This window comes from Ambystoma mexicanum, chromosome 11 (genome assembly GCF_040938575.1).
Source record: "Ambystoma mexicanum isolate Mex_15411 chromosome 11, UKY_AmexF1_1, whole genome shotgun sequence".
NCBI lineage: Eukaryota > Metazoa > Chordata > Amphibia > Caudata > Ambystomatidae > Ambystoma > Ambystoma mexicanum.
Window position 1 is genome coordinate 135,135,503 of NC_090934.1, and position 240,928 is coordinate 135,376,430.

The 240,928-nt window shown below is 46.9% G+C and overlaps 1 protein-coding gene across 2 annotated transcripts; it reads right to left on the bottom strand.

Annotated features, from left to right (window-relative positions):
- Positions 1-649: 649 nt before the first annotated feature.
- YRDC (yrdC N6-threonylcarbamoyltransferase domain containing) lies at positions 650-152,083 on the bottom strand. 2 transcript variants are annotated; one of them, XR_011279574.1, is made up of 8 exons: positions 151,833-152,071; positions 133,135-133,330; positions 99,813-99,927; positions 86,215-86,334; positions 84,859-85,001; positions 55,343-55,420; positions 40,938-41,011; positions 650-2,011 (listed from the first exon to the last, which is right to left on the bottom strand). XR_011279574.1 is itself a non-coding variant. In XM_069622656.1 (7 exons), exons 1-6 carry the CDS (start codon positions 152,008-152,010, stop codon positions 55,360-55,362), a joined length of 813 nt encoding a protein of 270 aa, XP_069478757.1. In that variant the 5' UTR covers positions 152,011-152,083; the 3' UTR covers positions 650-2,011; positions 55,343-55,359. The 2 variants fall into 2 exon arrangements, 1 of the variants encoding a protein (XP_069478757.1); XM_069622656.1 differs by lacking the exon at positions 40,938-41,011 and having other exon boundaries at positions 151,833-152,083.
- Positions 152,084-240,928: the final 88,845 nt, after the last annotated feature.

The window sequence follows — 240,928 nt, forward strand, 5'->3', positions numbered from 1 at the left end:
TAGGAAAGGAGAAGCATCACAGTGTCAGAACAAAGACAGAGCCAGGAGTAACGAGGACTAGATGCTTTTGGCAGTGGTCATTTTCAGACAATGTCTTAACATGGATGTATGCTGCTACAGACAAAAGAAACACTCAGCAAACAAACGCATGCCAAGACAACTGTTTCGATCAGGGATACACGGGAAATACTGAACCCTTTTAAGTAAGATATTTTGTTGTTTACAATACATGTCTGCGTCTATTAAGTACACGATAAGCATTGGGAGAACGCAGTCAGTAAGTATTTATGTCTGGCTGCCTCCAATGCAATCCATTGCTTGAGGTCTTTGCTGAAATGTGGCCATTGATTTAGTGTTCTGCAGCCCTCGTCTGAGACTTCAAGCTTCATAAACTATGCCGATAAATAAAATTAAAAAAAAGAAGGTACAGCGGAATACAGATACTCCAGACCGTTCACCAGGATAACGGTAAGTCACTGTCGGGCGGGGGTCTCCTTGGGGCCCCATAAGCAGGTGTAAATGAGTCATCGACCGGCCGGCTGTTAGAGCAGGAACTCAGCAATGAACCAGGCACAGGTAAATTGGAGTACAAATAGCCATTGTCTTCCCATGTCAAATAGCAGTCGGTTAAAAACGGCAACATTTCAACATCGTTTAAAATCATTTATTATACATGAAATCTTACAACATATAGATGTGTACTGTCAAAAATAAATAATTAGTCGGTCTACTATAAAATGAAAAATGTCATGCTACTAATGAACATATGCAAGTGAGCATGTATGCCAGGAGGCTGGCTGGTAGTGCCACATGCCCACTGCTCCACACAGATATTCACTTGTCCAGTTGGGGACCAGCTCTTTTCTTCATTGTCCTCTTAGCTGGCATGGGATGATGCATCATTGCACTGATGGCGCTCCATTGTTAAGGGATCAGAGAGGGCGCGCTGCAACCTTCAAAGCTCAACATAGACAACAAGAGCAAGGAAAGGCCGGGCAGCAGTCCAGACTTTCAGCAAACTGCTCAAGGCATACCTTAACTGTGTGGTCAGGGATGAGCACTCATAACAAAGCCACTTAATACTTGGAAATCTCCATTCAGGCTGTCAGCCAGGGCACTTACGGAGGAAAGGGCACCGGACCCAAGAGTATTGTTCTACTCGGTTTACCGAATGTCTAAAATGTACTGTTACACAAAAGTACCTTGAAGCGATGAGTGGGTGGGCGGGGGGGTGGGGGGGGGGGGGACGGAATTCTTTAACTGGCATTCCAAAACCAAGAATGTTAAAGAATTACAACTTAAAATAGTCCCTAAACGGATTTACTTCAGAATCTGTGGCAGATTGTCACGGGTCCCAAAATACAGCTCTTGGATCCTAAAACCAGCCCTATTTTGTACCCAACCAAGGGAAACGTCACAGTTCAACAGCAATGCAAGAAAGTAGAGCAGGCAATTGATCCCTGCAGAGAAGTAGAAGGCAGAATGGGAAGGAGCATAGGAATTGGTGGGTCTAGGCCAATCAGCAGGGTGCAGGGTAGATGAACGCAATAAGGAGAGAGGGCAGTCACAGAACGCAGTGTGGATACTACAGAAGGAAAGCCAGCATGGAGATGGTTACGAGACCACTAGAGACAGAAGGCGCCTGAACAGCCACTGACCAGTTAACCAGAAGCATAGGTCCGTTGTGATTATGGTCTTGCTGTACCCAAAATGCAAATCTCAAACCTAATTGACCGTTCTGCATTTTCTTTACTTCATGTATGCGCGATTAGTTGCTAGTCTTTATTCACGTAGCTCCAGCAAAGGTAAGAGAAACTGGCTTCCACCAGATTGCATTCCAGAAATCTGCATCGCCTATGTTCCCGCCAGTGAACATTCAGAAAATGGCATTAGTCCAAATTCTTTAGATCATGCTGGTGGTGCCTGACCACACAAGAAGACGTTTCACCCAAGAAACAAGGCACTGTGCTTTGGAAGTGCCAACTTTGTTCCCGTCGTGTTTCCAACATACCTAGAATGTTAAAGAAAAACACACATCTTTCAGTACACATATTTGTGGATTCTCCAATTAATCAAATGACAATTAGGAAAAGAAATAACTGGGGCATTCCCTGCATTTACCATGGTAAGTACAGACCTATCAAATAGCAGGAGCAAAATATACACAGACGTGCTTTGCATACAATGTGTTTCAAGGGCTACTGCTTCAGTTAGCAAATAAGCAATTACAATGATGATTACAAACACTGGCTGCAGATGTCATTGCGTGGCCACATACAGGAACCCATCAGCTCGTAGAGCTGCATGCAGGGTGTGCCTGAGCAGGACAGGTCTATGGGTTTCAAGGAAACCAAGATAAAAGGACCCCAGGGAAATACTTTCAGGTCTCTTAACTTCTTCAAATTTATGAAGGTTTCGAACATGGCAGTTGGTTTCTACAAACATTTGAGTAGTTTCAACAACTAAAGTTAAACTGGGTTTGTTCAACTGTAGAATAGCTTTCTGTAAATCGGGAGGTACAGACTTCACAAACTGTTATATGGTTAGAATCTCTAATACTTCTAGCAGAGACTTTGTTCCTATTCACAGGGATAGGGTATTCGGTTTTCTAGCTGATAAGCCATCTGCATTTAACTTAATACTCCAATGTTGTCTGTAAAAATATTTCAGTTTATCCTACCTTTTTCCAATAACCCTTCTTTGATGTCAGAAAAAGGGGTCGTTCCGGTTTAACAATTTATATTAATTTTTTGAATTTTCAATCTTAATGAGGCAGCTAGACGACACGTTTTCAATTCATCTTCCTAGTGGAATGGTCGGGCCAACCGCTCAAAATTAATTCAAATGTTTCCCAATTCTTCTCCATCTATACAGGATTGTAGAGTCCCTGGTGGAACTATGGGTCGGTGGGAAACTGCAATAAGTCTGTCCAATCCATCCTGGAATCTAGTCTCTGCCTGAATCTCGTGGGAAGTTAAGTGAGTCACTAGGCCTTTCGAAAGTCGCCATCCTGCTTGTTATCCCAAGACTATCTTCCTAACAAAAGAAGGGTCATGAACTGTGTCAAGCGCTCTAGCAGATTGTGTTAAGAATGAACATCCCTCCTCCCATTTCAGAAGAAGGGTCTACTTCTATAGGTTCTTCTATGTCCAACACAGAAACAGGTTCTTGGGACTTTTCCAGATTTCTCCGCGCACTCTGCAGTCTTTCACCTCTATTCTTCTCCGATCTGTCAGCTGCAGGTGACCTCTGGATTTAAATGTCCGGCGCAGATGACTTGGATCCCGACAACTAGAGTGCACATTACACTTGTTGCCATAACCCCTCGACATTGACTCCTTGATCCATGTCCTTGTCTCGTTACCTGAGGCTTTCTGGGACTTGGAGTCCAAGGAAGTTGTAAATGATTTCAAGTTACATTGTTGGAGAGTTTTATGCAGACTATCACCATAAACATTAGATATGTTCTAGGCTTATCATGCACACATGAAGACTGAATAAGGTTTTGTTTGACCAAAGTAGTTTTCAGAGTTTTATAATTAAATGGTTCAGAATAATGACAACATGCCATTACAAACTCTGGAATTAAAGGATCTTCCTCGCAAGAAAGAGAAGAATACCACTCTCTCCCGACAGCCATCTCCTCCCATGTGATCCACCCTCAGAAAACCACTCCCAGGGTCAGGATCAGGTAGCGGTTGCCTTCCTCTGGCCACATGGGAGGAGACTTTAGGCTGGGGATCGGTGATGACTGTTCAGGATTCCATCACGCTGCCCAATGATTCACAGGGACAGGTGCAGGTCTATGTGCCTTTCTGGTAAAGAAATCTTCTGGGCATCAGCACTTACAAACATTTCAAGTTTTTTGCCATAAAAATGCAGCTTGGCAAGAGGCAGACTCAAATGAAAGGAGGGGTGCCAGTTACTGAAACATCAATACGTGGGTGGCAGGGGACAACATTAACAAACTGCCATGCCACTGTTTCCTGGTGCTAAATGACTGAATCTAGCAGTGAGAAAAGAGAGTGAAGGACAGAAAGCAGATTACTAAGTGCTTTAAACAGGAAACTGTTGTACTGGAAGCCAGTGAAGAATTCCCCGATATTGGTAAACAGTTGACTCTTGAGATCGTAAAAATCAGGCGGATTGCAGAATTCTGGGCAACCTGTACTCTCTATTTGAAATGTTTGAACCACCATAAGAAGGGCATTACAATAAACTAGTTTTGAATTTGTGAGTACACCAACCACTATTGAACGGTCCCTTTGTGCAATAAGCGGCAGCAGAGGCTTAATGTGATTGAGCCGATTATACACAGACTTGACCGTTTGACTGACATGTAGATTGCAGTCCATACTGGTCTGCCACGTTTCTTTACTTTATGAGAGAATTGTGTTGGTACGTCAAACAAAGATGGACATGGAGTAGATTACAAAACATCTTCAACCTTTCTTTTTGGGCAGAGAACAATAACCTCTGTTTTTGGCGGGTTTAGTTGGAGCTTGTTCTCCAGTATCCACGCTTTTATCTTCTCCACACAGGATAGGACTCGGTCTATTGCCTCCTGCGGTTGCTTGAGTCGCACATAAATGTGGGTGTCATCAGCATATGAGTGATAACACAAACCAAACTCAGAAAATCTTTAATAGTTGGCAAATATGAAACAATACTGGAGACAAAGAGGATCCCTGAGGGACACCACAGCCCACAGACCGAGAATCAGAAAGAAAGGAGCCTACTTTTACCTGCTGGGTACGGTTGGCCAAAAAGGAATTGAACCATTCCAAGACTTCATTAGATACCTGTGCCACTGAGGACAGTCTGGAAAGTAGAATTTCCAAATCAACCATAACGAAGGCAGACAAAATGTCCAGCATGACCAGCATGCAGACAGCCCCTTCATCAGCGGCCTTCAACAGGGCACCCCAGACTGCAATAAGGGCGGTCTCGGTCCCATAGCCAGATCTAAAACCCAACTGATATGGATCCAAGAGATTATGTTTTTCCAAAGAGTTCTGCGGTTGAATGGATACAATCTTTTCCAGAACTTTGGCAGGCCATAAAAGGCCAGCTGGAAAATGTGACAGGACTACAGTGCCTGAGTGCCCAATTACAGATTTTCTAGGTTAGTTTTGACAGATTTGGAGTGTGTGCTCCCTCCCACCCCCACGTTACTTTATATAGTACTAGGCCATAGTTCTGTCTGTCAGGACTAGGAATGACCTCCCTGTCCAATGGTGTAAAACGCTTGCAAAGCTTTGAACACGGATAGTAATTCCAGAAGGTGATGTTTGTTAAAGCTTGTGTCCACACACCGTTCGCGTGTGATGATTGTGAAAGTGAGCTCCCTGTCCTGAAAGAGATGCGTCTGTTAGAGTGGCCTCGACTGCGGGGTGGTGAATGATCTGCCCTTCAAAAGGTTTTCTTTTGTCCACCACTGCAGTGATTGAATGAAGGGATGCAGAACCACCACTAGAAAGACCGCTTGCCGGCAACCATTATTTCGCTAGCCACTCTTGCATTCGATGCACGCACAGTCCAGCAGGTGGCACCAGGTAAATGCAGGAAGCCATCATTGCCAGAAGGTGCACTGTCTTTCACATGGTTATCTGACAACCACCTGCATATTGTGGAACTTGAAAAAGTAGGTTTGGGACCCTTTCATTGGCGGGGGAAGACTAGGGTATCTTCTGTTTGAAATAGCGTTCCAAGAAACTGTTTTACTTGACGAGGCTTGATTTTTTTCATTGATCGAGAACCCCAACTGGCAAAGAAGATCGATTGTCTCTTGAGTGTTCCATTGACACAGTTGCGTTGTGTCTCCGGTTATTAGCCAATCGTCAAGATAAGGGTACAATGGAAAGGACTGCCCGCACAGGTGGGCTGCCTCCAGTGCCAGCACCTTTGTAAAGACCCTTGGCGCAGAGGATATGCCGAAGGGAAGTACCTTGAACTGGTAGTGGGCATCTGCTATCTTGAACCGTAAGTATTTCATGTATGATGGTGACATTGAAATACAGTATGCATCTTTGATGTCCAATATTGCCATGTAATCCCCTTGCTTCAGAAGTGGCATTACCGCCTGCAGCGTTGTAAACCTGAATTTTTTGCTGCTTGACATATGTGTTTTAAAGACGCAGGTCTAAGACAGGGTGCATGCTTAAATCCTTTTTGGGGATAAAGACGTATATTGAATAAATACCTTGGAAGCAGCTCCATCGCTTCCTTTTGTAGTAGCGTTAGTATTTCTGCTTGTAGAATCAAGTGATGCTCTTGCACCATTCTCCTTGATCTCGGCAGATGGTGGCACGGTATTTCCAGGAATTTGATAGAATATCCGTTGGCCACTGTCGAGAACACCCACTGACCTGATATTATTCCCTTGCGGAGTTACTGACGCGTTGTGCAAGCAGTCTGCATACTGCCGGGAGAGTCGGCCTTCACCGTCCCTCTTGAGTTGGTGAGGAGGAGTCACACCATAAGAGCTTCACTATTCCGCGGAGCGATCGCAGAGTTGCGGACGAGTTGTGCAAGCAGTCTGCGTGGACCGAGAGAACTAAAACTATAAGGCAATAGGTAGGAGGTGCTTGATAGACTGCCATTGTGGCAATATACGAACAAATTGTAAACTGTGCACTTCTACCTCTACTACTACCATCATCACTCTTCTCTGCTTGGCTTCTGCGAGTTTAACCGATGCCTCTTAAACTCCTGAGTAGCAGATGAAATGCATCTTTTCCTGCGCTGATTTTTTGAGAACTCCGCTGTGTCTCCCAATGCCTCTTTAAGGACTATAGAGATTGTGAATTGATATTTATACAGAGCGATTGCGGGCATGGGTGCCTTTGAGCTGTTTGGAGACTCTTACCTGTGCGTCACGTTCTTCCTAACACCAACATTGTTGTCCAGCGAGAATTGTTGTGGCTTCCCCTTTGAACATCCATATCCCAGGAAAACTAGATTTGTTCACTGTGCAGTCTTCTGATTAACTGTTTTAAGGCTACTAATGACTACTTAATGTCGATACAGGCTGCCAGTTGATACTATTTATACAGAGCGACTCTGGGTCTAGGTGCCTTTGAGCTCTGTCTGAAATTCTTAACTTGTGACATTTGCAGATCAAATTTCAAATAATGAATGGATTGCCATGTAATTGGTAATTATTTCTTGAATTAGTTTGCCAATAGATTTGCGGTCTTCTAGACCTAGTGCAATACTTGCTGTTTTAATTTCTTCTTGTTGCCCTATTGATGTGGTTACTTGACCTTGCTTAATCCATTATTGTCTGTGGAGTTTTGAAGGAGCAACTTAAAAGCTTTTTGACTCTGTCCCTCGGAATGACCCTACAAAAGAGGCAAAAAGGAACGGGTCTGAGGAGTGATACCCTGAGACTGGGTAAAATGATGAGGACCCCTTGAAAAATACCCCAAGAGTTAAAAAGGGCAGACAGGATGCGAAGGGAACAAAGAATGATATTGCCAATTTAGCTCGTCCCATTACGTTTATTTAGCCCTAAAGCTCCCCAGTAAGAGTTCTCTGATCAGATTGAAATGAATATGCCAATCATGACTCCAAGCAATGTAACTGAGTGATACTATACATTAATTTACCATCGACAACAATGGATCACTCCTCAATCTTTGTAACAACCTAAAAAGGAACTCATTAGGACCTCCTTACAGTGACTTGGACTCTGTAAAACCATCTAATCTTTCTGCTAGTTCAAATTTAACTGGTTTAATTGCAGACTCAGAAGATGCGGATTATGAAACGGAGGAAACATTTAATAATCCTTGCATGAATTTATCTGCAGTTAATGATGAGGATAAGTCGATTTATTTTCATTCTGCATTACTTACCATCTACCTCATCACAAGTTTGGCTGTAACTCTTAAATGCGGCGGTAATGCTATTACCACTGCATTTAAGGGCCCGCCAAATCACGTGTTGGCGGATTATCCCCCTGCTGTGAGCCGAGAGCAAATCTACCTGCGATTTTGCCGATTATCAGCGCTATTTCCGCCGGCGGTAATAGCACTGAACATTCCCCATTGGGCCCAATGGGGAATGGGAAATTCCTGAATGGGCCCTATGGGGAATGGGGACTTACCGTTCTGCCAAATCTGTGATTCGGCGCTTATAGCACCAGGGGGGTTTGGCGGTAGGGCGAATAGCCCCGGCGGTAATACCGCTAGGGTTAGCGCCCAACTCGTGATGAGGCCCTAGGTCTGCTAAATTTGATGCCTTAGTTGAATTGTGTACTAGGTTGGCAGAAGATCAATAAGATTTTAAATTTATTAGAATGATGGATGGTAGGTGTCCTATTGGTGTTTACGTACACTTAACGGCTAACTCATGTAGCCCTCCCGATATTCTTAACAAAGACCTCACAGTCATGAATGAATCACAAGATCTACAGTCCACTGAATCGAAATTATTGACCGATAACACTCAACCCGGTACTCTGAATGGAATGGTCGGGGTGACTGAGGAACATGTGGTAGTATACGCCGCCAACGAACCCGATGCTATTGGCATTCTTTGCCAGGAAATTGGGATGATGGAACAAACCACCTCACAGAAATGTACGACTGCTAAAAGAAAAATATGTAATTCCGGGAGAATGCACACATATTTATCCCCCTTACAAAGAATGGCACATAGTATGAAAGATTAAATGGCAGAGGGTGATAAGGATCGTGCTGGCTTGCCCATTTTACTGAAGTCAACTAATACTGTTATTACACGCGTCAGTGATAGTGGTGAAGTCAGACAGGTAGATCTTAGAGGCCCACTGGATAAGTGGGTGACACATTATTATGTCTCGGGTATACCAGCACAACCGCTCCAGGAGACAGTGGATAATTCTACAAAATCACAACAGACTAGGTTTGATTTTAAACTAACCCCGCAGCCTGTTGAAACATCGCTACCAAATGTCACAAATACCATTGAACCTAACTTTGGGAATCCATCTGTATCGAACAGTGTATGGTAATGATGTTTGGAATAAGCCAAGTTTGTTTGCAAAGCTAGAGTAAATTAATCCCACTAATGACAGTCCTTTCCTAAATAGAACCAGACTGCTAGCCTTAAGGAATTCCATTCCTCATCTCTCTATGCTCAGAAACGAGGACATTCTGAGATTAGAATGACCTAGATGGGATAGCTCGATGAATTGGGTTCTTTTGGACTTTTCCTCCTTGACAGTTACAGCGTTATTCTACTCCCATTCATATTTGCTTTTAAAGCTAGGATATAATCTTATAACAAAATATAATGTGCCATTCAAGGGGCAAAATTAAGATTTGCAATACATTAAACCCCACACTGTTAAACAGATAGGAGTCCCTCACAGCACAAAGCTCAAGCTACTGTGAATCGGCCTTCCTCTTGTACCTACTGACCTTGTATTAATCTTACCTCAATCAAATGGTTGTGATGGAATAGAAGTGGATATAACTCATTTCTTAACCATGCGGAAGGACAGGCTCTCATCGGTTCTAGTCATTTTTTTTGTTACAGGAAACATGGACAGTGAATGACTTCATAATTGACGGCTATTCAGTCATTAACCGCCATGCAATTAAAAAGCACCACAGGGAAATCCAATGGGCAGTTTAGCTATAGGAACTCAAACATTTTGATCAGTCCTTATTGTTTGGAATTTAATTCCTAACATGTATTGTCTGCGGTTTTGAATTTTCCTCCACTTTCAAAAGACATATTGATTATTCATGTATATCCTCCTCCTGGTGGGGAAAATAGTAATGCAATTGTATATGCAATTGATAATATAATTAATGTCTGCCGGTCAGATTTTCCGAGTGATAACATTCTAATTGCCGGGGATTTAAATGCCTCCAATTTGGAGAAACTGGATCCGATTCAGAATTAATTGTATTACCGCATGAGAGAGTTGGACCGGACTACGAAAAATCTTGGAAGGAAATGGGAACAACTTTTTTATATTTGGGATTTCATGTGTCTTAATCATGAAGGATTATTAATTCTAGTAGTATTACATGGACCAATGGAGTCAGTGTTTTCACTTTGGATTATGTACACATGGATCACGAATTATGGAGCTGATGTCAACCCATAACGATTTCATTTAACACTCTAAGTGACTGTGCCGTATTAACATGCTCACTCACTATCTCACAAACATATGAGATAGTTCACTATAATGAACAGATTTCAACAGATCATTTTTAAATTTTATAAACCTCACTTTATGGTCAGTGTGGACAATTTAGGTCAAAAGAAGATGATTTACAATTCACTTACAAAGTTACATTTTGGGCTAAAACCACCCATTTTGCTTTAAGTGAATGAAATATGCTAATCCGAAGCCCACTCACTGAGGTCTATTTAGAAAGGGAACAATGCCAGCGATTTTGTATTTGATCGGTAAGAGCACAAGGCTCTGACAAATAGGACAAAATCATATTGGAGTTTGGAGCAGTGCTAGATGAACAAGAGAATAACTTACAACCTGGTGATGAGCAGGAGAAATGGGGGAAATCAACTGGTAATAAGGAGGGGACAGCAAAGGTTGATATACTATACATACATGCCAAATCATCTTTACCACATTTGCATGCTACTACACGAGTCCTTGGTTGTGGATCATGGGGGACTGCCGATAGCATTGTAAGTCAGAGGATTTGTCCCACAGTAGACATGCTTCTTAAGTGTGTTCCTGAATCCTGCAACTGAGGTGGTCAATGTATTTCTGAAAGTATTGAATTCCAGTGGTGAGAGAGCTGAGTGGGAGGGTAACGGTGCGAAACCTGGAAGCACTGCATGGTGAAAAAGGGACAAACGGTTTAGTGCTTACAATTTAAGATAGAGAGCGGGTGAACAGCATGACAATCAGCCAGATAGGGACGGAACAATGCTAGATCATAAAATACTACTTGATCGGATGCAAACTGTCGGGGACCAATCTATGGATGCTATCACTTGGTTGAGATCCTTCCTGGAGGGCCGCCAATCGCGAGTTCACTGGTGTGACAGTGCTTCCAAGTCACAAACCAGAACGTGCGGAGTGCCCCAGGGGGTGTGTCTTTCCATCTTGCTGTCTAATATTTACATTTTCCCCCTCTGCAGTGACCTAGATTTACTACAGATATTTTTTTGTAACTATGCTGATGATTGCCAGTTGGTCCTTGATATTACTGGTGGTCATGAGAAAGACCAACTGGTGCTGGACGCGTATCAGATCATAAAATGCTGGATGTCTACAAACTGGCTCTGTCTAAATGCAACTAAGACCGAATTTATGCTATTTGGCCCTCGGCAGGCTCAAACCAAGCTGGGTCAGGAGTATGCTAGTTTCACTATAGACGACAGCCAAATAAATGTAGTACAGAAGGTAAAGACCCTAGGCACATATATGGATAATAGCCTAGACTCTGAAGCCCATGTAGCAGCCATTACCACCAGTACTAATTACCACCTTAAAGTACTCGGGCAAGTAGCTCCACTGATCTCAATCGAAAATTGCTCTAAACTTGTGAGAGCGGTGATCCTCCCACGTGTGGACTATTGTAACACTTCTAGGAGGTGCAAACAAGGCAGAAAATCCAGAATGCAGCCATACGCATCTTTCAGATGAAGCGTTTGGAGCCAACTACTGCAGCAAGGAAAAAAGCTACATTGGCTCCCAGCCGGAGCTAGAATCCAGTTCAAACTATTAACCATATGCCATAAGAGCATTTTTGGTAACGCACTAGCTTACTTGAAAGACAAAGTTAATATCCATCAGCCTAAATGAAATCTGAGATCAGCATAAGGCTCCTTAATGGTATCGCACCGTGTAAAACCAGCCCGTGGCTTCAGTCGGGCTTTTCACATTCAAGGAGCCAAGGCATGGAATGCTCCATCTACCCTTACTGCTGCGTAAAACAGGAAACCATCTTGCTTTTCGGAAGCAGCTGAAAACGTATCTTTTCAATTAGTATAAATACCTGTAAGCAGCTCTCCTGTCACCTATCTGTTTCTCGGCGCCAGGATGCCCCCGGGCTTTGGCGCAGTATAAGTATAGTAACATAACACAATGCTTTGGATGGATTTAAAGAAAAAAAGGAATTTAAAGATGAAGAGATTGTAGGCCTGATCACGACCCCGGCAGTATTAACCCTACCGCCGAACTCCCCAGCACTAATAGCACCGGATCACGAGTTCATCGGTAATGCAATTCCCCATTGAGCCCATTCGGGAATGCCCCATTCCCCATTGGGCTCAATGGGGAAAATTCGCGCTCTTACCACCGGCGGATTTCCCGCCGGCAGTAATAGCGCACATTTTTGTTGGATTTCCCCCCAGCCAAGAGCTGGGGCGAAATCCACCGAAGTCCTGCTTTGGCAGACCCTTAAATCCGGCGGTAATAGCGCGACCGCCAGATTTAAGGGTTACCGCCAAAGTCGTGATGAGGCCCTGTGTCTGGAAAGCTACTTCGGAGTCGGTGGGTGAAGAATGTTTAGCGATTATAGAGTGCATGCAGGAAAATTCAATCATTTGTGGCACAGGGAAAAGGATTAGGGAGGGTAATACCGAAAAGAGGCCGGAGCTGTAATCCAGTATATAGAGGATAATGGGGTGATGAATATTTTGATTGAGTTGAGGTGTGGCAGGGTCACATTTTTGGGGAGTCCAGAAGGGTTAAGCCTAGCCACCTTAATAGTGGTGGTGATGATGATGATGAAGTGCTGAAGTTTAAGATCACTATGAAAAAGAAGACTCGGATTGCAAGCCTTGGGGATGGAGTTAGGAGGATGGGCAAAAAGGATATAGGGGAGGAGGACAATGGTTTAGAGTCTAATGGCTGCGAGAATGATCACTTCCATTTTGGAGAAGTTTAGCATCAGGCAGCAAAGACCCAATAACTGGCTTATTGCAGACAAATAGTTGGGGTGAGAAATGGTATGGTCCAGGGAAAAGGCAGTTGGAAAAAAAAGAGAAAATGTATGCAATATCTGCAAAAAACAAAATGAGAGAATATAAAGCATGTGTCCACAGGGATGGTGGATAGAGTGTGAAGAGGTGGGATCCAAAGTCAGATCAGTACCCACTGGGAGCAGTAGCAGATGAGAGGGCAGTGTTCCTGGAGATTAAGAAGAATGATCAGCCTGGTAGGTGGCAATCCAGGCAGGCAAAGACTGTGCTCTGGAAGCCATGGTGGCAAGAGTGTTTAGAGGAAAGTGTGGTGTGGGGGCGTGGGGGGTCAACCGTATCAAAGTCAGTAGAGTGGTCATAGAGAAACACGACTACAAGAGAAGCAGCAGGGATGAATAGTAGTGGAGACATGTTGGAAGGCCGTGTATATGGAGTGTCTTCTGTCAAACCCAGATTTCAAGGGTCAAGGAGTCGATCATTGTCCAGATAGTTAGGGACGCGGACGAAGAGCACATGCTCAAAGACATTGGAATAACATGGAAGAAGGAATACTGGTAGAGCGCAGGCTGGGTTGCTGGGTATCAGCAGTGAGTTTCTTGAGGTATTGTATAATAGTAGCCAGCATGAAGCAGGCTAGGAAGATCCCAGAGGAAAGAGACCGGCTGAAGAGAGAAGCAGTTTAGGGGTGCGACTTGCTCGACTGTCTGTGGTGTTGGCACCCATGCTGAAGTTGGCCACCCCATTCTGTGCTCCCCTCTAGAGGGGATGGCCAACTGGAGGATGGGTGCCAATGCAGTCGGGAAGTTGCAAAGAGAAGAGAGAGTACGGGTGTAGGAGCATGGAGGAGGCAGATGATATAGGGCAGGCACTCAGATGTTCACATAGTTTAGAACATTTGGAGATGTAGCAGGCAGTTGTTAGCAGAGAGGCGAGAGAATGGGGTCAGAGTTGGGATGGCAGCATGGAGTCGCATTGTGACTAGTTTATGCAGAAACACAGGTAGAGGTTGCAGGGCAGTGGAGAGAGTGATGGGGGAGTCCTTGTAGTCTGCAAGGAGTGAAAGGAAGCAGGTGTTCCACCAGTGGCACAGATGTTTCATGACTGGTTACATCCATGGTTGAGGCACAGAAGGAGTGAGCAGGAAAATAGTGCTCCATGGGAGACGTTTGTGCCGACATGACCCATCAAGACCCGCTGACGCTTGTAAACACCACGGCGTGTGGGGCCTTTCTAGAGTATTTGCAACAATACAACTATGCCCTCATCAGTGGTAGCTGATCAACTTAGAAATGTGCGAGTAGTAAATATCCTCCTTTTATATACACAGGAGTAATTACCTCAGAAGAGTTTGGGGAATAGTGGTGTTAATTCAACACCAAGTCATTATTTGCTTCTTACGGTACAACTGTCAAACGAAATTGAATAAAGTCAAAGGATTTACAGCCATACCCGAGAAAAACAAAATTTTATGAAATTCAGTTGCCAGTCCTGCAAATGCATTAAAGAGCACTTCCACACACACACAAAACATGTATGCGCCCATCAGAAAACACATTCTCAAAAAAATAACAGGCCGATTCATGTAATTCCTCTCAAAAGTGTCGCACGCGGCTGGGGCACAGCATGCCCGTGCGAATGTCTGCGCCAGCCGCGTGCGATAAAACCAATTCCCGCGCACAGCGTATTCATGGATTCTCGCCTCCAAAAGCAGACGTGGCGCAGCGACCCTGCAGCAGCGCCAGTTACGCCCCCAAGAACGCCCTCGCGCAAGGAAAAGCCATCAAGATCGCAAAACCATCGCAAAGGGCTGCGCCAACCCTGTACCAGTGCGAGAAGCAACACACGCGACCTGGCCTGGGGGAGCGTGTGCGTGTAATTCAGGGGTGCGCGAGAAGTTCCACACGCGATTGGCCTGGGCACATGTATTTCAGGGGCTCGCGGGTGGTTTCACACGCGATCGGGCCTGGGGGAGCATGTGCGTGTATTTCAGGGGTGTGCGAGAAGTTCCACACGCGATTGGCCTGGGCGCGTGTATTTCAGAGGTGCGCGAGAAGTTCCACACGCGATTGGCCTGGGCGCGTGTATTTCAGGGGCTCGCGGGTGATTTCACACGCGATCGGGCCTGGGCAAGTGTGTGCGTGTATTTCAGGGGTGCGCGAGAAGTTCCACACGCGATTGGCCTGGGCGCGTGTATTTCAGGGGCTCGCGGGTGGTTTCACACGCGATCGGGCTGGGTGCGGGTATTCCAGGGCTGCGCGGGAAGTTTTACACGCTCGCCTACAACACTTATTCATGGAAACTAACGTGGCCAATCCGGAAACACGTACGCCAGCAGGAAGTAGGCGTACGTCCACCCGCACAGCATAAAAGTGCACGCAAACAACAAACAAGCTCAGACAGGATGAACATACCGTTCCTAGCAGCAGTGGCCGTGGGATACCGCAGGAGGAGGAGGAGGAGGATAGTCCGGGCCAGAATTTTCACACCCAGAACCAGCCTTTTTGGGATGCCTGATGACCATGTGTATGGGAGGTACAGGTTTCCACCTCACATAATACTCGACCTGGTCAGTGAGTGGGAGGATGACCTCACATCAACCACCCTGTGCTCCCAAGCACTCAGCCCCCTGGAGAAGGTCCTCAATGTACTGCACTTCCTGGCCACTGGATCATTTCAGCAGACAAGTGCCATAGTGGGGGGGGGGGGGTGTCACAGGCCACGCAGTCACGCTGCCTACACCAGGTCTTGGCCATCATCACTGCACGCCCATCAGTCCGCAGGCACATATACCTGCCCAGAACACCTGCAGAAAGGCAGGCTGTTGCCCAGGACTTCTACAGGGTGGCACAATTCCCCAAAGTGCTAGGTGCCATTGATTGCACCCATGTGGCTCTACGTCCCCCCAGGGCAACTGAGCACATCTATAGAAACCGCAAGCACTGGCATTCCATCAACGCCCAGGTAGTATGTGATGCCAAGGGAATCATCACCTCAGTATATGCCAACTATCCAGGCTCCACCCACGACAGTTTCATCTACAGAATGTCTACCCTAAACCGGGACATAAAAGCTGGGCGGCATGGCGATACATGGCTGCTCGGGGAGTATAAATGCCACTGCGCATGCATGCATGTCAGATCCTGAGTAATGTCACAACCCCACTGATGATACCCATCACCACCTCCCCAGGGGATAGTGCCTACCCTCTCAGCACCCACATGATGACGCCAATTCGGAACCCCACCACGCCGCCCCAGGTAAGATACAACACAGCCCACATTGCAACCCGGGGCATCGTGGAGCGCACATTCAGAGTGCTCAAGTCACGCTTCCGCTCCCTTGACCGTTCTGGCGGGCAGCTGTTATACGCTCCCCCAGTAGTGTGCAGGATCATAGTGGCATGGGAGGGGAAAGGGCACGGGGTGAGGCAGCCCGTACGCAGCTCTTGGCTAATTACTTCACATAAAATCACACCCCTGTGGAGTGCACACAGCCCTGGCACATACCAGCTGACAATCAATGATGATTGTTACTGACAATTATGATGTGTCAATGGACAGTCAACTGTCACAAGCATACCAGCCTGAGATTGTACATCTGGAAGTGTTCCATTGTGTGCTTCCCAAACTACACAAACAGCACCAGTGCAGTGTTCAAAAGACACACTTCTATGCTGCTGAAATCATTACCCCCTTGCAAGACACAACATGACAACAGTGCCATGTCACCCAACCCCTCCCCAGCACCGCCACCCAACACACCATGGCATGACATGCCATGTGAGAGCAAACAAAGTCATCCCCCAAACATGACACGTGTCACAAAGTACAGTGTCCCTAATGGAAACTGGCCACACACAATATGCCCACATGAATGTAGAAACCACAACACACATGACCAAATACTTACCACAATACAATCGACATAGCATAAACATGACAGTACTAAGGCAAAGGATACGTAGTCTTACAACATGAGAATGCCAGCACATCCACCACCTCCAACTGCACAGTGTTGTTGCCACGCACATCTGGAAGTCCACTGCTCACAACATGAGCCCCATCTCCAAAGTGGACGGCCTTGTGAAGACATGAGTGTCATGATCCCTGCTTCCAAGGGGTCAAGACTTGCCCCACGACCTTGGAAGCAGGCCCATAACTCTGATCCCAGGAACCAGCCAGTCCCGATTGGGACCTTTTGGACCTTGTCCTGGCGTCAGTGGCGCCAGGCTCATGATGGTGACCGGTCCCGGCACTGGAAGCGCCGGGCTCATATTGAGTGCTTGGTGGACCTACCTGTAGCAGACCATGCTGCTTACTTACCAGCTAACTGGTTTCCTGATCCTTCTCTGCCTGGGACTACTTTTCTGTCTGGGTGGAGCAGGAGCCACTCCCTGGAAGCAGAACACAGGAACTCTTCTAGAAATCTGGAACTCTTTTCTTACCTGGGTGGGGCCGTGGAAGAAGACGCCTAAGCACTACAGAAGACTATTTAAATAACACCCGATTGGTTTCACGTGCTTCGCGTTATTCTGCATCTGCAGCAGGACGCTCACCGTGTCAGCTCCAGGAAAACTCCAACTCCAGATCCTGTGAATACGAAATAACCTGCTGGGATCCAATCTTCAGTCTTCTTCAGTCTTCTGCAGCTCCTGCAAGACAAAGGCACAGGTTAGGCTAAAGTAAAGGCAGCGAATTTACTTACCTAATCCAACGGCAACATCTGAAGCGCCTTTTTCTGCCTTTCTCTTCCGGCATCCGACATCTGCAAAGAGAAAGAACATCGGTCAGTAATATTTAACTACAGAGCCTGCTTACCTGTGTTACGTCCGTACCAACTCAGCTCGCGCTGCATTCCGGCACCTGCAAGGCAAGATACTTCGGTTAGTAACGCTTAGTTACAAGACTGCTCACCTGTGTTACGTTTGCTTCCTCGGCACCTGCAAAGACAAAAGAGACATTACGGTGCATTCTACAGCGCTAGAACAGTCTTGCTACTTACGTGCCATTAGAAGGATAATCTTCATCGCCACAGCATCTAAAAAGGGAAAAGACATAGACTTTAAGACTTAAGACTTTTGAAAGAGAAGAGAACAATCAAAAGGAACTTTATTACTTACAAGGCACGCTCGTGCATTAACGGCGTCTTCGCTCTCAGCAAATCCTCTGCTATCAAGAGGCAGAGCTCGCATCCAGTGAAGCAACTGGACCCAGCGCCCCTGCACAAGACGCAGGATGGAGAGCCCGGCATTTACCTATATAAGGTAAGCGCAATTTCAACCCAGTTCCACGGGGAAAGAAAGGGTGAGAGGGGCAAGGAACTTTAAAACCTTCCAAACACTAATACCTTGGTTTACCCTTGCAGACATCTCACTCTTCAGCTTAAACTATCGGTGGGAAGGGGGCCCAGTCCGGGAGCAAAACGAACCCTGCGCCTAACACGGAAGACCGTATCCTCGCCAGATCAAGACCTGCGCCTCCGGGGGAACCAGGTGAGCGTTACAGAACGCGAAGCCTTACCACATAATTCCCGCCCAGGCGCAATGGAAACCTCAGACACAGACCAGTTGGCCCAATTACTCGGGGAGTTGAGGGCGGAAGTACACGCTGCACGTCAGGAAACAAATGCCCTAAGGAGGGAGTTAGTGGTCTCCAAAGAGCGAACAGACGATTTGGCTAGACAATTGCTGCAAGCCCAAGCTGGACAAACTCCTCTACCAACCCCAAGTGAGGGCCACGCTCCTCCAGCTTCCTCGAATCCGGTACAAATCACTCTACCAGGAAATATACCTTTGGCCCCGCCCGAACGCTTTTCAGGTGATCCGAAAAGGTTTGCTGTGTTCTTTAATCAATGTCGCTTGCACTTTTTGTGCAGACCCGCCGCTTTTCCAACGGACCAGGCTAAAGTGGCCTTCGTGCTCTCTTATCTCAGTGGCAGTGCCGCAGATTGGTCTGTACCTTTGGTGTCTCAAGATGACCCCATTCTCTATAACTTCCAGGACTTCCAAGCCAGTATGGAGAAACTGTTCGCAAGGCACTATCAGGGACAGGCCTTGGACAATGAACTTCTTTCACTACGACAGGGCAATCAGGATCTTCTGACTTATATTGCATCATTTAACAGACTAGTGGTGGAAACCGGATGGCCGGAGGACAAGAGGATCACACTGTTTTACAGAGGTCTGCGTGGGGAATTAAAAGACATTCTGGCTCAAGTGGTAAATCCTCCACAAGACTGTTCCGAATATATCGATTTGGTAGTGCAATTGGATCATCGACTACAGAATCGGAAAGCCGATCGATCTAGATTTGAAACCCGACTTTTTTCAAGGCCACAAACTTCTACGAAAGGAACTGATTCTGTGGAACCCATGCAAATAGGGGGTGTAAAAGGACCTTTAACCCAAAAGGAGAGAGAAAGGAGGAGACAACTGCAATTATGCCTTTATTGCGGAAACTCAGGGCACTTTCTTCGAGATTGTCCAGTGAAGCCCAAGAAGAAGATAGTAGGGGCGTCTGATAAAGGTACCGAGAATTCTGAGCCGGGAAACGACCTCGCCCGGCAAGTGTAGAGGTCCGCTTGCCGAGCGTTAAAACCAGTTCTTTGACCTCGCATTTCATCATGCCCATGGTCCTTGTGAGTCCTGAACAACCTAATCGTATGCATGCCATTAAAGCATACATTGATAGTGGCGCAATCGGGAATTACTTGGACTGTGAACTGGCCGCCAGGATGAATCTATCTCTTTGTCCAAAGATGGTGAAAGACGTCATTACCACCGTGGATGGGACGGAAATAGCTTCCGGACCCGTAACTCACACCACCATGGAAGTAACGTTAGTAAGCCAAGATGGGCATCAAGAGAAGATCGTGTTTGATGTGATCAAGGCTCTGCAGTTTCAAGTCATCTTGGGAGTTCCTTGGTTGGAGAAACACAATCCTCAAATTGATTGGCGAGCAAAGACAATCCGGTTTCCAGAATGCGTTTCTACCTGCTACCCTCAGCCCTCCACCAAACTAGCTGCAACTGTTTCTGAGAGTCCACAACTGCCTCCTGAATACCAGGAATTCCAAGATGTCTTTCGGAAAGACCAAGCTAATTCTTTGCCTCCCCACAGATCGTACGACTGTCAGATAGACCTGATTCCCGGATCCACTCCTCCGTGTAGTCGGATTTATGCCCTTACTGAACCTGAAAATCTCCACCTAAGGCAATATTTGGACCAGTACCTGGCTAATGGATTCATCTGTCCTTCGAAGTCCCCGGCCTCCTCAGCTCTGTTCTTCGTGCCAAAAAAGGAGGGAGACTTAAGAACGTGTATAGACTACCGTGCCCTGAACCAGATTACAATTAAGAACAGGTATCCACTGCCATTGATCCCAGAACTACTTGACCAAGTCAAAAACGCCTGCATATATACTAAGTTAGACCTCAGAGGAGCCTACCATTTGGTGCGAATAAAGGAGGGCAATGAATGGAAGACGGCCTTTCGTACCAAGTATGGACTGTTCGAGTATCAAGTGATGCCCTTCGGGTTGTGTAACGCACCAGCCGCATTCCAGTTCTTTATGAATGACGTGCTCCGTGAACTCATTGATGTGTGTGTAGTTGTATATATTGACGACATTCTCTGGTTTATTCGTCCTCTGAGGCAGAACACCGAAAACACGTCACCGCAGTACTGGAGAGACTCCGCAAACACAAACTTTTTGCAAAATTAGAGAAGTGCGTCTTTCATGTCACTGAGGTCGAATTTTTGGGATTTATTTTGTCACCTAACGGAGTTCACATGGACTCGAGGAAAGTAGACGCAATCATCAAGTGGCCCTCACCAACATCTGTAAAAGGGGTTCAAAGTATGTTGGGCTTCGCCAACTTCTATCGCAGGTTTATTCCAGACTTTTCTCGGGTAGTCCAACCCATTACAGCTCTCCTCAGAAAAAACAAACGTTTTGAATGGTCTACCGAGGCAGAACAAGCCTTTCAGGAACTAAAGACTAAATTTACCTCCGCCCCGATTTTAAAACATCCCCGCCCGGAACTACCTTACATCGTCGAGACTGATGCCTCCAGCCTTGCTATGGGTGCTTTCACAAAGAGATCCAGAAACCAACCAGTTGCACCCCGTGGCGTTTTGGTCTCGCAAATTATCAGCCCCAGAAATCAATTACACCATTACCGATAAGGAACTGTTGGCTATTAAGTCCGCCTTTAAGGCCTGGCGGCATTATCTCCTAGGAGCCCGACACACAGTCACTGTCATTACTGACCATCGTAATCTACAGTATCTTAAATCAGCCAAAGCTCAATCCTCCAGACAACTTCGCTGGGCATTATTTTTTGCCGAATTTGATTTTATAATCACCTACCGACCAGGCAATAAGAATGGTAAAGCGGATGCCCTCTCTCAAATTGGAGTAGATGAACACATGGTTAACCCAGAGCTCGTACCTATTATTCCTGAACAAAGAATCCTGGGTCTGATCGGTATGCAATCCATTGAAGAAATTGAAGCCCAGGTTAAACAACTTGTAACTCCAACGGACATACAAAAATGGCAGCTTCAGGGGAAAGACTTCACAGTAAAGAACGACTTATTGTACTTCAAGGAACGACTTTATCTACCCTGTACCAGCTTACAAAATCAAGTCATCTCTTGTTATCACGACTCCTTAATGGAAGGACACCCGGGTATGGCCAAGACCTCGGAAAAAGTCAAGCGTCACTTTTGGTGGCCATCTTGGAGAAAAGACATCAGAAACTTTGTCATGTCCTGTGGAGTGTGCGCCCAGAACAAGAGTCCTAAGGAAAAACCAGCAGGCCTCTTACAACCAATTGAAATCCCACCTCATCCCTGGCATACCCTTTCCATGGACTTTATCACCGACTTACCTCCCTGTTCCGGATACAATACAATCCTGGTAATCGTAGACTTATTTTCAAAAATGGCACATTTCATCCCACTAAAGGGGTTACCGTCAGCAGCAATCCTGGCTCGAGAATTTCTTGAAAACATCGTTCGGTTGCACGGCTTTCCTTCAGTTTTAATCTCAGACAGAGGAAGTCAATTCCTTTCCCACTTCTGGCGGAGTTGCTGTCGGTTGGCTCAAATCGATGTGAGGCTTTCCACCAGTCACCACCCACAAACCGATGGTCAGACCGAAAGGACCAATCAGACTTTGGAACAGTACCTACGCTGCATGCTGCAACAGACAGCAGGAACTTGGAAGGACATCCTTTGGATAGCCGAGTACGCTTACAATAACTCAGTCCACTCTGGAACCGGAAAGACCCCGTTTTTTCTTTTGTATGGTAATCATCCTCGAACCTCTAACCTGGATCCACCTCAGGATCTTGGAACACCAGCAGTTGACCACCTACATTCAACCATCACCCAAGCCTTCAAGGAAGCTACTACCCACCTTCAAAGGGCCAAGGAACAATACAAGAAAGGAGCAGATCAACATCGAAAGGAAGCCCCTCAATACCAAATAGGAGATCAAGTCTGGTTATCCACCAAATATTTACCCCTAAAGGGACCACGCACCTTTAACCCAAGATACCTGGGACCCTACTCTGTTACTGCCATAATAAATCCAGTAGCGGTCAAGTTGGATTTACCCCCTCGCATGAAAATGCACCCAGTCTTCCATGTTTCACTACTAAAACCTGTTCAACCAGAAACCCGATTGACTAAATCTCCTGAACCTATCTTAGTTGACGGAGAACTTGAGTTTGAAATTAAAAATATCCTGGATTCCAAGATCTCCAAATCAAAACTAAACTACCTGATTGACTGGAAAGGCTACGGCCCCCAAGAAAGATCTTGGGAACCTGCAGAACATGTACACGCCCCCCAACTAATCAAGAAATTTCATCGGGCATTTCCTAACAAACCAAGACCTCCGGAGAAGTCAACCTTGGGACGGGTCTTGAGGGGGGGTGCTGTCATGATCCCTGCTTCCAAGGGGTCAAGACTTGCCCCACGACCTTGGAAGCAGGCCCATAACTCTGATCCCAGGAACCAGCCAGTCCCGATTGGGACCTTTTGGACCTTGTCCTGGCGTCAGTGGCGCCAGGCTCATGATGGTGACCGGTCCCGGCACTGGAAGCGCCGGGCTCATATTAGGTAAGAGTGCTTGGTGGACCTACCTGTAGCAGACCATGCTGCTTACTTACCAGCTAACTGGTTTCCTGATCCTTCTCTGCCTGGGACTACTTTTCTGTCTGGGTGGAGCAGGAGCCACTCCCTGGAAGCAGAACACAGGAACTCTTCTAGAAATCTGGAACTCTTTTCTTACCTGGGTGGGGCCGTGGAAGAAGACGCCTAAGCACTACAGAAGACTATTTAAATAACACCCGATTGGTTTCACGTGCTTCGTGTTATTCTGCATCTGCAGCAGGACGCTCACCGTGTCAGCTCCAGGAAAACTCCAACTCCAGATCCTGTGAATACGAAATAACCTGCTGGGATCCAACCTTCAGTCTTCTTCAGTCTTCTGCAGCTCCTGCAAGACAAAGGCACAGGTTAGGCTAAAGTAAAGGCAGCAAATTTACTTACCTAATCCAACGGCAACGTCTGAAGCGCCTTTTTCTGCCTTTCTCTTCCGGCATCCGACATCTGCAAAGAGAAAGAACATCGGTCAGTAATATTTAACTACAGAGCCTGCTTACCTGTGTTACGTCCGTACCAACTCAGCTCGCGCTACATTCCGGCACCTGCAAGGCAAGATACTTCGGTTAGTAACGCTTAGTTACAAGACTGCTCACCTGTGTTACGTTTGCTTCCTCGGCACCTGCAAAGACAAAAGAGACATTACGGTGCATTCTACAGCGCTAGAACAGTCTTGCTACTTACGTGCCATTAGAAGGATAATCTTCATCGCCACAGCATCTAAAAAGGGAAAAGACATAGACTTTAAGACTTAAGACTTTTGAAAGAGAAGAGAACAATCAAAAGGAACTTTATTACTTACAAGGCACGCTCGTGCATTAACGGCGTCTTCGCTCTCAGCAAATCCTCTGCTATCAAGAGGCAGAGCTCGCATCCAGTGAAGCAACTGGACCCAGCGCCCCTGCACAAGACGCAGGATGGAGAGCCCAGCATTTACCTATATAAGGTAAGCGCAATTTCAACCCAGTTCCACGGGGAAAGAAAGGGTGAGAGGGGCAAGGAACTTTACAAACCTTCCAAACACTAATACCTTGGTTTACCCTTGCAGACATCTCCCTCTTCAGCTTAAACTATCGGTGGGAAGGGGGCCCAGTCCGGGAGCAAAACGAACCCTGCGCCTAACACTGAAGACCGTATCCTCGCCAGATCAAGACCTGCGCCTCCGGGGGAACCAGGTGAGCGTTACAATGAGGAATGAACCTGCAAATCAGGAGGGAGACATGGCTGCACAAGCACACATCAATACACCATGCAGTGCACAATACAACAACAATATGCACTAGGAATGTATACACAGTTTTGACTACAGACTGCCCACACAGCTCATGGGAGTCCAACGTCACTGTGTAATTCACTGTCACTTGGGCACACCCTTTGCAAGCCCATGGAAACGGGAAGCAGGAGGGGTGTGTGTCTCACTGACCCAAGCATCTAACCCAAACTCAGGACAAGCCTGCATGTGCCCAGCCGGAATACAGTGGATGCCCACGGGAGCCACACAAGGCAACACACTGCAACAAAAAATCAAAAATGGCCATGTGTGGGCCAGGGGGGTGGGGGAGGCCACCCAGGAGGTCCGAGGACAGGGTGCCCACCAACAGTCACCTGCGTGAATGTTGCGAGAAAAAAAAACACCTCCATGGGCTCATGGCCTGCACGGCTACTAAATAGTGGGAGATTCACTGCTGGATTCGCTCTCTTCAACCTCTGCTGCTGCTGCCACAGGAGGTGGTGGTGCCATGGGAGGCAGCCCACGCAATGCCCTAGTTTGGTCCTCCATGGCAGCAAGCATGCGGGCCTGGAAGGCCTCGTTCTGGAGGGATATGGTGCAGAGATCCCCATGCAACACCCGACGTGTTGCCCGGACCTCCGCCCGAGTTGCCTACATCTCTGCTGAGAGAGTACGGGTGACGCGCTCCAGCAGCTGTTCCATCCTGGTGACAGTGGAAGCCTCAAGGTCCACAAGAGTCTGCCTGAGGTGCTGGACCTCTCCCCTCAGGGCTTCCCTCGGTCCCTGGGCATCTATGGAAATTGATTCCCTCAGATTGTCCAGGGCCGCCTGTCTGTCCCTGTTGGACGCCAACATGTCCTCCCTGACTGATTGGCAAATGGAGTCTGTTGCCTGCTGTAGTAGCTCCATCTGCCTTTCTGGGGGGACAATGGAAGTGGCCACCCTCTCCATGGCCTGAGCAATCATTTCGGATGATGCTGCCTGTTGGTTGGCCATACCGTAAATGGATTGCTCCCATGCGGTATTGCCTGGTGGCGGACGGCCACCGCGTTGGCGGGCACCACACCTGTCTGGGGCAAGGCGAACTGCGCCTTGCTGTGTCGGCACTGCCTGAGGCTGCAGGACTGCATTTCCCCTCTGAACTGCTGGCCCAGGAACAGGATCAGATGTTGCGGAGTGTGGCCCTGCATCCGTAACCACCACAGGCGCACCTACCAACACTGACATCCCCATAGTGGGCTCTACCCCTGGTGCAGGTGGGTCAGACAGAACAGTATCCCTTCCATGAACACATACCTGCGAATCCACATAGGCCTCATCCGAATCAACACCTGAAAAGAGTTCTGGGGAGGTGCAGCCAGGGACACCCCGGGACAGTATGGCCTGCAGCAAGAGAGGGTTCTCCCCCACCACCAAACCACGTCCCCCACTGGTGCCTGGTCGTGCTTCAGATCCCTCCTGGCCCTGCACCATCTCCTCTCCCTCAACAGCATCAGGTGTGTCATCCTCTGCAAAAACAAGAAAGACAAAAAATGGAAACAGGCATTAGCACCATGGCACGCTATTAGGCCAGACAAGCCACAGTACCAGTACTTGATTTACACATGTCCCACATGACTATGACCCTCCCATGCATGCACTGTCCATGAGTTGGAAGGGGAGGAAAATGTCAGACACTGATGACACCAAGATGGGAGAGCAACACATCAGCTGCATGCTGGCTAGCAGTGCCATCACACATTGGCCTGTGAGTGGCATGTCCAATACACATACATGACACATGCCATCACACAGATGGCATGTACCATGGGCATGACATATATGTGACAATGGGCCAGAGTGATGCGCAGTAGAACCAGGTGAATTCCTACAATCAGCCTGAATGAACCCAGCTTAATACGGAACAATGTGGTAGCAAGATGCCACTTCAAGGGCAACTGGCGCAATGTAGTGCAAAACGCCTACTGTGGCCAGAAGGGACACTAATACCCAAATCCCGGGGCGCAGAATGCATTGGATGACGCACATGGGTGGGACAAAACACTCAGGCACACACACCCTGACCTGGCACTCAACCGAATCCCCTCCCACAAACTACATACACATGGATCACACACACATGCATGTGCACTCACCGGACAATGCCTCGTAATCTGGCAGTTCTCCCACACCTTGGATCTGCTCCTCTGTGACGTAGGTCCCAGCAACATGCTCATGTAGAGTGAGTTCTATGTCCTCTTGTGGAGACCCACCTCCAGTCACCAGAGTTGCGGCATGACTTGAGGCCAGCTTTTTCTTTGCCCTACGCTTAAGGTTGTTCCAGCGCTTGTAGCACTCAACAGCTGTGCGCCTCATAAACCCAAGGGTACTTATGCTGTCCGCGATAGACTGCCAGTGTGCCCGACGTCGAGCTGGTGTAATCCTACACCCTGAAGTGACCAACATTTCGGCGTCATGTTCGGACACATACTGCACAAGTGCATAGAGTTCGGCATCATTGAAGCTAGGCTTCCTTGGCGTGCCGGACCGTGTAGCTGTGTCGGGGTCATCAGCCTGTACTGGACGAGCACTCTTCCTCTTTCTTTTTGTGGGTGGTGGGGATCCGGAGTGCCCTACGCCGCTCTGGACACTAGAGGCAGGAGCACCGGTGGACTGTGTAGTAGTAGTGTGCGATGGCACATTGACCACATGACTATCTGCAGGCATTAGCTGAAGTGTGATTATGGCAGGGGGAACCTCAGTCTGATGTACCGGGACCAACACTGTCCTTGCTGGGGGAGTCAGAGCTGGGGCGGACGGAGCTGCAGCTGCCCCTGCAGCCTCCCCACCCCGCCTACTCGGGGCAGCAGATGACATGGCTGCCCCTGTACCACGTGGCCTGGTGACACTGGCTTGCGCCGCCACCCGTGGCCTAGACTTGGCGACCTGGAAGTCAGCCTGGGAGTCACCCTGTGCTAGGTCAGGTGCCACAACGGGCCGGTCCAACAAGGGCTGAGCAGGGATGGTGTCAGCCACGTTTCCCTCAACCATGGGGGGTGGGGGGGATGTGTGTCCCTGACTGGTCCTCCACACGTGGGGGGCTTGGGGGAGTCTGCAAATCCTGTCCACGTCCCCTACCACACCCACCACGCCCACCTCTTGAGGCTCGGCCACCTTTGCCACCCTTACCACTTGCTCGCCTCCCAGCCATGGCACTGATGGAGTTGTGCGTATGGGAGTTGCAGTGGACAATTGTCCTGGGCAATTGGGGGGTCAAAGGGGTAGGGTACTAGATGGAATTCGTACCCAAGTGCTCTAGCAAGGCTGTATGTAACCCCTGGGGAAAGATGACGGGTCACGCAACGCACAGGCACCCCTAAAACAGAAAATTACGTGCACGCGACCCCTCGTAGACCACGTGCGTGGGAAAAGGAACCTGCACTACGCTGTGGCACCCAGGAACACAAAAATGAACGTATGCGTGTCACACGCAGCCTACAATGACCTCTGAAGGGGTACGCTACACACGGGGCTAGCACAGTTGGTAAATACGTGCGCGACTCACCGTCTGCCTGGGAAAAGAGCGTGAAAAATACGCGCGTGTGCGCGTTGGCAACACCCCCGCCAAAAGAAGAATTGTACACTGTCTGAGGAGACAGGACAAAAGGAGAAGTCAACGCTGTTTGAGGAAACAGGTCGAAAAGAAAATCAGAAAAACACTGACAGAGGTAACGGAGTACGAACTGGAAACGCTGTGAAGTAAATCGCGTGTGAACCGACAAGAAGTACAGATTTCACCCACTCGCTCTCCACGGGAAGCACGTACAAGGAAATGACGTACTACACGCACCTTTTAAACCGCACCACACGTCCAACGTCACTTCCGCCTATATGCACTGAGGCACTACCCTCCAATCACGCAGGCTGACACTCGGATGTGCAGTTTTTGGTCTTGTAACAGTACAGGGACACGCCCGCGCATGTCACGTCACAGACGCGCCTGCGCTGTCAGGGCCTTTGGTCCAATGGAATTGCATACACAGGCCAATCGCGTGTTGAACTTCACGCGCACCCCTGAAATTCACGCACACGCTCCCCCAGGCCCGATCGCGTGTGAAAATACCCGCGAGCCCCTGAAATACATGCGCCCAGGCCAATCGCGTGTGAGAAGCTTCTTGCGCACCCCTGAAATGCACGCGCCCAGGCCAATCGCGTGTGAGAAGCTTCTCGCGCACCCCTGAAATACACGTGCCCAGGCCAATCGTGTGAGAAGCTTCTCGCGCACCCCTGAAATACACGCACAAGCTCCCCCAGGCCCGATCGCGTGTGAAAACACCCACGAGCCCCTGAAATACACGCGCCCAGGCCAATCGCGTGTGAGAAGCTTCTCGCGCACCCCTGTAATACCCGCACGCAGCCCAATCGCGTGTGGGACTTCACGCGCACCCCTGAAATACACGCACACGCTCCCCCAGGCCCGATCGCGTGTAAAACTTTGCACGCACCCCTGGAATACACGCGCCCAGGCCAATCGCGTGTGAGAAGCTTCACGCGCACCCCTGAAATACACGCACATGCTCCCCCAGGCCCGATCGCCCAGGCCCGATCGCGTGTGGGCCTTCTCGCACGTGTCGGACTTTGGCGCACATTTTTTTCCTGCGCAGGGACGCTACCGCCTGCTTTCGTGTGGCGGACATGTATGGGCCTGTGCGCGTCTTTGGCCGTGCGCTGTTTCTCCCTATTCGATTCCATGAATACGTGTTGTAGGCGAGCGTGTGGGCGTTCTGCGCACTTGCCTCCTGTACTTCCCCCGTGACGCCCACATTTTCACGAGTTGTTCCCCATTCTGCATGTGACGTCCCATGTTACGCCTACTTTTGTTATGTGCGCCGCGCTATGTGCGAATTTGCTGTGGCCTTACCGCACGGCGTTCGATGACCTGTGCGCCAGCGTGCGCCGCGCACTTTTTCAGCGCACATCCCACATTTCGCGCTTGCACGGACTTCCATGAATAGATGTGCGATGTTTTCTGTGCGATAATCGCACTTGCACTGCGATTTTCGCTGTTTCTCTGCTTTTCGGCGCACGTTGATTCCATGAATCGGCCTGTAAATGGGTGTGACGCAGAGCAAGGTATTGAATGTGCCACATCGCTAAAGCAGTGCATGATAAAAGTGTGCCACTGCCAATCAAATCATGCGCCAGTTTTAAATATTGCGCCAGGAGTCATGACCACGAGATTAAATACTTGGTAGTAGGTAGAGTCCTGTATTAGTTAGTAAAATATAGCAACCAGAACCCAAAGAATAAAACAAGGACTCGATTAGCTACTCGCAATGGTACAACTAAAGAGCTCTCATGCGGTCTTCATCATACTCTACTCCAAAGGGTCTCATTAGGAGCTTGGCAGTATTAGCTCAAGTGAAACCGTCAAACGTGTTCACTGTTACTGCATGTGATAATGGGGAGGGCCAGTATGAATCAGAGCCATACAGACCCTTCACTTATTTGTCATTTTGGAGCGCCATAGGACTCCACTGGGAATTGCACGTTACCACATGCGAGAAAATCACATGCGGTTATGGGTTTTGTAAAGAGGAAATTTACTCTGCACATAATCTGGTGTTTTTTTTGCCACGTTTACATTTTAAAACAAACTTGGTGATGCCGTAAAAGTTGCAACAGTCCCGTTACCACCACCGTTGCACCACACCGCTAAACTATTAATGAGGCCCTGCGTTAAATAGTGACAAGAGATTGTGAGGTGAACAAGCATCACTTCCACCTAATCTGCACCTTTACCCAAATCGATTGAGCACTCTCTACAAAATGTCACACTGGCATCCTGACCCCCTTCTGAGAATGTTCGAGCATTGCTCAGCATTATCCCTTCGACTTCCTAAATCAGTGTTCCTATTGTTTGGATTACGCTTCTCTAGTATTGGCTTTAAGCTTAGTGGCCTTCGCAGCCTGGGACTTGTAGTTATTTTATTCCATTATAATTATGAATCTACAAGTTTAAATGGGGCAAATTGACACCGACTGAAAAGCCAGAACTGCATGATGGTTATGTGGGCAACTGTCTAGACTGTGACGGGGATAGAGAGCATTTAAAAGTAGACCAATACAAAATAAAATATTCTGCAGGGATTAATTTATTGTCAAACCAGCAAGTGGAATTACAGATGCAATTTAGGGGGCAGGTCACCAGAGAAAATCATGTCAACATCTGTAATTCCTGAAAGGATTTCTGTTGTCTTGTGGGATTCATTTTAACATGGGTGTCACATATTCATTTGCCATTGCATTTCAGTGATATGCATCAAAAATATGATGTTGCTCTCTTTGGTGGCTATGCAATGCGACGACATAGAATACAGAAAGATCCTAACAAATAAAACGCTCCAAACGTTGGCAGAATCTGTTGAGGAACAAAAAATCCCAAACATGCCTGGAAGGTCCATTGATTTTGGACAGCAACCCTGTGTCATCATCAATCGCAGGACAGAAAGGCCAAGGATTGTGAGACAGTCGCTGTGGCTTGACAACACCCTCAGTTTAATCCTGGGGGACTCTAGTGAGCATTCCTAATCAGTAATAAGGTAAGAGGCTTCCAAACGGAAGCCCCAGAAGGCTTGTTCAGTGGCATCCGCTATTGGTTATACTTGCACAGGTTTTTGGCCTAATAGTGCATTTTATACATCTGAGTGGATCTCTAACATGGCTGTCTCCAAATGGTGTTAGTCACAGCTACATACCAAACCCCTGATCTCCTAAATTTGCCTTGCTGCTCAGCCGTGCTATTCAGTGAGAGTTTGGAAAGACCAAGATTTTGGAACGGCCAAGAGTCTGGAAAGGCCAAGTGAAGAAGGTCCTTGATCATCCTCGAGGTTGGTCTCTCAGAACCCCCACACATTGGTAGCTCTCAAAATCCCTCCCAACAATCGGTAGCATTTTACAAGTGGATGCCCATGTGTGACTCACTCTTGATGTTTGGCAGCTAGATCTCTCAGCAATTACACTAGTGTCTATTCACATGGCTCTTCTGAGACAGATGAATGGATTAAAATAGAGAAAGCCACAATGAGCAATAAAAAAAAAAAACAGTTCCTATGCAGTCATTCTCCCTTAATGGAGGTTTGTGTTTATAAAAATAAAACACCATTGCCCTTCACATTCAAAGACAATAACAGCTATTTAAAAATCAACAATAGCGGTTTATCACAGGACAGAGATATTACCTTACTGGGTATCAGGCACAACCCACAGGCATTAAAGAGGATATTGTCTCAGGCTTAACCCACAGGCATCCCTTGGGTGACCACTAATCTATGCAGGTCCATGGCCAGATACTCTGGAATCCTCTCCCTCCTCGCATTAGACTCACACCAGATTCGATGAGGTTGCACTAAAACACACCCCTCAGGCACAGCCTTCAGCTTCTAAAGATCATACTGCACCCCGGAACCCGTGCACAATCAATATAGGTCTGCAGCGCAGGACTGCAATCCTTGCCTGCACACCTCTGCATTGGGCATGGCTTGGCACCCTTTTGAAAGGTGTTAAACTCTCTTTTGCACTTTATATTGTAAGACATCGTGACTATGGACCATCTTGTGAGCGTTATATTGTATCTATGCATTTTAGCTCACATTTTCCCCATGAGCATATTGGTTTTTGTGTACCAGCCTCGCCCAGCACAGATGCGGTTGTGTTAATGGCACTTCGGGGAATCAATAAAATAAAGATTCTTCTGCAAGTAAGTGAAATGGAACTTGGTTATGCAGCCCACCTTCCCGAGTGTTAGGGTGAACGTCTAAGACTGTGGCCTACAGTGATCGTCCTTTTTCATTATTCCCTCACAGTTCAGCAATCCTTTTTTTCCACTGCTAGGTCCCACACAGAGTCTCACTGGCGATGTGACTCAGCCCATTTGTCCCCAGAAGACCCCAAGACTCAGAACGGGCTGCACCGAAAGCACCCGGATCAAAGACGTAAGGGTTCCCGATTCCCCAACACAGCTCCTTGCGTGCTCAATGGCTGGTGGCAGCTGTTTGCAATGTTTTAGAATGCTGTTTAAATCAAGAAGTAAAGGCTTTTTCCCTACAGGTGATCATACTATCAGCCAGCGATTTAGAAATTTGGGATGACTTTCTGAGTTTATACTAGTTCTTTGATGGATATTTGTATATTATATATTGTGCGTGTAATTAACTTTTTTGTTTGATTGTATAAATTGACTTGCTTGTTTATCTTTGTGTAAATTTTACAAATAAATAAATTAAAAAAAATAAATCCAGCGATACCCTTCAAGGTTTGGTTTAGTTGGTAAGCATGGAAAAGGGTGTCTGCCAGATATGGTCAGACTTCCTGAGACTCCAGCTAGGGAGTTCACGGCAGCCATGCCCAGATGCGGCCGCACAGATAATACGTGTCTGGGATTCACGCCTGAATCCACATTTTGTGTTCCCCAGAAAGCAGCACTGGAGTGTTTGACTGGGGCAGCCGCCAAGTGTTTGGATGCAGTGCACATGCACAAGGCAAAAAGGTGCTCCTGTTAAAAGTAATTCGCCGGAATTGTACTTGTTAAACATTACATGAAATCAATGAATGTGCAATTATGAAAATAGCAGGTAAAACTAAGTCTGGATTATACTCCATTTACGAGTGTGTCATCCAATTGCAGCTCAATTGTCAACAGAATGTATTTATCGTTAAATCAAGTTTTTAATTTATCAAAAGGTGAAACATGTATTCCATGTTAAAGGGATCAAGCAGGGTCAGACATTTATATGCAGACAAAAAAAGTAATATTTACAAAAGACAAATATTCCGACAATCCAAACTGTTAGGAAATATTTTGGTTTGGCTGATTTTTAGCCTCCTTGATTTGATTCTCGCAACATATTTGCTCACTTTTCATCCTGACCCTATTGACGTGTCCCTCTTTGACAAGTACTGGGCAGTGCCTAAGGCTACCAGTATAGGCACCCTTGTCCCCCATTTCTACCTTTTTGTGTTGCACTACTACTTCCCTTATGGACACTAGTGCAGCAGTGCCCTGTCCCTTAAGTGTATTGTTCTCTTTGCCTGTGTGCTCCGGACAGACTGGTGGCATATTTACACACTACAATGCAGCTTATTTATAAACAAATGACCAAAATGGTTACCTTGTTAAGACATGTCTTTGCAAACCACCGGTTTGTTTGGACATCTTGCTTTTGATTAGGGGTAGGTATGGACATATATGGCATTATGCCTTTTAGCTGGCTCGGTCCAGAAAAGGGAAGGACAACTCTGTGCATGGAGCTGGTTTTTGTCTGGTTAGGGTCACAGACTCACTAATCTACATCTTCACCTTGACCGTCATCACAAGTGTCTCCAAGGTAGTTATCCGGGACAGTCTATGCTTGTATTTATTTATTTATATATTTATTGGACATTTGTATGGCGCCTATACATTAGTGTTTCCAGACGCAACCCACAAGACAAAAAGGGGCATGGGGTGTTGGGGCATGGGATAGCATAAGAAAACAGCAACAAGAACAAAGACGGTTATATTGACCGTGTCACAATCCTACCGTGCAAGTGCTTGACAAGGTGATAAGTGCAAGAGGGTAGCGGGGGGGGGGGGTAGAGGGAGAAGTGTAAGAGTGGAGGGACCTCAAGGGGGTGGGGAGGCGGGCAAGTGCTATTCAGGCCAAGGCGGCTAGTGCCAGAGGAAAGAGGGGTGGGGGGGCAGTGAAAAGGAGGAGTGGGTTGGGATAGTCCAGGAGAGGGAGCTCAAGGGCAAGTGCTGGCGAAGGATGCTGGGAAGGACTGGTGGGGGGGGGGGGTAGTCTGGTCCCTGTACTACTCTGAAGGGACCACACCCCAGTCACAGCGGCAGGTAGAGAGCTTAGCAGGGGAGAGGGAAGGAAGAGGAGAAAAGGAAGGTCTTGAGAAGTTTCCGGAACTTAAGAAGATCTGGCTTAAGTCTGAGGGGGAAGAAAGAGGCTGTTCCAGAGGGAAGCACCAGCTGAGGAGAAGGATCTACGTCCCACTCTCTGCCTGGAGAAACATATGACCTGCACAGAGTTGGAGTGAAAATACCTAAGGATTCAGAATGGGCGGTATCTAGGGAGCATGCGCTGGATGTAGAGATTTAGATATTCTGAATTAGTTTGAGTGGGCGAAGAGAAAGGAGGAAAGAGGAAGGTTGAGGAAGAGGCTGTTGCAGTAGTGAAGTCTAGAGAGAAGAACAAGTTACTCTCTTACCTGGTAACGTTCTTTTGATGGGATGGTCCAACGACGTATTCCATATCTATGACAGTAATCACCACAGCTGTGCTGCTTCGGAAAATCTTTCGGCGTCTGCGTCCTGCGTCGATGACGTTGATACGCCGTCTTCGAGGACCTCCTCCGACGGCCGACGTCACTGGATGTTATAAGTAGGACGCACAACGCCCATAGCCTCAGGTTGCAGTTTTTTCCCAGAACATGTGGCACCAAACTACTGCCCGTCTGACCACAGAAAGCCTTGCGGAAACGTAAGCTGCAATCGCATAAGAAATTCTGTAGCGGGGAAGGCAGGGAGGGAGCGATATGGAATACGTCGTCGGACTATCCCATCGAAAGAACGTTGCCAGGTAAGAGAGTAACTTGTTCTTTGAGGGGATTGGGTCCTCCAACGTATTCCATATCTATGACAGACTCCCAAAGCAGTACAAACGTAAGGAGGTGGGAAAATAATTTAGAATATAGAACTTTAGAATGCCCAATCAAATTGCAGAGTAAAGGACCGCCTTGCCAAAGGCCAGATCCTGCCCACGGATAGAATCTAGGGAGTAGTGACGTACAAAAGTATGGACCGAAGCCCAGGTGGCTGCATCACAGATGTTACGAATAGGAACACCCGTCTGCAGGGCAGTAGAGGCAGCCATGCCCCTGGTAGAATGGGCCCGGAAGCCTACCGGAGGGTCCTTACCTGCCAAGGGGTAACATTCAGAAATTGCCAGGATAATCCATCGAGACAAAGTCTGCTTAGTAACAGCTTGTCCCAAACGCCTTCCAACGTAACCAATAAAGAGTTGATCGTCCACTCTGACCCGGGACATGCGTGAAATATAAAAGCTTAAAGCTCTCCTAAGATCCAGCCTATGGAGCCTCTCCTCTTCCTTACCAGGATGCCGAGGAGGATAAAATGCCAGAAGAATAACCTTCTGGCCTAAATGGAATTCCGACACCACCTTCGGAAGAAAGGAAGGACGAACTCTAAGGACAACCCTTTCCTTTTGAAACACAGTGAAGGGTGGCTTAACTGAAAGTGCCTGTAACTCACTCACTCTGCGAGCAGAAGTGACCGCAACTAAAAATACAGTTTTAAGGGTTAACAGTCTCAAAGGACAAGAATGCAAAGGCTCAAAGAGAGCACACATTAGAAACTTGAGAACAAGGTTCAGATCCCAACCGGGCACCTGGAACGGTGACAGAGGGAATACATTAGTGAGCCCTTTCAGAAACTGAGAAATGGGATTTTAAAATAAGAACACTCCTCAGGCGAGCGCTTCAATATAGACAGCGCCACCAGGTAACCTTTAACGGTACCCACTTGCAGGCCCTTGTGGGCCAAAGAAAGCAAAAAAGACAGAACCACAGGAATGTCACATGAAAAAGGATCCACATTCTTAACCCTGCACCAGTCGCAGAACTTTCTCCAACGGCAACGGTACAGGGACCTTGTTGCCGGCCTTCTGGCCGAAAGCAACACCTTCATCACGTCTTCTGGGAGGTCCCAATCCTTATACCTCAACCTTTCAGAAGCCAAGCGTGAAGGTTGAGGGATCTGACCTCTGGATGGAGAACCTGACCCCACTCCCGTGAGAGCAGATCGTTTCGGTAGGGAAGACGACGTGGAGGGCAGATGGACAAGTCGAGAAGGTCCGGGTACCACGTCCTCCTGGCCCATGCCGGAGCAATGAGGATCATCCGGGAACCGAACCTCCGTAACCTCCGCAGCACTTGCAGGATGACAGGGACTGGAGGAAACGCGTACAGCAGGGAATGACCCCTCCACCACGAACGCGTCTCCTAAGGCTCCTCTTGGAGGAAATTCCTGCGAGCAGAACCTTCGCACTTCCGGTTGACACTGAAGGCGAAGAGATCCACTTGAGGGGTCCAAAGGGCGAAGATCTCCAGGAGAATCTCCTGAGCCAACTCCCACTCGTGAGAGATCGCACTCTGCCTGCTCAGAGCGTCCGCCGTCTCGTTTTCATCTCCGTCCAGATGAACTGCAGACACCGAAATCTCCTGCTGGATTACTCAGAACCAGAGCTGCAACGCCTCCCTGCACAGAGCAAGTGACCCTGCCCCCCCCTTTTTGTTGAGGTAGTGCATGGCCACTGCGTTGTCCGTCAGGATCAGGACAGTCTTTCCTCGCACAGTCGGCAGAAAAGCCTTCAGGGCAAGCCTGACGGCCCTCAGCTCCAACAGATTGATATGGAGTCTGGACTCCGACGTAGACCAACGACCGCTGACTGTCAACTCGTTGGCATGAGCTCCCCATCCCGTGAGGGATGCGTGCGTCACGATCGTCACCTTCAGCCAGGGTAGCCAAAATGGAGCCCCCTTCATCAGATTGCCTTGGACGGCCCACCACAGACGGTCCCGGGCAACGAGGGCGGCACCTGAACGGGGTCCGACATCCTGCCGGAGGACTGTGACCACTGGAGTTTGAGAGCCCATTGCAAAGATCTCATCCGCAACCTGGCCTCTGGCACCAGAAGAATGCAGGATGCCATGAGGCTGAGCAACCTCAAAAACTCGAACGCTGGGAGACTCTGGGCGTGTTGAAACTTGTGCACCATCTGCTGAATGTGATGAGCCCTCACCTGGGGAGGAAAACACTGCCCCAGGGACGTGTCGAGCACTGGTCCGATGTACTGGAGCCGCTGTGTTGGCGTCAAATGGGACTTTAAATTGAGGGAGAAGCCCAGCCTGTGAAGGGAGTGGCAGGTGACTGACAAGATGATCCAGGACTTGCTCGGGAGAGCGCGCCCTGATCAACCAATCGTCCAGGTAGGGGTAGCCGTGAATCCCCCCTTTCCCGAGATACGCTGCCACCACCACCATGAGCTTGGTGAAGACCATCGGGCGGAGGTCAATCCGAATGGCAGGAACCGAAACTTAAAGTGCGAGTCGCCAACCGCGAACCTCAGGAACTTCTTGTGCTTGGGATGGATTGGCACATGAAAATAAGCGTCCTTGAGGTCTAGAGACACCAAACAGCCTGAAGTTGAAGGGCTGGAGGACTTGAGAAAGAGTAACCATCTTGAACTTGTCCTTCCGAAGGAGCTTGTTCAAACCGCGCAAGTCCATGATGGGTCGCAATCCCCAGTCTTTCTTTGAAATAAAAAATAAGGGGAATACCATCCCTTGTTCCTCTCCGCTACAGGCACCAGTTCTATGGCGCCTTTCTGCAGCAGGGATTGAATTTCCTGCGCAAGGAGCAGATCCGGACTCTTCAAGGAGAAGTTCCCTGGTGGATTGTCATGAGGCCTCTGCCGGAAAGGAAGACAGTAGCCGTGGGCTATGATCTCCAGAACCCACACATCTGAAGTAATGGCCCGCCATTCTACCAGATGCTGCGCCAGCCTTCCCCCCCAACTGGCGAACCATGGGACATGGCCTCATGACTGAGCTGAAGCGGCTGCGGCGTTGCCTGGAGGCAAAGAGGAAACTGCCAGAGAGTACCATGTTTTCCACCTCTCGCACTCCTACAGTGGCCCCTTTGACTAGCAGATCCTGTCGCTTTACTAGAGGGTGAGTAATAACGAAAGGAACCTCCCCTCCATTGCTGTCCCCTAGGACGAAAAGGCGGAGGTTGGCAAACTGCAGCGCTCAACGACTTTGCTGGAGCTTTTGAGGTCTGCAACCTCTTAAGGCTCTATTCAGCCTTGCTGCCAAAAAGATGTACACCATCAAAGGGCATGTTGAGGAGCCGGGCTTGCACATCAGGAGCAAACCCTGACTTCTGCAACCACGCAAACCTGCGTATTACGGTGCTCACCACCATGGACTGGCTGACGCAATCTGCCAAGTCCAGACCGGACTGAACGGTCTCACACATGGCATCCTTGCTATCCTGTATCATAGCAAGAAAACCATCCCGTTCGTCCCCTTCAGGAATATGTTCAGCCGCTAAGGAAACAGTTCCACAGAGTGTGCGTGAAACGTGACAAGTCACATACGGAGTTGGCTGCCTGAAGAGCCATACCCCCTGAAGAAAACACTTTCTTCGCCCAACCATCAAAACGCTTGTCGTCCCTATCAGGAGGGATGGTAGGATACAACGCCTGCTTTGCTGGGGCCGTAGCCGCCTGCACCATCAAACTCTCTGGAGTGGGGTGCGTGGTCAAGTAGCAGGGGTCGCTACTGGCTGGGCGGTATTTTCGCGGCAAAAACGTGCCCACTTCCGGGAGACTCTCCGGAGCAGTCCAAGCCGCCGCAAACCCTCCTTTGTAGAGCCATATGGAACGGCAGTACCGGGTCAGTTGGTGGACCTTGGTCGAGGATATCCGTCCGGTCATCCTGTAGAAAATCCCCTGGTGGAGCAGACCACCAAGTACTCGGTGACCCGACATAAGGCGCCGGTACGAGGACTCGGCATGGGTGCCAGGCTCAGGTCTACACCTCCGGAGAGGTGTCCAGACCACTGGCGTCGTGCAGCGACTGACGCAGGTCCTCAATCTGACTATGTCCCGAGATAATCTCGTCTGGTACCATATCAGGAACCATCCCATCTTCAGAACCCTCATCCACCTCAGAAATATAATCCAGATGGTGGAAAGTGGGCACAGAATCAGGGACAAAGACATGTTTGGCCTTGGCCAGAGCCTTTCTAGGGAGTTCCACCGTGCCACGGGGTACCTCCGACAAGACAGCCTCGAAAGGCGTCGAGTGAATCGGCGTCGACGGAGAGAGCAGCGCCGACAGCATCAACGGCTTCGACACAGGCCTCGAGGGCGGAGCCCCGAGCGTGTCCTTCGACAGCCTGGTGCGCCGACGACTTCCTCGGAGGCGAAGCCTCGAGAGAGTCCCTCGACGACCTCGGCGCCACAGGCGTCGACGTCTTCTTTGAAGACTTCACAGGTGCACACGGTCTGGAGCGCGTCGAGGACCGGGACCTGGAACGGGCATGACTAAAACGATTCCCCTTGTCCGGACAGGACCTTTCCCGTGAATCGTGCCGACCACCCGAGCCCAAAGGGGTACGAGCAGTGTCTCTAGTACGGTCACGCCCGACGCCACTCGGAGGCGCGGACGGACCGGTGCCCTGCGATTCAAGAATCGCTAACATTTTCTTACCGAAGAAAGCCCATTCTTCCGGAGTCGCATGCTTGGTGGGATAAGCAACCCGCCGACGGACGGAGTCCTCGGACAAGGACGGGGAAGGCAACCGATGACGGCGCTTCCGTGAGTGCCTCAAAGAGGCAGAGGAGTGGCGGGACACACTCCGGGACCGAGACCCCCTAGACTCGAAGACGATGCAGAGAGTCGCCCCTCTAATCGTCCGTCGAAAACCCAATGGACCTCTACTTCCGGGGCTTGGACACCTTACCGACCGACAGCTTCTTCCAACGCTCCCGCAAGGCCTTGGACGTAAGCGACTGGCAGTCGACACAATCATCCGTGTCGTGGGCCTCCCCGAGGCACCAGAGGCAGGCGTGGTGCGGGTCCGTCACCGACATCTTGGACCCGCAGTCCCCACACTTCTTGAAGCCCGGACACGGGATTGAAGAAGAGGAAGACATGCCGATAAACCTCACAAACAAACAGGTTCGAAGAACTGAAAGAACAGAAACTCCAAAGAGTCGAGACACGCGAACACGTTCACAAAAAAACGGAACTGAGGCTACGGCGTCGTGCGTCCAACTTATAACATCTGGTGACGTCAGCCATCAGAGGAGGTCCTCGAAGACGGCGTATCAACGTCATCGACGCAGGACGCAGAAAGATTTTCCGAAGCAGCACAGCTGTGGTGATTACTGTCATAGATATGGAATACGTCGGAGGACCCAATCCCCTCGAAACAGAGCTCTGGAGACATTGTGCTTCTGGGGGAAGGTGAGGAAAGATAGAATGCCCCTGAGGAGAAGAAGCTGGAAGTTGGACTTCTTGGCAAGGTCCGTGATGTGTGGAGAGAAGGAGAGAGAGGAGTCAAAGATGATCCCAAGGTTTTTTGCCTCACAAGTGGGTGAGGGGAGGGGACCCCAGGAGTCTGGGCAGAGAGTGAGGGGGGAACTTGGAGCAGGTATCCCAATGAGATGGATCTCCATCTTGCTGGTGTTGAGGCAGAGATCATTGGCCGAGCACCGTGCCTGGATTGCAGTCATTGCAATCAGGTATAAGGGAGAAAGAAGATGAGGAGGTGGTAGGGGAAGGCAGCCAGAAAGAGAGCTGTGTGTTGTCTGCGTAACACTGGAAGTGAGGAGGGTAGGTGGAGATCAGGTGGGCCAGAACGGCCAGGTAGATGTTGAAGAACCACAGTCGGTATACTTGACAGACTGTTTGGACAATCCTTTATCTGGTCTCAGTATTGATTGGTCTGTACCCTAACACCAGAGTCTACCCCTCCTAAGAATGAAACACAAATTCTCAGTCACACTTACCAGTGAGTTTGGTCCAACCTTTACAGAAACCCTGCAGGTCCAATACAGGCTGGTCTCTGTAAACACAACCTGTCCTAAGATGAAACATAATATTGTTTTTCTTTTACTTTTTTAAAATCAAGATAAAGGGAGATGCAGAGAGAAATTCTTGACTAAATGTATTATTCACAAGGTTTAAAACGTGTTCAATTCAGCATAATAATTCTTCGGAGTTTCATATTTTTGGTCAAAGATGGGCTGGTTAAGGCCAGTGTGGTTTTTAATTAGGAATCAAGGGATTTGGTCAGTGGTGCAGTGTGTCAGATCGGAGGCGCATCATGCAACAGCTGGAAGAAGGAATTGCCTAATGAAACTATAGTCTATGCTCCTGCACCCTACCACCACATTGAACCTCATAGGTGCATCATTCCCTCGAGGGCCCAACAGGGTTACTCATGTCAGGACTCAGACTCAATGGAAGGCCCTAGTAACCACTTAACAGGCTTAGCTGGTGTCTAGAATTGCAGCTTCCTGCAACGTACCAGGACTAGGTGGCATCCAAGATCTAATACTTCTCAAACTGCATCTTTCATGTATTCAAACAATGGACCTCCACCTGCACAATCTCTTCACCAAGGCTGCCATCTTAACATCAGATGAAGTTGCATGAAGCTCCAGAACCTGGTTCATCGCTACCGTTTCCAACAGTAGGGGTGCTTGCACTATCCTCTTTGGCACAGTTGTCACCTGCACACCCTGAACTTTCTTCGCTGAACCACGACTTTGATAGCTCTTTTTCTCCATAGCTTACCGCTGGACTTTGTCAAGTAGGAATACACTGGACCCCATGGGAAACCATTGCGTGCCAACTGAGCACAAATGCAGACTGACAATTTGACATCCTCTTTTCACCAAAATCCAGGCTCTCTGTTTTTGGTTTCATTACGTTGGTTGACCCTTGGGTTATGAGGAATTCTAGAGAACTGACCTAAAGACACTACAAACTGGACCTTAAAGTACTTTAGCAAACACCTAGTGACGTGTGAGATAGCCACGATCCTTAAATACGAACATACCTATTTTTTACCAAAGCCTATAGAAGAACAAGTTACTTACCAACTGGTAATGTTCTTTCGACTGGATGTTCCTCCCACATATTTCTCATCTTTGATATTCGTATCATCAGCTTTGCTGCTTCGGAAAAAACATTTCCACACCAGAGGGTGCTGTGCTCAATGTCGTGGCGTCGACATCCCTCGAGAGTGTCAATGTCACCCGTAGTATAAATAGCTTGAGACGCGCCCGTTGGCTTCAGTTTCATTTTTTCGATATCCTCAACTGAGAAGTTGACCAGGCGTACCCTTAGACCGCAAGCTCTCAAGGAACACGTAAATTGTACGGGGCGGGGGGGTAAGCTGGGAGGGTCGATGAGGAATACGTGGGAGGAACATCCAGTCGAAAGAACATTACCATTTGGTAAGTAACCTGTTCTTTGAATGGATTGTGTCCTCCCACGTATTCATCAGTTTTGATAGACTCCCAAAGCATGACATTTGAGGAGGGAGTACCAATTATCCTTATCATGGACCGTATGGAGAACGGTCTTTGCAAAAAGACCTCCTTGGGATGAGGTTGAATCTAAGGAATAATTTTTCACAAATGTATGCTTAGAGGACCAGGTGGCAGCTGCACAGATATCTTGCACTGGGACACCCCTTTGAAGAGCTGTCGAAGTTTCCATGCCCCTAGTGAAGTGAGCTTTTTTTAACCTGCCAGTTTGTAACATTCTCCAATAGCCAAAACTATCCATCTGGTTAAAGTCTGTTTTGCAACTGCCAGGCCCAACTTGTGGCCGATATCCAATGAAAAGTTGGTCATTTTGCAGACACTTTGCAAGTCTGGAAATATAAAAGCTGAGAGCCCTTTTTAGATCCAGCCTGTGAAGTCTTTCTTCCTCCTTACTAGCATGAAGGGGAGGCTACAAGGATGGCAATGTCATTCTTTTTCTTGGAGACAAATGAAAGTCAGAGACTCCCTTGGGTAGGAATGAAGGTTTGACTTTGAATATTACTTTATCATTATGGAAAATGGTGTGAGGAGGCTTACAAGAGAGAGCCTGCAACTCACTCACCCTGCGGGCTGATGTAACAGCCACTAGTAGGACTTTTTTTTTTAATGTGAGGAGCCTTATAGGTCAAGAATGCAAAGGCTCGAAAGGAATGCATGCAAGACATTTTAATACTAAATTTGAATCCCAAACAGGGACATGAAATGGGACTGGGGGGGGGGGGGGGGGGGGGGTACACGTTAGTGAGACCCTTCAAGAATTGTACAATCAATGGTATCTTGAAATATGACACTTCTTCAGAGGAGCGCTTAAAGATAGAAAGCGCCGCTAGGTATCACCGCTAGGTATCCTTTTATTGTGACAATCTGGAGCCCCAGATTGGCTAAATGTAATAGGAAAGAAAGCACCATAGGTGTGCCACATAGGAATGGATCCACATGCTTATCCTTGCCTCAGTTACTGACCTTATTCCAACAACACCGGTACAAGGATTTTGTTGCTGGCTTTCTGGCCAAAAGCAAAATCTCCATTACGTCGTCCGGGAGGTCCCAATCCTTATATTTCAGCCTCTCAGAAATCAGGCATGAAAACTGCGTGTCTTGACCTCTGGATGGAGAACCCAACCTTACTCTTGCGAGAGAAGATCCTCCCTTTGTGGAAGACATATTGGAGGGCAGATGGACATGTCCAGAAGGTCCAGGTACCACGTCCTCCTGGCCCAAATCGGAGCAATTAGGATCACGGTCTTCCTGAACTTTCTCAGCCTCTTGATGACGCGAGGAATCACTAGGACTGGAGGAAATGCGTACAGGAGCTGAAATTCCCAGTCCACTACAAACACGTCCCCTAGGGCCCCTCCTGGTTGGAAATTCCTTTGAGCAATACTGATCGCACTTCCGATTGACCTCGGTAGGGACCAGATCCACTTGAGGGGTTCCCCAAAGGCTGAAGATCTCCTGAAGGACTTCCCGAGCTAGTTCCCACTCGTGGGAGACTGTGCTCTGCCTGCTCGGAGCGTCCACCGCTGTGTTCTTCTCTCCGGCCAGGTGAACTGCTGATAGAGAGATTCCTTCTTGTATTGCCCAAAACCAGAGCTGCATTGCCTCTCTGCATAGTGGTAGTGTCCCTACACCTCCTCTCTTGTTGAGGTAGTACATGGCCACTGTGTTGTTCGTCACTATCAGGAAATTCTTTCCCCGTACAGAGGGCAGAAAGGCATTCAGCGCTAGTCCGATTGCCCTCAGCTCCAAAAGGCTGATATGTAGTTTGGACTCCGATGGAGACCAACAACCGCCGATTGTCAGTTCATTGGTGTGGGCTCCCCACCCAGTGAGTGAGGCGTCTGTCACTACCGTTATCTCCGGCCATAGTTGCCAAAAAGAGTCTGCCTTTGCAAGCCCTCCATAGAAGATCCTGAGCAACTGTGCTCAGGACTTGCAGTAGATCTGACATATTCCCTGAGAATTGGGACCACTGATTCTTGAGGGCCCATTGAAGGGATCTCATTCTCAATCTGGCCTCTGGCACTAGAAAAATGCAGTATGCCATGAGGCCGAGCAACCTCAGAAAATCGAAGGCCAGCAGATGCTGGACATTCTGGAACCTTGTTACCATCTGCAGAATGTGTTGAGCTCTCACCTCGGGAGGCAAGGCTTCCCCGAGGAAGTATCCAGAACTGCTCTGATGAATTGGAGTCTGTGGAATGGTATCATATGGGACTTCTTGTAATGGAGAGAAAAGCCCAGTCTGTGTAGGGAGTGGCAGGTGATCCGGAGATGTTCCGGGCCTGTTCGGGTGAATGAGCCCTGATTAACCAATCGTCCAGGTAGGGGTAGACGTGAATCCCCCCTCTGCTGAGACTTGCAGCCACTACCGCCATCAGTTTGGTGAAAACCCTTGAGGCGGAGGTCAGCCCGAATGACAGCACTCGAAATTGAAAATGAGAAATGCCAACTGTGAACCTCAGGTACTTTCTGTGCTCGAGATGGATTGGCACATGAAAGTAAGCATCCTAAATGTCCAATGATGCCAACCAGTCTTGGAGTTGGAGCGCCTGAAGGATCTGAGAAAGGGTTACCATCTTTAACTTGTCCTTCCTGAGGAATTTGTTCAAATTTCTTAAGTCCAAGATGGGTCTCAATCCTCTGCCCTTCTTGGGAATGAGGAGGTAAGAGGGTTACCAACCCTTGTTCCTCTCCGCTACAAGTACATGTTCTATTGCACCTTTCTCTAACAGGGTTAAAATTTCCTGCACAAGGAGCAGATCTGGAATTTGGAAGTTGTATCCTGGTGGATGATACGGAGGCCTTGTCTGAAAAGGAAGGCAGTAACCCTGGAATACTGTTTCCAGTACCCAAGCATCTGAAGTAATGCCCCGCCATTCATTCAGATGCTGAGAGATTCTGCCTCCCACCGGGGACTTCTGGGTCAAGACCTCAGAGTGGCTTAGAGGCAGCTACAGCAGCAACTGAAGGGACAGTTGCTGCTGCTGGGTTTGATCTAGCACCCTTTCCTCGTTCACCACGAGGGATTCTTTTTTGTCCTTTGACTAGCCTGTACTCTTCCCTTTCCAAATGAGGAATAGAAACGAAAAGGACGACCCCTCCAGGAAGATGAGCCCGAGTAGGAGTGTTGCTGAGGTTGATGTATGGAGGCCCAAAGTGACTAAGCTGCCGCCTTAGAGGTCTGCAGCTTCTCTAGAATCTCATCTGCCTTGCTGCGAACAACCTCAAGCCATCAAAGGGCATATTGAGCAGCCTGGCATGCACAATCGGTGCAAAGCCAGACTTTCTCAGCCATGCAAACCTACGCAACACGGTGCTAGAAGCCATGGACCTGCTGATGCTGTCAGCATTGTCCAGTCCTGACTAGAGACACTTCCCCCATTGCCTCCTTGCCATCCTTTACTATAGCCAGAAAGCCGTCACGTTCCTCGCCTTCCGGAATGTGCTGAGCCGCCACGCTCACAGCCCCAAAGCGTGTAGGTAAACCTCTAAGGGGTACAATTAACATTAGATGACTTTAAAGCCATGCTGCTCAAAGAAAAAAAAATCTTGCGAGCACAGGCATCAAGCCTCTTGTCATCCCTATCCGGGGGAATAGAGGGATAAACAGACTGTCTGGTGGATGTAGCTGCTTGGACCACTAAGCTTTCAGGTGCAGGGTGCTTAGTCAAATAGTCTGGATCAATGGATGAAGGTCTACATTTTCTGGCAAAATGTTTGTTTACCGCTGGTCCAGACTCCGGAGTCTCCCAGTTTGACATGACCTTCCTTTGAAGCGATGCATGAAAAGGCACTACTGGATCTTTCTGAGGACCCTGGCTCAGAAAATCTGTCATGTCATCTTGTTCGTAGGTGGGAGAATTCCTGTTCCAGCCCATGAAATCCACAACCCGATTCATGATATTCCTGTATGCTGAATGAGCATGATCAGCTGGCTCAGGTTTGTCAAACCCCAGTTCAGGTGAAGTGTCTATGCCACTAGCTGACTGAAGACAGTCATAAAGATCAGACATCTTTGATTTTAGGTCAACCAGCTCCTCAGGAGCGTTTTTGGATGCATATTTCAACCCAAAAGGTGATGAATCCTCCTCAGAGTACTGTTCTTCCTCATAAATAGAAGTCATAGACTTGACAAAGTCTTCCCTTGGCAAATGGGTATAAATCATACCCGTGGGTTGAGGCCATGAAGGCATCAGCATTGGTTTCGTCAATGGCGTTGATGACGCTACAGGAATCGATGCCGTCTTCGACAGAGGCGTCGATGGCATTGGTGTTGTCAGCGCTGGCTTCAATAAAGTCGTCGAAGGTGCCTCAGACAAAGGTGTTGTCGAGAATGGTGTTGACAAGACCTTTGAGGCTTGTGTCGACGAAACCTTTGATATTGGTGTGGATGAAACCTTCGACACTGGTGTCGAAGGTTTGGAACTTAACGTCATTTTGTCTGGCGTTGCCTTCAATATATGCACCGATAGGCTTGTCGACTTGCTCTTTTTTAGAGGTATCGGGGAAGGTTCTCTAGATGGTACCCTCGACTATTTCTCACCGGATTTAGGATAAGGTGGGGCATGGTCTTCGCGTGACTTCTACAAGGGGGGGGTTTGGGGGGGGGGGTTGGGCCGCATTCTCGAAGATTTGCATCATTGGGGCTCTGTAGGCCTCCCATTTCCATTTTCAAGGGGAATCATGTTTAGATGGACAAGTGATCACCCCTGTAGAGACAGAAGGAGACTAAGAAGAGGGAGATCTGTGACGTCGCTTCTTAGCTTTCTTCGATGACGAAGACGTAGATTTTCTAGACCGACTCCTCGATCGAGATTTCTTCGACTTACGCCGGTACGAGTACCTACACTCCCCGGAGTCTTTATTCCTCTTCGAAGAAGCCGTCGAAGATTCCCTCCCCACCGCCAATTTACCTCAGTGTTCCTTGAGAGCTTTTCCCGTCATGGCCGGACAGGACCCGCAGTCATCGGTCCGATGTTCGGAACCCAGGCACCACAGGCAGACGCGATTGGGATCAGTGACGGACATTTTCTTACCGCAATCCTGCCATTTTTTTAAGCCAGTTTTTGGGGTCGAAAGATTTGAAGAGGTCACCTTGACGAAAACCGAAGCGCCGTTTCAAACACTCGAAGCAAAAGCTTTTGGAAAAACTGAACTGAAGCCAATGGGCGCGGCTCGAGCTTTTTATGCAACGGATGGCGTGGACGCTCTACGGCAGCCCATCGATGCCACGACATTGACTACAGAGCCCTCTGTTGTGTAATTTTTTTTTTCCCGAAGCAGCAATGCTCATGATACGAATATCAAAGATGAGGAATACATGGGAGGACACAATCCATTCGAAGAGTATGTTTTCATAAATATACAATGTAGACAATCCCTTATTGTGTGCCATTATCTACAAACCTGTACCTTCCTTTCCAGTCTACTACCCTCAAAAAGCATATCCTTGACTACTTATCCAAGCTTAGCCATTGGAGAGAACAGAGACACCCTGCAACCGATGAGATGGTTGGTCTTCAGGAACCCTAAATGTACGGCAAGGTAAGTCCCACACTCTGGCTGTCATGAATCACAGAGTGCGCCTCTTTTGGGCTTCTTGGTCCCTGTCACAGCGGGCTTGCACTCATTAATACTCCCAACATGGCCGTCCAGCGTAATCCCTTCTCGCTCCATGCGCTGGACGTAGCCTTTTCTACTAATAGACCATGCCTTCCGCGGCTCTGCGAGTCTCAATGCTATTGCGAAGTAGCGACCAGACGTGGGCTCTGTAGCTCGTGGTTCTTCTCCTTTTTCCAATTTCGCTATCCCTTCCTTGTCCTCCCCCTTCTACTTACCTCCTGGATTCGTGGCTAGCGTGCTTCCACTGCCTCCTGGATTCGGCGTCCCGGAAACTGAACGCATTCTGGATTCTGAAGAGACTCTGGCAGTCGTCTTCAAGACCCGGTCCATCCGCAAGAAGGCATTGACCAAGGACACCAGTAAAGAACTGACTCAGGTGAGAAGGGGGGTGGGGGGGGGGGGGGGACTCCTTGACAGTTTGAGACGCCACCCGTCCGAACTTGATATTGATATGGAGGCTGCCGTGCAGGACCTGATGCGTAGTATGCAGGAATTATCAACCGAGGTACAGAATTTAAAGGCGGAGAACACCGCTCTCAAACAATTGGTCCTATCCCGGGATTATGCTACAAAAGAAAGTGTCTTACTGGGCGGCATCGTGGACAAATACGACGGCTCAGCAAAAACCCTTCGTGCATTCCTGGATTCGTGCTTGGTTAACTTTACCTTCAAGCCCTATTACTTTTCGACCCCCAGGGCCAAGGTGGGTTTTATAATATCTCACCTTTGCGGGAATGCCTTAACTTGGGCTACTCCCCTCGTTAACTCTAGTGATGCCCTCTTGGAAGACTGATGTGTTTAGACAGGCCCTTAAAAATATGTTTGACCGCCCTGAGCAGGTTTACAGCGCCCAGGAACGCCTGTTAGACTTTCAGCAATGTTCCCAGGATATGCTCACATATGTGACCCGGTTTAAACAATTGGCTAAGGAAGCTGACTGGTCCGCTGAGGCGAGCTTTACCCTGTTCAGGAGAGGATTGAACGAAGAGATTAAGTATGAGCTGGCCAGAGTGGCACGACCAAGCTCGTTCCAGGCACTAATGGATCTTGTCATGCAAATAATTGACTTCCGTATCCAGGAAAGGAAGACCGAAAAGAAAAAAACCAGGGGAATTCCTCCCAAGGTATCATTTGAGAGTACCGTCAGAACGGACACCAACCCAAGCCCAGTCACAGAACCAGAGCCCATGCAGATTGGGGCCTTTCGTGGACCCATATCTCCGCAAGAGAGAATGAGAAGAATTCATACGGGCTTGTGCATGTATTGTGCCTCAGATAAGCATTTGGTTAGGGAATGCCCTCTAGCACCCCCTCAGCGTTCGGGAAACACCAGCTCCCGATCCTAGATGGAGCAGAGCTTCGGGAGAGAGATGTTTGCTCCACATCAATTCCATCCTTGAACTCTCCTGGACAAAACAATTTGGTGCTATTACAGGCCTTCTTATCACCCTGCAAGAATAAGACCTAATCCATTCTGGCCCTGGTAGACTGCGGAGCTATGGGGATATTCATCGATCAAGAATGGGTTACTAAACATCGAATTCCGTACGAGACACGAAGCACCATGCAACCTGTGGAAGCTATTGACGGAAGACCCCTCGCATCAGGGCCCATAAGCCTGCAGACCAAAGAGATCCAGCTTTCTATAAATCGTCATCAGGAGCCGATTAGGTTTGACATCATTAAGTCAGCTCATTACCCCATGGTTTTGGGTATGCCCTGGCTACAGAAACACAATCCATATATCAACTGGACAGCAGGTTCTCTATTTCTAGGCTCAGAGTTTTGCATGTCTCACTGCCTATCCCTGGAACCTCCGTTAACGCACCCAAAGGAACCAACCAGGGAACAACAGACATCACTCATGGTGTCTAATGGCATATACGTTCCTGAGGCGTATCAAGGATATGCTGATGTGTTTTGGACTGCCATAGTCCAGGCCTTACTCCCACACAGACCTGAAGACTGCGCAATAGATACAGAACACTCCGCAGTGATTCCCTTCAGCAGGATGTTCATCTTTTCCGAACCTGAGAAAAAGGCCCTAAGAGAATACCTGGATACCAACCTTGAAAATGGCACCATAAGACCTTCAAAATCTCCTGCTGGTGCTTCCCTATTCTTTGTTCCCAAGAAGGATACCAAGGAACTCAGACCCTGCCTCGATTATCGCGGCCTAAATCAATGCACCCTCAAGGACCGTTACCCTTGATTTCGGACATCCTGGAAGCCGTGAGAGGCGCGGTAATATTCACCAAGTTGGATCTCAAGGGCGCCTATCACTTAATTCATGTCCGGGAAGGGGACGAATGGAAAACCGCCTTCAGAAACACCCTTTGGCCATTATGAATATCTAGTCATGCCCTTTGGACTAGCTAATGCCCCGGCAACTTTCCAACGCTTTATGGACAGGGTGTTTTCTGACATGTTGTTTCTCTTCGTCATTATATATCTGGATGACATATTGATCTTCTCCAAGGACCCTAGACAACATGAAGAGCACGTGAAGGCAGTCTTGCAGAGACTTAGAGAAAACAAACTCTTAGCCAAACCCGAGTTTGTTTCATGTAACCTCCGTTCATTACCTAGGATTTATCTTTAGCCCAGAAGGAATCGGTATGGATCCTTCAAAGGTAAAGGCCATACTGAACTGGCCTGCTCATACTTCCGTGAAACAAGTTCAATCATTCCTGGGCCTTACCAATGTCTACTGCAAGTTCATATCTCATTTCTCCGAGAAAGTACAACCGATTGTTGCTCTCCTGAAGAAAGACACTCCCTTCCTCTGGTCTACACCACAAGAAACGGCGTTCCAGCATCTGAAGACAGAGTTTACACAAGCTCCTATCTTGGCCCAACCCGATACTAGTCGACCCTTACTAGTAGAAACGGACGCCTCCAATTACGCCATATGTGCGGTCCTGAAGCAAGAATTAGGAGATAAACTGGAACACCCAATTGCTTATCTTTCACGAACTCTGACTCCTAGTGAAACACACTATTCAGTCCTGGAAAAAGAATTGTTAGCCATCCGTCAAGCCTTCACTGAGTGGCGACATTTACTTCTGGGAGCTAAACATCCAGTTCAGGTCCGTACGGACCACCGGAACCTCCAGATTCTACAGTCTTTGGAGTGTAGGAATAGTCGTCAGGCACGATGGGCATACTTCTTTGCCCAGTACCAGTTCCACATCACTCATGTTCCAGGATCGCAAAACCTAATTGCTGACGCCTTATCTCGACGACCAGACTACGAGCCCATTGAAGACGAGGCATATCCTCAGATGTTTCTCCACCCCCCCCCCCCCCCCCAAGATCTTTGTAGCCCAAGCAGTCAACCTCCTTGAAGAAATCCAAGCTCAGACCCAATCCTCTGATCTGTGGAAGGATATATCCAAGAAAAATCAATGGAATCTAAGGGTCCGGGAAGGGTATCTGTTCAAGGACAATGTATTGGTCATCCCTACAAAAAGGCTACAACAAAGAATAATAAATCTCTGTCATGATACCCTACACTCCGGACATCGTGGCATCGCCAATACCCTCCGTCTTATACAAAGGCAATTCTGGTGGCCTAGGATGAGATTCGACGTACGGCAGTACATTCAATCCTGTATTGTCTGCAGTCAAAATAAACATGATAACAAGAGACCGGTGGTCCTTTTACTGAAACCTACACTGCCAACCAGGCCATGGGAGATTATCGCTACAGACTTCATTGTGGAACTACCACCTTCCTGTGGATACACTACCATTATGGTTACCATAGACTTGTTCACTCATATGGCTCATTTTACACCCCTGCATAAACTGACATCCTCCTCTGAACTAGCAGGAATCTTCCTGGAACACATATTCCGTTTGCATGGACTCCCTTCCAAGATCATATCGGATCGTGGACCTCAATACATCTCACAATTCTGGAAATGTCTCTGTCAATGCTTAGGAATCCCACGTGCCCCTTCTTCAGGATATCACCCTCAAACCAACGGAGCCACAGAACGTGTCAATCAAACCTTGGAACAGTATCTTCGATGCTTCGCCACCAAGGTTCAGGATGACTGGTCCCTCCTGATAGCCGTGGCTGAATTTGCCTACAATTCCGACCATTCGGCACTTAAGACCAGCCCCTTTTATTGCAGTCAAGGTTTCCATCCATCGGTCCTGCCTTCTGTTCTTCCTCAACCTACACCAGTACCTACAGTTGACTCCTGGATCGAAACCCTTGTCAATATACATAAGGAGGCCAAGGAATTCTTGGAGAAGGCCAGAAAACAGACCAAGAAATATGCAGATTCCAAAAGAAGACCAGGCCCTTCTTACGCAATCGGTGACCAGGTCTGGTTGTCCTCAAAATTACCACCCTGACATCTACGGCCTAGTAAATTGGCTCCTCGATACTATGGTCCATTTCCCATAAAAAGAAGTTATAAATCCAGTTTCTTATCGGATCAAATTGACGGACTCCTGGAAGAAAATACACCCAGTCTTTCACACATCTTTGCTGAAACCCTACTATCCATCCTCCCGGAAACCCTGCAAACCTCCTCCTATACTGGTCGACAACCAATTGGAGTACGAGGTGTCCCGGATTTGTGATTCCATGTATAGACGAGCTTCAATATCTGGTTGAATGGAAAGGATATCCCCTAGTGAAAGAACCTGGGAGCCTATGTCAAACATCAAGGCCCCTCGGCTGCTCAGAAGATTTCATCTCGTTCACCCGGGCTAACCTGGAGGGAAAGGTCTTCGGAGGAGTCATGAATCACAGAGTGTGCCCCTTATGGGCTTCTTGGTCCCCGTCACAGCGGGCTTGCACTCAATACTCCTAACATGGCCATCCAGCGTAATCCCTTCTCGCTCCATGCGCTGGACGTAGCCTTTTCTACTAATAGACCACGCCTTCCGCGGCTCCGCGTCTCAATGCTATTGCGAAGTAGCGACCAGACGTGTGCTCCGTAGCTCGCGGTTCTTCTCCTTTTTCCAATTCCGCTATCCCTTCCTTGTCCTCCCCCTTCTATTTACCTCCTGGATTCGTGGCTAGCGTGCTTCCACTGCCTCTTGGATTCGTGGCTAGCGTGCTTCCACTGCCTCCTGGATTCCTGGATTCGGCGTCCTGGAAACTGAACGCATTCTGGATTCAGAAGAGACTCTGGCAGCCTTCTTCAAGACCCAGTCCATCTGCAAGAAGGCATCGACCAAGGACACCAGTAAAGAACGGACTCAGGTGAGAAGGGGGGTGGAGGGGACTCCTTGACACTGGCAAAATCCTAAGTGTGGTGAAGATGAGATGGCCCCCCACTTCTTAAAACAATACACTTTGCAGCCATTTGCTTTTTGCTCACTGTACCTTTCACAGATGGAAAATAGCCATTTGCATATCAGTCTTTGTCCCACCCACATGGGCAGTCCAGCACCGAAATGCTATGTCAATTCCTTTCTGAACAAGAGTACCAACAGCAACCCCATACACGTGTTTCAGCCGTGTTGGGCCTCATCAGTGAGGTGAAGCTGTGCCTCTCTGAGCACAGTGAGCAGGGAGGCCACGTCTGGTTGCCCCCAGGTAATTTAGGGTGACCAACCCCAAGTTCCTTACAAAAATATAAAAAAAAGTTAGCAGGCGCCCCTCTCTTGAACGTTGTTGCGGACTGTGCTTTTTTTGCTGTTTTTATATTCTGTTGGTAAACATTGCTCCGACTTAATGACCAACTGTGTATTTGATTGATTGTCTGTCATGGAAATCTGTTTCTAACTCAGCCCAATGTTAAATGTTAACACCTTGTTTCTTTACCCATCGATTTGTAACCGGTTTTAAAGAGATAGCTTTACGCCTATGTCATAAACACCACGTAGGGACCATTATTCCCCCTCTTCATCTAGAACCATTGGTGGTGGATGTAGTTAGTGTTTTGGCACCTCAAGGGAAGAAGGTACCCAGACATGTGGCATTGCTGAATTTTGGTCTATGCCAGAGTAGTCGCTCCATTTCTTTAAGGCTAGCTGCTGTTGTGTTTCAAGGGCATCTTGAAGGGGTAACTGGCCATACGCTGATGACAGCTGGAAAATAGTGTTAGTATCTGCACATATCACAGCAGCACTTGGCAAATGGCAATCTAATGCCTGTACAAGAGGCAAAACTATTGGCATTGCTAATGCTTGTTTTAAACATGGGGTTAAAAATAAATGCCAGTGCTCATGTTTTTACTGCATGTGGTATTTTAACTGTACCACATGTCTATTTTATTTTACCTTCCCAGTGGTGGTAAACATGTAACGGCCACCAGATACTCAAAATAGTGTTTAAAATAACAATTACGCCAAATGGTGTGCAGCTTTCATTGAGCTTGCGGAAACATGGTTTATTAAGATTCATACCACCTTTTCTTTTCCAAACTTTTGAAAAATTTGCTTTTACAAAATAAACTGGAACTGTAGTCCATGCAGATGGGTATAGTTTAACTTTTCTCCTGTTCAGAACCTATACACAATTGGAACTTGGGCTTTTGCAGATCTGGTTGCACGGCAGTGGAACCGGGGTGGACTGGCCTACCGGGAACTTGGAATTTTCCCGATTGGCCTGTACCATCATGGGCCCCTTGTGTGGGAACCCTGCTGTTCTGCTTCTCTTACCCAATCCCCCCATGCACCCCGACCCCTCCTTTCCACCGCTCTACATCCCCACATGCCTTTAAAGAATTTGCTATAAAGCTTGCAGGGTTTTATTCTCACTTTCAACAAATGTATGCTTTCTTTAGGTTTAGCTAGTTTTTAATCCATATTTAGGCATAAAAGTCCTTTACAAAAGTCACAATTTGTACCCATTTTTTCCATACATTATTGCAACAAACACCACCCAAAAAAACCTACTTGCATGAATTGGGCCTGCCCGCATGGTGTACCATGAGGCCACTTTGAAAAGCATTTCCAGGGCCACTTTTTTTTACCAGTCCACCCCCGACTAGAACCCACTTTTCCCTTCAAAGTCCTTTCCACCAATCAGTACAAATAAAAGATGTTCTGCTTCTGTGGCTAGTGGGCTGTAGTGCCAAGATACCTCCTTGGTGATGTTGGAGCTCTTTATAAACCTTAAGTCAGGTTAGGCAGAAACACATCTGTCTTGATGCAGAGGAGCACCAATGTCGAAGTTGCTTTTTGCAGTTTTCTGGTTAATTTGATAAACTGCAGCACTGTATAAATAGTTTGGTAATGTAGGAAACAAACACAGCAAGTACCTTTTACAAAAAAAGAGTTAGGAGTCTGTCGTCAAGCCGTACTTTTTCCCAAGGATTTCAGCTGTATGCTTCAATGCACTGCAAGCAACGAAAACAAAAACACAAGGCATAGAACATTAGACAAATAACTCAAGCAGCAGCAGTTGCACTTCAAAGAGAACTTTTTTGAAGTGTTTAAGATAAGTATTTGAAAGCAACACTTTATGGTCCACCTGGACCTTTGTGAGCCAAACATGGTCAAAAATTGTGACTACAGCAAGCAAATGTAAACATTTACAACAGCAAAAGTAAAATGATAACTGATACAGTAGTGATCTGTGCAGTATGAAGGCAAGTTAACATACCATTTTTTTTAATTGATTTGTTGAATACAACCTTTCAATATTAATTATAAAACAGGTTAGCATGTCTTCATAAAACAAGCATACATTTTTGACCAATGATGTTAAAACATGAAAGAAAAAAGAATAGAAAACAATTAAATCGGGTCATTCGTCTAGTAACAGTTCTAATATAGATACAAGAACATTTAACAATTTGCTCCATATGCCTTTCGACTCAAATTTGCAACCAAAGCACATCATTTTTTTCGTAGTGCCAAGTAAATTACTGGTGCAAAACAGAGCCACTTAATCAACTTCCTTTAACAGTGGCACATTGCCCCAATCATTAAAGAAGGGATTGACCAGTTATACATTTAGCCCAGTTTGATAAGGTAGCTGGAATAGTCCAGGGAAATTAGATGAAATGTGAAATGTTTAAGTGATCGTATCAGTCTCCAACTTCAAAGATTGCAAACAATTAATTGATGCAAAAATTACAGCATTACGCTCCCTGGTTTAAAGGCTGGTCCATAGAATCTCATGAGATAAACATCTATAAGTATTATATAGATGTTCAAAATGAAGACTCCTGGTAGAAGTCAAGGCCGGGCAATAAATCAGAAGATGTTTCAGTGTTTCTAATTCTGAAGAACTTTTGCGTAATCTGCAAGATCTATTCACTTTGGCTGTATTATGTCTGCGTCCTGTAACTTCATGTGTGGGCCACAATTGTAATCTTAATGCGTAGAAAACATTGATGTATATGTCGCTGCAGTACCGCTCTGGGCAGTGCAAAGGTTTGTCAATGAAGTTTTTCATGTGGTTAGAGTGTTGCATGCACTGTTGAAAGTGGTGATCCAATCTAGAAGCCATAGCTTTTTTTTTATAGCACTAGCGGGATTTGTTATAAGTAACTACAGATATGCCAGCCGCAATCATATTTAGGACATGCTCTTTCCATGATATAATGTTCTTAACCGTATGATGATTTAGATAAATTGCCAGGATAGTTGGGAACAGAACTTCCACGGTGTCTGATGCACCGTTTGTATAGATTGAGCATTTTCCAAGTGCAGCACTTAAAGAAAGAAGACCAAGCTCCTGTCGCATTATACACATATGTTGACTATTTGGGATGGGCAACCATTTTTTCCAAAAGATACCCTCAAGCTTCTTAGGTGGGTCAGACACTATAGCTTTAAAGGAATTCCCAATATCAGAGATGAAAGTTAGAGTGATGAGGCTAAAGCCTGCTTTAAGCCACGGTTAGTTGGAATGGGCTGAGAAAGATTACCATCTATAGAAAGGCGAATACGAATTGAAGTGTCCGAATGAAACTGGACAATTAGAGCGCGAATATAGGATGGACAGTTGCCGTCCACAAATTTTTTGAAAAGGTGATCACGAGGAACAGAATCAAACGCAGCTTTAAAAATCGATAAATGCTATGTATAGCAGTTGCTTCATTTGAAAATTATAACCTTTTCAAAGCCCAAATAGCAAATAGATTCAAAGCTGTCCCCATTCCTGGCACAAAGTCTGTTTGATAGGAGTCAAAAAGCCTCGCTTTTGACCCAGATGGAAATATCCTTTAGCAAAAAGGCACGCAAATATTTCCCCGGGAATGTCTAGCAGCGCAATCGGACGATAATTGTTCGGCAATTCACGATCGCCCTTTTTAAAGATTGGCACTACAACCGATTTTTACCAGGTTGGAGGTATCTGTTTTTAAATTATAACTTTAGAGAAGATGGTATAAAATGTAGTCGGCCATGCTTCTGGATGAATTTTGAGCATGGAATTAGTCAGCCCATCAGGAGCCGAGCACGCAAGATAGAAATAAAGAGACTAACAAAATATCAAATTTATCAAAAACTAAGGTGTTAACTGAGGTCCAACTCGCTAATGTGTGAGCATTGTATGCTTGAAGCAGCATACAAATGCTGAAAGAGTTGAACCCAGTTCTCTGTGGATACGGAGTTGATCTGATAAGGTGTTTGGCTAGTTTGATAAGCAGAGTTTATGATTCTCCATATATCACAGCTGTTCTTAGAAATAATTCCTGCTAGCCTTTGCTCAGAATCTCGTTGATATGCAAGCGCCTGATGGGCTTTATGCCAGTTTTTAGATCTGGCTTTTAAATTGCGAATAACAGTATAACTATCTTCATTTGTGTCATGTCTGTCTGCTATCCAAGAATGGTGTGCCGCCAATGACCTCTGCCTTAATGCCAGTAAGACTGAGATTCTACTCATCGGTACTCCCACTCCCTCCTTCGCTGCAGCTCTCTGGCCTGCCTCCCTTGCCCCCCCCTGCTCCTACCTGCAAGGCAAAAAACCTTGGGGTCATCTTCGACTCCACACTCTCCTTCTCTCCTCATATTTCTGACGTCGCCAAGAGGTCACACTACCAGCTGCACCTCTCCTTCCCCCAGAAGCTCACTGTCTCCCGAGCCCTGGTTCTCTCGAAGCTGGATTAATGTAACAGCCTCTATCTTAATCTGCCTGCCTCCACTCTCCGCCCTCTGCAACTCATCCAGAACAGAACTGCGAGACTTGTCCTTGGCCTCAAGCCCAGGGACCGTATCTCTCCAGGACTGAAATCTCTACACTGGCTCCCAGTGGCTGCGAAGATAAAGTTCAAAACCCTCTGCATTGTCCACAAGGCCTTCTGGGGCCTGGGTCCTAAATACCTTCAACTCTCTCTTCCCAAATATCTTCCTTCCCGAGCCCTTCGCTCATCCGCCTCCAACTCCCTCAGGGTCAGCCGCTTCTCGAAGAAACGAGCTGGGGGGGGGGGGGGGGGGGTCGATCTCTCTCCGCAGCAGGGGCCTCCCTCTGGAACAGCCTTCCTGCCTCCCTGAAACTTGAGGAGAACCATCTCCGGTTCCGGAAGCACCTCAAAACCTTCCTCTTTGCTTCTGCTTTCTCTCTCCCTCTCCCCTGCTGAACAGCTAATATTCTTCACTGAAACTGCACTGATCCTGCAACTGGACCACTCTAAACAGCCTCGGTCCTGGGCCCAGCCACTCTCCACTTGCACTGATGCCCTGGAACCCCTCTGCACTGCGGGACTGTCTCTGTATCCCTACAGCCTCCCCCCCCCCTTCCACAGCACTTGTTCTGCACTTACCTTGCACTTGCCACCAGCTGGCCCTATTTATTTATTACTTTACGCCACTTACCTTGTACTGCACTTCCCCCCCCCCTCCCCTTCCCCTCGCACTTTTCCCCCTCCCCCACCCCTGCACTTGCGCGATCTGAATGACACCTGGCCTAGTAGGATCGTTGTCTGTCGCCCCTTGTTCCTCCCCTCCCTGCCTCGTCGCGCCTTGAAACACCTGTGTATAGGCGCGTTACAAATACCATATCATATCATACTTGCGCGAAGTTCAGTTGTTTTATTCACAACTTCCCGGTCATAAGAATGTTTATGATTGTAAAGGGGTTTTTGATTATCTGACGCTTGTACTCTAAACAATTTCATAGCAGCTACATACAAACATTCATTGCCACAATTTAGGAGTTCTGAATCCATCCGAAGAACATGGTCAAAGTCAGCTAGTTGAGCGACTGACCATCAGAATCTATTGCGTCCAGTTGATAGGAAGTAGCTGCGATGTGTAACAATCCAGACTATATGAAGGAGCTATCCAGGACCATTTCATCGCTAAAAGCTCATGATCACTACGTGGTTGTGCAAGAACTCGAAAATCATTAAGAATGTCGAACATATTGTTCTGTACAATAATCAATAACAGCAGATTGGTTCTTCCTCTTCCAGGTGGCCTGCAGGGGAATATCACCCTTTAAAGCAACATTTAACATTGTAAAGGATCGATCCTGTGCCCACAAAAGCCACTTGCCCACCAAACCATCCAGCCGGGAGGAGCTTTTCCCCATGCAATGAATATTTAAGTCACTTGCAATAATAGTATACATGATTGTGTGATCCAATGCAATCAATTCAAGCATTTGTTTCAACGGTTAAAAGAAAGTGGACTCACGAATACCATCATGGTTCCAATAAACATTTATAATAGCAAAGGAGCCTGCTGGAGATACAATTTTAACCATCTGTGTGTACAAATTGGGAGTTGCCCAGGGTTCAAGAGTAAAACATGAACTCATTTTAACGGCTACGAAGAGACCGGAATAAGGGCGCCCACGTAAACCCAAACTGGCGGGGATTAAAAACAAAGTATATCCATGCCAGGTAGGCGTAACAGTTAGCCAGGTCTCCTGCAGGAGTATAATATCAAAATTGTTTCAGGAGTTATTTTCCAAGCGAAACAGAGGTTTAAACCCTCTCGTGTTCCAGCTGGAAAAGTTACATATATACACTGCGAGGCATTGGATTGGTATATGTTATGTTGCTTCCCCTAGATGCTACAGCGGAACTATCTCGATCTACTGAGGGATGAGTTCTACTGGTCAAAGTAGCCTCACGGACAGGATCAAATGGACCTTGTGTGCAAGTGATTCTTATAATTGGTTTAGATGATGGAGTAAAAGATGAGTCAGAATTCAAATTATACAACTCGGATAAACCAGTATCAGGAGTCATGTCCTCTTGCTGTAGACTAAATCCCATATAATAGAGGGCAGATTTAGCCACCCATAAGGTGTTTAAAACCACACCTGATTTTATCAAAAGTCTCACTTGTGTGAGATCATGTTGGTGAACAAACTCCACCAAGGAAATATCAGATGTGGTAATATCTTCAAAACAGGGTATATCAGCAAAGATTGCAAGGATGCTGCTCCTATTCAGGGTATAAGTCTTAAAGCAAACCCTTGACAGAACAGAATTAGGTGATGAAAATGTTTACTCATCCAATTTTGGATTCACATTAACCTTACTCAACCCGATTGTTGTTTTTGGGCAATTACTTTGATTACGTTGATTAAGTCTCTGCTGTTGATTGAGGGGGTCACTTACGAGATTGCATCCTGACTTCATGCCATGATTATTCAAAATCATGGGTTGAACAGGCACGGAACGCTGTTGCTCAATTTTAAGATATTGATGAGTGTTTATGATGAAGGATGTAGACAATAGGATATATAACATACCCAAGTGAAATGTCAAGTGAAATCGCGCTCTCTGCTCAAAGGTAGTGTCAAGTAACTACTGAACAAGTTTATGTTCCGCGTTAGGTTATTAAGATGCACAGAGTGCAACGACCGCCCAAGAAGATCTTGGTGCTAGCAGCAAACAGGAAGAGTGAGAAATTAGCAGGAAATAAAAGGGGATTAAAACAAGTAGGTCTTTGGTATTCTGTGTTATTTCAACTCCTCAGAAACCCAACAAGCCTAGCCTAGCATGCAGCAAAACCCAGCCCTAAGCATAGTAAATTCCTTATATAACGGGACTATTGAGCAGTGGCAGATCCTTGAATTGATATCCAGCAATATTGCACTGTGATCTATGGCAGTGGTCTCCAACCTTTGGCTCTCCAGATGTTTTGGACTGAAACTTCCATCAGGTCTAGCCACCATAGTCAATCGTGAGAGTTGTAGTCCAAAAGGTTGCAGACCCCTGACCTATCAAAAACCCAGAGCCGTTCAGCAATGCGCTTACAGATAGCCCACTTAACATCGAGGCCAAACCAGTAAGAGTTTATAGCATTGCAAACACCAAGAAAGGGCACCTTCTGTCACACCTTTCAACCGGTTGCATGTGAGAAAGGCAATACCAACTGTAGAATCCATTCCACAATTGTTACGCTCACCTGGCTCCCACAGGGGCGTCGGTCGGACCCGGACAGCTGCGGTCTCCACCCACGTGATGCGTAGTGCAGTGATGACTGACTGGATCTGCCCTCCTAATCTTGTCTGCTTAACCCGTAGAAATATTCTCTTGCAAGTGGAGAGATGGATTTAGCCACTTGTGGATTCAAGTGATGGCACCCCCACAGTCCTCCCCAACTAATCACCTCCGAAATGCCCTCACAGCAATCTCACCTTATATTCTTGAAAGATGAGCTCTCCATCCTGCGTGGATTTGCAGGGGCGCATCGATTCCAGTTACTTCACTGGTTTGAAGGCTCGGGAGAGTTCCGGAGAGTATTGACTCTGAGGTTCCTGGTGAGGACCAGTTAGTATTAGGTTCATAGAGTTCAATATGTCCGATGTTCACTCTTGGTCCCACCTTCCTTTCTTGTCTTGCAGCTGGCTCGTGAAAAGATGCTCTTGTGGCGCTCAGGTAAGAGTCTGTATTACCCGGCGCTGTCCGGTAAATGTTGCACGAGGAAAACGTGTTGTTTTGTCCCTCTTTACAGATGCGGCACGTGAAAATATGGAGAGTCACAAAAGGATGCCTCCGGTGGTAAACCAGGTAAGTCTATGGTGGCAAGAATTATATTTGTTGGTTCCCTCGGCTCACCTTGTGGTTTTCTTTTGTCTCCTAGGTGCCGAAGTTCAGCAAAGAAATGGAGGCTGCGCCGACCCGAAGGATGCAGTGAAGACTGGCGAGTATGGCGCGGCGCTGCAGCTGGAGGTGCGGCGCGTGCAGAAATGATGTTCTTTACAGGTCCGGAGACAAGATGGATCCAGAATCAGGCATGGAATAGAAATAAGTTCGTTTTCTAACCTTGTCCCTTTCTTTCCTCTTTGTTTTAGGAGCTACGGATTCGAGGTGGGCGTGGCAGAAGACTGGATGCAGGCTGCAGGAAAAGTGAGTGTTACGCTGCTGGATGCAGAATAACACGAAGCGTGTGTTGCTGGTCGGGCATGGTTTAAATAGCCTCAAAAGTAGTCCCAGGTAAGAGGTCCCTAGAACCACACTCGAGTAAAAAAATAGTCCCTGTAGAAAAAAATAGTCCCTTTCAGGCTTCATGTTGGATTGGAGTCATTTGCAGCATGGTCTGCCTGAGGTAAGTAATAACTATGAGCCTGGCGCCTAAGGCACCAGGACTGCACCCAGATAGCCCCTAGCCGGGGCTGCTGAGGTTTTACTAAATGTCTAGATGCCTGCTCCCGGGGCTGATGGGCTTGGTCCGGATGCCTGGGGGTAGGCATCATGACAGCACTCCCCTCTCCCCCCCCCCCAAGGCCCCTCCTAAAGTTGTTCTTACACTGGGCCCTGGTTTGTCTGGGAAGTTCCGATGAAATCTTTTCACCAACCGAGGTGCATGGACGTGGTCACTAGGTTCCCATGACCTTTCATGTGGTCCGTAGCCCTTCCAATCGATTAAATAAAAAAGTTTTGATTTAACCATCTTGGAGTCCAGGATATTTTTTTACCTCGAATTCAGGTTCTCCATCTATCAAGATGGGGTCAGGTGGTTTGGTTAATCTTGTTCCTGGTTGAACTGGTTTTAAAAGTGAAACATCAAAGACAGGATGAATGCGCATAATAGAGGGTAATTCCAATTTGACGGCTACCGGGTTGATAATGGCCTTAATAGTGTAAGGTCCCAAATATCTAGGGTTAAAAGTCTGAGTTCCCTTCAGAGGTATGTGTTTTGTAGCCAGCCAAACTTGATCTCCAATCTGGTATTGTGGAGTTTCACTTCTATGTTGATCAGTATTTTTCTTATATTTCTCTTTTGCTTGTTTCAAATGTTCTGTTGCCTCTTTAAAGGCTTGTGTAATAGTAGAATGCAAATGACTAACTGCAGGCATTTCTAAATGCTGAGGCGAATCTAGTTCTGAGGTTCGATGGTGATGTCCATATATGGTATAAAAGGGTCTTTGTCCGGTTCCTGAATGTACAGAGTTATTGTATGCATACATACTCGGAAACCCATAAAATATCTTTCCAATTACTTTCGGTCTGGTGTAGCATGCAACGTAGGTACTGTTCAAGGGTCTGGTTGGTCCTCTCCGTCTGACCATCGGTCTGGGGATGGTGACTGGTTGATAACCTCACGTCGATTTGCGCCAGTTGACAACATTTCTTCCAAAAATGTGAAATGAATTGACTACCTCGGTCAGAGACCAATACGGAAGGAAATCCGTGTATTCGAACAATGTTTTTGAGGAGCTCCATGGCCAGAATTGAAGCAGAAGGTAATCCCTTTAGAGGAATAAAGTGGGCCATCTTGGAAAAAAGATCCACAATAACTAGAATGGTGTTAAATCCATTACATGGAGGTAGATCTGTAATAAAGTCTAACGATAAGGTGTGCCATGGTGTAGGTGGAATATCCAAAAGGTTGTAAAAGGCCAGCTGGTTTTTTCTTGGGCGCAAATGCCACAAGACATTACAAATTACTTTACGTCTTTTCGCCAGGTGGGCCACCAGAATTGTCTCTTAATTTTTGCTTCAGTTTTTGCGATACCTGGGTATCCTTCCATCAGGGTGTCATGATAATTGGAGAGGACTAGTTCTTGTAGTTCCTTGTGTGGTAGAAATAGTCACCCTTGATAAGAAGGTAGGTCATTGATGACTGAGTAGTCCAGGCCCTTCTTCACCCAGTCCTGCAGGGCTGTTGGATCGAAGAGTTGTTGGATCTTTACTTGAATATCCTCTAGTGTCTGTAGAGTGGTTATGCCAAGAATTCTTTGTTCTGAAATTATAGGCACCGGTTCCGGGTTCGCATATGCTTCTCCCTTCCCTATTCGGGATAAGGCATCTGCCTTGCCATTTTTACAACCTGGTTGATAAGTGATCACGAAATCGAACTCGGCAAACTCACTTGCCCATCGAAGTTGACGCGACGATTGGGCCTTGGCTGTTTTTAAATACTGCAAGTTACGGTGATAAGTGATTACCGTAATAGTATGCCTGGCACCGAGAAGATAATGCCGCCAAGCCTTTAAAGCGGATTTAATGGCTGATAATTCTTTATCGGTAACCGCATAGTTTAACTCGGGTGCCGAGAACTTTCTGGACCAAAATGCTACTGGGTGAAGTTGACCGGTTTCAGGATCCTTCTGGGACAGGACAGCTCCCATAGCTAAACTGGATGCATCAGTTTCAACTATGTATGGAAGTTCGGGGCGTGGATACTTTAAGACAGGTGCAGACGTGAATTTCGCTTTCAGCTCTTGGAAGGCCTTTTCAGCTTCTTCGGTCCACAAGAAGCGTTTGTTTTTTCGCAAAAGTGCTGTGATAGGGTGTACAACATGTGAGAAATCTGGAATGAATCTGCGGTAGAAATGAGTAAATCCGAGCATGCTTTGTACCCCTTTAACTGAACTGGGTGATGGCCACTTGAGGATTGCGTCCACCTTTCGAGAGTCCATTCGGACTGCTTTTGGCGTCAGGATAAATCCAAAGAATTCAACTTCCATAGCATGAAAAACGCATTTTTCCAATTTTGCATACAACTTGTGCTGGCGTAGTTTCTCAAGGACTGCACGAACGTGCTTAACATGGTCTGATTCTGAAGAGGAGTACACTAGAATATCGTCTATGTATACAACAACACAGACGTCAATGAGTTCACGAAGGACATCGTTCATAAAATACTGGAAGGCTGTTAGTGCATTGCACAACCCGAAGGGCATCACCTGGTATTCGAATAACCCGTACTTAGTGCGAAAAGCAGTCTTCCATTTGTCACCTTTCTTTACACGTACCAGATGATATGCCCCTCGGAGATCTAATTTAGTGTAGATACAAGGGTCCTTTACTTGGTCTAGTAATTCGGGGATCAGAGGCAATGGGTATCGGTTCTTAACCGTGATCTGATTTAATGCGCGGTAGTCTATGCACGTTCTGAGGTCACCTTCCTTTTTAGGCACGAAGAACAAAAGCTGAAGATGCAGGGGACTTGGATGGACGAATGAAGCCATTAGCAAGGTATTGGTCCCAAGTAGTGTCGTAGGTGAAGGTTTTCGGGTTCCGTAAGGGCATAGATCCTACTACATGGAGGTTGTGCACCGGGTATGAGATCGATTTGACAATCGTATGACCTGTGAGGTGGTAGGGGGGTTTGCCTGTTCCTTTTGGAAAACATCCTGGAATTCTTGATATTTCTGAGGTAACTGCACGACTGGAGTAGCGACTGTGGCCAGGCCTTGGTTCAATGGTTTTTTTGGGTAACAAGTATGTGCACAATCCGGGAAGGTTATTCTCTTCTCTCGCCAATCAATACAAGGATTATGTGATTCCAACCAAGGTATCCCCAGTATTATTTGGAACTGCGGGGCTTTGATTAAATCAAACACAATAGTCTCTAGATGCCCATCCTGACCCAATAGTGTCATCTCTGCGGTGGAATGAGTTACAGACCCAGAGGCAATTTCAGTTCCATCGACTGTGGTGATGACATCCGAAGTGGTCTTTTTGCAGAGAGATAGATTCATCCTAGAAGCCAACTTGTGGTCCACAGTTTCCTATGGCCCCGCTATCAATGTATGCCCTCACTGCGTGCATACGTGATGGCTGCCTTGGATCTATAAGGACCATTGGTATGATGAAGTGCGAGGTCTGAGTATCCTTCTTCAAGCTCGGCAAGTGGACCTCTACGCTTGTCAGGCGTGGTCGTTTCCCGAATCAGGCTCTGTTCGATTTTTATCAGCAACTCCGACTACTTTTTTAGAGGTTTTTATAGGGCAATCCCGTAGAAAATGTCCTGAGGCCCCACAGTACAGACACAATTGCATCTGCCGTCTTCTTTCTTTTTCCTTTTGAGTTAAGGGTCCATTGACCCCCCCCCGATCTGCATCGGTTCTGATACATCTGTTCCTTTGAGGGTAACATTGGGTTTAACCAAGACCCGATTCTCGAACTTCGCTCGATAAGCCTTTCTATTCTGAAGTCGGTGGTCTAACTGGACCCATTAAATCTATATATTCTGCACAATCCTGAGGTGGGTTCACAACTTGGGCCAAAACGTCTTTGAGTTCACCCTGAAGTCCATGATGAAATAATGTAATTCGTTTTACCTCTGGCCATCCGGTTTCCACCACTAACCTATTGAAAGTGGCGATATAGGTTAGTAGATCCTGGTTACCTTGTCGTAATGATAAAAGTTAGTTATCCAGGGCCTGTCCCTGTGAATGTCTGGCAAATAATCTTTCCATGCTCAATTGAAAACCTTGAAAATCCTGAAGAAGAGGGTCATCCTGGTTAACTAATGGAATTGACCAATCCGCTGCACTGCCACTAAGATATGATAGTACAAAGGCTACTTTGGTTTGGTCGTTCGGAAAAGCTCCAGGTCTGCATAAAAAGTGCAAGTGGCATTGGTTCATAAACACAGCAAACTTTCTTGGGTCCACAGCAAAACCTTTGGGTGGAGCTAAAGGAATGCTACCTGGTAGAACCACTTGCACAGGATTGCTCGATGAAACAGGAGTTGGATTCTGCCCTCCCCCCCTCCCCCCCAGTCCAGGTAATGGTGTTTGCCCAGCTTGGTTTTGCAGTAATTGTCTAGCAAGATCATCAGTGCGCTCCTTTGACACAATCAGTTCTCTCCTGAGGGCATTAGTATCTTGGCGCGCAGAGTGCACTTCTGCCCTAAATTCCCCTAATAGGGCTAGTTGGTCAGTTTCGGAGGTTTCCATAACGCCCGGGTGGGGATTTGTAGATAGGCTTTGCGTTCTGTTACGCTCACCTGGCTCCCACAACTCGTCGGTCGGACCCGGACATCTGCGGTCTCCCACGTGATGCGTAGTGCAGCGATGACTGACTGGATCCGCCTCCTAATCTTGTCTGCTTAACCCATAGAAATATTCTCCTGCAAGTGGAGAGATGGATTTAGCCACTTGTGGATTCAAGTGATGGCACCCCCACAGACCTCCCCAACTAATCACCTCCGAAATGCCCTCACAGCAATCTCACCTTATATTCTTGAAAGATGAGCTCTCCATCCTGCGTGGATTTGCAGGGGCGCGTCGACTCCAGTTACTTCACTGGTTTGAAGGCTCCGGAGAGTTCGAGAGTATTGAGGTTCCTGGTGAGGACAAGTAAGTATTAGGTTCATAGAGTTCACTCTTGTTCCCCCTTCCTTTGTCTTGCAGTTGGCTCGTGAAAAGATGCTCGTGTGGCAGCTGGTGGCACTCAAGTAAGAGTCTGTATTACCAGGCGCTGTCCGGTTAATGTTGCACGAGGAAAACGTGTTTTGTCCCTCTTTACAGATGCGGCACGTGAAAATATGGAGAGTCACAAAAGGATGCCTCCGGTGGTAAATCAGGTAAGTCTATGGTGGTAAGAATTATATTTGTTGGTTCCCTCGGCTCACCTTGTGGTTTTCTTTCGTCTCCTAGGTGCCGAAGTTCAGCGAAGAAATGATGGAGGCAGCGCCGACCCGAAGGATGCTGTGAAGACTGGCGAGTATGGCGCGGCGCTGCAGCTGGAGGTGCGGCCCGTGCAGTAATGATGTTCTTTACAGGTCAGGAGACAAGATGGATCCAGAATCAGGCGTGAAATAGAAATAAGTTAGTTTTCTAACCTTGTCCCTTTCTTTCCTCTTTGTTTTAGGAGCTCCGGATTCGAGGCGGGCGTGGCAGAAGACTGGATGCAGGCTGCAGGCACGGTGAGTGTTACTCTGCTGGATGCAGAATAACGCGAAGCGTGTGTTGCTGGTCGGGTGTGGTTTAAATATCCTCAAAAGTAGTCCCAGGTAAGAAGTCCCTAGAACCACACCAGAGTAAAAAATTGTGCCTGTAGAAAAATAGTCCCTTTCAGGCTTCATGTTGGATTGGAGTCATTTGCAGCATGGTCTGCCTGAGGTAAGTATTGACTATGAGCCTGGCGCGTTAGGCGCCAGGACTGATTCCTACTATGAGCCCCTAGCCGGGGCTGCTGAGGTTTTACTAAACGTCTAGATGCCTGCTCCCGGGGCTGATGGGCTTGGTCCGGATGCCTGGGAGTAGGCATCATGACAACAATTAAGACATTTGATAAAAGTATAAAGGTCAACAGATAGAATATCTTCCAATGCAAGATTCCATGTAAGATGCCAAAAAATAAAACACTCGGGGCCCGTTGTCTGTTCAAGAACAGGCACTTGTGGTACCCTTTTGGGATTGGCAGGAGGTTTGGCGTTAGCATTGTTGAAAATGTAATTTCCACATGCTATGGGTTAATTGAACCAATGACGAGAGCAGTCACAGGCTTGTTCTACTGTGCACGGCTGGTACACCTTCACAAAAATGCTACAAATAAGCAGATGTGATGTAATAGAAGGACTCAGGGAAGAGACATGCATGAAAAAGTAGCTTTGACAATCGAGACGATATTGGGTAACCACTCAAAATACATAAAGAAAGATAGACAGGAGTTCCAGTCCCCTTGTATACATCCCAACACTATTGAAGGACAGGCTTCCAGGGTGCTGGGAGCACATTTCACAGAGACAAAAAGCATTTCCACCCCTGTTTAGGGGATGGAAATCCAACTCTTGACAGCCATGCTTTAAACCGCAGCTGTCACACTTACAAACAAAATCATGGCAGGGTCAAAAATTACCCTATCGTGATTTGTGCTTATTCCTGCGCACAGGCTCAGGGTGATGACCCTCATTTTTGGGCATTTTAAAACACATCTGGTTTGTGAATTTGGAGGCGCTTTTAAATGCCTAGAAACTCCCCCTGATATGCGCAAAATTGCAAAGGGGTGAAAAAAGGAATCTGAATGGGCGCATCTCTTTCAAGCACTTGTAATGTACTTGCTGTATATTTCTTTGTCTTTCACAGATAGGGTATACCCGGTATAGGTGCAGTGGTCGGACCACACGGTCCACCCATCACAGGTCACGCAACCGGTCACCCTAGGCATGCTTGCCCCAACAGGTTCTTCAGTGGCTGCACTTGTGTTCTGATTCACATTCACTTGACTCCCTTTGCCAGCCTTTTGGCTTTGCCACATGTTTCACTCTTTGCTAGTCTCCGAACTTTGCCACCATGCATTTATACAGTTCACTTCGTGGTGCTCGGTTCCCTTCCCAATGTTGCTCTCACACTCCTTTAGCAATGTTCCACGCATGCTTTATACTGCATTTCATCAGATTCACTCTTGACTTGTAATATATGGTATTCACTCGTCACACCAACTTGTCCTTTTCACATGGATTTATTAAAAGCTTTTATATGCTCATCAAAAGATTTCATTCAGTTCGGCATTCCATTTATTTTCTCACTTTTTGCAGTAATCATCAAAACAATTTACTTTGGTTCACTGTATCTTGCACTTTACTTCTTGTTCATTCGGCCTTTGCTTTTGCCACGTAACAGCCCCAGGAGCACCAAGGTTCGAGTGATCCCTTTTCCTCACTCATCGTCCTTCGGCATCTCTTCCAGGCGGCCGTCACCTCCTGCTCTGCGTACTCGGTGGATGGCGGGCCCCGTTCGCAGTTCGCTCCTCTCTTTGTGGGTTGCCGGCAGCTACACTCACGTCCCGCAGACGCTGCCAGTAACTCACAACGATCTGATTTCTTCTACAACCCGCAGCTCCTGCTGCAGGCACTGCCCAGTGAGGCTCCTGTGAAATAGCGGAGGTTATCTTACATAGCGAACCTCGAGAAACCCTTATTCAGGTGGCCAACGATGGGGCTGATCTGCGTGAGAACGGCTCACTGAGATGGGGACGCCCGGTGTTGTACTCAAGGGAATAACCCAAGGGAGGCGTGGTATTGTACCAGAGAAGGAGAGGATGACAAGATCCCTGAAACCTTCTTAGGCTGTATTACATCTGCCTCACTTCCTCCCATTAGATCTCTCCTATCTCAACCCGACATCCCCTCCACATCCGGTAAATACCCTAGGAACCCAAACCCTGTTGCACTTCAAAACGAAGGCTAACGAGGAGCGATGACCTTGCCCTTTTCGATAAAACCCTGCAAACCCTCTGCTGAGGAAAACGTAATACTGAGGACAATATCCCAAGTGTGCCGCAGCAGATGTCAATGGTACATAGTTTGTATAGATAAGCCGGAGCAAGGGAGAATCCAGCTTCCATGGTACCTGCCTTGATGCCAGTGAAAAGGAAAGCCAAGCGGTTCATCACAGCTGGTAAATCGAGGGAAGTGCCGATAAGAATTGGGCTGTAAAGTCACAAAGTGAGAAAGTTCAAAGAACTGTAAAATTGTAAAGGGGAGACCAGCTGCAGAAGGGGACCGCCACCACATGGGTGCTGCTCCGAAGAAACGCTGGTCGAACCCAAGCGGAGTAAAAACTACAGAAACCAGAAGGATGTAGGAGAGCCACCAAGATAGATCAAAGTGGTCATACAGGAGGTCAAGCAAAATCCCTGTACAGTCGAAAGCCTTTGATCTATGAACTATAAAGAAAGCCAGGGAAGTGAATCCCGCAAACATTGAAAGTGAATGTAAAGATGAAGTTGGCAAGGGTGAACCTGGCGAAAAGATGCTGATGGGAAGGGGGCAAGTTTAAAGTCCCAAGAAACAGTGTGTTAACAAGAGTGAACCCGACCGACGGATGTCCACTGGAACTGTATAAAAGGACATTGACATTTGAGAAGGGTCCGAGCCCGAACGAGGGAGATCCATGGGTGAATCCATCACCCGAGAAATACATAGAGCAGAACTTTGTGTTTGTTGTTTTGATTATTTGAGAATCTAATCAGGCCCTCGCAACTAGGGTATGCAGCCACTGAGGCCCTGATGTCGAGAGGAAGAGGGGTCAGTGCCCGGAAGAGGGGAGTGCAGGGGTGAAAAATCCTCACCCAAAGCGAAACTAAGAAACAAACTTTCATTTATGTTGAAGGAACTTTTATGTGTTATTTACAGCAGGCCCTCGAAGGCAAGAGACTTTCAAGAGTAACAAGACGTGGCCAACGAGGCTCCTGAAAAGCTTGAACGAAACAGTTGACTCGTGCTGGGGGAAGCTTGAATGTGTACTGTGCTCCAAGATCCCATCTTACCCAGTGCTCATGACGTATGCAAGGGAGATCCAAGCTACCGCATCTTGACATATTATTTAAGAACACTTCTCTCTTCCCTTGAAAATCATCCCACACCCTTTTTGTATTAGTTGTAAGGTTTGGAAATATCTTTTAGTGTAGGCAATTTTATATTTTGACACAACGCCACAAGGGGTGGTCAGTCATAATGTAGAATGCAATAATGTAGAAATTCAAAATGTCGCATTTTTTTTTTTAGAAAACAATGTCGAAAAACAATGTCGACTTTTTTCTACATTTTTTTAGAATTTTTCGGAAAAAATAAATAGTTACTTACCTGTAACTGTTGTTCTCCAGCATGGGTCTGGCATGGATTCACATGCTCATGAATATTCCCAGTCGTCAGGCTGGGAATCCTCGGTAAAGAAAAAACCAGTATCAGTTTCGTTTCTGATCTGTCTTTCGTAGCAATAACCAATCACTGGTCTCTGCGTCATACTGACCACAGCCAATGACTGCCCTCTACCTAAGCCCCGCCTCTGGCAGCCATCTTCAGATTTGGAAGCACGTGAAGTGGCAGTATGACCAAGTGAAGAGCCGCAGAGGGGTAGGCGGGAGGGTTCGCATGTGAATCCATGCCAGACCCATGCTGGAGAACAACAGTTACAGGTAAGTAACTTGTTCCTTCTCCAGCATGGGGTCTGGCATGGATTCACATGCTCATGAATAAAGAATACATAGCAGTACACACATGCACAACCACGGGAGGTGGCAAAGGCTCAACATTAAGCATCACATCAAACTCAACATTAAGCACCTTACCTCCTCACCAGGCTCACCTCAGGCGAACAGGTTGCGCAGCACTGCCTGGCCGACCCTGGACTCCTCCCTGGAATCCCGATCGACGCAGTAGAATTTCGTGAAGGTGTGCGTCGACCTCCATGTAGCAGCCCTGCATATGTCCAGCAGGGGCACACCAGATAGGAACGCCGTGGTAGCTGCGATCGCTCTGGTGGAATGGGCTCTCGGACGGCCAGGCAGCGGTCGGTTTGCCAACCGGTGACAGTGCATGATACAGCCGGAGAGCCATCTGGAAATGGAAGCCTTCGAGAGAGCCTTCCCCTGATTGACAGGTCCAAAGTTTACAAAGAGTTGTGACGTCTTCCGAAAACACTTTGTGCGGTCCACGTAGAACTTCAGCGCTCTAGCCACATCTAGCGAGTGCAAAGTCCTCTCAGCCGGCGACGAAGGCGACGGGAAGAACACAGGTAACACCAAGGGTTCGTTGAGATGGAAGTCTGACGGTACCTTGGGCATGAAGGAGGGATGCGTCCTGAGCACTACCCTCGTGTCGTGAAAAGTCAAGTACGGAGCCTTGCAGGAAAGGGCCTGGATCTCTCCCACCCGTCGTGCGGAGGTGATGGCCACGAGAAACGCTGTTTTCCACGACAGAAACTTCAACGGGGCCGAGTGTAGAGGCTCGAAAGGAGGTCCCATGAGCTTGGTCAGCACCACGTTGAGCTCCCACGCCGGGGCCGGAGCCTTCACCGGCGGGAACGATCTGAATAGGCTCTTCATGAACTCTTTCACCAGACGATGAGACCACAAAGACGTCCGCCCCGTGGTTCTGGTGTATCGGGAGATCGCAGCAAGATGAATCTTGATGGCCGCGTGTGCCAGTCCAGCCTTGGCCAACGTCAGCAGGTACGGCAGTACTTGGGGAGCCGTAATCCGTAGAGGGTTAATCTTCTGTGCGCGGCACCAGACAGAGAACCTCTTCCATTTGTGTCCGTAGCACTTAAGAGTCGAGGACGCCCTGGCCTTTGCAAGAACCTCTCTGCAGTCGGCCGGTATGTCGTATCCTCCAAACTCTAGCGCTGCAGGAGCCAGGCCTGCAAGTTCAGCGACTTCGGGTCGTGGTGGAGGATGGCGCCTCCTTCCCTGGAGAGTAGATCCGCGTCCACCAGCAGCTTGACTGGCGGGGACGCTGACAAGTCCAGAAGGTCCGGGAACCATATCTGCCTCGGCCACGCAGGTGCGACGAGGATCATCTTGCACCGTGACCTCTTGAGCTGGTTGACGAGCCGGATTAGCAGAGGCAAGGGAGGGAACGCGTAGAGGAACAGGCCCTCCCAGGGGAACGAGAAAGCATCGCCCATGCTCCTCGCCTGGGGAAACCTGCTGGCGAACCTCCGGCACTTGGTGTTCGTCGCCGTCGCGAACAGGTCGATCTGGGGTGTGCCCCACCGTCGGAAGAGGCGATCCACTAGAACCTGCCGTAGTTCCCACTCGTGGCACGAGCGCAGCTCCCTGCTGAGTGAGTCGGCGATGGTGTTTTTTATCCCTGCCAGATGAAACGGCACCAGAAATATTCCTTGGGCGACGGCCCAATGCCACAGGTCCTGCGCCTCCTTGGACAGTGCTGGGGACCTGGTTCCGCCCTGTTTCCTGATGTAAAACATGGTGGTGGTGTTGTCGGTGAAGATCCTCACCACCTTGCCCTTGAGGGACGGAAGAAAGGACCTGAAAACACTGCACGGAGCTCCAGGACGTTGATATGTAGGGACTTCTCCGTCGGGAGCCAGAGTCCCCTTGCGTGCAGATTTTCGGTGTGCGCTCCCCACCCTTCCAGGGAGGCATCCGTAGTCACTGTCTCCTGGTGGGCTGGGGTCTGGAAGTCCATGCCCGCCGTCAGATGCGCGCAGGTGCCCCACCACCGTATCGCTCGTCGGAAACTCTCGTCGAGCGCGATCCTTTCCTCGAAGCTGCCCGTCGTCTGGATCCAGCGCGCATCCAGGAACTCCTGCAACGGGCGCATCCGGAGCCTGCACATGGGAATGAGGTAGATGCAGGAAGACATCATCCCGAGGAGGGACTTGATGGACCTCACTTTGGCCGCGTCGGCCACCAACATCCGCTGCACCTTGCCCAAGATGGTCCTGGTCCTCTCCTCCGACGGGGAGGCCAGAAGGGACACTGTGTTGAGCCTCGCTCCCAAAAACAGCGCGTCCTGCGCGGGCACCAGGTGGGATTTGGCGTAGTTCACGGAGAATCCCAGGTCCGTGAGAAGTCGGACGGTCCTTGCCGTGTGGGCCACGGTGAGCTCCCTCGTCTTCGCGCAGGTGAGCCAGTCGTCCAGGTAGGGGTAGACGTGGATTCCCCTCGCGGCGCAGCTGCGCCGCCACCGGTGCAAGGCCCTTGGTGAATACCCTGGGTGCCGACCGTAGTCCGAAGGGGAGGGCTTTGAACTGGTAATGACGCCCTTGGACCACAAACCTGAGGAATTTTCGGTGCCCCTTTAGGATGGGAATGTGGAAGTAGGCATCCTCCAAATCCAACGACGATAGGAAGTCTCCTTCCTCCAGCTGACCCAGGACGTGCTGGAGGGTGACCATCCGGAACTTCTGCGCCTTGATGAACCTGTTCAGACGTCGCAGGTCTAGGATGGGTCTAGGATGGGCATGGCCTTCACCTCCAGGAGAAGTTGAGGGACGTGAAGTTCTTTCCTGGCCACGGGGGGGGACGCGAGGGCACCTTCTCTGAAACTCGAGAGCGTGGCCCCGGGCCAGGGCGTCCAGCACCCAACGGTCGGTGGAGATGGACTCCCACACGCTGACGAAGCTCGCCAGCCGGCCTCCCACCGGGGTGCTTCGGTGGGGGCCCGACCCCACGGCCGGTTCAATCCTGCATGGACGCGGCCTTGCCGCCTTGACCTACTTGGCGACGACGGCGGGGTCCGCCAGACTTGCCTCGTCCTCTGTAGGCCTCTTGAGACGACGAGCGGGCCGCTTGACGGTAGGAAGAGAAACCGCCGCCGGAACCTTTGGAGGCGCCCTTGCCTCCGCTGCTCCGAAAGGGCGTCCGTCGTTGCAGAACTCCAAGGGCCCTGGCCGTCTCAGTATCAGCCTTAATGGCCTGAAGGGAATCGTCCACTGTTTTCCCAAACAGGTTGTTCCCATCGAAGGGCATGTCCAGGACTCTGGTCTGAACGTCTTGACGGAAGTCCGTAGCTTTGAGCCATCCACGACGCCGAAGGCAAACGCCGTTGCCCAACTGGCGGAACCCAGTGTCAGCGATGTCCGTCGCAATGGTGATGGCGTGGTCCGAGGCCACCTCACCTTCTTGCAGTATCTCCAGGGCCTCCGCCCTCTTGTCGTCCGGCAGAAAATCCAGCAGGGGAGCTATCTTGTACCAGAGCTCCCTGTCGTAGCGGGCCACGATAGCCAAGGCGTTGGCCGCCTTAATCGTCGTCGCTGCCGACGAGATGACTCTGCGTCCCATCGCATCCAATTTCTTTCCCTCGCCGTCCGGTGGGGAAGTCGATGTGGAGGCCGCACCCCCCCCCGCTTTCTTCCTGGCCGCCGCGGAGACGACGGAGTCCGGGGTAGGCTGCGCCCGGAGGCACAGGGGGGCCGTGTCCGGGACCCGGTACTTCTTCTCGTACCGGTCTCTTCTAGCTGGCGTTGTGGAAGGATTCTTGAGGAGGGTAAGGCCCTCATCCCAAATGTCGTCCAACAAAGGCACTGCGAGGACCGTCTTCCTCTTGGCCTCGCGCCGCTGATAAAGGAAGCCTTCCTTTTTCTTCTCCTCAGGGCAGAGTTGGAACAGCTCGGAAGCCCTGGAGATCATGGAGTGGAACGATCCGATCTCGTCGGGCGGAGAAGCCCTGGTGGGAGGAGACGACGGAATATCCCCGTCGTATGCCTCGTCGTCCGTACCCGTCGCTGCCGTGTCAGTCCCCGTATCATCCCCTCGGGTGGACGGGGAGGAGGGCTGGACGGGGAGCGACGGCTGAAAAGGAGGTGGCGGGTGGATCCTTCTTTTCTTGGTAGGGGGAACACCAGAAGGCCCTGGTTCTGGATCCCCCGACGGGAGAGGTTCCTCCGTCGGCAAAGGCAGCCTCGTCCTTATCTCTGAGCATAAGGACTGTATGGCCAACAAAATGGCCGCCGAGTTGTCTTGCGGCGCTGGCAGAGGGGAATCCGACGGGCGAGCAGGGGCCCCGTCGGTATCCTCGACGATGTCGCCGTCGTCACCTGCATCGGGTCCCATTCCGACGGGCCGGCCTTCTCCCACGCCGAGGCCGTGGCTTAAGACCTCGATCAGCTCCTCTTCTGAGGTTGAGGCCGAATCTACGACGACGCCCTGCCCCCCCTTTTTCTTCCCCACGGGGGGTTTCACGGGGGTCCTATCGATGGGCACAAAAGAAGACTGAGCCCCGAGGTCGCCACCACTGGTGTAGCCTCCACAGGCTGAGCCAGGGCCGCCGCGACCGTCTCGATAGAGGGCTTGGCCGGATGGATTAAGGCCTTCACCACCTTAGGTGCGCTCACCGCCTTATCCTTGAGGGAGGGGGCACTGCCACGCTCCTCCTCTGCCTTAGCGCTCGACCGGGATCTCTCCAGGAGCTTCGCCGGGTGCTCGGCCTTCCTCTTACCCGACCCAGAGCGTTGGCTCGTGGTTGGTGGCGCCGGGGAGGGTGCGCCCTGCCTGACGCCCGTAGAGCCCGACCGTTCGGCGCTCCCGGTGCCAGCGGACTCGCGGTGCTTGGCCTTATGTTGGGCCCCCGTCGCCGGGGCGCCCTCAAAGGTCTTAGAAGACCGCTCGGATTTCCTCTTCTTCTCGCCGGACGGGCTTTTCCCCTCCAGCCAGTTGGCGAGACGTTGATGGCGGTCCTTCATGGTCCGTTCCGACATGTTGGCGCAAAACGCACAGTCCTTCTCCACGTGCGTCTTGTCCTCATGAAGGCAATAAAGGCAGAAAGAGTGTTCGTCCTCCTTAAAGACGTTCTGCAGCTGGCATCCAGGGCAGACCCTGAACAGCTTTCCGGGCGTCGAGCTTCCCTTCTCCTGGGCCATGTCCGAGACCGGGCCTGAGAAGCTTCTGGAGTCCTCCGAAGTGTAGCTCGACGAAATCTTCACCCTTGAGGGGCGCAGACGAATCAGACACGGGTCCCCGTTGATCGGATGTAGTATAGGTGGAGCTTGAGGCTCTTTTGACCGAAAAAAATCGAGGTTTTTTGAGAAAAAAACGTGAAAAACTAGCACACACGCTCGAGAGCAATAGCACGAGGATCCCAACACATGAACGTGCGGTAAAAATCTGAAGATGGCTGCCAGAGGCGGGGCTTAGGTAGAGGGCAGTCATTGGCTGTGGTCAGTATGACGCAGAGACCAGTGATTGGTTATTGCTACGAAAGACAGATCAGAAACGAAACTGATACTGGTTTTTTCTTTACCGAGGATTCCCAGCCTGACGACGGGGAATATTCATGAGCATGTGAATCCATGCCAGACCCCATGCTGGAGAAATATATATATAATTAAAATGTGTTGAGTATGAGGGGTGAGAGGGTGGCCGGGGTGTGTTGGGTGAGGGGGGTTGGGGGGGACCCCCCTAGTAAATGATACTCTTCTTGTTTATTTATTTATTGATAGTGCTAATTGACATTTTTTTTCGACATTTTTTTTTCTAAAAATTTACTCTTTTCATTATATGTATAGGTTTTCGACATTGTTTTCTTCATTTTTTTTTTTTACTTTTTTTTAAGTCGACATTTTTCTTTCTACATTAGGACTATAAACCACCACAAGGACTGCGTTCTATTTATTTTGATGGTCGACGCTTGCTCCCATCTTGGATCTAGGCATTTTTTTCAACCTGCATACAGTTTATTTAACAACCTTGAACTGTGATCACTTGTGTCTGTCTTTACTGTTGCCACCACGAGTTCCTTACACTCCCAAGATTGGTCTTCACATTGCCCTTCCTGGCCCAGGCAGCAGAGTTTCTTTCAGTTGATGGAGTCCTGGTTTCCAGACAGGACCACCTTCGGTTGTCTCGTACTCCACAGGATTTCTCCCTCTGCTGGCCTCCCTGCTGGTCTCCCTCTGTGCTCTCAGACTTCAGCTTTTATACACCTGCAACAGTTTAACAGGTTGCAAGTTTGGGTCTTCAGGCCCAATTGCCTGACCGCAATTAGTGAAGCACTCTGGACATGCCTGTCCCTTACACCAGTCTGCAAGCCTCTTCTTCCTCTCAGTACTAGAATGGTGAAAGGATGTTAGTGAGCATTTCTCCTAGTCGCCTCTTCTTCGTCCCAGTACTATAGTGAAATGAATTAAAGAAATCGAGGGGAGAGGGTTTAGAACAGCCTATAAAGGCAGGATGAGGGTGATGTTGGTTCTCATATGGAAAAGGGGAGGGGGATACCATGTCTTGCCTGTGCATATCCTCGCCCCAATTCCGAAAGACCCTGCACCCAGGTGATCCTCCCTCGCATTTCCACCCCCAGGGTCAGGATCCAAAAGTGATGGCCTTTCCCTGGTCACCTGAGAAGAGGATCCAAGGGGAGTAGGTGTGAAGATACCGTCAGGTTTCTCACAGTGTAAAGTATATATGTGTGTAGACAACCTTGAATGACTGCATAACTTTATTTTGGATTGTTATACTATTGATGTTTGGGTTACTACGGTTTCACAATCACACACCTCTTAAAAGGATAGCCTGCCTTCGGCCCAGGTCACCACAAAAGGGGAAGGAGGTATATCTCTTATCTGAGTCTGTTGCACCTTTATGAATGGGATTGCTCTAGTTTTGTAGAAATGTGTGGGCTGAGTAGGCAGATTAGCTACTACTCATCATTGTACTCCTGCGGGGCAGAAGTCATTTCATTGCACTGGAATGAAAGGCAGGTCTTTGCGTAGGAGCACAATCTGGAACTCTGCTTTTTGGATCTTCTTGGCAATACATTGTTTTATTGGAGAGGTTCCAGTCAAAGGTAAAGGGGAGAGATTTTGTACTGGGTGTGCTTGGTGAGGTTGTCTAGGAGAATGACTTTGGTCTCTGTAGAGTTGAACTTCAGATAGGCACCTGACATCCAGGTTTGGAGGAGACAGACGGTGCGTCGGTCAAAGGAAGGTAATGTGATCTGTAAGTAAAGCATTCGCTTATAAATAGCTAAAAGCAGTCAATGTGTTAGCACACATATCTCACCTCCTTTTTTATAGTTCCTGGCCAGAAGTATAACCAGAAGGCAAATGTTTGTGTTTTTTCCCAAATATCTTTTCCCCTCAGAGAATAAGAACTGCAGAAAGTGGTTTACTAAACGGATCTGGGGTGGGGGGTGAAAAACAAAGGGTTTAAGCATGCCCTATGTGTAGCATTCCTCCACTCTGTTTATTTTCCATTTAAAAAAAGAGAAGACTGAGCACTTAACCCTAGGTTTGCTTTGCAGGAGGCAGCAGAGGCCCAGTTAAGTGGCAGCACAGGGGAACTCTTCGTGTACTGCGAGATGGGAATAGTTTAGAGTAAGAGTGAGGTGAGACAAAGCGATGAGTGAATACGGATAGCACAGGAGAGAGAGAAAGGAAGTCTGTAGAAAACAGGCAGAATGTAGACAAAACGAGAGAGAAAGCAGAGAGGGGAGAGATTAGGGTGTACCTGAGGAAGAAGAGCTGTAACAAGAGGCAGAGACAGAAACGGAGGGGAGGAAGAGAAATAACCGAAAAGGTGGCATTGGAAAGAGAATGTATGTGGGGGAGAACAGATTTGGAAAGGGTGGGAAAGGATAGAAAGGATGTAAGGGAGAGACGTGAGAGCCAAAACTAGAAGTAAAGAGGATACAATGAAGCAGAAAGGAGTGACAAATGGAAACTGAACAGGAAGAAGGAGACAGACTGGAAGGCAGAGTTAACCAGGGGAGAGAAAAGAATGACATGTCAGAGAAAGTATACAGTACAGGATGGAGAAAGCGATCAGGAAGGCAAAAGAGGAGAGAAAAAATACAAGGGGAGAAAGAGGAGACCAAGGACAGGAGGGATAGAAAGGAGCGAGCATGTATGTGAGAATAGGGAGAGACAGTATACAGACAGAATGGAAAGGATAGTGGAGAGATCGAATGAGAAAGACAGGAGAAACAAAACGGAGACCATACAGGAGACAGGAGAGACAGATAGAATGGGAGGATTAGAGATGACCAGAAGAATAGAACATGGTAACAATGTGAGAGTGCAAAGAGGGTGGAAAGTAAAAACGCGTGGAGAAAGATGTAGAACAGGCAGAAGAGAAAACAGGGAGGATGTGAGGGCACGGACGGAAAGAAGACAGCACAGAGACAAAGAGGTAGGGTGAGAGTGGAGAAAGAAGGGGTAGGAAAGAGGCAAACACTTAAAGAAAGGAGACACACAAGGGGACCAAACAAGACGAAGGCAAAAGAAACAATGTGAAGATAAGGGAGGACCGTAAGGAGAGAAAAAACAAGTTACAAAAAGGTGAGAGAGTGAAGATGAAATAGGGAGGGGAGGAATGGAATGCGGAAAGAGTAGAGGCAGAACAGAGGCGGGAGAGAGGAGAAACAGAACCGAAGTGAGGGAGAAAGGCTAAGATGAGAGAGAGAGAGAGAGAGAGACTTGACAAGATATAAGAAAAAACAATGGAAACAGTGGCAGGAAAAAAAAGAAGCAATGGGACTGAGAGAAGAGAGAATGGGTTGGAAAAAGGAAAGAGAAAAGAAGTAAAAGATATATAACCGGATGAAGAAACACTAGACAAAAACAATGGTAGAGGAAGTAAGGACACAGAAAGATAGGCAGAAAGAGGCAAGGCGAGAGAGAGAACGGACAGAAGCTGAAGGATAGAGGTGCACAATGACAAAATAGGAGCGAGGGCAGAGTGGGAGGCAAAATAAGAGAAGGCAAGTCTAGACAATAGAAGAGTGGGCACAGTAAATGTGGAAAGGTGTTTTGAAATATGATTACTGGGGGAAATCAATTTGCCCACAGGAAGGGTGCTTAGCCAATCGGGTGGCTTAAAATAGGTGGAAATTGCCAGTGTCTGCCCGCGTTCCTCGAGCCAACCAAGCCCTTATCCCAGGTGCCGCCATTTTTTTGGAGACCTCTGCTCTCCAGCCCCTTATATGAAACCTTCCCACTTACAATACCCCCCCCCCCCTCCGGACATCCCAAACCTCACCCGCCCCTCACACTTAAATACTGACCTGGGGAGTCCCTCTCCACCTGTCCCACTCTCTCAACATCCGTGCCAGATAGCCAGGGAAACAGAAAAGGCTATGGCGGGCCATCTCTTTATTTGACAGGAAATTGGGCACATGCAAGACATTACATGCGCCCGAACGCCGGGGCGATATCTAAATTCTAACTGTGGCAGCTCAAATAGTCGTGGATAGCAGCTTTTGCAGTACCATTATCACTTTTTATGAAGTTAACCATCGTCACTATAAGCCTTGGACACCGCTGAACTACTCAAGCAGGATCGGTCTGGCTATTGGGGCAGAGCTCAGATAACATGAACTGATCAGTCCCAATGGGATAAAGGGGCTTGGTTCAAAAAGCAATTGCTGGGGGCAAGGAAGGCTCAGCTTGAAGACTACTGGTTTAGAATCTCAGGGAAGCTAGGAGATTGAGCAGCTCCCGTGGATGCTAGAAAACTGCACACTTCTGACAACTGAACACAACATGCAACTCTAAAAGTCTAAATCAGATAGAAGTCTACAAAAGACTAACTGGTAAGTAACATTTATCATATACAGTTACAGATGAAACACTCCCAGTCTGAGAGGCGGTTCAAGGGTTTTAATTAAAAATCTTGTGGGGCCTAGGGCCATTCCTCGCTCTCCCCATCTTGTCTAGTGTAAAGCCTCGACCCAAACACAGGCGTCCCTGACCCCAGGTTAGGATCTACAGAAGATTGACCTCTACCGTCTAATCCGGTCTTTCGCTGGAGGTGATAACCTAAAGGTTCAATGCCTTCTCTCTCTGGACCCCCTACGGGGCTTTCTAACTCTCCCTACACTAGCCAATAGTTTGTTTTCTGATGGGGTGGTGGGCTAGTGCCTTACAAAATACCATGGTTGTTTCAGTCCCTTTTCTACCATGCTCACTCTGACGGGTCCATTTTGTACGCTTTCCCATTTCTCCATTCCACCTAGCTCCTCCTGCAAATCTTTTGGCCCATATACGTTCTCACTACTCATATGTCATGCTCCACCCTTATATGTTACTTCTCCTTCTTCCCCACTACTACCCCTATATACTTGCCACACAAACACATACACTGCACTACTACTTCTACTCTATAGCCAAGGCCTCACCTGTTCCACAATTCATCTCCACAAACTACTGCTCAATCCTTCTTCCTGCTGGTCTCTAGTTCATACTCCACCTCCGCCTCCGCCTCTGACCTCACTAAGTAAACCCACATGCACAGTTTCCTGTCCCCTATTTATATTCCCGTAGCTTGTACATGACTGGATTTCTTTCCCTGGCCAAGGGTTCCTCACTCGGGGCATGCATGTACTGTGAAAAGGCATGAGTAGCAGGATCAGCCCTGCCCACTTGCTCCGCACAGGCATGCCATGTATCAGCAATAGCGACCCAGGACTGCCAGTGAGTATGTTAACTGTCCCGGGACCAGGTTTCGTGGGGGCTCCTAGTCCATCAAAAGGAGGGTGAGCTTTCACCATTCTGTCCCGGTAGGCATAGGGTGCCTTTGGATTGTAATGCTGGCTTGCCTGCTCAGTTTCATGCACACTGTGTGGCATAGTACCGAGGTAAGATGTATTCCTGGTGGCAGCATGGCGTTCTCTTTCCGTCTCTCTCTCTCTCATGTTGTCTCACTTTCTCGTGGTGCTCTCTCTTTCTCTTGTTCTCTCTCTGATCCTTGTAGCGTCTGCTTAGGTTTGGGATCTACCTTCTGGTTGTAGGTTTTCTTTTTCTTTGGATTTTGGGGTGGGTGCTCTGAAATTAAAAGACAGACGCTGACAAGTATCTGGCAAAGGAGGCACGACTGGAGAGAACAGTGGACTGAACAAAAACATGCTGGAACAAGAGGGTAGGCGTAGGCCTCTCCACCCCAAGTTTTGAGGGGTTCTCTTGACCTCTTGGCAAGGCAACTGCTAGCCTTGTAACACCACCCAAATACATATTTGGGATAAATATTGGTTTATTGTGCGTTATCGTTTTATAATGCAATCCAGGGCTCCTATTTTTGTGTTGCATGATAATCTAACACAGGCTGCACACGCAGTGTCCTCAAGACAATATTAGCACCTTTTGTATCACCTTTTGTGAAATAATGTATCAGGATCTCCAGTTTCTAGCGAAGGGGTTGTCGGAGTTGTGGATTAATGTGATGAAAAACTGTACTACCATTTTACAGGCAACACCAACTTGCCACTGTGCTGTGTGTTCCCTATCGTTGCTCTCCCTCTCTGGCCCTCTACTGGCATAAGTTAGGAACCGTGCAAGCAGGGGTAGGATCCCAATGCAGAGCTCAAAACACCCTCACTTACCAGCTCTGTTGCCAGGTGCACAGGTACTTCATCTCCCTGGATTTCTTCTACTGGTCACCCCTCCTGTGCTGCACCACCTCACAACTCTGTCACCACCATGCTCTGTGCAAACTTGCCCTCTCACTGTGCCCACACAGTTAAAGCATTCAGCGCAATGTACTAGGGTTACAGCAATTGTGGCATTGAACGCAGCCACACAACAGGTGCAGTCCTTTACCCATTGTAGCTGCAGAACACAGTCGGTTAGCATGCCCCATGGGAAAGAAGGCTGTGTCATTGCCTGTAATCCAGAGAACACGACCTGTCCCCACTTCCTGAATGTGACTTGCACCTAGGTTTCCTGCAAAATGTATGGTGCAACTGTTCTGTTATGTGTAATGTAAAGTGCAGTGCATGTCAGATGAGACCAGGTAGTGCTGCGGTCATAAAAAGCACCTAGAGACAGTTACAAAGAAAATATTCTATTCTTTTATTGCGCTTCATGCCAGAGTCCAGCGTCCAAGCGCGGGACTAGCATTCAAACCCATATTGCTCGGCGTTGCCATTCTTGCGGGACAAGCACGTTGGTCCGCAGCTATTCTGCTGGCCGAGTATAGTTTGTTAGGTTATTATAATGCAAATATATGTATTCTGGAAAATTTTACTGTTTTTATATAACTTTGGCTCAGTTAACCTTTAGCATTTTTCAATACTGTACTTTTAGTCTTTAACGCTGGACACAGCCATCAACAGGTACGGTTGCTCTGCTTGCTGTCTTTTGGATGTTTCCGAGGCACAGCGCCCCTGGACATAACTTGTATCCATGCACTGTGCTACTGTGACATAGGGATTAGACCATGTGTTGGCAACCTACTTTGGGTTTAGCATTCCTGACTCAATTAAAACCACTGATCAAACATATAATCCTGTGAAGAGAGACAGCCTCTGCTTATACCATGCAACCACGAGTCACCACTATGATAGCCACAAGCATTTCACATTGCATTGATATGGTGGGCACAAAAGGAAACCATGGCTTGAGGTAACGAAGAAAAGCTATCAAAAAAATCTGCGAAAAACAAGCGTGGGAACCAATGCAGTAAGTTAATATAACCATACATGCCCTAGTTTAGTACAGAACTTACCATCCAGGTCTAATAACAGTGTACTTTCCAGACACAGAAAGATCCACAACAGTGGACCCAAGACGGCATTGAGGGCTCATGAGGTCTCCAACCGGCCCACCATCGACAACCAGGGACAGCTGAGGCCAAAGATCTTGGAACTCCTAAGAGGGAGTGAAAAGACCCAGTGACGCCATTAACACGTTACATACACACAGCATTAGAGAGCTTTATTTTATCAAGCTCCATCAAATTACTATATTAGATCAGGTGTTCCAAAACAGTTAAATGAAATACTTCACAAAAGGCAATTCAGGCTTGCAAAGTTCATCCAAAGCTAGCCTCCTCCCTTTACTGAAACACTAACTAGCACGTGTGCTGCAGCCAACAGCCTCAAGTACCCAACGATCCTTTTTTGTGAGCTTCCACTAGTGGGCTGCTTTCTGCAGCTTTGTGAGAAGCATTACCAAAGTAAATTCCTACCAACTTTGAATGTGCTCATGATGGAGGCATGGCACTAGCAGGCCAGCGCCAACTAGAACATCTGTCTGTAAGCAATCAAACAGTGCAAGGCTGGAGGCCAGGGAGACTACTTTACTGGCCCTGCCTGTGTCACAATATGAAGTGAAAACCTCAGAGCCAAAATGCCAGGGTTTAGGGCTGATGATACAGTCGGCTCTGTGATGATACAATGCATAACAAATACATAAAAGTTAATTCAATGTATACTAAGTGGCCAGAATGTCTGCTATAAAATGCAAGTTACCCAGTTTACAAATTCTCACTATCCACTGTAGTTATCTGATAATAAAAGAGAACTGTGGCACTGAAAGGCAAAACCATAAACCACGGGCTGTGCAAAACTGGTTCTAGGGCCTTTCAGGAGATGATCATTTTAAAGTAAGACAGTGACTCTATAATCAGATGTACCATTATGTGCACTGGATAGAAACGGCAGATCCTCCACGGGGAACTCATGCACTGCGAACAGCTACGCTGCTCCCTCAGAAATAGGAGTACATCAGAAATCACTGCCTCCGAGAGACCGGTATCTGTATCGAGCAGTTGAATTAATCGCAACATCGTGCATAGAGAAGATGTCCTGCCTTATGCTGCTGTGTCTTTTGATATGTGCATCTATTTTTCGCAGTCTTTTGCACTGAGCACATTCATTCAGTGCGACTTCAAGGCAAGAAACAATACCCAGAAAACAACGTTAAAAAACAAATGCACTTGTATTCGAGAGATGCTTCCAGTTTGTAAAATGTTCAAAAGGAATCTTATCAATCAATCCAGGTTCCCACATGGAGCATACATTACAATGAGGCCCGCAGGAGAACTCTCCCGAAGCCTGAGCGCAGAACCCCTACTACTTACCTGAACCATGAGGGTGCTCGTCTGAGAACTGATATTTGCGCTAGTTAAAGCGAGGGGCTCGGAACACGCCTGCGACAGCTGCCTAATGAAGGCATGATCTGGAATGCGAACACCAACAAGCTGCAAGAGAAGGGAACGAGCTGTAGGGGTTTCCATTAATGGGGCCAACACAATTCCTTGAACATAGAAAGAACACCGGCAACCACATTATCGGCTGGAACCTTGATGTGGAGCTTGCAGTCAACATTATTAGCTCCTGAAATAGTTACATTTTACTCACACAGGCCGTGCTGGAGATTGTACCATACATCACTTAAATTCAATTAATTTATTTCACATTTGTAATCCTAGATCCCAATATGTGACATGCTCGAGTTGCACTCAGTAATGTCTGGCCCCCGAGCACATTCAAACGCTTCAATTGAACTAGTCCTGTATTCTTTTTTTTACATGTTCATTCGTCAAAGCACTGTACACAATGCAATAATCTAATGGTAATTTATGGGACGCTTGGGATAGAGTAAAAGATTAAAATACCAACAGTAAGGGGTATGAGCATTGCATCATTTAGGAGAATTACATTCAAAAGATAAATGGCTACATCAACAGGAGAAAGGGACAACCAGATGGGAAAGGGAGGCAGACTTGAGTGAACTGGGACATAAAAATGGATAAGGGAAAAACCGGAAGGGGCAAATTCATGAAGGCACCTGCCAACCAGTTATACAGCACAAAGTTAGAGAAGCAAACAAAGAAATATGTATAGGGTAAATTAGAGCACAAGTATGCAGCTCGGAGGTACTGGCGGCAATAGCGGATCTGCGGGCAGCCTGGGAATCAAAATTGGAACTGGCCGTCTCCGAATTGAAATCGGCCCTGGACCTCAAAGTTGGGGAGGTCCAGGAAGATGTTAATCTACTGAGGCAAGACGTTAGGACTCTGGCGGAGCGTACAGAGTCCCTCGAAAAAGAAGTCGGCCCAAATACTGCGGACTGTGCCACCCATAAAGCGAAGCTGCACGCCCTGATCCAAAGGGTGGGCAACTTGGAGAGCAGGGCAGAGGAGGCAGAAGGACGAGCCCGTCGCAATAACATCCGGATCGTGGGCCTACCGGAGGGGACAGAGGGCCGCGACCCTACAGACTTTGTGGAAACCATGCTCCTGCAAGAGATCCCCGGAGGGGCCTTGTCCCAAGGCTTCGCGGTGGAAAGGGCGCATAGAGCCCTAACGAGAAGGCCTCCTCCAGGAAACCCTCCTCGGCCCATCATCGCCAAAATTCTCAATTATCGTGACCGAGAGAGAATTTTGGAGCACTTTCGGAAAGGGGGCACCATCAAGAGGGGCGCCGCAAACATCACGGCATATCCGGACTATACCTTGGCTGTCCAGCGGAGCCGCATGAACTTTGGATCTGTGAAACGGAGGCTAAGGGAAGCGGGGTATAAATATATGTTGCTCTACCCTGCAAAATTAAAGATCATACAGGCGCATAAAACTTTATTTTTTGAGACCCCGGAGGAAGCCATGGAGTGGCTGGACGCGCAGGGATGCCCCCAGGAATCGCCGGGCCAGTCCAAGAAGAATTCGGAGGAGCTGCAGAAGGTGTAAGACGGCGTTGCAGGATGGCATGACTCATAGACTATGGGACTTGATTATAGTCGTTTTGGAACCTTCGGTAGGAAGGTCAGTTGATGTTTGCAACATGTGAGTTTACTACTGAGCGGGAGACCCGTGGGGCGATACTCTTCCCCATGATAGACCTAGTTAGGTGGCCATTAGGGCGACCTCACCCTACTGGGCTCTGCGCACTGCTTAGTGACCGCGGAACTAGATGTGGGGGTGCCTGAGCTCGGTTGTTGAAGCTGGGCAACAGTTGGGGTGTGTGGTGTTGGGGGGAGGGTGGGTGGGGAAGGGGAGTTGTGGTTTGTTTGAGTGTATAGTTAGTTTGGGAAGGAGCTTATATGCGGGGTGGATGCAACGGGACATCCTCCGTGCCTTGCGAGCTGTGGGAGGCTCCTGCAATTGGGGTTGGAAGATGTACAATCGCCATGGGAGACCTTAAGATTGCCACCTGGAATGTCCGTGGACTTAATAGTTATCTAAAACGGAATAAGGTAATGTTGTACCTTAAGAGGCAGAGGATTGACATCGCCTTGCTGCAGGAAACGCACCTGACCCAACAAAAACTGGACCTAGTAAAGAAAAAATGGGGAGGTACGGTGGTGGGCTCCCCCTACTCGGCTTATGCCAGAGGTGTTCTGGTCTGGGTGGCCCCGCATGTCCCACTCAGGATTGCGCGAGAGGAGATAGACACAGAGGGGAGGACGGTAATACTGAGGGCATTGATCGAGAATAGAGAATTCAGTATTATCAATACTTATGCCCCCAACCAGAACACTGCTATGTATTTTAGGTCGTTGTGTGCACGCCTAAGTGAGAGCGCTTCGGAACTGATTATCTGGGGGGGGGATTTTAATTGTGTCCTAGATCCCAAAATGGATAGATCCGACAATAAAATTGAAAGGCCCACCCCGGCGGCGAGGGCTTTAGGCGAGCTGTTAGTCGATTTTGGACTGGTAGATATCTGGAGGCTGAAACATCCCACCGCCTTGCAGTACTCCCACTATTCGGCCCCCCAGCAACTACACACGAGGCTCGATTATTTTTTCGCCACGCCAGAAATGGCGATGGTGACCACACAGATTGAGTACAGAGCGAGGGTCCTTTCGGACCACTCGCCCTTGGTGATGGCCTGGCAATATGGCCGCCCCAGAGGGCGGATTCCAACATGGCGCCTCCGCGCGGAGGCGCTAAGAGACCCGGTCTTCAGAGAGGATATTAGGGAGACGATTGTAAATTACTTCGAGGAGAACACAGGCAGTGTAGACTCGGCTGGCACGCTTTGGGAGGCCTTCAAGGTGGTATTGAGAGGCGATGCCATTTCTAGATCGAAGGGCCTACAGGGAGGGGTTTTAGCGGAGCTGATGAAAGCGGAGGAAGAATTGGAGCAGGAATGTAGTAAGGTGGGGGGGGACACGGACCGGGTGATTGAACTACAGCAGCGATGTTCGGAGCTCTGGGAGCGGCTGAGTAACCTTAATTACAGGAAATATGTGGAGAGGCAGCACAAAGGCGGTGACAAAACCGGACGCCTCCTGGCATGGCTTTACAAAAGAGAAACCCCTAGGACCCCGATAATGATGATAGAAAAGGAGAATGGGGAGGAGGCCCACACCCAGAGGGAGGTTAACACTGCCTTTTTGGATTATTATAAAGCGCTGTATGAAGACAGAGGGGAGGATAATCTAGATGAGATCAGGGCCACGCTAGAGGATATAGAGTTACCTACATTATCTGCAGAGGAAAGGGAAGAGTTAGAGGGCCCCATCACGCTGGTTGAGCTGGAAGAGGTGGTGAGACAACTGCCTACCTGCAAGACCCCGGGTACTGACGGACTCCCAAGTGAGTTTTATAAAACATACAGCGCAGAGATACTCCCCCCCATGCTAGAGATGTACAACGAATCCTTTGAGGTGGGCTGGTTGCCGGATACACTCAGAGAGGCGTTGATAGTGCCACTGCCCAAACCTAACAAGCCGCGGCAACACTGCGGGTCATACAGGCCGCTGTCGATGTTGAATCAGGATGGTAAGATTTTGACGGCGGCCCTGGCGGCCAGACTACGTAAAGTTATTAGTGGACTGATACACCCAGACCAGACAGGCTATGTTCCTGGCAGGAACATAACCCATAATCATAGGCGGCTCCACCGGGTGATTGAAGAAGGGAACAGGAGCGATGAGGAAATGGCGGTGATCTCCCTGGACGCAGTTAAGGCGTTCGATTCAGTGAGGTGGCCGTGGCTGTTCGCGGTCCTGGGGGCATACGGCTTCGGGCCAAGCTATATCAGATGGGCAAAGCTGCTGTATAGTGAGCCAGTGGCCAGGGTGCGCACGGGTTCGGTGATTTCTGATAAGTGGTGCCTTGGCAGGGGTACTAGGCAGGGGTGTCCCTGGTCCCCGATGTTATACATATTGGCCCTGGAGCCCTTAGCGGTATGTCTTAGGCAGCAGTACGACCTGGTGGGTATAGAGCTGGGAAATGAGAGCCACTTGATATCCTTATATGCTGATGACGTGCTGCTGTATCTTAAATACCCAGAAGAGAACCTACAGTATGTTTTAGAGGTCATGCATAAGTTCGCCGAACTGTCCGGCATAGCGGTCAATCCTAGCAAGTCAAACATGTTCCCCCTGGGGAGGTATGCGAGGGTCCCTCCGGGGCGCCTGCCGGTGCTGCCCGTGCCGTGGTCTACCGAGTCCTTCCGATACCTCGGTGTAGTTATATATCATACTGCAGTGAATGAACATCTGAATAACACGGTAGTGGCTGTAGAGAAAATCCGTGCGTCCATGCGTTTTTGGGAGAAACTGCCACTAGCGATGGTGGGGCGAGGGGCGCTGCTTAAAATGGTAGTCCTGCCTAGACTACTGCATTTTTTCAACAATATACCACACTTAATACCTAGGAGGTTCTTTACTAAGCTCGACAGCATGTGCAGGGACTTCCTATGGCATGGCACTCGTAATCGAGTGGCACTGTGGAAGCTGCAAAACTTCCACGACAAAGGCGGGATTAAATTACCGCATTTTGAGGCCTATTACGTGGCAAGCCAATTACAATATGTCACACAGTGGCTCTCAGACGAAGTAACCCCCGAGTCCAGGTTGGTAGCGACAGATTGCGCCCCGTTTTACCTGAAGGAGGCCATCTGGGTCCCTAGACAGGATCTGAATGCTCACCCCGGCATGCTGATGCTTGGTTGGAAGATATGGCGCAGAGCGTGTCGGTTGCTGGAGAGCCCGAACCCGTGCTCGCCGCAGGTGCCATTGGTTGCCTTGACGGAGGGGGATGCCCAACTTAGGAGGACGATCAGACTTTATTGGGAATCGGTTGGGCTTGCCACGTTGGGGGACATATGGCAGGACGGTACTATTAAGGTCTTTGCAGACCTGAGGGAAGAGACTGGGTTGCACGAGGGCCAGTATGTTACATACCTCAGGTTGGTACGGTTTATCCGGAAATCGTGGCCTGAGACGACGTTAGCAGAGGACCCGGACGCCCTGATTGATACTATATACGACATATCTGAAGGCGGACATGAGATCTCCAGGCTATATGAGGTGGTGATGACCAGGGTGGGAAAGGACCTAATGGATCTGAGAATGGAATGGGAAACGGAGGTTGGGGTCCAAATGACTGATGGGATGTGGGAAAGGGCTATGAGATATCACAAGAAAGTGTCCAGGAACGCTAGACTACAACAAATCCAATTATACATCACGCACCGGGCGTACATGACCCCCGCTAGAATAGCCAAGTTTGCCAATGCAGGCAGACAAGCATGCCCGAAATGTAATGAAGAAGACGCGGGCATGACGCACATGTTCTGGTCCTGCCCAGTGATAGAAGCCTTCTGGGGGGAGGTGTCACAGAAGCTGGCTGACAAAGGGGTCACGATTCGCATAGACACGGCCTGGGCTTGCCTCCTGGGGGGGTTCCCCAGACCTAAGAGTTCCAAACACTTGGGGAAACTGAGAGACTTAGCGTATATACTGGCCAAGAGAAGAATAGCTATGTACTGGAAACAATGCCACAAACCTAGGGTTGAGTTGTGGTGGAGAGATCTACAGAAATGGACAGAGGCCGAAACTATGGTCTGGCAGGAGGCGTGCAGCATTAATGGGGAGGAGGATGTGGGTAACCTAGCGGCCTGGAGGTCGACGATTAATGATCTGTTTGGAGCATTTGGGGAACCTACTACCCCCGATGGAGCTGACACCCGGCAGCACCGGGCCAACGCAGAATCACCCTGATGATAAGCTTCTGGGGGGAGGGGGGGAGTGAAGTGTTGTGTTTTAATTGATTGCCGATTGTCCGATTGTACATAATGCTACAAGTTTGGTTTGTATTGTTTATCTAAAATAAAATAAAATATTTTAAAAAAAAAAAAAAAAAAAAAAAAAAAAAAGTATGCAGCTCAAAGACCACACAAATGGGCGTGCTGAAAATGAGCTGGAGAGAAGGGAGGATGGCAAAAGGGGAAAAGTAGAGAGCAGGAAGATCAGCATTTGCGCACTCTAGCGACTAAATACACAAGGACTCCCACAATGAATTGTGGGAATCTCAATAGATTCTCTCTCTCTCTCTCTCTCTAGATTCGCCTGAGAATTATCCCATCCAAATCCAGTACTGAGCACAAGAAAGCACACGAAGGATCAAAACTGAGTGTCCATTTTATCAAGCATTTTCTGCGATTGGCATTGCCCCAAAGTACGTTTACATCTCACCGGAGATAACTGAACAACATTTCATCCTTGGCTATTCAGAATAGTTGTACATTATTTGAACAGATAATTTGAGTCACACAAGATTCACAAAGCAGTTGCCAGGAGTAACTTTCTCTTATACTTCCAGAAGTCAGACCAAGCCCAAATTCTCCTGCTTTATCTACTTGTACACATATAGTGCGTCAAATACTTTTCATGGGTGCAGACTCTAGAACATGAAGACCCAGCCTCTTGTGTATTATAGAGCAGATGTAAACATGAAATTGTGTTCCCAAATGTACCAGTTCTTTGCACTTAAAGGAGCTTTACATTAATTCTTGTAACTTTCTTTGAGTGCTGCACCCTTATTTCTACCAAATTCACATGAGGATCTTCGAGTTCCTCTTACTCCAACTTCACCTGTGACTTCATGAAGAGCAAGAGATTAGCCATCTATAATGAAAGCTGTTATCACATCCATAGGTCTCAGAGAACATACCGCCAAGATGCAAGTAGGTTTGAACTCTATTAAATCAGTAAAGCCAGAATCATTTCCGACAGCCTCCTATTGGACCCCTTTATGCAAGATAACAAGGTCATGGAAATCATTCTATAGTAATCAGTGCCTTAATAAGCCAGCGTTTCGAATCGCCCATTCCAAAGTCCTAGTCAGCCTTTTGGACCATGATGAAATAGCTGAAAATTGCAACAATGCGGGCTTTAGTCAATGAATATCATTTGTTTACTGAATCTTCGCATCTTCTATGGTTTACACATTGTCCTCCTTTTAAAGTCCTGCCTCCAATTGTATCCAGTTCAAGAGAATCACATTTAAAAACTGTGAAGTACCTGGCAATGTTTGATCTACCTGCCTGGGTTAGCAGTGAACATTTGGAAATCTCTCCCTCTCATACTTCACTCTGCAAATGTACTCTCTAAATTGTGATCGAGACTAAAACCGTTCCCATTCATCAGGGTAGCTAGGTGCACTGTGCTCAGAGTGCCCTTGAGGTTATCATGCACTAGATATATTCATCTAATCCAATCAATTAGATGTGCACATCCTTGGCATAAGAAACAGTTTGTATTTGTCTTCGAAAAACTGAAAAATGTATAGAGAGGAACCACTTTTTAAAGACCTGAAGCTCTCAAAAGAAAATAAAAGGGCAACAAATCTTGAATGAAAAGAAATGTGCATTTAGGAGGCAAAACATTGGAAAGTTAAAATAAGGGAAGAAAAATAAAAAGGCAAAGTATAGCAATTTAATTCTAACATGTCTGTGCAAATTATGTACAGGTAGGCGTCACCCACAAGCACATTTTTCAGAGCAGAACGCCCTAATAACCATTTGTAATGCATTCAAGGTTAAACTGCCTGGCTTACTTCTTCCTCTCTCAAACACAATATCAGGGATTTAGCTCTGGGCTCGTACGTGCTACTCTAGTCACTTCTGAAACGATAGAAGGCCCAGTTTATTTGTGAAGCAATTTACACCCTGATTCATGGAATTATTTGCGTGAAAAACGCAGATTTGCGCGCCTTTCTGCCCGAAAATCCCCGTTTGATGTATGGGGATTTTCTGGCAGAAAGGCGCGCAAATCTGCGTTTTTCACGCCAATAATTCCATGAATCGGGCAGATAGCGTCAAACTTTTTAGAGATACAGTGGCCAGCTCACTTCCAAAGGGATTGAGTTCCCAAGCACTCATTAAGGATGTAGTTCCCAGCTCGCTTGGTTGCAGACTTCGAGTGGTTATGAATTCCTACTGCTCCCTGGTAACTAAATTCATTAAGCCCATTATAGGCCCGACCTTCAGGCTACCCTTCTTTCATGCCCTGGTTTTTACTCAGGCTGGTGGGCTGCATCAGGCACCTGGTGTAGGTTGAATCTTTTCCTGTGCTCTTCAGCCAGGCCCAGAGGCTTTAACAGGCGGCTCTCCGTCGTAAAGTCAGACAGACGTCTGTGATGGCTACTCACGGCCCTGCTCTACTTGCCATCATTGCAACCTTCTCTCCGGCTCCCTCCTCACAGTAGCACACCCTGGTGGACCTCCTCAGGCATTCAGGCTCTCACACTGCGAGACGGTTTGCTGCATCTGTCTCTGGCAGAGGTTCAGCTTCTGGTTCCTCTGGTAATCTCCTGCACCAGCCTGGCATAGGGAAAGCATGGGGCATTTGGTGTTCCATCTGTGCAACATTAAACAACCCTTGCTTTCCGGGGTATAAGTGGATGTCTGCGAGGGTTCCCGCTTGTGTGCAGGGGCCAGCAGTGTGTGTATCATATACATTTTCCCTTAGTCATACACAACAACACGTAAGCATAGTGCTAACCATGAGGCCTCGGATGGTATTCGGGTCCCACAGTCGGGAACAGGTAGTTGTACTTCTGGATATTATTCTTACGTTTTGGTGTTGAATTACTATCAGTGTCCTTGTGAGCATATGCACACCGGCGCCGTGGGTTGATATTTAGAATGGTGAATGTGGCTCCCCGGAGCACTATTACAAGGACTCCTGCGGTTCTCAGTGTCCTGAGAGCTGGTCTCATGCTTCACTGGCTGCTGCCATGGGATCACGGACACCAACCTCCTATGCAACTAGGTACTGGACTTAGGGAGAAGGGTAACAACTATTAATAGGAGAGTGCTTTGCCCGTTACATCTGGCCTGATGTCGACACAGGCTCTAGATTCTAAGGGGGTCTCTGCAGCTTCCACCCTGAAACGCCTCTGGTTAGCAAACAGATCTGGGCTAAACAATAAGGTAGGTCAGCTTTCTAAGGCTGCAGAGTTTGCCCCTTGGTTTACGACCAGAACCCTGGGATAGCCAGGACTTTGACTTTATCACACCTATCAAAAGCCAAAGAGGAAAAATTATCTGGTGAAATGTCAGGGGCGACCGAATCGTCTTTTTATCCAGTCGCATAATGGAGAGACAAAGAACTTTGCATTAGATTCTGAGGATTTCAAAATAATGTCAGGCTCTCAGCATCTTCGGGACAACATATAGCCTCAGCCCTTGGGTTGACAGTATCTTGTTGGTAGGCAACAAATAGTGCCATAATCTGGTCATTTCTTTTATGATAGAAGTATGAAAGGATAGAACCTAATATTAAAAGGTTGGCTGATCTCACTTCTAATCAAGTGTGGTTATACCACAAACACAGAACACATGGCAACAAAAGTTATGATTTGACTGATATTTATATATTCAGGAGGGCTTGAAATGTACTATGTAGGGGACCTTGTGATGTCCCCATGAATCAAAGGGGTGCACTCCTTCCTTAATTTCTTAATGCCAGGACTAGAATAGCCAGCATGTGTTGTGGCTTACTTCTCCGTCTCAGGGTATAGCTCCCAGCCGGCTTCTTCCTCCGTCACAGGGATAGTCCCAGATCCCAGGACTAGAATAGCCAGCATGTGTTGTGGCTTACTTCTCCGTCTCAGGGTATAGCTCCCAGCAGGCTTCTTCCTCCGTCACAGGGATAGTCCCAGATCCCAGGACTAGAATAGCCAGCATGTGTTGTGGCTTACTTCTCCGTCTCAGGGTATAGCTCACAGGAGGCTTCTTCCTCCGTCACAGGGATAGTGCCCACATCATTTTGCTCTCAAGAATAAGGGTCCAGATTGATCTACTTTGCTTTTGCAGGTATTTAGGGCCCGCTTGCTCTGCCATCAGGCACATGGAGCCCAGCTCACTCTGCCAACATGCATGATGGCTTCAGGAATATAAGGTTCCATGCGATACTGTCCCCGCAAAAATGTTGCCATGCAAATAATTCGCCAAATAAAAATGGTGTTTTTTGTGGAGACATTATTACATGGAACATGCGGGGGACACCCTTGCAACCCTCAAAATCTTTTTTTTCCTCCCCAAGGGGAGCGGAGGACACCCCCGCAACCCCTTGTCCCCGTATATTAGGTCACCTATATAATGTCGGCAAAAACATTTCCCACCGACATGATGTACAGCGACCATATATATAGGGACATTATTACCTGATCCCGAATATAATACTTGTATATCATTTACTCATCCACTGATTCCCATGTGCCTCCGGCCAAATAAATCCCAGGACACTTGGTTGGTTCCTCCTTGCTCGAACCTCTCTGCCTCACGTCCTCTTGTTGCTCGTCCCAGTCAGCATTTGACACCAGCTCTCAGCAACTTCCTCCAACAATAAAGCAGTTAACAGTGTTGTCTACTATGTGCCTTTCAGAAGCATGCCTTTCACATGCTTTATGCGATTTACAATGACTTGCAGCTGATCACTCCACATCACTCCTGAGGCCTCACCCCCCCCTGCCGGCTAATTTAAGAGTCATGTGAAATGCCTGCCTGTCCTCCAGAGTCTGTGTGAATCCATGCTTTAGTGGCCAAACTTTGCGTTTCTTTTTCTGAAACTGCTCTCCACTTCCTCGGCATTTCAGGAGTGGGGCTCACTCCAGTAGGTAGTTTGTTGACCACCTTGTTTAGAGGCAAGTCCCTCTCTGCAGCGATACAGGATCGACATGGGGCTTCAAGCAGCTCCAGTCACCAGTTACCCTCACTCAGCCGATACATTCAGTCACAGGGGAACTTCCCAAGTTGAAGAGTGGTTACTTGCTGGGGTTCGATCATTATCTAACCACAGCAATAAGGGACCTCCATTTTCATTTGGATCAACATATCGACACAGTGACTATATGGTTAACTGTAACTGTCACAGTCCATAGCACCTCAACACCCTTCCTTGCCAACGTCTTGAAGGGGGGTTTGTGGAGGGGGGGGGGGTGAACTCAACACATACACTCGTCCAATCTTGCAAATTAAAACAATGGAACACTGGAAATCAGTAGATTTGGATTAAAAAAATAAAAGGCATTCAGCATGCCATCTCCTAACAATGTACTATTTACAAAGCACAAGATGGTCCACCCTTCAGCTTTGATGCGCTGTCAGTAACAGATGTCACAAAGAATGCGTGTGACCACCTGGATTCGATTTGCAGCTTGCACGTAGATCTTAGCAGTCAGTAGTTCAAGTGCAGTTATCATATAAGCTTACTAACTTGCATTACCAGCCACCCACTGGTTCATCTCTTACGTACAAACGCTGTTTGAGTCAAATAAAATTGATTGGGTGGCGACAAATAACTGTACAGCAGCGGAATTCACAACTTATTTTATTGTTCGGTTTTGTGAAGCAACATCATTGCATAGAAGGCATTGATGGCAAATGTATGGTCAACGAAAAGGAGAATAAATGGTGTCATTCTCTACAGGAATAAGAAAGACGAGCCAGAGGGTTTGTGTTACACTTGGAGGTTTCAATGGTTTACACTCGTTCCGTGTGGTTAGTGATGGATAACAGGTAGGCAATATTCACCCAATGGAGTCCCACCGGAACCACCGATGTGGAAAAGCCCTAGGTTCGGGGTCCAGTTTTAACACAACTACTAGGCGCAAGGGAGCACTTTTGAAGTCAGAGGGACATGTGCTCGTTTCTCTGTACCAAAGGAAAGACAGACTGATGCCTTCCCTAGAAATGGCAGTGTCTTTGCGGGGGAGGTTTAGCACGCTCAGTAATCCTCTTGTTCTAAAATGGCAATCCCTACTGCGATGCAGTTTTCAGATCCTGCATGGGGAATGCCCATTAAAAACATGCCAGCTTTTTGTATTTAGTAGTTTGGTGAAGCAACAGAATGCCAAACGAATGTCTTGGAAGAAGATATTGAGAAAGAAATCCAGATTTCTTCAGAAGAAGAGTTGGAGCTTTAGGATGGTAAGTGTAGCTGGAAGAGACGCGTGGTTCCTGATAACCTGGACATTGCAGTATACATTGTACTTCACCTATATGGTGTTCCAAAGAGGAAAACAGAGTCTGTCACTTTGGAACAGTGGGATAGTGAGAAGCCCATGTTCTTGGGATTCGTAAGCGTGATCCAGACAGAACATATTTAGCTTATTTAAGCAACAATACCTCAATCCAGGGGCTGTACAGTGTGGAACTAGCCCAAGTTTTTATGAGGGTCTATGGGACATTACCACAGGCTTTACCAGGTGGAGCAGGATATTATTGCCTTTAGCACCACAGAGATGCACAATGGTGACTGAAAAGAATTTGTGTGCAAAATAAGGTACCGAGTGCAGTACGTGACCCGTTGGTTACCACACAAAAAAAATATCCAAGATGGCCACCGCGGAAAAGGAAGTCGGGGCACGATGTGCAGCTCCTCTTCCATGGATATGGCTGCCGTGACATCAAGCCAGAGCGGAGCAAATGAAGTGGTGGCGCGGGGCTTTTTGGGCGAGACAGCAGGAGGAGCGGGATGTGTTTGAACTGGGAAGGGGATGGGAGGATTGTGGCAGGACAGCAAAACGGGCACAGACGCCCACAGAAACTGTGCAGCTTGCAGGCTTGGATGAGTAGGTATTCTGAGCGAGACGGTTGGCTCACGCACCAATCCCGGGTATTAATGACAGTGCACCGTCATACAGGGGTTGGCTGGCGAGAGTCTTTAGTAATTTCGGCAACAATTCAAGAAACATTGATGTCTTTTTGGAGTCAATTGGTTAGGTCATATTGTTCCTTCATTTGAAGCAAGACAGACGGACACATTTGCTGGCAATTCAGGGTACAGTTCATTGTTTGCGAGAAGTATTAAATGCATGTTTCTTTTTTTTTTTTAAATGGCAGTTATTACTACTGTTTCGGGATCAGATTTGCCAAGAAATTGCCTCATTCTCTGGATAGCTCGGTCTATGTATGAATGCTTTGGATTTATAGAGTGCAAACCTTGCTGGGAAGCAACATAGCGCTGTACATGTCAGATCAGACGCACCTTTACACCTTTTCCTTATAGTGTCTGTCTGCAAACATTGTACCCATTTCCCATTGGTTAATAACCAGCTAGCAACTAGGTAGAAAGTCTGTACATTTGCTGCCTGCCACGACTGCCGTAAATAGTTTTTAAAAGCCTGAAATCCCTGCCCTTGAACACGCCTCGAGGTGAGCTAGCACATAAACAAGCAGCTTTGCAGAATCGGAGAAGTTAGATAAATCAATGGCTTCTTTTTACGGCTTGCAATCAAACTGCCATTAGGGGTGTTGATTACAGATGCTTCTGGGCTTGCAGCGGGGAGTACACAGAAAAAAGTTTCAGGCCTACAGGATTGAGAAATGTAGAAGACATTACATAGGCTAGAAGAACACATTTTCCTTCTGTGCTCAAGGTAACCCCCCTCCGTCGTCGACAAATAGAAGCGGATTCATCTCAACCAGTACTCACCGAAGTGAAAGGGTTCAAGTCGGGGTTCAGGGCATCCGAGCGCTCAAAGACGAGTGTGACTGGACCCGGCAGTAGATCCTGCAGCAGCTGGTCGGGAACCCCCACATGGCAGTACCTGGAAGGACAGCAAGGGCGAGTATGAGCATTGGCGTGGAAGTGCAGAAGAGTCTAATGGGGCAACAGTCCTGCATCATTAGCTCCATGTCCCCTGCCTATTATCCTCACCCTTTTACTAACTAAAGGCATGGCGTGTGAGTGTGGGATATATACATATGCGAGAAATAGGTTTTTTAGGCTGCAGCACCCAATCCACTCAAAATGATTAGGTCTGCAGTTCCAGAGCTGAACGTACTGTAGGCATTGTATCATGATATAATCTGTCAAAAGGTACATTGACACGTCATGTGATGCCACAGCCTGAACAACAGAGAACATCTCATAACATGAATATATGTATGTTAGCAAAATGTAGAATGGGTTTTGCCCACACAAACCTGTTCAACTTGCTTATGAAGGTATTGTAGCAGGTATTACGGCATAAATAGATATCCACACATACCGTTCATATGTAAAGATTTTGCAGAAGGCGGAATCACAGAGAGTGGGTGCAGAGTTCTTCACCCAGTGATGCAAGGTTGAGATATTAATAGGTACCGAGCATCGCCCTTAAGGCTACAGGTTTGCACCTACAGCCTCAAAATACGTTTTGGAAGTGCATTAAACGGTGCACTAGCTGGTGCAGCCCAAAACACGTTCTTACAATCGCTATTAGCCAGCATAATCTCGGACCAGCACACACTATAAACATTACGCCATTCTCTAAAATAGACGCTATTGCCAATAAAAGAGCTGACACTATAGGCTTTAGAATTGATCAAGGACTGAAGGACCTGAACAGATAATTAAACCACTTGAATTTTCAATGAGAAGGGAAGCACATTATAGGGTACACTGGCAAAATATCACAAGACCCACCAGATTCCTACAGGATGAAGGTCTAAGGATCAAGATTTCACTTTAACCAACTTTGTGCAAAGATACTTCTTACATTGTAAAATACTGGTATCAGATTTTAAATAAATGTGCTCTAGATTGATAAATACCAATCATAGAAGAAATAGCTAACCCCCTACACAAACTGGATTAACATGATAAAAACATAATTTGGGTGTGTTTATGAGTCAACAGGAACTTCTGTCTACCTTAGAGAATATTAACACCAAATTGGACCAATGTTAAAAATAATAATAATAATTATAATATATATATTTTTTTGGGGGGGGGGGACTAAAAAGGCTTGCAAGTTACATAGGGGTACACTTGATACAGTGTTGAGAGGTTGTCAGAAGCAGGAGTCGGACACGAAGTTGGCCTGGTTCAAGAAACTGATTTAAACACAAAATAAAGGCCTAACTCTCCCTAACACTTTCGGGATTCCCACATTTAAGAAATAACCTCGGGTGCACTTCGTCAGAATGTCCATATAACTAATAAACCTGTCCCGTCCAAAACTACTGATCTAACCCCATCACAAGTAAATAGAAACATAACAAAATAGAACCCCTAGCAGGATGGCTCCCTCCTCCTAGTACTAAAAGAGTTTCTTTGTGGAGGTCCAACAGTTCAAGTGCAGAAAGGCGACGAGGAGAATGCCTCCCTTCTCCTGGTAAATAAGTCTCTTCCCAAGTTCAACCAACACTTTACATCAACTCTTGCCACAACTCCTACCGAAGTTAGCCTATCTGGCCCTAGGCTTTCAAAAGCCTAGGGCCATACAGGCTAACTTCGGTTCACGGCTAAGAAAGTACCCACTTGCCCCTTTACAATTCTACTTGATACATAGTTACGGACAACGTACCTCATGACAGTTCATGTAGTAAGAGTACTTGAGAAACACTTGTGTACAGGCGCGTTATAAATGACTCATATCAGATCATATATCATATACTCATATTGTTCTAGGCCAAGGCACACCCCTGCATACATTTCCCTGGAATTGATGCTTCGTGCCTCAGACTTTCCCCAGGTACGTGCGCTCTCGATCAGTGCAGGTTCAGACATTGGGCCTCATTACGAACATGGCGGTAGCTGTGACTGTATGGCAGGCACGGCTACCGCCATGCACGCTACCGGCACCGCCTCGCGTGATTGGGCAATAACCGTCCCATTACGAGATGAAGGGGCCGGTAATTGCCCATTCGCGGGAGGCGGTAATGCCGGGTTCCCGATTCCCCATTCTGCCCCATGGGGCAGAATTGGGGGGGGGGGGGGGTCGAGAGCATGGTTGCACCAGCACCGTTTATAACAGTGCCGGTGCAATCACGAGTTCTGCTTGCGGGTGTCGCACAGCCCGCCAGGGCTGCCAGGAACCCGCGAGAGAAACTCGGAATAAGGCGGTACGGTATGGATGGTGCTGGTGCCATACCGACACCGTCCATACCATACCAACAGGGTCGTAATGAGGCCCATTCTCTCTACATTTTTCTAGGTAGTGTGGCCTCCTTTGAGTGATTGAATCACAGCTTGACCACATTACGGTAAGCCACACCACCTGCTGTGCATCCCCACAGTTTCTGGGTCCAGAGCACACTAAGAAGGTCAGTTAACAGACCACGCCTTCTCTCCATCTGGGCAGTTCCAAGTAGACAGTCACATTCGCATGTCTTCCCATAACTTCCCATCCTCATTTCCCAGCATATGTTTATATGCACGGTCCGCCTGTCATAATGGTCCTGAACAAGGCCACACCACGTGCTGTGCGTCACAACAGTTAAAAGGCCCAGGACACTGTAAGAAGGCGAGTTAACAGCCCATGCATTCTCTCCATCTGGGCAGTTCCAGGTACACAGAGTCACATTCCCTTGTCTTCCCATACCTTCACATCTTCATTTCCCATCATATGTTTTTATGCGGGGGTCGCCTGTCTTAACGGTCCTGAAGAAGGCAGCCGATTTCTGATTTCTGCAACCACGCTTTGGCCACTGGCTCTTTCCCCTCCTCCCTCAAGGACTCCACTGTGCGCCCACTATTGAAAAAGCCTTCAGCAGGCCATAACCGTCCATCCAACTACCACCCTATTTCAATCACCCCTGTTCTGGGGAAACTGCTGGAGAAGCTGGCCTTGCCCCAAGTCAACTCGCACTCTGAACTTGTCGGTGATCTCCACGATCCATCAATCTGGATTCAGAGCATCCAGAGTCATGGAAACTACTCTTCAGAACACCCATAAGAACAGCTCACATCCCTGGACTCCAACTCCCTGGCGGTCCTCATTCTACTTGATCTCTCCTCTGCCTTTGATACCGTAAACCATTCCATCCTCATACAAAGGCTCCATGATACACTTGGTATCTCGGAACGGGCACTGGAATGGCTGACCTCTTTCCTAACTGACCGATCTTCCCATATTATCCTGAGCACCTTCTCCTCTCCTACTTCCTTCTCCACCTGTGGTGTCCCCTAGGGATCTATCCTCTCCCCCTGGCCCTTTAACATCTACCTTGCTCAGCTGGAACGCCTCATCTCCTCCCCCCCCCCCCCCACTTCCAGTGTTTTGCAGATGACACTCCACTCTTTTTCAGACTTCCTGCTGATTCACTCGCACCTTCCTTCATCCCAGACTGCTTGTCTGCCACCCAGGATTGGTGCGCTTCCAATGACCTATGCCTCAATGCCAGCAAAACTGAAATTCCTTCCTATTGGGCCCCCTGCTCCCTCCTTCTTCCCTTCTCTCTGGCCTCCCACGTTGGGCTCTCACTCGCTCCTCCTTCTGAAGCCAGAAACCTTGAAGTCATCTTTGATCCTTCCTACCTAACACTCAGGACATTGCCAAGAAGATCGACTTCCAACTCTTCCTTCTCAAAGGAATTCTCCCATTTCCCACCTTCCCCCAGAAGCTCAATGTTTCCCGAGCCCTGGTTCTCTCTAGGCAACAGTCTCCCCTTAAATCTACCTTCTTCCACTCTGCGACCCCTTCAGCTAATCCAGAATAGAGCAGCGAGATTTATCCTTGGCCTTAAACCCAGGGACCGCATCTCTCCTGCCCCAAAAACCCTCCACTGGCTCCCGGTTGCTGCACAGATCACATTCAAATCCCTCTGCATCAGCCACAAGGCTGTCTGGGGCCGGGTGCCACCCTATCTGCAACTCTCTCCAATCAAATGCTCACCTTCTAGACCTCTACGCTCCTCTGGCACCAACTCAGTGTGTAAGGCGTTTCGCTAAACAGAGAGCAGAAGGCTGCTTTCCCTCCTCTGGAACAGCCTACCAGCCCCCACTGTGTCTTGACCAGGACCATTTGAAGTTCTGAAAACACCTCAAGACTCTCCTCTTTTCCTCTTCCTTCCCTTCTTCCTTCCTCTGCTAATCCCACAGTTGCTGTGAGTGGTGTCTTGGGCCCTTATGCATCCCCTGGGCCTCTGACCATTCACGCCAATCCCCCCAGCATCTGTCCTCTTTCAGCACTTGCATCGGCACACCCTCTGCACTGGAGATTCACACTTTCCACCTAACACCTAGCCACATAACACTTACCATACCTTGCACTTCCTCTGCGGCTCACCCTCGAGCACGGACATCACAGCACCTACCCCACTGCCTCCTTCCTTCCTGCACTTCCACGTTCTGAAAACTCACAAGGCATTGTAGGGACGGCTTTCCTTCCCCCCATCCTGTGTTCCCACCCTGCTGCCCTGTGGGCGCTTTGAAACAGAATGCATTTCCTGTATAAGCGCCTAACAAGCAAGGAAACAAATTTAAAAAAAATTCAGCCGAAACTTCTTATTCCAGCTCTGTGACCTTCTTAGGTTCATATTTATACCCAATCCATCCAGTGGAGACAGACCTCGAGCATAGGAGCATCACCTGAATAATCACAGGAGATGCAGTGTTTATGTAAAATGTCATACGTTATAGTGGATGTTATATGTTATACATGGTCCTATGTATTTTGAGAATGTATTGGAATGCCTGGTTGTACAAACTGATGAGTATTCTTGCACATAAACACATTGAGAGTAGGTCTATACATTAAGTGTGAGACTCAGGCAACATGTGATTGATCTGCTAAGATGTATAAGGTGCACACCAATATGTAGGAAAACGGCTGTGGCCTTTTATTGATTCATTCAGATATGTATTATGAATCTAGAAATTAATTGAGAGGTTTTGCGCACTGTTAGTGATTGCAAATTGCTACTGTGGATGATGCACAATGTCAATTTGCTCAATAATTCAGAAGGTTTGCATAGAAGTTTGGAAGTTCTTTACACATTGTATTTTGCACAAAGGCATTTCTCTTGTTAGAATGTGGAGTTGAAAACCAACCAGCGTCCACACCCTTAGTTATACTGCAATTAGTTTTGTATGCTTTTAGTTATTCTGTTATTTTTTAATTCGTTATAAAAACATGGAACCGCTGAAACATAATTATTATGAGCAAATACAGGGGGTATGCTGGCTCCCATCGAAGTTCCAAAACTGCAGAATGTATTGATCCTGAAAATAGAAAAAGTTGTTTGGAAGAAGCGACATCAAACCCAGTCCTAGAATATTTGGGGAAAGTGTTGGATAGTGCATTTAAATAAAATAATGAAAATATCGAAAACATTGTCGTTATTTTTTCATTCGTTATAAAGACCATACTGTGCATAGAATAACTACGTCCATAATAAAAATGATGTTGCAAGTGGGAACAATTGTTAGGTTCTAATACCCTTAGAAAGAGCCAAAGATCTTCCAAATGATTGCCTGTAGATGTATGATCGGCTGCAGCCAATCTGCATAAGATCCAGCAGAGGTTGCAGCCTGTGTAAGACACTGCTACCATAAACTGCACCCACCACCTACAAAAGGCTGCCTCTTCTAAGCAGCAACAGTGGGCAAAATGACCCTGACTTATAAAAAGGTATAAGCCCTAGAACGGGTGAAGAAACTTGTTTAAGTAAAAGGTACCTAGAATTGATGTAACCTGGACATTTTAAAGCATGTCTGAGAATCAAATAGTCAATGCACTAAATCTTTGGACGTGGGGCGGGCCGTTTCCCTGCTGTTTATGCTGCCGTTTGTGCTGCTGGAAGATGCGGTGTAGGATCGGCTGTGTAATCTGCTACTGCAGCTAATTTCCACTGCACATCGCACATTTAACTTTTATTTACCTGCCCAGTGATGTCCGGAGTCATCCTTTACTCGTATTCATAAGAGACAGTCCGTGAATTACCTTCAGTCTGGACTTCCTGCCACAGTTAGCTTTGTCTCCTATGTTCTATTGCACTTGCATTTTGGAGTCGCCGCTTCCCAATGATCAGGAAAACGTTTTTAACTAGGCTTTGAGTTCGCTCCAGTTCAGTGGTTGCTATCGAATGTCTGGATCATCTTGATGTTAGTGGATGCCATTGAAGGATAACAATGCCAGCGTTTTTGTGTGAATACATTGAAGGATTGTTGACAGGATAAGCAGGAGATGGGGATTTGTGGTGCGGTGGGGGGAGGGGGGGGGAGGCGAAGAGGGGAATAACTCTTCAATTGAGCCAGGCGTTCTCCAGGCCGGTTCCTCTAGCTTATTTCTTTTGGAGGGTGAGGGGGCGGGACTAAATCCGATTTCCACCGTTGAGGGGAACAAGAGACTGTTCAAACCATCAAGTATGTGAACGTTCTCATTACTGAGATTAAAGATCTCCTGGAGGACAGTGACGCTATTGAATCCGTGGGCCACCATACTGCCCATTCATCATTGGAGGTCTGTGTCCAACCGAAGTCTAACTGTGCTGTAAACTCACACTCCCTGGAGCTAAACGACGTTACTAATGAGACCATTGAGACATAGGTTTTGACACAGACAGACTTTTGTTTTGGACTTATTGACATAGACTCTACTAAGATTTCTTTAGGCAGGAAAATACCACCAGAACATAGTTAGGTGTTACACCATCCTGATAATCAATAAAGCTTGGTTTAGAAATATACCTTTGTTGTCTGTATCATCTCTCTTGATACCATGCCTGTCTCACAGTATGGAATTGACTTGGTAGTGTCTCTCCCAGGGGTTATTCACCCAAGAACAGGTCATTGGGCTGTGTTCGTGCTGGTAGAGAGATTCCCAGACCCCCCTTTGTTTTGCATACATTAACTTTGGGTCTCACCCTAAGTTACCAGGGCGATCCAGACGTGTACCCCTTGCTCACTGTTCTTAGAGAGGCCTGGCTTCACCTCACTGATGATGCCCAACAAGGCTGAAACACGTGTATGGGGTTGCTGTTGGTACTCTTGTTCAGAGGAGAATTGCCTAGTATTTCGGTGCTGGACAACCCCTGGGCAGGACAAAGAGTGATATGCAGGGAAATTTCTTCTCTGTGAAAGGGACAGTGAGCTAAAGACTTGGTAGAGTCTCTCCCAGGGGTTATTCACCCAAGAACAGGTCATTGGGCTGTGTTCGTGCTGGTAGAGAGATTCCCAGACCCCCCTTTGTTTTGCATGCAATTGTTGTAGACGCACATACTATAAAGTTTGTACAAATTTAAAATATAGATAAAAGAATTACTAAAGGACAATGTGGCTTGGATTTATGTATTTATTAAAGAAAAAAAAAAATAAAAAAAAAATAAAAGTGTTTATACTATTGTAAATATTTACACAAACATAAACTGCCTGTACATAAAATTACAAATAATCTAAACCTATTTCAAAAGGTTTACAAGATTTAAACTTATGCGAACATACAATTACATCCTTTTCAAACAATTGTATGCTTTACGGACAAAGTTAAGGAAAAAAAAAAAATCTGTGGTATACTTAGCTTTAAATACACATGGTAATATGGAATCTTTAGGAGTCAGTCATGCTATTGAAAGCACACTTAGTTTTGAATTAACGGAGTGCGACAAAAATGGCAAGAACATGTTGATTCACAAGTGTCACAGTGTTTGGCATGGTTAAAAGCAAATAAAACATGAAAATATAAAAGAACAGATTAATTTTAACATTGAAGAAGTAACTAAAAAAAAACAGGCACAATTTGAAATGGTTGAACTACAAAAAAGAAAATGTATATGAATAATATATAATCCACTCTTTATATTCAAACCAAGGGATAAATGATTCAATGTAATTATTTCAAATGAGACAAGCAACAGGCATATTAGTAAGCGAGTGGGACAACTACGTAGAAGAAAGATGCTTTGCTGAACTGTTCCTAACAGGAGAGGGTGGAAGATGAGATGACAGGGCAATACACATATCTGCTTCAGAATATAGAACAAGTCATATGTATTCAACAGACCCCTGGGGGGCGTGGCTACGAGAGCCATGTAAGAGGACGCGTTCCAGCGGAGCTCCCGTGATCCTGCATTGATCCGGGCAAATTGGTGCGTTTGACGACTTATAGAACACTGATGCCATGCAAGCCAGCGTGTGAAAGTGCAACCTATGCACTGTGATCGGTTGGTGGACATAGAGGACTCTACGGCGAAGATAGGGGAAGAATAAGTCGGGCGGCGTTGAAGACAAAGAGCGACCCCAAAATGGCCGACACAAGCCCGAGACGGAATTGAACGGGGTCGTGAGAGGGCAGGGTGTGGCCGGAGCATAGCGCACTCACTCTCTACTCGGAAAGACCAGCACGTCCCTAGAACCATGGCAAACAAGACAGTGCGGCCCAAGGCGAAGCAGCCAACATTGGACGACTTCGCCAAGACATCTCCGAGCCCGGACGCCAGCAAGACCAAGGAGACATCGACCGAGGCTGGCAAAGTGCCTCAGAGCTCTAACCAGGAGGTACTGGCGGCAATAGCGGATCTGCGGGCAGCCTGGGAATCAAAATTGGAACTGGCCGTCTCCGAATTGAAATCGGCCCTGGACCTCAAAGTTGGGGAGGTCCAGGAAGATGTTAATCTACTGAGGCAAGACGTTAGGACTCTGGCGGAGCGTACAGAGTCCCTCGAAAAAGAAGTCGGCCCAAATACTGCGGACTGTGCCACCCATAAAGCGAAGCTGCACGCCCTGATCCAAAGGGTGGGCAACTTGGAGAGCAGGGCAGAGGAGGCAGAAGGACGAGCTCGTCGCAATAATATCCGGATCGTGGGCCTACCGGAGGGGACAGAGGGCCGCGACCCTACTGACTTTGTGGAAACCATGCTCCTGCAAGAGATCCCCGGAGGGGCCTTGTCCCAAGGCTTCGCGGTGGAAAGGGCGCATAGAGCCCTAACGAGAAGGCCTCCTCCAGGAAACCCTCCTCGGCCCATCATCGCCAAAATTCTCAATTATCGGGACCGAGAAAGAATTTTGGAGCACTTTCGGAAAGGGGGCACCATCAAGAGGGGCGCCGCAAACATCACGGCATATCCGGACTATACCTTGGCTGTCCAGCGGAGCCGCATGAACTTTGGGTCTGTGAAACGGAGGCTGAGGGAAGCGGGGTATAAATATATGTTGCTCTACCCTGCAAAATTAAAGATCATACAAGCGCATAAAACTTTATTTTTTGAGACCCCGGAGGAAGCCATGGAGTGGCTCGACGCGCAGGGATGCCCCCAGGAATCGCCGGGCCAGCCCAAGAAGAATTCGGAGGAGCTGCAGAAGGTGTAAGACGGCGTTGCAAGATGGCATGACTCATAGACTATGGGACTTGATTATAGTCGTTTTGGAACCTTCGGTATGAAGGTCAGTTGATATTTGCAACATGTGAGTTTACTACCGAACGGGAGACCCGTGGGGCGATACTCTTCCCCATGATAGACCTAGTTAGGTGGCCATTAGGGCGACCTCACCCTACTGGGCTCTGCGCACTGATTAGTGACCGCGGAACTAGATGTGGGGGTGCCTGAGCTCGGTTGTTGAAGCTGGGCAACAGTTGGGATGTGTGGTGTTGGGGGGTGGGTGGGTGGGGAAGGGGAGTTGTGGTTTGTTTGAGTGTATAGTTAGTTTGGGAAGGAGCTTATATGTGGGGTGGCTGCAACGGGACGCCCTCCGCGCCATGCGAGCTGTGGGAGGCTCCTGCAACTGGGGTCGGAAGATGTACAATTGCCATGGGAGACCTTAAGATTGCCACCTGGAATGTCCGTGGACTTAATAGTTATCTAAAACGGAATAAGGTAATGTTGTACCTTAAGAGGCAGAGGATTGACATTGCCTTGCTGCAGGAAACGCACCTGACCCAACAAAAACTGGACCTAGTAAAGAAAAAATGGGGAGGTACGGTGGTGGGCTCCCCCTACTCGGCTTATGCCAGAGGTGTTCTGGTCTGGGTGGCCCCGCATGTCCCACTCAGGATTGCGCGAGAGGAGATAGACACCGAGGGGAGGATGGTAATATTGAGGGCATTGATCGAGAATAGAGAATTCAGTATTATCAATACTTATGCCCCCAACCAGAACACTGCTATGTATTTTAGGTCGCTGTGTGCACGCTTAAGTGAGAGCGCTTCGGAACTGATTATCTGGGGGGGGGATTTTAATTGTGTCCTAGATCCCAAAATGGATAGATCCGACAATAAAATTGAAAGGCCCACCCCGGCGGCGAGGGCTTTAGGCGAGCTGTTAGTCGATTTTGGACTAGTAGATGTCTGGAGGCTGAAACATCCCACCGCCTTGCAGTACTCCCATTATTCGGCTCCCCAGCAACTACACACGAGGCTTGACTACTTTTTCGCCACGCCAGAAATGGCGATGGTGACCACACAGATTGAGTACAGAGCGAGGGTCCTGTCGGACCACTCGCCCTTGGTGATGGCCTGGCAATATGGCCGCCCCAGAGGGCGGATTCCAACATGGCGCCTCCGCGCGGAGGCGCTAAGAGACCCGGTCTTCAGAGAGGATATTAGGGAGACGATTGTAAATTACTTCGAGGAGAACACAGGCAGTGTGGACTCGGCTGGCACGCTTTGGGAGGCCTTCAAGGTGGTATTGAGAGGCGATGCTATCTCTAGATCGAAGGGCCTACAGGGAGGGGTTTTGGCAGAGCTGATGAAAGTGGAGGAAGAATTGGAGCAGGAATGTAGTAAGGCAGGGGGGGACACGGACCTGGTGATTGAACTACAGCAGCAATGTTCGGAGCTCTGGGAGCGGCTGAGTAACCTTAATTACAGGAAATATGTGGAGAGGCAGCACAAAGGCGGTGACAAAACCGGGCGCCTCCTGGCATGGCTTTACAAAAGGGAAACCCCTAGGACCCCGATAATGATGATAGAAAAGGAGAATGGGGAGGAGGCCCACACCCAGAGGGAGGTTAACACTGCCTTTTTGGATTATTACAAAGTGCTGTATGGAGATAGAGGGGAGGATAATCTAGATGAGATCAGGGCCACACTAGAGGATATAGAGTTACCTACATTATCTGCAGAGGAAAGGGAAGAGTTAGAGGGCCCCATCACGCTGGATGAGCTGGAAGAGGTGGTGAGACGACTGCCTACCTGCAAGACCCCGGGTACTGATGGACTCCCAAGTGAGTTTTATAAAACATACAGCGCAGAGATACTCCCCCCTATGTTAGAGATGTACAACGAATCCTTTGAGGTGGGCTGGTTGCCGGATACACTCAGAGAGGCGTTGATAGTGCCACTGCCCAAACCTAACAAGCCGCGGCAACACTGCGGGTCGTACAGGCCGCTGTCGATGTTGAATCAGGATGGTAAGATTTTGACGGCGGTCCTGGCGGACAGACTACGTAAAGTTATTGGTGGACTGATACATCCAGATCAGACAGGCTATGTTCCTGGCAGGAACATAACCCATAATCATAGGCGGCTCCACCGGGTGATTGAAGAAGGGAACCGGAGTGATGAGGAAATGGCGGTGATCTCCCTGGACGCAGTTAAGGCGTTCGATTCAGTGAGGTGGCCGTGGCTATTCGCGGTCCTGGGGGCATACGGCTTCGGGCCAAGCTATATCAGATGGGCAAAGCTGCTGTATAGTGAGCCAGTGGCCAGGGTGCGCACGGGTTTGGTGATTTCTGATAAGTGGCGCCTTGGCAGGGGTACTAGGCAGGGGTGTCCTTGGTCCCCGATGTTATACATATTGGCCCTGGAGCCCTTAGCGGTATGTCTTAGGCAGCAGTACGACCTGGTGGGTATAGAGCTGGGAAATGAGAGCCACTTGATATCCTTATATGCTGATGACGTGCTGCTGTATCTTAAATACCCAGAAGAGAACCTACAGTATGTTTTAGAGGTCATGCATAAGTTCGCCGAATTGTCCGGCATAGCGGTCAATCCTAGCAAGTCGACCATGTTCCCCCTGGGGAGGTATGCGAGGGTCCCTCCGGGGCGCCTGCCGGTGCTGCCCGTGCCGTGGTCTACCGAGTCCTTCCGATACCTCGGTGTAGCTATATATCATACTGCAGTGAATGAACATCTGAATAACACGGTAGTGGCTGTAGAGAAAATCCGTGCGTCCATGCGTTTTTGGGAGAAACTGCCACTAGCGATGGTGGGGCGAGGGGCGCTGCTTAAAATGGTAGTCCTGCCCAGACTACTGCATTTTTTCAACAATATACCACACTTAATACCTAGGAGGTTCTTTACTAAGCTCGACAGCATGTGCAGGGACTTCCTATGGCATGGCACTCGCAATCGAGTGGCACTGTGGAAGCTGCAAAACTTCCACGACAAAGGCGGGATTAAATTACCGCATTTTGAGGCCTATTACGTGGCAAGCCAATTACAATATGTCACACAGTGGCTCTCAGACGAAGTAACCCCCCCGAGTCCAGGTTGGTAGCGACAGATTGCGCCCCGTTTTACCTGAAGGAGGCCATCTGGGTCCCTAGACAGGATCTGAATGCTCACCCCGGCATGCTGCTGCTTGGTTGGAAGATATGGCGCAGAGCGTGTCGGTTGCTGGAGTGCCCGAACCCGTGCTCGCCGCAGGTGCCATTGGTTGCCTTGACGGAGGGGGATGCCCAACTTAGGAGGACGATTAGACTTTACTGGGAATCGGTTGGGCTTGCCACGTTGGGGGACATATGGCAGGACGGGACTATTAAGGTCTTTGCAGACCTGAGGGAAGAGACTGGGTTGCACGAGGGCCAATATGTTACATACCTCAGGTTGGTACGGTTTATCCGGAAATCGTGGCCTGAGACGACGTTAGCAGAGGACCCGGACGCCCTGATTGATACTATATACGACATATCTGAAGGTGGACATGAGATCTCCAGGCTATATGAGGTGGTGATGACCAGGGTGGGAAAGGACCTAATGGATTTGAGAATGGAATGGGAAACGGAGGTTGGGGTCCAAATGACTGATGGGATGTGGGAAAGGGCTATGAGATATCACAAGAAAGTGTCCAGGAACGCTAGACTACAACAAATCCAATTATACATCACGCACCGGGCGTACATGACCCCGCTAGAATAGCCAAGTTTGCCAATGCAGGCAGACAAGCATGCCCGAAATGTAATGAAGAAGACGCGGGCATGACGCACATGTTCTGGTCCTGCCCAGTGATAGAAGCCTTCTGGGGGGAGGTGTCACAGAAGCTGGCTGACAAAGGGGTCACGATTCGCATAGACACGGCCTGGGCTTGCCTCCTGGGGGGGTTCCCCAGACCCAAGAATTCCAAACACTTGGGGAAACTGAGAGACTTAGCGTATATACTGGCCAAGAGAAGGATAGCTATGTACTGGAAACAATGCCACAAACCCAGGGCTGAGTTGTGGTGGAGAGATCTACAGAAATGGACAGAGGCCGAAACTATGGTCTGGCAGGAGGCGTGCAGCATAAATGGGGAGGAGGATGTGGGTAACCTAGCGGCCTGGAGGTCGACGATTAATGATCTGTTTGGAGCATTGGGGGAACCTACTACCCCCGATGGAGCTGACACCCGGCAGCACCGGGCCAACGCAGAACTACCCCGATGATAAGCTTCTGGGGGGAGGGGGGGGAGTGAAGTGTTGTGTCTTAATTGATTGCCGATTGTCCGATTGTACATAATGCTACAAGTTTGGTTTGTATTGTTTATCTAAAATAAAATAAAAATATTTTTAAAAAAAAAAAAAAACAGACCCCTGGATTACACTAAATCATGAAAATACGTTGCACTTGATTTATGAAAGTGAATTAGCAACCAATAGGGAACAATTTAAAAGAAGAGTGTCCAGATGCACTCATAATTCAAACCATTTTCACACAAAAAAAAAAAAAGAAAAAGGAACGCTTCCTCAAGCTTCAATCCTGGTCACGGATAGGCGCTTAAATCATAGAATAACTTTTGAGATGAAAATTACTTCTTGTGAGAGCGGCCATCATTTAATGATGAGTGAAAACCACTTAGCTCATTCCATAATAGATTTATTATTTCCCAGGCATTGTACATAATTTAACATCCTTTTCTGGACTTACTAGCCTTGCGAGTCATGTGATAAGAGCCAGAACATGCTGAATGTCTCCATGAATGGCTGCATAGAAGGGGAATCCGTCGAAACTCGATCATTCTATTTTGTATCCGTAAGGTAAAGGACATGATTACTCATCTTGCTTTGAAGTTTGATAGTATCGCTTCTGCATTTTGCTTGATATATTATTTTTTTTAAATGCATTTTGCAATAGTTAAAATTGAACTTAACACATTTTTTTAAAACAAGCATACATTAATATTATGAAACCAATACTAATCTGTATCTTTCCATAGTTCATAAAACCGGGATCTCTCTATAGCTGATCAATGAAAGATGATTTCTTCTTCAAATAAAGTCATTAAATCTCTTTTTTGCCTCTAACCAGATTGCCCAGGCCGCAGCTGAGAGGACTATAGATTTAGCACCTACAAGTGTTGCCCAAAATTGATCGCTGGTGATGTCATCTAAAAGGGCTATGACATCCATGTAGCCTTTGCAATAGCAACCTATTAGGGTTTTACAATCCGTCAATATGTGTCTGCTGCTCTCCACTTCCTCGCAACACAGCCGACAAGTGTTCTCCATGGATTGCGTTATTTAGCCCGGTATTCTCTGGTCAGTAGAAGGTTGAATCTCACAATGATTATAAAGTGCTTCAATGCCAAAGAGCATAGCTTAGTCAAGTAGCTATTCGGTCTGTACATGGGAAAACTCTGATGGGAAACTTTGTTGTATCTTTGCTTTGAATGTAGCGTATTGATGCTTTTTGCTCTGTCCCATAGTTGGTACTTAATTTTAAATTTCTTTTCAAAATTAGGTTTCAAGCATAACCATGTCAAGACCCAATTCTTCCAGATACTTTTCTGTTGAAAGTTTCAGCTCTAACATGAAGGCATTCTTTTTTTCGGCAACATGGTTCCCCCCCGCACCCCAACAACTTGTACAGTTGGTTTGAGTTGGGGTTCGTTTGAAGAGATTTGGCATATAATAGGGATCTCTGCACTTGCCAAGAGGACCTTAGTGACATCTGCCCAAATTCTAGTCGCAGGGTCTTGACTGGAGTAGCTTTAGGGAGATTCCTAACAGAACACAGGGTCTTCCTTTCCAGGCGGTCTAGCCACTTAGTCAGATTGTAGGGTAGTACCACCAGTGCATACATTATACCCGGTATTATAGCTGTGTGGTAAATTTCCAGGAGGTCCTGGATGTTATATCCGTGATGATGGATTATAAAATGGCGAGCAGCCAACCATTTCTTCCATGTTTTTCCAGAAATGTGGGCTTCATAATAGCTGGCAGCCGGATTTACTTTTATAGGGAAGCCCAAATAGATGTACTCTTCTATGTTTTCCAGATGGCAGTCCTTTAGTTTCCATCTCTTTTCCTTCATCGGGTTGCTGTTTTTCCCCCAGGCTCATGGTTTTAGTTTTCAATATATTGATGACCATGGTGTTCTTGTCTGCGTAGATGGCCAGAGCATCAGGGTTTGGTCTAACATTATGATATCATCCGCGTAGGAAAGCCATGGCACATTTACCCCATTTATCTTAGGTGGAAAATTACGTATGGGGTTGAATATCTGTGGTAAGTCAGCCATGTACAAGTTATACAGAATGGCCAAAAAGACACACCCTTGCTTCAATCCGCGATTTGTGCTGCCATAGTTGGTGTGCAGGCCAGCTGGTTTTAAACTGACTATAATGGAAGTGTTGTGTATACTTGATGGATAACAAAAAGAGCATTGTTGGATTAATTCCCCAGTCTGTAAGTTTTTTCCACAGTGCTGGACGCGAAACCAGATCAAAGGTTTTGCTGAAGTCTATATAGCAGCAATATAAATTTGGTCTGCTGTCATTGGCCGCCTCTGCAATGAGATATTGGAGAATGCATTTGTTGGTAAGAGTGAGCTTTACGGAACCCTGTCTGGTAGAGACTTTACAGATCGTTTTTTCTACCCAATCTACAAGTCCTTTTAAGAAGGCCGTTGCAAATATCTTATGGCTGCGTCGATCATGGCTAAGAGGCGGTAGTTGGCCAGGTCTAACCCATCACCCCTTTTAAATATAGGGACCAATACTGATGTGCGCCAGCTATGGGGTATCTTTCCGGTTTGCTCTATATGATGATATAAATTTGTCAATATCTTTGCCCATATGATGGGATTTGCTGTATGCCATCTGAACCAGGTGCTCGAGAGTTTTTCAATTTAACAAAGATATTCTTTATATCGTCTTCTTCGATAACTAGTTTTGGTGCCACAAGGTCGTCGTATTTCAACAGCTCATTGTGGTGACTGAGAGTTGGCTCATTATATAATTCCACTATGTGCTTCAGCCATACATCCTCCGTCACTTGATATCCATGGAGGATTGACTCCTTCTATAAGCAATGAAATGGGACCAACATTTAATGGGTGTTGTAGGTTTTGAGCCATCCAATTAATCTAGTACAGTTCGCCATATTAGCTGAATATTTGTGCTGCTAATCAAGTCTCTATTGCACGTTGCTAGCCTTTTTAGTTGATACTCTTTCTCATGCTCAGACATTAAATGTTTCTTCTTATCGCCATCTGTGTTTGGAGATGTATTTGTTTCCAAGTCTCAATAAGCGGATAGAAGTGGAGGGTTCCCTTGATACCATTTTTGGATTTCATTTTATCCGTATTTTCCTTTTGGCTAGTTAATCTACTGCAAATCAAAGTATTTCAATCCCAATTTACGGCCAGGCCATTTTTCGTTAATTCTTGCATATTAAGTTCTAGGAGGTTATTTATATATTTTATGTCTCTTTCGTTCCAGCAGAGATAATTTCCTTGTATATTGGTAGTGGATCTGGAACAATCCATTATGGAGGTATAGCTGTTTTCCAAAGGCAATTCCAGACTAAAGCATCATGATTGCTCAACGTATTGAAATGGATGTTAATGGGGCCACATTTCTTTACTAAATGAGGGAGCCGCCATGACGTAGTCCAGGTGAGATTTAGATATCCCATTAGTCCAAGTATAGTTTTTTGTTTCTGGAAGCGAATTCTCAAACAAGAGTTGTTCTAGGTTTGAGCGCTATCAAAAAATGCAGCCATAGAGACTTGGATTTACTACTACATGAATGTTGAAGGCTCAAGCGTTCTGTATTTAACTCTCCAGCAATAATCATTGAACCCATAGCATAGAGTCCATGCCATTTCAGATTGATTGTCGTCTCTGTGTATGGATTCAGTGTGGAGTTCCCCTGTGGGGGGGGGGGGGTAAAACATTTATAATCAATATAGTCATGTGTTGATTTCCCTTAGGCGTGAAAATGGCAGTCAATACATATGAGGGGAAAGGGCCGAAATCATATAATTGCTTTGAGCCTTATAGCAAGGCCACGACTACATCGTCCTCTGTTAGATGGAATAGCCAGATTTAAGATTAAATGATACCCATCTATGGCAAAAGGTTGGGCAAACCAAGTCTCCTGTAATAGGAAGATATTAGATCTGACCATTTCCAAGCCGATTGGGTGGGCAAGGAAAGATCGGTATCCTCGGGTATTCCATGTAAGCCACTTTAGATTTTGCTCACTGATATTAAGTCAATTTGACCCCTTGGTCATATCTTCAGGTTCCCAATTTTCAGTTTTGCAGTTGTTTCTTTGTATTTCTTTCTTGTGTGTGAAATGCTTGTAATGCTGCTTAGCCAGCCTACTCTGTGCTAGCTACAGTAATGCCCTTTCTATGGGCTTGGGGTATGTGCTCAGTGTTAGGGGAACTCTTGCTCTTCCGGCAGACTGTGAGATAGCCCCAGTCTGGTCAGTTTCTGTATGCTCGCCTTCAAGAGCGAAACTATCAGCACAGAGGAGAACTCAATTAGAGTCCAATTTGTTTTGCTACCCATGCCCGGTAGCTCAATACAAGTAATTTCCGAGGAGTTTATCAGACCCAAATGGGGTAGTTGACCTAATATGTCCAGTAATCAAGAGCGGTTCAGGAAAGGGCTATATAATTTGTGGGATTGAGTTCCTCTAAAATAAACCATTTGCCCAGGCCCTTTGACTGGGTCTTTGCTGGAAGCCACGTTTCCGTCCGCAGTTTACAGAGTCTTTGGGCGAAAGGGCCGGCTTGAATTTCCTCAGCAATTTTCCATTCTCCGATTCCTTTTCTTCTCTCTGCCAAAACCAATCTGTAGGGTTTAAGCAGCAGCATGAGGAAAAGAAGTTTGTTTTTGGGTCTATGGGTTTTTGCGGCCAAGGAGCAATTTGGTCACCTGTTTTTAAGGGGAGATAATGATCCAAAAGGGCCATTAAGTAGGACTTGTCGATTGGAGCCATCAGGGAGGGTAGTAGATATTTTCTTTCTCTGTCTCACACAATCTCTAGTTTCCACAAGCTTCCACCCTTGGCTTGGTTTATCCGACCTTTGTTCTGCTTTAGTTCCATGCATTTGATTTTTGTCCCATGGGGCGAATTTGACTATTTTAGGGAATTTCTGCGTCACTTCGTTGCTGATGGAAAAAAAAAACTTCAAAATCCCAGCTTGTACTTGGGACTTTTTTATTTTGACTTTGTATAAAAGGACAGGGGGCCAGTAACGATCTTTTGCTCACGGATAAAGACAGAACCAATATTGTTTTAATACCTTTTCTTTCGGTGCTATTTTTGATGGATTATGCGCGGGCAAATGATTGTTTTGAGATCTCGTAGCAGCACCCGCCATCGCTCCCACCAAGATCTTAATGTTTATCTGTTTGTTAAACACGGTGGAGATCAAGGTAGATAAGGCATCTATTTACAATAGTAAAAAGTTAAAGGCTATGATTGATAACTCAATAGAAGTGTCATTGTAGGTACTGCTTTCTCCTATACTTTCTGTAGTAATTTAATTTGATTAAGAATGGCCAGAAGAGAATATCAAGGCCCTCAAATCAGGTGAATTCGATATATTTGTGTCATTTTTATTGCTGTCTTAGTAGCAAGGGAGCACGGTTTCCCCACCCAGAGACGTACGCTGTAAGCAGACGACCATTTTTTGGAAGTGAATTGTTATCATCGATCGTGTGGGATATTGAAAGCTCTGAGCTGTCTGACAAAATGCTAGAATGCTTTGTCTGGTTACGAAGTGGTTTTATAGGATCGATGATATGTGAAAGGTCTGTTTTGGATATGGCGGTTGGCTTTTGTTTAGGGGCTGCTTTTTTCACTAGTTTTCCATTTGAAACTTTAAGAAGTGGTTTTGTGGTTAGAGGTAAGCCAATTTGGCGCTGCGCAAGGTGGTTTTGCGTATAGTAGCCAGTGTCATTTCTGAACAAGTCCAGGGAGTGTGTGGAATGCCGAGTCAATCGGTTGCAGCGCCAGATGAAAATAATCTCACCGAGATTAGCCGCTCACCGGTCCAAGTGACGTATGTGCAGCATAGGTGGGCCGCTCCGAATGTCAGGAATGCAATGTATCCAAAGTAGCCAAGTTGGTTTATGTTCATACAGCAACAACTCCGGGACGGCACTTCAGCCACACTAGACCGGGACGAGCACTTCAGCCACAACAGACACTCCAAATACACTCACAGTGCTTGATATACTGCTACGTAGATAGTTGGATTGATTCAAAGCCACTGTGTTCATCCTTTCAAGATTGTACTTAGAAACGTGAGGACACACCCAACTTTCCCACTAGTCCTATGTATATTTCTGCCAGTTAGTAACTTTGTAAGTTACGTGATAATAGCTGGGACATGACGTATCTCTCCATGAACATTTTTCATTGGCGGCGTGATCGCCGAAACCTGAATACAATTGTGTATCCCTAGGGTAGGTGTTAAAATTACCCAGATGGTTTCGATGTTGCATGTTAAAAACATAGGTTGGTTCGTAACAGTCAGTGTATTATTTTGATGTCATTTACTCTGAACGCTGTTACTGATGTTGACTTTATATCCTTAGCGAATTAGCTACAGCGTCAGGTGTGGGCAAGTTTTCAATGTGAGGAACATCGTTTTTCTTATATTTTGTGATTGAAGTGGTTTGAAACATGCTGTAATATGTTACACGGATAGCACATCCATGCATATGGGTACATTTAACCCGTAGAATTTCCATGTTTGTAGAGTGGGGAAATGTAATTTTGTTATTAGATTTTCAAAGCATTGGTTGAGTGGATTACATTTAACACGCTATAGTACTAAATCACATAATACTTTGAGATATATTGTAATAACATTTGTTTCAGTTTTGATAGCCATAACACGTTCGTTTTTAGTTATTTATTGACTGCAGCTTGAATGGCACACCACTGCAAACAGACACAAACATGTAACGTGCCTGTGTCACTGATCGTGATTAAGTACTTGCGTGAGTGTCATCTCCTTGGGCACACAACAGCTGTGTTGGGACAAAACATATGAACACACAAGAGTAAAAATAAACTTGAATGAAAAGCTTTATGAAAGCATACGGAGCTCTCCACCCTTGCCCGAGTAATAGCCAAAGTATTCTTAATGATGCGCACATGCCCTTAAGTCTGACTGTGTTCCTTGTTCAATGCCTTAATTCATGAAGGAATATATCACAGATCCTGGGAGCTACAAAGGACTTGTGATTTAACTTATTCTGCATAATACTGGGGAGGAAGTATGGCCTAAAACACAAAAAGGTATCAATGATAGTCTGAATGGTCCAAGAGCCACAATAAAATAAGGGAAAGGCCATTTCAAGTCTTTGTTCATGAAGGAGCTTGGCCCAGAGTCCTACAAGTTCCCTTTCCAATGGTTTGTGGTCAGGATGTATCTCTGCTAAAGAGGTTGCACAAAGTCACTCACAGATCTCTGCCTTTGAGGCTCCTGAACTCCCCGCTAGCCATTACTACGGAGTGTTGGCCCTCTTGGTAGTGGTTAATTGGCTTTCGGATGGCAGTCAATTTCTTCCCTATATGTCCTAGGTAGATTTTCAGTATGTGATGCCCCCCAAGCAAGGGTGGGGATGCTTGCGGTTCTGTGTGCTGTCTTAACTCAGCTTCAAGGAGAACTCCCAAGCTTAGTTAAAAAAAAAAACAAATAATACGACAAAGGGCAAAACCAACTGACATACCGTCTTAGGGACCATCAACAATCAGATTAAATTGTGCTTGGTATTATTTCCCCATTCTGATCAACCCAAACTTTTTTTTTTTCGGTGTACACGTTCTGCCAAAAGGATCATGTCACAATCTTCAGCCAGGCTGGAGGTATTAGAACGCATCTCAGGAGCCGAGTTCAATGCTGAGCCGGATACAAAAGAGGCAAGTCCCTGTGACAAATTCACATGTGTTGACATGTGCGCATCCCGAGACGCTCTGTGGACCAGAAAGCCCCAACAGTAGTGGCAGCCAGTGCATCCTGGGGGTTGGGGCACAGCCCCCACCCATCATGCAGAGGCTGAACATTTTCTGTCATGTACAGCACTCCATTTTCAGAGCCCTGTGCATGACTGCATAATGATCTATTAGCTGCTAACATAGAAGTGCTGTAGGGCTTATTTTAGAGTGCCGCCCTAAGTGGATGCCTGAAAGGACTGTCTCTGCAGCCAGGAGTGAAAGGGAGAACAGCCCATAGAAAGTGAAAAGGGCATCTATTTAAATGCTCTGATCAGGTTTTCCTATTGATCCTCGTGGAGGCAGGTCTCTGGAAGGGAAGTAGCAATTAACTTCCCGTCTCTGCTTCCTCTTCAGGATTCCAACAATTCTTCCAGCCAGGGAAGAGTGAGAGGCCTGGACCAGGCAGCAATGATTGCACTGAAAAAATGTTAAAGTGTCAAATAAAATAAAAAAGGTTTGTGTCCGTGCTCAAGTGTTGTGTGCATGTGGACAACAGAGTGTCATGTGAATGTGTTAGCTGAATCTCATTTTTCACACCGTATCAGTCACCCGCAAAACTTTCTAACAGTGCTGGGGATTGTCCAGAAAGTGGCATATTGTGCCTCTGCCAGGGGGGTTCAAATCTCAGTCTGTACCAGAATAGCAATTCTGGCATATATTGAGTACTGTCTGCAGGACAATGTGATACACAGCAATTCAGGAATACACTGGCACAGTCAGCATGAAAATCGTCTTACAGTGGCAATCTTTGCAATTTTTGCATCATTAGCCACAGCCTATATGTGTAAAGCCAGCAGGAAAATATAATTTTAAAGTGGCAGTATAATACTAGTCTTGCGAGCACGGGCATTTTGAACATGAGCTTGTAGTGTACAATTATACAGCGCTTACACAGGTGGTGTGCTTCAAAGCGATTCACGGCGGGAGGAGAACAAGGGAATGCAGTAATCATTCTTAGGCCTTGAAGTTTCTAAATTAATCTAAACAGAAAAACTGGCGTATTAGGCCTGACGGCATTTCCCCTAGTGTGAGTGCATGAAGTGTTGCAGTTTCAACTAGGCTGGGTGTGGGGGGATGCGGGGGGGGGGGGGGGGGGGGACAGAAGAGGGGAAAAAAAGCTAGCGGGGGAAACAGGACAGACAAACATTACTAGCCCTAGCGCATTTAGGTCATGCATGCGTACACATGGCGGTGCGAGGAAGAGGGGCGTGATGGGGAACAAACACGTCCAGTCCAACAAGGCCCTGGGTCAAGTGCAGAGAGGTTGCCTCACTCATGGAGCGTAAGCTGAAAGTGCAGTAAGGTTGAACATAGCGCAGTGGCCCGGAGGCAAGTGCAAAGACTCGAGTGGCCTGGGACTGGTAAGGCTCTGATGTGAACCAGGCAACCAGTCAGCAACAGAGTTAGGGAGGTGAAGGAGGAAGAGAAGACGAAGGTCTTGAACAGTTTATGGAACTTAAGGTGCTCTGGCTCAAGACGGAGAGAAGCAGAGAGGTTGTTCCAGAGATGCACCTGCAGAGGATAAAGATCTACCCCCAAATCTCTGTTTGTGAAAGCGGCTCACCCGCAGAGTGTTGGAGGACGAGCAAAGGACTCTAGAGGGAGAGTATTTAGGAAGAAGGTGTTGTAGATAGTGCAGGCCCCGGCCCCAGCCCCAGAAAGCCTTGTGGATTATGCAGAGGTTCTTGAACTCGATTCTTGCAGCCACAGGGAGTCAGTGGAGGGATTTCAGCGCCGGAGAGATGCGGTCCCTGGGCTTGAGGCCAAGGATAAGACTTGCGGTTCTTGTCTTGATGAGTTGCACAGGACAGAGAGTAGAAGTTGGAAGATTGAGAAAAAGACTGTTGCAATAGTGCAGCCTAGCGAGAACCAGGGCTCTCGAGGTGGTGAGCCTCTGAGAGAAAATGAGAAACGGTGGAATACCTCTGAGGAGGTACAGTTGGTAGTGGGACTTTTTGGAGATGTCGGAGATGTGAGAAGAGAAGGAGAGAGTGGAGTTAAAGATGGCCAAGATCTTTTGCCTCATTGGTAGGGGAGGGTGCAGGGCCAAGGGAGGCCGGCCAGTGTGACAGTGGGAACGCGAGAGCAGGGGTCCCAATGAAGACTATCTCTGTCTTACTGGCATTTAGGCAGAGATCGTTAGCAGCACACCAGGACTGAATTGCGGATAGACAGTAAGGGATGAGCGAGGAGGAGGAGGCGGCTGAGGGTAGCCTGAAAGAGAGCTGTGCCGCATAACACTGAAAGTTAGAGGAAAAAGGTAGAGATCCTGTGGGCCAAGAGGGCCAGGTAGATATGAAGAACCAGGGGGACAGGTTAGATCCCTGGGGGACACCATAAGCAGAGAGAGTGATAGCGTATCAAAAGCAGAAGAGAGGTCAAGGAGAATAAGGACAGAGGGAGAGTTAGAGTCAAGATTTGAGAGAAGGTCTTCACATGTGTTCAGAAGAGCAGTTTCGAGCCTCTGGATGCTTTAAAGCCAGACCGATGGTCATGGAGACAACCAACAGATTCAGTGTGGCGGGTAAGTTGGGTGATAGCCAACTTCTCCAGCAGTTTTCCCAAGAAAGGGGTGATGGAGATGGGCAATAGTTTGCCGAAATAGACGGGTCAGCAGGGTTTTTGTTTAGCAGAGGGTGTACAAGAGAGTGCATTGAGGGGAAACCTCCAGTGGCGAAAGAGAGGTTGCAGAGGTTGGCCAAGGCTGGAGTGAGTGTGTCAATGTTGTCTTTGATGGTTTTGGAGGGGCAGTTGTACACCTGTTCGGAGGAGGCTTTAATAGACCAAACTAGTCTAGAGACCTCATCAGGTGTGACAGGGGAGAGGGAGGAGAGAAGGGGAGGGGTAAGGGCGGCAAAAAGGGGCCCATGATATGTTGGTGTAGGAGGGGGAGCGGAAGAGAGAGAGAGAGGGTAGGATGTCCTGTGTTTTGGAGGTGAAACGTGCGGCCAGGGCCGAGCAAAGGGTCTGGGCGGGTGCAGTAGAGGATGTGGCTGCAGTAGGGTTGTCCAGCTCCTTGCAGACTTTAATACGTTCGGCCGTGTTGTTTGATGCCACAGAGATGCAGGCTTGAATGTAGACTCTTTGAGTGGATACAGAGTCTATTGTCGTTTAAAAAAAAAAGAAAAAAAAAAAAAAGACTGTAAAAGGAGCAGCTACATGCCTCTGCAGGAAATCCCACCCCCTACCTCTTATATATTGGAATCTGAGACTGTGCCATGTTTGAAACCAGCAGTGTGCAAATACAGCAGCAAATTTTTGAAAAAAGGTAGCCACTGAGAAAACCCTATCGAATGTATCCCCAAAGAGACGATAATCTGAGGGAGGAACTCCCTGAAGGGATATGAAGAGGAGTAAAAGCGAGAAGCTAGTGACGTCACAAGAGACAAGCGTGATGCCCTGAGAAAACTGGCTGAAGAGAATGCACAGACCGTACAGAATCTGATGACGAAGTTAAGAATCGAGTAAACTTTCATATGTGGAGAGAAGATTGCACGTGTGCAAAGTGCTAAAAAAAAAAAAAAAAAAAAAAACAACAACCATTCAATAACTGTACAGGTGCTGAAACAAAAGTAGACCAAGTCATCATAGAATCTGGCTATATGTAGTGAATAGACTGGAGGCGAAGCCGCCATTGTATAGAAGATGTACATGGTGTCATGAATTTTAGTAAGCCAGGAACCATGGGGAGGAAAGGCCGAGAAGAGTGTCGCAGCAAGAATAAGCTGAAATTGTGGAAGTTCCTGGCAAGGCTGTCTGGCCTGGCATCAAAACAGAAGCAGCCAAGGTCAGTTATCTATTCTTGAAAGCAGAACGTGAGAAGAATGAATCATCCCTTATTAAGGGGCAAAGAAAGAATACCAAGAGTGCCAAGTTTCATTCGTTTAAGACATTCAAATGCTATAGAATAAACCAAATTGTGGTCTCCTGTCACGTGAGCCAAGGATGAAAATAGAGTTGAGCTTGGAGTCCTAGAACAACGATAGCGAGAGCCTGTACTCCCATATATTCTCACAGAAAAGGATACTTTGCAAGGCCAAGTCCAAAGACAATCTTCATGGCAGAAGGCATGGGTGATGAGATGTTGGGCTAATTGTGTGGGGAGGTAAAGTCAAGTCCACCTCCTAGCACCTGGGTCTGAGCTTACGTGCTACTAAGTGAACCGAACGTTCTAGACATGGCACGAGCATGCCAACCAATTGTAGATGGTCGTATAATGAAGGGCCTTATAATTTGAGAACCAATGATAAACCGTGTACTTAATAGTGCTGGAGATTACATGTTTTAGAGGTAGGCAGAAGTTGTCCACCTGACAGTAGGGCAGCCAATCACAATCCTAGTGCTTATAGAAAGTATACTTAGATGTTCTCCTTGAACCAATTATAAAGGTTTTTCTTATTTGCCACGTAGGATGACGTCACCTGTGACAAAGTCGAAGTTTAATGAGAAAATTGTCGAAGAGATAGCGAACGTCCGTTGATGTCCATTTTAACTTCCCTGTTTTAGATCATTGTTAATAAAACAGCAACCTTTACCATCTTCGAGTTGGTCCGATAATTTGGACTGAGTTATTCTGTGAACCCATCCATTGCATGCACATTAGTAAAGAACCATAATTTCAAGGCGACAGGCCAGTTTGTCAGAGAGTGCACCTGAAGATCCCCATTGCCGTTTCACTGCCCAGCACTTGCTTTTAAGGGCAGCCAGATTGGAGTCGTACCAGGAGTTGCACTTTTTGGCAGGCTTCAGTCGGACCCTCATAACAGGTGCAAGAATGTCAAGAGTGTTGGAGATGGAAAAGTGAAAGTTAGTGAGGGCTGTGTCAGGGTAGGAGTCAGCCGTAGGAGTAGAAGGAGGAGAGTAGATGGAGGCAAAGGCAGCCAGTGACACTCTTTTCATGGGTCGGATGACCATGAAGGCAGGAGGTGGTGCAGGGTGTGTCATTGTTAAAAGGAGAAGAGAGTCTCAAGTGAGAAGAGAGAAGAGAATGATCAGCCCATGAGAGTGAGGTAGTGAGAGGACTAGAGAGTGGGATGTCTGGAGATGAGAGCATCCAAGTTGTGGCCAGCAGTGTGTGTTTGACCAGAGGGTATAACGGAAAGAGAAAGGCAGTCACACAGGTTGCGGAAAGGACCCAAGGAGTCCGGGAGACAAGATGATGTTAAGATCCCCCAGCAGGCAGAGCTGGGAAGAGGAAGAGAGGAGAGAAGAGGCCAGGTCAGCCCATTCTGAGGGGAAGAGGGTTGACTGGCCCGGCGGCCGATAGAAGGTGGCCAGAGTAAGAGAGGCGAAAGGGGAGAGAGAGACTGCAGACCAGGCATTCAAAAGAGGAGTAGACCAGAGTGGGAATAATGGAAACAGGGATCCACTCAGGAGAGATCAAGGCTACGCCACATCCTGACAGTGCTAGCATAGATTGTGGACGCAGTGATCATGAAATGTGCTTTACGGTGGAAATGCAGTCATATATTGTGGGCACAGATATCATGCAAATGCAATTGAAAATGCTCCTGGAGGCACCTATTGGATATTTTCCATGTGGCAAAATGGGGAAATTCGTCCCTTAGCCCCAAAGGGGAAGCCCCCCTCCCGTGTGAAGCTAGGAAGTGATCCTGCTACGCAATACCCTCCCTATAGGTAGAAGCAAGTGAGACCTCACCGGGAGAGACTCCCCCCTTTGGGGACAAGGACTCCCGTTTCCAGGCGGAACTCCCTAGAGGACTATGCAATATAACAGAAGAACTGTGAAGAAAAAGTCAATATTTGTTATTACCATCACGAAATAGAAAACCTCCTTTTAAACTCCCATTCCACTGGGATGAAGACGGGGCGGTATAGAGGAGAGGAGAATCCACAAGAGGAACCAAGTTTTGCGCTCTGGAAGCCCCACATCTGTGTCAATCCCAAAAGGCCAGGAGCCTGCAAGTTTCAAAACGAGAGGAACGCTGACTTCAACGCGAGCAGAGGCAAGATGCACAGTGTCGCACAGATGCGAGAGATCGAGAGATGTTACCAAGAAACCGTAGGAGAGGAAGCTGAACGCGAGGTATCCTGAAGCAGATAGAGAGAAAAGCAGGGACCGGTGGCGTGACCACAAGACCGTGGTGGATCAGAGGTCCAAGTAACAACGCCAAAACCGTTCCGATACGATCAGCTTGGAAGAAGCAGACAACATCGCCATCCAAGATGAGCGGAGGGAAGAGAGGCTGCCGGAAGGACACGAGACAGGCTAAAAAACAGTGGTGCAAAAGGTTTCTTAAAGCAGAGGCAGTAGTTCAGATGCATTTAAAACCTCCAACCCATCACTTTTTTGGTTATGGGAGTACGGGAGAAGCAAGCTTAGGAGGAGAGGAAGCCGATCCTCAACGAACGGAAATCCTGGTGAGGTTAGCCCAAAGAACTGAAGGTAATAGGGATAACAAGAATGTTTGAGAATAATTATTGGAATACTCATCGCAGTCACAAGAGAAAAAGCATAACAAGAGTGAATGAGAATCATTGTTGGACTGCTCGTACTCGTCAGAAGAAGTATTGTACAGTCAGTACAGAGAGAACCGAAAGAGAAATATTATGGGAATGACCCAGCTCATAATAATGCATACCAAAAAGGCCCAAGTGGATTAAAAGAACTGGGTATAAGCAGGAACCCTGTGAACCAGCTGGAGTTGATAACACCATATCAAGATAAAGAGCAAAAGGAGATCAAAGACTATAAACGGTTCAGGAAAAGATAATTCAGTGACAAATTTATCAGAAGAGAAAATGTCAGCCCTTATAGAAGAAAACAGGAGAAGACTCTACAGTCCAAAACAATAGTATATGAACTGATAAAAGCAATCACTAGAGATGTGGCTGAACGACATGTCAACACACCTCAGGAGAAGTCCTCCAGATTTTGAGTTTTAGAAATAATGGTAGGGTCAGATAGGTTCGAGTCCGACGGTGGATGGATTCATTTATAGACATTCACTGACGAATGAAGAGCACATTAGCTAGTTTTGTTAGGTAGGGCGTCTTGTAGATTAGGGAAAGGCTGGCTTTATTCCTTTTCTTTAAAATAACCTACCAGTGAAATATCTAATCCTTGTTTTTCTGACCTACCACATTAACCATAATGAAACAATTGTATGGCTTAACAAATTTAGAAAAGTGTGCTGTAAAATGTAGCATTTTAACTTATTTAAAAAAAATATAATAAAAGAAAATAATAAAATAAAAAAAGGTGGGGAATTAAACCTTCCCCCAAAAATCTCAATTAGTGCAGACATCCTCGCTAACCCATGCTCATTACTGGGAAATATTTACACCCCTTCAGTTACAAATTTACCAGCACTGCTGCTTACCCACTATGTATCATAATATGCGGACAAAGTAGTAGTAGTAGTAATACATTGTCCAACCAGCACACAGCGAGGTGCAACTATATTGCTGCCTGGGTTCAAAGGGATTAAAGGTGGTTCCCTTCACTTTCTACACAGAATTCCCTTAGGGACGGCCTAGGCCCACACATACCCTCTTTTACAAACACACGTTCATCTTTTCTACATCATCACACAGTAGTACAGGACATGCTGCTGCCTTCACCAAACATCCACCACATTTTCCTTTAGAAGCAGACACAGGGCTACAGTCTTACAAAGACCGATTCACCACCTTCAGCCACCCTGGCACCTTATTAGAAGGAGATACCTGCAGTAACCTGTCAAGATACCATCATAACTGTTTGCAACCTCAGGAGAGCCTAAGAGAGGGAATCCCAAAGAGTGGCCATGTAACCTCCTCAGGATGTACTTCAAAGCAGATCATGCAATTTCTCCTGCTTTTCCCCCCCCCCCATCAGGAACGAAAGGACCAGCCATCATACCTCAATCAACACCTTATCCACACCAACCAGAAGGACAATAGGTGCTGTGGCAGAGCTGCACGCAATATTCAAGATGGACACTTCTGACTGACTGAAACGGTAGTGCAAATGTTTAAGCTGCCGGTCGCTACTGCAGAACAACTCAGAAAACCAAACTACACACAGGCAATGGGGAAACGCCCTACAGAATCCAGGGAAACACCTGAAAGAGCCAGATTAGAAAGGGAGAATAACCCATTAACGATCCATGTTCGGAATAGTGGGGGGGGCACCCACCACAGCCAGGTCCTGGTAAACGCCAGCAAGGGACACCTGGGAAAGAAATCCATGAGCCTGCTGAGGGATATACCAGAGCCACCGGCAAAACCCGGAACCAAGAGGAAGAAAAGGCAAAAGTCTTACGAGGGCTATAGATTAGTGTGATGAATCCAGGGAGACAGCCACCTCTCCCTAAATAGGAGAAAGCCCCTTTGGGACTAGGGAGGCAAGCCAGCTATGCTGAACACCTCCTAGGGGACAGGGTAAGCAGGATCCCTCTGGAGGAAGCTACCTCTTAGGGGAAAAAGACCCAGGGAGGGGTAGAAGTCAACATCCCTTCCCCCCCACCTTCCAAGTACTAACACCTTTGTAGGGGCTAGGTTTCACAGAACTAGATACGCCCTTTAATAATGGCGCACTTGGCTTATGACCCTAGGTATGCCAAATCTCCTGCGAAGAATAAGGAGAGATGAGTGAACCAGCCTCCTGGAGGAGAGTCCTTGAGAGAACCAATCATGGAGGAGCCCAGCAGGCCCTGCAGAGTTTGAGTTTAACTTCACCAAACAGGCTAAAGGAGGTCTGTCAGTCGACGGAGAGACAGCCAGTGCCGGCGGGTAGAACCGCAGGCCGTATCAGGTGAGTGCAGAGAGGCGAAGCTGTAGCCGACGACCGTCAGAGTAGCCCCAAGAAGCTGCGGGAATGAGGGGGTCGGGGAGGGACGGGGAGACCCTCCGAAGGCAGAAGCAGAGCCCAGCTGAACCACTGCGTAAGCGACTCCACCCAGACCAATCTGCAGGAATGAGTGAGAAGAGCCTCGGAAAGTCAACGTGCAGCACAGCTGAAAAGCCCTGCTAGCTGCCCCACGACGACAGGAGAGCCTGCCCGACTCAATGCCCCTCTCGCGGAACACCCGAGAATATCAGGTACTCGGAGGCTCCAGTGGAAACTGAGGCGGGAAAGAGAGAGATGAAGCATAACAAGCATAACCGAGAGCAGGGGAGAGAGAAGTCAAAGAGCCCCACAGCACACAGAGACTGAGTAGGCCCCACAGTGGGGAGTGAGATTAAGACGAGCCCCAACGTGGGGAGAACCTGTGACCTCAGAGGGGGGAGTGAGAAGAGCCCCAAAGTGAGGAGGAGGGATGAAAGAGGGGAGAAAGACTGAAAGAACTCCAGAGTGGAAAATGATGGAGAGAGACCTGTACTGGGAGAGTTAGATAACGTCTTTCTTTTGGGAACTGGGTGAAAGTCTTTACTAAAAGTGATAGGGTTGGGGCCAGAAGCCAACAGCCATCCATACCAAAGGTTTTCTTTTGAGATAGGGAAGGTAAGCAGGTTAGAACAGAATTTCAGACCGAGGACTTTGTTATTATTTTACAAATATCCTGACTAGCACCTTTTTGGACCCGTGTGGTAAACTTGGGGGAAGATTATTTTTGAACTGGCAAAAATAAAACCTTTAAAACTATGCCTCGTTGTCCGAGTCCCGATTATGACCTTCCACATTAGACACCAGCAGTGTCCAGGTTCAGGGAATGAAGGAGGAGAGAAAGCCAAGGGCCTCCTGAGGACTATAGTGTAGACACTGGCAGAGACCCTATGGCAAAAAGAAATGCCAACAAGCCTGTTTAGGCCTAGTCTCCAGAGACTGAGAAGAAGCCGATGCTGAGAGAGACTAGAGAAGACATTAGCCCAGAAGCGCAAACTATGGCTCGTGGGGTATAAAAACAGAGCACGACAATAACCTTAAGCAGGTGGGAAGAAATACTTTTTACACTCACCTCTCAGCAGATATCATCCTGCACCCAAAGGGTGACCTGTGGATAAAGGGTAATAATATCTGAACCTGACAAGTACTCTGCTTGCTGGTAAGAGTGTGTAAAGTATTATTTTCTTCATCACAAACCTAGGAGGGTGACCCCCCCTTCCCCCCAACTAGAGGGAGAAAATATCCAAGCCGGAAATGTACCTTGGCAAAGGAGGGAGAAGAACCAGCTGGTACACCAAGTCAAGAAGCGCAGTGGCAGCTATAGCCCTGAGACCAAGTAGACGACAAGAAGCGCACAAGGCGTTAGATCCCAGAGACTGTATGGAAGCTAGGGAATAGTAGGGAAGGCCCATTGTCCCAGAGAAATACCGTTATCTCAGCCCGACACCTTTAGCACTAAAATCCACATATATTTTAGTCTGCAGCCTCACCAATTCTTAAATGTCCCACTAGATTTTCAGGACGAGTTCCTTAGTTTACATGGTCCCACTAGATTTTCAGGACGAGTTCCTTCATTAACATACTCAACCTAATCGAAAAGCGCTCGCCCCATGGTTGACAAGCGACAAAATATTTACCAGTGCTTTCTGTAAAATGGTGCATGTCACTCTAAGCACACTTCATAGATGGTGCAATGCTCCCACCCAAAGGCCAGCCACGCAGAGTGAATGGATTTGCCATTTACTGCGAACATTGTTTCCAGTAAATGGCAAATACATTTCAGACACCTCAGTTATCGCCAGTAGGTAGAGTAACCATGCAAATTGTACTCACAATTTATGCGATTGAGCTCGTAGATTTTGTGAGCCTTGGACTGACTCTCCTAGACCCTATAGGTGTTAACCTCACCCACCCTGTTCGGAAGAATATAAAGTTGTTGAACCATATAGACGAGTCCTAGGTTTTTGATTGATCCCTTCATCACAGTCCTAAGACACGGTACCATTGGGATGCTGTGGCAGAATAAGAGGGCCTATGTTAATCCTTATAGGTCCCCAACATCTTTTGGGATGAAATCAACATGCATGGAGTACCCTGCATTTGTGACGTGAATGCATAACTGGAGGATCCTAGTTTATAGTTGTAACTTCACCCTGGCACCAAACCCACAAACCTCTGATTCAGAGTCCCATTCTACATGAAAAGGAGGCAGACTGTCAAAAAATAAATAGTTTATTAAGGATGTGTAATGCCTCTTTGAAGCACTGCAGTATTTGTATTATTCTAATCAAACTTCTATGATTAGGATACCCAATCCACAGATATCGCATGGATGAGGTGCAGTGTTAGTACACCCGAGATCGGTCAAGCAACTGCATATCACACGGACCAACGGCAAGGGCTTACTTAATTTGCTGAGCCACCCCATCCCTGTAGGATAGGGCAGGACAGTGATCTGTACATTCCAAAATGTGCAACTTCTCCTTGCTTCCAACTCCGGAAAGTAATGGGCACCAGAAGAAAGCATGCATGCAGAAAACAAAAATAAACACAATGAACACTCACTCGGGGAACAAATTGGCAAAACTCTGCATCCCCCGCCTCTGCCTTTTAAACACCAGAAAAGCTGCTGAACGGCTCAACTAAGTGGCAAGCTTTGGAATGCCACCTAAAAACGGCCCTGACGCCCACACACAAACAGCCTAGGTACATAAAAGCACATCAGGCGAAGCCCATCTGTAGCATGCATGAATACATGAATGCAGGCTGCAAAATCTGGCATGAAGAGAATACATCTTATTCATTAATAGTCAAAGCAGTTCTTCACCAAACTCCTTACCTGTAAATGTCCTCAATGTTTCCAACGCATATGGCCAGAGGTTTGCTTCCATTACGTCCCTTTACACTGTACATATTTTTTATTGACTGCGAGTTCTGAGCCAGACATGCTAGTCCATAGATGGTGTCTGTGGGGACGCCAACAACGCCTCCCTCCTGTAGCACACGGGCAGTTGTATGCACAATCGAGGACCATCCTGTAAAACGTCAAACAGAGACTTCTTATAATACCAAATTTAAAATACATAAAAGAAACAGAACCCACCATATGGCCCACGTTTCACTGTCACACCTCGAATATTTACATATGTACCCAGCATATCACATGATGTTCCCTCGCTCGTTTCTCCCTCAGTTCTCTCATTTCTAGACGGACGTGTTGACAGGTGTGTGTTTGATTGTGCCACCCAAGCTGTAGCTGTGCTTACATAATGGTATCAGATTGGAAAAAACCCACATATCTTGAAGGGGATGGGCAAAGGGGGGGTACTATATATTCATGGTCAAAAGTAGAATGAGAGCAGCAGCGACAAAGGCATTCCCCATGGTTGGGAATGGCCTCAGGTTTGGAGACATACATGATCATCGCATAACGTGTAGCCTACAGGAATGTTGCAATCATGTGATAATACAATTGGTGGGATTGGGGGGGGGGGGAACAGATAAGCTTAGCCAGAGTTATAATAGCCTTCTTTTAGGAACTAGGTGACCAGGATGCACAGTCTACAATTGTGTTAATGTTCTATTAGTAGCCCGAACAACAGATCAATGGCTAGCAAATATCATTGCACATTCCTTGGACCACACAGAAAGAACAAAACATTCATTTAATTCGGAGTGCGACCATTTCCAAGAAGGAAGGACAACATACTGTGGTTTCTAGACAAAAGGAGCCATTTAAAAAAAAGCAGTTTGAGTACTTGCTCTTACCATTCTAAACTGCCCCTTTTTAAAAAGGGTAAAATATTTTTTTGTAATGATCACTTACTATTTGTTTTTGGTTTAGGCAAAATCGACAATATCGATGTTCTTTAGTGATTATGCCTCGTCTAGCAAGGATTTGATTAGTTAGATGCAAGTTTAGACGTGTTCGTAGCATTTCAACGCGAACGATATTTGATGGACACTTCAAAAGATAACAAGCCATTTGCTTATACTTTTTTGGTGGAAAAAGGCTCGCATCATAGTCCATATATTTAGAGCATAATTGGTGAGTTGTAATCCAGTCATGCCAGTAGATTTTTTTCTTCGCTTTATCAGGGTTATTTAGCAGCAGCTCGATAGAGATGTCAGCTTCTACCAACCAACCCAGGATGCTCTTTACCCACTCCTTCGGAAACGCATCATGCGATAAGCGCATATACAGTGCTAGCGTACACAAGATATTTGTGTTGTCAAAGCCAAGAAGACATTTGCGATAAAAGTTACACATTTTCCACGCCACCACTGCAGATAATGAAATTAAGCCCAGCTCGTACCTTAAGAGGCACATCGGAGTACACTTGGGTAAGGAAAATATAGCTTTCCAAAATTTGCCCTCAAGTAAATCCCAAACGTCCCTACGCCGTGGCTGGAAAGTTTCCGCTCCATAGGAAACAATCGGAACAACTTTCTGATTATAAAATGTAACTATGTGAGTTGTGGTAAATTTGCCGTATCTGTGCAAAATTATTCTTGCCTGTGATGTTAGCGTCAGAATTTTTGTTCTTAATGTATCAAGATAAATTTGATTTTTCACGGTGCCGGAGAAGGGTAATCCCAGGTATTTGTAACTGTGGACAACTTTTAAGGGCGAATTCTTCAAAAGCCATTTGTACTTGCCCATTTTTTGATCTTTACTTTTTTGGCAAATCACTATTTGTGTTTTGCTGACATTAATTGTAAGATTGTTCTTGTCAACATACGTCTCCAGTTTAATTAGCAAATTCTGAAGCCCTCGCGGTGTTTGCGATATTAGCACCAGATCGTCGGCATAAAGCAGCCATGTGATTTTTTGCGTGCCTAATTTAGGAGCGTCAGAGACGGTTTCTTCAAAAGCACCACCGATATCTAGCAAGAAAAGATTAAATAAGGTAGATGCTAGAATGCACCCTTGCTTAAGGCCCCTTAGGGTGTCGATGTTTGCAGACAGGATACCTTCAATTGACAGCCTCACTTGCATGGATGTATTTGAATGTAACATCTTGATTACTGTTAACACTGATGAGGGACAGCCATAGTTTTGCAACTTTTGGAATAATAGTGTTCTGTCTACCGAGTCAAAAGCAGACCGAAAGTCCACGAAGGCCATATATAATGGTTGATTTAAATGGGCATATTTAGATTTGATCATATTCAGCATTATCAAATTTACCGAGGTCCCTAGGCCTGCCACAAATCCAGTTTGAAAAGGATCTCTTTTAAGGGAAATCGCTGACCACCTGTTTAATTCTTGCAGAATGATGCGGCTGTATAATTTACCAGGCGCATCTAACAATGCAATTGGTCTATAATTCTCAGGTAGTGAGCGGTCGCCTTTCTTATGGATTGGTACAATGAGAGAATGTTTCCACGACAGAGGGATTTTCTGAGTAACATTGATGTTTACAAATATCTGATATAGAATCGATGTCCACAAAACTGGATGTTGTTTGAATGTTTTGTTTGACAACCCATCAGGTCCTGGAGCTCTAGATTGACTAATTTTGTTGATAAAGTAGAGTATATCAACTTTGGAAATGTTAATGTGAAAAGATTGATGAGACAGTGTGTCTAGTTGCACGGAGTTAGGCGGTAATGCATACATTTTGGAAAAATAGCTAAGCCAAGTTACTTCCGGTACACACTGAGTTTGTGAAAATGTTTGGATCGGAAATAAGGAGTTGGCTATTACTTTCCAAATTTCCGTCACATTGCTGTTGCGAGTCAGCATTAGCATTTGCTCGCCATCACGCTGATATAGTTTACTACGATGTTGTCGCCGCCAATTTCTGTATGTAATCTTTATTTTGTTAAGTGCTTCAAACCTCCTGTGCAAGGGTAATTTTAGTGCCTCTCTTATTTGACGGCGATATTCAGTTTTTTTATTTCTGATTTCCATATCAAACATATGTATGTGCTTAGATACTCTTGGCTTGCACACTTTAGAGTTGGAGTAATGTTGCATAAGGTCATAATAAGGGACACAATTAACTTGGGAGCTATTGCGCGAGTGACACAGGGATGTACGCAAAGCGTCATCAAATTTTCCAAGACTGGTTTCATTCCAATTTAGGCGATTTAAGGAATTGGATACCGTTAAATGCCCCTGATCGATTTTAGATGGAGTTCTTAAAGGGGTGCCATCAATTGCCCATTCAATAGAGAGAATGCAGTGATCGCTATTCAAATTCTGCTGAATTTTGAAAACCTCAATTTTGGAAAACAACCTATCGTCAACATAGATATAATCAATAGTGGCTTTTTTCCAGCCCTGTTGCCACGTATAGGTTATTTCACCAGTGTCAAATTTGCTTCCATTTATCATACAAAACCCTCTAGAACGCATTAAGTTCTCCCACAGTCTTTGCCTGCTATTTTCTTGCAAATTATCATCATGTAAACAATGCAAATTTAGATCTCCAGCAACAATAGTGTGCTTGATGTTAGGTACCAGTATGATGAAATCTAACATGGTGGATAAATCAAGTAAGAAGTTTTGCATCTCAATACCTTTGGGGTTCCAGTACAAGTTAATAATCGCATACAAGGTCTTTGCAACGGATATGATAGTCAGTTGTGAGAAGAAATTTGGAGCAAATGAGAAAATAATTCCAATTTGTGAAGATATTTTGGCGGCAGTCACAAGGCCAGACATCGGCCGGCCCTTCACACCTTTAATTGCCGGTGAGAAATGTAAACCATGGTTATCCCATAAAGGGGCAGATAAAAACCAGGTTTCTTGCAAAAGAATTACATCAAACTTTGAAAGAGGGTCTTGTGTATTATTAATCAGATGACGATGGCCGCGAGTATTCCAAGACCCTAGGGTTATAGTTCGTGCTTTATTGACCTTGCAAGGAAGTTAGCTTCTGGAATCGCAATTACAACGGCATTGATTTGAGGTGACAGCAGCAGTATTAGTCTCAGTAAAGCTTTGTGCCTTGTTAATTTCATTTGACGCCGTCTTTACCCAGGATTCCGCACACAGGGAGCCATTAGTGGGCGTCACAGGACCTAGTAGTAATAAGAATCCAAGTTCGAGTAATTGGGCTTTGGCATCCCATATCAGATTCCTGATAACACGGGACGTCAGCCAAATGCAGGCTGTACTCACTACATTGTCATTGAAGAACTCCACCTGTGCAATGTCGGCCGATCCAATATCCTGCAATATGGGAATATCAGAAAAGATCTGTAAGATGCTATGTCTGTTTAGTACATATTGCGGAAAGGGAGCTGGCCGACAACCCAACACTAAAGCAATATTAGATTCTTTATCTCTTTTTGTTTTCAGTATAGATTTTATCTGAGGTTTGTTGGGGACAGGAATTAAGTTGGTGGGACCAGACTGTTTTGGTTTAGACCGTAGAGAATTTATTAGTGAAGCAATTTCCGCTTCCTGACTTGGAAATGATGGCTCAGCTGGAAGAGTTGTTTCATCATCAACACATTGAAATGTGACCATACGTTCAGGTACTTGAGGGATGGAGGTGGTTAATTTGGCAGATTTGAGTAAGGGAGCTTTGAAAGTTGTTGACGTTGAAAAAGCACTCATATAGGCATCCACTTCATTTCTAATTTCTAAACGTCTTCTTGCTAGCATCTGTTGCTCGCAGCCAGCCAGGGAGGACAGTGAGAATGTAGGAGACTGAGTCGAAGAGCAGCTATTAATAATTTCTCTGGACGTACCTTGAGGTATCGCCGCTTCAGAATTAATTATATTAGAGGATGACTCGTATATGGACCCAGCAGGCAGCTTGGATTTTGATGATAGGGCTTGAGGGTGAGCTTGCTGATTTCCTGCTAGTTCGTAATTTTCAACAGCTTGCACTAAATGATCTAGTGGCGCATAAGGTTCAGCAGCAATCAGATTTTTGTTGGCACAATCAAGCTTGAGTTTACGCAGCTGATTCAAATGCGCATATTTTTTTGTAATGACACTAGAGGTTTTCTGAACCTGTTTTTTTGGTAATGTGAGCGTGTTAAAAAAGGATTTAGAGCTTGCTGGGTTGGGTATTTCTGTATTTTTGATGTTCTTAGCTTTTTTAGAAAGTGCAGATTTCGTTTTTTTAGATGGTTCCTTGTTTGATAAACAGGTCTTTGAACTCGAGATAGAAGATTTTTTGGTAAATATTTTAAATTGAGCTTGAGGAGCTTCAATAGACGTCATGACTTCAACGTCATCAGTAGCCTCTGTAGTAGCCTCTCTAATAATCTGACCAATATAAGGGAGCGAACACAAGATTCCAGAGTTGTCCACGGTGATTGGGGACAAAAGATCAGCTCCTTGTTGGTCTATGCTCACATTTGCCACTGAATTTTGTGACAAGATTGGCGGTACAGAGTAAGGAGCAGAGGTTAGATCAACTATAAGGTTAGGGGCCGAAGTTAAGTCTACCAACGGCGGCTCAGCCGCAATCGTAGGAGCTGAAGTTAGGTCCACCACCAATGGGAGCATAAAGGGCGATGAGCACTGGTCAACTGTCGTCCTAGGATTCCCAGGATTTGTCTTTGGATTCACACCTTGATTGGCCCAGATTATTTCTTGTTTGGCTTGCCAAGCCAACACAGAGTAATTGCATGCTTTGTACGTCCAGTTTGGAGTTCAATGTATTGAATAGAGTTGTCAAAGTTTGCATTGTCAAATTCATAGCACCCAAAGTTAATTCCAGCACTTTAGAAATATTTGAACAAGGAGGAACTTGATTCACTGGAGAAAACTTCCGTGGAGTGGGATGAATAAAAGAAGAGGTTACATTTGATCTAGTGCAACCCCCATCAGAGAATAGTTTTGGTGAGAAGGACAAACCTCCCAATGATTGATTTAACAGAAAGTCAGAGTCAGGGGGAGACAGATCGATAAGCACCATTTCCTCTGAACATTTCGTAACCTCAAGATTATGTTTCGAGGGAGGATAGTGAGCTACAGATTCACCTCTTAGCACTGTGCTGTCAGAGAGTGAAACATGCACAGTGGAACCACACACTTCTTGTAATTGATTGGAAGTATTGGGGCCCACTTGCTTAGCACTTAGAGAGGGATGTGAAAGAGATTTAGGATTAACACAGTCCGCATAAAAGGATCTAATGTCTTTTGAATTTGTAACATTTTTTAGTCTTGATGCTGATGTGTCACGAGCAATTACTCGTTTTTTACTTTTGGCTGCTAGGTTGGCCGCAGGCCCGGCCCCTGTAGCTCGTGGAGTCGAGACACAGGGGGCGGCCTGGACATGCAATTTGTTCACAAGCAATGGTCCAGACGCCATTTGAGGCAAGGCTTTTTTTAAACTCGATTCATTCACACACATGGTAATAGTATCAGTGGTGGGATTAGAAGGCGGGTTCACACCGCTTTTTTTGACAAACAATTTTGGCAAAGGCAATGGCGGCATTCCAGTACGTAAGGTATAAATATTACGGCTCATGATGTTACTTCAAAGCTTCACTGACGAATTGCTAACGAACCACTAGAGATAAATATTTGTGGTTCTGTGAAGTGTATATTGCCTGGCAAAAGAGAGGAAAAATTACAATTAACTCCCTCACTCCTCTGAGAGGCCCCTCGCTTTGCTCGCGCCGCAGCGGCGAAGCGGCAAAGCGGGACTTCGCCGGTGCGCGCGCGCGGTGCGCGCGCGAGTCCTATTTTATAGGCACGCCCACAATGGTACCCAGACAAAGTGCCTAAAAGTAAATAGAGACCACAATTAGCACATGTATGATGTTAAATATATATATATAAATATATATAAAGCCTCAAGTCCATATATAGCAGGTCAAAGCAAAAGCAGTCTTCACCTTGTGGTCAAGGTAGTTCAAGGTAGTCCCAAATCAAATGGAGAGCAGAGCAGAGCAGCGGGCAAAGCGGGACTTCACGGGACTTCGCCGGTGCGCGCGCGCGGTGCGCGCGCGAGTCCTATTTTATAGGCACGCCCACAATGGTACCCAGACAAAGTGCCTTGTGGTCAAGGTAGTTCAAGGTAGTCCCAAATCAAATGGAGAGCAGAGCAGAGCAGCGGGCAAAGCGGGACTTCACGGGACTTCGCCGGTGATCACTTACAGTGCATTTTGTGTTCACAAGAAGCCGTTACATTTGCCTTAATGAGCCAAACACATTATCAAAACCTAGAATAACAATATAAATAATGTTCTGGTAAAAGGTTATAATTCCGAGATGGACTGTCTGGTTCACACCCATTGTATTTTGCTAAATATCCCCATGAAAAGGGGAAAGGGGACAAATGGCACGAATTAGTGTTCTGGCTAAAATCAAAAGAGCAGTTTGGAAACAGCGCCAGAGCTTCATATTTGACTAATATGTTTGTTATGGGGTGTATGCTTTAATTACCAAGTACAAAATGCACTGTGGGCTTTGTGCTGGTTTCAGTTTTCACAACACTAACTATAACATGCAAGTGTTTGAAACCATAAACCGCAGTCACTCATCTGGACAGGCTCGGGATTAGGTTAGGACGGGGAAAATACGGCTGTGACAACTATCACACTATTGATGCCTGAGGGCAACCTGCTTTTCGTTCCTCCTACTCTATGCTGGATAGCAGCATTTTAGAACAGGAGGAGCTGATCAGTCACCAATGCACAGACATCCTTATAGAATATATAGATGTAGGATTAATTTACATTTTATGTTCTGTACAGCAATGTATGCAAAAAAAAAAAAAAAAGCGACAAAAGAGGTGGGTTCATTATCGCTCAATAGTCCTTCCAAATTCACCTCTCTGATGAGTCTTTGAAAATCCCCATTCCAATCTCCCTTTGTTGCTCACTCCTTGTTTCGACTTGCACAGCCTTTCCTTCATTCATGTCCACCACCAAATCTAGTTCTAGTTCCCCATCTCAGACTCCCCACCACTCCTCCAGAATTCCCAATTTCAGGCATTAAACAAATGACCCAACCAAATCATATACACAGTCGTTTTTAAAAACAAGAAGTGGTAAAGCAGACTGTTTTGGCTTTTCTATAGGTTGACATGTTCCCCAGTCAGCTATGTTTAACATTACAACTTTCAAATATTAGAATGTCTTACAAATGATTTCAATTAAATTATAAACAGGTGCAGAGGGATGGGCGAAATACCCCCTCCTCCCCTCCCATGAGATACTGTTAGGAATGGTATTCCTATCATATGTTTATTCCCCTGATGTATCCTTCTTCCTGAATGCATGCTGTTTGTCTGACTGGAATGTTGAGTGTGTGAGCTTCCACCTGGGCAGTTGGTGATTATGTAGCCTAGGTGGTGGGAGCCAGTGGGCTTCCCTAGTAGTGTACTTACTAGCTCCTTGTGATTTAAAGTAACCTGAAGATCACAGCTAGCTACCAGAGTATTCTTTATATAAGTACCCTGACTACTGGTCATAACAATTGACGACGAGCTGGCCTTTGTGAGGACCTTGGAGAACCCAGGGGAAGACAAGTACCTGTGTGAATGCAAGCTAGGGAGAGGAGAAAGGAGACTGCTGTGGGGGGTGCAGAGCAGGAAGCAGAGAGTCCAGAGGAAAGAAGAGGGAACCCAATGCCCCCCCATGATGAGTCCCAACACATAGGGGAGAAGTAAAGGAGTCTGACCTGGTAGGCACCGAGGAGAAGTAATTTTGGCAGAGAATATTAAGGTGCCTTAAAGAGTCTTAAAGATGCCGGAGAATGCTTTGGTTGGCACCTGAGGAGAAGTAAGAGTGCCAGAGACTGAGATGTTTGGCACAAAGCAAATGTAAAGGCGGCAGCACCAGAGACTGAGTGGTTTGGCACCCAGCAAATGTAAAGGAGGCAGGGTTGCCCTGGATGGCGCCTTTACAGAAGAAATGGTGTCAGAAGCCAGATATAAAAGTGCCAGTGACTGTTCTGGTTCCTCTGAGGTGCCATGGGAGTCTGTAGTTCGGATTATCCAGAAGCTGCCCCAAGGTGTGGAGTTGTTGATTAGAGTGCCTGGCGGCCATTGAGTACATGGGCACAGGACATGTTGATCGCAGGATTCCTGTGCAGTGTACAGAGCACAGTGTGGCTGCCGGAGGAAAGGGACTTCCAGTAATTAGCCACATGAAAGGAACTGAACTGGATATTTGAAGGAAATTAACGGGATATTCTTATGCCCCCTCCGAGCCTCGCACATGAGGCTGTGTGTGGGGTGCTCAGGCGTTGTGCTGCGCTGGTTTGGACAATGGAGTCAGCGAGCTGTAGTGAGGGTTAGTGAGGAGAGCTCTGATCGCTTCTGTGAGTGTAGAGGCAGTGACGACGTCATCGTACAGTACGGTGGTGGTAGCAACGATGGGCCTCAGAGGAAGGCACCTGAGGACGTGTCCCTGTGTGACTAGGAAGTCAACCTTGGGTCCCGAACTTGTATTGGGAAGTTTACACAGGAGTTAGAGAGGCGATGGAGGACAGATTACGCTGGTATGCGGCGAACCAGCTGTACTGCAGGTCTACGGCGAGCCAACGGGTGGCGCAGAGGCAGCCTTTGTGCACTGCATGTGATGCCAAAGTGGGTAACAATAGTTTCTGGTTGGCCTGCGGTGAGTCATTCCGGGGGCACGGACACAGTCTGAGCATTATACGAGGTACGTTCTATTGTACGATGAGACAGACGTAGGTGAAACTGCTCTGCTTCTGATGTTGATTAGTCTATGTGTTGCAGTGCTTACTGGTGAATAGGGGCACTCGACAGGGAGAGCGACAGTCCTGCGTCTCTAGGAAGATTGAGCTAATTGTCTGTAACAATGAAGATTCCATCTGCTAATAGCGCAGGGAGCTCTTGATTCTATTAAAGACAAGGAGGCGAGCATTAAGCTTTCTCTTCTCTTTATTTTACTCTCCAGCAGTTTCAACAAATAAGTCATATTTAAACATTTTAAAAAGAAATGTTTTTAAAAAAACTTCAAGTCCCATCATTCCCTGTAGTTTCAGTCTCTAGTCTCTATGCCTTAGTCCTTCCTGTTCCTGTGCTCCTCCTCTTTTGACTGCTTTAAACTGCAATCCTCTGTAACATTAACTTGCCAATGGGCCCAACAGCTTCGCATTCCTTGCTTTCTGCAGAATCGATCTCTTGCTTCAGAACTTGCAATTCGATCGGATCAATCCAGCTTCCTCGAGTATGATTCAGCCGTTCTTTTGGTCATCTCCTAATGTCGCAAAATACCAATGGATTTATGTTAGGGCTGGGAATACACACCCTATTCTGGGAGGAAATGGTCATCATGGTTACTTACAATGCATACTTCGTTCATTACATTAACTTTTCCCATTTCCTGTGTATCTGGGTCGGGAATTAATGCTCGCCTCCTTGCCTTTAATAGAATCAAGAGCTCCCTGTGCTATTAGCAGGAGGAATCTTCATTCTATGTCAAGACGGAGGCGAGCATTAAGCTTGTTCAAAGCTTCTTGCTACTGCTCCTGCTATTGTGTTGATTGGCCTAAAATAAAACGTCCTAAACGTTTTATCACTAGCCCAATCTGCTGCTTTCATGATATCTTGTAAGGCTGTGCCTTGCCCCAACGCCTTTGAAGCCATCGCTCCTCTGACTGCATGCGCTCTGAATGTAGATAAAGCAATGCCCGCTAGGCCCATGATATCTCTGACCCATCTCGCTATCGTGGCTGATGCTACGCCTTTGTGTGGTTTTCTGTGCGCTACAAGTAGTTGGGTTGTTCCTACTGGTCTCATTTCAGCTGTTCTACTTTCGTACCCTTTTATACATGAGGCCACGCACCATTTCGGATAGTCTTGCATGTATGGGTATGTGAATGTGATTGTAGATGAACCTGTCCTAGTTCTCTTTGCCAGGTTAAAGGTTACTCCTTCCGGCCCATATGTCTTTCTATCTATCTCCAGTGCTTTCACATCTGCCCCTCTCCTGCATGATACCATACACAGTAACATGGCTAGTTTCCCTGATACTTGTTATAGTGACAGGTATCTGTTGCAAGGGCAGTCTGCTAGCAGTTTCAGCACCACCGATACGTCCCATAGCACCTTGTACTTAGGCTGTGGTGGTTTCCTAAATCTTATTCCTTTTAGGAGTCTAATCACTGCTATGTTCTCCCCCACTGGTGTACCATCTAGTGGTATATGACCTGCTGAAATCGCAGATCTGTAGACTCCTATGGTTCAATATGCTTTGCCATCTTGCAGAAGTTCTGCCAGAAAATTCAGTACTTCGACTAAAGGTGCAGAAACGGGATGAATATCTCTCCTTCTGCACCATGACTACCACTTATTCCAAGCTGCGTCGTAGCTCCTTCTGGTTGAAGGTGCCCATGACTCAGCGATGAGACTTGCAGCCTGCGCCGAAATGCCCGGGAGGTTCCAGCGTCTCCTGCTATCCTGCACGCCATCAATGGCAGCATCCCCTTCACTCTCAGAGGGTGAAGATGACCCAACTGGGTCCGTGAGCAGGCTCACTCCTTGGAGTAACATTCTCGGGTAATCTGCTAACATTTCCATGAGTGCTGGAAACCAAACTTGTGATTTCCATTTTGGAGCTATTAATATCAGATTCGCCGCTTCTCTGCGAGCTTTCGCCAGGACTCTGCTCAGCATTAGGAAGGGCGGGAAGGCGTACAGAATCTGTTCTCTCCAGTCCTTCAGAAAAGCATCCACTCCAGCAGCTGCTGGGTCCAACCTCTAGCTGAAGAACCTCTCTTTCTGTGCGTTCAGTCTGGACGCAAACAGATCTGTATGGACCGGTCCCCAACGTTCTTCCAGCTGTCGGAAAAACCTCTCGATCCAGCTTCCAATCGCTGGAGTCCGAGAGGTACCTGGAGTTCCAGTCTGCTATCACGTTCTGTGATCCTGGCAGGTATTCTGCTACTACCGAGATCCATGATTCCAGACAGGAGTGCCAGAAATCTTTGGCCATTTCCGCCAGGAGTTTGGATCTCGTCCCTCGGTGGTTGATGTATTTTACTGCTGAAATGTCCATTTTCAACAGAATACAAGAGTTCACTTTCCCTTTCGTAAACGCCTTGATCGCAAATGATCCGGCTAGTAGTACAGTTGATGTGAAGTTTTAGTTCTTCCGAACTCCACTTCCCTCCTGTCGGAAGGTCTCCGCAACGGGCTCCCCAGCCTGCTCTGCTGGCGTCCGACTCTATAATCAGGTCTGGACGATCGCCGAAAATGGCTCTCCCGTTCCATGCTTCCATGTTTGCTAGCCACCACTCCAGTTCTGTTGTGGCTTCCAGGTCGATGTGGACTAGCTGCTGATATTGCAGACCCTGCTGAAGGTGTCTTATCTTTAGTCTTTGTAGGGCTCGACAGTGTAGAGGCCCTGGGATATTGCTTGTATGGAGGGTGCCAGGAGGCCCACCACTCGTGCTATTGTGCGTAGCGATATAACTGCTTTGCTGAGACATGTTCTTATCTCCCTTTTTATGTCTCTTATTTTCCTGTTTGGAAGTTCTAGTGTCGATGACCTGGTGTCTATGATGAAACCTAGGAATTCTATTCTCTTGGCTGGTTTCATTTCCGATTTTTCTCGGTTCACTAGGAATCCCAGTGACGTTAGGAGATGCACTACCCAGCTAGACTGGTAGCGGAGCGTCTCCCTGCAGCTGGCCATCAGAAGAATATCGTCTAGGTATATAATCATACGAATCCCCTTCTCCCCGATCGCTGCTGCTACTGGTTTCATAATCTTCGTGAAAGCCCATGACGCTGAGGCTAGGCCAAACGGCATGGTTGCAAACTGCCATAATTGCTCGCCCCAGTTGAATGCTAGGAATGGACGGAAATCTCTTTGAACTGCTATTGTCAAATACGCGTCTTTGAGATCTATCCACACCAACCAATCATCCTGCCTGAGTGTGTCTCTGAGATGGTGGGTTCCTTCCATTTTGAAATGGTTGTACGCTACCCATCTGTTCATGTCTTAGATTTATTACGGGTCTCACTTTGTCCTTTCGATAGACCAAGAACATGTTGCTCACAAATTTGGGAGGAGTCTCACAAGGCTCTATCGCCTGCTTCTCCGCTAACTTCTGTAGCTCTGCGTGTAAAAGATCTATCTCTGTTTGTGTTTTTGCTAGAGGACGGGGAACCCGACCTCGAGTGGGCGTCTCTATAAATTCTATGTGCATGCCTTTTACTGTCCGTAAAACCCAGGCGTCGCTGGAAAGCGCATGCCAGTTCTCCCAGAATACTGCAGTTCTCCCCCCAACTGGTGGGTAAATTAAGATTCTCACCTGTGGGGAAGTTGTGTCCTCTCCCTTGACCTCTGCTACGTCTTCCTCTCGGGAAGCGACCTCTGGGGGGAAAGAATGCATCTAAATGTCTGTTTTCCCAGTAATTAGTTCCGTTTCCTTGAGGCCTCCTGAATGCTTGGTAGCGACCGGCCGCTCGGCCTCTAGACTGACCGGTCCCTCCAAATATTTGTCCCGGGAAAATCTTTTTCATGGATGCTTGGGCCTTTTCTAGGGAGGTGTATGTTCCTACAAACCTCCCCATTTCTTTGCCGAAGGTTTCACCGAATAGAAGACCATGCGCAGCTTCGCCCGCTTCATAGGATGATCAATCTTAAGTAGAAGTCCTTTCCTGCGTTCAGAAGAAATTGCGCAGTTCGCATTGCCTAAAAGGCATACTGCCCTCTGGGCCCAGTTCGCTAGGACTCCTGGGTCCACTTCTTCCCCCGTGTCCTTCGCACTTTCAGCCAGATCCATGATCTTCGCTAATGTTCCCGCAATGTCGAGAAGTTTCTCCGGACAGCTTTTCCAAGAGCGATCAATGCCTTTTCTTGGATCCTTGTTGGATTTTGAGACAAATGATAACATTTTCGGGTCAAGCTCCGGAGCCTCTGCTACCTTGCCTGGTAACTCCGGTTTCAGGCATTCTGCTCTCATCCTCTGCCCGACGACTTTCTCTAAAGCTTTTCGCAATCTCTGCGTCATGTATTTCGCCACTCTTGGCGATGGTACCCATTCTGATGATCTTGGGTTCCTGATATCTTCAGGATTAAACATATCGGAGGTCTCTTCCTCCTCTAAATTGTTGAGCTTTCTGAGCCTCTTCCTCGGCGGAGGTTGGCTGCTCTCGTCCCCTTCGTTGTCTGCCTCTTCTTGTGAGGAGGTAGGGGATTCTGGAATTTCCTCTTCGGGGAAACCTCCTTCTATGTTGCCCATATTATCATCCCCTGGGTAGGGGGTCTCGAGGCTCGCACCTGCGATTTTTTTTATGAACGCTTCTCTTAGCTTACTAAAAGCGTCCAAAGCCTACGGGGCCTCAGTACTTGCCCCCTCAGTTGGGCCCGGGAGTCAGAAGAGTCTTTGCTCTTCCGGGCCTTGTTACACCCCTTGAGGTCCTTTGCTGCAACCCTGGTGGACGTGCTGTCTTCGGTTCATTTACCTTTTGTGCTCAGGTATAGTTCTATGGTGTGCAGCCTGTTTTGCAGAGGTCTCACCCCCTGCGCTATTGCCTCTGTGAGCGAGTCTCCCAGCACTTCTTTAAAGCTGTAGGCTAAATCTTCCGGATAGATTGCCTCTTGCTCCTCATCACGCCATTCAAAATTAGACAATAGTGTGCTGTTTAGGTGCCTTTCAATACCTTTCCAGGTGGAGGGGCACGTCCACTGCTCCACTCTATGAGGATGCACCTGTCTGCACTATTTCTTGGTGGGCAGGATTTCTCAGGGCTAGGTTCTATGCCCTATGCCTGGGAATATATGTGTTAATTGAGTGTATCGATCCAAAGAGCTTATACACGCTCTGTATCTTACTGTGCGGCGAGAAAACACTTCCGAAATGAAGCTTTCTCCGCGCCGTGTGTGTAACTCCACCCCCTCAAGGGTGGGGGCTCCTCAAGACGAGCGCTCGCGCTCTTATTGGCTTCCTGGTCGGGAGCTTCGCTCCTCCCTCGCAACGGAGGGGGGAAAAAAAACTCTCCCTTTGCGAGCGCGAGCTGCTGTGTGTGCTCGCGCTCCACCCCCACAAGGGTGGGGGCTCTTATATGATCGCTAACGCGAACTGGAAAGAAAGGTTTCCTGCTCGTGCTGCTTGCTCCCCCCCTCCAAGGGTGGGGGCCACCCGCACTCAGCCGCGCTGGGGAGCGCTGCGGGCCTGAATGAGGAGATCGGCAGGCACCTGATATGCCGGTAATGCGGCACGGGGCCGCCGATTCTTCTCAGTGAAAACAAATTACTTTCTCACTGCACGCTGTGCTGCACTCTCGCTGGGCCGCACAATGAAGCCCATACTATTAGAACCCCGTCATATTATTACATGCATTACACTTTATAAGCATACAAATCACGGAGCTCTGAAATAACGTGTACTTATCTGGAGAGCAGGAAAAGAAGGAGGAGCACAGGAACATGAAGGACTAAGGCATAGAGACTAGAGACTGAATCTACAGGGAATGATGGAACTTGAAGTTTAAAAAAAAAAAATGTTTTCACGAAATAGGACTTATTTGTTGCTGCTGGAGAGTAAAATAAAGAGAAGCGAAAGCTTAATGCTCGCCTCCGTCTTGACATAGAATTGTGGTCGACACTAAAATACCTGCTGGGTTATTAGTATTTTCAATCTTTACGTTTAGAGTGGTTGAAGCGTGTTCCCGGTAGGGTGGGTTTAACGGTTGTTTTCAGTTGTGTTGATAGTACGATACGGTGGATATTGTCGGAAGCATGTAACATTTGAGGCATTTCAGGTTTTGAGTTACGTAATGGCAACGTGGACTTTTTGCACCAAATTGCAGGTGGAGTGAAGATACTCCTACAACGCATTTGAGGATGTTCAGGTTGTTTTAAGTTTGCAGGTCATCTGTGCAACATGGACTTTTGGCATTGAATTTGTATGTTGTGTGTGGATGTTTCTTCTTTGATAGGATGCCGTTTGACATGCGAATCTAACATTGTTTGAGGGTTTGCAGGAGGTTTAGTTTGCATCCCAGAGGTATGAAACACTGACTTTTAGGAGTTTTATGTGAACAATGTATCGGTGTAATTTTAGGTCACTGTAGAGTATTGTTGCAATACAAGACATGCGCAGAGTTTTTTGGGTTTTGTGTATGGGTCAGATCATTAGCCCATTGATTTAGAGTACGTGTGAGTTGCATGTTCTTGCATTGTAGTATGGGTGTGAATGGTGACCAATTCTTGTTTGGTGGATGAGAGGTGAGCATGGGTGTGAATAGTAACCCATTTTTTTGTGTAAGGCAAGATGGTACATGTGTTTTGATGCTGTGTAGGCAAATTGAGTATGGGTGAGAGTGGTAGCCTTCTGGAGGTAACAGGTGTGGGTCAGGGCACTGCCCGCATGCTGTTGGTAGTACGGGTGTGGTTGGGACGCCCCCACATCTCGTTGTCAGTTTGCCACAGTGTCCAGTGGCAAGATAGGTTTGGGTTTAGCTGGACGGGAGTGGTTCTAATTCCCAAGAGTTGTAATAATATCCAAGTCCAGAGTTTGAGGATCTAGTTGGAGTAGATTTTGGGGGGTGGGGGGGAGAGTTAGCCCCGCCATGTAAACGTAGGTTTTCTGTTTTCCTGTGCTTTCAATTTGTAAAGTAACCTGAAGATCAAAGCTGGCTAACAAAGTATCATTTACAAGTACCCTGACTGCTGGTCATAAAAATGACATGATGCAGAAGAACAGAATATAGCGTGAACACCCATACTATTTCGGACCAATTCCTAGTGCGATGAGCGATAAGTATTTCGAGAAGAACCCACTCAGCCAGCTCTACAGACCAGGTGCGGTACAAACCTTGCCCAGAGTAGACAAAGACCCTCAGGCTGCAACAAAGTCTTGCTTCACTGTCTCCTGAGAAATAGGAGAAGGCAATGCTGGCTGCTAGCACTCCTCCGAGATGAAAGACCAGAAAACACCCCGAGAAAAGCAGCACATTAAGTGAAGTCAAAATGGGGGAAGCAGCTAGAAGAGAAGCGGAAGAGCTGGGAGGCATTGGGTTCATTGGAAGTGAGCAGAGAAAGAGAGGGTGGATGGGTGAATCCGGTATCACCTGTGCAACAGAGAATATGAAGTGACTTCTCGTGGTATATCACAGCAGGCACAGTGATAGTGGGGGAAAAAACGGAAAGGAGAAAGGTTACAGAGGAGGGGGAATGGTGGGTCTCTACAAACAACCGCTCAACCCAGTTGTAATGGGCGCTAAAAGAAAGTTAGCCTTTGCACATTTTAAAAGGACAGTGGAGATATTTTACATGAGGCTCCCCCTCAGAGAAGGAGGGCAAGATGACTTTTCTGAATAACAGGAGGGCGGTCACAATTTACTCTACATATCTAGAAATGTAAAAGGTTTCACACACTTTGCAAATTTTAGTGCATCAGGTTAGAGGCAAGAGGTGTCCGCAATCACTGGTAGCAGGTGGATCTGTTGTGACACACTCCTTAGATCAGATTCCTCTGCCCACAACAATCTAGGACAGATTGACTAGAGGAATTTGAGTATTTTCAGCACATGTACTGGAGGTCCCTCAAGTGCATGCAAATCCAGCAGGGGTCCAGGAGGTTCCCAGAGTATATACAGGAGTTCCCACGTTATCTTTAGCAGAAGTACAGAGGGATACCCAAGCATGAGCATCTTCGGCAGATTCCAGGCTCAATGCATTCCTATGGAAAAATGTACATCTCCCGATTTCTGTGACAAAATCTCCCTCCCAGGGGCTTCCGAATGTTGGCATATATGTACTTGAAACAGAATGTTTCAAATTCAATCGTTGGCTTACATTTATCAGCTCTATTTGTGGAGCAACCAAAACTCCACCAAGTTACAATTGAACGTTTCTCAAGTCACTTCATAAAATGCACATTCAACACATTTTAAACATGTTCGTGGTTAGGAACCTTGTGTAGCTGGTTTGGTGTTCTCTCACTATGCTCGTGTGAAATATTTACGGGCCAGAGTACAATGGAAAAAAAAACTCTAGTCGATTGTGGAGTAAAAATTGCAGCCAATATTTTATGTACTTTTCTCAATTCACCGTTTTGTTGTACATCATGTTCTTATTTAAAATGAATAAAAATTATTAAACACAAAAATAAATTGCAGCCAAGGGGCCCCATGTCATGCCAGTCCTAGTTTTGTACAATGCATCGTGGGATTTGTAGGCCTGTTTTCGCTAAGAATGGAACTACATGTCCCAAACCAGAACTAGTTATATGTGGTATGTGTTATATGCTATATGTCAATGCCCACTTGGCAGCTATGAGCATATATTTACATGTCCCAGCAAAAAATGTGCAAAACCAAAACTAGTTCAGGTTTCATATGTCAAAGTCCCATTTGGCAGCTATGAGCATATATTCTTTTTTTCGACACCAAGTTACCTTACCTCGGTTGAAAAATGCGCATTTGCAAATGTGTAATTTACTTTAATGATATGGTATTTATCATGTGTAAACCCTTATTGGTTATTAGGATAAAAACGTACAACTCCAATACATTTCTTTTAGGCACCTGTTCACACAACTGACGCAATAACCGGATACGTAATTTCCGGCAAATCAGAACACACACAACCATTTAGCAGTTCCCTCGTCGTGCGCATGCTCAGACTCACCAGCCGCCGAATGCGTGTGCTGCCCGCATAGCCCGTTGGGGACTCCAGCGCCCCCTCCCGGCAGGGTGAGCAACCGGCATCCCTCCTTGCAAACGGGGGCTACAGTGGAGGCGCTGCAGCCATTTAGAGCCGCCAGGGTGAACGGGAGTCTGACCGCGGCCGCCAAAGCTGCACGCATGGGCTAGAATTAAGAGCTGGGTTACTTCCGGCTTCCTCTGACAAATTGGGAAAGCACACACCGGCGCATGCGCATTAAGTATACGCGTGCTCCGCCTTTATTTCTGCCGACTTGTTGGATGTTAGTAGAAGCAAGAGAGACAGTGCGCAGCATCATGTCTACTGCGGCGCTTTCCGTGTCATAAATATGGGAAATGCCAACTACATAACAGAAAAAGCACCACTATTGGTGTAGCAAAGAGGGTTGCTATAACTACGGAATAACCCTGCCTCCCACAACGTGACTGATGCAACACTATGTCACTATTGCATTGGCATGTTTTTGGTAGGGCCGCAATTAGCATTCATATTATGCCTAACAAAAAGATGTATGCAGGGACGTCATTTCACCAAAATGCCAGGGGTACCGGAAGTGGCATCACTTGACCCTCTGATGACATCACAGGAAGTGATGTCGGTTGACCCACCCCGAAGTGATATCCAGGAAGCTATGGAACACGACCTTTCACCCGTTGACAAAACAGGGAGTGGCATCACATAGCATTGTACACTACGAAAAATATGGTTATTTTTATTTTATTTTTTATGTTTTATTGGTTAAATAAATTTTCAACCTTTAACAAAGACACAAGAAATAGTCAATGTCCTTTTCCAGGCACCACCATCCTTACGAAGGTTCAACCTCCTCTTCAACTTCATCATTACCCTCGAGACCTTTTAAAATCGATTCTATGAATCGTAGTACTTCCAGGGTCGGACCAAGTTTTTGGACCGTCAGAACTCGTTCCCAATAATCCTCATCTGTCAATATATTTATGTTATCCACCCAATCTCCTAGGTATAAGTTCCTTCGGGTGATTAAGGCCGGACAGGAAAACGTCCAATGTTTTACTGATTCCAAGATATCCGGAGCATTGCAGAAACGGCAACTAGCAGCTTCCTTTAGAATTTGTTTCCTTAAATATTGCACTTCTCTTGTTGGCAGGATGTTAAATCTGACTCTCATCAAGAGATCCCTATATTTTGAAGAGGGAAATCTTCGGAGATAAGGTGGAGGATCATTCAGTGCCTTGCGCTCCCAGATGATATAATAACACTTTGTGTTCTCCCTCTTTAGATTGTCAGTGGCTATCCAGTCATTTTCTCGTATTTATTTCTTTGCTTTCTCGGGGTTATCTTTTAGCGTGTCCATTTTGATATGATGATGTTCCAGAATTTCAAAGCAGTTCTGTTTCCAAGCATTAAGATGCGGATCTGCATTGATTACCTCTTTATTCGCTAGTAATTCGAATGAAATGGGAGGTTTATCAAGGATACATTTTTGAAATAGCGAGAGGGTCTTCCACAGCACTATTGACTCCATTGATTGTAATCTCAACTCATGTCTTATTATCGATGCAGGGAGACAGTTCGGAAGCCTAAGTACCCTTCTCCAGAAAAAAGCCTCTAGAACCGCCCACGTTTTCCAGTGAAGATTTAACAATGATTCAGCTCCGTATGTTATACTTGCCACTACTTTTTGCTTGTAGAATATGATTAGTGGCATCATTGAAAAGGTTCCGTAGCGTCGGTGCAGGGCTCGAGCTTGATTAGAGAGTTTCATCAGCTTTTCTTTGATAAAATTTAGTTGGCCCTGCTCATTGATGTTTTTGTTTATTCTAACCCCCAGGTAAACTGTTGAATCAACTATTTCCAGAGGTTGATTGTCCAATGACCATGTAAAGCCCTTTTTATTTTTCCCGATATTAGGACCTCGTGCCGACTGCATTATTAGGACCATGGATTTTTTTACGTTGACCGACAGATGGTTTTTGCTTAAATAAGACTTGAATTACACCATGCGTCTTTGCAGACCTATGGGAGTTTGGTCCATGAATACCACGTCGTCCGCATAAACGATCCATGAGAGGGCTTCCTCCTGAAATACTGGGGGGAATGCACGGATGTGTTCCTGTGATTCTTTCATGTCTGCTAGGTACAAAACAAACAGGAAAGGTGCCAGGGCGCACCCTTGCTTTATGCCCTTGGTGGTTAAGATATTCTCTGTCAGATCTGCTCCTTTTGAGACCACTATCTGAACTGAGGTGTTGGTGTACAGTTCCTGAATGGCCTGTAGCAGATCTTGCGGGCAATTCCATTTCCTGAGTTTGGACCAAAGCAGTTCTCTACAGATCCCATCAAAGGCCTGTTCGAGATCAACGAAGCCCAGGTAAATATTCCTTTTTTGTTTTAGTGCCCGCATCTTTAGCATATTCAAGATGAATAGATTCAATGATGTTCCGACGCCACTCATGAAAGCTGTTTGTCTTTTGTTCAGGATCCCTTCCCTAATTGCCCACTTTTTAAGATCTCTTAGCAGGATGGAACAAAACAGTTTCCCTATGGAATCTAGGAGGGCGATGGGCCTGTAATTCCTTGGATTGTTACGGTCTCCTTTTTTATATATGGGTACAATTAGGGCCTCTTTCCAAGAGTGTGGGATTGATCTTGTTTTTAATATCTGCTGGAATAGTACCAGGATAAAATCCGCCCACTCTTCCTTGTTTTCCTTCAGCATCGAATTCGAGATGCCGTCTGGACCGGCAGCTCGCTATGAGCTACATTTTTGAATTCTTGTTAGAATGTCATCCCTGTCGATATCAATACGCCATTCATTCCCCGAACTTTTCTTGGTCTTTATTGAGCCTTTCTCCTGAAAGAGATCACTGTAAAACTTTACCCAGTCCTTTTTTGAGACGTTACTGGATGTCAGGGCTGACTGAAAATCATCCCCTTTATTGATTATCTCCCACAGGGACCTAGAGTTAGATGTAGTTATTGCTGCCATCTCGGCATTTCTCGGCATCTGCTTGTGCTCGCCAAATCCTAGTGGATTTTAGCCAATTTTTATAGGACTGTTTACAGTGTCTTATACGTTCCTCTTTGTTAGTGTGGCTGCTTTTCTGGAGATGTCTCAAATCTGCACGATGTTCCCTTCTTTTTTCCACCAGGATTTTGCTATATGCGTGATTCCTCGTAAAATCTTTTTTTTTGTTTAATCCCTTTTTAATCTCAAACTCCTTGAGTAGGCAGCCATATTCCGCTGTTTCATGGTTAACTTCAAAGTTATGAGTAAGCCGCACTGCTAATTGAGGGATTGTCCTTGCTTTGATTTTCAGCCTGTTACGTCCCCATGATAGTTCCATTTCGGGGATGTTTTGATGTTCCGGCTCTTCCGTTTTCCAGAGTAATTCAATTTCAAGGAGAGCATGGTCGCTGCGAGTCTGTGGGACAACTTTAAAGGAGTTTATCCAAGGCAATGTATTTCTTGCGACAAAGCAATAATCCAAGCAGGCTTTCGTTGAGTTCGCAAACCAGGTGTCCGCTCCCGGAATATCACCTGCTGTTTGGCCATTCAACATTGACAACTCTCGAATGTCCATTTCTGCCAGCCAGCGTTTTTCATTGTTCGGGAGATTGTGTCTTCTTTGCAACAAGCCATTTTTATCCAGCAATTTGATATTCAGGTCCCCGCATATGATAATCAGTTGGTCCTTGTCTTCTCGCATTGAGGCGTCAAGAGCCACCGTCAACTCCGATAGATATTTCTCCGTAGCTAGTTCGGAGACATTCCAGTATGTATTTATTAACAGGAGTCTCTTTTCATACCGTCCTCTATTTTTCACTATTTTAAGTATTTGGAGAAGCGGGTTTGGCGTCAGATGTTCTAAGACTTGGAGTTGACAGTCATCCTTCACTAAGGTTATAAGCCCCGCCCGGGGTCTTCCCAAAGGTCCTTTCTGTGCCGGATTTATGTAGACCAAATAACCTTCACACACGTAAGTTGTTCTAATCCAGCTCTCTTGTATGCAAATTAGTTCATATTTCTCAAGGAAGTTACTTTCTCCCGAATATAGATGGACGAATCCCTGTGTGTTCCATGAGGCTAAGAGGGATTTGGTTCCTACACCGATGTGGGCGGTCTATTGTCGCTTTTTTTCTGGATTGATACTGGGCATATGTCCTCGACTCTCCACTTTTGTCAGTGTCTGATTACTGACTCCTGCCCGTTTTGTCTTCTTACTTGAGTTATCAACCGTAAATCTCAGTTTTGTTAGTTGGTTATCTGTTGACCTCTGGGTGCTGTTTATTTTGCGCACTGGTTCTGAGCTACGGTCCCTTGTATCCAGGCGCTCTTGCCTGCTATTTGACTTTTGGTTCGACCTCTCTTCTTGCCGCGTGTTAATGGGTTTCCTTTCTCGGGTTTTTATTATTTTTTCCACCCTATCATCGACAGGTCTGTGGGTATTTGCCTCTCTCCGGGTACTTTTATTGTCTGGGTCTGTAAGTCTATATCCCCAAGACTCCAGGTTATTCTTTACATCCAGTAAGCTATCTTTCACTTTTCTTGTTGTCAAGTGTAGTAGGACCACGTCCGGCTTTTCTTCATCAATGAATTCCACAATTGCCACATCATCAGTGTGGATTTTCCGACTTGCTGGTAGATCTTTAAGTATTGACATCACCCTGTTCCTATTCAGCACTATCCTTCGTCTGTCTCTCCAGGTCCGTTCCAGTTTCAGTGTGTGGAAATGTTCATACTCACCTGGGGTATCCCATCTCACCCCTTGCTGATCTTTTGTCATTGACTTTTCAGGACTCCTGTATCTTGGGGTTTTTCTCGGAAGATTCCCTGTGCTTATCTGACGTCTAGCCATTCGTCTGGCTTCTAGTTGTTTTAATAAGTCCCTACTTTTTGTTGCATTATTCGGGCTCTTTTTCTTGTCCCGTGAGATTGATCGTAGTTCTTGGGTTTTAGTGTCAATCTTTTTTCCTTTGAGATCTTTTGCCCTTTTGTCACGGGATTTACACGGCGATTTAGACCACCGATGGGATCGATTTTCTCGGTACTTGTCCCGTGGCCTCCTTTTAGCGTTTTCCTTCTCATCTTTTGGGACGCGGTCTCGGTGTTCTGACCATCGATGGGATCTACTTGCTTGATGCCTGTCCCGTGTGTTCCTTATGGCATTCCGATGTTCGTCTTTGGGATAATGAGAACGGTACTGTCTTTGTTTACCGTCTTCGTTTTTCCTTATTTTCCCAGTGAGCTTATTCACTCGCTGATCTTCCTCTGTTCTTAATTCTTTTCCTGTCGGGACATCATCTAACTGCTTATCAATTTCTTGCCATTCTGATAAGCTGATGTCGTCCCACATCTCTTCCTCTCTGGTTTCCTCAATTATTTCAATGAGATCACTCAGACAGCCACTTGAGTCCCGGTCGTTTTTCTTTTGCAGGACCGACTCCCCATCTTGAGGTATCTTCTGCACAACTTTTTCCTTCGATACACTCAACAAGTTAATTTCTCTCCTGGGCTTCTTAGGTAACGGCTCTTCCGGCTTCTCAATAGGCAGGTTGATGTTTCTTAAGAAGGCTCTTGATCCATTAGCCTTACGCTTGCATACCTGTTTTTTTGCTTTCTTTTGACCTGTTTCTTTCTGGTCTTTGTGGGGAGGGTCTTTTGCGGTAGTGTTCTTTTTTCCCGATTGCTGTGGGGGTTCTTTAAAGATCGCAAAGCTTGATTTTACCTCCTCATCCTCTACTATCAAGATGCAGTCCGGATTAGTAGGTTTAGACATCTTTATGCCCTTCCCTAATACTAAGGGACCACCAACTTTTTCCTTTGTCTTGGCCATTTCCGGGTCTGTCCTTCTCTGATCTTCCAGGTCTTTCCTCCTAGGATCTACCGGGTCTCGGTCCCTTATAGGACTTCGCTTTGGGACTGATCTTAAGGCGGATTGCTGATTCAATTTTCTTATCCATTTATGATCATCCAGTATGGCTTCCATCAGTAGTTGCTTATCATTAGACTCCTGACGCGCCAAATCACATAGGCGATTTTGCCATTGATGTGAGAGGTCCGACTCTTTTTGTAATCTCATATCCAATTGCTTCGTGAAACTAACTATTTCACCCATCCCTTCCTCAGTTTTTACTGTTGATAGGTGTAATAACTGCAAGGTTTCATTTAGAGTCTCGTAAAGTTTCAAAAAAGGAGCAAGCGTAATGTTTAGTGATGCCATCACCACATTTTGGATGTGAGCTAGGTCATCCTGCCTTCCCTTCAAGCACAGATCACTTATTTTTTGAAGGGCGATGTCATCTATGCCCAGCTTGTGGGCCTTTTTCGCCTCCCCTTGGGGGGCTTGGCTTCTGTAATCCCTCTGTCTAATTCCTGGGGTTTGATGTAAATTACCTCCTATTTGTGAGGAGTTCGAAGAAAACTGATCTGCTGGATCCACTTCATCGTCAATCGCAGCTAGTTTATCCTTGATGAACGATAAACTTCTCCTTTTTTCTCTCACTATTTTGCCCGTGAGGTTTGAGATATCCTGGATTAATTTGGAAGCGAGGCTTGTATTACTAAGGGTTTCACAGGCCCTGTCCATGCCAGCACTTTGAGGGTAGGTTTCCTGCAAAGAACCAGGCCTGGGCTCCCCGCAGTCACCGACACTTAGATCTATATCGGTGAAACTGCTTCCAGAGCTTAAATGGATTTGTCGTGGGTTGGGAGATTTCTCCAGAGTGGCAAGATACATCTGAGGCAGATCATTCTCTGTAGTTGGACATTCTGTGGTCACCTCCTTCTGAGTTGGTATAATATCCAGATTTTCCCTAATTTTCTCTGATTGTATGCTGGGGAGTACAGACCCTTGTTGATCATTCAGGTCTTCCTTGTTCATGGGTGGGACTGCATCATAAAAATCGGACCCTTCTACCTTTGCTCCCATAGCCATACCTGTTGGGGCCACAGCATAGGACTGTTCCGCAACCAGGTTCTCCTTGTGTGTGTCTAGCCCCCCTTCCGAGGATTCTACCCCACCGGGCATTTCCAGGCAATGAGACCCTTACGGGGACGACCCTGCCTCTAAAGGGTTTTGCGGGTATATTTTTTCCCCTGGGTCACTTGGCAGGGTGTGCTGACTCTGTTCCCCCTGGGACCTATCCGCCACAGGTAGGCTCTGTTCCAGGTCTGGGTTGAGTAAGTCCTCCGTCAGTGTATTGCCAGAATCCCCTTCATCGTGTACCAGGTCCATAGAAGTAATTTCTTTTATGGCCGGTGCTTGGGGCTGGTCCTTCACATGGGCTTTTTTTGCTAAAAAGACAAGGCGGCTTTGTCTCCAAGGCAACAGACCTTTGTTAGGGCCGCCCACAATCGGTGACAATCCACTGGCTGAAGACGGATCAGAAGCAACACGCTGCCTTACCTGTTGCCTGGTTTTCACTCGCTCTTCCGCCCCTGAATCTGAGTTCTCACTTTTGAAGCGGCCCATCGTTGTGCAGCTCCTCTCGAGCTGGTCACTGAGAGAGGGAAGCTATATCCTCGTTGTAGGCACCTCCAGCGCCAAACAGCCGCACAACAGCCAGCGGCCTTTACTCCTTCGGGCTTAACACCGCAAGGGTGTGCTGAGCTCTGCTTTATGTGCCTGGATAGGTCAGGTGATCAGTCACGTGACGGCACAGCGCTCCGCCTCCTCCTGGAAGCGAGCGAGCAGGCGAGTTGGAAATGCGAAATGCGCGAGTTCTTAGAACTCCCAGCGCACGTTGACAAAATACAGCAGCAGCAGCAAGAAAGTGTCCTCTCCTCACGGGAATTGCACACGCCGCTCGGCTGTGCTGAGCTCTGCTTTATGTGCCTGGATAGGTCAGGTGATCAGTCACGTGACGGCACAGCGCTCCGCCTCCTCCTGGAAGCGAGCGAGCAGGCGAGTTGGAAATGCGAAATGCGCGAGTTCTTAGAACTCCCAGCGCACGTTGACAAAATACAGCAGCAGCAGCAAGAAAGTGTCCTCTCCTCACGGGAATTGCACACGCCGCTCGGCTGTGCTGAGCTCTGCTTTATGTGCCTGGATAGGTCAGGTGATCAGTCACGTGACGGCACAGCGCTCCGCCTCCTCCTGGAAGCGAGCGAGCAGGCGAGTTGGAAATACGAAATGCGCGAGTTCTTAGAACTCCCAGCGCACGTTGACAAAATACAGCAGCAGCAGCAAGAAAGTGTCCTCTCCTCACGGGAATTGCACACGCCGCTCGGCTGTGCTGAGCTCTGCTTTATGTGCCTGGATAGGTCAGGTGATCAGTCACGTGACGGCACAGCGCTCCGCCTCCTCCTGGAAGCGAGCGAGCAGGCGAGTTGGAAATGCAAAATGCGCGAGTTCTTAGAACTCCCAGCGCACGTTGACAAAATACAGCAGCAGCAGCAAGAAAGTGTCCTCTCCTCACGGGAATTGCACACGCCGCTCGGCTGTGCTGAGCTCTGCTTTATGTGCCTGGATAGGTCAGGTGATCAGTCACGTGACGGCACAGCGCTCCGCCTCCTCCTGGAAGCGAGCGAGCAGGCGAGTTGGAAATGCGAAATGCGCGAGTTCTTAGAACTCCCAACGCACGTTGACAAAATACAGCAGCAGCAGCAAGAAAGTGTCCTCTCCTCACGGGAATTGCACATATGGTTATGATATCACTATAATGTGATGTACATTTCATACGAAAATGGATCGCCAATGTATCATTAAGATCAGTGTGTATAAACCCATATTACCAAATTAATGTGAATGCAAGCAGACGTCCATGACGAAATGATAAAGATGTGTTATTATATAGCACTTACGCTTAAGCGCTTTATATAGAAAAAATATACACCCAATTTCACCCAACCTGTGTTGGTACTCATTTATCAACCTCAGAATAATGAAAGGCTGAGTTGAGGCGTTTAAGAACAGACTAAATCAGTGACTCAACCCCTGAAGTGTGCCTGAAATAAACCTTTAATGAGTCTAGCAATTATTGTATAGAGTTCCAGAAAGACACATTATTTTGTATTCCTATTCTTTCTTATTTAGGGCTTGTGCTGAAAGTGTTAGACTTGTGGCACTCCTGTTCTTAATTTTCTTTTTCTTTTTGAAGGGGCCTGAAAAAGAAAGCCAGCCACTCCAGAAGTAAAGAGCCACATGGTGCTGGCCACAGTCCAGGAGCTTGCATTACCAAAAAAATTTGTTTTAACAGAGGTCGCAAGGGAGACCTCAGAGGTTGCAGTTGAGACCTCTGGCGACCCCTAAATGACATCCCTGGATGTATGGCTATCAAATAAAGACAAATAGCACGCGCAGAAACCACAAGAGAAACTAAAGGTTTTTTCAGTTGATCGGTTTCAAGTGCAAGACACTCATTCAGGCATGCCTTCGGCTGCTCTTTCGTTTTGCATTCTGGTTCTTTTAGTCCTACATTTAAAGTGGGAACCTTAAACCAGAAATGCTGTACAAGAATGCAGGATGATGTGAGCTAAAAAGCTGGATCCTACAGCAAATGTCATCTCTTACCCCGGAGAACTTGGGAACCTTGGTTGTGCATATTTTTTAAACGTTATTGTAGCTGTGGCAACACTTTCTGTAGTCTCCCACATTACAGCCGTAGTAACCACGCACCAAAAGCTGTAAAGTAGTTATTTAAATCTAATTTTCACAATTAGATGCTTTTGCACTTCAGGAACTAGCTGAATCCACACCTGTAAGAGATTACAAAAAAAATATTTAAAAAATGTACTTACTGGACTGATAGTGGGCTAAAAGCGATACATTAATGCTTGGTAAGTATATATTTGTTAAGGTTTTTTATAATATCAATGAATCCTAATGGATGCCATGTACACCTTGGTTACATGTAAAAGGATGCAAGGAGGTGATGGGTAAGTGCAAAGTTTAATTTCAAGCAGGTCCGCTCGGAGCCGATCAGCTTCCATCTCAATAACGGTTCTCACTCGGCTCTCTGTCTCGCGAACCGGCAATCAAAGGACAACAGAGTCGCGGGACATAGAACTACAACAACATTCCAAATGCAGCTTAATAGCAACTTCATAACATCTTTACTCTCTACATATCTCCCCCTCCAGAAAAAACAAGATAATATAAGCCTATGAAATTCCTACTAAACAATACCTAAAACTACATTAAATTCAAAACAATACATATGTAACGTATGTAATCTCCCAACCATGCAGGTTGTTTGGTAACTCTCCCTCTTGTGGTGACCACTGAGTCACTTGCACTAGCTTCCCCATCCACTTCTTCCAGCACATCATTCTCATTCTCACCTCCACCTCCCATCTGTTGGTTCCCTACCTGCATTCCTTGCACCTCAGTGATCTTAGCCAGCCTACCTTTGGACCATACCTCCGCCCTCAAGAATGACAACACAACTCCTTACAGCAGCAATCTTCTTAGGACCAAGAAATCTACTCTCAGTACACTTGTTTACAGATCTGGGATTTTTGATATAAACAAATTCCCCTACACTCCGCTCACGTACTTTCACACTTTCTCTTCTATCAAACTGCTCCTTATTCTTTTCTTGTCCTTCTCTGATCAATCTCATAATCTCCTTTCTGTCTACCACAATGGCTTTTGCCATACCTAACTACCCTGGGCAAAGTCTAGTCCGAGGTTCGCTCCCTTTGAGACAAACAAAAGGAGAAACTCCCGTAATGGAGTGTGGGGTAGTCACATAACTCCAAGTAAGATGGTTTAAAACTTCTCTCCACTGATGTCCCATGCGTATTGCCATTTGGATACCCCCTTTCAAATACCTGTTCACCCTTTATACCAAACCGTTTGCCCTAGGATGATATAATGCCATCCTGGTATGCACAATGCCATAGCCAACTAAATATGTCCTCATCACCTCTGATACAAATTGCACTCCATTATCAGATACCAACTCAGTGGGAACACCTTCCTTCAAAAAAACTCTTTCCAAAAATAAAATCAAGTCTTTGGCAGTCACTTCTCTAACTGCTTCCCACTCCACCCACTTTGAATGGAAATCTACCAGAACAAACAAATATTTGAACCCATCACCCAACCCTGCAACGGGTCCCATAATATCCACTGCCAATTTTACCCACGATTGATCTGGAACAGTGTTGGGAATCATGGGTGTCTCACGTACTACCTTGCATTTTCCGCTTGACTGACATGACATACAACTCTTTACACATCTCTCAGCCATTTTATCTATTCCTGGCCACCAATAATTTTGTCTCAATTTCCTTTTCATTGCCCCCTCACCAGGATGGCCTTGATGCGCCAAATCTACCAACGTGACCCTGATACTTTCTGGCGGCACACAAACTTGTCCCCTCCTCAACCTTCCATCTATCAGACACAGCTCCTCTTTGACTTCCCACCACACCTCAAATCTCCTAAAACTTCTTCTCCGGCCAGCCTTCTACTGTCCACTTCTTTATCAATTTCAAATCTCCATCTTTTTGTTCTTCCTGCAGCCATTTTTCACATCCTACTGCACACTCCACCGCCGCCACAACACATTCTTCTTCCATCTCTTCTGTCTCTGACCCTTCCATGTTTTTCACAGGTAATCTGGATAAGCAGTCTGCCACCACATTCTTTCTTCCTGGCAAGTAACTCACTTCAAAATTGTACATCTGTAATCCTAAACCCCAACTGCTGATTAGCAGAGATCCCAATGCCCACCTGGCACTCTCAAAAAGTTTTACCATCGGTTTATGATCCGACCTCACGACAAATTTCCTCCCCCACAGGAAATATTTAAAATGGTCAATCGCCCAAAACATTGCCAAAGTTTCTCGCTCAATGACTGAGTAATTTTCTTCCGCACCCTTCAAGGGACGCAAAGCAAAAGCTATTACTCTCTCTAAGTTACTCTTAACATACTGTATCAATGTTGCACCCAACCCTACTATACTAGCATCTACCACCACAACACATCTTTCATTTGGGATAAACTTTCCAATTGAGGGTGCATTGATTATACCTTCTTTAATCCTTTCAAATGCCTTCTCACACTCCTCACTCCACATGAATTTAACACCTGTCCTGAGTAACCTCCTCAGAGGCGTGGAGATCACTGCAAAGTCCTTTACGAACTTATGATAGTACTCCGCCAACCCAAGGAATGACCTCACCTGATTTTTATCTGTTGGCCACGGCGCATTTTTGATGGCCTCTACCAGACTTTCCTATGGCCTCACTCCTTCCCTGTCTACTACATGCCCCAAATATTCTACACTGTCAACTTTAATTTTGCACTTGCTCCTCCGCACCGTTAGTCCGGCTTCACTCACTCTGCCCAGCACTTGCTTAAGAATCTCATCATGCTCCCTTTCTGAATCAGCATAAACCAACATGTTATCTTGGAAAATTACAATGTTTTGTACCCCCTCCATTATAGTGTCCATCACTCTTTGGAAAACAGCTGCCGCTGATGCCAGTCCAAACGGCATTCTGCAATACTTGAAGGTTCCCAAAAGAGTCACAAATGCAGTTAGGTGCTGACATGCCTCTTTTAAGGGTACTTGATCTATCACTGAGAAAAGTTTAGCACCATTCAAGGTCGACAATTTTTCTCCAATGATGGGAAGCAGATGTCTGTCAACTAAAATGTTCCTGTGAAGTCTCTCAGGTCCACACATAGTCTTATCTCTCCATTAGACTTAGCCGCTACCAACACCGGAGACAACCATTCAGAACCTTCTATCCTTTTGATAACTCCCTTTTGCAACAGTTTCTCGATCTCTTGTTTCACTTTATCGCTCAAATTCTGCGGTACTGGTCTAACCTTATGCACCTTGGGTGTGGCTCCACTTCTGAGGATGATCTCGTGCTCAAACCCCTTCTGCATCCCTAATTCTTCTGTGAATACTTTAGGGAACTACTGTTCCCATTTGTCCTTCACCTCTGCAACCGTGATGGGGTGTTCAGCACTTGCTTGTATCCTTATGCCTAACTTCCGCTGTTCAGTCCAACCTAAGAGAGAAGACCCTTCCTGAGTTACATAAACATCCGCCTGCGGCCTTTGTATTTAATAGATGCTTGAAACTTTCCTAGCACTTTGATTTTCACATTGCCATAAGCATACGGTTCAATCATGTGTTCACTCAATTGTTCCACCTTTCCTTGCACACACCCTTCAAATGTCTTTCTTGAGATAAGTGTCCAAAGTGAACAGCTGTCAACCTTCATAGTAACTACTCTCCCTTCAATCAGAAAGACATCAGTTGGCCCGTTCCCTTTAGAAGACATTTCAGCTATTTCCAAAACATGCTTCCCTTGTTGATTTTGTGGAACTACAGAGCTCTCCTCTTGCTCAGGAATTCCTGCTTCTACATTATTGACTTGCCCCGACTCCTTGCAAACTCTTGCGAAATGCCCTCTTCTCTTGCATTTCAGACAATTAACATTTCTAGCCGGGCAAAACATACTTGAAGAGATGTGGCGATTGCTACCACACTTAAAACACTTGACCTCTCTGCTGGTGCCATGTTTTCTCATGTCTCTGGCTGCCACGACTTCACCTCCTTGCTTGTGTCCTCTCATAGTTGCCTTGTATTTGCATGTCTGTTCCATGCTTCTGGCCGCCTCTAAAGCTAATTCTAGAGGAAGGTCCCTGGATAGCAATCTCTCTTGTACTTTGGCACTATTGGTGCAGCGAACCAATTGATTGCGTATGAGTGAGTCTGTAAGTTGTCCACAATCGCAAGTGTGGCTCAGTGTCCTTAAAGCAGCAATGAAGTTCTCCGCTGGTTCCTGCGGTTCCTGCACTCTTTGGAAGAACTTGTGCCTCTCAACTGTGGTGTTCTTCTTAGACTCAAAGTGAATTGAAAGCTTTCTCTCCGCCGTGCTGTACTGATCAGTGTCACCTTGACCCTCTTGTGGTAGCTCTGGCAATCCGTCATATACACTGCGGCCTTCAGCTCCTAAATTGTGCAATAAAATAGCTTCTTTCCTGGCAGGGCCAATTTCTCTACCCCTATGGCGATCAGGTATGTATCGAACAACCTTTTCCATCAATCCCACCTGATTGCAGGTGTACCGGCCTTTGATAAGAAGGGTGGGGGTGGTGCCATGCTTGCTGCTGCCATAGTAATGGTGTCTTAGTAGAATCTGATTCTTTATGCAGAGGTCTCCACTTAACTATTATTGGTAGACTCAGTGGTAGAACAACCCTACTTGTGGCACTTTACTCCTTTTTTTGTCTTTCTTTTACTTTGCTTCAGTTGACTTTTACTCTCCAGAGACAGTACACATATTTTAGTTTACTTAGTGCAACTGTTGCTGATGCTTCCCCCACTGGTGGGTATTTCCTTTAAGGATGCCTTCCAAAAACCACTGCAAGTTTATATGCCTCTTCTGCTGAGTCTTTTCAAATATGGCATGCCCTCCAACAATTGGTCAAAGTCGGCTCCTATCATTCATGGACTTCCTGAATCCTCTTAGCCCCTCCCACTACGCCTTGCAGCTGCTTGAGCCTATTCAAAGTTACGATCCTGTCGAAAGCTCACAGCGTCCTCCCCCGTCTCCTCACCTTTTTTTTCTGTGGTTCCGGAGATCAGTGGGGCGCACAAACAACAGCAGCCGGTGTGCTGTTCCTGCACGATCCTTCGCTGCAGACAGCTGTGGCTACTGTTCGCTCTATGCAGCCCGTTTACTCTGCATATAAAACGCTTGCGAGAGTCCCTCAAGGCAGCCGTAGGAGGGGGTGTGGCCAAGTTCACACTGTCCTGGTCTTGACAGGAGCCAGCTGAGACGAGGCGGGCGGCTCCATACAACTTTACCCTTATCGGCGGGCCTGCATAACTCTACATGTATCCCATCCTCGTCGCCAATGTAAAAAGATGCAAGGAGGCGATGGGTAAGTGCAAAGTTTAATTTCAAGCAGGCCCGCTCGTAGCCCGATCAGCTTCCATCTCAATAACGGTTCTCACTCGGTTCTCTGTCTCGCGACCCGGCAATCAATGGACAACAGAGTCGCTTGACAGAGAACCACAACAACATTCCAAATGCAGCTTAATAGCAACTTCATAACATCTTTACTCTCTACATTACACAACTATGAGAAAAAACAGTCAACACGTGTTCGTATATAAATGTGCTTTATTATTTAACACAAATGCATGCTTCTTCAGTGTTTAATAAACCTTATAAATGTTTTATAATTCACCTTTTTATAATAATTTTTAAGTTGTTTCTATATAGGTCAGTCACCCAATAATGGCCAATCTTGATCAAACTTTTAATTTCTTAGAAATATGAACATGTATTCTTTGGTCTCGTCTCTTAATGTGAATTAATTTTCTCATAGAATTTAACATGTATGTTCAGATGCCGCGTGTCGACCGCATGGTGTTTTGGCCTCCTCGTTCAGTAAGTTAGTCGTCCGTTTCCCAACCTGCGGGTCATTGGGATATTTGGCCTAACAGGAAGGAAGGCCAGAAAAGATGTTTATGTTCAATCTAAAAAAAAGCTTTTTGAAACCCACCTCCTGTCCCTTCCTGCCACCCTACTCCTTTTTTGTTTGGGACAAACCAATACTTTCCTGTGATGTCACATCTGGGTCAGCCAAAGGATGCCCCTTAAGATTTCCCCTGCCTAAGCAACACATAACTTCTAGAAGTTGGCAACGATGCAAAGAGTAATGCTTTAGGTTTTGTCTTACATCAATGCAGACAACATTGTATATTGAGTGAGAAAACCTGCGTTAGGATGTGTGCAACCACCCTTGAGTGTCAGTCAAATAGGTTTCAAGGTGTGTGAACTACAGCCCAGCGGTGACTGCTCCTGCATTTGAAGCAGGAAACACTCTTAACGCGCAATCAGGCAGAGACTGAAATGTATGAATGAAACTGACTACGGCACAGCACTATGTTTGGAGTGGAAAACGACCGCATTTTTTCGGGACAACAGTCCTAACACCTACTTACTTCCACTCCCTAATGGCAGAGCAAATCAACAAACTATTCCATTTTTTAACCCATTGTGGTGGATGTTCGCAATCTTTTATGACCACAAAGACAGACAGAGAGAAGTGAAACAGAGCATTTCATTCACGTGACGCATCTATTATTCGTAATATACACTGATATTTGGATACACAAATAAAGAATAACATTTAATCAAACACGCCCTGATGACGACCCGAGTGGGTTGAAACACGTGTTGGCAGACTACCTATACTGTTGATGTTTTAGGTAGACCACCAACACTATTGGTGTTATTTGCTTTTATGGTCTTAGTCAATCACTGTGATTAACACTAAACCATGTAGATGCCTGTTACAATCTTGTTATGGAAGTCATTTTCAAGTGTGATACATGAGACTTAGCAAACAAATATTTGGTTGGAACCCATTGGATAATTTCCTAGGTGCACATTTGTGCAGGTTAACAAAGTTTGTATAATTTCAAAGAAATTCTTGGGTAACTTTCCAGGTGCAAATGTGTGGCGTTTAACAAAAATTGCTTTATCCAAATAAACCGTGAGGCGACTTACATGCTTACATGATAATTTGCTGTATATTGTCATGTCTATTCTTATTGGAAGTGAGGGTGGTATGTGGGGTTAGACACAAATCTTGATATAACATTGTATATTGGTGGGCAATTAAACATGTAACTGAAGGATGTTTGGTCTCAAGCTTAAAACATTGTAAAAACCTGGGGTCAGATCCAAGTTTCCTCACGTCACCAATCTATGCGATCCTGGACACATAGCTCTATCTAAATTGGCCTTATTTTCCTGCACTCTCAAAACTGGGATCACATAGAAGTTATTCGGTTGGGGGAACTTTACACAAACATTCCTCACTCATACAAGGTTTAGTAGACTACAGTATTGATCTATATAAAATATTAATAATAATGATCGTTGGATTAGTGCATACCAGAGGCAGGTTTTACATTTTAAACAAAATGGAGAGCAAAATAAAAGCAGACCAGTGATTTTGTGTGTATTTTCCCTTTCTTTCTGCACTCTGTTTTATAAAAGTGGAACGCTGCATTCAGGGATCCAATTGTTTACATATGGAGTGAGAGAGTGTATATATATATATTTAGTACCCGGCGAGAGTCAAGCAGAATGCAACACGCATTCTGATTGGCTCTCGCCGGGTCCTTACCCGGCCGAGAATCCTTTGATTCTCGGCCGGGATTCCAGCTGCCTTGTCCTCGGCGGGGGGCGTGGCAGCCCCTCAGCCAATGAGGAGACTCGAAGCGGGGCCATCGCCGCTCCGAGCCTTCCCACGGCTCAGAGGCTGCCTCCGCCCCCCGCTGGGGACTCAGGTAAACTTTTATTTTTTTTTCCCTTCCCTCCCTCCTCCCTACCCCACCCCACCCCACTTACCTTCTTGCCCCTGCGTCCCTGGTGGGGGACGATGGCAGCCTCCAGCAGTGTGGAGACTCTGCGCCTCCACACAGCTGGAGGCTTCCATCGTCCCCTGGCAGGGACGAAGGTACGTTTTTTTTTCTTCACCCCCTTTCTTTCAATCCATTTTTTTGGGAGTCCCGGGCTCCAGAGGTGGGGGCACTGGGGTGACACATGCCCCTACTCAGGAGAGCCACACTGCTGGTTTTCCCACCTCCCACCAATTGGGGATTTCACTGCGTAATTGGAGGGTGAGTTGGTTCCTGGCTATTTGAATTGACTACAGCAACCAGAATTCCCTGAGGCCATAATTGGTACTAACCATTAACACCTGAACAAACTGCCACCCTGAAGATTGCAAGATGGATGAAAGCGCTTGGAGGAGAAGATCTACTGGACTGTGGAAAGGTACAGCAAGCTGGCAACCAGAGTGCGCCCCTCACCCCCCTTTCTTTCAATATATATATATATATATATACATATAATGATTTATTTGCAAACTGGGCAAGTGAGATATATTTATAATATGCACGCTGGATGCAAACAAGACCACCCACATAGGTAGCCAGTGATATAATCGTTTCCCAAAACGTTCATAGAAATAGAGACAAAAAATTAATGCATGAATTTAATACAAGTGGCACATAATGATCTACATTCTGTTAAACAAAGAATATCATGGCCATGGTGTGGTGAGGGAGGATTAAGAGGAGAGGGTGGGGTACAGAGGGCGCCCCCTGTTAAATGAGAAGTAGACCAACTGCATTCCTTCCTTTCTGTGAGTGTGTGTATTCCATTCTGTTTCTTCTGCCACAAAATCACTAAACAATGTTAAAGAATGACGTCACCGTTTAAAACGCAATGCTGTACGCATTATTTCACTGGCCTGAAACTCTGCATTTCTTGTAAGAGAACCACTTTTTACCTTTGCAAATGTGGCTCAAAAGCAGCGGGCTTCTGTGATTATAAATCTCTCTTCCTAGAGCAGATTTCCCTCAGGCTGAAGTGGCGTGATTCACATCTTGCTTGTGTAAGCAGTTATACATTTCCACACTGTTTTCAGCTGGACTGCATTGATAATCATTTTTTTTTTCCACTTAAAGGCTTACAAAAATAACCAATATTTGATTTTCCCATCTCCAATACATTGATGATTTCCGACGATGATTTAGAGCAATATTTTTAAATGTATCATTTTTATCAGCGCACAATATTTAAGCACTCTTTATTTTTTCAATGACATTTCTACAACATACCAAATAATATTACATAAAACCCCCAATGCATGCACGCTGGGTCTCATGCCTTACTGTGTGGGGCATGTACCCTCCTCCATTTAGGCATCACCAATCGCTCTTTCACTCATCACCCCTTTGTTAGATTCCCTCCCTCAATTTTGCATCTACTGGATTTTTCCTGCATTACCTTTAGAGACCCCAGTGGGCATTATGTGCCTTTGGCCCAATTGTTCTGCAAAATAATGCTCAAAAATGCACCCTTTTGAGTGTTTTATTTTGAAAATGTTCCCGTGGGAGAAGCCAGCAGAAATTCGCTACATTAGGGCTACATCTCTACGCTCAGTCACTCGCGCTACTTCTTTGCAATGTGATGCCCCGCCACTGAAATATATTAACCTTGCACAGTTGCGTTGAATCATTTACAATGTCAGTGCCCCTCAGGAACCAACCGCTCCCCAGCACCAAGAGCTGCCTCTGCCACTGACAAACACCTACTAATGCTACTAGCTGCGCACAGCAGTGGCGTGTACATTGGGGTGCTAACTGATAGACTTTAATCTTAATTAAAGACCTGTGCTGGTCTGGCAATAAGATTGTCGCAGGATGAGACTCAAAATCTGCTCATCTTGCTTTTAACATTCGGCTGCCTATATTTGACTTATGGTGACTGTTTTATTTCTATAGATTCATCTGCTGCAGCTGGCTGTTACTTTAAAACTCAACATACAGCACACTGAATAGGGGCCAGCCTGACCTAGATAAAAGTAATGTGAATGTTTCTGAGTCGTTCAGGCTTATGCAGGACTGTCTGGTGGCATGCAGGTGCAAACGCAGACCCACACACCAAGTGTGCCCTGCCCACCACCACCACAGTTAAAGGCCACTAAGCCAGAAAGAGAGAGGCAGTGTCAGACACTATAATGAGTCAGAAGTAATCTGAGCCCCAGCCAATCCAACATCAACGCATACTGGAGTTTAAAGAAATGCGTCCCAAACTGCAAACCCTACAAAGCACTGCCTGACCTGAGAGTCCCTCCCACTTGGTAAGTATTCATGGAATTGATGGGACAAGGGCTTCTCATGAGAGACCATGTACTTCTCTGCAATATGATTTTCTTTGGTTTCACTTCTCATTTTTTTCTCCCAGGGTCTCCATACCCCCATAGATTCTGTGCTGTTCACAGCCATAGTAAGAGCAGAGCTCATAAATAAAGACTGTTAGGATTAAGTGCTACAGTCATTGGACCCTAACCGCTGTGACAAATCTGTACCTCTGTAAAGCGCTCCTTTGTTTCTCAAAGCAAGGTCCACGCTCAAATACCATAATAATAATAATAATAATAATAATAATAGGGTGTTTGTCCGTCTCCGCAGGGGGGGAGTCACTCCCTTTTAGGCTAGGGAGATGAGGCCGCTCAGCAAGACCATCCCTAGGGGCCTAAGCAAGTGGGACCTCACTGGGAGTGACTCCCCTCTTGGGGACAAGGACTCCCATTCCGTTAAAAAGCTCCCAGTTCGGAATACATTTTCTGCCTACATGAGAATTGAAAAGACTGTTGTTACTTCTGTTTTGACCCCACCGAACAGTGACATTTCTTCTATCTCTTTGCCTCCAGGTGATGCTGGATCTCGCCTGTACTCTACAGTCAAAGAACAGCAACACATCCCTTTTATTTGTGATACTATTTTGGATTCACCGAATAGTGACATTACTTCCAACTTGGCTCCAGGTAATGCTGGATCGCATCTGAGTGCCCTGGTCAGGGAAGAAGGTCACCACTTTTGATTGTGATGACATACTTAAGCGCAAGAAGAACTGTGAATGGTGGGGTATCTGCTACGCATGAAGGAGACTGATACCTATGCAGAAGTGAATCTCTGTGGTGGTGACTTCCTGGAGAGGCTAATGCTAGCCAAACGCTGGAAGGCTGGCGTCCTGTTCGACCGAAAAGCTAAGGCCGGGGGAAGAGGCAGAGATGGGGAAGAACCCATTTTCTCTGGTGGCGCCACCACACGGAGGAGGCCCTGGTGGACCTGGGGCCCAGAAACCGACGCAGAGACCAGATCGCTGTGGAGAGCCAAAATGCGCAACCGCCCTATGTGAATCAGATTGAATAGAACAAACACTTTGCATCCTGGCATTCTTGATAAGCAAGAGACCCCAGGTCTCAACCCCGATAAAGTGTCCACCAAAAGATCTAAACATGCACAAATGAATTTCAACTTAACAACAGCACGCTTCCCTTGTAACACGAGGTACCAGGAGGGATAAATTAGAGATCAAACCCAAAGGGAGGAATTGCAGTGTCAATGAAGTCTGGAATGTGTGGGTCAGCACGACTGTATTTTATCCCCCTTTCTTCCTGGCATCATTGCCCGTACCACCCAGATGCCTGCCACAATGAGGAAATATTAAATGCTTGTTTAATTTAGGCAGGAACAATGTATTTTATGTGTGCCCTGAACTTCACAGCAAGGATGAGCCCAGCTGACCCACGTGGATCCAGACCGACGGGGACTAACCAGCCAATTACTGCTTGGCATCCCCTATGGAGCAAGCCCATGTTTAGGGTTCCTCCAATCAGTGGCCCTGGATTGTACTATATGTTGTGACGAATTTTGAGTTTATAAGCCATTGTTTGCAATTGTAAGGGCAGAGCACTCTCGGGCAGCAGAGTCCTTTGCTGATTTTGGTATTCTGTACAATTAAACCTTTTTATCCTTGCAAAGCTTTCTCCCGGCCTATTTCCCGAGAGGGTTTTCTTTATTCTGGAGTGTGCGCAAAGAGGGGCTTGCCTTCATTTGGTGACCCCTATGATGTGATTCCATAGCTTCCGTACTTGCGGCGGTATCCAGGCGGCCTCTCCGGAAGGGCCGAGCCCACCTATGGCTACCAGCCCTCTAAACGCATACGCAGCTGTGGCCCTTGCGGGAGCCATCTTTTCAGAATTCCCGCCTGCTTGTTGAAGCGGGGTACGGCCTCAGGGAGAGGCCCAAGCCTGTTGTGGATTCCCCGTGAATGGAGACTTTCGAAAAAATGTGAACACGCGAGTATAGCCTGCAAGGAATAACAATGTCCGGGTGGGGATGTGAAGTAGTATGAGAGGAGTGAACACGCAGTGAATGAAAGCGAAAGCGTAGTGTTACCTGGTGACTGTGAAGGTTCTTTTTTGGCCACCGTTATTCATTTTTTATTTTAAAGATAAATTAAGGATAAGGAAAGGGAAACCAGGAAGCCTCTCCAAGTGAGCGGAGAAGGTGGTACCACAGTGCACTGTCCGGACCAGGGCTGGAGATAAATACAAGAGTAAACTTAGGAGCTCTGTATAATTAGCAAGCTAGGGAAAAGTGGTGGTGTTGTTTTTGCTTGTTAATTTTAGTTTATTTTGTTAGTGTTATTTTTTCCACATGTACGGACGAGTTCCAGGAGGGCCGTGTATGGTGTGCGGTGTGTGTGAATAAGAGGAGTGTAAAGAGAGCGAAAGAAAATGCTCTAGGGGGAAAGGAAGAAGTGAAATAAATGTCCTTTTTGTTACAAATGTTTTGACCATATTGACTGATCGCGCAAACACAACAAGACATATATGTGATTTTTAAAGGTGACATTGGCTGTATAGCACATTTGGACCTCAATTGGGGAGTAATTGTGCAAGAACACTGCTAACACGACACTGACTGACTATCACCATGCGGACAGACACGCCCCTTGATCATGTATGTAAGGCTTTGCCCCTGTACTGTGACAATATCAAGAAGTACCACAATCAATGGGTGACTGAGACTAAAGGAGAAGGGATGCTGCACTCCTGGCTAGAGGGGGGGTCTTTCTAGAGACCATATGTCCACATAATTGACTGCGAAAAACAAAGGAAGACCATTACAGAAAGGAGATATTGGACCTCTGGAGAATGTTTGAGGAGACAGAGGCCCCTGAAAAGGATGGGACAACACCAGACAAGGAGAACCACACTGATACAGTAGAAGGTAGGAAGACGGGGGAGAAAAAGAAGGGGACTTATCCGCTAGCTACCCGACCAGCAGAAGGGTATACCAACCCGACCTATGTGTCTGGGGCAACTATTTTGGCAGGTCCCAGTACGGCCCGCCCACCCCCCATATATTGCACCCCCTGAAGTGTCCACTCATACAGTGGTGAGTGCAAGAGACCTTGAAGTGGCGTTGGCTACTACACATACAGAACTAGCAAAGTTAAGGGCAGCTTGTGAAATGGCACGAACTACACAGGTTCCGATGTTTGCCATAGGGACCCCTCACCTGCCGGCGGGGCATGAGTGGAAGTCCGGTGACTTCTTGTTCAGTTTTGACAATGCCCCAATACGAACAGTGCACGTAGAGCAGGAGGGTTAGACGGATAGCCTGGGAAATGAGACTGTGGGGTTCGGGCGAGGGGATGAAGAGTATTGGAGTGACTTTGAAGATGGTGAAGAAGGTGCAGAGGGAGGGGCAGAACAAGCAGTCACAACCACACCAAGGGTAGAAAGCCTGTGGGGTGGAAGATTGAGGGAACGGGTTGGGAGGATAGCATTAGCAAAGAAAAAGGGCACACAGGGTACGTCCCTTGGGCACAAATGGATAAAAACAACCCCCTCAAAGCCCTCCCCCAACTCACAGCGGGAGCAGGGAAATGGATTTATGCTTTTGAAAAACACACTGCAGGGGTGCCCCTTGCCATAGAAGACCTCAAGAGCTTGTTGGTAGCAGCAGTGGGAGAGCAGACAGAGACAGTGTGGGTCAAAGCAGGCTACCCGGGAGTAACACTAAGTAATGACGCCCATGAAGGGACATCATTCAATAAAATTAGGGCAAGGGTCTGGGATGCACTGCAGAGAATGTTCCCGGACACCCCCGATTTACAATCGATAATGCAATGCATACTGGGTGATGAAGAAGACGTTGCGCAGTACATTGTTAGGGTCCAAGAGATATGGAGAAAAGGGCAGCGCCTGGGACCAATCCACGTCCCAGTTTTATTTCATTGTAAAGAGAGGGCTACACAAGGAAGTGCAGAAGGCGCTTGATAAAATAGCAGGGGTGGAAGCAAAGGGATGGCCTGAGATTCAGAGCATCAAAGTACACCATTGTAGGAGGATCAAAGAGCGTGAAAAAGAAATGGTTCAAAGGAGACAGGCCAAGGAAGCTAAACTAGATCAAAATAAACTAGTGAAAGTAGCGGTAGTATCAGCACTACCGCCCCCAGAACAGATGGGAGAGGAAGGGTGTGCCTCCGTTGTCATACAAGCAAGGATGGCAGTGGTATGGGCAGACAACGGACAAAGACAGCGGGGAGGATACCAACCCTTCTCAGGGCCCCAGTAGCAAAGAGGACCGCAACGAGGACGAGGTGGGTTTCGTGGGCAGAGCGGAGGGTGATTCAGTGGACTGGGACCGGGGGGGGGGGAGGGGCGGGGAAGGACATTGTTGATCATGCAGGAGGTGGGGACATGTTGAGAGAATTCTGCAGCAGACAGGGAGGAAACTACAGTTACAATCAACAAAACTATGGATGATCCCACAAAGGGAGCCAAAAGGGCCCATACAGGGGACATCAATGATCCCATATGAAATACACAAGACATGCACCCAGTTGCCAACCCAAATCCCCGGCCCATGCTACCCACCACCACAGCAACAGACAATGCTGCAACACCAGCGCCGCCCCAAACCACAGACAGCGGAGAAAAGGCACCCCTTTGCCACTGCACCCAAAGGAGTGGCCACACCATACCAGGGGGAGACTGTAGTGGGGGGAAATCCCTGCTCATTCCGGGGGACAGACACCTATCCTGACTAGGACAGCCCACAGAGAGCACTTGCGTGTCCAGTACTGTCAATTACCTTGCATCCAGACGAGGAACCCCTGGTGGGGGCAGAGATAGGAAATAAGCAATTCATCTTCATGGTGGACCTGGGAGTGGAGAAGTCATGCATAAGTGAAAGTGACTTCCCGCTATCAGGAAAAACTCTCAACAGGCATGGATTCGCTGTGGCTGTAGTAACGGTTCCATACACAGAAGATATAGGTGTCAAAATAGGAGAGAAATTTGTACGAGTGCTTCTCTTATACTTTGAAAGCTCCCCTGTCAATTTACTGGGAAGGGACCTGCTGAGCAAACTAAATATGACAATATCATTCACAGAAAGAGGGATTGCTTGCACCACCCCTGGCATGTGCTCCCTCCGAGAAATGCTAGTGATACATGCCGTGACTAGTGAAATGGTAGTGAGGGGAATACCTGTGAACCCTGACATGTTTGTTTATGGCATTAGAGTGCTTGACCGAGTTGTACCCCAGATTACAAGAAAGGAGTGGAGAGTACCTGCAGACTTCATTTTCCAACGTGTAGCACTCCCCGATGTGGTTGCTGGTACCATCTTGTCATTAGACCTAGAGGGTTTGCAGGTGTCTGCCAAAAGGACTGTGTGCTGGGAATGGACCCCCATGGGTGCCAATGGCGCACAGTACTGTGCATCGACCCCAAAGTACCCCTTCAAGAATTGACGGATGAGGACCTTTTTGAAGATGACAATAATGATGGGGAGATAGTGCTTGAAATGTGTATACCTTGTGACATTACGGTGCAATACCGAAAAGTACAGAGTCCCCTCATGGCTATTGTTAGTGGGCCACCCACTTTCTGCAAAAATTATCTGCAGTACATCTCACCACACCTGTGGACTGAAAACCCCCATGCATGTAGGTATGCTAAAGGAAGTGACACCTGTAAAGATAACACTTAAACCAGGTGCAGTACTGCCGAAGGTCAAACAATACCCCCTGTCCCGAGAAGCAGAGGAGGGAATTCAGGAAATGTTGCAGGCCCTATTACAGCAAGGGGTTATATGGCCTCCCACCTCACCATGCAACACTGCTATCTATCCGATCAAAAAAGCGACGGGTGGCAGTTGGAGGATGATCCAGGTCTTGCACCCCTTTAATGACATTGTACAGAAAGAATTTCCTGTGTCCCTAACCTGGCCTCCATTTTGTGCAGTATTCCCAAACAAGCCACCCATTTTACTGCGGTAGACTTGAAGAATGCATTCTTCTCAGTGCCCTCTTGACCCAGAATCAATTATTTTACAGCATTCACCCTGTGGGGAAAGCACTATGAACACCGTTGCTTGCCACAGTGGTACTGTGAAAGCCCCGGTATTTTCAATAGAGTACTGCACGAAGATCTAGGAAACATTCGAGTGCCCAGCATGATCATTTAATACGTAGATGACCTACTGGTCTGTAGTGACAGGGAACAGAGCTGTTGAAGGGACTCCATTGCATTACTGCAGCTGCTAGCACAGAAAGGATACAAGGTGGATAAGAAAAAGCTCCAGTACTGTTTACTGGAGGTACTCTACTTGGGGCAACTCATCTCCAAAGATGGTAAGAGAATAATACCAGACAGAGCAGCTGCGGTGCGTGCCACTCTTAAACCAGTAACAGTGAAAGGCATGCAAACATTATTGGGCCTCTGTAACTACTGTAGGGCATGGATTTTAGATTACGCAGCATACACAAGGCCACTCCTGCAAGGCCTCAAGGAGGCCCAGAAAGAGGGAAACTCAATTCAGTGGACAACCGTAATGGTAACTAACTTTAATTACCTAAAAGACATAATTTCAACGGCTCCAGTTCTAGCCACCCCCGACTATACAAAGGATTTTGACCTCTTCTCCAACTCAAACGGCACCCTCATGACAGCATTGTTCACACAGAAGAGCTCTATGGGCCATAAGCCATTGGCTTACTACAGTGCACACTTGACTCCATCATGCATGGACAATTTGCTTGCGAACAAGCACTGGCTGCCGGAGCCTTCGCTATTGAAAAAATCTCAACAATTGTCATGGGGTGCTCAGTAACATTGTACGTCGAGCGCTCACTGTTTGCAATATTAGACAGATCCAAATCAACATTCACTACACAGAGAGCATCCGCATATGAAATAATATTGTCCAGCCCCCATATCCATGTGGAGAGGTACAGAATAGTAAATCCTGCCACATTCCTTACTGAGCCATGCACTGAAGAAGACATGCAACAACATGATTGTGCAACATATGAAGGGGAAGGTGATGACATCCCCAAAGCCAAAGATAGCACCTTAACAGAAGGAGAAATATTTTTCGTTGATGGGTCAGCATCAATTGACCAGGACACAGGTGAAAAACATGTTGGGGCAGCAGTGGTGCGATTAGAAGTAGGGGAATACGAAACACTCATAATGAAAAGATAACCCAGGCATTATTCCGCATAAGCAGCAGAACTTGTCGCTCTCATAGAGGACCTACGGGCGTCAAGAGTGTGTTGTGTGACCATTTATTCAGACTCTGCCTACGTCACCACAACGGTGCATGCAGGTCTATACCGGAGCAGAAGGAGGGGGTTCAGAAGAGCAGATGGGTCCCCAGTGCAACACGTGGATCTACTCAACGCATTGATTTCGGTCCTCGCAGAGCCTTCTGTAGTGGTCGTCATCAAATGCATAGCACACACCCAAAATACAGATGAAATATCATTGGAAAACGCAACCGCCAATGCGGCAGCAAAGGAAGTAGCATATCTCCCACTACCAGCGGTAGCAGAATACATTTTAGCCCCATCTACTATGGCCCCAACATCAGAAGCATACACAGCCCTCCCTATAGCACAGATTATCGAATTACAGAGCAGGGCACTGCCAGAAGAACAAGACCTATGGCTCAAGCGTGGGTGCATTCAATCACCCACGGATCTCTTGTGGCGACAACAAGCAACAGGGAAAGTAATAATGCCTGTGGAATTATTATACACAGCATTCGAACAGTTACATTTTCCAACTCACAGTTCCAAGCAACACATTGCAGCTGATCTCCAGAAAGATTGGCTTATCCCAAATTTTCAGAAACACTTGACGAACATGGTGGTCCAGTGCACAACGTGCCAAGTGTTCAACACAGGAATGACACTGATCATTCTGAGAGGGACTTTACCCTGCTCTGTTGGCCCCTTCCGTGAACTGCACATTGACTATGTAGACATGGGAGAAAGGTGCAATGGGGCACGATATCTGATTGTGGTGGTGTGTCCATTTTCGCGGTGTGTCGAAGCTGTCCCCTGTGCTCACCCTGATGCCAAGTGTGCTGCAAAATTTCTTGTCAGAGAGGTTTTCCCCCGATGGGATGTGTGCAATGTCTTACGATCAGACACTAGGACTCATTTCTTCAATGAGCTAATAAAAGAGATAACTACTTTGCTGTGGATCAAATACAAAATGTGCTCCATTTACCACCGCAAGCAAATGGAATGGAAGAGAAAATAAATGGTCTGCTTAAGAGTAAACTTTCCAAGTTATGCAACACCATAAAGAAGAATTGGGTGTATTGCCTACCCCTGGCACTGTTCCAGTTACGCACACAACCCAGTAAGGACCACCACTTGTCCCCCATGAAATTGTGACTGGGCAACACATGCAACCGCAATTGTCGCCAGTGAGAAGAGCATCAGATGCTCATAGAGCTGCCACTGTCACGAGGTCCACCTTCCGCCCCCTGCTCCTCACCTGTCTCCTCTTCTTGTCCTTCCCTTTGTGAAGGAAGATGGCTTCCGAGGTGTCTTGGAGTATTCCTTTGGTAATCTTTCCTTAGACTTCCTGTCATGTAGGTAGGGCCTGGCTCCCTCGGAGGCCACCTCGACAGGATGTGAGACCTGTCTTGGGGGGCGCCGAGGAGCCAAGCCCCTATTGACAGGGAAAGAGCCGATGGAAGGCACAAAAAACCCTGTAGATAGTTCTGAGAAAGAGTCTTGATGAAGGCGGCTCCGGTTGTGGTACAGACCAAAGGCTCCTGCAGAATGCCGGCAAGCGTTGCACTGAGAGAGTTGGAGAACGAAGATCCGAATGATTCACTGAAGAGGCAGGAACCAAATATCTCAGGTAGATTGCTATAAGCAGAAAGTTGTAGCAGACGCTGGGCAATGTCCAACAGGCAATGACAGAATGCAGAACCGATGATTGGCAAGTGGCGAGTAAAGGTAAAGGTAACAAAAGGAAGAAAAAGTATAATAAAAGGTACAGACCCAAACGCTCTGAAGGAGGGGATGAAATACAAAGCGTAAAGAGAGGAACGCGGAGAGTCGCGAGCAAGGCGAAAGGGTTTGCAAGAGGGAACGGCAGAAGCCGAAACAAGGCAAAGAGCAGGAGGAGAGGCCAGGCACAGAGATAAGGAAAATAGTAGCTGGAAACAAAAGTAACAGCGGGGAAGGTTTCGAAGGGAAAATGTAGAAGGCAGGCGGGAGGGAGCTAAACCAAGTTCAGCCGAGCGAGCGTATCGAAGTAAACACACAGATACAACGCGCAGGGAGAAGGGTGGGGCTTGGTATTATAACGGCGGCCGCCATGTTGGTTGAGGGCTAGACCGTCACTGCAAGGTTCTACGTGATGGTAACCTCCACTTGTGCCAAAGCTTCCAGGGACGGATCCTGACAGCCACAAACCTGGGTGAAGCGTTCAAACAGTATCTAACACAACTTACACGTGCGATCAGATGTATTTCAAAACAGATTGCACCTCCCCACACAGAAGGCAGGGAAACCACAATGACCTAAGTGACTGACACCGTCCCAACGCAACCCTTGTTACCCAGGGAGTGGATATATGTCAGATGTTTCATTCGAAAACAGAACACACCCAGTTTCCATGGACCCTATGAAGTATTGTTTTCCACCCCCCTTGCAGTGAAAGTAAAGGGATTGAGATATTGGATACACCTCTCAGATGTTTGCAGAGCACCACAGAACAGCACACCAGACGCACAGGCTGAAAACAACACCACTACCTCAATACAGTAGCTCTACGCTGACCATATCCGTGCATGTTAAAAATGAATATAATACATGCATTGCTGCTTGAGGATGAGCTACGTAAACTAAAAACTCTCTCTCTCTGCCTCTCTTTCTCTCTCGATCCCCCTCTTTTTCACATCACTTAACCCTTTTTCCCACTCCGCTTTTTCCTCTTTCCGCAGGTACAACAATGATGGAGATGACACTGTTAAGAGATTCTTCAAATGTGATAGAAGTAGAAGTAGAATTTGTTTTATGAGAGCCTACAGCTATGACTGTTGGCTCCATTTCACAGCTATTCTATTTACAATTTACAAGGGGTGAGGAGCTCGGTGTCGGGACAAATAGGTCCCCTGCGCAACTCGTCGTCTATGTAAAGGGTTACGCCTGCAGCCTAGCACATGGTTTTGTCAGAGAACCAGACTCCTTGGTTCCCAGGAAGTTTTGAAAATTGGGTGGGTTGACAAAACCCAGTTGGTTGGTGGCACTAGCAGGAAGGTTGGTACCTCGGTAATGTCTCTAGTTATTTAACACGAAAGTCCAGAGTTTTGTTTGTGCAGAAATATTTTTTATTTCAAGTGTAGCATGACACCTGGGGCACAGTGTGCCAGGTTGGTGAACCATAAATGAAAAAACAGCCGACGCGCTTTTCAACCGAAGTGTTTCTCAAGGCATTGGAGTTTGGGTGGGGGTTCCCATTGGAACGAGAAGAACAGTGCCTTTGTTAGCCAATCTGAAGCAGTAGTCTGTGTGCATCCGAGGTTGTTACCAGCAACAACCTCGGACGCACACGGACTACCGCTTCAGATTGGCTAACCAGCATCGAACCAGCACCCTACTCAGAGCATTGTTCTTCTTGTTCCAATGGGAACCCCCACCCAAACTCCATTGCCTTGAGAAAGACTGTGGTTGAAATGCGCGTCGGCTGTTTTTTCGTTTATGGTTCACCAACCTGGCACACTGTGCCCCAGGTGTCATGCTACACTTGAAATAAAACATATTTCTGCACAAACAAAACTCTGGACTTTAGTGTTAAATAACTAGAGACATTACCGAGGTACCAACCTTCCTGCCAGCGCCACCAACCAACTGGGTTTTGTCAACCCAATCAATATTCTATTTACAATTTGAATGTTTGCATTGGGAAATTTTTAGGGAACGTCTTTTTATCTGGGCTGGCCATCTAAAAGAAGGGAGAGGGGGGAGTAAGTGGACTTGGGATGGACACCGGTGGACCTGGAAGGGAAATACACCATTGAACATTACAAGCCTACACAAAAATAAAACACAAATATCCTACAATGTTACTGCATTATCTTTAAATGTAACTGCAATGCCTCCTAGTGTCCCAAGTTCCACTTTTTTGTATTCTATGCATGACAAGTTTCACCCCACCTCCATCCCCAACTTGAATGAAAGACTGAATAAGAGTATGCCAACACCAACAACATAGCGTTTTGGAATGCTAATAATGTCACGAGATATAACAGCAGCAGCTCCCGACCCACAACAGGTAATGACGGCATGTTTAACAATACTTGAGAAATAATAGCCATGAGGAAAAGGTTCACCTTGCGTAGTAACAGGAAGAGAAGACAAGTACACCAAAGTCATTATGATGCGTACCATGGCTTAGGATTTGATGAAGTGGGGGACGCTAGCTACCCAGAGCACTAGAATAGTTGGTTCTTTGATATGAGTGCGATGGGAAGGCGAATGACTAATGGCGGTTGCTACGTTTGTTCCTTAATACCGCACACATCTGGGGAACACAAGGTCTTAGTTCCACAAGAAGTACCCATAGTAAACACACAATGTCTGATTCATCTTGCACTATGTAGTATCAAGGGCACTTTTCTGGCACCCAATGTCCACTTAGAGCTTCTCGATCCAGATCTACGAAAATGCAAGACAAGCACGAGTAATCATAAATGCCTCAAAGAACCACACCTGCATGTTGAAGGAAAAAGATATGTTAACAACGATTGGCAAAGAGCAACGTATTTGTGCAAGGTAGAACGGCTACTGGGGGGAACCGACAAAATCGCAGTGCTCATAGCACAGGCCTGCAAGCAAACAACATATCACAAAGCTAACATAGGTCACAGCCCTCAAGAGGCCCATAAAGATACACCCACCAAAATCATACTAACTTTGTTTTTTCAGCGAAGAGACAGTGACAGTTGGGACGAACACACAATGCAATAGAACTGTCATGATCCCCAACCTCAGGAAAGGCACAGCTGCACTAATAGACTATTACTGGATCGGCGATCAGCAAGCATACTTGCACCTCCCACACTCTTAGAGGGGTTAGTGGTTGCTAGCCACATTGTACTCTGGCCTACTGGTCGTGCCAGAAGAGCACCTAAAGGGGGGTGCCCTGCCCGAAGCTACCAACGTACCCCCCCACCAAAGAACTTCAACACACTGATCAACCATCAACACCCCCCACTTATGGCCAGCTGCACAGACGAAGGAGAGCAACGAATTACATATCTAAAGATTCATCTGACCTGCTTGCACAAATACCGGAAGAATATAAGCTCTACAACTCAGCAGAGACATTTTATGCATCCTTGGTACCCAGCATCCAAACAAGGGCTAATGCAAAATGGCTTCAGATAGTTAGATGGGAATTGATCCAGCTGGCAAACGATACCAAAAAAGGGTTCAACGTCATAAAAGTGGAGCTAAGAGACCTCAGACTGATGAGAATGCAAAATAGGTACATGCTGGACCTCCTAACGGCTATGGAGAGTGGTGTTTGCAAAAAGATTGGGAGTTCATGTTGCACATTCGTACCTTCTGAAGATGCTAAAAATGGGACTCTATCACATGTCATTGCCGCGGTACATGGACTATGGGCAAAAATGAAAAAAAGAAGCTGTGGTCCAGGAAGAAGATTGGTTTACTATAGCCTTTAACTTGGTCCCATTATGGCTCGGAACATCAGTGAAGATACTGGTCCCCATTATCTTGGTTATCCAGGTGATCTTCTGCATATGCCAATTGGGTCTCTGGTGTTGTGCCAAAGCAGTACCTAATAGTCCAATGATGGTGACATTTGGGAAAACTAAGAATAAAGTATCTTGTGATACACAGGAGGTAGAGATCCAAACTGAGCAGACCGATGGCCCCAAATACTGCATGGTCGCCCTCCCTCTTCTTGACGAAGTAGACACTCTGTACCACACAACCATTGTACCTCCCCCAGACCCTGAAAATTACAAAGAAGTTTCGGTGGATTTAGCAGGGGATGGGGGATGGGGGATGCATATACATGACCTGCATGCCTGAACAGTATGTGCAGCATGGGGAGAGTTTAAGAAGTGTATGCAGGCATGGATGCCCATAAAGGGTACACCCACATGGGACGAAGCAGAAAGATGTACCAATGAATGAAAATATGGGGGAGGAGAATGTGTTACTGTAAAAGTAACAAAAGGGGGGAAGGTTGGGATAGAAATGCGCCTATCCCACCTCCACAGACACTTCCAAATAAGGCGGACCGCTTATGAGGTGATATAACATACAAGGGGGGACCAATCTGCATTACTGGACAACATATAAAAGCCCTGCAGCGCTTAGAAGTAGATGCCTAACACTTGTAGCTCGGAACTCCATTTTGTATTAGGCCCAGAAGGGATAAAATTGCAGGTCTGCGCTGTTCGCGTCCCTGGTCCACAAGCCCTGTTTCTGTGTAAACACACTGACTCTGCACGAGCCCTGTTCCCACGGAAGAATGCGAATATTTAGTATATTCTAAAAGAATGCGCCCTGCAAGAGCGTGAGACAACACCAGGCTCTCAGGCTCCGTGCTGAGTCCATTCATCTCCACTAAACTGCCATTAGGTCTCTAGCCCCCACCCAGCCAGGTTGGAGCCGGCCTCACACCACTGACTCAACCCCCACACTTTTGCATTCTAGATAAGCAAGAGACCCCCAGGTCCTAACCCCCATAAAGGGTCCACCAAAAGATCTAAGCATGCACAAATGTATTTCTACTTCACAACACGCTTCCCTTGTAACATGAGGTAACAGGAGGGATACATTAGAGATCAAACCCAAGGGGGGGAGACCGAACTGCTGTATCAATAAAGTCCTGAATGTGTGTCAGCACTACTGTATTTATTTTATCCTCCCTTCTCCCAGGCTGTTGTGATGCAGACTAAGGAAGTCACTTTGTTTCACTGGCATCATTTCCCGTGCCGCCTAGGTGCCTGCCACAATGAGTGAATATTCAGTCTTAGCTTGTTTAGTTTAGGTAGGAACAATGTATTTTATGTGTGCTGCGACCTTCACCACGAGGATGAGCCTAGCTGACCCATGTGGATCCAGACAGACGGGGACTAACCAGCTAATTACTGCTTGGCATCCCCTATGGAGCAAGCCCATGTGAAGGGTACTTCCAATCAGTGGCTCCAGATTGTACTATATGTCGTGAGGAATTTTGAGTTTGTAAGCCATTGTTTGCAATTGTGAGGGCAGAGCGCTCTCGAGCAGCAGAGTCCTTTGCTGATTTTTGTATTCTGTACAATTAAACCTTGTTATCCTTGCAACGCTATCTAATGGCCTTTATAAAGTGCCAATTATAGCTTCTTAGTACACAATATCTTATCTATACAGGGGGATCAATTTTGGAACACTGTATTCAGTGTGGAGAGCATGGTTATGATAGCTGCGGCTTATTATGCGTGGAAAGTAGCACTACACCAAATTTCAATATTAAATGTGCAGATAGTTTATTATCAATGTAATATAAGGAGATTTTAAATTTCAAACTATTACTAAAAGGTTTTATTTCAGATTGTATTTGTATTTGACTATATGCTGCTATTGTTCCACACACATTTGTGTTTTGTGTTTGTATCAATTCTGGTTTTATGTATTGCACTTATTTGCTTTATTAAATTGGCAAAAGGTTTGTTTTATAACCATATGCTGTAATAATAAATTAAAAAAACAGTGGGTGGGGGGGTAACCTATTACGCCTTGTGAGTGTTCAGAACGTGCAAGTGCAGAAGGGAGGGGGAATGGGATAGGTGCTGTGGTACTCATGGGTGAGCAACAGGTGAAGTGCAATGTAGGGTAAGTGCGAGCCACCATGGAGGAGGGTGAGCCGTGGCTAGTGCTGAGGAAGACAGAAGCTGGGGGCAATTTGGTGAGGGAGGTCAGGGCCCTGAGGATGCATAAGGACCCTGCACACCAAACAGACAACTGTGTGATTAGCAGAGGAGAGTGAGGGGGAGGAAGAGGTAAAGAGGAAAGTCTTGAGGAGCTTCTGGAATTTAAGAAAGTCCTGCTCATGACGAAGAGGGAGGGGGAGGCTGTTCCAGAGAAGAGAGCCAGCAGAGGAAAGCTATCAACCACCTGCCCTCTGTTTAGAGAAACACTTTACACACAAAGAGTTGGTTGCAGAGGAGTGCAGAGGTCTGGAGGGGGAATATTTAGGAAGAGAGACTTGCAGATTGTGTGGCTTAATGCTTGACTTGAGCAGCGGACTCACATTTTCAATGCTTCTCAAGCAGGATTCAGAAAGGGATTATCTACACTTGATCGTTGTTTTGTACTGAATGTTTTGGTTGAAAAGTACTGTAAGATCAGAAGGGGGACTCCATAGATAGGAATGTTCTATGGCGAAAACTGGAAGTCATGAAGGTCCCTCAAGGCCGCGTAAATTTAATCCAAGAGTGTTATATAAACACATATGCAGCAGTGTACTGCTTCTCAATGGGGGGCTTTACTTCATTTGTTTAACAAAGATGTAAAACAAGGATGCTTGTTGGCCCCACTCATATTTGTTCTATTCCTACCAGATCTAAATCCAGAATCGGGTGGCCACAAAATCCCCCTCACTCCCATTTTACATAAACCGACCTATGGTTCACTCATATTTGCAGATGATACAGCTCTGCTGGATTTGACACCTGGGGGCTACAGAAGAGCCCTGCATATGCAGAACAATATTTCCTTATCAAGGATTAAAATAAAATATGCAAAAAACGAAAATGATGGTCTCTGGGATGGGGGAAAATGATTGTGCCTGGTTTATTTAAAGGGTACAAAAAAAGATGTGTTGTGCTTGTTTTGTTATCTGGGTCTAACATTCGAAAATAATGGAAAATGGGCAACTCTTATTAAAACCATTGCTGAGCTCAGCTGGGGGGACTTTCAAGCTTCTATCCTCCCATGTCCCTGCCCTGTTGCCCTGTGGGCGCTTTGAAACAGTATGCGCTTTCTGTATAAGCACCTAACAAGTGAACAATAAATAAATTAAAATAAATATTACAAATTTGCTGCCCACATTTTTAAGACATGTTTAGACATGTATAGAGCCAAAGTAGGTTTGATGTTGCTGTACGGGAGTGAGATTTGGGGTTATGCCAATTGTCAACAAGTAGAATTGTTGCAGAATAAAATGTTGAAACAATTGACAGGCCTCCAACAGGATTCGCTAGATAGTGCAGTTCGTTCAGAACTGGGGTGCCAAATATAGCCACTCTGGTGAACCTGAGGTTGTGTATTTTTTCTTAAAGACACATTCCCTAGGATTAAAAAACACAAATATACAAAATACCTTGGCTGAAATAGTAAATTCGGAGGCCAAAGAGGAATACACATGGTATAATGAGGGCTGCAATCTTGTAACTAAGTGGGGGTTTTATCAAGTGAAGGACCCCCCATACCCCTAATTTTTTAAAAGTGCAAAAAGGAGATAAAGCAGAAAGCCCTCCTTGAGGACAGGGAAAAGGTGGGCAGCCTATCCTCGCTTAAGCTGTATAATATTTTTTCTTTTTATTTACTTGATTCAATTGCTTTACAATTTTTACAAGACAAAACAAAGCAGATGAAACCTACCTTATAATCCTCAAATGGAGAGAAAGGAGTAAAACAAGATAATAAAACTTAATTAACATTGATCATCTTCTCCGCCATAGTTACTGTTGTGTTACTTTTTTTTGTTTGATGTGTCCTTAGCTTAACTCCTCGGATTGTCTTCTTTGCTTTAAGAAGTTATTTTCTTCACTCTTGTCCTAGGGAAATGTTTTGGAACAAGCTTGCCACCACTATTACTAGTGACGTTTTTTCTCCACACATTAAGCGATTCCACCAAACCTCTTCGTCATAAACCCGCAGGTCAGAAAAAATGTGACCCAGATAAGCGGTTCTCTTTTCATTAAATCCTAGACATGATAATAGGATGTGCCTTAGCGTTTCCACCTTATCTAGTTTGTCACAATGTCGACATTTATTTGAGGCCGATTTACCTCCGATTGCCATCAGTTCATTAGTTGGAAGTAGGTTAAGATGCGCTCTTAGAAAGGTGATTCTGTGGGACCGGCTTGGGAGTTTCTTCATATACCCCGTCAGTAGATTTAGCTTTTTTTGATTTATTGTCCAACCAAATGTCGACTTGTATGTGCGTGCCATGTCGTTGGTAATGATCCAGTCGCGCTCTTCCAACTTTTTTCTAACTTTAGTTGGGTTCGATAAAAGTTCCTCTTCAGAGCAATCGATCTGTTCGAGTGTCGCCTTGTTTTTGTTTGACCACGTCATCAATAGTCTGTTATTTCCACTCACGAATTCTGCATTAATGAAGTTAAAAATGTCCAGTCTGGATGGTAACAGGATCTTTCTGTATATTATCAAAGTGTTGCGTTTTATCACTGCTTGTAATGAGCACAGGCTTAGTTCTCGACGGATCAAAGCTAGTGGAGTAGATGGTGGAAGATCCATGACTCGCCTCCAGAAGTACCCTTCCAATCTTGACCAGATTTTATCTGGCATGGATGGCATTGCTTCCACTCCGTAGGTTAGAGAAGGGATTATTTTGGGCTTATAAAAATCTACAACTGGAATGATGGAGAAGCAGCCACCTTTTTTATCTACTGCTCTTGTTTGCGTCGCCAGTTTTTTTTACTTTTTCAAGATGAACGCTTTGCATTGGAGATTCCACTGTACTATTGCTTAGTGTTACACCGAGGTACTTGAAATGGTTCATGCATTCCATGAGCAAACCTTCCAGATTCCATTGTAGTTTCTCGGTTTTCTTTGTAGATTTTTCTATGGACATGATTTTGGATTTTTCCTTGTTGATTTCTAAGTTGTTACTTTTGATGTAATTTGTCAAACTGTCAAGTTGACTGTCATGCATAGACATTTGGGCAACAGCTCACAGGAGTCGCATGCAGCCAAAACCCTGATTAGAATCAGTCATGTGAGGAGCATTGGGCGTCGGGATAAGTTAGTGCGGAACTCCGCTTTCCGTGGTGACTGGAGGTTGCCATGGAAGCTAGGCAGATCGTTGCTAAGGAGATGCATCGTGCGTCCGGGATCCCGACGCTGATCATGTGACCTCCGCTATTTAGACCCGCCTTGTCAGTTGCTCAGCGCTTCTGATTAAGTATTTTGCTCTATAGTTCTTTGAGTTACGTGTTTACTGCTACTTTGTTTCTGACCTGGATTTTGGATTACCTGGCTTTTGGATTCCCCTTGTCTGTTTTGGAAAATTATCGCTCTCTCTAGTATTACGAACCTTTTGCTCTCCTCCCTGGATTTGCCTTGCTCTCTCCTTTGGTTTCGTTTTTGCCCGCATGTGTTTATGACCCGGACTGCATTTCGATTCCATTTGAATTTCGATTAGGCTTTGTGTTACTTTGGTGATCAAGCACTCGGCTCGGTTGTGTGTACAATTTGCTTTGGATATTTTTTTGACATTGTGTCATATTCAGCCTCTACTGCAACGTGGGATTAGGAACAGCCTCTGCTGCAATGTGGGATTAGGAACAGCCTCTGCTGCAATGTGGGAGCAGGAGCAGCCTCCGCTGCAACGTGGGAGCAGGAGCAGCCTCCGCTGCAACGTCGGAGTAGGAACAGCCTCCGCTGCAACGTAGGAGTAGGTAACTTTTCCGGTACGTTCTGCATCCAGAGTGAGGTTGCTCTCCACAGGCATTCGTGTCCCAGCGCGAGTCGGTTATTGAAACTAGTACTTCTTGTAAACACTATAGTTTCAAGTGCAACACAACAGGAATTCCCCAGTAAGATTATTGTCCTGGTTTATGTTCATTGCACGTTCTTCTCATCTGCCTTTTTTTTTGCTTTGAAGATTTATAGTGGTTATTTATTTTACAGAATATCTACTGGCTACTGTGCTTACTCTCTGATCGGGATAGTTATTCTGAGCCTGTTTTTCTAATTATTCAGGTCAGTGGGTGGACATTGTCTTATGTTTGTTTGGAGTCATAAAGTGTACTAAGGTATTAACTGTACTTATTTCCTTCTACAGCCACGGTGGCCTCGGGGGGAAACCAGTCTTTCAATTAATTGATTCCACTGTATGTGTTCTTGAACATTCAGAGGGGTACATTAGTGGGAAGAATTCTTCTTCTATACTACGGGGTCAAGTCTGTGAAGGGGAATTCCGACATAATCAGAAGCCACCTAACATGGACCCCAACGAGACACTGGCTAATATCCTCCAGTTAGTGACTGATTTAAGGTCGGAGATGGCTACTGCTCACGCCACTACTCAACAACAAATTCTGGAATTACAGTCAGCCATACAGCCACCGTCTCAATCGGTGCCGTCTGGTCCAGCCGTTGAACCTGCACAGGCGGAGGCCGGACCTTTGTACATTACTTCTCAATTCCCGTTGGCTCCTCCTGAGAGGTTTCATGGGGATCTGAAGCATTTCAGGACATTCTTGAACCAATGTCGTTTGCACTATTTATGCCGACCAGGTTCTTTGCCTGACTCTGCTACTAAGGCAGCATTCTTATTGTCACACCTTGGGGGGACTTCAGCAGCATGGGCTAACCCTCTATTGGAAGAAGGGAGTCCCTTATTGTTCGATTGTGACGCCTTGATTGAAGCTATGGGAAAGGTGTTTGATACCCGCTATAAAGCTCAAGTCATGGAACTTGAGTTGTTAAGCTTACAGCAAGGTGATTTGACACTTCTGGCCTATTTAGCCAAATTTAATCAATTGGCTGCTGAAACATGATGGCCTGATGATAAAAAGGCTTCTTTGTTCTATAAAGGATTATCTGATTCATTGAAAGATACCCTTGCTATGGTGCCGGTAGTCCGGTTACATTCCCGGAATTACTGGAATTAGTTCTCCAGATTGATGCCCGTTAAGCCACGAGAAAAGGGGAGAAACGGGGTGTATTCCCTAATATCCCAGTCAACCCTACACCAGCTACAGTTGCACCAGAACCAATGCAAATTGGGGCGGCTACGCAGGGTCCTCTCTCTCAGGAAGAAAGAGAGCACAGAAGAAAAACAATTGATGTTTTTATTGTGGGTCTTCGGAGCATCTTTTGAAAGCCTGTACCAAGAAGCCCACTAAGAAACAGGGAAACTTGAAAGCTCAGCAATAAAAGGAGTCCAATTGCCAAGCTCTAATGTTTCAACGGATTCACAACTAGTCCAACCATTCACAATAATGGTGACCTTTAGGTTGCCTCAAGGCAAGGTCATTCCAGCTACGGCTATCCTGGATTCCAGTGCTACAGGGAATTATATTGATACCCTGTACGCCAAAGAGTTGGCCTTGCCCATTGTTGATAAAGAGAATCCTGTTGTTGTGAACGCTGTTGATGGATCTACCCTGTTATCTGGTATGGTGATCCAACAGACAGCGGAATTAGTAATGGAAACTGTACAGGGACATACAGAAAACATTTTCTTTGATCTCATCTTTGCACCACAGCTCAAGCTCATCCTAGGGATTCTGTGGCTCAGGTTGCATAATCCATCCATAGATTGGCACGCTGGCAGTATTGAACTCTTGTCTGAAAATTGTGAAACTAGGTGTTGGGGTTGTAAGGCTCCCGTGAGTAATCCTTGTTGCCCTTTAATACTTATTGCATCTACCATTGGGGCTGTGCTGGCTGGGGACTTGCCTAAAGAATATCTTGAGTTTAAGGACGTGTTTGATGAAGGTGGAGGTACTGTGTTACCGCCTCACAGACCGTACGACTGTCCCATCGATCTGATCCCTGGGGCCAAAATTCCCTCTGGGAGGATTTATTCATTAACGCATAAATGAAGACATCATTCTTAAAGAGTATATTGATCTGTCTCTCAAGTCAGGTTTTATACGTCCCTCCCGTTCACCTGCGGCCTCCCCCTTATTTTTTGTGCCCAGAAGGGGGGGAGCTCCATCCATGTATTGATTACAGGGCCCTCAATTCCATCACTGTTCGGATCAATACCCCATACCTCTTATTTCTGTACTCTTGGACCAGCTGCGGTCGTCCGTCATCTTTACCAAATTAGACCTTAGATGTGCTTATAATTTGGTTAAAATCCGCAGTGGGGATGAGTGGAAAACCGCCTTCAAGACCAAATATGGGTTATTTGAATACAGGGTCATGCCATTTGGGCTCTGCAATGCCCCTGCTACATTTCAGTATTTTATTAATGATGTTTTTCATGACATGATGGATCAGTTTCTAGTAGTTTACTTGGATGACATATTAGTTTATTCCAAATCCTATGAGCTAAATGTGACACACATTTCTCGTGTTCTACAAAGGCTGTGTGACAACAATCTGGATGCAAAATTGGAAAAATGTATTTTTCATGCCACAGAAGTAGACTTCCTTGGGTATGAGATAACGTGTAAAGGAATTCAAATGAGTCAGTCTAAGGTCAAGGTGGTGCTGGATTGGCCTATACCTACGTCTTTGAAAGCTTTTCAATCATTTTTGGGCTTTGCAAACTTTTATAGAAGGTTTATTAAAGATTTCTCTTCTTTGGTCGCCCCATTGACCTCTCTGACGAGTAGTAAAAAACCTTTTCTTTGGGATAAAGTCTGTACTCAAGCCTTCACCAGTCTCAAAGCTGCATTTACCAGCGTTCCTGTGCTCCAACACCCTAATCCTAATCTTCCGTTCGTGGTAGAGGCGGACGCATCGGACATTGCCCATGGTGCCATCCTATCTCACAAATGTCCAGAAACTAACGGGTTACATCCGGTGGCATTTCATTCACGGAAATTGACCTCGTATGAAAGAAACTATACTATCACAGAAAGGGAGTTGTTAGCGGTACGGGACTCTCTCATAACCTGGCGGCATCATTTATTGGGCACAGCCCTTCCTGTCCAGGTATTCACTGACCACAAGAATCTAGTAGCATTACAGTCAGTGAAGTGCTTTACAGCTCGGCATGCCCGATGGCATGAGTTCTTTTCGATGTTTAATTTTAACATCACATATCGGCCGGGTTCACTACACACTAAAGCGGATGCCCTATCACGTATGCACGGAATCTCTTCTCCCCCAAGGTCGGACAGGCCTTTTCTCTTGCCATATCAGGTAATCTGTGGGTGTACCCTGCAAGCTGCACTTCGTAATTATTTACAGGAGTGGGTAAGGGAGAATCCTGCAGAGACTGCCAAACTCAATCTTGATGTCATACGAGGTTTACCTCATGTCAAAGGTCTGCTATTCCTTCTGGATGATGATACTCGGAGGAAAGCTATACAATGGTGCCATGATTCAATGTTGGCAGTTCATCCTGGCAATAAGAAAACCATAGATCTCCTGCAGCGTTGGTGTTGGTAGCCCTCTATGATTAAGGATGTTGCAAATTACATTGCTCGTTGTTATGTGTGCGCCCAATGCAAAGGCACTAATTCAAAACCTGTTGGTCTACTCCAATCTATGCCTGTACCTGATCATCCTTGGTATATGATATCCATGGACTTCGTAGTTGACTTACCTCCAGTTTCTGGTTTCAACACTATTTGGGTGATCATTGACTATTTCACCAAATTGGCATTGTTTGTACCTTGTCAAGGCCTACCCTCTGCCCCGGTGTTGGCTGATTTGTTTCTAAAAAATGTGTTTCGTTTCTTTGGTCTCCCTTTTGTTATCATTACGGATAGGGGTTTACAGTTTATGTCTCATTTCTGGAAATCGCTTACTGCTTCCTTTGGGATCGATGAGAGGTATTCCAGTTCGTATTATCCCCAAATGGATGGTCAAACTGAACATCTCAATTCAACCATGGAACAATATCTGAGGTGTCTTACCCATCAGTATCAGGAGACTTGGCTTTCGGTGCTTACTATGGTGGAATTTGCTTATAATAACTCTCTCCATTCATCCACGCGCTCTTCCCCATTTTTTGCCAATGAATGGGCATCATCCTAGGTCATTGCCTATTTCCCCTGTTTTGCCGGCACGCCATCCGGCGGCATCTTCTTGCATTCAGCAACTGGTTTCTATACAGAAGCAGGTGAAACAGCATCTTGAGGCGGCTCAGGATAGTGCTAAACGATTTGCTGACATACACCGTTCTCCTGCTCCGAAGTATGTAGTGGGTGGGAAAGTTTGGCTGTCAACTAGGAATCTGCACATTCCTGGAAGGAGGGCGCTTATGCCACGATTTGTGGGGCCATATGTAACACTGCAGTATTAAATCCAGTGGTTGTGAGTTGGGCTCTTCCTGCCAAGTGGAGGGTGCATCCTGTTTTTCATGTGTCTCTTCTTAAACCTTTTCATCCAGATACCACTCTTCCTTCTCGACCCCTTCCTGTCTCTGTGCAGGGGGAGGAGGAGTATGTGTCACACCACTTACCTGGAGACCGGGATTCTCTGCACCCGCTTTCCCCTCCACCTCTTGGCGTGTCTACCCGTGCTTCCGCGCATGGGGATCCGCCACGGGGAGAGCTTCGGGGGACTGCACTGGAACTCCACTGCACATGAACGGGAGACTGCGTTAACGGTTCCGCACATGCGCTGTGGATTGGGCCCTCACGATTGGAAGGGCTTGCCTTCCAAGCCTCGCTCTGGGTCCGCCGGCGCCCGGCAACGAAACGGCTTGCGTTCCAAGGCTCGCGGGTGCCGGCGACCCATAAAAGGGAGCCGTGATCGGGAGCAAATCGCGTCTCAATGCGGTTTGTTCGGGATCATGTTGCCCGCTTGCTCGGCTCCCGAGTTACCTGTTTGCTCCTGCCTTCTGCTCTGGCCCTGTTTCTCCCTTCCTTTCCTATTCTTCCTCTCCAGCGGGTCCCTGGGCCATTTTGCCTGTTCAGCCCTAGCTTTGCTGTGGGTTTCCTCTCCCAGTTCTTGTATTCCCTTGGGTTCCCATCCCAGTCTTCAGGCTCCCTCCTTGACACTTGGGTCTTCCAGCTCCTGGATCAGTTCCCCTCCTCCTGCCTGTGTCCTCTCCTGTTAGCTCCGGATTTTTGGACTATCTGGTGTTCACCTGTCTGGCCAGTCTCTCCCAGACCAGTTTCCTATTGCCTGCAAGATCCTCGCCTTCCTGTGGACAGTGTTCTACCAGCCCCTGTCTTCTCCTCGTGATCATCATTGGCCTACCTTGGACTTGAGTCGGCCACAGCATCAGCTTAATTTCTCCTGGGATTGGCTCTTTTGGATTTCACCCTTTGGCAAGAATCTTCAGACTAAAGACTTTGAACTTCCGCCTCTCCTGCCTGTGCCTGCACAGTCCCTACGTCACGCTAATCTGGAGAGTGCATCTCGTGATGTTGGGAGTCGGTCCATCTTCCACCCAGTATCAATCTTGGGTGGTGGAGAGGCTGGTTCCTCGTGTCACTTGCTCATCTAGCAACTGGGGTCAGTCTGGCTGCCTCATCAAGATCAACAACCAAGCAGACAGGTACGCAGCATTCTTGTGATACACACCTTAACAGATTGAGTTGCCTGCCTTCAGACTTGGAGATGGAGGACTCGCAAGACATGCAGAATGAGTTACAAGCGCTCAGAGCTGAGATGACCGCTTTACACCAGGAAAATCAGACATTATGCCAAATGATAACACAAGGGGCAATGAGTGCCTCACAGGCTGAAGGATCCCTGGCACACACAACTCCAATCAAGTTTGATGGAGATCCACGACGAGTGGCGGAATTTTGTAACCACTGTCGAATTCATTTTCTTTTCAGGTCTACTCATTTCAATAATGATAAGGCCAAGATTGGATACATCTTGGGTAATTTAACTGGGAATGCTCTCGCCTGCGCAACACCTTTTGTGGCCACAAACAGTCCTATATTAAATGACTTTGTAGCCTTTGAGAAGGCTTTCCTGGAGGTTTTTCAAACGCCTAACCTGGCCTCAGCTGCGCAGAATCAACTGATGGATATAAAGCAGGGGAGCGCCGACATAATAACATATATTAGTCGCTTCCGCCAACTGGCAACCGACTCACAATGGCCAGAAATCACACAAAAGACCCTGTTTCGCCGTGGGCTGAGAGAGGAGTACAAGGATGAGCTACTCCATATTCCTGAGCCAGAGACCCTCCAACACTTAATCGATCAGGTGCTCCGGATAGATCAAAGACTAGCCGAACGAAAGGCAGAGAGACGTCGGTTAGAGAGAATTAATCCCAGAATGACCAGTTTACCTGCCAGATCGTTTGGTTCTACCGAGTCTGGAACAGAGCCTATGCAATTGGGAGCCATGAGGGGTCCTTTATCAGAGGAAGAGAGGAGACGGAGAAGGACATTACGTCTGTGTCTTTACTACAGAGCCGCTGGGCATTACTTGGGTACGTGTCCTTTACGCCCTCAGAAGAAGAAGGCGGAGGACCTGTTGTGTATTGGAAGGGCAACGACAGGTCCCATTCCTTCTTCAGACCTTTCCACCTCTTGTTCTGTGCTCCATCCCATGCAACCAGCTGTTTTACTGACTCTGAAGATTCAAATACAATTGCCAGGCAAAACTCTGGAAGTTTTTGGGCTGTTGGATAGTGGGGCTTCAGGCAATTATATTGATGAAACGTTTGCTACCATCAACAAGATCCCGCTCCTGTCCAGACACACAGCTCTACCCGTGGAAGTCATCGATGGTACCCCTTTATCTTCTGGACCTGTCCGACTGTACACAGTGGGTCTTACTCTTCAGATTGCTGACCACCTGGAAAATCTCGCCTTGGATGTGATTAAGTCCCCTACCTACAAATTGGTCTTGGGATTACCTTGGCTGCAACATCATAATCCAGTTGTTAATTGGAGAACTCACACCTTGACCTTTTCCTCCGCTTTTTGCGCTCAGAAGTGCAGTTTGTCAGCTCAGACTCAGGTCTCCCCAACTCCCTTGGAATCCCTTGGCGGAGGGGTCAGTCTTTGTTCCATTTCTCTGATCCCACAAGAGTATGCCGAATTCGAACAAGTATTTTCTGAACCAGGAGATATACCCTTGCCACCTCATCGCTCGTTTGATTGTGCTATAGAGTTGTTGCCAGGCTTTTAGATTCCCCATGGGAAACTATATGCCCTAACACGGGACGAGAGACAAGTGCTACTGGACTATTTGTCGGATTGTTTAAGGAAAGGATACATAGCACCGTCCAAGTCACCCGCAGGATTCCCCATGTTTTTTGTGAAAAAGAAAGAAGGCACTTTGAGACCCTGTGTTGATTACCGACAATTGAACAACATAACTACAAAGGACCGATATCCATTACCTTTGATTCGCAGTATCCTGGAAACCCTGCACACGGCTCAGATTTTCACCAAGCTTGACTTACGAGGAGCCTATCATCTGGTTCGTATCAAGAACGGAGACAAATGGAAAACTGCATTTAAGACACCTTTTGGGCCTTTTGAATATAGGGTTATGCCCTTTGGTCTGTGCAATGCCCCAGCTATTTTCCAACGATTCATGGATAACATCTTCGGTGACCTGATTGGCATATCGGTCTGGGTATATTTGGACGATATTTTGGTCTTCTCCAGATCTTTTGAAGAACACGTAGGGCATGTACGTGAGGTACTTCGTCGCTTATCTCTCAATCATCTGTTCGCCAAGGCAGAGAAATGCTTTTTTCATCAACCTAGAATAGAGTTCCTGGGATTTGTGATCAATCATACTGGCATAGAAATGGATCCCAAGAAAGTTCAAGCTATACAAGAGTGGAAACAACCCCATGATGTAAAATCTCTACAATGCTTCTTGGGATTCGCAAATTTTTACAGGCGTTTTATCCCACATTTCTCCAAATCACAGCGCCTCTCACCAGGTTGACCAGCAGCAAGATTACTTTCAAGTGGGATTCTCTTGCTACACGGGCATTCGACATCCTGAAGTCAGCTTTCATGACCGCACCAATTCTGCGTCACCCTCAGGATGAATTACCCTACATTGTGGAGGCAGACGCTTCGGGGCTGTTCTCCTGCAGAAGGATCCTGTGACGTCTGTTGCACATCCAGTAGCTTACTTCTCACGCAAGCTGAACCCCAGTGAGAGAAATTATGCGGTTATCGAGAAAGAACTGTTGGCCATTAAAACCGCATTTGAAGAATGGAGGCATCATCTACTTGGAGCTTGCTTTTCTGTGGAGGTCCATACGGATCATCGCAATTTGCAGTACATGCGCTCCTTGCAATGTCGAACTCCTCGCCAAGCCAGGTGGGCCTTCTTTTTCTCCCCATTTGTGTTTCATGTCACTTACGTCCCCGGTACTTCAAACCTGAAGGCGGATGCCTTGTCCCGATCCCTGGAGAAGGAGGAAGGAACTTCCAGCCCGGATCGACCGCTGATTTCTCCTCATCATTTCTTATTGACGTTGTCTCCTCACCTACAGTCGATATCAGATGCCACTCGAACGGATCCCGAAAGGCCGGCTCTACTTCGACAAACATCGGTATCTGAACATGATGGCCTCCTGTTTGTTCTGAAGAGGCTTTACATTCCCAAGGGGGCGATTTGAGATGGCATATTGCATGGCTTTCATGATTCACCTATTGGGGGTCATCGAGGGGTTAGAGCAACGCAAGAACTGATATCCCGACAGTTTTGGTGGCCTGGATGGGCTGGTGAGGTCCAGAAGTACATTGAAAGTTGTCACGTTTGTGCCCAGTGCAAGGTTCCTAGGAGACGACCTTTGGGATTGCTTTTACTGACGGAATTAGCAACATATCCGTGGTACACCATCGCCACAGATTTTATTGTTGATCTGCCTCCCTCTGACGGGTATACTTGCATAATGGTTTTGGTGGACTGTTTCACTAAATTTGCCCATTTCATCCCTTTCAACAAGATACCTACGGCTACCCAAATGGCTTCTGCCTTTCTACATGAAATATATCGGTTACATGGCCTTCCCGAAAAGATTATTTCGGATCGTGGTTCCCAATTTCTCTCTTCTTTCTGGAGCAAGGTGTGTGGCCATCTTGGTATTCGCAGAGCTTTCAGCTCTGGTTATCACCCACAAACCAACACTGAAAGGACTAATCAGACTCACTGAAAGGACTAATCAGACTCTGGAAGAGTACCTCTGTTGTTTTGCTAACGCTACGCAGTCCAACTGGAAGGCGAGTCTAGATCTTGCAGAGGTATCCTACAACAATTCTGTCCATTCTTCTATTGGAGTCAGTCCGTTCTTTTGTTCGACAGGCCAGCATCCGAAATTGATGCCTTTCCATCCCGTGCCTTCCAGTGCAGTTCCATCTGCTGATGCCCTGGTTTCAAGCATCCAACAGCAACATGAATTGGCACGCAAGAATTTGAAGGAGGCTAAAGATCGTATGAAATCTCAGGCTGACAGGAGGAGGAGTGTGGAGCCTGATTTTCGAGTTGGGGACAGGGTTTGGTTGTCCTCTAAGAACCTGCCACTTCACAATTTGCCTGTCAAGCTGGCTCCCCGGTATTTTGGCCCGTTTAGGATTACCAAGCGTCTGTCCTCTGTGGCCTTCCACCTCCAGTTGCCTCATTCTTGGCATGTACATCCTGTTTTTCATGTCTCCCTTTTAAAGCCCTATGTTGACGACACCTATGGTCGTTCTTGTCCTCGTCCAGCCTCTGTCCTAGTGCAAGGTGTTCCCGAATTTGAGGTTCAGGAGATTTGTGATGCCCGCTATCGTAGGGGGGTGCTCCACTTTTTGGTGGATTGGAAAGGGTACCCGGCTTGTGATCGTACTTGGGAACCGCACCAGCATGTGCACGCTCCCTGCTTTGTGTGAGTTCTATGGTCGGTTTCCTTGGAAACCTGGGGCCCCAGGCCTTCCTGGGAGGGGGCATAATGTCACGCCACTTACGTGGAAACCGGGATTCTCTGCACCCGCTTTCCCCTCCACCTCTTGGCATGTCTACCCGCGCTTTCACGCATGGGGATCCGCCACGGGGAGAGCTTCGGGGGTCCGCGCTGGAACTCCAATACGCATGCGTGGGAGACTGCGGTCACGGTTCCGTGCATGCGCTGTGGATTGGGCCCTCGCGATTCGAAGGGCTTGCCTTCCAAGCCTCGCTCTGGGTCCGCCGGCGACCGGCAACGAAACGGCTTGCGTTCCAAGCCTCGCGGGTGCCGGCGACCCATAAAAGGGAGCAGTGATCGGGAGCAAATCGCGTCTCAACGCGGTTTGTTCCGGATCGTGTTGCCCGCTCGCTCGGCTCCGAGTTACCTGTTTGCTCCTGTCTTCTGCTCTGGCCCTGTTTATCCCTTCCTTTCCTATTCTTCCTCTCCAGCGGGTCCCTGGGCCATTTTGCCTGTTCAGCCCTAGCTTTGCTGTGGGTTTCCTCTCCCAGTTCTTGGATTCCCTTGGGTTCCCATCCCAGTCTTCAGGCTCCCTCCTTGATACTTGGGTCTTCCAGCTCCTGGATCAGTTCCCCTCCTCCTGCATGTGTCCTCTCCTGTTAGCTCCGGATTTTTGGACTATCTGGTGTTCACCTGTCTAGCCAGTCTCTCCCAGACCAGTTTCCTATTGCCTGCAAGATCCTCGCATTCCTGTGGACAGTGTTCTACCAGCCCCTGTCTTCTCCTCGTGATCATCATTGGCCTACCTTGGACTTGAGTCGGCCACAGCATCAGCTTAATTTCTCCTGGGATTGGCTCTTTTGGATTTCACCCTTTGGCAAGAATCTTCAGACTAAGGACTTTGAACTTCCACCTCTCCTGCCTGTGCCTGCACAGTCCCTACGTCACGCTAATCAGGAGAGTGCATCCGGTGACATTGGGAGTCGGTCCATCTTCCACCCAGTATCAATCTTGGGTGGTGGAGAGGCTGGTTCCTCATGTCACTTGCTCATCTAGCAACTGGTGTCAGTCTGGCTGTCTCATCAAGATCAACAACCAAGCAGACAGGTATGCAGCATTCTCGTGATACACACCTTAACAGTATGAGGTTCACAGGATTCTAGATACCAAGGTCTCCAGAGGCGTCAGGTTGTATTATGTGGATTGGAAAGGTTACGGTCCGGAAGAGAGGACATGGGAACCTGTCAACCATATACATGCTCCTCGTTTGAGTTCCGATTTCTGGGCCTCGCGAAGATGTGATCCATCTTTAGAGGAGGGAACTGTCATGCATAGACTTTTGGGCAACAGCTCACGGGAGTCACATGCAGCCAAAACCCTGATTACAATCAGTCATGTGAGGAGCATTGGGCGTCGGGGTAAGTTAGAACGGAACTCCTTTCCGTGGCGACTGGAGGTTGTCATGGAAGCTAGACAGATCGTTGCTAAGGAGATGCAACGTGCGGGGATCCCGACGCTGATCATGTGACCTCCGCTATTTAGCCCCACCTTGTCAGTTGCTCAGCGTTTCTGATTAAGCATTTTGCTCTATAGTTCTTTGAGTTACGTGTTTACTGCTACTTTGTTTCTGACCTGGATTTTGGATTACCCTTGTCTGTTTTCGAAAATTATCGATCTCTCTGGTATTACGAACCTTTTGCTCTCCTCCCTGGATTTGCCTTGCTCTCTCCTTTGGTTTCGTTTTTGCCCGCATGTGTTTATGACCCAGACTACATTTCGATTCCTTTTGAATTTTGATTAGGCTTTGTGTTACTTTGGTGATCAAGCACTCGGCTCGGTTGTGTATGCAATTTGCTTTGGATATTTTTTGACATTCTCATATTCAGCCTCAGCTGAAACGTGGAATTAGGAACAGGCTCCGCTGCAACGTGGGATTAGGAACAGCCTCCGCTGCAACGTGGGAGCAGGAGCAGCCTCCGCTGCAACGTGGGAGCAGCCTCCGCTGCAACGTGGGAGTAGGAACAGACTCCGCTGCAACGTGGGAGTAGGTAACTTTTCCGGTACGTTCTGCTTCCGGAGTGAGGTTGCTATCCACAGGCATTCGTGTTCCGGTGCAAGTCGGTTATTGGAACTAGTACTTCTTGTAAACACTATAGTTTCAAGTGCAACACAACAGGAATTCCCCTGGTAAGATTATTGTCCTGGTTTATGTTCATTGCACGTTCTTCTCATCTTATGTTTGTTTGGAGTCATGAAGTGTACTAAGGTACTAACTGTACTTATTTCCTTCTACAGCCACAGTGGTCTCGGGGGGAATCCAGTCTTTCAATTAATTGATTCCTCTGTATGTGTTCTTGAACATTCAGAGGGGTACATTAGTGGGAAGAATTCTTCTTCTACACTACGGGGTCAAGTCTGTGAAGGGGAATTCTGACATTGACGTTGTAGACCAATGGCTGTCTGATCCACCAGAATCAGGTCGTCAGCGTACAGAAGTCTTGTGATTTTAATGCTGCCTATTGTTGGAAGGAACGAGCAAAGCCTCTTCCCATGATGCTGAAAGTCTGCCAAATAAGTGTTGAAATGGGCTGGGGCAAGCGGACATCCCTGCTACACTCCTCTAAAAGTTTAAGTTTCAGCCAATAGTAGACCTAAACGATTTAGACGTACTCTCATTGATGTTTCCCTATATAGAGCTTGAATTGGTTTTAGGATCTCTGGCAGACATTTTTGAGTCGACAGCTTTTGCCATAAGATTTCTCGATTGACCTGGTCAAAAGCCTGGACCAGGTCAATAAAAGCCAAATAGATCCTGGGTTTTCCCTCCTTCACCTTCCCTTTCAGAGCGCTTAGGAGCAGAATGTTTGCTGTGATGCCCACATCCTTCACAAAGCCTGTCTGGAGGGGGTCGACACATCCTGTCGATTTTACCCATGCCCGAAAACGATCTAAAACCAGCCATCCAAAAACTTTACCAATTACGTCTAATAAGGCGATTGGTCCATAATTCTTAGGGTTGTCTTTCATTCCCTTTTTGAAGATTGGGACGACCGTAGAGTGCCTCCACGAGTCCAGAATTGATCTTGCACATTTTCTTAGGACCTCATGGATGAAATGAGCCCATTCATTGGGAAGTTACTTGAGGTCGGCATTGGTGATGCCGTCTGGACCAGTTGCCCTTGAGGTAGTCAGCTTGTGGATTTTGCCCAGGGTTTAATTCTATGGGCCTCATTAAACGGACCGCGGTAAGGAAATAACGTTACCGGTAAGTGAATACCGGTAATGCTAAATTTCCTATCTAATTACAACCCGGACTTGCCTCTATTAGCGCCATCGTTAAGTACGGTGGCACTAATAGTGGCAAGTCTGTGGGCGCGCGACCCCCAGGTCGGAAATAGCGGCATGTCGATAATAGCATCCCATCACAAGGTAGGCGGACATGGTAATAGCGGCATGGTAAAGACCCCAAAACACCCTACCGCCATGGCGCTAATACCAGCATCTTGAACCACCCGTTAAGAGACCTGAGCAGTCCACCTGCCACATGTGGACACATCCAGCACAGGTGTAGGGGATGGAGACTGTGGCAGCACAAAAGGGCACACCACACCCCTTCCCACACAAAAATGACTCCAATACTGCCCGCATTACATGGGCTGGAGGATGTGATTGTAGTGCAGCACCATCAACAGCACGAAGCACAGAGGAGACGCAGGAGGAGTAGGAGTAGGGCAAGACAGGCGCAGCAAGCACCAGCAGGGCACCCAGAAATACCACAGAACCAGCAGGAAGAGGACAAGAAAATTGCACATAGCCGTACCTGCGCTGTGATGGAGCAGGCATCCGGCCTCTACAACACACAGCACCGGTCCCTAAGCATGCTAGGTGAAGCCCTCCTGTACGGCCATGACAAAGTGCCGAAGTAAACCATGGCATGTGTGTTGCGGGACTGAAATTACATGAGGCGGGATGTGACTATGCCACCTGACATGCAAGCACAAGATGAGGATGATGTGGATGGTGATGAGGATGGCGCAAAAGGCCCGCAGGGACATGCAAGTGGCAATGTCCAGGCAGGACACGATGTGCGTCAGCATCTGATGCATCAGATTGCATGTCATACAATGTATGACAGTAATGGATAAAGATGGGTATTACTGCCCTGATGCATGTGTTCAGTCCCACAAAGAACCATCTCCCCAATACAGTACACACACACAATGATGAATACCAAGCCAGTGTAAACTTTCAGTGTATTGTGAACAAAAGACAACAATAAGTGCAGGGCCCCAACTGTGAAAACACCCTTACCCCCGCCCCCACAACACTCCCAAAATCACCCTTACACCCCTCCCCCCACAACACTCCCAAAATCACCCTTACCCCCCCTCCCCCACAACACTCCCAAAATCACCTTTACCCCCTCCCCCACAACACTCCCAAAATCACCCTTACCCCCTCCCCCCACAACACTCCCGAAATCACCCTTACCCCCTCCCCCGCAATACTCCCAAAATCACCCTTACCCCCCTCCCCCCACAACACTCCCAAAATCACCCTTACCCCCACAACACCCCCATGTGAGCCTCATGGCGTGAATGTGTCCCTCTCCACATGTGGCAACCAGTCCTTGCTGGCACTAATTGCCAGTGCCTGCTCCGTCATCTGGTGGTTGTGAAGTGGTGCGCCGCAGGTTCCGCAGAGACCGGCGTAGGGGGCTACTTTTCCGTGAACTCCCAGAGGAGGTTGGGCCCAGTTCTTCCTGGGTTGGGAGTGGGCATCGGCGCTCAATTGCGTCTGCTATGCGGTTCATGGCCTCCCTGAGTTGGGCCATTCCATTGCAGATTCAGTTGGTGCATGACTCCATGGTCTCCCTCGTCTGCTGTGCAAATGTACCGATGTCCTCCCTCAGGCGGCCTGTCTCAGCCACATGCTGCCCTACTAGACCAGTCATCTCGGTCTGCCTCTGAAAGATGGATGATAGGTCATGTCGCATGGTGGGTGCTGGTGGGATGGCTGATGTGCCTGGATCCATGGCACTTGCATCAGGTGAGAATACCTGGGGGCTCCATGGCCCTTCAAGGGTAGGGATGGGTGATTCTCCTTGGCTACCCGGACCTGATGACAACCTCGGGCTTGACAGTAAGGGGCTTGTTGGTCTGGGGCTCTGGCTTAGATCCTCAATGCCAGGTGCTTCCCCCTCATCCGAAAGTGGGGCAGTGGCCGCTGCCTCACCCGTTGAGCTGGTGGCAGCAGAGTGCATTCCCTCAATGCTGCCTTCACTTGCTGGGAGACACACTCCCGTGGGTGCCACGACGGCAGCAGGCATGGCCTGTGGCTGCGTGCAACTGGTGCTCCTGCTGCCTTTGTCCCTGTGGTCATGGTCACTCCTCCTGGCTGCCCTTGCGGATGTGGCGGTGTCCCCTGTGGCATCCCTCCTGGGTTTCTTGCTGGATGTGGGAGCAGGTGTGGAAGTGCGTGCCTCCTCAGTTTCTGTGTGTGATCCTGTACTGGCGAGAAATGTGGAAAATCATGATCAATGGGTCGACCTGTCTTATGCTGAATGAATACGTCATGCCGTTCTATGCATTTAGGGCTCTTTAGTGTGGATGCAGGTAATGGGGATGTTGGGTGGGTCATGCATGAATGGCTCTGTGTTGAACGGGTATGTGGTGATGCATGCATGTTTGTTTGTGACTTGATCCACGGCATTCATATGGACACATGATTGGGGGGACCATCACACTTCACTGTGCATTGTTTGATGCATACACTCACCTCCATCAGACGAAATGGCCACGCCATGCTCCATTTGTCCAACTCCCTCGATGGATTCCACGCCGATTGTCGATGCACAGGTCTCCTCCCACTCACTGAGCTTAATCGGCGATTCACTGCCTCCTCCTGTGCCCTTAGCCAGGTTGCGGTTTACGGATAGGATGTTCCTTACACGTAGCCGGAGGTCATCCCACCTCTTTCGGCAGTCTTTAACTGTGCGGGTGGTGGTGCCTACCACGCTGACCTTGTGGGCTACCTCTTCCCAGATGGCCTTCTTCTTCAGGATGGTCTCCCGCCGCATGTCGTTGCAAAAGACCACCTGTGCATTTTCTGCTAGTGTCTGAGTGAGCATTATGACCTCATCCTTGCTGAATTTCTCCTTTCGTTGCCGCTCTGACGATTTTGTAACAGCCTTGGGCATCTTTACAGTGTCCTGGAAGGATTTCCGAACGTGTTTCCTGGTAAGGTGTCCTGGATAAGGAGGATGTCAATGGATTGTGTTTTTAAAGATGGCCGCCGTGCTGTTTCCCGTTCCTGTGCGATGACGCTATTTCCGGTTCCGCAAAATAACGGTTACCGCTATTAGCGGTGACCGCTAATGCCAATGTCCGCTAATTGCGGTGACCGCTATTCGCATGTGGCGGCAGGTCGGAAGTGCTAACAGCGCTTTCAAGGATGCCGTTAAGGGACTTTTTGGGGACGTTTGCACCATGGCGGTAGGATCATTACCGGCATGGCGCTATGCTCGTGCCCGCGAACTCGTAATGGCACGCAAATGGCGGCCACTTGCGAGGGCGGACACGCAAATTACGCCATGCCGGTAAAATCCTATTTTTACCACACAACATGTAATGAGGCCCTATGTCTTGAGGAATTTCCCAATATGTAAAAGTCTTGCTTTTGATGCTCTCTTGCAATTGTGGTGGTTTTTGGAAAAAGTTGACAAATGGTCAATCCAATGTTTCTCTCCTATGTTGTTTTGTAGTGAATCGTTAGTTGAATTGAAGATTGATTTCAGAAGTGACAAAAATTCCTTGGGTTTTCTGGTACATACCACTCAAAGCATTTGCTCCGCATCAGCTTGGTACATTTTATAGCAGTGGCTCGCCAGCCATGTTTTAAATGCTTTTGTTGCGAGGGTTGCTTTTTCTTTATGATATTGGGTGTTGAACTTTTTCGCCAGGCGTTTTGCCCTCCTCATTTCTCTTATTTTTTCGACTAGAAGTATGTCAAATGTGTGTGGTCTTAAGTTGTGGGGCGATCTGTTTTTTTGTTTTTTGCGATGATAAGCAACTAATAAGGGGGAGCAGTCGAATGGTCTCTTCGCAAGTTGATTGTTTTTTTAAATCTGATCCATTGTGTAATCAGATGTAAATTTCTTGATTGCTTTACCGGTAAGTCTCAGTCGAGTTCCTCCACTGCATGCTTCAACTTGTGCTGCAATTTTGACTCTAGTTTCACATAATTGCTACCATGACACCATAAGCAAATTATGGTCGCTATTTTTTGTTCTTGTTATTTCAAAATTTCTGACGACCGGGAGGAAATCCCTTGACACGTAGATGTAATCGAGTACTGCGCTCTGGTCTGCTCTCTCCCACGTTGGTATTGATGTGGTCCCCTGATTTAAAGTTAATTGAAGATTTTGGCGATCACGCGTGTCCATTAGTGAGGACCATTGTTTCCCTCTCTCTAGCGGAGCTGAACTTCTGTATGGATTTCTCGCTGCGTCACAATCTTTTGGACAAGTGGCGTTTAGTTTGCCACAAACAATAATGTATTTGGTTTGATGGATAATGTAGATATCGTCGATTTGCCTCTCAACCATCGATAGAAATTCTGCATTACTCATTACCTGAGGATACCAATATAGATTGATTATTGCAAAGGTTTCTATTTGACTGTCCTCTAACCGATTTTTGAATAGTGCTTGAAGAAATGGGCTTTCTGTTAATGATTTCTTGAAGTGGATATCACAGCCAGATCGTATTTCTGTTAATAACCCTGACATCAGTCGCCCTTTTGTGCCCTTTAATGCTAGAGTGAAGAGGATTTCATATCCATCCAGGTTTGGTTTGTCCAAGAGCCAGGTTTTCCTGGAGGCAAATGATGTTGAAATCGCCCAGGCTAACCTCGCTGGGGGCAATCAGATAACTAAAACCATGTGTGTTCCACAAGCCCATTTTTAATGTCTTTATATTAGGTGGTTGAGCACTAGAGACTCGGTCTGCTCCTGGGTGATCTTCCGGTGCCCTAAATGGCTATCTCCGAAGCCGAGCTACCAGAGCTTTCAGGATCCAGTCCCATGTTTCCTGGTCTTGTTTTTTAGGGTTGGTGCCTCGCTCATGGATAGAGTTCTCTGGGCCGTTCGTTATGTGGTCCGGTATGAGAGTGACTTTCAGTTTCGGCAGGGGTCCACTAGGCACTCAACCAATTCCCAAAGGGTCTTTGAAGATTTAATTCAATTTTTCCTTTCCCATAGAATATATTTCTCTTGGTTTAGGTGTAGTTACAGAGCGAAAATGCACAGTTGGAATTTTCGCTAACCGCTCTTTTTCGCAATGTTGCTGTGCGGGTGTTTCATCGCACTTGATCGCCGTTATGTCAAACCCCAACATCAGCAGACTTTCTGTCGTTGCCAACAACATGCTCTTCACTACTGGAGAGGTTATGTACAGATAGATGCTGTCTAAACGTTTGTCACTCCTGAATTCTATTATTTTTTGGTCGTCAGACTTGATTTTCCTGAGGTTTGGAACACAATGGAGCAAAGCCAGTACAGATTTTCTATTCAAAGTCATGTTACCACTGTCTGGAATTTGCTCTATTTTAGGGTCCTCTTACTTTTGTCCATTTGGTTTCAAGAGTGATCCCGTTTTTCCTGATAGTGCCATCTTTGACGTCTATGGTATTGCAACGTTGCTTCTCTTCTCTGTTCCTTTAGTGGAGTGCTTGGGGAAGTCCTAATCCTTGAGGGTTCGGTCTGTCTTTGTGGGTGCTCTCGTTCTTCACTACGTGGAGATGTCTCTTGTTTTTCTTTTGTGGCATGTGATCGGGCTCTGGTCCATGGCTCCTTCTTGTCTATAGCATTGGTTAACATTTTGCGTTTGTCTGCCATTGTCAAGAAGATCGGAGAGGCCAGGTTGTCCCGAGGTGGAGTTAACTTTACACCTGTGGTTGGTTTCTTTTGCTGGTCATTGTTGGAGTCTTTATTCCTTGTTGATGCAGTGCAAAGCTCTGATTCAGCACCTTCCATGGAATATTGGCTTAAATCCATCAGGTCGGTACTAGTTTGAAAAGTGTCAACTCTTGGCACTGAGCTGTTCAAACAGTCTTTTGTACTCTCCTTCGGTACTCTTCTTTGTTCTTGCTCCCTTGTTCCATAGAAAATCTTTCTTGGTGCAGGTTGGGGCACCTTGCTCCTTCCTTTGCTTCCCTCACTAGTGTTTTCTAGCAAAGGTCCAGCGTTTCCTGGTCTGCCCGTTTGAGCGGTGTTAGGATCTTGTTCCTAGTGTAAAAATGACATAGTCTCAAGATGTTTTGTCACTTGCCATGGAGATTTCTTCTGTGACCGTGCGATATTGAGTATTTTGCGTGTTCAGTACTCGATCATTAGCTTCCAGGATTATGCAGCCATTTAGTTTCTTGTTTTGTAGTTCAGTCTTTGGGTGATTGTATGTGCGGTTGTTATTTGGATCTATGTTGTACATTTTGATCAATGGTCAGATTTTCTTCAAGGCATCCTAGGTTGAGATCCAACATTGTAACTTCTGGTAAGGGCGGCTCGATAAGCGTTTGAGTGCTTATTGAAACAAGGGCTACCTTCACTGGCTCTTTGACTGGTAGGGCGGTCTTGAATCATTTGGTTTTGGTATTGGTATAGTTCCCCTGAATATATAGATTGCTTTTTATGGGATTCAAGTGCTGTGATGTACACTTCCAGGTATATCAGTTCTGCGTGCATCATAGCTAACATTGTGTGTGGTCTTTTAATGTTTCATTTAATGCCTCTGTAACAGCCAGACTGCATCAGAGGCCATGGGACGCCATGCGAACACCAAATACCCAGAAACAACGGAGGGGCCCGCGGGAAGCAATGAGGTGGACACTGGAGAAGCAGATCTCGAACCTGAACGTACGGGCCGAAAGGAGGAGGAGGAGGACACTGACGGAAGCAGTCATTTGTGGTCGGGGGCAGACCTGGGTGCCATCCGCGAATTGTGTTGCCTGAATGCGGATAGTGGAAACCCTATTGCACGGCCGGTAGCGGGGTTGAGAAGTGGCGTGGGTCCTACGGGCGAGGAACGCGGAAACCACGACATAGGCGACCAGACGGAGCAAGGGTCTGCTGGCGTGTGCCGCGTGTACCGCAGCACGAACGACCAACCGGGGGGAGGTTGTTGGGCCAAGACGCCACAAACGGGGAACGGAGCAAAGAGAAGCAAAAGAACCGTATAACCTCACACTCGTAAAACAGAGAAACGAGACCAAAAAGAAGGATATTAGAAGGACTTTATCCTTACCAAAGCTGGGGACCTCTGACTGTATAAACCCCAATCTTCACCTCGTGGCACATGGCGGGGAGACATCATGGCGACTGGGAGCACAGAAGGAAGGGGGCGGGGCTTGGGAGGGTTTTATATCCTCAGACAGAAGGAGAGACCTGATTGGGTCAAGAGTGGCCAGTCCCTATATAAAGAAAAGAGAGACGAAGGACTGATGGGGAGTTCTCTTTCTTCTTTCAGAATCGGTTTTTAAGCGAGGAGACCACAAGTCCATACCAGTGGGCTTACGAAGATTAAACCAAGATTTCTGCCTTACACTTGCAGAAAACCCATCAGAGTCATCTCGGCTGGAAAGAGAACTGAAATTTGATTTAATATTTTCTTTTTATTTCTTAAAAAGTCAATAAAGACTGACCTTTGTTCAAGTTATCTGCCTAGTCCGAGTGGTCTGTCACAAAATTTGGTGTCAGGAGTGGGATCGTAAACACCATGGAGGCCCTCATCAAAGCTCTCACAGACGGACAGCAACAACTCCAGCAATCGTTACAGGTGCAGACCCACCAGGCTCAGGCAGACAGACAGGCTCTACAGCAAGCATTACAAATACTAGCGGCTAATCAAGATGTCATTAAACAGATCGCCGAGACAATGACAGCTACCAGAGGAGCTTCCATAGCCCCTACCAACGTGCTACAGAAATTCCAGCCAGGAGAAGACCCAGGGTATTTCTTTATCAATTTTGAAAGAGTAGCAAGAAATTCCCAGTGGCCAGTGGAAAAGTGGGGCCACTTCATTGCTCCCCTCTTGACTGGATCCCTGCAAGGAGCATACCAGGTCCGATGCCACGTGTGCAGACATTAAGAAAACCATACTGGAAAGGATGGGGGTGGACGAGGAAGCCTACAGGGTTAGGCTAAGAGAGACACGTCTACGCAACGGAGAGACCCCCAGGCAATTGTATTATAGAATACATGACTTAAGTGATAAATGGTTAAAACCAACTGCTAGCACTGTTCAAGAAATCATGGACAAAGTTAAACTAGAACAGTTTGTGGATGCTCTACCCACGGCTATGCAACGGTGGGTACGTCAACACCACCGGCTCACTTTGTCAGAAGCCATTGACATTGCTACGGCTTTCCAAAAGTCCGGCCGCACCAGGTTGGCTCCATTGGATGTACATAAACTAGCACCTCGAGGAACTCCAGTCCCGGAAGTCAAGCACAGTCGCCCGGAAACCCACGCAGCAGCCTGGCCCCCCCCTAACAAGCAACCTCAGTGCTTTGACTGCAGTGAATGGGGACATATAGCCCGGTTCTGCCCGAGAAGACCTAAGCCTGAGCCGATGGAGATTGGATGTGCCCAGTCAAGAGAATTCCGGAGAAGAAGGGAGCCTTATATAGTGGAAATCCGAGTGGATGGCACTCCAAGACAAGGTCTTCTTGATTCCGGAAGTGAACAAACAGCCATAAGGCCGGAAGTAAGTGGGGTTAAAGGGGCGGGAAGACAACCAATTCAAATAAGATGTGTACATGGGAACACTAAAGAGTATCATTCTAAGGAAGTAGAACTAGAAGTTAATGGGGTAAATTCCAGAATGAGAGTCGCCATAATGCCTCACTTGCCAGCCCAGGTGTTATTGGGTATTGACTTACCGACCTTTGGAGAGTGTGTAAACGAAGACGAATGGTTAAAGTCAGCACCATATGCACATAGCGAGATTGAACCAGGCGTTCCCAAACATATAAAGAAAACCCGGAAAGAGGTTAGAGAAGATAAACGGCAATGGGAAGAAGGGAACAAATACATTGGAATGATAGACTGGTTACCAGAGGACAGCGTAAAGTCATTTCGAAGTGAACTGTTAACGGATCCTACTCTGAAGAATGCGAGAGAACAGGCCGTACCTGTCCAGGATATTGGGACAGGATATCCCTGGTTCAAAAAAAAGAAAGGCTTGATATATCGCATAACTAATGATTCAAGTAGAGGGGAATTGGAACAATTACTGGTGCCTAAAAGTTTTAGGTCAATTGTGCTAAGTTTAGCCCACGATGACGTGGTAGGTGGACATCTGGGAAGGGAAAAAACTCAAGAGAAATTGTTAAAAAGGTTCTTTTGGCCAGGGGTGTACAGAGAAGTGACTAAATACTGCGAAGAGTGCCCGATTTGTCAGAAGACCAGTCCTCATAAACCACACAAAGCCCCTCTACAGCCAATGCCTCTTATAAAAGAACAGTTTACAAGAATAGGAATGGACCTGATTGGTCCCTTGGAACCTAACAGCCATGGACACAGGTTCATATTAGTCATAGTGGACTATGCCACCAGATAACCGGAAGCCTTCCCAATGAGGGGTATTATTGCTCAACAAGTATGCCAACAGTTGGTTCCATTCTTTTCGCGAGTTGGACTGCCTAACGAAATAGTAACTGATCAAGGACGCAACTTTGTGTTGGGAGTTATGGAAAAAGTGTGCAAGCAACTAGGTATCAAGAAGCTACATACTTCCATATATCACCCTCAAATGGATGGACTAGTTGAGAGGTACAACAGAACTATTAAGACCATGCTCAAAAGAGTAACAGCACCGTCGGGAAAAGATTGGGACAGAGTGTTGCCTTGGGTCTTGATGATTCTTAGAGACACTCCACAGTCATCTACGGGGTTCTCACCATTCGAGCTATTGTTCGGACATAAGCCAAAAACAATCCTTGACATAGCCAAGAAAGATTGGGAAGAACAAGAGGAAGAAAAACCTCTTACGGACTATGCGATAGAAATGAAGGAATACCTGACTAAACTTAGAGAGTTGGCCAAAGAAAACCTGGGAAGAGCTCAAGTGTCACAAGCTACCTATTACAACCAGAACGCCAGGAGGAGGACATTTCAAGTAGGGGATAAGGTCTTGGTATTGTTACCTAACTCCTCCAATAAAATCCTGGCCCAGTGGAGAGGACCATATAAGATTACAGCCGTTTTAGGCCCCGTGAATTACCTGGTTGAACAACCCGACAGGAGAGAAAAACACCAGAACGATCACATCAATCTCCTAAAAAGCTGGAGGGAACCAGGAAGAGAACCCCTAATGGTAAACCAACTAGAGGTGACAAATACGGAAAAGGCTTTCCAGGCGGTGAAATGGGGGGCACAGCTGGAGCACGAGAAAAAAAAGGAACTGGAAAGGCATTTACAATCATTGGAACAAGTGTTCTCTTTCTATCCTGGGAAGACGTCCCTTGTAGAGCATGAGATTCACACTGACCCCTCCCAAACAGTAAGAAGCCGCCCTTACAGAATGCCTGAATCAAAAAGAGCAGCAGTACAAGCTGAGGTAGAAGCAATGTTACGCCTGGGAGTAATAGAACCATCCACCAGCCTATGGTCCTCTCCAATCGTGTTAGTTCCCAAATCCGATGGATCCATCAGGTTCTGTATGGATTACAGGAAACTAAACACCATATCCACCTTTCAAGCATACCCCATGCCCAGAATCGATGAGTTAATAGAGCAACTGAGTACAGCCAATTATATCAGCACGATTGACCTAACCAAAGGATATTGGCAGATTCCCCTACGAGAAGAAGACAAGTTGAAGACGGCATTCTCTACTCCATCCGGGCTATATCAGTTCACCGTATTACCCTTTGGTTTACACAGTGCCCCAGCGACTTTTCAGGCCTTAATGAATAAAGTCTTGGCCCCACACACAGCATACAGTTCAGCATATCTTGATGATATTATCATGTTTTGCAAAACATGGAAGGACCACCTCGAACATTTGGTGAATTTAATAAGCTCCCTAGGAAGGGCAGGACTACACATCAATCCTAAAAAAAACATCCTCTGTGCCAGAGAAACAAAGTATTTAGGTTACCTGGTGGGAGGAGCGGTTATTAAACCCCAAGTGGACAAAGTCGAGGCTATTACAAAGCTGACCATGCCTAGTAACCGGAAACAAATAAGAGCATTCCTGGGATTGGTAGGCTATTATAGAAGGTTCATACCCATGTTCTCAACCATTGCCGGTCCCTTGACGGATGCCCTTAAATCCACCTACAAGGGAAATGTGTTACAAGACGACGCAGACCCAAGCAATACGGTATAACCGGCGATGAGTATGTGTGTCCTTAGACACAAGATGCCTCTAGAACTATTGATCATTGATCAGATAATCTCGAAATGGGGTCCATATATCTCTGGGTTTACTGTTAGAGGGCTGCAATAAGGCCCACTGTTCTTCAATGTCTGATGCCCATGTGATTGCGCAAGACACTGCGTCACTGTGGGAGTGGTGGGCCGGAGCCAGAGCAGCAAACAGGCTAGCCAACCTGCGATAATGGCTTGGTAATTGATCATTTAGGTGGAACAGACACATTAATGGGGTGGGCTTGATGTTCTATTGAAGATTTCTTTCATGGTCCCACAGACCCCCCTCCAGTAGTCCCCCAGCCTAGGACACCTGCAAAGCATGTGAATGTATCCTGCATTCTCGGTATGACATCAGGGGAAGTGATTGGGATTGGACTGGGAAAATAGATGCAATCTGCTTGGGGAATAGTGAAATCTGTGTAATACTTTCAATTGAATTAGTCGGAATTTAGAGTTGAAGGACACTGCCCGGGTCTGCGAACACATGGATGCCCAGATCTCGCCTGTAATGGTCATTTGGAGATCCATGGCCCAGGCATCCCAGAGTTTTGTCAATGGTGTACCCTTACGATTCTGCAGTGCATTCTATAGTGTAGTTACTCCTCTTTGTATAGTGGTCCCCCTCATTGCAATTCTAAGTATCGGTTCATTGAGTGGTTGCATGTTGTATGCCGACCAGGTTTTTTTGGTATACTAAGGGTGCTGGGAAATTCTTGAAAGGAAATAAAAGTCTACATCTTATACATGTCACCTATTGTCGTCTAACCGTCCGCAATCTACCGAGTTGATTCTGCCCCTTAGTGCTGGGGAGGGAAGAGAAGAAGTTCCACAAGGGAAGATCCCTGCGATAGGGGTGAGGGTTGCCTACCAGCTTCCATATTAACTCGCAGGCGTGTGCGGTCACCAGTGCAGGGTCCAACGTGTCTGTGCTACCGTGTCTGGATGGAGGTATAAGTGCGCAGACATGACGTGTGCCCACAGAGAGTCGTTCAATCTTCAGGTGTGGGTGTATTGAGTCGGTGTCGAACCAGTAGGCCGCATATTGTGCCTGTGCTGCTATCCAGTAGGTTTGGAAGTCAGGGGAGCAAATCACCCCTGTGTGTATGTGAACATGTCAGGGTGTCCCACTTGAGTCGAACCGACCCCTGAGTGCCACATGAAGTTGTCAACAACCTTTTCTGGTGAGTCAAAAAACTTCTTTCCAGGCCATAAGGGAATATTTGTAAAGTAATCTAAAGCTTGGGGAGGATGATCATCTTGAGAAGAGCGATGCGACCCGCAATGGCGAGAGGGAGATTGGCCCAGGCATTAAATTTGGCCTCTAGTTTAGGGAGATATACCCCATAATTGCAAGAGTATAGGGAGGTGGTGTGCCGTGTCACTGTAACTGCTAAGTATTTAATCTCTAACTGGGACCAAACAAAACCCATCAAGTTGGGCGGGGGAGTAGTGGAATCTGGAAGCGGGAATAATTCTGATTTGGCGTTGTTTACCCTCAGTCCTGACAGGGCACCAAAGGTGTCCAATTCCTGCATAATCGGTACCGGGTGCCGAAACGGATCCTGGAAGAATAGCAGGGTGTCAGCAGCGGACATTGAAATTATCTCAGGCTCTCCCGTCAGGCGGATTCCTCTATGTGAGTGCTTACTATGGATGGCGTCAGCAAATGGCTCCATTACTATTGCAAACACCAGGGGGGATAGTGGGCAGCCCTGCCTAGTCCCACTACTTATTTCGCTGGGGAGGAGAGTACACCATTTAAACTTACCCTAGCAGTGGGCATTGTGTAAAACAGGCAAACCCATGATATAAATCCTGTGCCAAAGTTGCATTTTTCAAGCACAGCCAACATGAACTGCCACAAGTCCAAGTCAAAGGCCTTTTGTACATCTAGCACTGCAGCAACTGCCTGCTTCAGGGTCAAGTTGTGCTATGATGTCAAAAAGACGTCTGAAGTTCTGGGCCGTGGAGCGGACGGGGCCAAACCCAGATTGATCAGTGTTAACAATACGGACCATATACGGGGCTAGCTGCATTGCCAGAACTTTGGCAACAAATTTGACATCATAGTTTATTAGTGAGAGGGGGTGATACGATCCACATTGCTCTGGAAATTTATAGGAAATGGGGAAGAATCCCTATGATGCATGCTTCTTCCCATAGGCAGAGCAACCTGGGAACCAAAGCATATTTAAAATGTTTGTAAAACTGCATTGTGAGACCGTCAGGGCCAGGGGCACTGCCAGTCAGGCGGACGTCGATGGCATGAGACATTTCATCGGGGGTGATTGGGCGATCCAGATTTAATTTGGTGTCCTCCGATAGTATGGACAGTGGGAGACTATCAAGGAATGTCATTATTTTGGGTAGTGTGGCTACGACGGAGTTGGAGTACAGTGCAGTGTAGAAAGCGTAAAACACTTGCTTCACGTCAGATGCAGAGTAGACTACCTGGCCCGACACAGCTTGGACTGATGGAATCTGCTGGTGGTCGCATGCTTGCTTAACCATGCCTGCCAGAAGCTTCCCAGGGCGTTCTTCCTCCCTGTATTTCCTAGGAAGGCCTGGGTTATCAAGAATTGTAACTCCCTGTTACTATGGGCCTCATTACAAGTGCTCCGGTCCGGAATTAACGCAGCCGGTATAACCATACCGGCACTGTTTCCGCGTCCGCCTAATCATGACCTGCGAACCCGGAAATAGCACCACCACCAACCGCCACCGCGGAGTTAAAGCTCTCGTAAACTCCGCCTGCACGTAAACTCCTCCGTTGCCGCCACAGCGAACATGACGTTAAACTGTGCCTGGTGTCCTGAATCAGGCCACAGGTGCACCAAATCAGCCCAGTTGGACCCAACAGGCCACTGGGTGCGTACAAAAGGGCCACACCCAGCCCAACTCAAAACAGAACCATGCAGGCAGCAGCTCTAGTAGCATTGGGACTGGGCCTACTCAACTAACAGGCAGCACTGCACATGATGGCAGTAATGTTGCAGAGGAGGAGGAGGAGGAGGCGGAGGCGTAGGAGGCGCAGGCGGCAACCAGCTAACCCTGTACCCATGGCAAACCCCATTGTCCAGCCGGCAGCACCCCGCAGGCAGCCTGCAATACCACGCATCAGGGCCTCACCCTGGAACCTCACCCCGGACAGATCCACACATTATACCGGCTGGACCGTCCAACAATCCTGTACATCACTGGCCTGATAGAGGACGACATCAGCAGCCACATAGACACCCCCACCACCACCACCCCCCCTCCTGAAGGTCGTGTCTGTACTGCACTTTCTTGGCACCGGTACCTATCAACATACAGTCGGTGAGATGCACGGCCTATCACAACCCTGTTTCTCAATAATCCTGGTTCAGGTACTGGATGCCCTGTTGCGCCATGTGTCTTAACAGATTGCCCTACCCGGTACCCTCCCCCAGTTGATTGCCACCAAGTTGGCCTTCCATGCCATAGCAGGCATGCCAAATTGCATAGGTGCAGTCGACTGCACCCACATTGAGCTGACAGTACCACGTGCAATTGAAATGGTGTTCCGCAATAAATAGGAAACAGTACCACTCACTCAATGTACAGATGGTATGTGATGCGACGCAAGTGATTACACATTGCTGCGCACGTTTCCCGGGCTCAACCCATGACTCAATGGTACTGCGGAATTCAACATTGCCACGGTACATGGAACGCTATGCTGGACAAAGCCCATGGCTATTGGGTGAGTACAGCTGCCAATGCTCCGGACCTGTGTAAGTGGGGTGTGTGTGTGTGACCAGGGCAATGAGCTACGTGAGTGGGCTGCTGCGACTGCACATGCATCACCCCCCGCCCATCCACTGAATAGACAGCAGAACCCAAACTTCACAAAGCAACACATGACAGGTAGCCACAGTGTGGCCGTACACACCTTGCCACCTGACACACACAGCCTGAACGCCCGCTGACACACACACCTGGAGCCACAGCAACCCCCCCCCCCCCATAATATGCAACACAGCACTCACAATGCACATGATGGCTGTACATGAGACGTCCTGCATCTACTATATCATCACTGTGGAGTGACCCTGCCATGTGTGCACATCACTGCACAATGCCATACTCACAAGCCACATGCACACCAATGCATTGGTCAATGTCCAGCTGTCAACCCCCACTATGATGGCCATAGAAGATTAACACCCATCAGTGAAAACACTGCATGACACATACGCATGAATGAACAATGACACAAGATTGCACTGCATCTGATGAAGACATGATACTACCAACACTGACATGTCTCCCACATCTACATCCCATGTAGGAGATTCCGGATATGCACTCACGCCATGGCTGATGACGCCTGTACGGAGGCCAAGGAACAGGCATGAGGATGCGTACAACAGGGCACATGTCCGCACACGTGGCATGATTGAGAGGACATTTGGACTACTGAAGGCCTGGTTCCGCTGTTTAAGCAGATCTGGCGGATCACTGCTGTACAGCCCAGTGAAGACGGGTAAAATTACGCTAGTTTGTGCCATGCTGCACAATCTGTGCCTGCGCAGGAACATTCCAATGCCCCCAGATGGAGATAATGAAGATGGGGATGGTGACGGAGACGGAGATGGGGATGGGGATGGGGATGAGGGTGGGGATGGGATGGCACAACCACCTCCTGGGGGTCCACTAGATGGACAACGAGCACGGGATGCACTGATTCGCATTTACTTTTGAGAGACAGCACATCCACAGCATTTCAGGGATATGGTGATGCCACTAAATGAATAAAGGGTATTTTCGTGACCAAATTGTAATTGTCCCTACGGGTCGGCCATGTGTTTTCAGGCATGGATCTGTCGATCGTAGAAAAATTTCCTATGGATCTTACCTGACTTTTCGTCCACTAAACAAACGATAAATCAGGCTGCTGTGCGCCGACATTAGGTGATAATCCTATCACTTGCCCCATCGCCCTGGCTGACCTGCTTTTGCGGCACTAAAACATATCCCCCGCCCCTGAACCTGACATCAACAAAGCATTCATATTCCCCGCCTCTCTCCGTGACGTTACTGGGCTGCGTAGCCAAACGCGCCCAGTCGACTTCTACGCGACTTCACACAGAACCCGTAAAACAACACAGATCATCTCACAACACAGCGCGCCACAATTTGAAATATGAAACTGTGGTTTAAAATTAACAGCAAGATTGTACAATTGGTAAAGTACATTTATTTGACGTCAAATGTTTAGAGAATATTCAGCGATTCGCATTTGTCTTTGCTCTCGATCCGCAAAAGTTCATCTTGAGTCATGCGCTGTTCCTTTGCGGTACACAGGGTGTTGGTTTATGATAAAAGAAGCACTATGGTCGCACTGATAATCGCAAGGCTGTTCCAACAATGAGGCACTACACCACCGTAACGGTTGGTATGTTGCTTCTAGCCGCTAGTACCACGTAAGGGCATATTGGTCCTTGTCGATCGTCCCATAAAATGGTCAGGGTAGTGAAGTTGTTGACAAGGAGCTGCACCTGGCAGCTGAAGAACCCGTCGGCCGGGGTCTGGAAATGATGGCATTGGCAGTATGGAAGGATGTACCTGTATTAAAAACATAAATTCGTCTCTTCAGCCGATCTTCATTAAAATTATTCATTTTATTTATTGGGCCTGAAACTATTTGCTAGCGAGGATAGTGCAACGGAGTATGTTACGTTATTCCCACTAACCCACCCCCTCTCTTCCGCCTTTTTCAGAGCCTCCTGAGCGCCAGGGGACCACTTCGGCATTGATAGTGCGCGGTACAAAATGCCACATTGAACGAACAAGTACAACTTAACCGGCCTTTAACGCTACGCTATTGTTAATATATTCCGGTATAAAATCTAAAGGGTTACTTACATTAGATTTGCATTTTCCATTGTCTAGGCGTAATGCAGTCCCTAAATACCACTCCGTCTGTGCCAACGATCTTTCTAATAGTGAACAAACATGAAAATCGGTCTCGTTTCTGAAATTTCATCCTTATCATCTCTTACGTTATTGCACCCCTCCTTCAAAAGAAGTCTTTAGGAACGGTGCCTGTCTGTCAAGGTCAAAAAACAATAGAACCTTATACTCTCCGGCCCGCGAGCAATAAATCGAAGCAGCTGACCTTCACTGTGAACGTGCATATTCTTACTTTGCAACATTCTGTGTAAAGCCAATCCTGAGAACTTGAATTTTACACTCCATCTTTGTATATTGTCCGCGTGCTTTGCAGCCCTAGAGAACCATAAATATGGAGATAATTGTCTATTTATGTAAAAGTGAGATTTATTGTTTGTTTAGTGGACGAAAGGTCGCGTAAGGTTCATGGCAAATTTTACTATGATCGACCGATTATTGTTTAAAAACACATGGCCGACCCGTAGGGACAATAAAAATGTAGGACCGGAAATACCATTTAATTGTACTGCATATGAAATTACAGATTTCCACTCATTATGGTACTTTTCGAAGGTGTTGTATTTTCGATAAACCAGGTAAGAAAGTGCATTGGGTAGGTAAGCTGTACACCCGTGCCCACCCACCACCCAAACATACACACCCCCAACCAGGCCCCCAACAACTAACCCCCTAATGGACCTCCCCCACCACCCAAACGTACCCACCCCCCTACACCCATGGTATCCCCAAATGTCATGTTGACTGGCATCCCCACATGCCACTATTTGCGGGGGCGCTTATGCAGTTCTGTGTCCTTGCTGGCGGCTCCAGTCACCCGACTAGAACGCCTCCGTGTCCTGGCAGTGGCAGAGCTGGATGGGGTGGTGCTGGCTGAGGTGACTGTCGGTGTGACTGTGGGAAAGCGCCCTTGAAACGCCTGCTGGGCTACCAACATTGACTGAGCAATGCTGGATTGCACACTGTTCCCTTCCCTGACATGGCGTGCCAGGGTGACAATGGTGGCCGCAAATCGTCCAATCGACCTAGAGAGCCGCCGCACTGACGTAGCATTGCTCTCACGCTGCAGCCTGGCCTCCTCCCGCTGATGCACGGCCTCCTCACGCTGCAGCCTGGCCTCCTCCAGCTGACTTTCCACCAGCTGCGACAGGGTGGCCTGTTGTTGCTCAAAGTGCTGCAAGCTTGTACTGAGCTCAGCCAGGGAGGGAGTTGGGGAGCGCATGGGGCTGTGCAGTTCTTGGGGGCTGAACTGTAGGCCATGGATGGGTGACACCTCATCCATGTTGTCCCCCTCACCCTGTTGTACTGCTTCGGCCTGCATGGCCGGGGCACTTCCATCACTTGATGCAGCCTCCTCAGCTGTGCAGATGGGCTGCGAATCATCATCCGGGACTAGGGTGGGGGCCTGCATGGGGATGGTGGCGTATGCTGGTGTGCCTGATGTAGCCGGTGTGCCTGATGTAGCCGGTGTGCCTGATGTAGCCGCTGTGGCTGATGTAGCCGGTGTGCCTGATGCAGCCAGCACCCATGGAAGCCCCTGAAAGTCCTGCTTTGCCGCGGCTCGCTCTCCAAGCAATTGTGGACTTCATTTGGATTTGTTTACTACGTTTTGGCTCAACAAACTGTAGCTCCCACAAGGTGAAGAACGATTCTTAAGGAGCACAGAGATTGAGTTTTTTGATGTAATAAGTCACTTACATCACTTTGTTTTCTTTGTTTAGGCATTGCACCCTACCTTCAGTGGGTGTGCCTACTTAACTGTGCACCGCGCGTGCGCATCCGTGGAAGCCCCTGAAAGTCCCGCTTTGCCGCTTCACCGCAGTGCTGGGGCGTGTGGGGTGGGTTAATCTTTAATGTAGATTATTTCAAACTGTGGAATTACCTCTAATGTGTTATTCCATGTGTGCTTTTTAATTTTCTAATACTCAAATATTTTCTTTTATCCTTTAATTATTTGTTTATGATAAAGCGAGGAGGCGCTTTAAACCGTTGCTTTGATTAATCTGGTGTATGGTACATGATTAATAGCACAAACGCCCATATCTATAATTTACCAAATACATTTTTGTCAGCATATTTTTGCCAATTATGACTGACAAAAGAGGTAAAATCTATAACTTACGCACGGACATGCCTTGTCCTTTACGATTACGTGCGTTATGCGACTCCTTACATAAAGACAGTCCTCTCCTAACTCCGAAGTCAGCTCGCCATTTCACAAAGGGCCCTCAACCGGACAAACGAGCTGGGAGGAAGCGTACCCGCTCTAATACACCGGCTGGCAATATTCGAGACTTTGGGTTTAGAGCATTGCATGTTAGTCGTTTGATGGCGAAAATGCCTGAATTAGCGAATGTAAGCGTTTCAAACGTAGAGGCTCAACCACTCTCTGTTAATCAAGAATGCTTGGCTACAAAACAACCCTTAATGAGCTCTCCAACAACATTAGACCCAAATGCCAGTAATAAAGGCTGCGAACAACCATGTAATATCTCTTTATCAGACACCATGATTCTACAAAATGCCCGTACAGGCAATGTGGTGAACTCATTAAATAAGTCTAAAAGTGTCATCAATGCTGTTGATGATGCTATTATCGATCTTCATTCATCAAACTCTTGTTTCTCGGCTAAAGAAGATAATTATGATCTTTCTAAATCTCCTGTTTTATTTCGGAATGAAAGCACATCTGAAACTGAAACTTCCATTTCATTCATTCCTCCGACTCCGAGAAGACCAGATCGAGTCAACTCTGCAATAACCAGGGGGTCGCTCTTGAAAAAATCCCCAATAATAACGCTAGAAGAGATGAATATTGCTATAACATCTCTTGCAAAACTATTCGAAGTTCTTGATTCTAAAGTAAACTCTATTGTTGATAACCTTCAATACAGTGCCATTTGGCAAAAATCGATTGCTGATTCTTTGGCCCAGAGGCAGGTGCTTGATGAAAAAGCTGCTCTGTCATCATTTAATCAGATACCAGAGCTTGTATCCACACTAAAAGTGGTTATTGATCAGCTTGGATCTCAATGCAGTCAGTGTTCAACCAATAAAACCACACTATCTCTAAAAAGCTGCTGTTCCATTCGTAGAGGGCATCATTCGTGAGACTCCAGTGGAGTTGCCGGTTGCAGTGCCCTTGCTGCCTCCGATACCTACTGATGAATTACCTATGACTTCTTCTGCTAAGGCACCTCCTATAGCGGAAAGAGTACAGATACATAAAGAAGCGCATATGATTTTTGACAAAAACTCTAAGAAACAAAAATCAGAACTTATTATAAATGTAAAAAAAAACAAAAAATCTAAAATCTAAAAGGGCATCATCTACTGGCCAAACTAAACAGTTCATCAAATCACTTTCAAAGCCAGTGAGTGGCTCAAGATTGGCATCTAATGCTATAGCTAAAAAATACACTAGTTTGGTACAAGAAAAGAAAAGAACTACAAATGACAGGGTGAGTGGCTTGCAGATAGACCTAAATCACTCTCCACTGGATGAATTGGAGCAGGCGGCAGAAGAATGCGAAAATGAGTGCGAAGATTCACCTGCTGAGGTGCAGTTAATAGCATCAGCTAAGATTTCCTCTAAAAATAACTCTGGTCATTCCGATCCTCTACCTACTCATGTAGAATTTAGGAAAGCCGTGGATGATTACATGCGTCAATTTCAACCAAATCCGGTTATGTTACATCCGCTGACAAAATCCACCTCTGTCATGCCTAAAACTCCAACGCAGAGTTCCGAAGTTACTGATAATCCAATCACTTTGCCGCTTCGAAATAAAGAGACTGTCACAGCACAAAGAATCTCTCTGTTACACCAACTGTACCGGTATTACAGGCAAATACGCAAACTGATATTCTATCCTCGATTAGGGACTGTCTAGTGGCCCTAACCTTAGAACAAAAAACACTTAAGTCCGCAATGAAATCATCCACTTGTGGCCCTAATCATGACTCCTCATTAATTGTAGATCAGAGGCCGAATTCCAGAAATGTCTCATTTCAGCTCCGAGCAGCGATTGAGAAATCGAACTCTATGTCACACCGCCTCATACACAGAAAACCCGCTCCTCCAGATCCACACTCAGGGATACCTCATTGCCTCGGCAGGTCACACATCGTAGGGCACATGGCATACGTAGGGCACATGGCATACTCAACACCATGGGAGTTTACCGTCCTTCACGTTTGTGGCAAGTAAGATGGAGGCTTCTGCATCACAGACGACAACATCCACGACGGAGAATTGTTCGACACAGCACGGCAAAGATCACGTGATTTCAGCACGGCAACGTTTTGGTACCTTTCGTCACGTGAACATGGTCACGTGTTGCTTGGGTACCTTCGTCATGTGAACGTGGTCACGTGTTCCTCATTCCGTATAAAAGGAACCCAATGACTGAAAGCGTTGCTTCACAGCTGCTTCTTTGGATCACGTGACGCTTCTGCATTCGTTCAAGATTTCTTCTTTTGACCACGGCCTTGTACTTCGGACTGCTCCTTGCCTAACCCTTGTCTGTTTTGGAACTTTGGATTATTTCTTGGATCAACTGTTGCCAACCTTGGTTCTGCCTTACGGACTGCCTTGTTTAGCCCTCCTCAAGTATTGGAACTCTTGTTTTGTCCTCGAACTCTAAATCATCCAGATCACGTGCTCCCTTGGGACCTCGGTCCATCCCCAGGTGATAGTCTACCAGGACGCTCTATACACACCACGAGTCATCAAACCCCACATTCACAGGTACTATAGTGATTCAGAGGTTACCCATTGATAATTTCACATTGTACCATAATCTAACCATATTCCTTCCTTTGCAGCGCTCCAGGGGTTTTTCCGGTTGTTCCCGCGTCCTGACTCCACGGACTATCACCTTTGGCTCTAATTGTCATTCTGACAGGTGTCATCGTGATTGTCAGTTTGATACTTGGGGACAGAGGGATAGCCCATACTCTGCACGACCATCAACTTTGTAACAGACTGTGAAGCCTTTTGGTCGTCTAGAGTATGAATCCCTCCACCGGGGACCCCGTGACCGCTCTGATTCAGGCAATGACGTCCCTCAGGACTGACATGGCCGCCGCCACGTCCGCTATACATAACCGGCTTGATGCCTTACAAAGTACACGATACCCATTGCCACCAGATACCGAATTCGGGGATACTGTTCCTTCAGATCAATCATCCTCGGTCCCAACACCAACACCCACCCCTGTGTTACTCCCAGCACCTGTGCCCCTTGCTGCCCCAGAACGTTTCCAGGGGGATCCTCGAAAATATCGTACTTTTATTAATCAATGCAAACTCCATTTCTTGTGCAGACCCCTGGCTTTCCCTGACTCAGTCACAAAGGCTGCATTTCTGCTGTCTCATCTATCTGGGGTAGCGGCCACCTGGGCAAATCCTATGTTGGAAAACAATCATCCTGCCTTGTATGATTTCGAGCTCCTCACAACCGAAATGGCCAAAGTCTTTGATACACGCTATAAGGCTCAATCAAGGGATCTGGAACTATTAGATTTAAAACAGGGTAAATTATCACTGATTGAATACATAGCGCGATTTAACCAACTAGCCGCGGAGACTTCTTGGCCAGAAGAGAAAAAGGCGATTGTATTCTACCGTGGCTTATGCGACTCCATGAAGGATGCGCTTTCTGTGGTTCCTGCCCTTCCTTCGGTGTTCTCAGATCTGGTGGATCTTGCTTTACAGATCGACGCAAGAAGATCCGAGAGAAGGTCAGAAACAGCGTTTACCAGTCTGTCTGGTCAGGCCTCTTCTGCCCCCCCTGAACCCATGCAAATAGGCGGTATTCGAAGCCCAATAACACCAAACGAACGAGAACGTCGGAGGGCGGATAATGCCTGTTTTTATTGTGGGTTAAATGGACATTATGTAAGGGAATGCCCTCGACGTCCTAAGAACAAAACATCGGGTTTTCTGAAGACTCGCCCCTGATTCAGAAGGCACCGGCGAGTCTGTCTTCAAATCCTTCTGAACCCGCCTTTGGCCCTGTCAGACCGATAGTAGTTCATGCCCTTCTGAAACCCACTAGGGAGATTACGCACATGGTTCATATTGTCATTGATTCTGGGGCCACTGGATGTTACATTGATATAGATTTAGCTAATCGTCTCAATTTACCTCTGGTCAGAAAAGAACATCCGGAACCAGTACATGCGGTTGATGGCACATCCTTGTCTTCTGGTCCCATCCAATTTCAGACCGCTCCCTTAGAAGTATTGATTCAGAACAACCATAGAGAAGTAATGTCTTTTGATCTTATCACTACACCACAATTTGGCATGATAGTGGGAATACCTTGGTTAAGGCAACATAATCCCTTGATTAATTGGGGGACAGGACTAGTCACGTTCGAATCAGAAGTGTGTCAGCAGTTTTGTCTTGTGGAAAATGAGTCTCTTTCCTCTCCTGCCGCAATTCTGGGTGCCATGGCCTCTACTCAAATAGATGACAGTACAACTGACATTGTGCATTCACATACCGTGGGGGCCACATTGACTCATGTTCCTGCAGATTATCACGAATTCCATATGGTCTTTGATAAGGGTACGGCGGAGGGTCTACCCCCACACAGACCGTACGATTGTCCGATTGACCTGATTCCAGACGCTCCTATACCCAGGGGTAAGATCTACTCGTTGTCACAACCTGAAGAACAGGCCCTCAAGGAATACATCCGGCAGGCTTTACAATTGGGTCACATTCGTCCCTCGAGTTCCCCGGCTGCCAGCCCGATATTCTTTGTGCCCAAAAAGGAAGGTGATCTACGGCCATGTGTAGATTATAGGAAATTGAATGCCGTTACTATTAAGAACAGATACCCTCTACCACTCATCTCCACACTATTGGACCGGTTAACAAAGGCTTCTGTTTTCACCAAATTGGATTTAAGAGGGGCTTACAATCTAATCCGTATGAGGCCTGGGGATGAGTGGAAGACGGCTTTTTGTTCCAAGCAGGGATTATTTGAGTATACTGTAATGCCCTTCGGGCTCTGTAATGCTCCAGCAACTTTCCAACGTTTTATCAACGACGTATTCTCTGACATTTTGGATACGTTCGTGGTGGTATATCTGGACGATATTTTGATTTACTCATCCTCGTTGGAGGAACATATCTGCCATGTCAAAGAGGTTCTTTCTCGTTTGAAAGCACACGCTCTGTTCGCCAAACCAGAAAAATGCATTTTCCATTCAAAGGAAGTGGAATTCTTGGGGTTCTTCATCTCTCCCGGGGGTTTATCCATGAATCAGTCCAAAGTTCGTGCGGTCCTGCAATGGCCAGTCCCAGTGAACATTAAACAACTTCAGTCATTTCTTGGGTTCGCCAATTTTTATCGGCGATTCATCGCAGGCTTTTCCTCCATTGTTTCGCCTTTGACTGCTTTGACCAGTCCGCAGGTTCCTTACAATTGGACCCCTACGCACCAAACGGCGTTCGAGGCTCTTAAATCCAGGTTTGCTTCTGCTCCTGTTTTGCAACATCCCGATTCTGACTTACCCTATGTCTTGGAGGCAGATGCCTCATCATTTGCTTTAGGCGCTGTGTTGTCCCAGCCGTGCCCTGCCACGGGTGTTCTGCACCCAGTGGCCTATCATTCTCGGAAATTCTCGGCTGCCGAAACCCATTACACGGTAACCGAGAAAGAACTACTGGCCATTAAAGACGCCCTTCAGACCTGGCGACATCATCTTCTGGGGGCCAAGCATCAGACAGTGGTCTATACCGATCATAAAAATCTACAAGATCTAGCTTCTTTGAAATGTGTCAATAGCCGGCAAGTACGTTGGCATCTGTTCTTCGCTGCTTTTGACTTTGTGGTCAAACACCGACCAGGTCCCAACCACGGCAAGGCTGACGCATTGTCTCGATCTCCCGGTGGGGAATCACTAGCTTCATATCCAGACACATTATTAGGAAAGGGCCATGTTATTTGTATGTGTACACCTCCACCAACCATGCTCACTACTATTAGACAATGGGTTGCTCAACATCCTCATGCACTCGCTGAATGGGACATTACACTTCAGGACGGGCTGCCGTTTGTCCAGGGCAAGTTATTTCTTCCTACTTGCGATGTAAGAAATCAAGCGCTTGCTTGGTCTCATGATGCCGCCATAAATGGCCATCCCGGGCAGCAACGCACCCTTGAATTACTACAACGCTGGTGCTGGTGGCCAGCCATGAGAAGAGATGTAGAAAGTCATGTAAACACATGTTCGATATGTGCACAGTGCAAAACACGTAGAGGACGTCCATTAGGGTTACTTCTACCATTACCTATACCTCCCAGGCCATGGCACACCATCTCGATGGACCTAATCACTGATTTACCCCGTAAGCAAGGGTATGACACTATCTGGGTTATTGTCGATTCCTATACTAAAATGGCCCGTTTCATTCCGTGTGCAGGCATACCATCGGCTCCAACACTGGCACGCTTGTTTTTCAAGGCAGTATTTTGTCTTTTTGGGCTACCACAAGTCATAGTATCGGATCGGGGATCCCAGTTCACGTCTTGTTTTTGGCGGGCTCTTACCAAACTCTTGGGTATCGATGCTCGTTTCTCTTCGGCTTACCATCCCGAGAGCGATGGGCAAACTGAAAGGGTTAATCAAGCCTTAGAGCAATACCTGCGTTGTTTGTCCCTTCAGTTTCAGGACTCTTGGTATAAACTGCTCCACCTTGCTGAGTTCGCATATAACAATTCTCGCCATTCAGCTACAGGGTTTTCTCCCTTCTATTCAATGTATGGGCAACATCCACGAGTTCTACCGCTCCCTGATTTCACCTCCGCCACTCCTGCTGCCAATGCCTGTGTACGTGATCTAGCTGGGGTGCATGCGCAAACTTTGGTCCATCTCCGCGAAGCACAGTCCGCAATGAAGGGCAAGGCGGACCGGAAACGGGTTGAGGCACCGGTGTATCAGGTGGGTGATCGGGTGTGGTTGTCGACCAGACACTTACGCATCCCTGGTTGTCGCAAATTGCTGCCCCGCTTTGTGGGTCCATATCGGATCCAGAAAATCCTGAATCCAGTGGCCATGCGCTTGTCTGTTCCACGTTCCTGGAGGATCCATCCAGTCTTCCATGTCTCCCTCCTCAAGCCCTATCATGCTTCCACCCGTGTCCTTGTTCCTCCTGCCCCTGTCTCTGTGTCTTCTCAGGACGTTTTTGAGGTCAGTGCCATCCTTGGGTCCCGTTACCATAGGGGTTGCCTGCAGTATCTGGTTGACTGGCTGGGTTATGGCCCGGAGGACCGTTCTTGGGTTTCTTCCCATGACGTTAAGGCGCCGCTTTTGGTGTCGCGGTTCCATAAGGATAACCCGGCTAGCCCACGAGGTCGTGGGCCTTTGAGGGGGGATTCTGTCACACCGCCTCATACACAGAAAACCCGCTCCTCCAGATCCACACTCAGGGATACCTCATTGCCTCGGCAGGTCACACATCGTAGGGCACATGGCATACGTAGGGCACATGGCATACTCAACACCATGGGAGTTTACCGTCCTTCACGTTTGTGGCAAGTAAGATGGAGGCTTCTGCATCACAGACGACAACATCCACGACGGAGAATTGTTCGACACAGCACGGCAAAGATCACGTGATTTCAGCACGGCAACGTTTTGGTACCTTTCGTCACGTGAACATGGTCACGTGTTGCTTGGGTACCTTCGTCATGTGAACGTGGTCACGTGTTCCTCATTCCGTATAAAAGGAACCCAATGACTGAAAGCGTTGCTTCACAGCTGCTTCTTTGGATCACGTGACGCTTCTGCATTCGTTCAAGATTTCTTCTTTTGACCACGGCCTTGTACTTCGGACTGCTCCTTGCCTAACCCTTGTCTGTTTTGGAACTTTGGATTATTTCTTGGATCAACTGTTGCCAACCTTGGTTCTGCCTTACGGACTGCCTTGTTTAGCCCTCCTCAAGTATTGGAACTCTTGTTTTGTCCTCGAACTCTAAATCATCCAGATCACGTGCTCCCTTGGGACCTCGGTCCATCCCCAGGTGATAGTCTACCAGGACGCTCTATACACACCACGAGTCATCAAACCCCACATTCACAGGTACTATAGTGATTCAGAGGTTACCCATTGATAATTTCACATTGTACCATAATCTAACCATATTCCTTCCTTTGCAGCGCTCCAGGGGTTTTTCCGGTTGTTCCCGCGTCCTGACTCCACGGACTATCACCTTTGGCTCTAATTGTCATTCTGACAGGTGTCATCGTGATTGTCAGTTTGATACTTGGGGACAGAGGGATAGCCCATACTCTGCACGACCATCAACTTTGTAACACTCTACTCAAGAAGTACCATGCATAAAGAAAGTGGCCTCAATGATTTCGGGCAGTGGGAACAAAAAGCCCCCTCAACTACACTCAATATTCCTTAGTTGTCGAGAAGGATCCTTTCCAACATACACTATCAATAGAAGGAGAATCATGGAAATATTCTCTGATATCCCAATGTTGGAGGGTCTTGCCTCAGGAGATATTGACTGGGTCGAATTTCCTGATGAAAATGACTCGACTGTTTCTTGTCTCTGGATTAGATCTCGTGTCATTTTTAACATCATAAGGTCTGCGAGATCGGCGCTTTTTGAACTTGGATTTAAACTAATTCCTACCAATGGCGAAAGTCCCCTAATTGAGGGCATACAACAATCAGAAAGAATGGAAGCTGTGGGACCAATCCCTGCAACTTTCCCAAAAGAAAGCACAACATCTGCAACAAAATCCAGTAACTGTTGCTTTTGTAAAAATGCATAACTAGTATTTGATGAGTCATGTCCCCTTACACATAAAATCAGAATTCTGAGTTGGAATACTAGAGGACACAAGCACTTATTGAACAACTCAAATTGTATAATAACAAACTTTGATGTAGTGCTCCTACAAGAGACTTGGTTAATGATTTCGCCATCCTGGGACAAACATCATATTCATCTGGCCCCTGCGATTAAAGGCCAGAAAGGTAGACCAATGTCTAGTCTAGCAATAGTTTCTGACATTTCCACTATAACCAATGTAGCTGATTGTCCCTCTCCGAATTCCTTTATGCAATGGTCTATAATTTCGATTCAGAATACAAAAATTGCAATTATTAATCTCTATTGGAATCCTGTGGCTATTCTAACCTCCATTTCTTTAAAGGATCTCAACACAATTATGGAAAACATTGTTGCCACCTCTAACATCGCACATATTATTTTGGCTGAAGATCTGAATATTACTCTCCTTTTGTCATCCAAAAAAGGAAATTCGGAACGGGCCTCTCAGTGGTCCTCCTTTGTGAAAACTTGGGATCTGCTAATGCTGAATGGTGCTCTTAAAACTGATATCCCACCTTCCCATACTTGGTCAAGTGGACAACATAAAGCAATCATCGATTATGTTTATGTAGATAGAACGCTATTCAATCAGATCTCCAAGTTCGTTATTTTCCCTTCCTTGGATAGTGATCATCTGATGTTGACGATTGAATTCATGGTCCATGCTCAGGGCAAAGTACAGGTATGTCAACAACAGCTAAAAAATATGAATGTCAATTCTCAGCTGAATAGATTACACCGGACGAATCCTGCCTTAGAATCAATCAGACATAGAAAGTCCCTATTTCGGAAACAGAAAAGGCAATCCTTGCTTCTTTTGCCGAAATATCGTGACTCAGCTTTGCGTAAAATAAAGACTGATTACAAAAACTGGATAAGGGTGCATAAAGCAAATATGTATCAAAAAGATGGTGGCTTCATGTGGCACAGACAAAAAATACCTCTCACATCTGGAAGTTAATCAACTCAGGCACAACGTGTTCACAATTATCATCACAAATTAACGGTGCATCTGAGAAATGTTGGGTTGAGTATTTTACGAATATGTATGATCTCCCCAAAATAACTACGATCAAGAGCTATTGAGGTCGGTTGACCCCCCGTTTTCTCTTAAATTCGATTGGGATGATATATTGTTCTACATTAATAGAGCAAGCTCATATAGAGCCCCAGGTCCGGATAGTCTGTCAAATTATATCCTAAAACAGAATCCGAATCTGTGGGCCAGTATCTTATATACTGTATTCCTCTTTATCCAGGTAAATCAAAGTATTCCTCCATCTTGGTGTAAAGCCGTGATAGTCCCCATTTATAAGAAAGGGGATCGCATGAACCCAGCGAGCTATCGCCCAATATCGCTTCTTGACGCACCCGGGAAAATCTTTACCAGAATTATTCTGAGAGATCTTAACATTTGGTCCTTTAATGAAAACCGACGCGACCCCTTTCAGACGGGCTTTGTAGCGGGCCTTGGTACTGCTATTAATATAACTACACTTAATGCTATTAAAGCAGCCTATGCAATAAAACAGCAACCTCTCTACTTGGCCTTTGTTGACTTTCGAGTTGCATTCGACTCTGTCGACCGACAATTACTATTTAACAAATTGTCAAGCTTTGGCTGCCCATCATCTCTCATCTCGTTAATAAAGTTACTACATTCTAACACCACAATGCAAGTCAAACTGAACCTGAATGGGTTGTTATCCGAAGTCATCCATACTAAACGCGGCCTCAAACAAGGCTGCATTCTTGCATCGACCCTATTCAATTTGTTCATTTTTGACTTAGGCACAGAATTTCTGAAGGTAATCAATGATGCACCTAAGCTCGGCAAGCAAACCATCGCATGGCTTCTCTATGCGGATGACCTGGTCCTAATTTCGCAAACGCCCAGTGGACTTCAGTTGCTACTTAATCAGCTGGAATCTTTTGTTGCCAAGAACAACCTAACACTTCATCTGGAAAAAACTCAAGTTATGGAATTGAGAAATACTAACTTGAAACATCGGAAACACAATGAATGGACTTTGCAAAATCAAAAATTAGTGTTAGTTAATGAATACAAATATCTTGGTATTATGTTTAGCAACTCAGCCACGAACAAGCCACAACAAAGCAGTATACATAGGAAACTTTCATCTTTAATCTCGCAGGCCAAAATACTTTTAGCCAAGTTTGGTAAGTTTTCTTGTTCCCATGTTTTAACATTTTACCTACAAAAGTTAATTCCCATTATCACCTATGGGGCTGAAACTTGGACTCCTCAAAAACGAGGGTACTAGGATAGAATGGAAGCCCAGTTCTGGAAAAAACACTTAACCTTCCCAGCTCAACCCCAAATGCCCTTCTGCGTTTTGAATTGGGCACCCTTTCGATACACATTCAAGCAGCCTGGAAAAGATGCAGCCTCCTTCGAAAATGTCTTTTAGGCCTAACGGCAAATAATGTGTTAACAACATTGGCAGACTATTTATTGCACTCTCAACATCTGTTTTCAATGAATTGGAGAACCACTGTTCTTGATAACTTGAGTGAAGCAAACATATCATTAGATTTGCTACTCAATAATCCAAACAGGGCAAAACTGAAGCTGTATCAATTTGACTGGCATTGCACTCAACCAAAATGTCTAGAACTAAAAGTTTTTGATAGAGCACTGTTTGGTCATAATAAATTCCGACAGACAGCTGATTATTTATTGAAATGTCCTTCAGCCACATTGAGAAATCAAACTCTAAGATTCTGCTTGAATTTATGGCCAACGAATCAAGTTTTATTGAGAAGAGGTTTAATCAAAGCAGAAGTCGCACAATGTCGATTTTGTAAACTTGCTGGAATGGAAGAGACTCTTAAACACATACTGATTGTATGTGTTGCTCTAAAAAAGCAAAGAGAAACAACTCTCCACAAACTAACTCAATCACATTACATATCTCGCTCTGATAACGAATTATGGTATGAATTGTTTGCCAGACCTAAAATTTCAATAAGAATAGCTACTATGCAGTTTCTAAAATCAATATTGCATACAGCTGACTCTTCAATCAGTCTTCTATGTTTATTCATCGTAATAGTGAGATTAGTGTTATTCAAAACTGAATTTTTTGGTGTGTGGTTTTTGAAGTCTGAGTTAGTTAATCACTATTTCTATGAATGTAATCATTGATGACTGTAACTCGGGTTCTTTCCTTGAGTTATGTAAATAATGTGATTTGCATTTATGTAATTTTGTCTCTTCCTTCTGAGAATTTCGAAAATATTGACATTTTTATTTGCATATTTTAATTAATGATGATTGAGAATGGAAACTATGTATTTTAATGAATCATTTATGTAAAACATTTGTTTTGAAAGGTAAATTTATTTTAACCAACCAAAATAAAAATAAAAATTAAAAAAAAGATGCAGCCGGTGCTTGTGTGCTGGAGCAGCTAGCATCATCCTCCTGGGCAGAAGTGCTGAGTTGGACGCGTGCAGGTGACCGCTGCGTTGCCTCTTGGCCGTCGCTGTCACTTGTCTCGACTGTGGGGATACAGAGGGCATGCTGTTAGTTGTGTGATGTTACTAGATGTATCTGTTATGAGTCGGCGTTCATCCCCGTCTGTCAGCAAAACCCGGCCACTTACGCCTCTGGCACTTCGGGTTCCCAAGTCAATTATCCGAAGCAGTAAGAAATTTGTAGCGCTCCCCAAAAGGATTCGGCATCATGCCGCGCCGTTCTATGCACGATGGAAGTTGCCGTGGAAGTTAGCGGCTCGGAGACTACACTCCCCAGAAAACCTGCTTCCGTACGGTAGTTCACCGGAAGAGCCTCACATTGGCTTGCCCCGCCCTTCTCCATGATTTAGTTCCTGGAGACGGCCAAGACGCTGCTTCTGTTTACAGCTACTACCGGTAATTAGAAGTTCCTACTTCAATTGCTATCCTCTTGTGTTCTTACGGTTTCGACTCGGATTGTTTACTGGACCTTCTATTTGGAATTCCCTTACCTTCTGATTTGCCTTCCCGTGTACCGAATCTGTTTTCTGTCTCACGGACTCCGCTAGGAAAAAACTATCTGTCTTGTTATTGCCTGTCTGTGTACCGAAAATCCTGCTTTCCTCCTGGACTCCTATTCTGCACGTTCTGTTATAGTCCCTGTCAGCCAGTGTACCAGACCTTGCCTGTTCTTGACATTCCTGTTTCAAGAGTAACCATTCCGACTGGCTGCTCTGTATCCTGCCAGACCTTACCTGCTTTCAACCCACTCACCTGGAACTACCATCCCGACTGGTCGTCATCCTTATTCTTCGTTCAGCAGTGGAAAGACTCTTGCATCAAACGGAACATTTTGCTTTGTGCATTCAAGGACGCTCTGCAGCTGTGCACCACCCCGAATCCAGCGCGACCCTCGTGCCGCCCGGGTATTAGAACCCTACTAACCTTACCCTTTTTCTTATTTTATCCCTGTCGTTGAGTTCTAACAATTCAAGTACTCAGTCATTTCCCACTGGTAAGATCCTACCCACCTTTTTGGTTTGTGTAATTATTTAAACTAGTTAGATACTAAATCTTGTCCTGCTCTTAGGTGATTCCCGGGCTAAACCATTCATCTATCCTACGGGGGGAGGAAAACAAGAACCCAGGTACTCCTCAGTTAGTAAGACTTATAAGGGACAACCGTTACTTTTGTATTACTTACTTGTTGTTCTTTCCTTTACAGCCTGGTTCGTGGCGGTACAATTTCTCTCCGCCCTTCTGGGTGATCAGTCCCCTTGTCTGGTTTCATACAGCAAGTGGTCGTATCATTTTGAAGGTTCTATTCCCTCACAGAGAGGAGGCTTAGGTAGAGGCCCTACTTAAGCTCCTTCAAGCAACTTTCTGGGTTGGATACTTCCGGGTCCTTCGCACTCATCGCACCGGTGAGTAACAAAAACAGAAGCCATGGAAGAAACAGATCCTTTGGCTGCTTTGTTTCGTTTAGTCTCTGAGTTACGGTCTGACATGACATTAGCTCACGACGCTATGCATCAAAGGATCGACAGCTTACGAAACATCCAGAACCCCCAGACACTCGGGGTAGACATGGAAGGTGCGACTGCCTCCGGTTCTGGTCTACCACCAGCCTCAACCTCAGGGTTCTCTGCGACACCGGTTTTGATGGCCACACAATTCCCATTGGCTCCTCCTGAACGATTCACTGGAGATCCAAAACAATATAGAACCTTCATCAACCAATGCAAGTTGCATTTCCTGTGTCGACCCACCGCCTTTCCAAACTCCACTACCAAGGCAGCCTTTATTCTTTCTCATCTTGGGGGTACAGCGGCTGCATGGGCCAACCCTTTGCTTGAGTCCAACAGTTATGTTCTTTATGACTGTGACGAACTCATATTGGCCATGAATAAGGTCTTTGATAATCGTTATAAATCCCAAGCTTCGGACCTGGAGCTGCTGGGTCTACGACAAGGCAATTCTTCTCTTTTTTCTTTTCTTACCAGATTTAATCAGCTGGCTGCTGAGACAGACTGGCCCGAAGAGAAGAAATCAGCTGTATTCTATCAGGGGTTATCTGAAGAATTGAAAGATATCCTAGCCACAGTACCGGTTGTCCCAACCTCCTTTGGTGAATTGTTAGACTTAGTCTTACAAATAGATGCCAGAAGGTCTGAAAGAAGAGGGGAACGTAAAACAGCCATCCCTACACCCACTCCGGCCGATTCAGCTCCTCCTTCTGTTCCAACTCCTGAACCCATGCAGATAGGGGCGGTGAGGGGTCCCTTGACTCAGGCACAACGCGAATACAGACGTTCGCATAATTTATGCATGTATTGTGGGTCTTCGGAACACCATCTGAAAGATTGTCCCAAAAGACCTGTCAAAAAGGCGGGAAACGCCAAATCCCGGCGATAGATAGAGTCCCTACGCCGGGAGTGTCTTCTTTGGACTCACAGGGTTTCTTGTCCGCTCCTGTTAGTCTACCTGTGTCCTTTACCACTGCCGAAGACGCTACATTCTCCTCTTTGGCTATTATAGACTCAGGAGCTACGGGGAATTATATGGATTTCGACTACGCTACAAAAAATCATGTATCATTTCTACCAAAGGCTCAACCTGAGAGGGTCCATACCGTGGACGGCACAACTTTGGTATCCGGTTTGGTCACACAGAACACCACCCATGTCAGCATGAAGACCGAAGATGGTCATGTAGAATCGATTTCTTTTGATTTAATCAAAGCTCCTCAATATCAGGTCATATTGGGGATTCCGTGGTTGCAACACCACAATCCTGCTATTGATTGGGTAAAGAAGAGTGTTCGTTTTCCTTCTCCGGAGTGCAATGAGAACTGTTTCCAGGACACGTATGTCTGCCCTGATTCTTCCTGCCAGGCTCTTATGACTTCCATGTCTGTCATAGGCGCCATTATTCGTGATCCTAGTACAGATATTCCCCTTGAATACGAATCCTTTCGGGACGTGTTCGACAAAGGCAGGGCAGATCAATTGCCGCCTCATAGGCCCTACGACTGCCCAATAGACCTGTTACCAGGGACCAAAATACCAGCCGGAAGAGTCTATTCACTTACCATACCAGAAGACAAGGTATTGAAAGAATACATCGATAAAGCCCTGGCCACAGGCTTTATTCGAACCTCAAAATCCCCGGCTGCATCACCATTATTTTTTGTCCCTAAAAAGGAGGGGGACCTGCGCCCTTGTATAGATTACAGGGCATTGAATGCTATTACGGTTAAAAATCAATATCCTCTTCCGTTGATATCAGTACTTCTGGATCAACTCGGTTCGTCAGTGGTGTTTACTAAACTTGACCTCAGGGGGGCCTATAATCTCGTCCGGATTAGAGCCGGGGACGAGTGGAAAACTGCCTTCAAGACACGTTACGGTCTGTTCGAGTACTTAGTAATGCCATTCGGACTCTGTAATGCCCCGGCCACCTTTCAGGCTTTCATGAATGACATTTTCCATGATTATCTGGATCAATTTGTTGTAATTTATCTAGATGATATTCTTATTTACTCGTCCTCTATGAAAGAACACTTTGTACACGTGCGTCTTGTGTTACAGAGGTTAAGGGAGAACCACCTGTACGTCAAGGCAGAGAAATTTGTATTTAATTCTCCGGAGGTTGAGTTTCTTGGCTATGACTTGACCAGTCGTGGCATTCGTATGAGTCAATCTAAGGTTAGAGCGATTCTGGAATGGCCCGTTCCTACTTCAGTTAAGGCACTTCAGTCCTTCTTGGGGTTTTCCAACTTCTATCGACGTTTCATCCATTCATTCTCGTCGATCTCTGCTCCTTTAACGGCACTCACCAGCTCCAAAAAACCATTTGCTTGGAATCCGGAGGCTCAACAGGCCTTTGAAATCCTGAAGACCGCCTTTTCGACGGCCCCGGTACTTCAACACCCGGACCCTCTCCTCCCTTTCTTTGTAGAGGCGGACGCCTCCGGTTCAGCTATTGGGGCGGTTCTGTCGCAGGAATGTCCTGATTCGGGGGAAATCCATCCTGTGGCATATTTTTCCAGGAAATTGACCCCGTATGAACGCAATTATCCCATCACAGAGCGTGAATTATTAGCTATCAGAGATGCCTTTGCGGAATGGCGTCATCATCTGTTGGGGGCCCGTCACCAGGTTACTGTTTATTCAGATCACCGTAGCCTCCTTGCATTTAAATCTATGAAATGCCTTACAGCCCGACAAGCTCGTTGGCATCTTTTCTTCTTCCAGTTTAACTTTGTCATCACATATCGACCGGCTCACCTCAATGCATGTGCCGACGCTCTGTCAAGACTACCTCACAGTTCTTGTACTTCTAAACCTGATCGTCCCCTGTTGTTGCCTGAAAGGGTGGTTTGTGCTTGCACTCCTCAACCTTCACTCCGTGCCCTTATATCATCTTGGGTGACCTCAAACAAGGAGGAATGCGAATCATTGAATCTCGACATTGTTCAGGATCTGCCTTATATTCAGGGTCGTCTCTTCATTCCTCCTGGTGAAGCACGACTTCGAGCTTTAGCTTGGTCACACGATTCGTTGATGGCAGCCCATCCGGGACAGCAAAAGACGTTGGAGTCTTTGCGCCGTTGGGCTTGGTGGCCTTCGATGTCTAGGGACGTCATCGATTATGCGAAGTCGTGCTCAGTGTGTGCCCAATGCAAGGTTTCTAGATCCAAGCCTGTAGGTCTTTTGCATCCCCTTCCAGTACCACATAAACCTTGGTACATGGTTTCCATGGACTTCATCGTGGACCTACCTCCTCTCAACGGTTATGATACCGTTTGGGTTATTATTGATTACTTCTCCAAGATGGCTTTGTTTGTTCCTTGCGCTGGCTTGCCTTCGGCCCCTGTCCTGGCTTCGTTGTTTCTCAAACATGTCTTTCGTTTCTTTGGACTTCCCTCTATCATTGTATCGGACCGTGGTCCTCAGTTTACGTCTCGCTTTTGGCGGGCTTTGACTTCTTCACTGCACATTGACGATCGTTTCAGTTCTGCTTACCATCCACAAACCGATGGACAGACTGAGAGGGCAAACGCCACGCTGGAACAATTCCTCCGATGCCTATGTCTCCAATTCCAGTCTTCCTGGCTGAAAACGCTCGCTCCTGCCGAATTCGCCTACAACAATTCGGTACATTGTGCCTCAGGGGTATCACCGTTTTTTGCCTTATACGGTTTCCATCCACGTTCATTGCCTTTAGATCCGGCGCTCCCCATTGACAACCCGGCTGCTCAGGCTTGTGTACGGGACCTGGAATGAATCCATAGGGAAGTTCGATCCCACCTTCTACTTGCTCAGGAGAGAGCAAAAAAGTTCGCTGATCGACATAGGCTTACAGCCCCGGAATACAAAGTAGGCTCAAAAGTCTGGCTATCTACACGTAACCTACGTATTCCGGGCAAACGTATGCTTCTGCCGAAGTTTGTGGGTCCTTTCTCCATTACGGAGGTGTTAAATCCGGTGGCAATGCGTCTTTCTTTGCCGCCTTCATGGAAGATACATCCCGTATTTCACGCCAGCCTCATCAAACCGTGCCTTCTTACCACGCGTCTTCCAGCGCGGCCTTGCGCTATTCGCGTGGATGGCGAGGATGAATATGAAGTGGCTGATATTTTGGACTTTCAACTCCGTAGGGGTCGACCCTTTTATCTGGTCGACTGGAAGGGGTACGGTCCTGAGGACAGGTCTTGGGAGCCCTTATGCAATATCCACTCGCCTGTTCTTCTACGCCGTTTCCATGCCCGCAGGGGGTTGCCGCCGCCTTTGGGGGTGGATACACTGTTATGAGTCGGCGTTCATCCCCGTCTGTCAGCAAAACCCGGCCACTTACGCCTCTGGCACTTCGGGTTCCCAAGTCAATTATCCGAAGCAGTAAGAAATTTGTAGCGCTCCCCAAAAGGATTCGGCATCATGCCGCGCCGTTC

Excerpts from the sequence above, each read along its gene's own strand:
- YRDC (XM_069622656.1), bottom strand. The coding sequence starts at position 152,010 with ATGCGTGCAGCTTTGGCGGCCGCGGTCAGACTCCCGTTCACCCTGGCG. Across the intron at positions 86,335-99,812 it reads ACTTGAACCCTTTCACTTCG|CTTGTTGGTGTTCGCATTCC; the intron begins GTGAGTACTGGT and ends CTTCTCTTGCAG. Across the intron at positions 85,002-86,214 it reads CGAGCACCCTCATGGTTCAG|GAGTTCCAAGATCTTTGGCC; the intron begins GTAAGTAGTAGG and ends ACTCCCTCTTAG.